The sequence below is a fragment of the Sander vitreus genome, chromosome 10 (assembly GCF_031162955.1).
Source record: "Sander vitreus isolate 19-12246 chromosome 10, sanVit1, whole genome shotgun sequence".
Classification (NCBI taxonomy): Eukaryota; Metazoa; Chordata; class Actinopteri; order Perciformes; family Percidae; genus Sander; species Sander vitreus.
Window position 1 is genome coordinate 13991784 of NC_135864.1, and position 276011 is coordinate 14267794.

The window sequence follows — 276011 nt, forward strand, 5'->3', positions numbered from 1 at the left end:
AATCAACTGAATTCAATTTACGCAACGCAAAAAGGTGTGTGCAAATTACAATTTTATGCTCAGGGTACTGTACTGTACAGTAAATTGTTACAATACGTACAGTGCCTAAATTAGGCTAAATGCCAGGGGGAATGCTAGTAGGTATTGACATGATGTTTGTTTCTTTTCTATCTTTTTCAGCACTCTGAGCTGGGTAATCTAAATCCATAAGGGATAACTTTTAACACGCACATACACACACACACACACACACACACACACACACACACACACACACACACACACACACACACACACACACACACACACACACAAATGTAAAAAAAAATGATCTTAATCATTTCTGACCTCTGCCATGATGCACAGCTGTTAAAAAAGTAGGAAAAGCATGAAGCAGCACTGTTGCTGTAATGGAAGTGTCATAAATAGTTCATCGAAGTTTTCCTGCAGGCAGCAGCACACCTTGCAGCCTGTGAATTGATGCTTGGCTTTACAGTGGGAACTCCTCCAGAATTACATAATGCACCATAAGTGTGTTTTGTTTGCCAATATGCTGGCACACATTGTGAGTGGTACTTGCATTGCATGGAATTATTTGCACAACACCCCACGATTTGTACACAATTTATATACATATATAGAGAGGTTACCTTACAAATTGCTTCATTTATTGCATTTTTGCCCATTTACGCAAGCTGTAAAGTATATTTTCCTGCAGCAATATGACCTGCCCTCTGCCGGTCAGTCCGTCTGCCCATGTTGTCCAAATTACAATGTGCCATGTATTTTTGTGTGTGAGACAGTAAAAGAAGGTTATCTGGATGTATCTATCCAATAAATCCTGATTTGTGAAATAGATATTTGTGTGAGGTCCCAGCCAAAGTGCCCACTTCACTGTAAATGTCATCTCTCTTATGCTGGGAAGACATAAGCTGATTATGTTGCAGACAACATCCTTTACATCCTTCCTGCTACATACATGCCCTTATATAGAAATCACTTGGGGCGGTGCTTTTTAATGTTTGCCTGAATGCTTATTGTAGAGTTGAATCACAGCTGAGCGTGAAAGAAGTTAATTGAAAAGGAGAGGGTTGTTGGGAAACTGCATTGCCTCTGTCACGACTCACTGCTTCCCCCTCTTGTTGTTGCTGCCAACATTGAATGGCCATAACAGCCTCTTGGATGCTGCTGAGATGCTGGAAAGCAGGAGAGTAATATGAAATCAAACTTGATTCAAAGTGACCGATCACCAAGACTTACTTTTGAAGTCTGGTTCAAACTGTGACCCCAAATGTGCACTGGGAGTGGCCGTGATGAGAGTCAGAACCTCCAAATCTGCAGCAATGATGATCTGTGGATTGCCCCCTTTGCGTCTGGGAACAGACTGGTTAAGATAGGAGTTTTATTATCTCTGAGACTTGTTGCGGTGATGCAGGCATTGCACCAGACTGTTTTGATGACGACAGCGGAGTCTAAAACACACAATTTACTGGATAACCCATGCTCCAACACTAAAAGTCACCAAAATAAGTCTCATTTGGAAGGTGGCTGGGCTCACCCTAAGGTACAGGAGAAAGAAGCTCTGACATCCAAAAGAACCTTCAAGTAAATTGAATGCTCCTTGACATTGAGTATGTTTACATGCACACCAATATTCGACTATTATTCCGAATATGACAATATTCCGAATTTGATACAGGTCAAGGAAACAGCATATTCTGGTTGGATATTCCGAATAAAGCCTTTTTCCGAATATAGCATTTTCCGATTAAGACATTTGGCATATTCTGGTATTATTTGGGTTTTAGAGGCATTCTTTGGACATGTAGCCTATACAGCGCATTTAGAATATGCGTTTCAATCTGGGTTTTTACTGCAGTTTACGGCCAGTTTACGGCCTCTTGCCTGTTTACGGCTTATGGTCAGCTATGTGCGTTGCCATGGTTGCTGTACACAAACCAACCAGCCAACAGTTTGCAAGGATGCAGACCAGATAAGGAGAAACACAGCTACTTTTAAAAATGATCAAGGACTTGGATATCAACAGGTTTTTGGATATGCACACACATCGCTACGCCGACCTTTTCAAGAAGCTCGTTGAAGGAATGAAAGAGGGACGCTCGTATTTTGTATGGCTACATGTAAGTGGAAATATTAGTGGAATATTCATTCATTTCATTAGCCATGTAAACAGCTTAGTTGGAATATCGTCTTTTTTGGGAATAAGGGCAAAAACCGAAATATTAGGTGCATGTAAACATAGTCGCTGACATGCACCAGTTGAGGTGATTAGGGCATCTGATTGGGAGGCCTTCTGGATGTCACCATGTGGGGCAAACCCAGAACATGATGGAATATATACTGTAATAATAACATATTATTTAAACGTATTTATTCATATAGCACTTTTCAAAACAAGACAAAAATAAAAATGGCAGGCAAACAATGATGAAAACAATTTAAAAACAGTTTAAAAGTTATACAACATTGAGCAATGAGCTACAAGAAAATAAAAGAAATAAAAAAAACATAAAACAATTAAAATAATCAAAAGAATAAAAGAATGCCAGTAAGGCCAAAGATAAAAGTGAATTTAGGCCACAAACCCTGTGAAAGCACATTAATAAAGATGTGTTTTTAAGAGGGATTTAAAAGAGGATAAGGAGCTTGCCAGTCTGATCTCCTCAGGGAGGTTGTTCCAGAGAGTGGGGGCCCTGACAAAAAAGGCGCAGCCACTCTTGTTCCTTGTTCACATAGCCCATCCAGCCTGGGAAGTCTTGGGGATCCTCCAGGAATCATGTGACTGGGAAGACATCTAGGCTACTTGGCTTTTTTATGCTGCCACTTCAACCCAGACACCAACAAGCGGCATATAATTGATGGATAGACAGATAAGGATCAACATATCTACATGAAAGATACTCATATACCAGAAGACCAAATCTTAAGCACTGTAAACACTGTCACCCTGATTTGGTCCCAGCACCTTGCCTTAAAAAATGAGGTGTTGGGTGCTAGCTCCGCATCAACTTGGTTCCTATAAGTCACAACCCTGCTGTGATCAATACAACTGGCCTCATGGTTCAAGAACAAGCTTGAGCAAAACAATGTACACTGTGCATTAGTTAGATAAAAACAAAAAAGCAAACAGTAAATTTGTTCTCAGGTTTTGAAGCTGATTTTTAAAGGGTTGCCTGATAAATGAAAGAAAAAAAGAAATTGCCCATTTCATGTCAGCATTTGTTCCCCCAAAACACTCCGGTCATTGATTTTCACATTAAGCAGACCTTTATACCAACATTATTTCCAGTAGCTTCTCAGATAGCTTATTGATTGTGGTGGACAGCCAGACACCACAGATGTGTCCTCAATCACCAATAGCAAAATTAAACATGTCCTTACAATAGCTGGCTATCTAATTCTAGTTTGAGTTTCAAGGAGGTTTGAGCATTACTGAGAAGAGAGAGAGAGAGAGAGAGAGAGAGAGAGAGAGAGAGAGAGAGGGAGGCAGATAGACCCTCTAGCCTCACATTACCGTAATGAGGTGAATTTCTCCTGTGTGCAGATAGGGTACTGCAGTAATTCTGTAAAACATAACAAATGGTCTAAAATGGTTTGAAGCATCTAATGTTAAAGTGCTCATATTATGCTTTTTGGCTTTTTCCCTTTCCTTTATTGTGTTATATATGTTTTTTGTGCACATTATATGTTTACAAAGTCAAAAAGCCCAAAGTCCACCCCAAAGGGACTTACCATCTCCAACAGAAAACACTGTTCACAAACTGCTCCAAACAGCTCATTGTAGTCCAGCCTTTACTTCCGTGATGAACGTGCGTCACTTTGTAACACATGTTATAATGCTCGCCTAGCTGCCAGCGTGGCACGCCCACATACTGTGCTTCTGACTGGGTAGTAGTCATTACCTAGCTACTGCGCATGTGCGACTCCCAACAAAGATGGAATAGAAGTGAGATGCCTCATTTGGTAGCTAAAACAGAGAGCTCAACACACAGGGTGAAAAAATGAGCTGCAGCAATGTGCAGTATTACAAAAATATGGTGTTTTTTGAAAATGAAACCATGTAAACCTATTCTGATCTAACCTCTTAATACAATTATTAACCTGAAAATGAGCATAATATGAGCACTTTAAGGTAGAATAAAATTACTGACAAGAATCATGATACTCCAAACACAGGTAAATAAAAAAACATACAGCAACATATTAGAGTCACATGCTATACATAGTGTAAAATGCATCTTTGTTGTAATATCAACATACTTCCATCAGACATTATTCTCAAGATACAGTATATCAAGACTAAAAAAAAGAAATGTGAGGCGTCATCCACAGTCTCCATGACAGCGAGAGCCGAAGGTGGGTGTTGAACTATTCACCAGGGACCGGCCCCCGCAATATGACCCTGATCAGTGGAATCACAGGAACTAAGTTACTCTCCTCTGTTTCCTTGGACCTGAAGCCAGGCTCTGGGATGCCCGCTCTTCTGCTCCAGGCTACAGCCTTCTCAAAGGATATATAGTATATAGTATATATATATATAAGGAATATAGTCAATGCACAATTATAGGCTCTTGCATGGTGTTTGGTGTGGAACGGAGAAGCCAGTGGGAAGAATGTGTGGGATTGGATCTGCATACTGTACTTGGGTTTCTGTGCGTGAGCATGATGTGGTTGAAATTGCTCGACATATAAAAGTAGGTCATGAAATGAGAGTGAGAGAAGTGAGAAAATGTAATTCGCTTGCGGATGTATTCACTGTATGCATGTACTATATGGATGTGTGTGTGTGTGTGTGTGTGTGTGTGTGTGTACGTCATGGGTGTGTGTACAGTATGTGTGTATGTATTAATGTATGTTCGTATGAATGTATGTGTATGTATGTATGTACTGTATGTATCTGTGTATCTGTTTTAATTACACTACCCATGTGCTGTTTGTGGAGCTTGCCAGGACAGAATGGTTATAAACACTGGAATGAGTGTTGTACTTAGACTGTGCATGTATGTTTTACCATCAGAATGTTGTTTTCTACAATAACATATCCAAAAGACCTGCACTACTTTTATATATTAGATACATTTGCATGCATGTATTGCAGGGATCATTGTGGTTGTGAAGCTCCTGAGCACAGTCATATACTCTTGATTTCGAAAAGTGACGGAGTGTGGTGGCGGCTGGGCTGTTCTACCAAAGTGAGGTGATCGACAGGGGTGCGTTTCGGCCCCCTGTTGAGGCGCAGCAGGGGGTTATATAAAGGTGAAGTTCTGGATCTCAGGGCCCACAAAGCAGACCCCCCGGGGAGGGTAATCACCATGAGGCCAGCAACAGTCAGCACAGCAGTGGCCCCTCGTCACAAAGACACTCCTCTCCAGAGACATGACTGCGCCTTTGTGCTCCCTCACACTCTGAGTGTGTCCCACTCCAGGGGGCTTGAGAGGCACCACAGGGTGCCCATTAAACCATTAGGAGTGGAGGACAGCCTTGACAGCCTGATACACAAATACACACACACACACACACACACACATACACACTTAATCACGTACAAATACATTCAATTCTTCGAGATCCTAGACATGTACTGTACGTACACAAATGCCCTGACATGACAAAAGTTAAGTATTGTTTACTTAACATCGATGTCTGCTATTTACAGCTTGAATGGCAGAACAATCTGTCATTTTTCTTTGCTGACTCACTCACTTCCTGGCCAATCACTTATTGACTCACTTAATGACTGACTAACTGGCTCACTCATGCACCAGAGATGGGGACTCGAGTCTGAGACTCGGACTTGAGTCGAACTTAAGTCGCACAAACAGCTGACTTCAGACTTGCTCGGACTCGAGCTTCGAGACCCGTCAACAACCTGTTTTCATGCAATTATAGCTTTTTAAATCAAAATGTATTCATGTATTTCTATTTTCTTTTATTGGCGCATATACGGGGAAACGTATGACGAGCTGTATGTCCCCTGCCCTCATGCCATAATGTGCAACGTAACGCGCACGTTGTGTGTGTGCGCACTCACATATAAAAAAATGCATTGCCGATGGCGACACCAAATCCTCCTGGAGTTGTGCCTTTTCTCATTAGTTTTGCTTTCAATAACTTGGTAAACAGTGGCAGTAAGCTAACAGCTACATGCAAAGTGTGTGGCATCAAGATAAATGATGCCGGATCAACAATGTCGGACTTCATCAGGCATCTCAAAACGCAGCTAAATAGGTCAGTCACTCACACACTAATGTGAAAAGAGACGTTACATTTAGCATATATCGTCACAGGTAACAAGCTAACCATCGCAAAGTGTTGTGCTAATGCTGGGAACAGGCACATTGTATCTTTATAGTTGTATCCATATGATGTGACAGACTTAGGTTAATATTTCACCAGGTCCGAGGTCTAGAGGGATGTGTTAAGTAGACCCCATAAAGTTATCCTACAACTGATTTTGATACTGTACTGTCTGGATGGTAGCTACAGGACATGTTTTCAATTCATAAGATTTAACAATACAGTGTTAGGCACAGATCAGATGACCAGAGACTTGAGACTTGACTTGGACTTGTGGCAAAAGACTTGAGACTTGACTTGAACTTGCCCCTCAAAGACTTGAGACTTGACTTGGACTTGCAAAAAATGACTTGTGAACATCTCTGTCATGCACTGTTCAATAGTTTATTGCCATGTGACCCTAGCACTAATACATGTAAAACAGACCATAAAACAGACTACTGTATACAAGAATACTGATAAGCTAAGTGTAAAATGTTAGTGTCTGGTGGCCTAAGAAATGTGCCTTCTGTAGAGATAATGTGAGAAGTTCTGCATTTCATGTTCCTGCACCTCCTGCCTGTTGGGAACATTGGAGTTGAGCAGTTTCTGGTTGGGCTTTTTTTCTTCCTCATTATTTTTGTTTCGAGATTGTGAAGTATTAAAAGATCAAAAGCAACCTATACTGTTGGTAAGTATAGGTACCAGTCCATTTCAAAAAGTATGGAGGTTGTCAGCAGCACACGTAAGACATGATTACCAATTTTGACACTTTATTTCCTGTTGGACCAGAAAGGGAAATGCCTGCAATGTGATATCTATCTATCTACTGTTTCAGTGTGTGGAAGCCCATAACAAGAACAATAGTGGCAAACTCTGAACTGATGAAAATAAAGAGATCTTAAGCATATGTGGACTTCATTATGTAGATTAATTGAATGTATCACCCACAGGGCTAGTTGCCTTAATGCAAACTGGCCAAGTACAACCCTGGAGAGAAGTTTGCTTCAGACGTTTGTACTGACTCTGATGTTGTTCTTTAAGGCTTCATGTTTCTTGTTACAAAACAACCTGACTTCATCCCTGAACGAGGGCTTGTTGTTGCTAAAAACAGATGAACAGATGGAAGTGAAATATCAACATCAATAATGTCCTCTTCATCAGTCTAAATAAACTCTCCAATCTGTACTGTTTTACAGCATGTCAGTGTAACTGACTCAATCTAACATTGTATTCAGCTTCTATCATTCACACTCATCAGTTTAACCAAATATTAGATGGTTTGTGTAAATGTAACTATTTCTTCCACTGAATGCCTTTGGTTCCTCGTATAACAGTGTTCATTGATAACAGATGGCTTTTGTAAACACAGCTGGACGGTTGTTTTGATTAAATAAGGTTAGTATTTAAATGCATCCATGTAAAAATATTACAGGATTATGGGCATTTACAGAGTGAATCAGAATAAACAGTATATGTTAATCCAGGAAAGGAAATCCCTATTATTTTGATGATGAGACCATTACCAACAAACGGTTGAATTTTACTGTATTAAAATGGAACGATGTGCACATTATAGTGTGGGTGGGGGTTGGCTCACTCACTTATCCACTTTTACATTGCTGACACCCATTGATGTCAGCATAATTAATAGGTACAAGAGAGGAGACATACTACCTGCTAAACTGTGATAAATAAATGATGTAGGCCATTTCAATGTGCTAAGCATTTGTCTACCTGTGGAAAATAACAGCAATGTTTTTAACAAGCACATGTTATAAGACTGCCAAATCACAACTTCAAAAATGAAGACTCTTTCAGGATTATGCTTCACCTTCAAAAACGCAGGAGTGTTTGTTTACCGACCTGTCACGTTTTTCAAAGTTAAATTCCATTTAGCACAAGTGTTTCACTACAAATGTCTAGCTAGGGCACTTGAACTAGATAACCAACAGGGTCTGATGGTTGACAAATTGAAAAAAGTGGATTTAAAACTTGCTAGACTAAGTTTGGAAGAAGGACTGGTCAGCTATAGCTGGTGTTTCTCATCAGCAACAACTGTGGAGGAAAGCTTGATACTACGAAGAAAAGTGAACCTTAAAGTATGGAAACATACAGTTGGACTTGTCAAAGGACGACTGTGTGCTGCGGCCATTGTTACCACAATCTAGACCTACAAACAGTAAGTGCAAGTTTCTGATATGTAGGCCTATGCATTGTTGTGTTTTGTTGGCCACCGTGCCCTTAATGTATAGCTTATTATTGTGATCTCTTCAGCTAAATGTGTTCCTGTGCAGCCTGTTTTTATGTGGCTGCTGCAAAGTTGTGGAGCCTTTTCTGATCAGACAAGCTCTTTCACACTGTTGGATTAGTCTGGTTTAAGGTAAAGGAAATACTCTGTGATCTTTACAGTAGGATTATGTTTTCTTTAGCATTATGTTTAGGTTATTTTGGCTGCCATTCAACCATTAAACCTACTTATGTAGCCTATGTCTCGAAGATTTATAAAACTAAATGTTAAGCTCACTGAGGTTTGTCTGAGATTTGGTAGTTGGAGAGGAAAGCCAGCCCTGTGGCAGAAAAAGTAAACATGGTCTGAATATTGGAATTCAATGTTTAGTCACCCTGTTTGAATGACTGCTAAGGAGCCTGCGTTACTTAGCCAGAAATGTGAAATATTTGGCATTGAATGTGTGAATGATGCTTATTTTTTTGCACTGATATGACTCCTCCTATCGTAAATGAATATTACAATGCACACATTGCCAGTGTATTTCTGTTGCAGATTACTAAACCTTTGCAGAGCTATGTGCTGGTCGTCCGGCATTTATATTACATGGGAATATACATGTATGGGTTATAATTCCACAATAATCCACTCCTTGCAGTCATGTTTATGAGGCCCATCAAGAATAAAAGTGATGCACAAAACATAAGAATGAAAGGGCAAGAGGCTGGCATCTGTAATTAAACTTTTATGGCTGTAAGTTTTAGAAGGCTTCTACTGCATTTTTCAACATCACTCACTCAGTCTGTAGAGCACACACATCCATACATAAGTTGTTCTTTATGTTTTTCTTTGTGCTTTGATTGCATTTGGTTTGATTTTTTTGATAAAATTATAATGCTGTAGCTGGTAATCAGACTGAATTGGCATTTGATTTCACTTTTATTTACATTATTCATGGAAGTCTGTGGCCCTAAATCATGTGTAGTCGGAGAGGCAAACAAATCATTGAGATCTTCTAGAGCTTTCATGCTATTTATTTTGACTGTAACTTTTTAGTAAATACAGTATTTTGTACTGATTTCCACCTCAGAGTAGCCCTGAACAACATGAAGTAAGGATGAGAGCTGTGTCATCTAGTAACAAGGGTCAGTTGTAGAACAAATGACAAAAAGCGTCAAAGTAGCTCTGCGGAAGTCATGAATTATGAAAGGCGTGGTTAAAAGGCTGAGGTGAATTGGAATGCCCACTTGCATCAGCATTCAAAGTCTTTAAAGCATACTGCTGTTTTTTTTAGACAAAAACAAAACATGTACAATGTAAGTTAATAGGGCAATTGTCCTGCTCGTATATTCCTTTATAAAAGTGCTCGTTTTGCCACTGACAGGCTCAGATTAATATTCTAAGTGTCTGACAACATTATGGAAAGGATCCTTTTAGAGATAGACCTTTAAAACCTCTTTGAGACCTTTCTGTTTAACCAGAAACAGCTCTGAAGTCGCTAGCGCTAAACCCACCAGACTCCATTTAAAAAAGCAATAGTTTTAGCATGTATAGAGCCAACATATTATCACATGTACTGTAAATTGTTAACTATGTGTTTATTTCAATCAAAACTAGAGTTGTGATTGTTGGAAAAGTGGAAAGACAATACAAAACAGCTTTTCATTGTTTTATTTTGTTTCTGTTGACTTCGAATGAAGTGTATTTTACGATGCTAAAATTACTGTTTATTTACATGGAGTCTGGTGGGTTTAGCGAACGCAATTTCACGGATGCTTTTATGTTTAAAAAAAGGATTTTACTCTTTAACAGAAAGGTCGACCTCATTAGAAATCCTTTCCATAATGTTGTCAGACACTTAGAATATTAATCTGAGCCAGTCAGTGACAAAATGAGCACTTTTGTGAAGGTAAATACAAGCTGGACAATTGCCCTATTAACTTAAATTGAAGCTTGTTTTTCCGCTGCCAACTGCACCAATCTTGTTCTTATTCTTTATTTTATAAAAGTCAACACACATTAATTAACATTTCTGTAAATGTGCCAGTGTTAGCCAGCTGGCTAATTTTCAACTGTAGTCCTTTGGCCAGATGATTTTAGACCAGAGCAACAGGAAACAGCAAGACATTAGTACAGGTTAAACTATACAGACAGAAGTCAACAAGACACCATACAGACAGCTAGAGCAACAAATAAGCTTTCACAGTAAACCATGCAGAGCTACAGGAAGCAGCAAGACATTAGCACAGTTACACTTCAACAGTATCCCCATTCAGTATAAGAAGTCATGCAAGCATCAAAACACAGCCAAGCAACACAGACCTGAGCCATCTTCTTTCACCGTTCAACCATGCAAAGCAGTAACAAGCAGCAATAAAAAGATGAAATAGGCTACATCACTCATGAGGGAGGCGTTAATACAGCACAGGTTAATTAGATGGTAAAATAGTTCAAATACAAGATCATTTTTCATACATACCCAAAAAATGCAGAGCGGGCTATATTTGACACAAGACATCAAACATCAAACAAGTTAGTAGCAGGTCAGCAGTGATAACAACAATAATATAAAATTACCAGGAGATTAAAAATTTTCACAAGTCTGACTTTCCAAGAGCCAGGCCTTGAGACTTTGTGTAAAGTTATGGTAGGTGGTGCAGTTTCTTGTTTAACTTGGTAGAGTGTTCCACCTATTAGAGGCGCTAACAGAAAAGCATGATTGACTAAAGGAGCTGGACCTGTAAGGGGTTACACAGTCCCCTCTCAGAACAGACCTAGTGGTTCTATTGTTAGAATGTTTTTGCTTAATAAAAGTATTGAGTGGTGGAGGAGCTTTGCCATTCAGGATCTTGAACATTAGGCAGGTGTCATTGTATTTGATTACATTTTCCCAATTAAGGATGGCATATTTGTTAAGAATTTCACAATGGTGATAAGTATTGTGTTTTCTGTCTAGCATTTTGAGGGCCTGTTTATACAGAGAGAGAACAGGCTTAAGGGTTGTATCTTTTGCTTGCGTCCAGCTTGTTATACAATATATATTAGTAGATGGGGGGTGATCATTGAATCCAAATATAATTTTGCTGCTGAACTTGTTAGGCAGCTTCTTATAGACCTAAAATTGGCTAGATTGTATTTAGTTATTCGCATTAGTTTTTTTCTTGTTTTTTGAAGGACAAGGTGGAGTCAAGGATGATACCGAGATATATGACATGAGAGACAACTTGAACTTCACACTAGGGCTGCACAATATAAGGAAAAAATCTAATTGCGATTATTTTGACTGATATTGCGATTGCGATATGATTCACGATATTGGAAGGAGTGATCGTTTTTGTATCATTATTCTCATTTTCATTGCAAATTATTAACAATGAAAGAAATTAAAATGATTATAGTGTGATTTTTGCGAGGATCTGTACCAAACAGATTTTTTTCTTTAGTCTGTAGGATAGGATTTGTAGGTCGGGACATCTCTGCAGCACCACAAAACTTCATTCAGAATGGTTTGACACATATTTTGCCATTAACAAATATTGTGCCCCCCTGTGATTTCGATATTGCACTAGTCCATATTGCGATTTCGATACAATTGCGATTAACTGTGCAGCCCTACTTCACACCCTGTACAAATCAATGGCAAGTCATTTACGTATAAGCTAAACAAGAGAGGTCCTAAGATGAACCCTGGGGCACACCCATCTCATTGATCATAAAGAGTGTTGTTTCACTCCCCACCCTTACACACTGAATCCTATCTGCAAGATAGGACTTCATCAAGGAAACAACAAGGAACAAGGAAACAACAAGACCTACGGTGAGTTGTTCAAAACCTTTCTTTTTAGTAAACTCTGGGTACACAAACAATGTTGTCAATGCTTTCGTTAAGGTGTAGAACCCCTGGTGATACTTCGAGCAATGTTTCATGTTGTGTCGAGCCTTCTTAATGTTTTAAAAATAGCTATTTTGAGGCTAGCATAAAAGTGCCCCTAGAACTCCCATTCAAAAGGCCATTTGACCGAAAAACGAAAATACGGTAAATCTTAAAAGTGGCGATTCTGTCCTAAATATGCTTTTAAACAAAAGTTTGACTCGGTTACATTCACAAAAAGACCCTAGGTTGAATTTTGGCGAAAGTGTCGCTTTAAACAAATATATTCTATGTCATTCTCAACCAAATAATGAATCTCTTTACATATTTGATCTTTAATATAAAACAACAAACCTCCACCTCTTCCCCCTACTCTATCTTTCCTAAAGGCATTAGTGATGGATAGACAGGGCAGAAGATGGGGAGTTAGTTAAAATCTAATTGAGAATCTGCAAGAAGATGTTTAATTTGATCACTTTTTGGGATAATGCTGCGATTATTCAGGTGCCCTATAAGCAGACATTTAGGTTTAGCATCAGGATCCCACAGTAGCCTACTTTAGCACTGTTAACAGTTTGAAAGAAGTTCAGTCTTCGTAGTTTCTTAATTGCTGGATTTAGTCCTGTGATTTTCCGTAGCTGATTAGGTTGAGCAATGCTGCTGATGGAGTTATATTTGAACAACCATTTAAAACTCTGAGTGTTGTTATTGACCAGCCATGAGAGTTGACTTGTCGCTTGGGATGAATAGAGCCTGCAAAGTTGGACCCAGCGGTCCGTGGATCATTCACAGTGATCGACCCAGAGAATGCCTCCCCGTAGCTGGCACCGCGGTAGCCTCGGGAGCTCGCCACACTGTAGGCCTTCCCGTAGCTAGCACCGCAGTAGCCTCTGAAACTCACCACTCCGTAGGACCGCTGCAGCGTGTCATCGGGTGTCTGCGCACCCCCCGCCGTTCGGTTGTCAGCGGCTCTCCAATACACCTCGTCGGAACATCCTCCTCACCATCCAGGCTCCCAGGTCCCGTCCGATCAGTCCACATGGTGCTCGGGAAGCATGCAGCAAACTTGGGTGGGTAATCCGATTCTAAAATCTCAGTATTGCAGATGTTTGTTTGTACCTGTAGAACAGAATACATGCCCGCCGTGATGTGTTTAGAAACCGTAGGAGTTTCTGTTTCAACTGTGGAGCTAGACAATGGGCCAGGGCATTGATGAATGTCACCCGCTAATGGCAGGCTAATACAATTATAAGTAGGTCCCCTTGTTGGCGATCTGCCCGGATGAGATACTTTTTGTTTGTAGACTGGTTTTCCATACCTGGCCAGATAAAGGTATTGCGCATGCAGGACACTTCTACCAAGTCCAAAGTGTTTTTTTTGCATCCTCCTGATTTCTTTGTTGGATCACAGATTTAGTTCACATGGATGATCATAAAAGCAACATTCCAGTTTAAAATGGGGGTTAAACGATCCCCAAGAACCAATAAAGTTTGTGATAAGTGTGTAAATGAGAACTGCTGCTAACACGCCCGTCCCGCCCGCTGCCATTTTCTAATCCCTAGCTCATGCTTTCACAAAGACGGCCTTCTTGCTTAATACTAGACCAATTTCAAAGGTTTTTGTCCCCATCAGTCACTTAGACACATAGGAAAATAGGGTCCAGGTTGAAAAAAACGGTAGTTACCCTTTAAGGACTATGGCTAGAAACTTTAGAATTAACAATCACTAATAAGCAGCAGCGTTACTCTTCCTCACCCCAACACTTCTATTTTCTTTAGTCATACACATTCTTGCATTAATTGTGCCCATGTACACACATGTCCGGGTACTTAATTAGCTGGATTAGCCAACAGACATTTCTGTGAGTGAGACCGTTTCATCCTCTGTGGCGTATATGTGTTTCGGAAATGATTAGCCTCATCCTCATGTGATAAGTTACTCTAAAATGTGTGGATCAACATAATACTAATTTAATAACATAATACTAATTTCATTTCAAAACGGACCTTTTATTAAGAATTTTGGTCTTGATGGCTTTAACCTGTCAAACATTTGTGCTGTATGTTTGACAGGTTATAACTTTATTTTTATATAAGGATTGTGCCAAAGCAACTGAGAAAAACTACCCTGGCCAAGCTGGATAAACCATTTAAATACACAAAAAGTCTTTCCTTGATTTGGTCACAGCCACTGTTTTACTGGTGTTTTATTGTGCCTGAGTTATGTGTTTTCATATCCGTGAATGGATTATGCTGTGTTCTGTCAGTCCTGTGGCACCTACAGAAAAATGAGGAACTAATCTCTCAAAAAATGCCTCTTATTTTAGCCTTTAAATGGCAGCAAAAGTACAATAATTGAAGGTATCCCAGCACTAAAAACTGCCATAATTTGTTCCATTTACAAAATTGGTGTCAGAGTGGCTGTGACCTTTTCAAATGGATTGTTTGTTTGTTTTGTAACAAACCGACAACCATGAATGAGGACATTGTATGTTATACACATATATATGTTATAGCTAGTCTTGTTTGTTGTGCATTTATTGCAGGCAGGAACATCTGTTGGCCAATTAGCGTTATTATAATTAGCAATGTGTGCGTGTATGTTTGACTTGATACGTGATGAGTGTGGTCAGTCACATAGTGGCTCATAACATCTGGTTGGTTTGAACTAGCCACAGTTCACAGGGTCATTGCCATATTCAGTGTGCATCAGGCTATCTTGTGTGAAACAGTCTTTGGGTGTCCCGGAAGTGTTGCTCCTGTAACTGACATGTCTTTGTGTCATTTGTTTCCTTTTCAATGAAAGAAATTATATATGCCGAATAGACAGTCATGAAAACTATTGTTACTGTAGATCACTTAATAGCAAAGCATGACAGTTCATTAAGTCCAGGTCAAAGCAGAAACATGGAACATAAAGCACATTATCCATTCAGACGTGTCATTTAAAAAAAAAAAAAAGGATATAAAACAACAAAAGGGGCTGTCGAAATGCTAAGTTTTAATTACAAATCCATGATAAAAATTCAAGGGACTTTATTCTCTGTCGCACGAATAGAAATCAAGTATGAATTGAGTATGAATCAATACTTATGAACATATTCTGTCAGCTAGTATTACAGGTGATGTTAAAAGAAAATCCTGCTGTGGGCAATTACAGACCAGGATTTATAGCTATGTGAGAAATGCATAGCACTTTATTGAAATGATGAATTGCCTGATGTATTCTTGGGAGTGAATCAATATATTGAGTTCATACATCAGTGTCATAGTGTACTACACATTCAGTACAAGTGAATCGTTTTTGCATAGTGCTTCTTATAAACTCCATACAATATCTTTGGGACTCTGTTCCGCTCATTGGTAAAATGCAGTTCAGTATATCCTAGCAGCAGCCTGAGGCCTATGGTGAGTTTCTCAGCTTAATTGTAATGCCCTCCTCCATCTCTGTCATCAGAGGGCTTATTTTGGACCTGGCTACCACATTATTAATAACGCTGATACATCCTCATTTGGCCCGGCAGGGGAAATTAATTATTCTAATAGGCATAATTCCACTGTCGCTCCAATTTCCCCTGCTTAGCATGTGGGGCAAGATGGATGAGATGTGTGATTGAGGGGAACAGTGACATGGATGCAGTGAATAAATGTTTGTAAGCTGAACTGTGAGCATGACTGAAGTGTATGTGCTGCGCAGGAAAACACTTTCACCAGAGACATTGTGGGGATGGGGAGCTGTTCAATGAGTAATCATGTCTTAATGTAATTAAAAGTGTTGGGCAAGTTACTTTTAAAAAGTAATTAGTTAAAGTTACTAGTTACTTCTTCCAAAAAGTAACTAAATTAGTTTTTCAGTTACAAATTATGAAAGTAACTAGTTACTTCAGAAGTACATTTTTAAATGCTCAAATGTGACCCCACCTCCACCTACCCCTCTTTAATGGAACTTAAAATACATGTGCATGTTCAATTATTTATGATAAATCTGAATATTATAATGAAATGGACACTTAATACAATACATTATTAACAGAAACAATGTACACACATCTAAACTATTTGAATGTTGCTGTGGAACAAAGTGAGACTAGACTCCAATCAAATACCATGTATGTAGATATTATGTTTATATGGTGGATCGATACAAATAACACAACACCTCAACAGGCCACAACTGGGCAAAATTAAATTATGCTTGTTAAGTACTATACCAAAAATAAATAACAAATATATACACTCTTTGTAGTGCAAACAACGTAAGTGGCCTGATGTTTATACTTGTGCGCTGGCAACCTCAGCCAATCGTCAGCATTTATGCGCTTGCGTCGTGCACTGCCCACTAACCAAGGAAGAACAGTAAAAAAAAAAGTCTTTGCCTCTCGGCTCAGATGCAGAGATCTAGTTGGTCTGATGAAAAAAAAACAGCTTCAAATATAGTAACATGGCGCATTTTTTGGCAGTAACGGTAACGGCATTATTAAGACGGGAAGAGTAATCAATTAGATTACTCCTTACTGAATTTTTTTTATTTATAACGCCGTTATTCCCATTACTGGTAATTAATATTAATTACCAGATATTAATAGGGTCCACTCTGGCCTAACAATCTTCAAGAGTTCAGCCAAGCCAGTGCTGTCCAAACAGGAAGAATGCTTTCTGGAGTGCGCATGCGCTCTCCTCCAGTCAGAGTCTCTCTCTCTCTCTCTCTCTCTCTCTCTCTCTCTCTCTCTCTCTGGATTGCTCTCTCCACTCTTTTGCAGCCCGTGTTTTGGTGCAGCTTTGCTCTTCCAAATGCTGAAAGAAGTGACAGGGGAGAGAATGGGGGAATACATGCAGCAAAGCACTTTTGTCTATAGTTATGTTTTTTACATTGTTGGTAGTGTATATCACCACACAGCAGCTTTTAGGCTATTTTCTGTTGTTAGCTGGTAGACGAAATTGACGAGGAGGCACCTTTACACAATACAAGTCAATGGAGAGCGGAGAGTCCTTTTCCTCTCCGGTGGGGGGCGGGACTTAAATGCGCTCTGTCTCTATTACTCGATTTGGTGCAGAGCCATGCTCTAATTGGAAACAGTGCCATCATGCTGGACTCTAATTATGGTTTCCATAGCAATGGCACAAAGGATTCTTAGAGTCGTCATATAATTATAAATATTTATAAATATCAAAGAGCAAGGAATGGCATGCTTTTATCTGTTTTTTCCTTCTCGCAAACGTGGTGTCTTATATCTTATCTTATATCTGTATTGATGATTTGCCAAGGTGTATGGCAAAGTATTTTAATACATATAGGATTATAAAAATTCTTCTGTGTATTTCATATCTCATGCTGCCTAGCTATTATTAGACTTATCTCAGTGAGAGCACAAGTCTGTAAAAATATTAAAGTTCAGAGTCGTGGGTTCAGTGGTCCTATGGTTATTGTTTTCAGCTGCCTCCTCTGCTTATCTCTCTCTCTCAACTTGCACAAAGACACACACAAGCACACAAGAACATGCATCCACATGCACTTGTGCAAAGCACAATAAAATAATTTTTAGGGGCTACAGCAGAAACCTGCTAGCACACTTTACAGCACAGAAGAATTATCTTGTGGTACTGTATATGTGTGGGTGTGCACATGCTTTAGTTTTTTTTGGACAAATCTGCTTATTTTTAATATAGTTATATGCTTTTTGTGAGAGCTTAGCTAGCTCAAGGAATAAAACTGATGATTTATAATTCTGTAAAATGATCAGATAGACAGTGCCATTTGCAACAGATAATTTGTAACTCCGCACTTAATGGGTTTCAAAGTTTCCTTTGATGACCTGAGCGAATGGTGTTTATACTTTTTTTAATCTATTTGTGTACAAGTCTGTGTTGTTTGTTTGCCATTCATTCAATTTAGATACAACGTTGTATTTCTTTTACACATTGTGAATCCAGGAGCAGAGTTCTCAGTCTCTACTGAAAGACAGCTGGCGTCATGGTGCTTTGTTCTGTGTATTCTGGTGGTGAAGATGCTGCCACATAAAAGGCTAAAAGCCTGCTAAAGCCCAGTCACAGAGAGTCCCCACCGAGTAGTCTGGTGTCTATCTGTTTGTAAATGTGTATGTGTGGGTGTGTATGTGTGTGTGCACTGTGTGTGGATAGGATAATGATGACGAGAATGATGTGACACATGTAGGCGAGGGACAGTGCCTGTGTGTTCATGGAAACCTGCGTTGCTCCATCTGGTGCTGTTAGGCAACCAGCTACCTGCCTCCCATCGGCCCAGCAACACCAGCCACAGCTACTCTGAAACCATGGCAACCAGCTCCTTTCTGTGGGCTGCCCAGAATGACTGACCCACCTCCTCCTCCTTTCTTCTTTTTCCTTCCCTTCTTCTCATCTTCTTTTTGTAAAAAATATTAAATGTCTTTTTTATTTCTAAAATGAATCGTGAACTCCTTGTTTAAGATCTGCTTTTCACATGTTGCAAAGACAAATGTATCCCAGTACTGTACTATGCAGTGTAGTGTAGTGTACTCAGTGTATGTCAATACAGGGTGGCACTGAGAATGAATATTCCCAAGCGCACCCACATTACACACCCACACACCACAGTGTCCCACTTTCTCAAAGGCTCACTCATTTGCAGACACATACATTCCAGCCATGCACACACAGACAAATTAACTTTGACCCAAACTGTCATCCTCTCTCCCTCAGCCTGAAGTAAACACAACCAGAGAATCCCTTCCATTCAGTGAGCACCTTTTCTCCACGTCTCCTGTTGAGAGAGTGATTATCAGCACTCAGAGCTTCAGAGACCCCCACCACCACAACCTCAAATCCTTATCACCAACAGAGCCTTCACATTCTATAGTCAACTGGCATCCACACCAAACAAGCACACTCAAAAAATGCTCAGAGCAGATGCACAAAATTCATAAAATGTAATTCAATATTCAGAAAGTAGATTATATCTGCATCTATATATTTATCTATACTTTACATATATTGCATATACTGTATGTATGAGTGTCTGGCACCTGTAGCCTAACAGTGATTAGTGATGCTGTTTTTGCGGCTTGGTATGAATGCTTTTCAGGAGCTGTAATTAATAAGCTCATGGTCTCATTACAAACAACATAACTTATTAGGTTATTAAAGATATTGTTTGACATAATGTGTTTATTATTAAAGGGATTGAAAAGGGGAGTGCTTAGAAATGATGACCGAGAAACACATTATATCCTTTCGCTGATTAGGTCAGCATTGTTGACATGAACATGATTAAGGTGCATGTAATAAGATGTATGTAAAAACAAGAGCAAAGCGATTCTAGCAACCTCTTTGACAGGTTAATCGTCATTCATTTTAAGCGACTGCAGAGCCTCTAGGCAATAGGTTGATTCAACGTAGACATGCAATATACTGTAATGGGGTATGATAAATGCAGCAACGCGTTGCACACACACACACACACACACACACACACACACACACACACACACACACACACACACACACTCTTCTATTACCACCACAGAAATCTCTTGCCTAGCCAATACATATAGTATCCACACATGCAACCACCAACACCCATCCTTAACATGCTGCTGATCTATCACATTTCTCACACATCAGGCATACAGCTGCCTGCTCCGCCCACTAGAGAGTTCTGACAATGGAAATCTCGGTTAAGAAGTACAATTACTCACTGTGTAGCATTGGCAAGGTTCTCAAACAATACCTGTAACCCATCATTGATATCGTAATCATCATTATTAAGCGTCAGGAAGATGATCAATCTATAGCACTCATACTGAAACAGACTTGGCAAAGTGTTTAACAAGTGAGGATAAAATGAAAAGACCATCAACACAGGAATGGCTTGAATGTAAATAAAAATAATGGAAAAAATGCATCACTAATAGGTAATTAGGTCTATAAATGTGCCTTAAACAATATTTTGTTAGTTATATTCTGCCTCTCACCTCATATTTCATCTCCACCTTATTATTTTACCTACATCTGGCTCTAGAAAACTGGTTATGCCTGGTCTGAAGTATGCATGAGGTGCACACATTCTCACCACACAGTCATCTCTTATAAATACCACTTTTTATGTGGGGGAATGACATATGCATGGATGTTTGTGCATACACAGCGTTTATACCCCAGGTCTTCATATCCTGGTTTGGCTGTGATCGTCTGTGCCAATGAAGCAGCGCGGATAAAGCGGACTGAGCTCAGGGAAAATCATCAGTGATGTCAGAGCAGTTTTTTTTCCAACAGCTGCCAATGGCAAAACATGCTGTTACTTGACTGATTGAGGTGTAGCCAGAATTGCAATATGCCTACAATTTTAAACCCACAGTACCACTGCGGTAGAATATTTCTGCCATATGTGACTCAATGTTGAATTGTTTTCTTTAACACACCAAGAGAAGAAAAAAAGAAACTCAATTAACTTGGCAGAGCTGAATAACTATACAGATCTAAAATAAGCAGAATCTGCTACCGTACAAAAACGCTTTAAACATAATATGTACTTGTGTATGTATGTATAGGCCTATATGTTTTTACTTATATGTTGCATGCATTGTTTTTTGTGTGTGCTTGTATGGAGTGCCGTTTGTAAAGCTGCTCACACTGAAAATAACGGCAACATTTTGTCACATTTAGCTTCAAACAATGTTTAAAAAACTGGTATGACTTTTTGACGGTCACTTTTTTGCACATTTACCAGTCCTTCCAGAAAAATGCAGAGTTTTTTTGTGATTGTTGCGGGCAAAAATCCTTGATTATGCGGCACGTTTTTTTAAAAAATGCGATGGAATATGCAGGATATTTATGCAATTTTATGCAAGCTTTTTCGATGATGTTCATGTCGCTTAATTACGTCACGTCATAACGTTCCCATGGCAAAAGGGGAAAATGGCTGCTCTTGTGTGAAGTAAACGCAACATTTTTCAACTTTCTGCTAAGATATATGTGACTTTTTTGCAACGAAAATGCGGGGATTATGAAGTCATGCAAGCCCCGCATATTTTGCGCGGAAATCGGCAATTTATGCTGCAAAAGTGCGGTGTATTTGAAAAAATGCGGCCCCCGCATAAATATGCGGACTTAGGCTGATTATGCATTGAATTATGCGATCGCATAATCACGTTTTTCTGGAGGGACTGATTTACAACAATATTTGTCAACTTAGAGATATTTTAAATAGTTAAATCCAAATATTAAATGTTACACCTAAATGTTAAAAGTTAAATCTAAATTCTAAATCTAAATCTAAATGTTAAATTTAAATCTAAATACTAAATATAAATGTTAAATCTAAATGTTGAATCTAAATCTAAATGCTAAATCTAAATGTTAAATCTAAATCTAAACTTAAATGTTAAATCTAAATGTTAAATCTAAATCTAAATGTTAAATCTAAATCTAAATGCTAAATCTAAATGTTAAATCTAAATGCTAAATCTAAATGTTAAATCTAAATCTAAACTTAAATGTTAAATCTAAATGTTAAATCTAAATCTAAATTTAAATGTTAAATCTAAATGTTAAATCTAAATCTAAATTTAAATGTTAAATCTAAATGTTTCAGGTGAAACTAAATATTTAACTAATATGCAAATTCAAAATGCCGGTAACCGGAAGTACCAAAATGAAAGCTCGAGGAGGTCAGTGTGTGTTTATAGTGTCAAATAACAAATAAAAACCATCTCATCCGGTGAAATGGACTCTTGGACATGGATTATCATGATAATAACTTTTCAACACATGAACAAATACATTCTTCAGTTTATCACAAAACATTCAACATCAATACAACTGAATATACATGGCTTTCAATGGTGAGGAGGGGAATTAAAAATTGTAATCTGAAAAGTACTTCAAATTTCTACGGAAGTACCTTACTTGAGTAAATGTACATAGTTTATTCCTCCACTACTGTTTCAGTATAAAAAAAAAACTAGTAGTTAAATTCATCAACCATCATTGTTAAAAAACACACACACATCACAAGGTTAAAGTAACTACATTAGTGATTTATTACTCCGATGACTGATTCCATATCCTTCCAATCATACAGTACAACATCTTACAGTATAAAGAAGGGTCAGATACAGTCCTCACAGAGGTAAACACTTTTTGTAATTAACATCCACAAACAGAAAGTTTTTAACAATCAAAAACCACAGAATAACAATCAAAAACCACAGAAACCACATGGAAACCAGAGCCGATAGCTCTAGCAATCCTTTTATACCAATATGTAGAGCCAAACCTTAGTCCTTAAACTAGAATGAACTCAAAGGGGCTACGGTTGGAGCAAGAGGTGAAAACACGAGCTAAAGTATTTCTTTTTCAGCTTTCTTATGTACTGCAATTGAAACAACTGCTTTATAATATGGACAAACTATGTCCTCTATGAAATACACTTACACATGCCATTTTATAGAGACAAGTGGCTGAACAAATCGAGGTAACTTCTTTTCCACCCCACAGAAAACTGCTCGAGATGTTTGGTTTTTAATTAGTCTTTTGCATCCCTTGACTGTACTCAAATACTCGAATGGGAATGACTGGCCCATAGACAATGCAAACGTTCTTCTGAAAATGGCGGTCAATTCTTCTTTAAGTTGTGCTTCAGACCAGTCAGATGTAAAGGAGATCTTCCCAATGAAGCCATCTCGTGCCAAATTTGCTCTTGAGTCTCCCCTTGGAATGCGGATTGTTGATGCTGAAGAAAAAGGCAAGCACACAACATCTCTTGTATAGTGTTTGCAGGCTTGGTTTTTTCTGACAAAACGTGAGTGTGTAAGGGATGGAAAGGGAACCTGAAATCAATGAAAACACAGACACCTGTGCATTACAAGAGAGCAATATGTTTTTAGTTCATTGTGAATGCAAACTGTAGATGCAAACCAACTAATTGATAGTATCATCAACCCATCATGGGGTCTCTATACGATTGATCGATTACCAGGTGGTTCATTAACCTTTTTTTGTCAATAAGCAATTTATTAAATCAAAATACTGGTGTTATGTAAAATATGCCACCATGATTGGAACCGAAACATTACACCAGACAAATTAAAAAACCAACAAACAGCCAGCTAGGTTACATGAGTATGAAAGTATACTGAGCGGTATAACAAAAACCAAGGTTGAGATTGGCAAAGGACAGAAAAGCAGGAAAATGTAGAAACAAAGAGAGATAAATGTTATGCTTTTTTACAGTATGCACTCTGGTACCTTATTCATATTAAATTAAATGTATTTATCATTGTGACTGCCTCTGTCCTCCATCAGCATTACTCTCTCTCTAGCCAAACAGGGAACGGTTTTATCTTGTGAGTAAAGGCCAGCAGGTAAGCCAAGGTGAGATGTTTGACTGAGGACAGAGGCAGATTTCCAAATGACCAACAATTTACAGTGTCATTTGTGGGCCTGAGGGGTGACAAGTAGCCTCCGTTAGCTGTAACGCTAAATTATATAATTTATGCTTTGCTGCTCAGAACATCTTCACATAATCTTGAACTCACATTTACACACCTTGTTTTTCAGCTCATGAGTTCATCCCACTGCGTCACTTACCAGTGTGAGTTTTACTGTTTATAGAAACAAATGTGCTACACATAAAGTGCATTGGTGCTAGTAGCAAATCTCTACTGGCTACCGTTAGCTAGTTTAGTTGAGTTAGCCTTGACAAGAATCCAATGCTACATGATTTAGAAAACATACTTACCGAGGTGGCCTGTGGTGGCCCTGAGGCGGTTGCTGTCGCTGTTGAAAAATGTTGTATAGCCGCCAGGACGACTCTGCCGATGTTCTCGGCTAGCGCTGATTCGTTGGACATTTTCGCAGAGCGTCCATAGCCGACAGTACCGTACCTGGTCGGGGGCGGGCGGGGATAGGCTCTTGATGGCCTTAATGCAAGCAAACATGACAGATCAGTCAAAGTGAGCCCCCTCGTGCCTGGCTATAGTATAGTGGCTACAGGTCATAAGTCCCGCAACCTTCATAAAAGTGACACTAAAAACTCAAAGCACTCTTCAAATACAGTTTCTCCAAACGTGTTTATTATTTTAGGTAGTTATTATTACGATAATCCATGTCCAAAAGTCCATTTCACCGGAGAGATGGTTTTTATTCGTTATTTGACACTATAAACACACACTGACCTCCTCAAGCTTTTATTTTGGTACTTCCGGTTACCAGCATTTTGAATTTGCATATTAGTTAAATATTTAGTTTCACCCGAAACATTTAGATTTAACATTTAACATTTAGATTTAACATTTAGATTTAGATTTAAGATTTAGATTTAAGATTTAGATTTAACAATTAGATTTAGATTTAGCATTTAGATTTAACATTTAGATTTAAATTTAATATTTAGATTTAACATGTAGATTTAGATTTAAATTTAACATTTAGATTTAGATTTAGCATTTAGATTTAACATTTAACATTTAGGTGTAACATTTAATATTTGGATTTAACTATTTAAAATATCTCTAAGTTGACAAATATTGTTGTAAATGTGCAAAAAAGTGACCTCAAAAATTCATACCAGTTTTTTAAACATTGTTTGAAGCTAAATGTGACAAAATGTCTGTACATGTAATGTTCTGTACACTCATTTCTTAAAAGGGTTTTGCTAAATGACCTGTCACTGGTGATGCTGAGCCGTCTTGTATTTCTGTGTGCGCCTTTGTGCGCAAACGTAGATATGTGTTGCTGATTAACAGTGGGTGGTGGAGATTCCGTCTTCTTGCCAGCTCACAGTGAGAACTGGCAGACAATTCTGCCTCTTGGTGAAACAAGCTAAACTCTCTGCTTCCCAATGTAAACACTCAATGGCATAATGCTAACACAAGATCAGATAACTCACAAAGCGTACAAAGTGGAATGGTTGTTCCCCTGCCATGATATTTCATAGTCATTATTAACAATGAATCCTTTGGTGATGGTGGAAACAGAGAGTGTAGAGATTATGTGAATTTCATTGAATACTGATACCTTAGGGCCAGCAGGTCTATAGGTCTTCCAATAGGCTGCTGGCTCAGCTCAACTTAGAGAGCTGAAAGACAGCTGGCCAATATATGGACTTCCTGGTACATTTGAGCTCAGAGGCTGAGCTGTTAATGGGGATTTAAGCCACAGATCTCCAAGCATGTGCATTATTCGTCCTAACCACAAGTCCCACTATTGACAAGTGGAATCAACACAAAATTGTCAGGACAGTGTACTGCATGAAAGCAATTTCCACAACATTACACTACTTGTGTGAAGCACAGAGACAAAAATCACTGTGATACTAGATACTAGATACAGACTAGAGATATCACACACAAGCATACAGTAAAGCACAAGAAAGCTTCAGCCAGGAGGGAGAGAGAACATGATTGTGTGCAGGAGATAAGATAGCAGAACAGAGAGCCATGAGAGAAACTGAGAAAGGGAGTTGTAATGTTGTGGAAGACGGTGTGGAGTTGTATGGTTTAGGGGGAGAGAGAGATGGAGATGAGAGAGGCTGAGAGATCTAAAAGAAAGCTTGCAGCTTTGTGTGTAAAGATGGACACACATAATTGTCTGGCCTATACCCATAATCCAAGCTGGACTGAGTCCGTTCTAGTCTGGGCTATTTGCTTTTGACAATTGAGGTATAAAGCCATATACTAGAAATAACAAACATATTACATGGACAACAGCAATTAATTTCCATGAGTGAGGAAGTACTGAAGCTCTTTAACACATGTCTGAGAATATTTCCTTCCTTTTTCAGGGCAAAAACATTATAAAAACTGAAATGACAACAGCCGTAGATTGAACAAGATGCTGATTTGCATTTTTCTTTTGCTGGGATTTATGTGAAATGGTTTGAAAATTCACGTTCAATCTAAATTTGGAAGGAAACATAGAGTACCAGTACAGTGTATAAGGTAGCACGGATACATTAGAATGTTTCAGCTTTGGTGGACTACATAGTAATCTGCTACATGCATGCGCCCTTTAAAAAAACGAATTATTGCAAGCATCCAACCTAAGATTACATAGAGGGCTTCCCTGCAGAGAGCTTGATATTTTGCCCCATCTTTCTGTTCTGTTTATTTCATAATCTGTGTCTTCTCCATTCACCTTTTGTGTTTCTTCTGGCTCATGCATGTTTTAAGTCCTTTTTATTATCTTCTGTTCGCTCACTCCCTTCTCCCATCACATTTTTAACGTCAATGCCATTTATATGTGTGGGGGTGTTACTGGGGCACATGTAGAGGAGGAAATGTTTCCTCAGCAGAGCAAATTCTCAAATATCACATCAGTAAATCGCGCCATCCCATCAATACGATAAAGGCGGCTATATTGATTCACTCCCGGACCTCGGCAATCTTACAGGATATTAAAGCTCTCTTGTTGTTTTGATCGACCGACATCACAGTAGGGCTGCATATATGACCTTAAATCAAAATCACGATTAATTGCAAATTTAACCTAGATAACGATAAATGAACGATAATTAATCACGTTGTTCTAAATGATCTTTTCTGAAGCCAAAATGTTTCCAGACGACGAAAATTTTGTTTTTTTCGGGCACAAGTTGCTCAGTTGACTCAGACACATTCCGATTTAATCTTGTTGTTTACCAGTGAAGCATATTCAATGTAATATCAAAACGTTGTGACACACATTTCATTTTGTGATCTTAGTCACTAAGTTTATCTGATAGTCTAAAGATAGCCATCTGTCTGCTCAGTTCTACACATATTTTCTGGTTAGACAGGCAGTGATCAGAGTTCTCATTAATGTTCTCTCAGGCTCTCTTGTTTCTTTTATCTCTGTAAGTAATACTGTACTGCATGTTCCACGTCCCTATTTGGGAGATGTGTTTGCAGGAGTGAATGGTGCAGGACTGGAGGCAAAATGTTTTCCCCACGCAGCTATTTACCAAATCTACTTTAGTGTAGCAGGGAAGGGAAAGAATGCATTTATGCTGCAAAGGCTTCATAAATATTAAATATGGCCCCTGCCTGCTTGCTTCTCACTGTCGGCCATATTTCTTGACTGCATGCTAACAGAGGTTAGTGCTGGCTGTCTGGCTCATTGGTTACGTAATGCCTGACTTCATCCATTGCAGTGAGGCAAGAGTTGGGATTCCCTTCTGCACATGGAAACAAGCCATGGGGAGAACAGCAGGAGGGGGAGATGGAGGGGAGGGAGGGAGGGAATGAGAACACCATGCAGAAGAAAGAAAAAAATGGGTGGTTATTACCAATAAGAGTGGAGACAGGCAGAATGGAAGGAGAATGCTAACTGGAATGCATTTGGACTTTAGATGGCAAGGATATAATGCTAACAAGTACAAGAATGACAGGAAACAAGTATGATGCTTCATTTTGTGGTGGAAACATGTTTAGTGTTGTTCACTAATTGAGTGGCTGATTATGGTAAATAGAAACGGGTGATTCATAGTGCTGGAGATGAGACAGTGAGTGTGTTAGTCAAGCCAGGGGGAAATGAGTAGTACACAAGTGTTTCCTCTAGTCCTGAGGGAGTGAATTGGCTTTTTCAGGACTGAGATTTGAATATGTTGAGGTAAAAAGTACTGAAGCAAATCCAGTTGGAACAGGTAAAGAAGTAGTGAAACAATAAATGGAAGCAGTATTGAAATGTGCTGCAGTTGCACAACACACCATGCTGGTTGTTTGGACATCTCTTGAATTAATCTAATTTAAAATAGATTTTCAGCTACAGTAGCAAAATTAATTGGTGATGTCCCTGTCTAAGAATTGATTACATTTATTTTAGCAATGTGGTTGAAAGGTGTTAAAGACTGCAGAGAATACCCACATTGATAACTGAGAATAGAGTATAGAAATATGGTTGGTTGGTTGGTTGGTCTGATACAAGATCAGTTCATAGTATTTGATAATAAAAATACAAACCTCTCGAAAACATGATTTAAAAGGTGCCATAATAAATAAAATGGTCTCACATTTTGAAAAGAAAATACAATTATGTAACATCTTCCTTCTTTTGAGGAGAGTGACTGAAAAGACAAGAGAGTGAGGGTATGACCTTAGACAGTGGCTATTTGATATCAAATATCAAAGTAGTTGAAATGTTTCTGACCCTATTCTGTTACATAAGACTCACAGCCATACAGTCCCAAGTGTCCCTCAGTGTACAAATAAACGTGTGTTTTTGCTAGGGGTGGGCAATATATATATCGTCTACAATAATATCGTTGTTGTGTTAACGATGTGCAAATTTACATTATCGAGTATTTAAATTACTTTGAAAAAAAACACTTCAAAACTCGCATTAAAACTGTAGAAGGGGCGACCAAGATGGCGGCGCGTGATTGTGCAGCGGCTCCTAGCTCTCCTGTCAGTGTATATTTATGTTTTTCGTAACGTTCCCATGTCGAAGTCTTACTAACAAGTACAGCCACACTGAACTAATCAATATAGGACTACGATACAACACAGCCGCTACGAGATAACATCCTGGAGGACATAGCCAGGCTGGGCGCTCCATGGATTGTTGTTGAAAGAAAGCAGAAGCGAGGATGCCGGTCTGGCCTGCGAGCCGATCTCCACTGCCAAGCCTCCTACTCACCAACATGAGTAGGAGGTTACGTGGTTTACATCACAACATTGTGTAGACCTAGCAAGGATACTGACATTTGGATATTCGCATCTGCTTCGATGAGTTTGCTTAGATATGATTAAGTTTCTAAACATATTGAGACCAGATATTTACAAACTTGATTTCATTATCAGTGTGAGGAACAAAAGTAACAACAAGAACGCAAGAACAACAAGTTACTTATGAGATGAAATCATTTTTGCTTACCTTTGACTCTTGCAACAGGAGAAATCCAAGGGGCTAAGCCAGCCTCCACAAATCGTAGCTCCTATGGAGCCATTTTGTTGCTATCAAGCCATCACCCCCCGTTAGCATCCCATTGACTGCCATTCATTTTGGCGTCACTTTGACAGCGAATAACTTTACATCTGAAGCGTTTAAAGACTTTATTTGTCCATTGTTTATTTCTAAAGAAACAAGACAATGTATAAAAGGCCTTGTATCTCACGTTATGGTTCCGTAGCAGACGTTTTTGTAAAAATAGGCTAACGATTGTGTCATAACCACACGACATACTGTCGCATAGTAGAGGAATTATCGTATAGTACAGGAGAAGCTCGCAGGCAGTTTCGACTTACATTAGCTGTTTAAGTTTAATTACTAATGTTAACTAGCATTTTAGTTAGCAATTATTAGCCTGTGCCCATGTTATCTCCTTACATATACCTATGCTCTCCGTCTCTGCAAAATTGGGAATGATTAAGATTTCTCTTGGCACAGCTACCAGAAGACTTTCAGACAGGTTGCTCACGTCATATACGTCGTCTCTCTCAGTTGGAGGCTGCACAGTAACGCTCAGCCATCACCGGAAAAGTGCTTCTAATATCCTTCACTGGTCTCCATCTGAAACAAAGCTTACCCCTTGGCAGGCTACAGTGTTTGGGTGCGCCACTCTAATTTACCTGTTCAGAACGTTGCATCGCACATTTGTTCCGCTTTTGGAGCTTGCGTGTAAAATCATAATAAATTCATAATTCTTTTATTTGCACAGCACGGGGGGGCACAGGGGTGGCCAGGGACATGTCTACAGAGGCACGGGCCTCCCTAGGCCTTCGTGTAGAACCGCCACTGGTTGTGTGCAATATGATACAGAACAGAGCCCTTTCTTTATTATTATGATTTCATCTTGTTGTATGCTGCACAATTTACATTACAGCAGAAGTGTACAACTGAGAGTTCAATGTTCCTACACTAGTTCAATTAGTATTTCGTATGTCTTTGAATTGTTTTTACTTGAATACTTACATTTTAAAGACAATAAATAAGAACTGTTTTCATTCAACATTGTGCCCATTATTATCATCAGTGATTAAGTAACTCAGACTTTTAAAAACACATTTTTAAAGGATATCGTCTAATTATCGTTATTGTCAAAATCGCCACAAATATTGAGATATTATTTTTTGTCCATATCGCCCACCCCTAGTTTTCGTACTATAAAATGATAGTAAATACTGAATTTGTAGAACACAAATTCTCACACCACAGATTTACAGACATTGTCACCAAATGAAAACGCTACACCTAAACAGTAAACATCAAGCTTTGGTTTCAGTCCCAACATTTTTCACTGACATTTAATAATCCTTAAGGGAAAAATGCATCATTAATGAACCAGAGATACAAACTCCAGACTTCAACCTCAGTAGACCAGAATACAATATAGCCACAAGGAAATATTGTAATTTATTGTAATTTTGTTTGTTTTGTGCAAAATAACATTTACTGATAACATATTGACAATGTTTAATACTGGGAAGAGAGGTGTTGCTTAACGCTCTTGCATCATGCTCCATGCCTTTTTTTCTTCCTATCAAGTGTAAACATGTCAGGTGAGACAGCCCCGGGTGTGTCTACATGTATATTGGTGTTTTTGAAGTGAGTGTCTGCAGAGAATCCTCTAGGAGTAGCCTATTTAGAGCTAAATTTCATTTACAAAGTACTGTACCATAGACGACATCAAGATCTCAGCAGTTTGATAAAACATGTAAAGCTAAACACTAAAGTTTGTAAAACTGTTGCATCCCCTGTGGACACGCCCACGACCCTCTCGAGTGATAAGAGAGCTTTACATAAAACAATAAGACTACAGCTGGTGGCGTTTTCCCAACAGGGCACTAGAATGTTTTTGGGTGCAAATACATAGTAAAAAACAATAATGAACAGCTGCCATACACAACGGAGAAAATATTTCCTCTACATTATCCATAATCCATAGTTATTAACGGGGATTATTCATTAAAGTAATGGGTTGCTCTACTTGTCTGGATTAAAGTAATGTTAATCTGACTCTCCTGGCTGAGACTGGGATGTGTGATCACTCATTGGTTGGTCAAAACCCTGTCAGTATTTCGTGGTGCTGCATCAACCAATTAATTTTCTCCATTCAGTCTTTTAACTCCACGTGTATTTATTTATGTAATCTTTAATACAATGGGTCTTGTGCAAAACGCATACTGTATATTATCCCAAATAAAGGGGCCAGGTGTACAGCAGACCTATGACATATGACAGATGTGCGAATTAACACGTCATTACTGGATTAAGCAAAAGTTGCTCTAACCAGACAAAAAGCTTTTTATAATGGATTTTGTACCAGCTTTTGTGTAATTTGTTATACTGTGTGGTCTAAATCTGTTATCTAATAATACACTGAAAATACAGGGCTGTGCTGTAACTACAGGCTTCCACAATGATGCAGTTACCCTGTCTAGCCAGAGGTCCTTGGATGTCCAAATAATTTCAAGCTAAATCAGCAACTTGATTTCCTCTCTTGAGAAGTGATACCTTACTAAAAAGGGAGTAGAGTCAAACCGCCCACAGCACTGTACTCTGATACAAATATTAATTTGCATTAAATTTGAACTATTGCCACTCTACACTGATCTATCTGCAACTATGTGCCATCCATGGTTGATGAGATGAATGGATGGGTAGACAGACGCATATATATGTTTGTGATGTGTTTTTCATGGTTTTTATTTTGTATTTGATTTAAATGAAACGATGACTGTGAGGTTGAAGTGCTGACTTTTTTTAGCCATGCTAGCTGCAATGTTGGTCGGTCGGATGGTCGATCCACCCCTTTTGGTCCAGACAGGAAAATCTCATCAACTGTTTGCCATGAAATTTTTGTCCAGACATTCATGGTCCTCAGAGGATTGTTTTCACTAACTTTGGTGATTGTACCTGTACCTGGAGTAGAAATGCTGCAATCACACAGCCAGCGCCCTAAACCCTTGTGACACCTGAAGTGCTGAGTCACGGAAGTTTGAGATCATTCACATCTGAATCGGACCAGGAAAGGAGGACTGTGTAGGACTTGCAGGCACTTTATTTTCTTGTACATTAAAAAGACGTAATAAGCAGTACATTGTATCAAATTAGATCATCCATCCATCTTCATCCGCTTATCTGGTATCGGGTCGCGGGGGTAGCAGCTCCAGCAGGGGACCCCAAACTTCCCTTTCCCGAGCCACATTAACCAGCTCCGACTGGGGGATCCCGAGGCGTTCCCAGGCCAGTTTGGAGCTATAATCCCTCCACCTAATCCTGGGTCTTCCCGGAGGCCTCCTCCCAGCTGGACGTGCCTGGAACACCTCCCTAGGGAGGCGCCCAGGGGGCTTCCTTACCAGATGCCAGAACCACCTCAACTGGCTCCTTTCGACGCGAAGGAGCAGCGGCTCTACTCCAAGCTCCTCACGGATGACTGTGCTTCTCACCCTATCTCTAAGGGAGACGCCAGCCACCCTCCTCAGGAAACCCATTTCGGCCGCTTGTACCCTGGATCTTGTTCTTTCGGTCATGACCCAGCCTTCATGACCATAGGTGAGGGTAGGAACGAAAACTGACCAGTAGATTGAGAGCTTTGCCTTCTGGCTCAGCTCTCTTTTCGGTGCGATAAATTGAATGTAATACCGCACCAGCTGCGCCGATTCTCCGACCAATCTCCCGATCCATTGTCCCCTCACTCGCGAACAAGTCCGCAAGGTACTTGAACTCCTTCACTTGGGGTAAGGACTCATTCCCTACCTGGAGAAGGCACTCCATCGGTTTCCTGCTGAGAACCATGGCCTCAGATTTAGAGGTGCTGATCCTCATCCCAGCCGCTTCACACTCGGCTGCGAACCGATCCAGTGAGTGCTGAAGGTCACAGGCCGATGATGCCATCAGGACCACATCATCCCCAGCCCACCGAACTGCAACCCCTCCCCACCCCGACTACGCCTCGATATCCTGTCCATAAATACTACAAACAGGATTGGTGATAAAGTGCAGCCCTGGCGGAGGCCAACCCTCACCTGAAACGAGTCCGACTTACTGCCGAGAACCAGGACACAGCTCTCGCTTTGGTCGTACAGAGAATGGATGGCCCTGAGAAGGGACCCCCTCACCCCATACTCCCGCAGCATCTCCCACAGTATCTCCCAGGGGACCCGGTCATACGCCTTCTCCAGATCCACAAAGCACATGTAGACCGGTTGGGCATACTCCCAGGCTCCCTCCAGGATCCTTGCGAGAGTGAAGATCTGATCCGTTGTTCCACGACCAGGACGGAATCCACATTGTTCATCTTCAACCAGACGTTCGGCTATCGGCCGAACCCTCTTTTCCAGCACCTTGGAGTAGACTTTACCGGGGAGGCTGAGAAATGTGATACCCCTGTAATTGGCACACACCCTCTGGTCCCCCTTTTTAAAAAGGGGAACCACCACCCCGGTCTGCCACTCCTTAGGCACCGTCCCAGACTTCCTACGCAATGTTGAAGAGGCGTGTCAAGCAAGACAACCCCTCCACACCCAGAGCTTTAAGCATTTCTGGACACATCTCATCAGTCCCTGCGGCTTTGCCACTGTGGAGTTGTTTAACTACATCAGCGACTTCCACCAGGGAAATTGACGACAATCCCCCATCATCCTCCAGCTCTGCCTCTACCATAGAGGGTGTATTAGTTGGATTTAGGAGTTCCTCAAAGTGCTCCTTCCACCGCCCTATTACCTCCTCAGTTGAGGTCAACAGTGTCCCATCCTTACTGTACACAGCTTGGATGGTTCCCCGCTTCCCCCTCCTGAGGTGGCAAACGGTTTTCCAGAAGCACCTTGGTACAGACTGAAAGTCCTTCTCCATTTCTTCTCCGAACTTCTCCCACACCCGCTGCTTTGCCTCTTTCACGGCAGAGGCTGCAACCCTTCGGGCCCTTTGGTACCTTGCAACTGCCTCCGGAGTCCTCTGGGATAATGTAACTCGGAAAGACTCCTTCTTCAGTCGGACGGCTTCCCTGACCACCGGGTTACCGCCCCTTGAGGCACCTAAGACCCTAAGACCACAGCTCCCCGCCACAGCTTCAATGCCCTCAGCCTCCACAGGGATGCACGAAAAGCTCCTCCGGAGGTGTGAGTTGAAAGTCTGTCGGACAGGGGCCTCTTCCAGACGTCCCCCCCCCGACCCAACTCACCACCAGATGGTGATCGGTTGACAGCTCTGCCCCTCTCTTCACCCGAGTGTCCAAAACATATGGCCCCAGATCAGATGAAACGATTATAAAATCGATCATTTTAACACTTTTATTTAGAAACCAAATACCGGTGCTTATCAGAAGAAAAGTACTGGTAATGTCAAACCACGTTGTCACATCTACCGCATCTTCAGTCCATCATGCCTGGAGGCACTCTGGAGTCCCGTGGTGTTTGTAGGTGCATACTGTATTATATATATATATATATATATATATGGCTATACTAATACATGCTAATACTAATACATTCCGCATGCCCCAGTGTAGCATGCCAATTATCTTTAATGTAGAAACAAGGCCTCCAAAGAGTGTATTATTGTCAAACTGGGGAATGTTAACTGACCAAGTGAATCACCTGACCTTAGTCTAACTTAGTGTGGTTTTCACATGCTGAAGACAGGTCTACTGATTTCTGAAGGCTACAATATACTGTATATGCTGTTTATCTGATGTGAATGTAAATTAGGGCTGCACAATTAATCAAATTTTAATCACGATCACGATTTTGGCTTCCCACGATCAAATTCACGTGATCGAGCGATATTTAAAATGCGTAATTCCATTCATAGAACGCTCCGTATCAAAACATTTTTTTCCAAAGCTCCATAAACCACTGTCTGATCAAGTGCCTCCATGAGCCAATCAGAGTTGTTCCCTGCACTGTGCAGCTTAGTTTAGATGTAGACCGTCACAGAGGACAGAGTAAAGTGAGGAAAATTCCACAACAGATATCAGTCGCTCATAAGTCGTCACAAGGTTTACCAGTTTACCAGTAAATGCAACATTTTGTCCTGTCTGTGTTGTTTTTCAAACAACAGCAGTGACCAGTGGGCCTGGCAAACTCAATTCCTTTTAATGATTTGGGTTATTCTGAGTCACTCACTAAACTGATCCGGGTTGTGCGAGTCACTTGAGTCACTTGAGTCAGTATTGTATGCTACATCCAAGGCGAGCTTTTGATTTGGATAAAACGCCATGTTTTCATTTAGAATCTTTTAAGTTTATTTGGAAAACGTTATATCCATAAATGTAAATGATCTGAAAGAAAACCGAATATTCATTTAAAAATGACATGAAATTATATTTTGAAACTTTAATAGGACTGACAAATAAGAAAGCCATCCAGACTCTGAACATTCACAATGACTTACAACCTCTTTAATGTAAATTCCATGCGCCCCTTTTTCATGTATGTATGTATGCATTTAATGTTTTAAATGTGTATGTGTATCCGTACTTGAATAATAAAGTTTTTTGAAGACAAAAAAAAAACATGAGTTGTCAGCAAGGTGAGCTTACCTGCCTGCCTGCTCGCCCTAATTGCATTTTAACATACTATATTTACACACCAAACCTACAGTAGGCCTAGCTAGGCTACGTGCACGAGTCATCAACAACTCACGAGTCATCGAGGACTTGTGAGTTGTTGGCAACTCATGAGTTGTCTGCGAGCCAAGCCGAGGCAAGCTTGTAATGTTTCGGACTGTCTGCTCGACCTAATTGCATTTAACAAACATTTATACACCAAAACCTACAGTAGGCCTAGCTAGGCTACATGCAGAACATTTTATGTTATTTCAGAAGTGAAAGAATGGCTTTTGTTGTGGATTTGCTTTACTCTGAGCTCAAGGAGAGACTTCACTCGCTCGTCTGAATCAGATCCACTCATATAGCCGGCTGATTCGCGTGAGAACTCATGAATCACCGACAACTCATGAAGTCTGCGGGTCGGGACTGTCTCTCTGCTCACTCAGGCGCTTGAGTTGACTTGTGGAGTTGTGGTTGCCTACGAAATTGTAAGTTATAAAGCTTTTTGCAGCTAAGATGGCTAGCATAGTAGAAGCTAATGTTGCAAGAGGTTTGTGTCTGGCGCTGTTATCATTTTGGATTGAATTTTAGTAGGACTCAACTGAACCGGGTTAATGATACTAGAGACTCGCGACTCGTGAGTCAATTTAAAGACTCGGGTTAAAGATCCGAGTGAATCACGACTCAAACAGGTTTAGTGACCAGTGCTAGTTTGAGTCTTTTAGCTCATAGCTTTAGCAGCAGACTGTTGTACATCCCGCTGTTGGAATCCTCTACAGTGAAATACAGTCACACTACACCGTTTAGCTGTCAGCATTTTAGCCGTGTTTAATCCAGTTACTACTGTAGCTAATGGTAGGCTAACGTTACCTGCTGTGTAACGTGTTATTAGTGTTTACTAGCGTGACATGCAGCGATGTTTCTGTTGCCTCTAACGTCTGTTTTGGAGTATCAGAGCGCAACGCAGACATTTAAGTGTCCCTGTAATCCGCGTTGCTATTTCGTCCAGTAGATACCGGGCATACCGGGATTTTAACATGCGCTGTTAACGTGAACAGAAATTTGCGTTGCCTGTATCTTTTCACGGCAAATGCGCATGTGTGGAAAGCGGTCGCACAGCAGCTGAAATGGCATACTCTCTCATAGTATCCTTTAACAAAGGAGGAATGTAGCACAATATGGATGTATTGGCAGGAATGTAGCACAATATGGATGTGAAAGCAGTTATAATTAGCCTATGTGACAATACAACTTGTTTTGGTTAAAATCAACAAATAATCGTGATAATTAATCGTGATCTCAATATTGATCAAAATAATTGTGATTATCATTTTGGCCATAATCGTGCAGCCCTAATGTAAATACCCTTAAAGCAAAGCTTAATGTCAGCACTTACACCTTTTTACAGCCATTGCTCCATTTCAAATGCTGTTCCAGAAGGCAACACCCCAGCTGCCCTGCACCTCTAATGGGGGAAGCAGTGATATTTTATGCTATTTGTGGTGGATGTTATCAATGTGCATTCTCTGGGAAGTGTGTCTTACCCATCTTGTCTGTCCCTGGTGCTCTGATGTGCTGGTAGGACTGATAAGCAGAGGTGCGAGACACTCTCTACTCTGGGTAATCTGGTGAGAATGAAGCTACTGCCCTTTCTGTGCCAACATGGAGCACATGGGGAGGATGATGGAAGAGAAGTTGTTAGAGGGACAAATGGCAGCAGACTCTATTTGGATTCTTGGCTCTCAGAGGGCACTGGGGTGTTGTGGGATTAAGAGGCCTGGCACTTTCAGGGTTAGCCATGGTGCATTTCATTCCATTTTATCAGATTCTCGACCTGACAATTTTCTCTTGTATGAGCTCAAGGCCTGCAGAATGTTTGGCAGCTTGTGTTTTTGACTGCTGTCACGCTGATACGCTTATTTTTTTAGGTTTGTTTTGTTATTCATGTGAAAACCCAGGCATGTAAGTCAGCTCTGTGCACTTCTTTTTACACAATAACTAAACTCAAGTGTCACTAATTTCTGCTGTCTTCTCCCCAGCAGGGATATGCTTGTTACACTAGCTGGCTGGTTGACTTCATTTATTTTGCTGTTAAATCTTTCTATCCTATCTCCAATATCACATGTTATATGTCCCCTGCAGTCTCCTGTCTGTTTACTCTTGGTATGTCGCCAGGGTTTAGAGCCATATAGCTCGGCATTATTTATAGTCTGATGGCTTCAATTGCTCCCATTTGTTTTGGTATTGTCCATTTTTAGGGATTGGGGTCTGTGAAAAATTACAATAAAGCTTCATGTTCAAATTAGACCTATTCTTGACAATATACTTTTCATTTACCCCTTTCATTTGCAAATAACATAATGTATAGAGTAATTTATTTCTAAATTGTCCATTAGAAACTGATAAAGAAGGAGATTGAGAAGGAACAGGAGTTAATGAGAGCTCCAGCTGCCTCTCGTGGGAGGTTTCTGCATGGGCCTGTCAATTCAATTAAGTTGTCTTTGTCTTCTAGTGAAGGTTGTTAAAGCATCAATATTTCTGGAAAGCTGCGATTGACTCAGTTTGCTGTACATTAAATATTGTGCAGAATGCGAGGCGCAAATTGCTCTAGCTTGTTTCATAAATGGAATAATTTCATGCATTGACTTTTTGACAGGCAGGTGGAAAATACACAACAAAAAAAAACACACTTCTTATGACAATACTGTGAGAAAATTATAATAAAAGACACATCTGTAACATTAACATTGTATGCAAGGAAGAACCAACCCCAATGGAATATTGAAGAACATAACGATAATGACATTGAAAGTAATTTATTTTACAGCTTTGACTGTAAAACTGGTTAATCTGATGATGCATATCCTTTACATACCACATACAATAAAACATAGTCACTAAGGGGTTGCCAATTGTTATTTATGATTTTATCAATGTTAATACATCTTATATTAATAATTTGCTTACTGTAACTGAATATTGTATTACTGATTTGTAAAGCATTAATAAAAAATGTAGTAACCATTGATGCATTCAATGATAACAACTGTAAAGTGGCCCCAAAAAAATCATGCTGCGATCCTTGCTATTTTTCCATATGCTATAGAACTATATAGAAACCGTCTCATATCAGAATGTTGCACTTAAAATTACAGCAAAACAGAAGTTATCAAAGATGGACAGACAAAAGGGAGACTAGGTGAGAAAGAGGAATGAAGCCAGTCAGCCTGTGCTGGCAGTGATAAAGGGTAATGAGTTATAGCATTCACAGGTACACAGTGCTCACATGTATCACAGCTCCATCAGCTCGGCCTGTTTTGTGACAGATTATTGCAGACTGATCTCACTACTCGAGATCTCAAATCCTTGCACACTGGAGTGGCAATAGTTTTGCTTGACATGCATATATGTGTGGCTTTGTGTGTATGTGCATCAGATGCACCCTGAGGTTTTGCATCTGCTCTTTTAGGGGGCTCTGTGAAGACTCAGACTGATTGTGATTGGCAAAATAACTGATGTACATACTGAACAATGAGTGAGAGGAAGACAGATAAAGAGGGAAAAGGAGAAAGAGATACCACAGAGTTACAGTAGCTGCTCCTTACATCACCATCTCTGAATAAGGCAGGCAGCCTTCGTTAATGAATTGGACTGCCCAAAGTAATGAATGGAGTCGAGAGATGGGCGAAAGGAAATGAGAGGAGTAGGTGGATGTCAAACTACATGAATGATAAAGTAGCTCATATCGGGGCCTATATTACAGAGGCCTATTACTTCTACTGTCTCTGCTGGCAAGGGGCGTAATGAGGCAGTCTCCATAGACCAAATTGATGCCTACTGTCTCACACTCCAAGGAGTGAGCTTAGTGTTGTGCAAAAGGCTGTAGTAACCAGCAAAAGTCTTTTTTGCTCTTATACTGTTGTACAATGACACGAATCAGACTCATATCTTTAGACAAGTGTTTACGTTACTGTAAGTGCAATAAAAGCTTCCCAGTAGCGCTGCACAATAAACCTTTTTTGTTATCTTCATCACGATCAACTTGCCACTAAACACACCTCGTAAAGACTGCGACCATTCGCGGGAAGACACTCATGGATCTTTTAAGCTAGTTGAAAAAGAGGATTAGTAGAAAACTATTATTCTCTTTTTTCATTGGTATCTTTTGTGTTCAGTTCAATGTTCATTTTATTCAATAAAATAATCTTGGAAATAATTTCCTTTCAGTTTTTTTATTCAACAAGCAATTTGTTGCATTTTAGAAGTATACTGAAAAAAGCAGAAAGGCAGATGTGAGTACCCATTAATATCTGTTCATCCATCGCAAGTAATAGCGTTATTCAAGAACGGTAACGCATATTTTCCTCATGTCGTGCAGCACTACTTCCCAGCAAGAGTAATTTATCCATCTAAAACCAAAGATGGATAGACCCCAAACATCTAAAATTCAGGCAAAAATTTCTTTTTTCAAATGCACCTAACCTGAATCTGGCGAAATTGGCGTGGATGGTGGAGGCTCTGAAGCTAATAGGAGGTGAGCTAGTTCTGGCCAGAGAACCAGCAGCTCTCCTGCTGATAGAGCTGCAGCTACATCCGACATGCTTTGATCCATATTGGTAAGGTTAGGTGCAAAAGTAGGGAAACATGATTACTGGAAAATAAAATATGGGAAAACTTGCAAAATATGACAAAACCCCTCAAGAAAGTGCTTCTTCCTGAGATGACCGAGGTAGTGAGGGGGATGGCTGACCTTATTAACAAAGCCTGGTAGGTTAACACAGTGTAATGCACTAGTTCCTCTCACTTAAAAGGAACTCTGAGACGGATGTGTCTAGATATGTGATCTTATGCATTGGCCCAAACATAATTTATCTTGTGGGTAGAGAATATTATAAATATTTGATCACTTTTACCAAAACCAAACTCAAGATCAACCTTTGGGGAAAACATTAAAAGTGATTTTGATTACTCTGCAACCATAGACTGTATAAAACATGGACATATGTCTCCATGACTCATAGGTTTCTGAAGAGCAATCGTGAAGCTCAGTGTGGGTGGCTCTGGCCGTTACCATCTTGGCAGTACCTGACATCGCCTGCTCCGGGCTAATCCAAAAATGAATGATTGTAAAGACTTACAAAGAATATGTTTACGGCATTTACTATCTAACTGGGACGTTTTGGGACTGATTGGCTGGGTAGATAGGTCTGGCAATGCGAGACTATAGAAAAATTCATCCCCCCGTACAGTTGTTAATGAAGGGGGACGTTAGCTAGAGACCAAAACCGTTTTTTTGTACCAGGCTCTAAACATGTTTATTTCTGCTATAAAGTTGGGCATTTTAACAATTGAAGTCTGGGGATTGACTTACTTTTGGAGCCAGCTTCAAGTGGCCATTCGAGGAACTGTAGTTTTTGGCACTTGCGTGTTGGCCCTTATTTTTCAGCCCCGGAGGTTGCTGCTTGTTAGCAACATTACTTAGCCAAGGCAGCACACATACAGACACAGGGTAAAGCCACAACAGTGGATGAATTTCCAAGTATCTAGTCTTCAGCCTTTCAAATCCAAAAGAGACATTGATTTATTAGAAAGGAGCCCTAAAAGCCTGTCCTCCTCTACATAGATAATGTTGAGTACATAAATAAGGCAATTAATAGGACAAAGAAGAAAGTCTGACACATTTTAAAAGTATATCTTAATATAAACATTTTATTCAGTGCATTTTTGTGTATACAACAAATAATAAACAACTGGAAGTTATCAGGCAGCCACAATGTCTGTCTGTAAATGTTGTTTTATCAGATTTAGCCTGGTAGTTTGGAACACATGATCCAACATGGGTTAATACATATAGCCTACATCATGCAGCTCTAGACCAGAATTTCCCTGCTTTCTCCCATGCAACAGATAGGTTCACCTAATACAAATCACCTCTGGAGGAAACCAAGAAAAGAAAGCCTCCCAGAAGCATGTACCAGAAAGAAGTTATGTAGCTGAAGGGAAGAGTACTTAGCCCACAAAAAGGGTCCTTTTTGTACATAATTGTGTTTGTACATGCCCTGTGCAAGAAAGGGAAGATGTTCATTTTTGTAGGGTTTTTTTCTTCTTTTTTTCCACTTTTACAAATATGACGCGACCTATAAAATGTTAAGCCACCTAAAAGTCCACAGTATTCTTTTTTTTTAAATATAGAAAATATTGTCACTACAATAAGTTACTCAAACACATAACAAGCATCCTGGAAAGGGGCTTGCACCATATTCCTATGGTGAACTGTATCAGTCAATAGAAGTTGACAAAAAAGGATGGCGGGGGAGTCGAAGTATGACACAAGCACAGAGGGAGGAAACGGATCACAAGGACAAGAGACAGAGACATTGTGACACAGTGGTAACAGAAGGGAATGGGAACACAGAATAGTCGTTTCATACCATCGAGTCATCGAGCATATCGGCAAAAAGCACAACACCAAGCACGCTGCCAACTATAAAGTGTCTAAAATCACTTCCTTTGTCCACTGTTCCTTTTTTCCACAACATCTTTGCTTTCTTTTATCAAAAATGTACAATGAAAAAAGAAATTCCAACTTTGCCGTTGTACTGACTTGGGTTTTAGCGGCTTAAAGGGACACTCTTTCGTTCTGTCTTTGGTTTGCTGGAACCCCTTTCAAAGATGAAACAGCAACACAAATATAAATACTGAACAATGGTGGACTGAAAGGGGAGAGAACAAGAGGTGACAAAAACAAAACCAGTTATCAAATAAAAAGCTCTCTGCTAATTCAGAAAATTAGCAAAAACCAAGGTGCAGCCATTTCTAAAAAGAAAAGAGAAACTGCAAGACAGCCACACTGCCCCTTTTATATTTCAGGTCAGCTGAACATAGGCTTCATTTTCCCATGCTAGAGAGCTCGGTCTCTGAGTGTGTGCACTAGGACGCAGGAGAGCTACCATCTGGCTGGCCACAGTCCCAGCAGCACTAGGCTGTACCACACCAGAGAGTTTATAGGCTTTGTATTCACAGAAGCATGGATAAGACAGAGATCAGGGCTTGTACTGTACCACTGCAGCCGTGTAGACCAGCATTATTACTGGCTCCCCTGAATGCCTACATGTCTAACTTCCTGTCCCTGTCTGACAGATGCACGAGTGCTTGGTGTCTAAATGACCAAAGAAAAGTTATTGTCCACAGGAAATAAAAAAAAAAAGATAAATATGGGCTAACTGGTATGCGATCATCACCAAAAGAAAGTGATCAAGGTAATAGATAAATCTCTAAACCAAAACAAAAATGTGTTTTTAAGTCCAGAATGGTTTATGTGGCAATATGTTTCTTACTATTGATGATTTTTTTGATGATGATTGACCAGGATGGTACCTAAATGTTTTTTTATTGATGGAATTATGGTGTTTGTGTGTGGTTTGTTGTCATAGCTAGTCCTGAACCGCTGATCGGTGAGAGAAGTCTGCTTGGAGTCACGCTCTGCTGGAGGTAAGGTTTCGTGGTTCGGCCCCAGGCCTGGGTTGGGCTGCCGGGCTACGTCGACTCATTCTGGCTCACGGCTTTGCCTCCATTGAGCACAGCCGAGGCACTCCGACTCTTTGTGGGTGTGCCGCTGCCAGAGCGGGAGAACTCTGTCAACTCATGGAGGGATGGCTCTCTGTACATTGCCACTGTGGAAACACAAAATAAGTGACAATCAGACAAACTGACATTTGTTATACATTAGACAAGCAACAACAGAAAAATAATAACTGTGATTTATAGTATATAGATAACAATAAAGTGAGACTGCACTCTCTTTTGTTTAGAATAGTTCCAGTTATGGTATAATATGAGATTGTACTTATAGTTCCCTGCAAACTGCTGAATCAAGAGATCACAGCAGACCAGGTCGGTGCTGAAGTAAAACATCTTATATTCACAGCATGGCATTATAAATTCAGGAGTTGCTAGTGCTTTAGCTTTGCTGTGTATGCATCATTGGCCCAATATGCATCTCAGCAGTCGCTTTTCAGAAGACATATCAGTAATCTGAGTCTTTGGTTTCAGAATGTTGTCAACATCCTTCTGCCTAGAATGCTATTTGATGTTCATTCCTAAGGGAGTTTGTGGCTGAGGCAGCAAACCCAGTCCTTCAGACACTTCACTTAGCCCAGCATTGTTTCTTACAGCAGCACTCCAAAGACCGTCATTATACACATCAATCAATAGCAGGGTTTCATTGGGAAACTGCTGATAATTGGTTCTAATCTTGTTAGCCACAGTACTGTATTATTATAAAGGTTGGTGACTGACCTCCGGATTATGGTATCGGCGCAACACCACTATTGCTATTAAATATTAATTCCCAATAGCAACCATCCATCTTGTCATGTTTTAGTGACAGATGCCACTTGAAAGACTACAGTACACTTTTTCAGATAAAGGCAGCTCTTTGTGTTATGCATCAAGAACTTCTGAAAGAACTGTAAGAGGATTTTCCTGTTCGGGTTTGAATGACGTGAGCTGAACTCGCTTCATCCAGATGAAGATAGAATGAGAGGCCATGGGCTCAGACTAACAGACTGAAACCAGAAGAGTAGTAAGTAATGGCTGGAGGAGATGTCATTGCCAATGCAGAGACATGTTTTTAATTGGTGCCCTGTAACACCACTGCCTCTAAATCTGTAGGAGCTGCTGGAACAAATTCCCCCTTATTTCTCTCTCTCATTTCCTTGCAAAGCTCTTTCCACACCACTGGCTACATCTGGAATTTAAATTATGTACAATATTTAGTAAATAATGTACATTACTGGATAATTTAAAGTTTATGCAAAAGAAGAATTGTTTACATCTTTGGGTATTACAACAAATGTAGTTATTTTCCTAATTTTGGATTTGTTGTTGGACCTCAAACATATTATATTTCTCCTTGTAGATATAGGCAGCAGAGGGCAGTGGTTTTTGTAATTGGTTAAATTTACTGTATCACCCAGCCTATATATATCCTTTTTGTCTCAGTATTTTTTTGCCAGCATAAAGCAAGGCAATCATTCTCTGGTTATTGCTCTTAAGTATGTTTGAGACCCCCTGAATGGCCCGTTAAATAGAAGTGAAAAGCTCCGTGATGTCAGAGAGCAGACATACAGTAGATTCTTAATAAGATGCTGGCTAGAGGAGCTCCACCAAAGACACAAACTGAAGGAATTATACACTCCCTTTATTTTATTTTATTTTATTTTTACTTAATTATCCTTTATTATACTTTCGTTTATAGTATAGTGGGGTTTGGTGTTGTACTGGAAAAGGTATTTGTAATATTTTATCCACCCCATTTACGTACATCCAGGGTGAAACACATTACAGTAGAAGCACCTTTCAATATACTGTACTCCATTACAGTTTTTCTCGTTTGCTAAACGACAGTGGGCACAACTGAAGCCACATGTGCAAAACTAAAACTCCAGTCTGCACAGCAGCAGTTCATGTGGACCAAACTAGTTTGTTTTTCATTGCTTGAACACATTTTTCAAAACTCATACACACTTATCCCATGACTTTAACCATAACGTGGACAACACTGTGGATTTACAGCACTTTGTTCAAATGCTAACACACTGCTGTCAAAACTGTTAACCACACATAGATTTCAGTCTGGTGCCTATCAAGCACTGTTGATTTGCAATTGCAATTTTAGCTGAAAGCCTAAGCAGGTATCTTGTTTTACACTAGTTAGTGAACATATACGGTATTTATATAGAGAAAGCTCAGAAAGCCTTTTTTTGTATACAAACACCAAAAAGAATAAAACAATTATACACTGTACCATTTGAGAGAAACAGGTAAAAGAGCAAAGATACCAATATGTCCAGGTAAGATGTCTGAGGTTACATACACAGCTATAAAAAAAACTGTTTTACTATAGTAAAACTGCGTTCTTACTGTTTTTCAGAAAGTAATGGAGGTGAAAGCAATGGAAACACCACATTCATTTGCATTTAGAGATGATGCAGACGTCCAATGTGATGAAGAAAACTTGCCGCATGATGCTGGAGAGAGGCAGGATTTGTCACACTATTCTTTGTTGTTGTGTTATGTACCTTTAGTTTTTTCCAGTAATTCCATAAATTACTAGAGACAAAATACGATATTGAAGCAAACTGCTGATTTTCATTCATTCTTGTTTACCTTATGTAAAAATTAGTATATTATATAAAATCTATATCTTTTTTTTAAAGAAACTATTGAGTAGTGTGAAGTCACTCAAACTGTTCAAACTGTAAAGATGAGAAAGTTTGTAATTTATGTATTGGTGTTTGACGCTAGTGTTCTGAGTGACAATCATGATGCACAGTAACATAAAGTAACAATGCAGCAACACATTTGAAGTAAGCAAAATATATACTGATATCAAAATAAAACTTGATCTTTTAAATTTTGCCGAAAACACGTAATCCTTGATCATATTATGATAATATACTGTATCTGGTACTTCATGAAACCAAAGGCTTTGACTGGGTTTACGACTTAATTATCTTTTCACCCAGTTACTCTAGAAGCCAGTAATAACTTGACAGTGCCAATAGTCATGTTAATGTGCACGTACACACACACGCACGCATGAAAATAGTGTAGCGAAACTATATAAAGAGCCATGTGTGACGGACCCAAATCAACAGAAACTGCCCTCTTTTCGTCATTGTTGGGCTTTATGCGCTACAAGCCTTTTATTCCTTACTGAGAAAAAAATGTGCTCTTCTTTTATCCCACTGAAGTGAAAACAGACTCTCTCTGTCTCCTCTCTGTTGACAGGTAAATCTGTGTCTTGTTTAAGATGAAAGGAAACTGTGCCCCCCTCACCCCACTCCACCCCCTCCTTTGTGACTTCACTGTACTAACAACAAAGTCCCGGGTGCTGCTATTCAGAGCATTAAAACATATTGTTCCTGCTGCTCCTGGTCGCAGCGTCCTTCTTCACTGTGTCTGCAGCGGAGTGTGACCAGCTAGAGGAAACTAGGCCTATGCTAGAAATTCAAAGGAGAATGCTAAATTGCAGAAGGTTATATAAAAAGACATTTAGTCTTTAGTAAAAAAACAAAGTCCACATGGACTGGAAGTATAAAGAAAGTGTGGATGTTCAATCAGAGAAAACCTAGTGGTTCTCAGGAAAGGTCTCTTATTATGAAAAATAACCCCTTTGCTAACTAGAAAAGTGACATTGCTGAATAATTCAGAAACTGTCTCAAAAGGATTAAGTTGTTACAGCAACTTTATCTCTGATACCAAGCATTGCACCTAAGCTGGCAGTATACTCAGAGCTGCTTGCTGGATGGTCGAATAGCTTCCGAACCCCCTTCATCCCACACTTTTCTGACATTGGATCAGTGGGGGGCTGTGTCCGACCATTTCTCTAACAGTGTGAAAATAATGGTCTAGGCAGGCTTACCTTTTAGAGGTTTGGGAAGGAAGTGGGCTGCTGGCTTGTTCTTCTTGACATGGTTCCCCTTCATGATTTCTCCTTCCTTGTTCAGACCGAGGTACCAGCCCCTGCCCGACTGCTGCTGCCGGTACATCATGGAGGAGTATGTCACATAATAGTTCTCGAACACCGACTCCTTGAATTTGCACTCTGGCGTAAAGTGTTCCTGAGGGAAAAAGGAGAAGCAGATACAGTGTATAGTAGTTGTTGGACAGTAATTCACAAGGTCCCAATAGCCTTTGACATCCTGGTATAAACAGAAACAGCTGAAATGCAATAGTTCACTGCTTGAGAGTGCAACTAAATAACAGTACATTGTGCTGCATCCTAAACTCGAAAAGAGGGAAGAAGCTATCTCAAGGCTTAGGCCCCTACTTTAAAAATGTTGTCTCTTGAGAATATTTTTTAAAACTATTCATTCCATTTACTGTTGTGAATAATGTAGCACTTCATATCATAAATAATGGTGATATGACAGATACAGAGGAGCATTAATAAAACATACAGGCAAGATGAAGAGTGTATTCTCATTGTGCTCTGAGCTGTTAATTATGTATGGGCAGTTCATTATCTTTCAGAGTATTGTCCGCTATATACAAGATTTTGTTGGACGCAATAAGTTAGTACTTCCATTGGCTTATTACATTACGTATTTAAGTACTAACTCTTTTAAACTACAAAAAATGATTGAAATGCTTTCACAAGGTGGCTTTAATATATTTACTGTATATGCAATCTGTGTGCACTTAGGTAGTGCTTGGAAGGTGTGTGTTTTCTCCACCTATCTTTTTGTTACCCTGGTACTTCCTTATCTCTTTAACTAATGGATTGGCTGTGGGGAGACTCCCTAGAGACATGGGATTTTCCTGTTCATACTCTGGACTCCATTACTCCCTGTTTCAGTTTGGTTTAGAATCCAGTGCCTATATACCATTTGGCCATTAATGCTACAACAGTGTGGCTGAGGTTTATTTCCTTTGGGGCAAGGATTTTTTGTGTGTGCTGAGGTCTAGGAGAGTGTGTTTGTCTAATTTGTAGAGCTGCTTGGGAAGTGAATGTACAAAACAGAGTCTAATCAGTTAGAAGACAATTCCCCCTGAGAGAGATTGAGGGACAATTTGTGCTTGTCAGCAGTGGATTGTTCTTGCCATGCTTTTAAATTTTGTTCTTTGTCCGCAAAGGAAAATACATAAAGTATATGCAAAAACCATAACACACAGTTAATTACACACCGTTGGAATAGCCAACAGGTCAAACTCACAATGGGTATTACAAAGTGAACTCTCTTAGAAAGAAAAGGAGGGATGCCTCTTTTAGACCGAAGCAGGTCTACCCAGGATCAGTCCTATCCCAGTTATAAAACACTTTGGTGTGTGTCAATGGTGAGAGTGATGATGTGTCCCTCAGGGCAAAAGACCCACTGTACGATCATAACAAACAACCTGTCACTATTAGACAGGGAGTCATCTATAACAGCCTCTCGTTTTTTTTTTTTATAACAGTTCTCTTCATGTGCAGCAGGTTCATGTCTGGTGATGCACTTTGCTCTGCTATTGAAGCTTTTGTATACAATGCAGTTAAAAACATACAAAAGCTTTGTAATGGAAATCAGTAAACTGTAATGGAGCGAAACATGTTCATTTGTTGAACTCGTTAAAAGAGCAACCTAGTTTACTATCATTTCGTATTGTGCCCATTTGAGACATAAAACCCAGCCCCATCTACAGTAACCGACAACCACACTCATTCATCACCCCCCCTCACTGATCTAGCAGACAGAAACAAGTCCAAACATAAGTCCTGGTTCTCAGTTAGTTCAGCTGCAACATCACAGGGGTACCAAATGGAAAAGACAACACTTATGCCATATTACGATATCCAAAATCTAAGATGATATAGTGTCATATCATGATATTGATATAATATTGATATATTGCCCAGCTCTATGCTAAGCCCACCAGGAGGGCTGCAGAACCGGCTGAAAGCTTACAGTGTTACAGTTCAGGAAGAAATTAGTCTTCAAACCATAAAGACAAAAAAGCCGAGAGACTAGTCAAGTAAAATGACAACATGCACTCTTTGTTTCACCTCTTTTTATGTAGACGATGGTTTACGTTCAGGGTTAGGGTAACGATAATGATCATATTTTTTCTTTCTGAGCTTCCTTACATACACACTTGAAAATACAAATGTTTCCCCCATGCCCCATACCAAACAGCAGTAATCACTAGTACAGTGACAAAAACATGGTCCCTAAATGGCTTCCCACAAAGTGATCAAAGCCAAGACAATCTCACCCAGATGCTCCAAAAAGAGTCCTTAACAAGGCAAGGTGGGCAAGCAAAGTGGTGCCTTACAGATAATAGTACTCAAACTACATTTTAAAAACTCACTATTCAGATAATACCATTTTGGGTCTGATTTGAGTTCAGGCAAGGGTTTTCCTTTACTTTGGCTGTCACATCCAGGAGCTCCTTATTGACCGATAAGTCTGCCTTCACTCCTCTTACAAAAATGCCGAGTTGTGCCGTGTCTGTGATGTCGGTGCTTTCATCAACAACTAATGAAAACGCCAGATAATCACTTGCTTCTTCATCCAGTTGAGTTGTCAGATCCCCCACTAGCTCACTAGCTCACCATATACCAAACTAGACTATACTCCTATGCAAACTGAGCATATTGTAGCAATATTACAGCAAACTGAGCAGATTGTAGCAATTTTGCATTCACAACAACTGAGTGGTAAAGGATTTGCTTGCTGCACATATTAGACTGCCATGGCTCTTCCCATAGGCAGAACACTGGTCTGTGTGTTCTTTAGTGGTAAGCTACTATAACAGTATTCTACATAGTGAAACATATTGAACACTACAGTGTAAGCAGGAACACGTAGCGTAAACCGTATTTTCATTCAGGGCTTGGAGATATGACGATATATATCATCAAAACGATATAAAAATGTCTATTGTATATATTCTATATCGTTTGTATCGCAATCTTGAAAAACCAGCAGTCTAACTGCGTTACAGCAATATTTGGATGGCGCTTTTCGTTCTTCACTCTCGAGCCAGGATTTCTGTTCTACCTCTAATAATGAGCTTATGTGGATTTGGCTGGTTACACTCGACCAGGAGAAGAATACAGGCACATTTAGAGCCAAGATGGAGGAGAGGCTGCTGCTGTATTGGAGTGGGTCTATGGACAATAGGCTCACTCAGACTGACACAAGGAGGTTCCAAAATGGCAGGGGATCCCCATTTCTATTCTAACAGGACTGTGATAGACAGAAACATTCAGATTCATTTGAATGGACTCCAGTAGCATCTCCTTCAGTCAGTAGCATATCTATTGTTCACTGAAACCAATCCCCTGGCAACAAAATCTCACATCACTTTAATCATGACTCCAGTGCCAGATGGAGCGAGGGGAAATCACTTTAGAAATAAAAAGCAGGACACTGCATAGAAATAATATCAGTCGTGTCATCTCCCTCCCCCCACATCTCTATGCTGGTTTGGCTAAATGGACTTTTAATGATCCTATTACACTACATGGGCTTTTCCTTGAAATATGCAACTATGTCAAGTCCTTGTCCAAATGATGTACAGCTGGCAACCTTACTTACACAATGTCCAGGCAAGCGTTTTTGTAAAAACTAAATTATTACTGCATTGTCTGAGTGTACTGTACATAATGCTGTTAGGAGCTGTGCCCTTATCACATAGAAGGTTAGGGTTAGCTGCCTGGAAGGCGCCGTTGGAGGCAAAAAACACCATTGAGCGTTCTTTGCCCTCGCCTAATTCTTCAGCTGTGAGAAAATGTGTTTATTGGTTGTGTTGCTGGGAGCTCTGTGATACATTTCTCCACATGTTATAGCAGTGGAATAGGAAAAGGTCCTTCCTTATTCATTCCTCTTTTCAAAAGCATCTGGGTGAGGGATGAGCAGTGCTTTCATTTAATTTAATTCACCCATGCTGTTGGATCTGCTTGGTAGATCAGAGGAAGAAAGTGAACAGGAGGACAGAGGATTGAAAACTTTAGGGTCTTCTATTCATGTTCTATACCAGCCTCATTTTTACCTAATACAATGCAATACAATGGTGACATCTAGTTTCCCTTCCTCCTGCCCATTATTTACACATCCATTGCTGCTATTCACATGCAGGGTGTTTTACATACATGTGTGTGAGGTTTTTTTTTCACCCTGATGATGGGCCAGTTATTCTAGAACTTGAATTTGAACCCTAACTCCACAAAAATACAATAACATGACATCAGGATATCTTTTTACAGCTTTAGATTGAACTTTGTTAGAAGCACGAAAGGTTTTTAAGGAATCCTTTGATCCTTTCTGCTCCATCATCCCTCCTCTCTTTTGAAAGTGTCTGTAGTTACACAGGCATGCAACATGCATCTCATTTCAGTGCAGTGTAGTTAATTTCAAACCTTAACATACATCTGCAGATGTAAAAATGTCTGTACATTTGTATTTGTTCTTGCATACAGACATTTCTTTTACACAAATTCATTTGCACTTGTCTTTCTAAATTAAGTGAATTTTCTTATAGGCAAAGGGCATATAATGGTCTTGTGTTTTACAGCGAGGGGGAAATCTTGGCCTAAGTTATGGCAGTGTTGCCTGAGCTCTTTATGATCCAATAACTGCGTATATGAAGGAGACATTTAAAGGCTGATGCAATTGTTGGGTGGAACCTACTGAAGGATGTTTCCCTGCCCATGAATGTAAAACACACAGACAAGCAGGCACAGGCACACACACACACACACCTCTCTATCATAAAATTTCACAATTTAGCAGTGATAAGGGTAACTGTGAAATGAATATTGCATTAGCAAGGCAGTCGTGTCAAGAAAACATGATCAATTATGATGCACTTTCAAACAGCGTTCTGTTGGCTTTAGGGGTGGATTAAAGCCCAATAGTGTTTTTACTGATCCATTCGGCAGCAGGAGAAATACTAGCATAATGGATCTGATCTCCTCTGTAAATATATTGGCTGGCTTTTCACAAGACAAGCCAAATCAATGCTATGCACTGCCCCATGTGTATTCAGCTGCCATATCATAACTAAGATGACACCAATTACGCCAATGGAATCAGGTGCTGTTCTAGTTTCTTTACAGACACTTCAATGCTTGTAAGACTCACAAACGCTAATGCTACGGCTGGGCAGTGAAGACAAATCTGCCTAAATCCGTCTTTTCAATGTCCCAGTCTTTTCAGTAGAGTGGGGTTGGATTAAAAGGCACCTTTTTCTTTAGCTAACGATAAAGTACACTCATTTGTTTGTGAATAAATTGGAGAGCTTTAAGCTAGTGGAAAAGACCAACCGCAAATAGACACACCCACGTTCAAGACACACACACACACACACACACACACACACACACACACACACACACACACACACACACACACACACACACACACACACACACACACACACACACTAGTTAATGACACAGTTCAATGGAGTGAAACCTTACAGCAGTGGTTATTTACCAAAGGGCATTGTACTTGCTAAATGGTTGATAAGGCATGGGTGTGTGCCAACTCCATATCTAACAAAGGTGTACTAACAAAGCAAAATACACAGAAGTCTTTGCTGTTTTTCTGTTTCTATTTTTATTCATGTTTATCCTACATAGGATTTTATTGTCATACTTAACCTCTGCATCCCTTATTCAAGGTTCCAGTGACTCTCCTGAAGCATTATTTGGAAGTTAGAATTTATACCTAAGCCTTGACTAAAGTCAGAGGAAAATACTTGAGTGAGAGTGCAGATGTAATGCTGATGTCACATTCATCTAGCAGCCTTTTCTTTTTACCTCCACCATAATAATCATTCTTTTGTCTTCTCCTGTGCATTATTCACATTACCTTACTTTTCATTTTAGATGTTTAGCTAGCACATAATGCATATCCAGAGTGTGTTTATAAATGAGTGAGAATGTCATAGGTATAATGTCTTATGCAGGAACTCTATTACAGGATGCATGACCATTGAAGGGATTTAACTGGCCCTGCGATTTAGGATAAAAAGAGCCTGTAAACCTCAATGCTGATCTGATAAATATCTCCACCCCAACAGCTCTGAACTCTATTTTACACACACTTGCACAGAGCAGTCTAGACGAGACTCAACTGGAGCCTCAGTGACTCACACTAATTCAAATATGACCCACCACGAAATTAATAACACCACTTCAAAGGCACCTCGTGAGATATGTGGACACCACTTAGCTCAGGATCTAAAAATATACCCATGCATCTAAAAACTTATCAAGAAAGCTCAAAGGCTTTTTTCACATTCAGGAGTAATATCCACTGCATTGCTACAGTACATATATGTGAGAGGGTATTGGGTTGGTAACTATGTTTTTGCAGATTATTTCTTTCTACATGTGTATACTAGAGGACACTGCTGCAGTTCTAATGAAAAACTTGCTCCACTAATTTTGCGAAGGTAGAGGAGCAAACGGTACAAGAGACGATAGTAAAGTAATACATACATTAATTGGTTCTTCCTCTCCCACACATTGATGTTGATGTATGAATATATTTTCACTGGTGCATTCTGCCTCACCCACACATGTGCACTCTTTTTCCCACTCCTCGTTTCTCTCTCTCTCTCTCTCTCTCTCTCTCTCTCTCTCTCTCTCTCTCTCATACATGCAGAACACATAGTTATGTACAGACAGATGCGCATACACCAGATGCATATGTAGACAACTCTAAACTCTAAAGACCTCTCAAATTAATGCTGTCATAGGAAATGCATAATGTTGTGCCAAACATACACACATAGATTTATAATTTAGTATGCATTAGAGTTTGTGTCAAAAATGTAAATTAATTATACATGTAAATCATATGAATCCTATTTATTATATTTATTAAACATGTATTCACGTTTCCATTCATGCATGCACTTATGTACTGTACACACAGATAATAATGGGAGGCATCCAGGTCCCAGCAGCAGCTTCATCCCCCAACCCAATACGTCATCTGTTGTCTCTCCACTGTGGATTGGGAATCTCCCTTCAATGCTGACCTGCTATTGGCTGGTTTAATGTGTGGCTTCAAGGCAGCACTTTACCAAAGCAGCAATCCCAGCAAGACCGGCATTATTAGGCAGTAAGCTTCACATTCAATTCAATTCCCTCTCTAATTTAGCTGAAACAGAAAGCACTACAACCCATCCCCCAACTGTGTTCTTCAAAGTTAACACACCTACAAGATGTACTGTATTTCATATGAGAGCTTGTATTTTAAAAAAGCATATATAATATACTGTACTGTATGCAGCCAGCAGTATATTTTTAGATTGTAGCTTTTATGCTCTTCACCATTTTTTAGAATGTTTTTAAGATGAACACATTTATACACAGAACAACACAAAATAGATTAAAAGTTGCAAATTCAGTGCTTGCAAGAAGAGTATAGTTTGGACTGGATACCTTTACACTACTTATTATCTATTTAAGGGAAAGCATATAAAAGACAAACAAAATATTATTCCAGGACAGAACCTCGGTGCACACCACAGCAAAACTGAATCTTATTAAGAAAATGATGCTCATCTAAGGTAGTTGTAAGCTGCTTGGCATCCACTTTTTGCCTAAAACATCAGCAATAAAATACAGTTTAGAAATAGGCCAATACTTCTACTGCTGCTAATCCATGCTTGTAGAGCCTTTGCCAGCAAGATTCGTCTTTATTAAATTAATCCTACAGCTTACCGCATATGCTTAATTACTGACAGCCAAGCTCATTTCATTAACATCACTCACTAGGAGCTGTGGACTGCTGTGGAGCATGTTAAATGCATTGCATGGATGTGTGTGTGTGTGGGAAGGGGTTGAAGGCCTATGTTTTAGTTCAATTATTCCTGTATATTCCCCTCAGGCATGCTTAGCTGGGGCAACCCCCATGCTAGATATGTTATCAAACAATTGCCAGTGCTCATTACAGTGAAATTATAGGCAGACCATACATTTGTAGTGATTCTGTTGTCACTCTTGGGTTTAAAAATACTATATTGAGTGAGGTTTTTTTTTTTCTAAACATAATGGTTAACTAGATTAGATAATTAATTAATGAAAATATAAAAAAATAATTTGGTAAGAACATTATTTCTATGGACAGCAGCTCAATTAATTGTATTTACTAAATGCTGAATGACAGGTAAAACAACACATGATTTAAACTGTCAAATAAAACCTGCCAGTGTTGTACTGTTGTAATTGCAAAACCGTGGGTCTTGAAATTTCTCACACATATGCAGCTCAATGTGCTCTACAAAAAAGCCTCTTGGACCATAGAGGTGCACAGTGATGGAATTTTTGGCTAATATGCAAATGTAAAAAACAGTAAAATGAATAGAACTTTGTCAATTTTGATCCTATCAACACCACAATTGGTATAGAGCTATATACGAGCAAGACTTTTGGTTTTGTTGTCTTTGCTGAGATCTAATGTTCATGTGTTTGTTACTTAGGGTGTTAGTCCTTTCAGCAGTATAATATATAGTTGCTTATTGGATTTCTTGAGAGCTTCCTCAAAGAGCATAGCCTCTTTCACCAAATCTTAATGCATAACCATCTACAAATCCTTGACGTTAGTATGACTGAACTAATGCTTAGTGCTTAGTGAGAGCTATCACATTAGCCTTGTTTATCAATGCATTTGTTTGAGTGAAAAATAAGAGAAGAGTGAAATCAGGGGAGAGAGAGAGGAGCCAGAAAGACGGTTTTCCTTCTTCCTTCATCACATTACTGTCTAACTGTTTAACAGATCATTTGTCAGGAGCAGCTGCAGAGTAAAAAGCTACAAGATCATTAGGTTTTCTTGCTGTTTCTTAGCTTGTTTCCATCAATCACCATTGTGTCTGCCTACTGAGACCTTTACCATACAGAACAGTCTTTACTAATTTGACTATAAGGATTTTCTTTAAATGGTGAACGTGTGTGTCTGCTCGCCCTCTGGGTGCACATCCAACCAGCCTGTCAGTCTTCTCAATGACACCTGCCACACAATGCAATGGTGGCATTTGGGAGGATGACGAACAGGAACATTATTTGGCCTGCACCTGAATTATTCATAACCTTGCACATTTAATCAAAGATTAAGAGCCAGCTGCCACCATTGGATTTGTCACTGCTCCGCCTGCTTACACTATTTTATTGACACTGAATTATATCAGAAAATGATGTTGCTCTATCATCAGACATGATGTTGTGTTTCAGAGGGCACGGTGATAGTGAGTTACCCATATCCGCAAAGAATATAAATAAAATCTGCCTAAATATAAACACTTTAAGCCAAATCACTGCTATTTAAAAAAAAATATATATTTTCTCTCTCGCATGTTTTTGTTGCATTCCTTCCAATCACTCATGTCACCATAGTAACTCAGATGTTGACCTAACATTCTCTCTGCATACAGCTAGACTCAAATGTTTAAGACCAGGACCCCATCCAATATACTCACATGCATGCAAACACTCACACATACATTAAGTTAGACACTTACTGATGTGTATAGGTAGCCCTCATTGTTCATAGCCAGATAGAGTTTGGTCTGCACCCCCTGGATAGCCACCACTCGCAGCCCCACTGGAATAAGGTTGAACATGGCTGGAAAGAGACGGACAACAGAAAAATGATGATAAAACAAAGCATGTACTTTCATCTCCATTAATACACTTATTAGAATAGAAAATAAGTCAGTGAATAATATATACATATATATATATATATATGTATATATATATATATATATATATATATATGTATATATATATATATATATATATATATATATATATATATATATATATATATTGCAGCTACATTTAAATCCTCATGATTCTATTATATATTTGAGATAAATAGCACATAGTACATTTACAGTATTTAGTACTTAGCCAGAAACAGTTAAACTTGACATAGGCAAAATGTCCCACTGTCACAACACAAGCCCGAAAGTGGACAAATGTTACTGAGAGAAATCCAAATTTTAGAGCAAGCCCAAAGCGTAGTGTGAGTGAGGTATGCCTGGTAGCATTCACCATTAAGAGGTTAAAATAATTGTTATTAGTGTTGCGTATTAGTAGTGTTATTAGAGTATCTCTGCCTGGATGGAAAAGTGAGTAGTCAAAACCAAACCACAAATAGAGGTACGACATAAGCTCGGGGACTCAGTCACTCTCTCCCAAGGGTGTTTTTAAAAGCAAACAAAATTAGAAACAAGAGACGGAAACAGAGAAATTATTGAAATGACAGAGCAGCTACACAATGTTGTGTATTCGCACACATGAACTAAAATCATAGGCTGTGTAAAGTTAAGCCTAGGTATTGCAAACACAATATGTACAATTCTCTGAGCTGGAAAGAAATCAAATATGAAAACAAACCAAATATAAATCTATGACAGCTGTTATCTGACAATGCAGCTCTCTCATCATGCCATTTACCAGCGGTCGCTATGGGCCAGTTGCGATGCAGCATATATGAGTGCGATAAGAGAGACCCAGCGGCAGCCCAGCTGGTCAATGAGGTACACCTCTACCTAATTAATGTCAAGCCTGTACTGTATACAAGTGTGTATGCCTGTGTTTCATAAGATGCTGGCAGGGAACCCACGGGCTGAATAGAGGGAAGCACATGTACATCCACCTAAAAGTCTGTAGTCGTGCTTCTATCCCAAAAATTGAAACTTCTCGCCTTTTGTTTTGACTATTGTTGGACATACTGCCAAACAGTGATGCCGTATATGATGTTTGTTGATGCCAAATACAGCAAATAATAAGCCACAGGAGAATCACAACATTCATTTCAAGTGTTAAGAACCCTAACCTTATCCATTGTCATATTAGGATAGGGACTTTTGAGTTCAGACACATGTGAGAGGAGAAATTAAACTTCATTCTCACATCAGTTAAGATGTGGGTCAGAGTGCCCTTACTATAGGTCCTCTTGTCAACCACTTAGTAGATCCCTATCTGCAGACTCCTTTGAGCGAATTGCACTATAGAGACTTTTTGATGGGCTATTTCATCTGCCTTTATCGCTTTACCACTGCTCTCCGGGCTTTCACTGTAAACAACAGCCACAGGAATACATAATGTATTTATTCTGTAAACAGGCACTGCCAGCATATGTCTGGTTCAGTGGAAAGGCATTTAAGTCCCAGAACCACTCGCGTTGTGGTTCTCTGTCTTCCCTTTCTCTCTGTTTCTCCCTCTCTATCTCTCTATCTCTGTCTTTATCATTTTTTGTTTCTTCAAATGCCATGTTCTCAACCTACACTCTTGTCTGTTCTCATGTCCCCAATGACATATTTGAAATGATTTAACGGTCAGAGTATATCAACAATAACAACAAAAGAATGTCAGGCTTTTGGACAGATAAAGATCCCATGAGTCTATTAGCCAGCAGTACACATTGAATGGTGACTTAGCTGATCCGAAGCTATATTTCATAAACATATAAAGCTTTAGTCTAGCCTGTAGTATATCACTCAATAGCATTTATTTCATGTATTTTTACATAATCAGAACAGAATAATCCATTGCTCCTTAAACTGACTCCTCCAAACTGATACTGATGCTGTTTTCTGCATGGTGAAGGGTCCTCCGTGCATCTTAAATTCTCAATTATATTATCAGGTACAGCATGGTCGAGTTACTTTGTTAACTAACTTCAGCTCACAGTTAAATTGACCCACTTTTCAATTACATAGTGGCTGTCCTGTAACGGTACATCAATCAAAAGATGGCTCCCTAAAGACCTAAAGACATACCGCTCTCTATGGTTTATCTGTGTTTGTTTTTTTTTGGTGACGTCTGCTTTGATTATACTGCCAGTAAATGTATTGTAACAGATAGGACCTACTATTTACAACCTTTATATATGCAGTGTTTTAGGCACACTTTACAGTAATTTTGTGCATTTATTAAGCTGACAAACCAATGATAGATCTGCTTGCCAAATTTGTATTTACAGACTCTGTCAACCAAAGACAGAGAAACTATGACTATAAATATTGCAATTATGGGTTAAAATTTGAGCTGCACTGGGACTTTGTAAATAAAGACGTAAAGACACTTTGAACAGCACATCTCTCAACCCTAACATAAACTATACAGTAATTAGTAGTAGATGCACATAATTACTTAACTAGTTACTACAATAAATCACTTCCAGCATTTTCTAAACAAATAATTAGAAAGAGTGGACGAGCATGCAATACTTTTATTTAGGTAGTTCATTTTAATAGTTGATTCATTTTAACAAATGCCCTCACCAACTTTTTTGGAGCATTCTTCAATACTACGGTGCAGAGGCTTAACTATTTCTTTACATAAATTCATGGTTACAGGTTACAGATCAGCAAAGTTTCTCCACAACCATTGTTCACAGTGATCCATCTTGGCTTTGGAACTAGAGGCGATGTTAGTAGTGAGGAGAGATTTCTTATTAAAACACTACCTATGTCACAATTTGCAGACTTATTCGGGCATAAATTTAACACATTTGCATCTGTGTAAATGCATATTGTATCCTTTGTTCATGTATGTAGTATAGTTTTAGATTTGATGATCGATTTCTTCCTCTCCTGAAACATCTTCCTACCGCAGTTCTTCTCTTCTATAATTGCACTGTTCTCACTTTGCGTCACTCACTAAGTTTTCTCCTTTGGAACTTCCACCACGTCACACACGTACACATCTGCAGTCCACTTCATTTCAGAAGGATTACCAGTCGGTGTAGGCCTACTGATGGAGACTTTCAAGAGGGGAAACTCAATTACTTCCTGGCTCTTAGAATCACCGGAGCACACTGAAGAGGATGACAGGGCCACCACCCACTCACAGACCTTTCATGCAGGGAGGCACATAGAAGAAGGGTGTGGAGGCCTGAGGGACAGTTTTCACGATTGCTTGCAGGCTGTCTCAGTGCTTAGTTCCACCCATTAACAGCCTAGGAGTCATTACCAATTCAGTTACAATTAACCTGACTGTTTGCAGCAATCACTAGTCACATTTTAAACATTTATCCTATCTGTTGCTCGTTCTGGGAGCAGCATGCCTGCAATTTAAGCAGCCTAAATATGAAAGCAACGACAGCTAAGAAGTAAGCTGTTGTGACAACATTACACAGAAGTTCTGTGATCTGTTTACCTGCCGTGGCTCTTTGGTTAAAATACATTGGGTTACTTAAAGAAAAATGTAAGGCAGCAAAAACTTGATTTAATTGCATAAGTGGGCATGGTGCTGTTGCATGAAGGATGGCAATGTTTTTTGACTATTCCATGCTCAGGAAGCTCAAAAGGGAAATTAGTGGTTCAGTAGTGAGAAACATGACAACTAGTCTAACCAAAAACACAAAATATGTTCACTGTGAGGGAAAGGACATTAAAGATATAGAAAATTGAATAACAGGAGTCAAGCTTGTCAACTTGAACAAAAAAATGTCAATGGCATTTAAATTGGCACTTATCTAATGTAAAATACACATCAGAGTACTTATACATATATGTTTTGCCTAATTTTGTGAACCACAGCTTCTTAAATCTTGCTGATAATAAATTGGAAAATTTAACATTTTAGTAATCTTTAATATCTGAATTTTATTTTCTATTTACAAAAGATGAGGGTTGAAAGCATAATAAGTAGGACAAGTCTGAGAATGGACTGCATCTTGAACACTGAAACCATACCCTTCATCTTTCGAAGAAAAGGATTTAGAGTTGCCCTATGTCTTTTTTCCTCTTGATACCCAGTGGGTTTGCTCAGTTGTGATGCAACACAAGGCAGTGGTTTAAACCAGGCTATATGAGACTTGGATGTGGTATTTCTGAGTTTGGTTGTCACAGAAATATCAAACTTCTTTATTACCACAGCCAAATGGCCAAATCTGTCTTCTCAGCAAGCTACTGTAGCAAAGATAAAATCCTTGGTGTGTGTGTGTGTGTGTGTGTGTGTGTGTGTGTGTGTGTGTGTGTGTGTGTGTGTGTGTGTGTGTGTGTGTGTGTGTGTGCGCATTTGAGGAGGTCCTCTCCCACCATCGCAAGACACCAGTAGCTCCAAGAGGACTGCGCTCTCCGTCACCATGGAGACAAGCGCACCCAGTGCCTAACAACGCTATTTTTGGAGCAGTGCAAAGAGCTTCACTCTTTTTCCTTTTCCTATTCAGCAGCGCTCTTTAATTTTCTCTTCAAAAACTATTTTGGTGCCAATGCGGGCCAGTTGTTATGTAAGTCAACAGAAAAGTGAGTCCATGCAGACATGATGGGTGGGGTGGTTGGTGTGTGAAGAGAAGTATAACATTGTGTGTGTGTATAGGATGCTGTTACTTCATTACCGTGGTTTCTCCTTGCATATCCTGCTCTGTGTAGTATTAAGTAGTAGTAGTAGTAGTAGTAGTAGTAGTAGTAGTAGTATTTTTATCACATATATTCCAAGGTGTTGTTCTGCTAAGACAACATCCCACTTGCACAGAGCTGTTATTTATATGTAAGAGACACATGCCATTTCCATCAGGGGAGTAATTGAATACAGAGGTACTAATTCAGAGGTTTCAGAAGTGTTTACATCCGCTTAGTGTCTGGATTATACAGTAAGTATTACATCAAAGCTGTTTCAGTGTGCCATGCAGATCTTTTTCTCAACAATATTGTGTTTTTATGAGGGGCAAAGTGTATTTCACATAGGTCACTAACCACGTTACTGTTCTAATCTTTAAATGCATGTAATGTTCATTGCACTGTCTAATTATAAGATGGTCTATTTCTGCTGTATTGTTACCAGACAAGTGACTGTGCTGCTTTCATTGATCTTCTCTTTAATCTGTCTATTGGAAAACAAAGAGCTGGTGGGTGTAATGGCGATGATAGGGATGCTTCAAAACAAAACACAAAACTGGCTCTCACAACAGAGGCAGTGTAGGAGAGTAAAAAGCCAATCATCAGTGTTAAGGTTAACGTAGGATCACTGATTAGATGAAATTAACCACTACTAAGTACTGCAGCACATAAATGCATTGGCAAAGAAGAAGTTCATGTTTTTCTCTGTACTATGAACTAATACTGTTTATCTGCAGGAGTGAAAAAGAACTAGCACAATTTTGAACAGTTTGAATACTGTTCAAAACTAACATTTCAGCAACAGCAATTCAGATTGAAAATTCAGCTTTTGTAATGAAACCTAAGTAAGGCAAAGCTACACTGTCTCTCTTAATTCATTTAAGGGGCATTCATTTAATGTTCAAGTTGCCATAATGTTGATACTCCGTAAAATGGTACAGTATAGCAAATGCAGTTCTGTCTGTAGTACATGGGATTGACAGTAGCAAAGTGAAAGGGTCCCCCTGACCAACAGTACAGTATGGCAATGGATGTATAATAAACATTAGGGGAACACAATCTTAGAGTGAATCTTACTGTAACCATTGTCCTCCTCCTTCGTTCCATCAATGGTTCCATCTGCCTGCAGCTGCAGGTGGAAACCTTGTCGACTGTACAGCTTCGTCACAATCCCCTTCAGCTGGGGCTCTGTGGAAGCAGAGGGGACAGAAAGACAGGAAGACACAAGAATGAAACCACATACTGAAAAGCATTAATCTAGCAATGAGATGCCACCCGTAGCCTTCTAAAGGGACATTTTGAAGCTTGCTTTTCAGTTTACTGCTCAATGCCATTTTGGAAACGACTGGAGCCACAAAATCCCGTTTAGTTAAAGGGTAGGGAGGCTGGGTGGAGCTGAGGTGGGACAAAAAAGAGACAAAACAATTACGACGGCTGACTGTAATAGGCTGATACATCTGTCAACCAAGCGAATGTGATCGCCACCAAAAACATGTCAAAAAAAGCTGATTTAACTATTAAGATATGACCTTCTTGTGGAAAAGATAGTTGGGAATCCTGTGTTGTTTGATAGTTTTGGAGCCAGAATGTGGTATCCGTTAGAAGAGCTGCAATTCAAGATACTTTCACATTGGCTTGACCACTTAGTGGTGGTTGCCACTTTATGAAACTAGAGGACTAATATACGCTCTGAGCTTGCTGATAGGCTATCCTATATGCAAATTCCCCTGTACAATCCTGTAGCCACTTTACAAGGGTCATTTCACTTTTATTATCCAGGGGGTATATAAACAAAATAGCAAGATGTCTGATGAATTGAAACAATATAAGTAACATTTATCTTATTGTTGTGTTGTTGTGCTGTTGCTGTGCTGTTAGATCAGACACAGACATTTATGTTAATACTATGTAATGGCAAAATGGTAAGAACTACAGTTTGATCAATGTTGCTATGTCCACAATCCATGATTCTATCTTTCCTTTACAGCGGAACAGAGGTGACAAAAAAGGCAGCCCCTAGAGAAATAAGACCACAGATGGACAAATATAAAATTTTAGAAATGGCTTTGGGGGGGTGTTTTGGCTCAGTGATCTAAGATGGCTGAGGACATTTCTTGTACGTCACCCCCTCTTTCTCTCTCCATGCTTTCCGTCCAATAGATGTAACATTTCTTTTTAAAAAGACTGCCTAGGTTTCCAGAAAATCATACTGTAATATTGTGTTTGGCATATGTGCATCTAAACAAAACATTCTGACAAACTAAAATCCAGTCTGGCTCAACAGATTTGCATTGCTGGGATAAAGCCTGTCTCTCACATCCCGGATGTCCCTCCACATTCGCTATCTCTGCTAACTATTTTGCAAGGGCACCTTTGCTGTTTCCGGGGCTTAGCTCCACCCAGGACAGTTGTGATTGGTTTAAAGACATCCAAACAAGCCAGAGTATTTTTCCCCTATCCCAGAATAGATAAGCAGTGTAGCCAGACCATACTGCAGCGCTGACACAGTGCTGTGGAGATACAATGCAAGACTACACAAAACCTAGTACATACTAGAATTTGAGTACGTTGCATTTAAAATTAAAGTACATTGAAATGTACGTGCAAATGTATTACTTGTGATAAATATAGTGCTCAACATTTCAACGTATTTTTGACATAATGAAGACGGAGCTAGATTTTTAAAAATATATGTTACTATAGGAGACTTAAAACAAGGACAAAATAGAATAGTTTTACTAATCAAAAGAGCAAAAGCCACACTGTGTATCTATCAACCCCAAGACAATAGTTTGACGTGGCAGATAATTTACTTTTGAAGTGGCTGGGCAGTCGGTCTGTGTTGCATCAGTATAATGTCTGATAAGAGCTAAGTGCTCTCCATTCCCTGGTTACTGTCCCTGGTGGAGTGTCCTTTACTGTGGTTTACCACACCTTTCATCTATCCTTTCATCTCACTTGCCTTTCAATACTGCCATTTCTGGCCTTACAAAGGTTACAAAACAAAAAAGAAAGGTCCAAGGCAAAAAGTTAAAAAAGCCTTTGGATGGCTATTTCATGTTGAAATTACTAGTACATGTTAAAATAGAGCTGAGGAACAACTAACGCGTAGCGGCACAAACAAACAGCATGTTTGTGCGTGAAATACTGTAGCCATGAAATATAGGCTTTTTAACTTTTTGCCAAAAGAGTGCCTTGGACCGTTCTTCTTTTTTTCAACTTTTGTCTTCCCTTCCATAGAGCACCTTCATTACTTGTTTGAACTTCCGAGCACTCCAAACCTTTTCTCTCCTTAACTAACTAAGGTTATGTTTGCTGCAGAGAAGGGTTATTCAGTGTGAACTCCGGAAATATAGTAATGATTCTGTTGTAAAATGTTGCACTTTTCATTATCAAATTATGACACCTAACTGTAGCCTGAACATATGCATCAGATCTATATTGGATGGTTTTCACACATCGACATACATTGAGAAATGTACATATGTCAGCATTTACTGACATGTGCACACTGCATTACCAGACAATGCACCAAACTACATACACGGTCCACACTGTTTTTTCCGAAAGATGCCAGTTCTTGTGTTTGGTGTAAGTCACAGACAACGCCTTCTTCTTGGCGCTCATTGCTTCCTCCTTAGAAATGGAAATTGGAAGTGAAAGGGGTGCAACATCTGTACGATATTTATGCTGTTTAACATGCACCATAACCTCCAGGTGCATCACATACAGTTACAAAACAGCTTGGAAATGAATCATGTGGATGAGATTGAATAAAGTTTGGGAGAAAACACAGAGCTGAATCTTTGTCGTCATCATTTCCACACACACAAATAATCTGTCAGAACTAAGAAAAGGTGAGCTTTTGGCCGGAGTAAGATGTGATCAGATCAGGTATGCAGCCGTGGTCACTTATGCACAAAGAGAGCGGGTGCTTTAGGCTACAGACACACTTCTGTCACTGCAATAAGAGTGCTTTAAGAGCCACATGTCCTTATTATATTTATAATAAGTGTATATTTATAAAAGCTAAGTTATGACAATCAGGTCCCACTTATTTTGTCTTATCTGGCAAGTATTTTTTCAATTGGATACATATCAATGACAAAGAACTTGGCCAACAGTATATAGAAAAATATAACTTTTGAGCTAATTATGATGTCTGCTTACAGACACCTGCTTAATTAAATCTAAGTAAACATGTGTCTCTCTTATATTTAAATTATTACCCAAAGGTAGCATATATTTATAGTATTAGTCCATTTTGGAAACTGATAATACAGATTTCTTTATTAATTACATGTGATGAAGTTATTATCCAATTTACATAATCTGAACAGTGAACAATGACCCATAAGTGACAGTGAAGTGATTTCCAAAATCGACTTAATAAGCACTTATGCATATCTTCTCCAGTGTTGCCTGAATAAATGAAGGATGAAGGATCAGTTTAATATATCCCTCGGCAGTCTGAGATGCCAAAGGTGAGTTCTCTGTGGACAAACTTCATAAGGGAGCCCCGTCATTCTCCCACCAACTTTGGCAGAGTCATTAATTTTTTAGAAATTTGCATAGCAATAGACCAGTACTCGGTATGTTCTATGTTGTTTGAATGATTTTTGAAATATAATGGCATCCTACAATAGATAAAGTGTCCTGAGGATAATAGCCTGACAAAATTGCACAACAGACCTGGTCGTCTTCTTCGCCTCTTCTTTGAGCCAAAGAGTTTGACCCGGGAGAAAACGTTCAGTCGACTGGGTTTTTCACAGCTTCCTTTGGCTTTACTGGGGCTGCTAACGCAGCGGCAGGCATTAGACTTCTCCCGCTCCCTCGCCTGCCTTTTCTGCCTTATGAGGGAGCTGGCAATCGCTGCAGCCATGGCCAGTTTGGCTGCGTTTTGTAAAAAAAACTTCCGAAGAAGCGTAAAAAGAATCACCCAGAAAACTGGATTCCGAAGTTAAACGTCCAGGCGTACTGGTAACAAACTGAGGCAACTACAACGATTCGTTAAATAACAAAGAATTTGCCAAGTGGACTATGAAGAATAGACAATAAAATAGTCCCAGTAGTGCAGTAAAGCCAGTTAGATAATGTCCGAGTGAATACTTTTCTCGTGAATGTGGGCGTTATTCAGGAATTGTCCGTCGTATCTCCGAGAAAAAAGTGAAACTTAAATAATAAACCCACACGTTCCACCGTGAAGCTGTACAAAGACCTTCACCAAAGCACGTTGCATGTTCCTCCAACTCCATCATTTTCTCTGCATCACAACAAATACGCACAAACCCAGTCTCGTAAGCGGTTTTGCATCATCCCACTAAACTACATGGCCGCACATATGGTATGCGGGTAGGCAAATAGTCGTGAATGAACCTCAATGCGACGCCAAAGGATGGAAACACCTGTTTGCAGACACCGGGGAGTGTTTGCAGTGCTCTTTATCTGGTTTCTTTAATCCCTCAGTGAAGCTGTCAGGGACTTACACAGCGTTTTAGAAAGGTAAACGCAGAGGCTGGGAACAAATCACTAAATATATTCCATTTGTTTTTCTCTCTTTTGTTGAAGCGAGGTAAAGCAAGACAACAGCAGGCGCATCATTCTGGATGCAGTATCCGAGCACAGCGCAAAGCAAAGACTCTGTGCTGCTCAGAGCATCACACCGACAACTTGGAGAATGAGCAGTGGGGAGGAGGGAGACGACAGCAAGTTTAACTAGTGAGACACAAACCCAGTCAATATGCACAGTTAAGAAAATCTCCATATATGCCGTCATATGGGATAATTCATGTTACATATCAAGAAAAAGGGGCGTATGGCGTGGAGGCTGGGAGTTGGCAAAGAGGAGAAAAACAAGAGAGTGAGAGGAGGGACTACCACAGATTTTCGATTTTTTTATTAGATACAAAGTCACAGAAAAAAATAACTACTGATACAGCTGGGTCGCTTAGGCGGCGACGAATTTCAACAAATAAATCCCATGTTTCTAACTTGTGTGATGGCGAGCGTCCAACCTTTTTATTTGTATTTTTTTATTCCACCTTTATTTAAGTCATTAAGAGCATGTTCTTATTCGCAATGGCGGCCTGACAAGTGACAAAGCCACTTAGGGGAAGGGAAGGAGGGCTAGGAAACAATATACATTAGACATACAGCCTGGACTACGAGCCGTAAAAAGATAAACTATAATATTTAAAAATGTGATTTCCAGCTTTAGCGTGCAGATATCTGCGAGGGATAAAACAGCAGGTAGCCATCATCAGACATCGGCAGTGTTGTTAATGCAAGAAGAATATAGTGGAACAAGCAGTAATAGGATGGGATGAAATAACAGAAACAGCCTTAAATCGGTGGATTATACGGCATCACAAATTCCCATATAATTACACTATACAGAATCTGAATACCCATGGCACTCCACCTTTAAAGCGTCTATCCTCATATTGTCTTCCAATTGGTTACCAGTGGTAAATTATGAATTTAGATCATAAAAATGCCATCTGAAAACAGTGCTACATTATGTGTGTCCTGACACTGATGTCTCTGACATTTCCACCCCTGACTGCCGGCCTCAACTCTCGCTTGCTTCCCCTCAGTCCTGGATTGACAGCCTAACCAGTGGTGCCATCTGCAGTCCTCAACCAAAACTGTCGTAGACGTTGTGTTTTCTTTCCTCTGATTAATAATAGGTGCCAGTAACACAACTCAAGATTTTGTATTTCACGTCGCTTAATCTTAAGAAAACAGAACTAGAAGTGAAATAGAAACAAATAGAACAACTCTCTAAAACTAAACATTACAACTAAAATATATATCTCATACCCGTGTTCTGAATAAACAAACGCTCTATCAAACAGCGCCAAAACTCCAGAGAAGATAGACTCTAAAGTGCTCCAACTCCCCTTCAGCACCACGGACAGCTCCAAGGCGGTTAACTACTACAGTAGCCTACAAAGAAAAACGCCACTTATCAATAGAATAAAATACTACTAAAACTATAACTAACATCTCTAAAAGCCATATACAACATTTTACTCAAGACAACTTTGGAAGCTTTGTCTCAACCACACTTAAACCTATTTTGAAGATTAAAAAAGGCAAAACAAGTGCAGCATACATTTTAAAACAAAAACAGCAGCCTACCTGAAACTGATTTTCTCAATGGAAAAGTCATGATTCTCTACAGCGAAGCCAAACACTGACTTGGATACTTGCAGCGTTTAGGTAGTGGAGTGAAAGCGAGAAGTCTACATTCAGCAAAGTTCAATCCACTGTCAGACAACTGTCAGAGGCGTAGTGGGAGAGAAAGCATCGAGGCGTGGCCACCAACAGGAAGATCATTACAGGACATTAGCGACATGCCATTATGACTTCTGAAATGCTCATTAAACATTCATTTAGAGGTCTTGTTGATCCGGCTAACACGGGCGTGTGTTTACTGTATTGCTGCGCACGGGTCGGATTGAAGAAAAGTGATCGAAAATGCGGGCTGAGATTGTACTTCCTTCTTGGGGCAGGGAAGACTTTGCTCTCATATTACAAAAAACGATGTAAAATGATCCGATAATGCGTTGACTAAACCGGTTATACAGGCCTGTCCACTTTGGACTGAAAAATATCGATGTACACTAAGACAACATGCATTATAGGCAAAGTGTTTTCACAAAGACAATTCTCTGTTCTGCGAAACGGTAGAGGAAGTTTCTTTTGTTCACAAATCAGCCTAATACTGAGATTGACCAAATATGGCATGTTGTTTTACAGCATCAGGGCATACATGATCAATGCAATGCATGAAGTGTGGTCGCTTGGCTTGTACAGCTCTATTTCCTATCAATCCAGTTATGTAAGGCACAATACTGCTTATTTCATACGATTTTGAAACCTAATATACTTGGCGATTGTATAATCATTTAAATTTGGGAGGTTTGGGTTTCTGTGGTGTGAAAACTAACAATACATCGTTATTGTTGCTTTACCAGGACTTTAAATGTAGAGTATCTCTTTATAGATGTGATTACAGAAGTGAAAGCAGATTTATTGATTCCCTGTATGTAATAAAAGACTAAACAATGAACAAGATATAATGAACCTTACACTTAGTACTTAGTGTAAGTGGACTTTGGTGTCCACCTACTATGAGCAGCTTTGAACACTAGATGGAGTAAGTGGTCAGGCTATCAAGAGCAGCAGATTCACCCTAAAGGAAATATCCACCTATAACAACAAAACTCGAGTCATTTATTAAACATGTACCTCTCTACACAGAGCACCAGGACTTACATTAATAATGGAATCACAATTTGGTCTGTTTCCCATGAAATTAGCTGCTGACTCTTTGATTTTGACGAACATCACTTTAACATGCAAATGTGTTTCATGATTTAATGTAGCTCATAGTTGTAATTCAGAAAATGTCCAGTAAAAATCGCCACTACTCAGAGTAGTTCCAGGATGTATCTATAAATGACCATAATGCACAACTACTATTTATTTACAATTACAAATACCTATCTGCATCAGAGTGAAATAAAAAAAAAAAATCAATGAAACAAAAAAATCATTCAGAGATGTACTTAAAACACAAGATGCTGACCAGACAGCAATGTGGATGACAGCTATTTTTGTGATTATGTACTAAAACTAGATAGCAACATAAATAATTCATGGGCCAATACCAATATATTGATTTACAAGGGATGTGGCTCAAATGACATGAGGCATGCTGTAGAGATGAAAGCATTTGTTTTCCTGTTTTACAGTCATTGATGTTCTGCTTAATGGCATAGAGGGGATTTAACCTTTAACCCCACACATAAAAGATGCTCGCCCAACGTTGATTCAAGGTTGAACTGGGCTTTATAAAATCATCATTATCTCAAGAACAGCCGGTACCTTAATATATAGTCGCAATTATATCTATAGGTGCAATCTTCACTGTTATTAGAAATAGAATGCTTACAAAGATAGGCTTTCATAAAACCAAGAGAAACTAAAGCTATTAACTCAAGCAATACCGCAATACACAATAAAACATTTTCACTGATAAGAAAGCAGTCTAAGAATAAGCATATGTTTCTCTTTGTGAAGCATAACTACATTTTTTCCTTTCCTTTAGCCAGTGATAACCTAAACAATGTAACACTGTTAGTTGGTTCAGCCAAGAATGTTGTAATGTTTTAGTGCTGTTATAATCAATACTGCACAATTTCCTTATTTCCTTCCATCTCTGTGTTGAGCTCACAGGAAACGTTTTACACAGCAAAAACAGTCTATTACTACAGTTTCAGTAGAGCTGTATATCTTTCACATACATAACATAAATAAGTCGTTTATAAGTAAAGTAGGTTCTCAATATTACTGTATACCTCTATACTCTAACCTGATTTACACTGCAGCATACAGTATCACTGCCTTGTGCTATCCGATACCTCTAATTCTCCCATGTGCAAACACAGACAGACTCAATACTACCAGAAGCAAATCCCAGGTTTCGCTTCAGTCACCCCACTACTGATAAACCTGGGCCATCACTCAAACAGACAGGGTGGCTCTTCAGGAGGATGGCTGGCGTTATCGCTGACAGTTAGGAGGACAGAAAGAGGTGACGAAAGTTAGGCTGCATTGTACAACAGCGACACTAATCAAACATCTAAGATAATACTAAAAAAAGTGCAAATGTGTATAGGCCTGATAAGGTCTGTCACTCTTTCAGGGCTTTTTTTAGCAGAAGCCAAGCAATGATGGAGGAGAAAAAAATACAAAATAGCATAAAATGGCACAAGTGAAAATGGTGAAATAGTACAGGATAGAGACGTTTTATTTTTTAAATAGACAAGGTGTTAAAGGGATGATAGAATGATTATATAGGGTATTTCACACTGTTCCTTAAGGTCTCCTAATAGAGTATGTAACATTGGTTGGGCTGAAAATTGCTCGAATGCTATTTTATGGGTCCTTAACTACCCTGTGAATATGGCTCTATTTGTAAGAAGAGCTTTTCTTCCAAATATGGTATGCTCATGAATTTTTTAGATGAGCTGATTGGTTTGAGCAAACCACATACACATCCACTGGAGAAGAGACAGCAGGTCTCATATTTCAGACACTGCAAAGTTATACATTGTTTGTCTGCTATTTCGTTTAAATTATTAAATTCACTTCTGAGACTTTTTTATGCGAGAAATCAACTATATAAAGCTCAAATATGAGCCGTTTTCCGAAAATTGATGGCTAATTGCAAATTTGGTAATTAATAAAGTGTCGGACTTTAGGAGCTCCACACAGTCTGACGAGAAAACGGCAACCTCCATACCCAGTGAAAGTCACCGTTTCTCGGTTACCGGGGCTCGGGGCTCCGCGGAGCTCCGTGGAGCTGGCTGGCTGCCGGCTGCCGGCATAACTAGAGTATATTTACAGTTTGAATTTCGTCACGCCACTTATATAACATCTACCCCAAGGTCTTATAAAGCTAACAATGGTGTCTGATTTCAATTTAATGCATTTAAGTGAACATTAGGGATTTCGTTAGCTGCTACTGTTCCTTCAATTCTATGGGTAAAGATTGCGGCTAGCTGCAGGCCCTGGAGCTCCATCAGGGCCTCGGCATTTTGTAGTCCAGTAACCCAGAAACGGTGACTTTGCATGGGTATGGAGCGCCGCGGGCTTCCCTTCGTGACGGAGATCCAGCTAGCTCACAGCGAGCCGGAGTCTATGAAGTAGGACACACCGGGCGGCGAGGCAGCACCGGCCGCTGTCACGTAGCCTGCTGAGCTCAATGGGAGTATCAATGGGATTTTGAGCTTCTATGTATGTCCTATTTACCCACCAAACTGTCGTTATTCAACTATGACAAGGTAAAATCGGGTTTGCATTCTATCACCCCATTAAAACAAAAATAGTATATATCATAGAAATTAGTTTTTTCCTAATTTCTTCTGTAATACTTTGTATTCAGAAGTCTCTGAAGAAAATATAGCTCTAGTCCTCTTTGGTCCTATCTGCCTGCTATATTTGACTCACCTGAAGTCTACCACAGACTTAAAGTGTGCTAATTTGCAAGTGACAGTTGGCCACTGACGAGCGTTGCATTCATGAACTATGCTGTCGCAAAAGAAAATCGGTCTCAACACATACAGAGAGACAAGTGACCTCTGTAACCTATACCTGTAGACCCTATAAATAAGACAAGCAAGAAAGACACAAGGACATTCATTCACACACACACACACACACACACACACACATATAGTGCTTTTCACTATCTTTGTGGGGACCCGTCGTTGACATGATGCATTCCCTAGCCCCTTACCCTAACCTTAACCATCACAACTAAATGCCTAACCTTAACCCTTACCCTAACCCTAACCATAACCTAAATCTATCGCTAATCCTAAAGCCAAGTCTTAACCCTCAAACAGCCCTTTGAAGTTGTGGACCCCACAAGTATACTGTATTCCCGGTTTTTGGACCCCACGAATATAGTTAAACAAGAACACACACACACAAACGCACACACACACACACACACACACACACACACACACACACACACACACACACACACAAACTGCCTCCTTGTCTATGTGGTGTGTGTACTTTGGTTGCTTGTGTAGCAATGTGCCATGGGCCCATTAATTACTGTAGTGCCCCAGAATGCCAGTCTATTGTGGCCTCCCGGGGGCACCTTCACTGTACTGTACTGCACTCACACACATACACACACATTGAGAGAGGGAGAAAATAATTGAGATTAACTAAAAGGGCACACTTTTGTTAGCTTCCATCAAGTTGCAATCATAGTATGGGTGATGTGTACAATAAACTCTGTATCACAAGAGTATATAGTCCAAACCTACAACACACATGCTAAATTGTTTTGTTTTGCAATATACTAAAATGTATAACATTATTAACCATCCAAGATGAGATTTAGATTTACTACACTACTTTACTGCTAAAAGGTACGTTTAAGAGACAGAACTGTGAGAAAGTGTACTGCAGAAACTTCTGTCATAGAAAACCTAGTGTTTACTCTTATATAAATTGTCCAGACATAGTCCTACGAAAGCACCACTCAGGCTGCAAACACACCTAACTGTGCAGGGACCACATGACTTCACACAGATCCAGAAGGTCCCAGCACCCTGCTGCTCTTGTCATTTCTGGCCACTAGAGAGCAGAGCTCCAAAGTAAAAGTGGGAGATAGGCCTGTTTGCTTCCATGGTTGAGCATTGTGTTGACCTTTGTATCATAAATATAACCGAACAATTAAAGCTATCTCTTCTCATTAATAACCCAAGGCTGTCACGCTAACACCCAGGGTTTAATTATTTTTTAAATTCATAGAGAAAAGTGGCCTCCGAGGGCAAACACTGGATAAATGGGGAGGTTAACCTTGCTCGTGGTGTGTAATAGAGGGCAAAGTTGCATACTAGGATTGTGCCACTGATTATATCGAGATATTAACTCTCCAAGCAAATGCATATCTTAACATACCATTGGAAACTGCAATAGCAGGATTTTTAGTTGAACCTCTCAGTACAGTGAGGGGATAAAGTGAAATATCAGGGGGAAAAGGATTGATCTCTGATAAGCCCAAAGGGTTGCTGCTCAAACCATTCAGCCCTTTGGCAGCATTCTACTAGCTGCCTGATTACGTGCGTGTGCTGGTACAGTAAATCCACTATAACAGCAGCTTGCAGCATGCCAGGCCACCAGTGCCATAGTGATACCACGCGTTACCATGGAGACTCCACATACGTAAGAGGGTGTGTGTGAAAGATAGACAGAGTGTGCGCTGAGAATGGGGGTTGGATACTACAGAACAAGAAGCCATAAGTCACTGGAGGTTCCTGTAGAGGAGGGGGATAGAATACAGTCCAGACTCATGGCAATGCTTGGTTCTAAGGCGTGAACGTGATGTGATGGATCACACAGAGGGCTGTGTTCAAGACGTGAAAGCAAAGAGTCATTAGTAGGAGCTAACCATCATCGAGGGACAGTTTTGTGTCACATCTTTTAATATGCTGGAACGCTTAGATATCATGGATCATCAATGTGCTTTATTTTTTGATGTTTTATCCCGTGTCTAAAGTGCCAGAACGATTGAGTCAATTATTAACAGGGTAAATGTGTTTTTTAGTCGCAGTGAAAATAACATAAACAAATATATTTTGAAACATTAATACCAGTCTGCTCCTCATTAAATCACCACCAGTTCCATCTGTATCTTACTTTAAAACACCAAAACTAATTAGAAGCATATGAACACAATGTCTGGCATTTTTCATCTAACCTCTCACCTTTTGTAAAACAACTGACTTCAAAGTCTTCATCTACTGATCAGCCCTGCCATATTTTCTCTCGCACAGAGAGAATAACTGTAGATATTTTTACTACCTAAATGAAAGGATCATAATTGTATTTCATACATCAATAAAAGCTAAATATGGCACTGAAACATAGAACTGAAACAATTTCAGGAGCTGAGGATCTGTCTGCTTGATAATGATACAAATAGATGAGGCGGTGCACTGCGGAATAATGTTTATTCTTAGATGTTTATTTGCAATCTGGACCTTCACTGCTAAATGCAAGAGTCATAAAGGAGAAGAAAATGAGGTTATGATCATCTTAGAAAGTGGAATTTCAATGAATCTTCATCCACGTGTGACGTACATATTTATGCAGTTATTTCATTTTGTAAATAGGTCATTTTAACCATTAACTACAAGAACTTCCACCGGTGTGATTATGATAGGTCATTGAAATTGAGGACATTACAAACACAATGACATAATCAGAGTCTATTGGTTCATTTTTTTCTTTTGCTATCTATACTATCTTTCTATCTTTTATTTGTGGTCAAAAATATGTCATTCTCTGCCTAATAAGCAGTGATGTGACATTCAAATTACAGAGGCTTTATACTGAAAATGAAAATGTTTATGTGTTCCTCTTCAACCTGTACTATAAATTAGAAAATAACAATTCACTTGCACAGTAGGTGTTTGGGAGTAGATCAAATTAGCTCTTCCTTGCAGGTACTTTGTATACCCTTTGGCAGATATCAGTGACTAGAACACATCAAATACACTAGTGAATATATTTATTCACACAAGCTTTGCTCTACAATCTGTCACTTCTTAATTGAACTGCATGTGAAGTACATAATTTGGCTAGGAAGCATATTGTGGGCTTTCACATGTTATGGCTTTTGCACTCTTCGTGTCTGTACAGTGTATGTGTGTGTGTGTGTGTGTGTGTGTGTGTGTGTGTGTGTGTGTGTGTGTGTGTGTGTGTGTGTGTGTGTGTGTGTGTCTGTAAGGCTGTAATGATGTGAAGAAATCTCAGTCAGAGGCACCAAACGGTGTGTGAAATGGCCAGAGTTCAGACAGCAGCCTGCTCGGAATGACTAATGCTGTACCAGTGATGTGCCCTCATTGCCCCCCGACACAAGACTGTAAAACTTCAGGCCATAGAGGCTACCTATTTCTCTTGTCTTCTAACCAGCTGACCCTTACTTCCCTTCAAAATTCATTTAAAAAAAAAGATGTAGATGGTTGGCGATACTAAAAAGCTCCAGGCCAAAGACCTTGAAGCGGATTCTCTCTGATAATAACAAAGTCTGGCACGTCCTCTTTGTTCCTCAGGTGCCCTAAAGAGGAATATGAGAAAGTGGCAGCTTTATTTAACACTCAGGATCGGTTATGAAACATCAATGAGATGATGTCAGCAGGCTATGGTTTTGTTTGGGCCACTAATGGAAATTGAAATGTAATATCTGTGTGTGAACGTGGAAGCAATGTGTGTGGTTGTGTCTACCAATTGCATGACCCTGCAGTTCTCATGTCCCCTGGGGGATTGTGGGTGAATCATAGCCAATATTGTTGTAAGCCTTAGGAAGGTGGCTAATAGTCCCTGAGACTGATTTCTGTGTATGGAGACTTAGACAGCAGCAGATCTTACAGTACTAAAGCCACATTGTAAGGTTGATTCAATAAACAAGAGGACACAGTTCAAAAAGATTTCTAGGCTTACAATAATAATGTAATTTTGTACATACTATACTGTACACAATCAGCTTGGCATGATGCCTGTTTCTAGGTGAGCAGCAGCACACATTCTCTAACATTATTTTTCCATCAGATAGCTGAGGCAGAACGAGTGGAAGATAAGAACATACAGTATGCACACATGCGCTTGTGTATGTAGATAATTCAACAAGCACACATACATACATGCATAATAGACACACACATGCACACACAGGCAGCCAATCCCACCAAATCTAATAGTAGTCTCTAAATGCCTGTTATCAGAACAACATCTAGTATCTATCTTTGCCAGCATCACAACAGGAGGTAGCCGGAGGAGGAAATCAAGTGCAGGAGATGATCCCTTGACAAAATGGATGACTGAACAGTAACGTGTGAATCATAGATGGTGAGTCAATAAAAGCCCTTGGCAATACTCATCACGGTGGCAAAGCTACAGAGAGACGACATTTAGGAGTTGAGAGACCATAAACAACAAAACTCACTTTTATCCTATTACAAGTTATCCCTCCTCCATTAACCAGAAGACACCCAGAAAATGGGCTCTTGTCACAGTGAAGAGGGACATATGGTATCAAAGAGAAGTCAAGGAACTGTGCTGCAGCCAAAATAAAGAAGCTCAGACTTTTTGAAAGTTTGTATTAATAACACCATGCTCATTACACCCCTTCTAGCAAAAGCAGTCTTATTCCCAGAATACAGTAAGTGAAGTGATGTTGTCCTACATATCTTTTCCAGTATGACACATCAAGGAAAGGAATGGAGTGAGATTAAAGGCATCATCTCAGACACCAGCTGGCTTAAACTGTCTTCTTACTGGAGACACAAAGGAAAGCTCTGAGACTGGCACGAGAGCACAAGGTCATGCTTGCTTTTTTTTTTTTAAGAGTTGCTATCTTAGGACTCATTGTTGTCTTAGGTGATGGGCACTTCTTGCTCACTTGGTGAAAACTCCTGTCTAGGCATTTGTCATCACTTTCATCCAAGTATCTGTAATAGACCCTGATCTTTTCTATTAACCAGGTCCCTGTCCTCAGAATAACCCTTTTACATCCCTTGTCTGGCCTCAAGAATAACTGTGAATATTATGCAACAAGGTCAAATGTGCAGTGCAGTGAACTCGGTGTGAACATTAATGAAGCTCATTAAGTCTGGTTACACACTCTTTATTTTGCCTGCTATTGATACATTTCCTCGAGGAAGGTTTTGGGGGTGTCATTCCCCTGACCGCAGATCTGAGAGACAGGGAAGCTGCATGAGGGAAAATGGTTCTTCCTACAGAAAGCTTTGAATGGTTGTTTATTGGTTCTACATCTCCGATCTCTGGCACTACACTTGAGGTTAAAATGATTATTTCTATTTAAAAAAAGATCAGAATGAAATTGCATGGTTCCGTATGGCATGGATTATTTCAGTGTACTCAAAAGCCCAACGTGTTAGGTGGAAAAGATCAACTAAGCTGAATGACACAAAAGGGACATGACTCAATTTATGGGAGTGGGTGAGTAAATAGGTCATGTATCCTATCCAACACAGAGTTTCCCACTTTTCACTTTTAATCCCTGCGTTTGTTAGGGAATTCAGCACACAGAGAAATCAATGGAAACATAATGACAATGGATGGTAGTGGACCAGTGTTTGGTATTTAGGTGGGAGGAGCTGTGCAGAGCTGATAAAGAACCCCACAGAGGAATGAAAAAGTAGGACAAAACACAGCAGTAAAGCAGTAATGGCTCTCTGTGGTCTTTAGTAGGTATATACTATCAAATGCAACCCTATTACAGAATAGCATTGAACTTCAAAATCATAATCAAGCCTGCAGCAATAACACAATGTTGTCTAATCCCTTTGTGGACATTACATCATGCCAAGATATTAACACCAGCCACTAGCCAAATGCTTGGTAACTATACTGGTTACTGATAATCACAATACTGTGTCTAGTAACAGTGTTTTTAATGACTTTTCTTTAGCTAAAATAAAATAAATAAAAGTAAAACTAATAAATACAATAAATAAACTCCTTGTTTCGTTAACCTTGTGGTGAAATTGCAGCCCACATGCTTTATCTTTGTTGTTGTTTACATAACTGACTCACGGGGAAGGCAAAATGTTGCCATACCTGTGACTTAGGGAAGTAGGAAGATTTTCTGTTGTTCCTCCGTCATCTCCGACTCCGGCTGTGTTCTTTGAATGACTGAATAATTACACAATGTCCCTCGTTCTCTCCGACCAGGAATATTTACACAATTCTCCTCGTTCTCTCTGGGCTCGTCCTTCTATCAGGCCATATAGCCAGATTGACCCATGTGGCATACAGTGAGTCAGAGGTTATGCTTTAACATGATTGAATGATTGCACTGAGCCTTCTGCTACCGATTGAAGGATCAGTGCAAATGACTGGAACCCATATATTACTAAGGCTAAGATACCCAAGCAGCACAGCTGGTGTGGTATTTTGTGTGTGAAGCTCTGTCAGTTTACAAACGTAGCTGCCACAAATATGCAGTCATATTCAACAAGTCAGAACAAGTTTGTCTCAGTAATGCTGGATCAGATTTGTACCACAGATTGTAGGGAAATAACCATTCCTGAATGTCTGGGCATGACCTGTGACACGCATCAGGTTTAATGTGTGTGTGTTTGCAATGAGGAGATAACATGGGGAGATTAGGACATATTAACCAATGTTTTGGCAGTTGGACGGCACAGATTAGAGATGGGAGGCTGCGTGACACTGGCTTGTTGTAATGATGGTTTACGTGTGATCATCTGTACTGCCGAAGGACTACCTCCCTGCATGCCTGATTGCTACCCATTACATCATACTATACATACAGCTGAGGCCTGTGACATCCTACTCACACACACCAATAGAACAGAGCCAGGAGCCATTTCTAGTATTACGATTACATTGAGCTGGAACAAGAACCCAAAATACTTGAACTCCGTCGCTTGGGGCAGAATGTCCCAACCCAGATGGAGCAATCCACCATTTTCCTGCAGAGAACCTTGGCCTCAGACTTTGAGATACTGACTTTCATCCCAACCGCTTCACACTCAGCTGCCCAAGTGCTTGCTGGAGGTCATGGTCTGATGAAGCTAACAGAACCACAGCATGCATACAAAGAGCAGAGATGCAATTCAGGACAAAACCGGACACTCTCCTCTCCACCCTGCCTGTACCTTGAGATCCTGTTCATGAAAATCACAAACAGAATCGGTGACAAGGGACAACTCTGACAGAGGCCAACACCCACTAAAAACGTGCTTGACTTTGTGCCGAGTATATGGACACAGCTGGTCCACTGCTCCATAGCCAGGATAGAACCCGCATTACTCCTCTTGGATCGGTCGGATCCTCCTTTCTAGCACCCTGGAATAAACTTTCCCGGGGAGGCTGAGCCATCTGACGTCCTGATAATTGGAGCACACCCTCCGGCTCCCTTTTTTAAAATGAGAACCACCACCATAGTCTACCACTCCACAGGCACTATCTCCAACCTCCACGAAACACTGAAGAGGCGTGTCAGCCAAGACAGCCCAACACTGTACTGGACCATTATGGTGAAGAAGGAGCTGTGCACCTGGGTAGACCCAAAACACGCTGGATAGATTATATATCTCATCAAAGAGCTGAAAAACATTGCTGGGGACTAGGAGAACGCGTCTGAAATACTTTCCTTAGCCTTCTGCTCCCGCAACCCGGCCTCGGATAAACCGATGAAAATAGATGGAGAGGCACTCATTTTATTACAACACGTAAGTAACATGTAGTTGCCATTTTTGAGTCACATTGTAGCACTCTAACCTATTATAACATTTTGAACACTTCTTTTTTTTACCTTTTGAGAAAAACGAGAGAGGGAGAGAAAAAAATATGGAAAAGAGAGACAGCTATAAATGTATTCTGGCCTGGCCTGATGAGATGTGCATTGCCTAATCTCTCGAGCAAGCTAACACTAATAGCTGCCATAAGGCCATACTGTAGGTCCCGGAGAACAGATACACACAGACCCTCACACTCACACAAAGCTCAAAAATGCGGATCAGACAGACAAGTGCAACCAGACAATTCTCCTCATACAAAGGACGATAGATGTGCTGTCTTTTAGTACTTAAAATTAAGGGGTTTGTTGCTATATGATGGTCAATGAGGCAACAGCAGAAGGCACTGAGGCCAGGAGGAAGCAAAGGGAGGACATTTGGCAGAGGGGTCTATGGGATCATCTAGGTTGGGCAATCCATGGTTGGCTGAGTAGTGGTAGAATGTTGCTATGTGCGTCATCTGCCTTCATTACTGCAATTGTTTGCATGTCTATATACATGTGCGTTTGTATGTGAGCGTGCATCCTGCTGTGTTTCCCGTGCCTGACAGATAAGGTTAACCACAAATGAAACACCTCTAGGTTGTTTATTCAGTCCACTGCCCCAGCCTGTCCCGCTTGGTCGCTCTTATGCGTGCTGTAAAATTAGATTTGGGTCTAAGATAATGACTCGCGGGCTCATGTTCACAGCATACTGATATAAGACAACCAACTGAGGGTGTGTGTTTGTGTGTAGTGAGAAGGATGAGGAATAACAACGCTGTACAACACAGGAGCACTGCACTCTACTAGAGCTGGTTGGAGGTGAAAGGCACGTCATACAGGTCAATAGACTCACTTTCGTCAGGGCTCATTTGACAAACACCTGCAGACAGTAATAGAGGAGCACTATACAGTACACCTTAGTGAAGTGTAACGCATGCTGGAGGTAGCTGATGAAAGGGAGACGACTGCCAACTGGGAAAGCAAGAGAGAGCACTCTTTGACAGGTGACGAATTATCATTTTATTACCAGTATGCATTATTTATGTCTAACCCATCTATTGTTCTGGCACATACATTTACAATGGCCTTGAGCGATAACACTAGGCTGCTAATGATAGAATGAATATGATATGATGTTTGAGAAGATTGCTCTACATTTAATAAGTATTAACATGCTCAAGTGTTTTCATTTAATATTAGCTTTTTCCTGTAACAACAGATCCATGCAATTATACTTATTATATACAAATAATTATACAAATCCTAAATTTGAGTGACAGAAAGAGGTCTGAGTATTTGAACTATGACTCATATACACACACCTGCCTACAGTATATAAAAATATAATGCACTTAGATGTACAAAGCTGTGGAGGGGTAAAGTTAAGCACACAAATCAGGGGTGAAACACAAGTCTCTGTAAGCATAAGTGCAGAATAACAATGCAAACAGGAAAATAATCATAATGATTAAATATATAAATTGGATGCTTGAGCTGTTATTTACAGTAGCTGCTGTTCCTGAGTCAGTATTACATTGACTAAGGCAACTGTGGAATACCCTGGACACTTTCCAGACATTTAATCAAGATTGAGAAAGGAAGTAAAGTAACAATCTCTAGTGCAGCACACAAAGATACAACCGAGAAAGGGAGACGGGGCAATAAAACAGAAACACTGTCTGGCTGTCACAGCATTTAACACGCTGGTGTTACTGTAGAAATCTGATCCTTTTCTTGACTAAAGGTTCTTGAATGCAAATTGACCAACTTTTTTGCAACATCTGGCAATATCACTATACCGTATATCCTATCCTATCCTATATCCTATCTGGTCCTTAATTTGGGTTTCATCAGGCTTCCTGGAAGAGCCATTTCGGGGGCTGGCAGGCAACATGATGGGAGAAATTGGGTGTCTGTATGAATCCTAGCCAACTTCAGCCCTGGCCAGCAGTCTGGCACATTACTCTGTGCCCCATGAGATGAACCATGCAAGGTCTTTACATAACCCCGCCTGCACCCAACATGACCCTCAAACTGTCTGCATGTGTCAGCCAAACTGGACTGTTCTCTATGCTAATGTGGTGCGCTTAGGCAGTTCTGACGTCCGCTGCACAGAAATGAGGAAGTCTACTGATAGTCACAGTGCAATCTTTAGTGTCCTTTTTGACAATCTTCAATGTCTAATGTCATTTTTTTAATAAATTATAACAAGTTCAATCGCTATGTTACAAATACTATAACTGAGATTCCAGTGTAATCAGGTTGAATACTGACATTCAAGTTGGAGTGCATTATTTTTGTGAGCTTTTGAAACCACCATGTTTGGTGGAACGGATTGTCCAATCTGACAACATCTCGACAGGAGACATTACTCAGCTGACGGTAGCGGATGGGTACAATGGAAAGGAAATAGTAGTCAAACCTGTGATGATTCATCTGTGTTATTCAGTATTCAGTGCCACTGTCTGTCGTGGGTAGTAGAGTCTGACCAAAACTGGATTTTTTAGGCAGATAGAGAAAACAACATGTCAGAAAATTGTGTGCTCGCTCTACACTCGTGAATTCTATGGACTTTTGCTCCTGGCTGGTCCTAAAGATTTTCCCTTTCAATCCTGGTGATTTATTTAAAAAATACCCTGTTGGTAAATTTCTAATTTGTGATAGTATATATTGTCATATTATCCATTCTTAGTTGTAGTGTAGAAATAAATATCTGTGTGGAAAGCCAAAAATATCAAACCTCAATGTTTTCATATATCCATTTTTAATAAGGTACAATAACTGTGTTGTCCACTACTGTATCTTGCTCCATCATGCATTCTGTGAGTTTAATTGTATTTTTTGTCTTTCTTTAGTGAATATCAATAAAAACAATGACCTTTACATAGATTAATGGTTTCCAACTTGTCTAGGTTCTGGATCCACATTTCTCACTAATTAAAGCTCCTATACTGTATGTAGGAATTGAAACTTCTGATTTTGACAGTACTGAGAACACAGGATTATCAAATATATCTACTAACAAATAGTGAAAATAAGTTTACAGATGCCATAATGACATAAACAAATCTACACATGATGGTCCTCAAATAAGGTAACTTCCTATTCAATTAAAGATACAGGAAAACAGTGTTTGTGTTTGTTACTACACTGTTCACTTGGCAAAGCTGACCATACACTCAGGATGAACTCGTGAACACTTTAGGATCACGACTCATCCTTTGGGAACTTTTGAAGAATGAATTAATAGTGTGACCTTTAAATGAACAAATACAGTAGAGGCTCGGTCTATTCATTCTTCAAAGTATAACATTTATTAAGACAAGTGCTTGGAGAGAGACCAACAGGTTCTGTGTTGCAGCGGTATCTGCGGTAAAGGTAACAGAAGTTCACAGAGGTAGCAAAAGAGAATTGAAACCTTTCTCTCACATTAGCCATTGTAATGAAGAGCATACAAAGCAAGGATATAACATATTATACTACCTAAAAACAAGATTTGGTATTTGTTCACATTTAATACATTACTACTAAATGCTGTCTTCTTCCTAATAAGTGACACTATTTTGTGTGTATCTGTAATATCTATCCTGGTAGCTGTCTTTCCTAGACTAATGTGGTGCTGACTCAGCAGTGTGCCTCATTGCCCCAATTAAATAGCTTAACGCTTGTTCACTCTGGGGAAAACTTACACACTTGCTTGTGTCACAGTTACTATAACCTGACTACTCTACCGATTGTTCCTGTTTAGCTCAGATTTAGAGCCGGCCTGTACTTAAACAGGAATTCTACTGAATAAAACATTATATCCATTAGTGGCATAAGCTGTTATTTTAGGATCAAGCTTTGTCATATCTGAGTCAGGCAGTGGGAGGGATGGGGAGTAAAGCTGCTATTTGGACATGGAGGATAAATACACATGCTGCATTCGGCTATGTGGTATATAAAACAGCATATTAATAATGTACTGTACCTGCATTTTTTATTTACTGGTATGCAGTAAATATTAATTATTTCACAGTCCATTAACATAACACCAATTGTAAAAGTCAACCTCAAAGCATGCAATATAAAAAAAATATTACATATAATAAAGTATGGTTCAACAGATTGGTTGTGGACTGTGGACTGTTGAGGTAAAGCATCCCACTGGTTGACTACTACATTCTGCTTCCTTCCACTGTTCCTTCCAGTCAGTCAGCAGGTTAATTTGCCACATGTACTACTACATTAATAATATTCATTCATAACAAACATATTCACTGTATTTCTGAACAAAAAAGTCCCGGCCTGTTTGGCTATTGCTGAGTCTGCCATGAGGAGAAGGATGTGGAGGCGAATACGAGAGAAGTGCTAATGAAATAGACAATGATGGAATGTAATAGGTCTGGCAACTTTACTCTGCTTTACTTATCTGTTGGTCTCCAGAGTAGTTCCTCATTAATGTTGTCATAAACACCCACTCCTGCTGTTTGTTTATGACTTTAGTGTAAGCCCCAGAGAAGAAAGAAATTAACACTGTGTCAGCATTTCTGCCTAAATCTGAGGAAATAAGTATTTAAAAATCGTCTGAGCGTGCTATGACGTTAAGCATTTTCACTTGTGCAGGTAGATGCCAACTATTTTGCACTTACACATGAAACACACTCTACCCTTTTCTTTTTCCTTTTTCCCATTATATAATGGTCACATTCTACTTTTGAACTGCCAACATTAAATTTGTATTGTAAACTAGGCTAATAAAACACTAGTCCTTCATACATGTGAGATTATCTAATATATATATATATATATATATATATATATATATATATATATATATATATATATATAAGAAAGTAAAGCGTATTCATGTCCATCGGTACATGCTAAAACTTTGTTACATATGTTGCAAAATGCACACTTCAGGGTACCAGAGAGGTCAGGTAAGCATAGTAGAACTTACAGTGCTGATTTGACATTGACACTCCCCTCTCAGCCTATTCTCTGCAGGCACCAAATCACATTATCATACACATTATTTATTCATGCATAGTCTATTTATGTAGTGCCTTAGACAAACAGAGTTTGTTGCTTTCATGCAGACAGACTAAGGAGGAAAGAAAGAAAGAAAATGAAACAAGCTGTTATTGGAGCATGAGTGCATCCTGAGGCTGCATGTTTGTCTCTTGTCAACATTGCCGTAGTGTGCAGGACTTGGTGAGACACTGCAATGGGATACTCTGTTATAAGGGGCGACGCTGACCCCCGAAATGTAATTGTGCTGTGTCGACTTCGTGGTGAATCACCTCTATGAATTTCCCATCTGGTGTGGCAAATAGATAGGGCTACTATTCTTTCCTCTTGCTCTTCTGCTTACATTTACTTGCCTGAGTGTGCAGCAGGTGAGTTCTTTTTTAAGAAGGCTGAAACAGATTAGATAGTGGCCTGCATGTTGAGCAACACAGGTGCTGGACTTTATTCTATCTGTAAGAGACATATCACATTACTGATTGAATTACATTGCTTTAGATACAGTAGTGCATCCTAGGGTTCACAGTTGGTTATGACTAACACAAACATGTGTGATTCCCTGTTGATGTAGATTTTCCAACAAAGCTTTATATTGACTCGATTAGATAAGCTATAGTAAAATTAACAGAAACAAAAGGCTGCTGAGAGGGTTGGAAGCCAAACTAACAATTTCTTTAATGCTCTACCAAAAGGTCATATCAGCAATAATGTGTAATTTGTAGATCAAGGATAAAACACACAAAACTACCAGTGTGATACTGTAAAGGTTAGGTTCACATTGTTCAAGTCTGTCCTAAAACAATATCTTAAGTGCCCATATGAACAATAAAAGTAAAAATATCCGCAGTCCTCGTTCCAAAGTTTATTTGAGGCTAACATGAGGCTTCAGCCATCTGAGTTAACTAAATCAAGTGGATGTCTTCCAAAGTTTTAGTCTTTTTATACTGTGAAATGAACCCCTTTTGTGTTACTATCCTTTCATTACAGCTTAACAAGGAAATATTTAGAAACGCAAAGAACATTTTGTACAGAAAAGACTTAAACTTTGGAAGATACCCACATTAATCGACTAACTGAGACTGCTATATATATATATATATATATATATATATATATATATATTCAATATGTTCATACATTGTATTGTTTTAAGGCAGACTTGAAAAATGAACCTTACATTTATAGCTGCACTTGTCAAGATTGCTAAGTACTGTAAAAGTATGGTGTACTTTTCAGTCTAAATCACTAATGCTGGTCCCAGAATAAACAACGTTTGGGCTTTGATTTTCATAATGAAAACAGCTGGCTCAACTATAACTCATTTCCATCCTTTTTAATTTTTGCGGAAATGGTGACTGTAAATGTATAAAAATTGAGTGTAGCAGAGTATCGTTGGGGAGATAGAGAAAATATGTCTGTGATAGCTAGAGTACACAACTGTGTCTGTGTGTGCGAGAGAGAAAGAGCTTGAGGATACATGTTAAAGAGATAAAAAAGCTCAAAGTGGTAAGTAACTTCTGATAATTTTGTAATATGAGCATTTGTGCAGTCTGTGATGCAGGTACATTTCTAAGTCGTTTGGCATTTTAAAACTCCTGTAATCTAAACTCAGCCCACGTGAGGCAAGAGTCCTCATGTGTATGTCCCGGCCAGGACAGCCTCTAAATCAGTGCAGAAGAAATGCAAATATTATCGGATTCTGGGACTACGAATGCACAACACTGCTTAATTCAACTAGAAAAACATTAATTTCTTGAGTTAAGATCACAGAAATGAAAACATACACATACTGCTCATGACCTATACTTATCTACATGGATATCTGTCTATCTGTGTATATATAACATAGCCTGGAACTATAAACACAAAGTCTTGCCGTGGTCTGAATTATGGATGGGATATTTACACACATCGGTCCCCTCGGGCACCATCTTTTGTTGTTGCTGTGGAGAAACGGAAGCAAAGGAATTAGGAGAGAAGGATTTGAGAATGAAGAGGAATCGAGAACTTGTGACACAGATTGAGCCAAAGAGCGTGTCAAGTGAATGTCAAGATAGAAAACAAACTGTCTGATTGACAGCTGGCGGCAGCACAGAGAGACCTAAGGATTGCGGAGGCAAGTCCAGTGCCCTCTGTTTGTGTTCTTAGGCTCCCTGCAGTTCCACAGAGATGAACTGATATGATTTGAACTCATTCCCTGGGGTGCCACAGTCCGACCCTGTGTGCTGCTGATGTGTTCTGTCAAGCATGTATTGTGTCTCTGTATCAACCACCTCACTGTAGTGCTGGGATATGCGTCAGAGGAAATTATACTGCGGATAATTAATCCCATCAATGCCTCACTGCCAGCGACTCACCTACAGCAAACACACTCCAGAATCTCAACTGAACAAACATCAATAAAATCTTAGAAACACTGCCTTTTACTACTTACAGTATAATAGCTATCATTAATATAATCTAGCCATGTGTTCCTGACTGAATAGTCTGTGCTGCGATCCACTGTGATATACAAATTCTATTTAACATGTAGCTAAGTGGTCGACAATCCATGAAAATCATTAAGTGCAACACAAAGCAGTTGAAATGCTGTTGCCATGGTAACGATGTGACAAGGCTGACTTTCCTGCTCATATAACCTTCTTGGTTTTTCTTTTTCAAATCAAGTACCATTTGTCCAAAAATGCAAATATATCAACATAAACTATCTGTTTGTGTTATTTACACCTATTAGCAAGGATATTAGCAGACAGCTCTGTAGGTTGTGTATGTGTGTGTGCGTGTGCGTGTGCGTGTGCGTGTGCGTGTGCGTGTGTGTGTGTGTGTGTGTGTGCATGTGTATAGCCTGCTCCACACACGGTTATACACAGTTTGCATCCGCATCATGCATCAACATTGATGACGTCTTTATGAAAAGCTTACGTAACAGCTGTAGTCTCCCCTCCTTCCTTTGTAAATTCAGTCACGTCCAACTGGAGCTGCAGCCAAACTGAATAATACATCTTACTTTTTTAGCCAGACCTCTGCTAGTATTCCACTTCTCTATCTCCCTCTCTCTCTCTTTCTCACAAGGATAACATGTGCTTGAGTCCTTCAGCAGGCACACAGACACCCGTCAACAGGTTGACATATCTAAGCGTAGCACTACTGTACCGATCACGGGCCTCTTTCAGATACAATAGAAGACGGAGCAATACATTGCAGAAAACATATCAAGAGCGAGATAATTCATAGCTTACCTATCAGGTAGTCTGCAAATGAAAGCAATGTTTACAATCTTAGCACTCTATTGAGGGATATGTGATACATGAGGTAGTCAAAGAGCCTGAGTACCAGACAGTGCAGGGTATGGAAGCATGCTTGGAGCACAAGTGGGAGTTTTTTTGTTTTACTTTACTGCGTGTCCTAACTGTACAATCAGTACGCAGGCACATTCTCATGCTGCTACAAGCACTAAATAAGTAAATATAAATAGAGGTAGAGGTAAAAGGAAACAAGATTGCAGCAGGGGGGAAAGAAATGTTAGGGAGGGAAGCACTGAGAGGGTAGGATGGATAGAGCCACAGACAGAAGCAGGCGAAACACAGGGAACAAGAAGGGGGGGGAGACTTGCTGACTTGCAGTCTGCAGCTGAGAAGATCACTATTTAGTCATTAATATGAAACATTTAAATCTCACATAGTCTTCAGGAAGGGAAGATAAAATAGTTTCACCTTTTTTGTTCTAAGAGGCCAGTTGCAGTGGAAGCTATACCTCAAATTGCCCAGTCATTGAACTCATTAGGGCCGCAGCTGCCTCCATGTATTACCCCTTTTCTTTTTTCACTTTGTTTTGGTCTGTGCGTGCGCCTCAGGGTGGCAATGACCAAGTTAATGGTTTGGGGTAGGGAGGAGTGGGCGGCAGCTACAGATGCTGTGCTCCTCACTCAGTCCAACATACGTAAGAGGTGTGCAGACAGACACATACGCACATACACACTTGTACAGTACAAACACACCAGACTGAACAAGAGCAGAGGGGCCCGGGGGCCCTCCTACAGGTTCTCTACAAGCTAACATGCCCTAAGCATTCAGTCTAATACTATGCTCAAACACACACACATGAGCACTCACACTTCCGCACGCAGCAGCACACCAGATGCTCTCGAATGGGACAGGAATGAAAGAGAACTTAGTTTGAACTGGCGGAAAACTATCAGTTCACACAGGATATGAGAGAGAGGGGAAAACAAGACGGAAGTGGGCAGGGGATACGAGCATCAGCAAATCAAAACAAGGAGGGGGTGCGAACAAACCTTCGGGCTCTGTGCTCTCTTTGTGGACGGCTTGCTTCAGCGGGCAGCAGAAGATTTCGTGACACTTAGCACGAAAGGGGGACCCTTTACTCCTTATATCCGCAGAGTGGATGGAGTCCTGCCGTAACATAATGTACTCCTGGGTACCTGGGGCAGCGTCATCCTGGACTGCGGTGGTGCCATAACAGAATGAACTGGGGTTAGAAGGCTCACCACACAGAAACAAAAGGAAACAACAACAGAAACACAGGGCAGAAACACAGGCAAATAAAAATACGTCACATATTAGCAACAGCGATAGCTTTAAATAACAGTAATATAGAACACTGTGACAGAGAGAGAAGGAAGATAGAGGAGAGAGGGACAGAAGAGAATAAGAAAGAAAAAGACAAGCTTAGATCAAGAACACCAAGTTCACAAAACAACTCAAATTAAAGACAACCATCAACAGTGGGGGCTGTGTTAAATATATCAGTGTTCGCTGAAAAGGAAAAGTGATACAATAACAACATAACACAAAGAAAGGGGGAAAGGAAACAGTTCCATGTTCAAAATCAGTGTTATGGCAGTCTTAGCAGACACAGGACCATGGGCTGCTACACTTTAGAGGAGGAGTAAAAGGTTGTGGGATTGCAGTGTAAGCGTGCAGTCTGCATGTATATACAGTGTATACTGAGGTCAGGTGGTGGGTGATTATGGCCCCCCTGTCCACCACGAAAACCCACCCCATTTACTCTAGGAGTAGGCAAGCAGATGCAAAGGCATGCACAGGCCTCCAGGTCACACTGGAGCGGCCATATATTGCTTTCATGAAGTCATGCTACTGTACATGTAAGTGACGTTAAGGAGAGCTTCTTTAACATCGCTCTGCATGTGTGTCTATAGAAATATCTGTCCTGGGATCCTGTGCAAAGCCCTATGTTTCTGTCTGTATGTATTGGATCTTTTGCATCTGTCCTCTTCTAGGCACAGTCCCTGCTTGGCTTCGATCATTGACCTATTTTTTCTGTATTGATGGATTAGCTACAAGCAAATCAGTCCAAATATATTGTATCTTATTTTCCTAATATATTTGAATGTCATGCCTCTCACTGACACATTTACTACTGAATGAAAATGGCTATTAAGAAGGTAATGTATCAGTAGCCAATATCGAACCACCACAATGCTCAATTTATGACATGTGTGACCAGAACAATTATTTTCAGATTAACTAAACTCAGCAGAAAAATGGTATCATGAAGTGTTAGCAATTTACACATGGAAGGAACGGATGTCCCGTTTTCACACAGGGAGTTTGTTCTTGATGACCCGATATCCACTCTTCGCTTACTGTGATAATAGCACAATCTTGTGCTGCATGTCAGCCAGCTTTATTCAGAAAGCTGAGACATGAATGGACTACAGTACCGCCACAGTTTCTACTCCAAGTAAGAAGACACAAACCTACTAAACATTATGGAGACAGACTCCCACACACTGACTTCCATGTACTGTATTTTCACACAGTGCACAGTGTCTTAAAAATAAGATTAGGAAGCACACGTCTCCCCCTTTGTGTCTCAATGAAAACAAAAACACACAGGAAATACAAAATAAAAAACACCACATGTATTAGAGCCACATGGGTCCAATTAATATTGATTTTAAATAGTACTTAAAATGACTGGCAGAATGAGAAGATACCTGTGTGAAAAGTTCTAATTAAAATTTAAAGGGACAGTGATTGGAAACGAACCATGTAAACACCGAATGAAAATGAAAAGTGAAGGTGTATGTACTATGTATGTAAATTCGGAAACTATTTGACTATACTGCTCTATTGACTATTAAGTTGATCAGACCTGTGTGGGTGCGATGTGACCAGCAACAAACTACAGCGAATTTCTGCTCTGTATTCATAAACCCGACACACTCACCCTTTTGGAGCCAACTCGGAATAAAGAGCCGCTTACTGCCAATAATTGGCTGTAGGTTTACTTTCATTCATAAAACCATTTTACATAACATACACATTAAGAGTATTTCATATCAGCGAAGTGGTCTCAATTTGAGTAATGTCTGCCAAATTGGTCTTAATGGGGTTAAATTGTGAAATTAACAGGAAAGTGCAGGATACATTTACATCAGAGAGGCAGTAATGACCCCTAAACGTACAAGGTAACAACATTTTGGGATTTAAAGCATTTTATTGTAAGCATATGGTATGCATAGCCAACACAAGCCCTGCGTTAACAAAACAGGGGAATGCCTTGCCTTGATATACCAATAAAAAATGTGAGACTTTCTTACAATATAAATAGCCTCTCAAAGCCTCTAAGTGTATTCTGGTTTGGCAGAGCCACGGATAAATCAACTTGAGAAAGATGATAATTGATAAAGATGTCAAGTAGGCTGTACAAAAGATGATTGACAGTCTCAGCTCTCAAAAATACACTCCCGACATCAGATTGGACTCCCTGAACTTATTGCATGTGATTTGCAAACTAAAACTGACTGAAACAAACAAAACATGACGGCTGTTATAAACATTGTCAAATCCCTCCAAAACTTGCGACCAATGAATTTTTCTTTCTTTTATATGTCTACAATATTTTAGTATGTTGTGTTTCTTGTATTGTTGTTAACATAGCTTAAGGATTTAAAGAGGCATCACCTGACTTTATCGTTTAAATGCCCACTAACTGGTCAGTATGTATCTGATGATTCTGGAGTAGTTGTATCCAGACTTAAATATCATAGTCAAAACTGAACTTGCTATACAGAACTGCAGATGAGATAAAGTGGGCCACAGGTCCTGAGATCCCAGATCCAAAAATGAATTCTCCTACCATCAAGAGCATGTCCACTATCCAGTATGTCATCCATTTTCTGACACAAGCCTCTCTTGTGTTTTACCCCACAAAACACACACACACAAGCAGCAGATAATCAGGGTTCCATGCCCAGGGCACGTAATCACCACATTCCTTTTATCCTACAGGACTTGTCAGTACCTCTGTGTCTCCTGCGACTCCTGGATGACCTGCTACACTAACGCCTCCACTCCAGCAGAAGGACCTGAATACCTCACAGATACTTTCCATCGCAACCCCTTGCCAAGAAATCCACAGCACAACTGAAACTTTAATGGTGCTTTGGAATGAAAAGAGAGGAGGTCTAAGTTTCCTTCACAAATATGACCCCATTCTCTGCCCCTGGGGCACACAAGTGCTGCTACTGTATTAGATTCAGTAGAAATTGAGCTAAGCTAATCTGCCCGTTTATTATACCTGTAAACTGCACACATTGTTTGTACTGTATGGTTCATTTGTGTACTGCTGCTGTGACATGCACATTTCTCCCCGGGGATAAATAAAGTATCTATTTATCTAGCAAACAACATTGATCAGAAGAAAAAAGTTAAATATCAAACTGTTCCTCTAAACCAGTGATATTCTGTCTATTTCCCTGTTGCCCAATCGGTTTCTTTTCTTCCCAAACAAACTGAACAAATAATGAAGGGTTTGTTTCATCTGCACAAGACAGGTGTTAAGGTGCCATGAGACACTTAACAGTTGGCAAGTGGTAGAACTTTAAACTGCTTACTGGCACAAAACATTAATGCAGTCTGCTGCAGTTGTTTTCTCTTTTCCAACCTTGCTAATGCTGCCGTAAGGCTACTCACGAGGTCAAATAGGTCTCACATTACCTCTGTACTTAAAGGGTAACTACTGTTTTTTTCAACCATTTCCCCTTGCATTTGTTTCTAATAGACGGATGTGACCAAAAATCTTTGACTTTGGTCCAGTATTGAGCGAGATCGCAATGACGAGCCGGTGCGAACCAAGCTACAATGTAACCTATTGGGGCAATTGTGGAGCCTTGCTTTTTGTCCAATAAAAGTGATTTGTTTTGCTACTGACAGGCTCAGATTGTTACTAAAAGTGTCTGACAACATTATCGATCTCAGGACGTGACTTTTTGTCTGAAGACAGCGGTGTGGAGAGTAAGACGCGAGACGAGAAAAAGGCGTTCAGGTAGTCTGTTGTTACGGAGTAGGTTACAGAAATTATAGGCTCCTGTTATCTAAAAGATTTCCAATGTAACGGCTCAATATTTAAATGATTTTGACAGTGTGGATGAGGTTGAAAAAAAACAGTAGTTACTCTTTAAGTCTCTTCACTGGCTCCATGTTGCATATAGGATTTAGTTCAAAATTCTCACTCTTAAGTACGGAGCATTGCACAGTCAGGCTCCTGCATATGTGGTTGAGCTGCCATATTTGTCAGCCTGCTCTCTTTGGTCTAATATGTTAAACATGTGCTAACATGGTCATTAAATCTTCTATGATTTCTGTCTTGTATTCTGTGTTATGCCCTGTAAAAGCACTTTAGAAATAACATTTTCTCACTTACTATCCTGTCTACTCATTTGTAAGTATCCCTATCAGAGCTCATAGCTGAGGTAGAAAGTGTGTGTGTGTGTGTGTGTGTGTGTGTGTGTGTGTGTGTGTGTGTGTGTGTGTGTGTGTTTGCGTGTGCGTGTGGGTGTGAGTGTGCGTAGAATAGACTCTCGAGAACTTCCACAAATTTGTAATTCCAGCCAGCGTTTATTAATGAGCCCACTAACTGTTGACTCATCCGAGGTAATAAAAATGAGTGACGTGTGGCTAAGAGAGTGAATCGAGGAGGGGGTGGGGCACCATCTTTTACAGCCTATCTCCTTAATCCTTGCTCTAGCTTTGATGAATAGCACACATTGGGATTGAAGAATGCATGATGAATAACACAGCAGGACCTGGGACCTCACTCTGTATCCGACCAGCCACTCAGAGTGAGCTGTCTCCTGGGTTCATGATAGTCGGTGATCTACAGGCCCCAGTGCCACACTGGACCTTCAGCACGCTGCAATAGATGTCTTTGCCCCTCTGAGATGTATCTTGCTTCGGTTAGTTGCTCATCTATTTAAAGCCCCTTATGAATGACAGGGCATGTTCAGATTTTATGGCAACAGTATGGTAGATGTGCTACCTGTGTGGGCAGTATTTACCTTATGGAGTAAAAAGCAAGTGATATGCAATGACTGTACTGTGTTTATGTTCAAGTGTGAGAACAGAAGAGCAGGCTTAATATGACAGTGTCATCAGTGACACCCAGACTCATAAATGCCACCTGCCTCATGTTCAAGTGGGGTTCAAGGACATGTGTAATCAACTGAAGCACTGTCAGGCCCAGAGAAATGAACTACACGTCCATATACGAGGTGCAATCTTCACAATTTACTCAAGTCATGGCTTATATCCATCAAGAAGGTGGAACACCTTCATTGTGACTTGACGAATAGCATACTTACTAAATTAGAATCAGTATTAAGCACAGAAACTCTTTTCTGTCAGTCTTTTGCCTGAGGTTTGTGTTTCGAAAATAGCCTGGCCTCAATGTGGTTTTACAAGGAGCAGAATCTAGCACATCGTCTTCTGGGATGCCTACGGTTCAGTGTGGCTCCAGCTCAAGAAAGAATAGTTTAATTTTGGTTGTAAGTCACCTTGCAGGCAGCAGAGAAAGTGAGTCGAGTTGAACTTGAGGTTTCAATTGAAACGCAGAATGAGCTTGCGTTTTTTATTCATGCTCTTTCATCCCTCTGAGCTTATTGTTTGTCTCTCTCTCTCTTTCTCCTTTGCCTTTTTTTGTTGGGAACAGAGCGACATAGTAAATGATAGCTTGGGACAAATATTGTAGCTTTTTGTAATCAAAACATGAATCGCTGGATAACTAAGTAATGATGACAATTCAAATAAATATGAAACTGAAAAGAAGAAATCAGCAGTCTCAACTTTATGTCTCACTGTTTCCATGGCTACATCTTAATCAAGGCTTTAGTATACCTACATTGTTACTTTTCATAAACACTGTTTAGCCGTATGATACTGTATAACATAGTGCCATTAAATGTAGCAAATGTAAAATAACATGTATGCTATTAAATAAATGTGTGCGTGCTCCATTGGTAATATATTTGAACTTACTTGGAGTCTAATTCCATTAATATAAAGGTGTATTGCATAAAAGAGCACAGGAAAACAATTTCTACTCAGGCTGGCAATCACTCAAATGCAATACAATATGGCCATGGCTCTAGCCATGCTCTCTGCATAAAAGCAATCGATTTACTCTAATAGTATGTAAATAAGTAGTATGTAAAGTATGAAAATAAGCTATGAATCTGCCTCAGAAGGAAGTCTGCCATCTTATTCTATTTAATTATCTGGGAAAAAAAGCTGTGTGAAGTGGTCTCATCTTTCTTTCATCTCCCACCCAATGTGCATCATAACAGTGTGAAACACAAACACAAATGGAGGTCTACTGAATTAAGACATGATTGCAAAGGAATTGTAACTTAACTTAAATCATAACTAAAACTAAACCTATGTTCAGGTTTGATGTCTTTTAGAATGTGAGATATATTCAGACGTACTGTATGGAGCTGACCTTTGAGGCACCTCCAGGCTTTATGATGAGGGGAAATTCTGGGAATGAAGCACATAACCATATTGAGTAGAGTCAATTCTACTCTGACAGACTGTCAAATACAGTACAGTATAAGCCCCGTCAACAGAGGTTAGGTTGATTGGTTTGGTGTTTGTGAGTAAGTGTGTATGTGTGGTGTGCTCGCACAAGAGGAGGAAAGCAAGTGTAATACTACTGCCTGACAATACAGCTCGTCTGCAGAGATGAATGTAACAAAACTGTTGTTGAAGGCCAATTGATAGACAAATACAGCACTCCTTTGAAAAAGTATTGATCCAGCATCAAAATGTAGCCTTGCAGAAAGCCCATTTTACCTCATTCTGACAGCTTCCCAGTCTCAGGGTTAGTTGTCCATGCACACACTCATGCAACTCCCACTTGATGAGTCAGAGATCTGATATATGTTGTATGCCATGTGTTTATGAGCATGTTTGTGTGGTGTGTGATGGGTGGTGAGGTAGGAATGTGTAATGTCACCCTGACTAAAAGTAGGTTCACCCTGATAGTACTTTAAACAAAGGAAAACATATCTCAATAAAATGTTCCATTTTTGACAGAATAAATGAATTGGCTTTCGGTTTAATTTGTGTTTTCGGGAAGTAGGATAGGGGGCCACGCTCAGGAGAGGGGGTCAAAAGCACTGCATGGGCACAGATAGTCCATAAGCACCTAACATGGTATTATAATATCCAGTACCACATCTAAAAACAATGGTCATTTAACATCTTCCAAAGGCTAAGTCCTTTCACACTGACAGGAGAATGACGTGATGTGATTTCAGTGGTTTTCCAACCAATTTGGCCCGTAAACTGTTACATTGCAGATGTATCTACTCTGAACAACTTGTTTCCTCTGAATAACTAGGCGTTAAGAGGTTGAACTGCCTAACAAGCTAATATTAGAGAAAAGTCAGAAAAACTAACTACAGTTATTATAGCAGAATACTTTGTTCTTCTTTACTAAACCATCAATAATCTTACAACCCCTTAGATTTATTTTGTGACCCCATTGAGGACTCAATAGAGTCTACTCTCTATAGAGGCGTATCCCTTTTTGACATTTAAAGTCTCATCTTAAAAATCATACACCTCCCAGTTGTGATTTATAATTAGATATACAGTAGAACTGCACTTTTGACCTGGGTTTTGTCTTGCCAACTATATAAAGAGTTCGTAGATCTAACATTTATAATTCTTATCTAATCTCCACCTGAATACTTGTGTTTTTTCTCGATTGTTGTGTTTCACTTGAATGATGCAACTGCATTAGAAATTACACCTCCATTGCTCTTTAAGCCTCATTTAAGAGACAAATAACAACAACATATTTATAAAAAACTATTTTTGTTTCACCTTTTCACACTGAAAACTATTTTGGCACCCAGTAGTTTTATAATGGAGGTTTAAATCCCTGGAACGCATCAGTTATCTTGGAAATATGCCAAGTTGAGAAAAATCAATGTGGAGAGACTTTTGGCTCCAAACTCACTCACTCACTCTCTCTGTTTCTACATATTACAGGGCCACATAACAAACACTCGTCCACATTCACTCCATAGCACACAGACACGCGTAAACGCCTGCATGCAGTCAGTCACACACACACACACACACACACACACACACACACACACACACACACACACACACACACACACACACACACATACACAAACACACACACACACACACACATATTTCCACAGTTTTAACCTTTTTAGTATTACTGCAACATGCTACTTTGGATGGCAGAGTGACAGCAAATACAGTAAACTACACACAAATATGTAAACACGTCTAGAATTAAATTTCTCATTCTTCTTTAAAAAGGTATTCAAAACTTGTGTAAGACTACAGAATACTGTACTCCATCCCTATTATGGATTCAAATGTTTCATAGATATCGTGTCAACAGACAGGGATCAAACACACACTTCTGCTGAGGCGGATTAATATAAGGATCCCTTTCACGACAATTAACAGCTGACAAGAGCAAATAGGATTGTAAAGCATATACTACTCCCTGCCGATCATTAGGCCTTTGCGATTGGGAAGACTGGAATATTGTGGGAAGAGGTTCAAGTGTAATAGGATCAACAAAGCCTGATACCAAGTAGCTTATGACATATCAAATGTCAAATCCGCTTCAAAGTCACATATGTTTCATATGTGTTCTGTACATGTCAACTCTGGGCTTGCTGTCAAATGTCACACAATAAGGTTGTAAGGATGTAAGGACGCATTGCCTGTCCATCTCACTATGGTTTTCTGCCAGTGGACAGTGTATTTTATTAGGTGCGGTTCAGTTTTAATCAGAAACATCTGTCTTCTTTTAAGCATAAGACGATTAGCACAGTGTCGAGTACCTCCTCCTGTTTCCTTTGCCTTTATTTTGGTAGTTGTGTCGTTTGGTGTCTGCTTTACGTTTACCTAGCAAGTCTACAGGACAGAAAGACAAACATTTCCTCTTTAGATCATGTACTATTTTATCCATCCATCCATCCATCTTCATCCGCTTATCCGGGGTCGGGTCGCGGGGGTAGCAGCTCCAGCAGGGGACCCCAAACTTCCCTTTCCCGGGCCACATTAACCAGCTCCGACTGGGGGATCCCGAGGCGTTCCCAGGCCAGGTTAGAGATATAATCCCTCCACCTAGTCCTGGGTCTCCCCCGAGGCCTCCTCCCAGCTGGACGTGCCTGGAACACCTCCCTAGGGAGGCGCCCAGGGGGCTTCCTTACCAGATGCCCGAACCACTTCAACTGGCTCCTTTAGACGCAAAGGAGCAGCGGCTCTACTCCGAGCTCCTCACGGATAACTGAGCTTCTCACCCTATCTCTAAGGGAGACGCCAGCTACAATCCTGAGGAAACCCATTTCGACCGCTTGTACCCTGGATCTTGTTCTTTCGGTCATGACCCAGCCTTCATGACCATAGGTGAGGGTAGGAACAAAAACTGACCGGTAGATTGAGAGCTTTGCCTTCTGGCTCAGCTCTCTTTTCGTCACAACGGTGCGATAAATTGAATGTAATACCGCATCTGCTGTGCCGATTCTCTGACCAATCTCCCGCTCCATTGTCCCCTCACTCGCGAACAAGACCCCAAGGTACTTGAACTCCTTCACTTGGGGTAAGGACTCATTCCCTACCTGGAGAAGGCACTCCATCGGTTTCCTGCTGAGAACCATGGCCTCCGATTTAGAGGTGCTGATCCTCATCCCAGCTGCTTCACACTCGGCTGCGAACCGATCCAGTGAGTGCTGAAGGTCACAGGCCGATGATGCCATCAGGACCACATCATCTGCAAAAAGCAGCGATGAGATCCCCAGCCCACCGAACTGCAACCCCTCTCCACCCCGACTACGCCTCGATATCCTGTCCATAAATACTACAAACAGGATTGGTGACAAGCGCAGCCCTGGCGGAGGCCAACTCTCACCTGAAACGAGTCCGACTTACTGCCGAGAACCCGGACACAGCTCTCGCTTTGGTCGTACAGAGATTGGATGGCCCTGAGAAGGGACCCCCTCACCCCCGTACTCCCGCAGCACCTCCCACAGTATCTCCCGGGGCACCCGGTCATACGCCTTCTCCAGATCCACAAAACACATGTAGACTGGTTGGGCATACTCCCAGGCTCCCTCCAGGATCCTTGCGAGAGTAAAGATCTGGTCCGTTGTTCCACGACCAGGACGGGATCCGCATTGTTCCTCTTCAACCTGAGATTCGACTATCGACCGAACCCTCCTTTCCAGCACCTTGGAGTAGACTTTACCGGGAGGCTGAGAAGTGTGATACCCCTGTAATTGGCACACACCCTCTGGTCCCCCCCTTTTTAAAAAGGGGAACCACCACCCCGGTCTGCCACTCCTTAGGCACCGTCCCAGACTTCCACGCAATGTTGAAGAGGCGTGTCAACCAAGACAACCCCTCCACACCCAGAGCTTTAAGCATTTCTGGACGGATCTCATCAATTCCTGGGGCTTTGCCACTGTGGAGTTGTTTAACTACCTCAGCAACCTCCACCAGGGAAATTGATGCCAATCCCCCCCTCATCCTCCAGCTCTGCCTCTACCATAGAGGGCGTATTAGTCGGATTTAGGAGTTCCTCAAAGTGATCCTTCCACCGCCCTATTACCTCCTCAGTTGAGGTCAACAGCGTCCCATCCTTACTGTACACAGCTTGGATGGTTCCCCGTTCCCCCCTCCTGAGGTGGCGAACGGTTTTCCAGAAGTACCTTGGTGCCGACCGAAAGTCCTTCTCCATGTCTTCTCCGAACTTCTCCCACACACGCTGCTTTGCCTCTTTCACGGCAGAGGCTGCAGCCCTTCGAGCCCTTCGGTACCTTGCAACTGCCTCCGGAGTCGTCTGGGATAACATATCCCGGAAAGACTCCTTCTTCAATCGGACGGCTTCCCTGACCACCGGTGTCCACCATGGTGTTGGTGGGTTACCGCCCCTTGAGGCACCTAAGACCCTAAGACCACAGCTCCTCACCGCAGCTTCAGCAATGGAAACTTTGAACATTGTCCACTCGGGTTCAATGCCCCCAGCCTCCACAGGGATGCACGAAAAGCTCCGCCGGAGGTGTGAGTTGAAAGTCTGTTGGACAGGGGCCTCCTCCAGACGTTCCCAATTTACCCGCACTACCCGTTTGGGCTTACCAGGTCTGTCCAGAGTCTTCCCCCACCCCCTGACCCAACTCACCACCAGATGGTGATCGGTTGACAGCTCCGCCCCTCTCTTCACCCGAGTGTCCAAAACATATGGCCTCAGATCAGATATAACGATTATAACATCGATCATTGACCTTTGGCCTAGGGTGCTCTGGTACCAAGTACACTTATGAGCATCCCTATGTTCGAACATGGTGTTCGTTATAGACAATCCATGACTAGCACAGAAGTCCAACAACAAACAACCACTCTGGTTTAGATCAGGGAGGCCATTCCTCCCAATCACGCCTCTCCATGTGTCTCCATCATTACCCACGTGCGCGTTGAAGTCCCCCAGCAGAACTATGGAGTCCCCGACTGGAGCCCCATGCAAGACTCCACTCAAGGTCTCCAAGAAGGCCGAATACTCTGAACTCTTGTTTGGTGCATATGCACAAACAACAGTCAGAGTTTTCCCCCCCACAACCCGCAGGCGTAGGGAGGCGACCCTCTCGTCCACCGGGTTAAACTCCAACGTAGCGGCGCTCAGCCGGGGGCTTGTGAGTATCCCCACACCCACCCGGCGCCTCACACCCTGGGCAACTCCGGAGAAGAAAAGAGTCCAACCCCTATCCAGGAGTATGGTTCCAGAACCAAGACTGTGCGTAGAGGTAAGCCCCACCAGATCTAACCGGTAGCGCTCCACCTCCCGCACAAGTTCCGGCTCCTTCCCCCACAGAGAGGTGACATTCCACGTCCCCAGAGCCAGCCTCTGCTGCCCGGGTCTGGTCCGTCGAGGCCCCTGACCTTCACTGCCACCCATGTGGCAGTGAAAATAACAGTCAGTATCAGCAGACTTTCCACTTGGCTCCAAGCAGCATGTTTGTTGCTTCATGCTGAAGAAAGCATATGCCATATACACAGCTACACCTCTTCTAAATTCTTAGCCACAGCATAAAGAGTGATACATACACTATGGATAACTCTAGGATACGGTATTAGACTAGAAAGATATTGATCTATGTATTGAAATTAAACTGGCTCCTGCCTTTATGAAAGCATACCAATAAACAGGCATACATTATCCAACCTTAGTCAACAAAGTCAGAGCAAAATAATTTACCTTTACAGTTTCCATAAAATGTCGTAATGTATGAACAGCTCTAAAATGGTCAAAATTCACAAATATGTCCTTCATTGGCCCAATGGCCATAAATGCTCAACACAGAAGAAAAAAAACAGAAAATATAGTCTGCTAAAAGAGCGCTGTCATCTAGCCAGTTGCATAACAGGAGGCAATCTCAGTGTGAGACCTGCAGCTCAGAGCAAGAGAGACGGAGAGTCACAGCTTCTGGATCATGAAGCCCATAACTGTCTGCAACATATCAGATAGAAATATTCAATCAAAATGTAGAGATCTGATCCAAAAGCAATCTGATGACTATTTAAGAGGAGTGGACGAGAATCAAATACTGTTAACTCAACTAATTTAACCCACTGAGGGCTATGTCACACATGTACTTTGTTCTGGTCAGAAGAATAAATAGCATAATATAATGGGAACAGTATACTTGCTATTTAGCAGGGCCAGCAGTGACCGTCCCCAACCTTCTGTTCTGTCACAACCTTTAGTGCACTTACTGATGTCTCAATGCACAGCTGACTAAGTGCAGAGGCCCATTCCACATCCATCCATCCATCGCTATAAGTAATATGGAGTCGACAGGTCCTGACTCAGTGTTCGAGAAGCGGACATTGAAAAAATTCATTATCTACCAGCATCCCTCTCTCTGACATCCTCTCACTCCAGATCTCAGTCTCAACACTGTAGGGCTGTGCTGGAGAGACAAAAGATATAGCAATTCCAAACATTCAATCATTAAATTCAACCCAATAGCAGTTATGTAATGATTGCAAGCACCATATGATCATATCACCACTAAATATTCACAAGTGCTAACAAGCCTCTTTATTAATTACTGTACTAAAAAAATAAAAAATAAACACTTGATCCAAGTGTCTCTGCAAGAGCACAGTCTTTGGCAGAGCAGATATGGAGGGCATCATCTTCCTCTGCCCTCTGCCAACCAGATCAGATCCCAGATGGGCATCAAATCCACACACACTTTTCGCAGTTTATCAATGCACATTTACAGCCTTTCCTGTTTGTTAGAGATGGAAAGGTAGCAGAGGGAGAGGGGGCAGAGAAGGAAAGAGGAGGAGTGAAGGCATGTGTACAGTTTTAAAGAACAGGAATAAGAGGTGGAGCAGAAAAAAGGAGGGTGACCTTAAAACGGCATTAGTGTGAGTCTCAGCACTTTTACTGAACATTTGCAGCGAACACAAACGGTCCTAAAATCTGTCATTTGTTACAGATACATTTTTTTACAGAGAAAGAGTGGGAAGGAGGGAAATGATTTGAAGTTGAATTTGACACCATAAACGACCATGTTGCTGCCTATATCACATTTATTCTGCAAGTGGTTAATACACTTTAATCAGATTCTTTTAGTTTGGATTTATAACAGTTCCCTTCACATTAAAATGCATGATTATTTGTTATTGATTGTGATGAATGAAACATGAATGTGTTTGTTTCATTTCAATAGAGCATCGGGCCTCTATGTCATCAGAATTGTGGTTACTGATTGATTGATTAATTACTAAATAGGTTGTAATTCTTCTGAAGGTCTCTACATTAGTTGTCAGTGTTTGTGTGAATTGGTTTCTGTTTGTACAAGGATGTTGAATTTCAGGGCTTATTAATTAGAGGATTGTAATTTTTTTTTGCTGTCAGATGAAGATAAATTCCAATGAGCAATAAAACCCTTGATGAACCACCAATAAACTTGATAAACTCTAAAGCATTTAATATACACTGACTTTATGAAGCGATGGAACACGCCAAAATTAAATGTTAAAATGTGTTTCTGTAAAATAGTTTGTTTTATAATTATTGTGTTGTGTTGTGACTGTGTTGCTACGAGTTACAGTAAACATTGTTCCATATGTCCTCTCCGCTTAGTATGTTGCACATATTGCTCATTTGCAGTTACTTAGAGGGCGTTTATTTATGAGGAAATCAGCTCACAGCAACCCATGACTTTTAAATGTGAGTTTGTGATGCTTTGTGAATATTTTAATTATGTTTTCATCACAAGAATTGCTTCATCTATACAAGTAAACATGTTCCTGTCTGTGTTTCACTGATATACTGTAGAGGTTCAATAACAGCAGGTGACAATTGCCAGAGCAGAAGTTGGGAACAAAGAGGACTGGCCCAAATAAAAATGAGAACAAGAGCGAGAGGATTGAACAGTAGCTCCTTAAATTACTGCATAATTAAATACAATAGAAAATGCATCAGAAAAAAGGTTTGAGCTGGTATTATGGCTAACCCTTTTGCAATATTAACAAGTGAAGAACACACTGTCAATTCCAATTGACACAAGAGTCCCAACTAGCTTGGCCTTGATGCAGGATTACATAAATGATTCAAATCCAGGCATTCAGAGAGAGGAGATTTAGGAACAGCTAACGCCAACGCTATCTGAATCATCAGAAATATGGTATTAGTGTTTGATGGCTCAGTTTCCTGATGATGCATTTTAAGAGGGACAAAATCCACACACACACACACACACACACACACACACACACACACACACACACACACACACACACACATCCCTTAGTTGTTTTGCTTGTGTCTAGCTGGGAAAACATCCAGGCATTTGTTATGCTTTGTGATCGGAACCACAGCAAGAGACGAGCTGAACTGGAACAAATAAGGTTATTCCACAACAACAGTCCTTGTCGGAGACAGTCCTTCTGAACTTAAGTGACAGGATGGCTCACCAATCAGATACTTTTTTTCTTTGGGCTCCTTGCATGTGCAGTCACTTTAATTTAATGATGTTGACTAATTCTATTTAAATGTCACTACTCATACCACAACTTTCGCAGAACTCTTTATACTTTAAATGAAGATGCTAATCCTGCATACATTTTACAAAATTTTACAAAACTGTAATGGAAAATTTGCTGATGTCAAACAAGGTCTTGAAAGCAACTGACCAACAACCACAACTGAACAACTGACCTACAAAGCTGTATAAATAGATGCATGTTGTAGTATAAATAGATACAACAGTTGCCAAGTTGTAAAACTAACAACAAGTTAAATGTGTCTCATTGAACAAACAAAAATACACTGGGTGCATCATTGTCACTGTAGCCCACTATTTAGAATATGAATTCAAAAATATTTTCCAAGTCTTGTGGTCTGACACCGGACGGATCCTGTTCACTCGCAGCTGTTCCCCAGCCTGTACATGTCCTACTACATCAGCCAAGTCATCCTAGCTGTTCACCTATCATGTGCCCAACAGACTCTCCTAAACACACGGACACACATACTGTACGCAAATGAGAAACCATAAGAAAGCTTGGGTGGGACAATGAAGGGTGGTGCCGTGGCGGGATAGTAATGCCAGAATAGTTGTGCAAAGGTGACTGTATATCATCTATTACATTTTACTAAACAGGACTCTCGTTATGGTTTGTGTGTTTGGTTTTGACTCTCTAAGTAGATAGAGTTAGACACATCCAGACACACTATGTTCTCCTGTTCCACCGTTCTACTGTTCTGTGTTGAAACATCAGGTAACTAGTCAGAGATTTTTGCCTTCAATGTTTGTCATGACTTTTTTAATGCATGAATCTTTCAGTGCCCAAAAGAAGATGTCCACAGAAAAGGTGACTGTCTCATTTTGTCACCCTGTGCAAATACACAACCTATCAGGACAGTCTGCCAGCAGCACTGTGAAAATAACAACCTGTTCTGTGAGCTCTGTCACTTTGAAGAGAATCAAACCATAGATGTGGCACGTGACACCCACGTCACAGCACGACAGCAATGACTTCAAAAATCGCCCCACTATTTTTGGTGAGGTCATGGTCTCTGAACATGTTGCCTTTCATGTTTCTCAGAACAGACTCACACAAATGTGTGTGCATGTGTGCAGTGTTTCCAATATGCTTGTATAACAAATATCACAATGCATACTGCAATGTGTGTAGGCGGGCTTGTCTGGAGAGTCCATCTGCCCAAGGGGCCTCAGGGCGTGTGTGTGTGTGTGTGTGTGTGTGTGTGTGTGTGTGTGTGTGTGTGTGTGTGTGTGTGTGTGTGTGTGTGTGTGTTCACTGTGTACAGAAAGCCACAATCCAGATTTTACAATGTCATGACCTGTAGCTTGTAGTCATCACAACTAAACTATTTTAATGGATTAGCTCCATGTTACTGGAACTGATGTCATTCTGATATGGAAGTAGGAGAGATTCTTCATAGATATTTAGACTGTAAACACCTGGTTACAAGTTTCACTAACTGCCTGGTAACCCTGTTTTGCTTAAAACTAAACACCTGGGTGTTCTGCTTGCCTTGGGGTTAAGATGCAAATTATAATGTTTTGATTGAACTGTGAGTTTATTATGTGGTATATTTAGTTTGCGTGCATTAACATGTCCACATGCATACATTTTTGTCTGTGTACGGTTTGCGTAGCATAATCTCTGGCTAACTTGTTGGTGTGTGTGTCTGCCTTTCCCTATGAGCCCCCCGTGAGACCTATAGACTGCACTGGTCTTTTCCCAAGTGGCAGTCTCCCCATCTTAACACTAATTCACTCCAGCAAACACTGTCCAAACACATGCGGGCACAAACCTGTACACCACCAACTTCAGGGCACGAACCTCACCTCTCTACTTATTTCTGGCTTCAGATAATAGCTCTAGATGTTAATTGATTATGTGTCAACCTAGAATCAATGTGGAACAACAGGCGAATAAATTAAGCAATCCTCTTAAAGGGTGCATAGACAGTAGCGCCTGATGAATTCTGTAGCCTTCTATTTTTGAGGATATATCTAAAAAGTGTGTCACTAGCTGCTTTTATGCATGCATGACTGTAGAGCAACTACAAATAAAACAGCTGTATTTGTAGTTGCTCTACAAAAATGAAAAGGGGATAATAGCGAATGGGATAAGAGAGTGCTCAAAATATAAAATGTATTGTCCCTCTAGCTTATCAAATGCAGAAGTGGAATGTATAACTTAAAACCTTAAAAGCAAACAAATGTTTGAACGGAAGGACGGTGTGATAAATAAAGTATGGCTACAAAGAGTTGAGTGCAATTCTGGTTCTGACTCCGTACCTGTGTGCGTGTGCGTGTGTGTGTGTGTGTGTGTGTGTGTGTGTGTGTGTGTGTGTGTGTGTGTGTTTTTGTTTAACTACATCCAGGAATACAGCTTCAAAGGGCTGTTTGAGGGTTAAGACTTGGTTTTAGGATTAGGGATAGAATTAGGTTATGGTTAGGGTTAGGGTAAGGGTTAAGTTTAGGCATTTAGTTGTGATGGTTAAGGTTAGGGTAAGGGGTTAGGGAATGCATTATGTCAATGGCGGGTCCCCACAAAGATAGTGAAACGCTTGTGTGTGTGTGTGTGTGTGTGTGTGTGTGTGTGTGTGTGTGTGTGTGTGTGTGTGTGTGTGTGTGTGTGTGTGTGTGTGTGTGTGTATAGGAGGTAGGGTGGACATTAGTTGATGCTACCAGCATTTTACGACTACACAGAACCCATTACATAGTTGGGGAGTACAGCAGAGGGAGAAGGAGAGAGGATTTAGCTCTACACCAAGACATGAATTATGCAGTCGGGCATCCAGACATGTAGCTGTGTATCTTTTATAAATGCCTTACACAGGCAAAGCAAGTTTAGCTAACATTTCCATCCGCCACTCAGTGCTTATGTGTCAAGAGAGAGCGAGTGGGAGAGAGAGAAAGCAGACAAAGGGAGGGAGGGTATCTCAGCAGAAGCTTCTGGCGTGATAAAAACTGAGATCCAAGAGCGATAAAGCAAGAGTCCATTCCATCTTACGTGGGCACTGCATTTGAATAGAGTTCTCTCTCCTTCTCACTTTAATTCCGAGTATGAGTTTTACAAGAATTGTACTTCATTAGCATACATAGGGCAAGGGGTACCATTTTTGCGATGGATGAGGGGGTCATCATGTTTAGCCCTGCAGATGGTCCATCCATCTTCCATCTTCATCCGCTTATCCGGGGTCGGGTCGCGGGGTAGCAGCTCCAGCAGGGGACCCCCAAACTTCCCTTTCCCGGGCCACATTAACCCAGCTCCGACTGGGGGATCCCGAGCGTTCCCAGGCCAGGTTAGAGATATAATCCCTCCACCTAGTCCTGGGTCTCCCCGAGGCCTCCTCCCAGCTGGACGTGCCTGGAACACCTCCCCTAGGGGAGGCGCCCAGGGGCATCCTTACCAGATGCCCGAACCACCTCAACTGGCTCCTTTCGGCGCAAAGAGAGCAGCGGCTCTACTCCGAGCTCCTCACGGATAACTGAGCTTCTCACCCTATCTCTAAGGGAGACGCCAGCTACCCTCCTGAGGAAACCCATTTCGGCCGCTTGTACCCTGGATCTTGTTCTTTCGGTCATGACCCAGCCTTCATGACCATAGGTGAGGGTAGGAACAAAAACTGACCGGTAGATTGAGAGCTTTGCCTTCTGGCTCAGCTCTCTTTTCGTCCCAACGGTGCGATAAATTGAATGTAATACCGCACCTGCTGTGCCGATTCTCCGACCAATCTCCCACTCCATTGTCCCCTCACTCGCGAACAAGACCCCAAGGTACTTGAACTCCTTCACTTGGGGTAAGGACTCATTCCCTACCTGGAGAAGGCACTCCATCTGAGAACCATGGCCTCCGATTTAGAGGTGCTGATCCTCATCCCAGCCGCTTCACACTCGGCTGCGAACCGATCCAGTGAGTGCTGAAGGTCACAGGCCGATGATGCCATCAGGACCACATCATCTGCAAAAAGCAGCAATGAGATCCCCAGCCCACCGAACTGCAACCCCTCTCCACCCCGACTACGCCTCGATATCCTGTCCATAAATACTACAAACAGGATTGGTGACAAAGCGCAGCCCTGGCGGAGGCCAACTCTCACCTGAAAGCGAGTCCGACTTACTGCCGAGAACCCGGACACAGCTCTCGCTTTGGTCGTACAGAGATTGGATGGCCCTGAGAAGGGACCCCCTCACCCCGATACTCCCGCAGCACCTCCCACAGTATCTCCCGGGGCACCCGGTCATACGCCTTCTCCAGATCCACAAAACACATGTAGACTGGTTGGGCATACTCCCAGGCTCCCTCCAGGATCCTTGCAGAGTAAAGATCTGGTCCGTTGTTCCCACGACCAGGGACGGAATCCGCATTGTTCCTCTTCAACCTGAGATTCGACTATCGACCGAACCCTCCTTTCCAGTACCTTCGAGTAGACTTTACCGGGAGGCTGAGAAGTGTGATACCCTGTAATTGGCACACACCCTCTGGTCCCCCCCTTTTTAAAAAGGGGAACCACCACCCTCGGTCTGCCACTCCTTAGGCACCGTCCCAGACTTCCACGCAATGTTTAAGAGGCGTGTCAACCAAGACAACCCCTCCACACCCAGAGCTTTAAGCATTTCTGGACGGATCTCATCAATTCCTGGGGCTTTGCCACTGTGGAGTTGTTTAACTACCTCAGCAACCTCCACCAGGGAAATTGATGCCAATCCCCCCTCATCCTCCAGCTCTGCCTCTACCATAGAGGGCGTATTAGTCGGATTTAGGAGTTCCTCAAAGTGCTCCTTCCACCGCCCTATTACCTCCTCAGTTGAGGTCAACAGCGTCCCATCCTTACTGTACACAGCTTGGATGGTTCCCCTTCCCCTCCTGAGGTGGCGAACGGTTTTCCAGAAGCACCTTGGTGCCGACCGAAAGTCCTTCTCCATGTCTTCTCCGAACTTCTCCCACACACGCTGCTTTGCCTCTTTCACGGCAGAGGCTGCAGCCCTTCGGGCCCTTCGGTACCTTGCAGCTGCCTCCGGAGTCGTCTGGGATAACATATCCCGAAAGACTCCTTCTTCAGTCGGACGGCTTCCCTGACCACCGGTGTCCACCACGGTGTTCGTGGGTTACCGCCCCTTGAGGCACCTAAAACCCTAAGACCACAGCTCCTCACCGCAGCTTCAGCAATGGAAACTTTGAACATTGTCCACTCGGGTTCAATGCCCCCAGCCTCCACAGGGATGCATGAAAAGCTCCGCCCGGAGGTGTGAGTTGAAAGTCTGTCGGACAGGGGCCTCCTCAGACGTTCCCAATTTACCCGCACTACCCGTTTGGGCTTACCAGGTCTGTCCAGAGTCTTCCCCACCCCTGACCCAACTCACCACCAGATGGTGATCGGTTGACAGCTCCGCCCCTCTCTTCACCAAAACATATGGCCTCAGATCAGATGAAACGATTATAAAAATCGATCATTGACCTTTGGCCTAGGGTGCTCTGGTACCAAGTACACTTATGAGCATCCCTATGTTCGAACATGGTGTTCGTTATAGACAATCCATGACTAGCACAGAAGTCCAACAACAAACAACCACTCTGGTTTAGATCAGGGAGGCCATTCCTCCCAATCACGCTCTCTCCATGTGTCTCCATCATTACCCACGTGCGCGTTGAAGTCCCCCAGCAGAACTATGGAGTCCCCAACTGGAGCCCCATGCAGGACTCCACTCAAGGTCTCCAAGAAGGCCGAATACTCTGAACTCTTGTTTGGTGCATATGCACAAACAACAGTCAGAGTTTTTCCCCCCCACAACCCGCAGGCGTAGGGAGGCGACCCTCCGTCCACCGGGTTAAACTCCAACGTAGCGCGCTCAGCCGGGGGCTTGTGAGTATCCCCACACCCGCCCGGCGCCTCACACCCTGGGCAACTCCGGAGAAGAAAAGAGTCCAACCCCTATCCAGGAGTATGGTTCCAGAACCAAGACTGTGCGTAGAGGTAAGCCCCAGCAGATGGTGACGAATCAAAAACACAAGTGCTGTTAGTGGCCACTCATTTCTTCAATTATTATACCCTGTAATTTTAAAGGACAATTCACATATAAGAGCTCCACAAAAGGACCAAGATGTGTCTGTGTGCATGCACGCATCTATAAGTGTCTTTGTACTGGCATGTGAGTAAGTGTTTATGAAAAAGAAAAAGAGTGTGCATGTGTGTATGTCCAATGATGAGTCAAGCTCCAGGCTAGGTTTACTATCTGGTGTTTACAGAGCGCCGGATCAGAGGGATTACAATTACACAGAAACTGCTTAAGACAGCTGCTTTACTCAGCGTTATCAACCCACCCACACTCCCCGTACACTGACACCCGACAACACACACACAAGTGGTTAATGGAAATCTACACCCTTCCCGGTATTTGCAGTAGCACTTGCACTTGCAGTAGCAACAGGTGACAAACCAGGGTCCTGGTAGTTTTTGTTGACAACATTTCTCCAGGAATTACTGGCATCCAGACATTTCTAAAAACAGGCGAGTCAAACAGTGTCTGTAAATAGCATTATTTTTCAGTCCATCTTTAAGAACAGTATAGACTGTGCCATATTACAGTTTCCTGTAACTGTATGACAAAGCCCATCAATTATATATATATATATAAAAAGATGGATGCAAGAGATTAACAGGACTCCTGCAATAGATACGCGTGCTGTACATTTTGATTTATAGTTCAGCATCTGATTCCACCCGTTGATAGCACCACTGCAACACTAGACGGATGGATTGTAAGTGTGTTTACATTGCTTAATTTAGTTACATTGGGCAACACACATACTCGTAGAACTGGACTAACATCCAGGTAACTCTGTTTCGATTCTTACTGAAGAAGAGACAACTATAGGGCAATAATCACTGCAGGTTGGTTATTGTTTTTCAACAGACAGACAGACAGAAAGCATCGATCAAGGTGAGCAGAAGGTTTACAGTGGAAATGGCTTTGCTATCAAGTAAATCAAGTGTGCCACTTTAATTCTGATCTGGCTTAACATAAGGAAAATTTGCTTAAACCCTAGCTCAAAACACTGTAAAAGCTGGTGATATAATGAGGCCCAGAAAAATATAACTACATTAGTGGGGGTTTCAGGTTGTCCCAGCAACTATCTTTAACACAACACAACTTAATCATTAACACCTGGAAAGAGAAATATTTATTGATGTTGTGCGAGTGAACGACACCTTCAGCGAGGGACAGTGTGAGATGAAGTAAAGGGCCAGTTGTGGTTGATCCCCGTGTGAATATGGATCTGTAACTGAAAACTGCTTGTTACCCTGCCACACTATTCCAGAACAGTCTACACTGCGAGGCCAGTCGAGCAGCTGGAACCACACCAAAAGGCTCTGTCTCAGGTTTACCTCCAATTTCATGTTTTTGTGACATAATTGATTTCGTTCATTTATTCATTCATTGGTGGATTGCTGATGGATGAATAAATCACTGAAAGCACTTGCATTCTCTTCCACCTGCACAGAGAGATTATTGTGTTCTTCCCTCATTAATGTTGCCACAGCTGTTTGGGTGTTTGTATTTGTGTGTTTATATGAACAGCCAACACTGACGAGCAGGAGCCAAGGCCACAAAACACTAAACTGCTTCACAATGTTGCAGATAATTACCATGACAACCACGGCTTGAAAGGAGAAACGCTACAGAATGGCTGAAGTAGAAACACTGCAATGTTACAGAAATCTATCAAATGAGGCAGTATTTCCCATAGGATACGAGCTATTAGTGTTGTCGATACCTGTTTAATGAGGAACAATTGTAACAATTAAGCATTAATTGCTACATCATACTTATCTGCTCTAATGCCTACATTGTTGAGTAAATTGTGAGTGGGCTTCACCTGCTGATTTGTGTCAGAGTTGATTATCGTCCAAACACAGTCGCCCATCATTCAAAACAAGCAGTGGTGAATCAGTATGCACGTCAGGATCCATGCTGTCAATATGAGCAAAGTGTGTATGTTCTTGTCTATACTGCTATTTTGGATTTTGCACTGTTGTTCTTCTGAGCAAAACAAATCATAGGCATCACTTCAGCAAACAGTCCTGAAATAAAAGACTTTTGTCTACTGCTCCTCTGCAGTAGAAACCCTTGTCAACTACTATGTTACTATGTTAAATATTTCATGGCCATATATATGCAGCAAATGGCTATTTACAGCACGCAAGGCTGGCTTTGGCTCAATCACTGCAAAGTGTATTTTTGTTATAGATGTTATTTGCAATAGATTGCAATAACAGCAGAAATTGTATTGATGCTCAAATGTTAATGAGCACACAAAGGCCTACAGTTCATGCTAAAACTAACAATACTGAAAAAATCCTACTGCTTCCTCGCTTTTTATTAAACACTGATAATTACTGCCCAGTCTAAAAAATCACACTTTACAATTATAAACTGATAGCACAGACATTATGTATCTTTGCACCCATTTGTCAGTTTCATAGGTCAGTTTGTAATAACAGCCATGCCCTTTTGTTTATAACACAAAACCAAGCAGCACACTGGAAAGAAAATGCCACACTGCTGCACTAGACCAAATAAAATGGCATCCCTTTTCCCATGTTATTATAGTTGTATTGCTATAGGGCCAGATGTCCTATTCAACTGAGATGAAGAGATACTAATAATAAACCCAATATCCTTAGTGCTTCATAATATTACAGCATGCAAACACATTAAGGAGTGCAGCATTTGAAATCATGCAGCATGGCTCGCATGACGTGATGATCGATAGCAGCAGCTCTTGTCTTGAATCACAGCCAGAATATGACCTCATCCATGGCACATGATGCAGATCACTAGAAGTCAATATCATCTCCAGATCCCTCATGATCAGACTATGACTCCTTTTTTGTGAAGGCTTCAAGAACCACCTCGATAGTCTTTGCATTTGACATAGATACAGAAAGACAACTGTTTTCAGAAGCCAAGTAGTACTCCTTGTAACGAGTAAACTACATTTTTTACATGTTTTTTTTCATGAATTACATAAGATAGCACATTTGAAACCTCAAAGCTCAAATAATGTCTTTTGTGTGGGTTTCTGAGTTATTACAGACAGGAAGTCCTCTTCACTACGGGCATATACTGTGTCATTATTAATCATAATGATGGCTGCAGTCCACCAGTGCCCCAAATGATATTTCAGTTGTTTTCTTATTCTAAATGATATAATTAAAAAGGAGAGATGAAAGGCCAGGTGTCCCACTTTCACATCACAGCTGTTTGTCAGCAATCTGGGGTCATGGATCCATTGTTTTGGTTGGAGGTTGCTGTTTTTTCTGCTGTTACCTATGTCAAGGTTTTGCTGAACATTCACACTCACACTCTAGAGAGGAAATTTACTTTCACAGTCTGTACACAATCAAACACTTAAGTAACACTCAGAAACAGGGTATAAACAAGAACAATCCAACACAAGTCTGTGACAGTGTGCCCAGGCTATTTAAAAACGGTAATGGCTGAGGGCACAAACATCACAGCACTTATTAATGTCAGAGCAGTAGACCTTAACCAGCAAATATGAACATGCTACCACTGGCGACATATATGGAGGAGCTTACAACTGTACCCATCATGCTCACAGACTTACAACTGGTGCTCTCTCCACACTCCATCAGGTTTCAATCGAATGCAGACTGGACTAGCTTTTGTCCTTTATATAACCTAACCACAAACACTCTATTATGGCTTGAGGCCATAAAACCCAGAGGGACCATAGTTCCGTACATAAAGCACCTATGGTCCTGCACAATTCCCTTACCGAACTTTTCCGGCATAACTCTGATTACCAGGGTACGTCAAAAAGCCATTAGGGTCAAGTAGCCTTTCTACGCAGTGAGCTTCTTGTGTGCTTCTGTCCAGTTTGCAATGTCAGTCACTAGTCTTTCACTAGAAAAATCAGAAAGTTAACAAAGGGAATTGGAGTTAAAGTGGATTGTTACTACGTATTATGATATAACATCTACCACATAACAGAGTAGGCCTAACAGCAAGGTTTAATAATGTAGGTTAGGAAAACTAATCAACAAAGGGAGCAGCAGTGGTTTTCCATGACCTTTGCTTCTGCTGGCCTGCAGTTTCACTATCCACAGGGGATTGTGGGTAAAGCAGCTAGACTTGATGGGAGGTGTCTTTCAGGATCGCACCTTTCTGAGGAAGATGCAAAATACATAAAATATTCATCTAAAAGTGCCATCGCTCCATCTACTGCACCAATAGCAAATTCACATTTGTTATTTAAACAAAAATATTTAAAAATGTTCAAAAAGGTTATGTTTCTTACAAACAGATGACCTTTGGCTGTAAAAGAGGGCTAAATATAGCACAGTCAGGCTATGTAACCGCAAGGACCGTATTCCTTTAATGTCGAGGTGCAGAACGCTCTTCTTTATCCCTCCACCTGTCACACCCCGACACCTCAGGTGTCAGCATCATAATCAGATAAGGCAAAAAACACAGGAGCGATCAACACCACATCACTCCATCCAGCATCATTCTCCTCATCCCCGGTATGCCTTCAGGCCTACTCAGTGCCCTGCCCCCTGACCTGTGCCGTAAACAGTTGTAAGGACACTCAGTAGGAGCAAAGCTGTGAACATGGTACTCCAAGTCTAAGAGCACGATGACAGTTTAGCAACCAATCAATTACTTAAATTAAATAAATCTGGTTCTGCAGTACAACAACTGACTACAACCTTGGGTTTGACAACTTAAATGGATGGTGGACTTTGACTGGTGGCCCCCACAGAGCTGACTTTACTACAGGCCAGAGGGAATATGTGAGCTGAAGAGATTGCTGCAATTTGGCTTCTGACTTTGCGAAAGTGTTAATGTATAGAGGGAAAAAAGACACATAGTTTTTGTGGTGCTGATGTTAAAAAATATCAACTGCATTGGATATGCACTGGATAGTGTTTTGTATTAAAGTTTGTATTATGTATTTACCTTGTTTCTCCCTTTTGTCTCAATTTAGAGTATCTAAATCCCCCTGCACTGCAGTCGTTGTCCCACTGTTTCTATAAGTCCCTCTGTCAGATCAGGGTAAGATGCGGACTGCTGTGTTGTAATTGCGTTTCATAGGGTGCCAAGCTAGTAACTATTCTACTGTGAATTTAACCTCTACCAGAGTGCTGCTGTGCCATCTGGGCCCCTAAACATTATTTTAAAATATTTTTATTTTAATGAATTGTGACTATTTGCCTTTATGCACGACAACTACTATATATAGCTGGACTACTAACAGCTGGAATTGCATCAATTGCTTTATCTCACCTTCAGATTTTTTATGTGCAGGTTATCTCTGAACACCAGGGACTAGATTCATTAATAGAGGCAGCAATAAAAACATGTCAAATACTTTTTTCAAACCCTTAAAATGTATTGTCCTCCTGCTTAAGACAGCAATCAAATATGTTTTAAATTTGTCAAATAAAGAACAAAGGACACAAAAAACATGGCAACATATTTGAGATTTCTTGTTTTTTTTATTATATATATATATAATATTCAAATGTGACTTTCCAGAAATAGCTTATTGTCAGCTCCAACCAGTTTAGCACTGTCATGAATAATTCAGCGAACATTTTACAGGTGAGAATGAGCTCATCCACACACTCCTACAGTGCTGCATCAGAGAAGTAACAGACCATATATAGTCATATAGGTCCTCAACCACACACATTACATTACATTACAACATTACACTACAACATTACATAGAAGCTCTCATGTGCTACATCACATAAGCTGGTGTCACAGAGAGAGTGGGGCACTCCATGCCGATCCCCCCATTTACAGGCATGCATGCTATGTGTGTGTTACCATGCTTAGAATATACATAGGCTAGCCTACAGCCTACATTATGACCTAGATAGGAGAAAGGGGGGCAGCAAGGAGACTTAAACACTTTTCTGTGTCTGCTGTCTCAGTGGAAGTGTAAGGCCCTCCTTTTCCGACACACTTAGCCACTTAATGGGGCCTAGTTGAAGTGTTTGTGTGTGTGACATGTTAATCCTACCTCCCCTGCCAACAGTACCATGTCCACCTCACCAGCCACACTAGGTTCAAGCAGAGAGCACGCACTTTTAAGTCAATTGCCAACAAGTGAGCCCTCAAAATGTAGGGCTTCATGGGAAATTGCCTGCTTCACTCAGGCCTTTATAAAATGTGCTGGGGATGAAGGTTTCTGCAGTAGAGAAGATGAGAATCGTCATACCATGTAAAGGCACAGTCCGCTGGAATAATTTTTGCTTTGCAAGGTTAAATTATTTGAGCTTAAGTGGACTGAGTAACTGGGCTAGTCTGATCTGGTCTAATCTGGGCCGGGTTGTTCTGGGTCTTTCTGTTGACTGTCCCCTTCTCAGCTCTGCCAGTCTGTACCCAGAGGGACTGTTATTTTGGGAGCTCAGCTGAGAAGAGATGACAACATCATGGACTGCTTAAGCTGCTTACATTTCCTCAAGCACTCCCAGTGCACCCTGGGATCGACACCCTAGTGTTGCTACTGTCTCTGTTGCTCCACCATTCAGTGACTGCATGTTAACAGGCATTGTGTTGGATGTGCACACGCAAAGCATTCAAATCAACACAGGGACACGCATGATTAGAAAAACGCTTACAGTCTGGGCAACAATCATGTGGAGTGATGTCACAGGGAGGCAGGTGACTACCTGATGAATGTGTGCAGATCAAGCAGAGTGCAAAACATGATGACAAGTCAGTGAAGCTTGAACATGAGAGAATCCCAGAAGGCAATATAGAGGGGTGAGATGGGGTAACCAGGAGTGAGATGATGGGGGGGATGAGTGTGTGTGTGTGTGTGTGTGTGTGTGTGTGTGTGTGTGTGTGTGTGTGTGTGTGTGTGTGTGTGTGTGTGTGTGTGTCTCAGAGGTTCTTTTCTACAAGTATAGGCATATCCAGTGTTTATAGAATGACAGAGTGTTTATGTTATTTGAAGAAAGCTATCTAATCGAATAGCTTTCTGTGTTTTTCTCTTCACGCATTATTTTGATGTTCAAATTTTACTGCACTTTAATTTTACTTAGCAGCTATTACTGCTCACTTTGCTCTCATACAACCAGCCCCTGATGCAAGCAGCAGACGGGCCGCTGTAAAACTTCTGGCCCAGGAAATGACAAGCTCGTTGGCCAGCAGAGCGACATAAAATTTGACAACATGATATCTAAGTGTCGCTAAGTGAGGAAGAGGAGGAGTCGTGGTGTCATGTTATTCTCAGTCCAATGTTATTCTCAGTCCAATGTTAAGAGAGTAAGTTGAAGTGGAAGTGATAGGAGCGAAGAAGCCAGGGAGAGATATTTAAACCCTTTCTAAAAAGGGAGTACTAATGTGCTGTTAGAAGTAGTTTGAAGTGATGAAAAAGAAGTAAGTGGGGTGAACAGATTGGAAAGGTGATGACAATGAGAAGAGTTTTCTGAGAGTTGTAGAAGTGGGCTTGTTACTGAAGCCTTTAAATCTTTGGACAGGGTAACCTACGTGATGATTATTCTCAGTCAATAGACTATCATTGTAAAATACTTGAATGAGACATCAGTTCCTAACTGCAGCTACTCATTTGCCAAAACTGTACTTTGTGTTGTTCTGCACAGCTCCCAAGTGCTATGTAAATGTGTTAATGCTGCAAATAAGCATGTATTTCTTTCTTTTTTTAAACTTGACTGGCTACACAAGGGTTACATTTGAGGGGAGTCAGACAGTGAGATCAGTCGCAGGTTATCTGTGCAGACATTCATCAGCATTCAGACTGCTGCTGGCTCAGACAGCATCCTACAGCACAGCACGCTTCAAAGTGGGAGAGACGGAGAGAAGCGGGAGGAGAGCGAGAGAGATGCAGAGAGAAACCCTCCAGGCAGAGGAGTCACATGAAATAACCTTGCAAGACCACATGTATGGGCCTCTGCCATGCACTCTCTATAGTGTACATGCGCATGCACGATAATCAGACAGCTGTGTACAGTGAGTGAATGCTCACATGTGAAAATGTGTGCATTTAATCTTGTGAAAAAAACCCGCTACCTAGCTTTAACCTTATCCCTTTACACACAGTTTACTGTCATAAAAGGGCAATTCACTTTGAGTGTCTATAAAACTCTCTTCAAACTTTCAACATTCAAATGTAAAATGTCCTCTGCACTGAATATGAAATCTCAGATATCACTGAAATGATGATTACTTGAAATCCTGTTGTCCTGTTTTGATAGGAGTTACTATTCATTTGTAGTAATCTGAAAGGTGATGCTGTGCCTTGAATGAGAATGAGCGTGTGTAGATTATTCTGCGTGTTACCACACGCTGTGACTTCATTCGTGTTACAATCTGCATGCAAATGTTTATTTATATACACGCCAACATGTGCATACAGTACACACGCACAACGTCTTTAAATACTATGATCGTAGATTCAGTCCAACATGCACACACTCACACTTTGTCTCCAGTAATGTCTTTAGAATAAGCTAAAATTATCTGACTGCTCTCCCTCTCCCTCCATGTAGTGTATTAGATGACATGAAGGAGCACAGGGCCCCTTGCCAGCCTCACACTACCAAGACACAGCAGATGGGAAAGCCATTAGGTCTATACTAGCTCACACAACCCCTGCCTCTGAATGTTTGCTTTTACACAGTCTGATGTTCAGGTTAAAACACTGATCCTTCAAAATAAAAGCTAGGACTTTCCATTGCTATAATAGTCAGACTCAACACATGTGGTCAGCAGGGATAAGCTACCTGTTAGTTTACTATCTTACTTCCTTTCACTCTCCCAATCACTCCTTGTCATTTTGAAAGGCATACTATGCAGGAATTGCCCCTTACTGTTTGTAAACACATCATTCAAAGTTGGCCCCTCCTTCCCCTGGCTCAACGACACCAGAAGTGCACGTCCCCTGACCGGGGTTGCCAGAAAACCCAGTTTACCACCTGCAGCATCACATACGGCAGTGAAAGCCAAAGTGAAAAGCCAACCCCAGATTCCCTCTCGTTTTGGAACAAGCTGTTTCCGCTTGGCGTTTCGCCTTGCTATTTTTGCATTTTTTCAGCACTGTTTCTGCCATTTTCGTAGCTTCCTCTTGGATGCATGCATGCACATACATGGGGCTACACACCCGGTGCCCAAAGGCTGATGCCTAGAAACGTCCAAGAAAATACATATACCTTTAACATCCCCATCTATGTGAAACAACAACAGCAAGCACACACATTATATGCTTCAAAAACTGACAAGAATGGCATATAACTGGGCATGTGCAGAATGACCCTAGCACATTTTGATGACTGTTTGGTTCAGGACATTTCAACCACACAGAATATAGTCTATATGTGCTGGTGTGACACTTGTGCTTCAAAGTGTTTCGTCACCCAAAACCTTGATAGATTTGGGTATCAAACACTGATTCCTTCTAGACTCTACAGTTGGCTTGAATCCATCACAGGGAGGAAGTTTTTAGGGCAAAAAACTCAACATAATCCACTTTTCCATTGTCCATCTGTGTTCTCAGTGTTTTCCAGACAATGTTTTTCCAAGAAATGAGTAAATACACTGCTTTACTGTCGCTTTATTGGCCTCCTCAAGCCCTGCCAGTATTTAGTAGGTCTGGGCGATATAGCCAAAATCTTCTATCCAGATATACAGTAGGCCATTTCATATATTGGTAACAATATACAGTATATCGTGATATAGCATGTTTTCTGGTAATTCAATAAATAAATTGAATAACCACATACTAAAGCCTATTTTTGTATACACCTATGAGAATTAAATACTTGACAAATGAAATGTACTGAGTATTTTCTCATTAATTTATCAAAACATGTAGTGCAAAATGTACATAACACGCAAGGATCAGAACGTAAAGCGTCCAAATGACGTAAATATTGCCCTAACACAGTTCGGCAGCTGAAGACAGAAATGAAGTGGATTATCCTGCAGGAGTGTTATGAAAGCTTTTCTTAAATGTTTTGATAATTTTTTCCACTGTGAAAACATGCTGCCATGGGAATGCATGGTAACAGAAATTCAAGCAACCCACAGTTGCTGTTCTTATAGAAGTAAACTTTTAAAACACTTTTTTTCAAGCTTATAGGGCATGAGTGTTTGATAATAAAAAGAAAGATTCAGAGTATCAGCATCTTTCTTCTAATAGTATAATTGTAATGAATAAGACTGTAATACGCAACAGTGTACCTCAGTTTCTCCTTAAACTTCAGTCTCAATTGAAGGAAACCTGTGTTGTCTATAACCTCCACAGGAACCTTCAGAGCACCCACACAACTGCCTGTTAACATGCCCAAATTGGCACGATTTAGCGACGACGGTACTGCCTGTTAGAAAATCTGCCACCATCAGGTCATTTTTCTTCATTTTTTCTGCTTTCATCTCCCCTTCTGTCAGCAGGCAGGGTGCCGTGACTCAACTAATCATTAGTAAGCAGCAGTGGGCAAGCGGAGATCGCTTTGCAAAGACAAACAACTTAATTAGTGGCGGCACAGCTTTAATAAGTTCAGCTCAAAATAGTTTGAAAAAACGGTTGAGAAACATAACATCACCAGTACTGTAATTATGTCTGAGCTAGATTTCACATTTAAAGGGGAGGGCACAATTGTGGCTGAGGTTTACTGAAGCTTTTACTGTATTTATGGTGTTCTTCTGGATGTGGTGTCAACAAGCCAACGAGTGATCCAACTGTTTATATTGTAATAACGTGATTAGCTTTCAGTAATATGGCATCCTTCTATACTGAGCATGTGTACACGCAGACAACCATTATATGTAAGTCACTTCTGCAAGGAAAGATTTGCTTTATAAAATTTTTGCTTTTATTTAGTAAATCTGAGTGACTAAGAAGATTTTTGCACCTGCAATGACAACCCATATCCTCTGCTAAGGTTTGTGTGTGTGTTTGGATGTTACAGCCTGTGTGTGTGTGTGTGTGTATTAGTGTGTGTACTCTTGTGTATGCTCAAACCGGTAGGAGCAAAGAGAGAAAAGCGCTGTGCTTCATGTACACTTTCAGCTTTTTATCTGTCTCAAAATCTGCTACAAAGGAGAGCAAACACAGATATGATTGAATAAAAACACTTCTACACCCTTACATAGCTGCACATAATGCAAATATATTGTATATATATATATATATATATATATATATATATATATATATCCACCAGGGTTATCCGTTTTATTCATTGCCGGATGAGCAGCCCTGGAGCAGCTGTCATCAAATCTATCACAAGTTCAGAATGTATCAACCGTTTCTCATCATTCCTCTGTCTCTACACTGTGAATTGTATATGCGGGGGCCATATTTCCGCAGAGCATATTCACCCAGCATCTTTCATTCAATTTGTGCTCGCAATCTGCTGGTAATTAGTGCATAATTATTAAGGTAGTTGCTAATTACACAATCAGGGAATAGGACTGCCTTCTAACATGCAATTTCACTGGGGTGAATTTGTTTTTTAAGATTCCAACACATTTACAAAGGTCTGCAATAGGAGCAAGATATAAACATCTAAGTCAGAAGTTTTTTAAACTGTGCGGTGCACAAGTGTTGAAGGTGGACGCAAAGGAAGAGACATGACGCAAAGATACTGCATAAGGAGAAAGGGACAGGTGGAATGTGTTCTACAAACAACTGGAAGTTAGTTATTATAGTTTATCCCACTGACTTTGCCTGCTCATCAACACAGTCAGCAGATACAGACAGCAGTAGTGGCTTTAAGACACAGCTCATGGAGGCAATTAAGGTTGCTACACTCATCTCTGATGTTCATTGCAAACCAAGGATTCATAAATCTGCTTAGAAATCATAGAACAACTGATGCTCCTTAACGGCAGAACTTGCCTGAGAATCATCACATCATCACATTTTTAAGTTTTGTTCTTTACAATATGTCAATGGGAACATTGCAAACAGGAACTACAAAAAGCTCATTTTGCATACATTTAATGGTGCCAATTTGCCAAAATGTCATCAAATAATGGCTATAAAAAGGGCGCAATTGTTTCAATTGAAAACCCCTGATATAAGACAATAAAATGCACTGGCATAGTAATTCACAGAAAGCTAAATCCTTTTACTGTACTACTGCAACTAATGAAGAGCAACTCATAATGTGGACACTTTTACTGTAAGTTAAATTCATGTTAAAGTAAATTCCATTGGTTTACGTATGCTTGTAATTTAATCCTGCTGAGCCAGTTGCCTGTCGCAGCGATTAGCATGTTGCTTTAGATTCCAGCATAGGTCAGGTCACTTTCAGCAGCAGGGTTAGTGGTTATCTCAGAGCAGTCAGCTTGGTTAGCCTGCTGGGTAAAAGGAACTTGGATACTTCCGTGTGTGTGTGTGTGTGTGTGTGTGTGTGTGTGTGTGTGTGTGTGTGTGTGTGTGTGTGTGTGTGTGTTTGTGTGGTGCAGTGTGTTGCGTTGCGTTGCTACGGCCAAAACAGGATAGAGACCCAGAGCCAAAGGCAAGAGACCGGTAAAGCAACTCGCAATGAGACTGAGCAGCCATCTGTCCCGAACTTTACAGCGTGAAGCGCTGAGTAACCCACCCACACAAACACACACAAACCCTACACACACACACTATACACAATCCCCCAACACATGTAGCTGATGGTGCCTGTGCATTATTTGTAGAGTAGCATGTTGTAAGCATTAAGCTTCAACACTTCCTGAATCGCCAGAATTGGTCACAGCAGGTCCTACTCTGAACATAAAGATCCCTCAGAATAAATTATAAATAAAGGATAAATTTGACAAAGTAAAAACAATATCCAAATTTATTTGAATGATAAGAATTTTTGTCAATCTACTACCAAAGTAAAGCATCTGCTTTGTTGACGCATTACAGCCATTTCCATCTACACCAAAAAAGAAATGTCGGGGGATGGGTGGAGGTTGGAATTGTGCACTAAGCTTGTTATAAAAAGGTCTCAAACCACCAGTGGTTCAAAGAAAATTAATAAAGTTCAATGACCCGACAGACAACAATATTATTCTTTTTCACTTTCCTGTGTCTCACAGCTAAGGAGCCATGCAAGTGCTTTTTTTAACGGGTGTGAGGACTGATTTTAGAGCAAGTGTGAGGACTGCCTCCACACAATGTTATCAACACATTCTGTTCATCCTACCAAAAATGCCCACAGGGTCCAAATAGTTTCTTAGCAGACACACAAGTTCACACAATGCGTAAAATCATCCTCTAAAACTGTTGGAGCGGTATGGATGTGTAGAAGTAATGACGTACTTCACTGGATTGATATTTTTAGAAGGCTGCTGAACTCAATGCTTGGTATCAAGAGCCATACTAAAATATCAAATGTCTCGCTTTTGTTACGAGGATGTTCATGTTTTCACTGGTGACATGAGAATGAAGGCATGCACTATAATTATGTGGAAATGTGCGAGTGCATGTGAGTGTCTACAGATGTTCACATTTCTTAAATTATTCATGCTCCAGTATGAATGTTTGGATAGTTTTATTACATAATTATATTTTTATTTAAGAGATATGCAGCATATTCTCAGATTTGAAAAGTTGCAACAAGCTAAAGATTGTCATATTTTTGTCATTTAATTTTTTTGTCAATCGACTAATTGATTAAAGGACTAATTATTCCGTTTGTACCACACGCTTTCACACTCACAATCGTACAAACAGACTGCATTTATTTTCATATATGCACAGTGCAGCACACAGAAGACTCACAATACAAACAAAAGACAAAGATAATATGGGCTATAAACAAACACTAGATGCCTTCCATTGTGAGCTACAGAGTACAGCCAAATACAAAGATAGCTCTGCAAAACCCTGAGAATACAGTGGCAGACCAGAGAGAAAACACACACACACACACACACACACACACACACACACACACACACACACACAGACACACAAACGTCACATAAAGACATTTATATAGACTATTATCTGAAAACAAGATCAAAGTATAATTCCTTCGCTGACAAACTTGCTGTAAAGGTTGCTGTGATATAAAGGTCTTTGAGCTATGAATAGTACAACAAAGAAAAAAATATATAAAAGATTTAAAGAATGTGTCTGTTGTGTAAGGACGGAGAGAACAACTGACCACTTGAAACATGAAACACAGGGACATGGCATAAAGGTCAGAAATCCAAGGATTGGAACAACTGTTAAAAGGGTGATAGAATGATTATATAGGGTATTTTACACTGTTCCTTAAGGTCTCCTGATAGGGTATGTAACATTGGTTAGGCTAAAAATGGCCTGAGTGCTATTCTATGGGCCCTTAACTACCCTGTGAACCCTGTTTATTCCAAATATGGTATGCACATGAATATTTAGATGAGCTGCGCGCTGATTGGTTGAGCGAACCACATACACATAATTGGAGACTAGACAGCAGGTCTCATATTTCAGACACTGCAACGTTATACATTGTTTGTCTGCTATTTCGTTATTAAATTCACTTCTGAGACTTTTTTATGCGAGAAATCAACTATATAAAGCTCAAATATGGGCTGTTTTATGAAAATTGATGGCTAATTGCAAATTTGGTAAGACGTGAGAGAAAGTGGCAGCCTGCTGGGCTCCATACCCAGGGCAAAGTCACCGTTTCTGGGTTACTGGACTACCGGGCTGCCAGCTGCCGACATAACTATCGTATATTTACAGTTTGAATTTCATCACGGCATGTATATCACAGCTACCCTAAGGTCTTACAAAGCTTAGCTAACACTTTTGTCCGATTTCAATTAAAAGCATTTTTGTTTATTTATTCAGAGGTCTCATTAGGAAGAGGCAAGCTAGCTCTCACTGATAGAGCTCCATCCAGCTCACTCGAGGACAAGAGGCGTTTATTTCCCCGATCGTTTGTTTAAATAACTCAACACACATATCCATTAAGATTAACTGGAACCTGTGGTAAGAGATTGCGGGCGTAACAAGCTCGCTGACTGCGCTCGCACATCCGGCCATTTAGCAGGAAGAGGGGAGCTGCAGGCCCTGGAGCTCTGTCAGGGCAGCGGCGTTTGGTATCCCAGTAACCCAGAAACAGTGACTTTGTGCGGGTATGCTGGCCGTGACGGAGCTCCATCTAGCTCACAGCGGGCCGGGGTCTGTGAAGGAGGACACGCCGGGCGGCGAGGCAGCAACCCAGGCAGCACCGGCCGCTGAACTCCGACACACAGTCGGACAAAATTTGCAATTAGCCATCAATTTTCGTAAAACGGCCCATATTTGACCTCTACATAGTTGATTTATCGCATAAAAAAGTGAAATGTGTGATAAAATAGCAGATGAACAATGTATACAATTTCTGAGATCTGCGTGACCTATTCAGAAGACTACCTGATCTCAGATCAGTGGTGTAGCCTATGTAAATGTTGGGGCATGACAAAGATAGAGACTAAAGCCAAATAAGGAGGAGCCACCGAGTTGACGTCAATTATTAGCTTTGTTGAGATTTGCCCGTTTTCAGAGGCAGTTTCAAATTGTGAGATTTGCAGAGGAAAGGGATGTCATTAGGATTTTGAGGTTCTATGTATGTCCTATTTACCCACCAAACTGTCGTTATTCAACTATGACAAGGTAAAATCGGTTTTGCATTCTATCACCCCTTTAAGTATTGAGTAGTACTTTATTTGGACCTGGTGTACTGAAGTTCATCTGCTCTCTTAAAATGACAGAGTGGAAAAGAGTCAAACTTGAATCAGCTTTTGTATCAGCTGTTACAGTCAGGGTCTGAAATTAACTTTTTGACTCGGCCAAATTGGCAGGTAGATGAAAAAATCCACCAGCCAGGCATATTTTTTACCAGCCAAAATATTTAAATTGCAGTTTTTTTGTTTTGTTTTTACATTTGTGTGTACATCACAAAACTTTCTGGTTGGGGTTGCAAGTTTTGCGGGTTTATCCATAATTTTCATCGACCCGCATTTGACGCAAGTCGAGTGTTAATTTCGGACCCTGGCTACGGTTACTGTAGACGGTATTAGTAAAGGAAACACAGTAAGGAGGGAAAATTACCATTTTCACTGTAACCTTTAAGAAAAGCTGAGGCATTTTGTGGTTATTGCGTGCAACCTTTTCATCTCGCCTACAGAACAGTTCATCTTCTTTATGGTAGCCAGATTCCCGTTAGATCACTGACTGTCATTTCTCTATCTCTCACTATATCCATCTCACACCTATTTGTCCCTTTGCTTCTCTCTCTCTCTCTCTCTCTCTCTCTCTCTCTCTCTCTCTCTCTCTCTCTCTCTCTCTCTCTCTCTCTGTCTGTCTCTCTCTCTCTCTGTACTGCAGTGTAGGCAGAGACTTGTCTCCTCTAATTACTTTGAAAATTATGTGATAATTCACCACAGAGAATCTCTGATGACATCTGACAAAACTAAAAGAAAAGTTTGTCAGGTGGGAAACTGAATCACACGGCAGTCTAGCTAAAGGTATAAGTTAAGGTTTTTGTAGATCTACAGGACCAGTGTATGTTTCAAACCATTCCAACCATCCCTACAGTATTAATTGCAAACACTGCTAGTAAAAATTTGATTTTGTGAGGCTAATATGTTTTTTATTCAATAGTTCGTATCAGAGATGTGTGGAAACGAATGTTTATGCTAGATGGGAACATGCTTCTCCAGTTCACATCACTGCTGCTTTCATATTTGTAAAATTTTTAATGTTTACAATTTTTTTATTCTGCATTTCCGCCTCCTGATGGAAGTTGGATCAAACAATCAGTTTGCGTGACACTCAGGTCACCACACGTTGATTTGAGAGGGGGGGCTTCTTAATCTGGGGTGCCCCAGATTCTACGATTGCCACTGGCAGTGGCTACTAGGGTTGGGTTTAAAAAATCAATTTTCCGATTCAAATCTATCTTGATTGGAATGATCGATTCATTAAATCCCAAGACTGATCTTTGAAGAGGCTCCATTTTTAAGTTATAGCGAAGATATTGGAATCCATCTCATGCTAAATAATTCAAAATTAGGCGAAAGTTTGGCAAATGAAGAAATAGTATGGCCATTTTTTACATAAATACATGGCTTTAGATATACTGTCTCTGCACTGAAGAAAGCATTAGCATTAGCATAACATTTTAAGTCATTTGGTGGACAGTAGTAAGAGATGTCGTTGTCTCAGTCCCCTTGTGTTGGAGATTTGGTTCTATGTATGGTCAAGGATTCTCTCTTCTGTCTACATCATTTTAGTGAAAAACTAGTAACAAATAACTAATACTGTAGTTGTTCATTGGAAAAATCCATCCAAAATACTTTTTTAAAGTAAAAAATAGTGATGTCTTGTGGCATGGCTCCACTTTCTGCTTTTATGGTATGTTTTAATCACATAGAAAACTGGCCAAACAAGACATGCATCAACTAATGTCTTAAATACTGTATCTACGTGGATGCTGGTTGCAAGTGCATATAATTGCTTTGTATCAACCAAACATAAAAGGATGCATATTAAGGTTGTGATCTTGGTTGGCAAAAAATACCAATTTCATACTGACAGCAGCAGCAATAGATCAGAATACAACAAGACACATAACTCTTTAAGGAAAAATGTTTGCTTTTTGTCATTCTCATTAAACTCTTCCTTCAGCTTTTGCAATACCTCTAACACGATTGCTGTTGTTATCTCCACACACAAATCATATATATTGGAGCCTAAATCTTGTTGCAAACCAATCTGGGAAAAGTATAATATGAGAAAAGTGAGGGGAAGTGGGTCCACCAAGAAAAAGGACATTACATCTGAACCCATTAAACAGCATACAGTTGATATCTGAAGTTGTAAGACCTTGTAAGCATTATGAATAATAGAATAATGGAATAATAGAATAGAAATAGAAGAGACTGTCAAACACCTTATAACCACCAGGTATCAAAAACAGACCAACATGCTCAAAACAGCAAACACAGATAACTCATATTCATAACATAACCAAATGTTCACAATGCCCACACACACACACACACACACACACAGCTCCAACCCCTCTACCAACACCACCCCAGAGGACCGCCCATTCACAGTTGCCTTCCCACCTTTTATTTTCTAATCAAGTATGTCTCTCCATACGGACTCTTTCTCTCAGTCTCAGACCGTATGTTTGTGTGTGTGCATGTGTGACAGCGTTCACAACGCTGCAGCCTGCAGCGCATCAAGAGCGCGTGTTAGGAAGGCACCTTGGTATCCATCCCCCCATGACTGACGACTCCCATGCTTATTGGGGCTTTGTTGCCGTGGCAGCGTCTCATTATGTAAATGATGTCTCACTGACGAGAAGGAGGCAGGCGCAGCCGTGATGTTCACTGCTCCAGACTGTATAAAACTGGCTTCAGGGACCATTGAAGGATCGTTGCTATATTTAGCAGTCATCTTAAAAATGTCTTTATTTCCCATTCTTTCTCACATCCTCGAAACAGAAAGCCCCTCACATGTAACACTTGTTTTATCATTCTCACACAGTGAGTACTAAAATATTACTGAAATGAACCCACAAGCGCATATAAAAGCATACGCCCACATTTAAATTGAGAGGTTGACATTTATTACTTCATTTACTGTGATTTTAACCATCCACCATTTTACGTGAATTTTCTTTTATGTTCTTTTCCCTTTTGAATATTTCGCCCTAAATGTATTAACCTTCCATCCTCTGTCCTCATCAATGCTGAATGAATAAGCTTTCTCTGAGGAATGGTACTAGTAGCTTGCTGCTATATATCATTGTTCATATTTCAGCTCAAGAGAAGCCAATACTAAGTGAGCCCCAGTCATTCCAGACATTAAACATGGCCCAAAGATGTAAATCTATAGGCTATATATGACTTCAGAGTTAGTGCAGTTATTTATTTTGTCCCCTTCACAGCATCTACAGTATGTACTATTCATAATTGTCTTTCAGATGTCTAATGTCCATCTTCATTAGCAATCTAATACACACCTATGTTTAGCCTGTGTTGGCCCCTCCTACCCGTCAGTCAAAACACCTGGAAGCTAAAACCAGTACAGTCTTATTTCCTGTATCCTCAACCTTTACTCTGGAGACTGAAAGAGCTATTTTGAGTACGTGACCAAGCGATCAATATGGTCAACAGTATAAACCACCGGAGTGCATGCAGCACAATGACGGTAGCAGGGGTCAGTCAAGGGCTTAAGTATTGAGCAACGACTCAAATTGCTTACTCCTCACTTCCTCAGGCTTCCAACTACATCTTCTCGTCCACCCAAGTCACCGGCTGGTTACCCAGCAACGCTAAACCTTATCTCTTATAATAATTACTTTAATGCAACTATTTGGCACTAGCAACGACATTTTTGGGAAAGGTCCAATATGTCATATATTTACTGTAATAAATCCAAAAATGACCCCAATGCGTCATCAGATATTAAGGAAACATGCTAAGTTGAAATACTCTCTTTTCTGACAGCAATGCTAATGCCAGTATTTTCTCCTTTTGAAATTTTCGGAAAGTCTGTTTGTGTTTTGGCCTGTGCGTTGTTATCAACTGCCCAGTTTGACAGTCAGGCCGGGTTGCCAGATATAACAACGTAAACCCAGAGCACTACAGCTGTAGTACAGCCATGAAAGCAGCATGAAGCACGGGATCAACGAAGATAGATTCTACCCGACCTAAAAAACCCTGGCATGTTTCTAACGGTTGCGTGACCAGAGACGTTACAAACCCTGGGTAAATATTGGAGACAGCTTAGAGCCCAAAAGGACTCAGAGTTGGCTAATTTCCTCCTGAACAGGTAAGCATTAACTTCAGGCTAATTTATCATTTATTATTTATGTAATTTCAACATTTCTGTACTCACATTAAATTACATAGCTTGAGTACCCAAATTGGTTACTTGCAAAAACAAATTGAGACACAGCCAGTAAAGTGATCCCGAATGGTCCTGGCTAACGCCACCATGCTAACCCTGCTAACGTTAGCGGGGGACCAGGCAAGCAGGCCACAGCTGTTTACAACGTGTAGGCTGTAACTGTGAGTTATTTTAAGCCAAGAGAGGGGGGGCTGTAAATCGTGAAGAGAGGACAGTGAGTTTGCAGTGTGTTTAGCGATTGTTGCCGTAATTCTAAGACAATAAAGTGTGTTCAGTCGGGTGGAGAGGACGGCAAGGTAGTGTTATTTTTAACAGTTCCTACCGTAATTCTAAGCTTAGGAAGTGTGTCTGTCTGTCAGGTGCCCGGTGGTGTTTAAAGCCCCCAATGTCTCCTTCCAGTTAGCGCTGCAACCGTTGACTTCAAGGCACCTAACCCTAACCTTAACCCTAACAATAACCATTGCCTCATCCTACAGACATTGGGGGCTTGAAACACAGATAAACCCATCGGGTGGAGAGGATGGCGAGGTTGTTGTGTTTTTAGCGGTTTCTACCACAATTCTAAGCCGAAAAAGTGTGTCTGTCAGTTGGGTACAGAGCTCCGCATGAGCACGGGATTCTATGACAATGTCAATATAGCCAGCATCTAACGTAAGCTACTCCGCTATGCTGTGAAGTAATGTCTGGCTATGTGAGAGAAGTGTCTAGCAACATTGTTGTGGATGCTCCTTCAGCGTGTTTTGGAGGAGGGTCTAACAAAGCGAGACTATGGATGCTGCGGTCTCAGCCTAGCAACCTCTGTGAACTTCGAGTCTGGGGATGAGGGGGCAGGGGAGACAACTCTTTCCAGTATTTTGAATTTGTACTGCAGTAAATAACTTAAACCCTAGCTGACAGTATGACATATTGCACCATTAATGTCGCTGCAAATGTTTACTGCAAGTGTTTTTCTGTTATTCCTTCACACTTTGCATGTTGGCACCAAATGATTTTCGAAAATCATTTGGTAAAGTTTGGAAAAGGATTGTGGTCCTAGTTAAAACACTAAAAACCACACATTTTTGGCCAACATTTCTCCTACAAAATAGTTGCATATGAATGTAATTTACTGCAATAAAAGATTTTGTCCAGAAGTGCTGATAATGAGTCCAAGCCATTCCAGTTTATATAAAATATATGTGACAACTGAATAGCTCTGCTTTATGAAAATATAGTTTGCTTATCTTTAACGGTTTCTAAAATAAACATGACCTGCAACACAAACACAATACCCAAATTCAAATGCAGTTTTTAGCCAACAGTAGCCATTTAGGGACATGTTGCACCGGGGAAGAGCACAAAGCGGGTAATCCTGTTGACTATTCTCTGCATGTGTGCAGAGGAGATGGTTGTTTGCTGTTCTGGTGTCTTCCTGTTGAATCATCGCTACAGTGAGTACAGCCTTGCTCAAAGTTAAGAGACTGCCAATCATTAATCTTCATTCTGCTCAAACCAGAGGCAATCATTTGCCCTTACCATCAGCACTACAGAGGCCTGCTGGCCAGTTAGACACTGTCTCCCAGGCCTGCTCTGTTCCAGCCTGTAGCTCCTGTTTATTACCACTGGTCCAGCCTTATCGCCTCCCTTTCTTACATCGACTTAATCCCCGTTATAATTTTCACCAACTTTAATTAGTTCATGTCCAGAGCAACTATTAATCCTGAGCATGATTTAAAATATAGAATCCAGCAGGCTATAGAACCTTTGTACACAACATGATTTTGACACTGACCAGAAAACGCCCCTCTCTTCAATCTTTAACTCAACACTAGGGTGCTTCCAACAAGTTCTCCAAACCATACGACGATATAGGTTGTTTATTCCTACCCTCTAATACACAGGTGTCAAACTCAAATCCCGCGGCCAAATCTGTTTTTGTTGCTTTTTTCAAAGTTTTTGGGCGCTTTCTTCTATGATGGCTAAGAACATTTTTGCTGACTTTTTTAGGACGTCATGTCGACCAAACTGTGAGTCAGAAGACTATACGAGACATGCAATAATACAGTCAAAGATATTTAACTTTTTGGATTAAATAAAAGCATGTCAATTAACCTGTACATGTCTGGCCCTTGATGTGATTCTCATTTTCCAGTGTGGCCCTTAGTGAAACTGAGTTTGACACCCCTGCTCTAATACGGCCCACAGGAGCGTTTCATAAATTTGCGCCCCTGTGGGTGGCAGAAAATAGGACCCGTTTCCGTTCTCATATCTAAACCAGAGAACATAACAGTCGTGGTTTTAAACACGTCGTTTACGTTGTGAAACGGTCGCAGTTTGGTTATGTTTAGGCACCAAAACTATTCAAGTTTAGAAAAAGATCGTGACTTCACTTCCGGTTACATGTATGACACAAGACATGACATACTTGGCGCTCTCATAATTCATAACCTCACTTTCTGCTTTGCGTTTGTCATAATTACTATGGTCACTAGAGAGCGCTGCTACTATAAACGTGAATATGAGTCATAATTGCTGCTTGAACAAACGACTGATGTGGTCCTTTTCCAGGGGAGGACAATCTTGGTGCTTCAGTCCCACCAGGCTCTGTGTCGGTGGTTTTGGATGATGACGACAACTCTTGGCTTCTACAGTGCCCCTTGTATACTGTAACTGCTTCTCTGACCTCTCTGTGCCCTCAAAACCTCCAATAGCTATTATGTTTGGGTTTCATTTCTATTTTTTTTTAAATATGTTTTGCAAAACATATTTTTCAAGTCTGAAGCAAACATGATGAAATGTTCTTGAAGGACTTGAAAGAACAGTTACGAAAATAACCACTTGAAGTTTTTCAGACATTCAGTGGTGCCTTATTCTGTTTGGAGATAAGTGAAAATGACGTCTGTGGTATTTAGCTCCAGTAATGCATGTGTGCACATATTGTACACAATGCAAAAGTGAGCACAGGGTGGTGTGAAGGCTTACAGACAAATGAGTCAGTGCTGCCACATGCTCAGATGTACAGATGAGCTTTCCTTCATCTCAGATAGGCTAAAAGCATTTGATCAGCGGTGAGCCCATTAGCACTGAGAGTTGGGTTGCCACACGCCTGGCAAAGGTATTCAGTTGCCATTTGTCATCTCCTGTATACAACGAGTGCAAGAAAGGAAACTAGACAGCGTCATTAAAGTGTGCTCTCTTCAGAACAGCAGTGGAAAGCAGACTACATAAAGATACACTGAAGGACCATTTTCAGCTGATGCTATCTTTGTCTAATTTAGCAGATAATTCACTGAAAAAACTGCCATGTCCTCCACTTCCTCGTCCCTGCACCAGATGAAGACTCAAACCTCAACTTGGCTTTTAGGTAGTGTTTATAGGAAAGGGTTAAGTCCCATATAGCTGATGTCAGTGTAAAGCCTTATGTGACATAGTTTTGAATATGCAGTGAAAAAACATCGTCATTCGACTCTGAAAGATGTCAGTGTTCTGGCCCTGTGGAGAGACATCATGTATTGTTATCCAGGCAGTTTGACACACACAACCACAATTACTGGGGATTACTTTTAGATGGGATTATCTACTGTGGCATAGAGTGCATTTCTGAAAGTGAAATTGCAGTAATCCAAAATCCACAGGTAGTAGTCAATGCCACACCTATTTGTCAGAGCACCATTATTCAGATGAAATAATTCAAGTGTAGAAAAATGACATTATCATCATGAGCAATGTTCAACATCTTGGGGCAGAACATGATATTCATTACAGTGCCAAGTCAGTGTTTTGCTGCAATAAAATCCACTTCAACACTGAACACTTAGTCTATGAAACTTATTGTTGACAGAAAACATTGCATACAGAAAGTTTTGGCATGCCATTAATGTCCAGTGTCACTACACACTTTATAGATGGCTGGTGTGTGAGATTACACTAACATAAAACCACGTCTGTTGCTGTGTCTGTGTGTATTCCCGTGTTTGCGAAAGAGCAGTGAGATTTAGCGGAGAGGCAGATGTTTTAACATTCATGACCATTTTGGTAACAAGGATTAAAACCCTTCAGTCCCTCTGAGTGTCAATATTTAGAGAGGAAGCCAGATGACATGAGCAACTTAATGTCTACCAAGAGGAGTATTACCACATCAAAAAATGACAAGAATAAAAAAGATGACTGAGACAGTGACATGTTTGCACTGGTTTTGCGGCCTGGTAAATTAAAACCAGAGGCAGGCATGTCCCAGTAGGCACTGAGGGGACGGCTCACAAAGCCATTCACCTCAGAAGACATGCAGCTCTGTGGATTACTAGCAGCAAGCTGACTAATGCACCAGAACAGTCAGGTATTTAGAGATTTTAAGGGCAGTGCACTTCTGGCAGTGATGACGTAAGACAGAGCATGATTTCTCATTTCAAAGTCAAGAGAAATTAATAGGATGACAAATGTGTTTTGCCTGAACATGTTGGTAGATATATTTCACCACTAATTGATCAATAACTGACCACTTCAATTGGCATACGTAAAAAGTACACACCTTTCTTTTCAAATAAACAAATCCCAGAGAACACAACATAACCAGAAACCAAAGCACCAGTCACAGGGCACCGCGTGTCACTCAGAAACCTAAACTGACAGAGGAATTAAAGAGAGGCCTCTCAACATTCCCAAACAGCGATCAGCTTGCAAGTCAGCGATGAAGAGTGGCAGATCTCTGATGCGAGGAGAACCAGTATCCTCCGGGCAGTGTGGCCGGACCTGCGTCAGAACCAGGAAAGCATCCGACAGGCAACAACTCCACCACCCTGACACTTCCAGGAGAACATGTCCTCATAAACCCCACTGATTAATTACATGTGACGTGTACAGTACAGTTTAATATATATATTGTTGGGAATATAGAAATGACTTGTACTGTAATTGGGTACTTTAACTTTTTATTTACTTTTTGAAGTATTTTTCTGAATTGCATGCTTTTAGTTAGATTTTCATATCAAGCTTGTTTCTGGGTCAAATCTACACCTTAAGCGACCGAGGACATGTTTTTAATTTGTACTTCTATAGCTTTTGCATTGGGAAATGGTGATAAACTGTACTGTGTTAAGATAGTTGTTGTGGCAAGTGGTAGTCCTAAAAGTTCACTATTTAGATTGTACACTCACTAAGAAGGATATAAATGGGAAAAGCCAGAATTTTGTAATAATATATTTGAGAAAAAAAAATATTTTAAGCTGACCCTGTTGAAAAGCAGGAAATCCTGTGAGCTTGCTTGTCAACGTATGCACTGTGGGATGTGTACATTGACTGCTGGTCGCGGCTAAAACCAGAGACTTGGTAACCTTTGCCTCCCAATGTATTTTAATATTATACAGATATATTTCACACCAGAAACTTTACTTCTGCTTAACAAAAATTCCAGCAAAGTTCTACTACTACCACTGCAGAGATCAGTGAGAGATGACAACTAAAGCGGACAGTGCAGATATTTACTAACATATGAAACTAGGGCTGGGCAATAAATCGATATTATATCGATATCGTGATATGAGAATAGATATCGTCTTAGATTTTGGATATCGTAATATCGTGATATGACATAAGTGTTGTCTTTTACTGGTTTTAAAGGCTGCATTACAGTAAAGTGATGTCATTTTCTGAAACTACCAGACTGTTCTAGCTGTTCTATTATTTGCCTTTTCTCCACTTAGACATTATGTCCACATTACTGATGATGATTTATCTAAAATCTAAGTGTGAAGATATTTTGTTAAAGTTCCAATTGTCAACCCTAGAATATTGCCGCAATATCGATATCGAGGTATTTGGTCAAGAATATCATGATATCTGATTTTTTCCCTATCGCCCAGCCCTATATGAAACAATGTCATAATTATACAATGGCCAAATTCTTCCTTTGACCAAATGCTATTCAAAGGGGCTTCTCTGAGATCCAGCCATTACATCTAAAGATTTCATCAACACTGTAGATGGCGCATGGTTTGCCGATGAGATTAGAGCAGGTGTCAGTGTTGTTGGACTGAGCTGCCTGCATTGTGATTAATGAAGCAGCTTCGGACTCCTCTCTGGGCATCTATTGATTCAGTTCTGTGGCTGGCCTCGTGCTGAATTAATCTGCCTGTAAATATGCAAGACTTATGCCTTCTGCTCGGCTCGGCCCTGAAATTTGAGGCAGACATGAATCCACTGGCTGACACTGACACCCAATAGTGGAGTCTATCAATACACTGGGATGAAGTGTGAGGAGAGTGACAGAAGTGCAGTCAAAGTTCTTTCCTCACACAAATGTGGCATTTATGAACTATCTGCAAGAAATGCATACAGTTGGCTTTCTTAAACCTGAACATGTAAAATGTGATGGTGACTATTAGATGAGATTGTATATTGTCATTAGGCCAAACAATGTGGACATGTCTGCATAATATATGCACAGTGGTACTGGTATAAGCAAGAGTTCATCTAGCTGAGTTTTCTGGAAAGTTGTAAAGCTGAGAGAGTGTGTACGTCATGCTTTGACACATCACTTTGTCTGCACAGCTTAGCTTCACAAGGACAGGGGGAAACTAACACAACGTGATTCGCTGGTGTTGATATTAGAGCTCCGCTGCACACCACCTCCCTCTACCCCACCTTGTCTCTCTCTCTGTCTCTGCATACGTGAGGTTTTCACATGTGCTGCTACAGGATAAACTGTAGTCTTTTCACAGAGAAAGAAGAACAGATTACTGTCAACAAACTGAACTGAGAAAATGTAATTTTGCCATAAGTTACACAGTTTTGATAGCACGTCAGTTTCTTATATGATTACAGCTGGGACCACTATAGAAAATATATAATTTCAATATAATTTATTAGGAGAGAAGTAACTCCTGAGAGTTTTCTTCCATCAAACTGATTTCTATCATGCTTGTCCCGATCAACTTTTTCTAACGAACACTAAATTCTAACTTTTTCTTTCTAAACCGTCATTCAATTTCAAAGATCTGCTGAAGTTATGGATTAGGCTATTTTGAATCAGTAATCTGCTTTAGTTAGATGTACAAGTTCACAGAGCTTGATATGGGGTAAATGAAACTGAAAGCCTAATAAACAAGTAGAAACAAAGATAATATAATTATGATTACATTACATTCATGTGTAATTTTAGCAGCCTGGTAAGTTAGAAGAGATGGCTGAGACACTCTGGAACAAGACTCCAAAACGATGAGAGGAAATGGGGATATAACTTCAGTCCTGAATAAGCAGAGCAGTCAGGATCTTCTGTTGGCAACAGCTTGCAGGAAAAAAGTTGTGGAGATGGCAGGTGGTTCCGGCTTTAATGGACTGCTTCCCTAAAATAATTTTTGAGACAGGTGGTTGCCAACGTTGGCAGGGTCGGTACTGATTTCCCCTCTGTGCAATTCCCTGCTTTTGTGCCGTTCAAGTCTCTGATGGAGGGCAGCTGGCACCAAGTGACCCTCTCAATGATGCAGATAATGAATTGCAGTTTTTTGGGAAGGCAGCAGAGCCACACCAGCTTTTAAATTTCTGCTGTGTATCTATAAAACTAGACCACGCTTTTCTGAACATTCTTGGTTAAGGTGAAAGATGTTTTTATTTTTTTTATGTTATCTGAGAGTTCGGTGACTGTGCTGCCCTAAGGCTTAAATGAGTCAGCCGTTCACACATGCCATTGATTTTCAGCGGGACATGAGAGGGAAAGTTGCTGTGGAGGTTAATCTTAAAATCAATTCTTTTGAGCATATTTTGCACACTGTATTGTCAGCACAACATGCCGAGCTATCTCTGTCCTGTAACTGGTGTTATGTTTGTTTTGTTTTAGCTTTATAAGTTAGTTTTGTTACATGCATTTGCCGGGCACAACGTACAAAAAAACATGAATCACATACAAAGAAAGGGATGCTCTGTACCAGATTAAGCTAGTATTAGCTCTGCAGTCCCAGGGCAGGAACATCTAAAAAAAGTATTTTTCAAAATGATCAGGATAGATGAGACAAAATAATTGTTGTCATCTCTAAAATTGAGAAGGTTGATGGAGGTTCTTGTAGATGAACAGGAAATGCATCATCATTGGCATAAAAAGGAAGATATACATCAAACACTAAGGCCTATTATGTAATGTATGATATACGTAGCTGAAAAAAAATTTTTTAGGTACCTAATTTTTGTCCAGGCTGTATAGGTGGATCATATATATTCCTACTGAGTGTGACTTAGTGCAGTCTCTTTATATCGTAGCCTATGATAGGGTAAATATTCATATCACAATAGTTCATTATGCATTAATAATTGGCCTCTAAGCTGCTAGTATTTTTGAAAGGATAATAACTCACACTGCTATGAATTAAATAAATCTGAAGAACAACTGAAGGAAAGTTTGTGCACACAGACTATGTTTAGTGTAGTGCCACCACCATTACTGTATGTACCATTTATAGTAACATCAACAGGCCCACGTCCTCACTTGTTGCAGTGCTGCCAAAATAAACCAATTAGGTTTATTGATTTGTTGTGAGCACCTTAAACAGAGGGGGGACCTGACAACAAGGGGATCCAATTGAATTGCTATACTGTAAATAAACAGGAAGGCTGCAAACGGGCAAGCTGCCACACTGTAGTACAGGTTATTATATTGCACTCAAGTAAACCATGATTATGCACTGACCATAGAAATATCTTCAGGTTATAGAAAGTCATGATTCAGGCAAGGCTAAAACGACAAAGCAGTTTGATTGTTTGGCTATATATCTTGAAATACATTTACTGACGCAATAAAACTGCGTAATTTGTAATACCATGTATTAGTTTATTATTATAAATAGAAAAACGAGGACCAAGACAAAGGCGCAGTAATGTGTGTGCCGGTGCGTAAAGTGTCGTGCACATCCCCAGTGTAGATGGAGCGGTTACAGTGATTAGTCCTGCCAGGTTCCTCTGGCAAACCTGTCTCCACTCCGTGTCCATAGCAATGGATAAGCAGTTTACTTCCCTTTTCGTCCCTGAGAGGAGAAGGAGCTGATTTTTTACACCATAGGTCATAAGCTCAGGGCTACGAAACCGAAAAGGCTCTGCGCTTCATGGTTGTACAGATGTGATGAGAAGGTGCGGGTATCACTCTGCAGATGTAAGGTGCGAGCGAGAAACACAAAGGGACATTTCAACATGATGGCAGTGACACAATGCGACGTCACTGTCATCACTTAAACGTGATCATGTTTACTTTGAATGTAAACATAATTTCTTATGCTCAGGCTGTGACACTGCAGCCTACTGCTCTGCAACACTGGTTCTTCGCTTTGCCCAATTGCCTCTGTTGTTGACGATCACCAAGTCAATGCAAGTAAAGCATGTGACCTCAAAGCAACACATCGTGCAGCATGTAGGCCTACAGATCTCAAACAGCATGGATCCACATGCACCGTGCTGGGAACGGCTCGCCATCCAGTGGCTGCTATTGTTTTCAGTCTAACCTGAATGGGTGATTGGAGCACCATGTAGGGATGAATGGGTGCATGGTCGCGTTACAACCTGTGATTTTGAGGCAAAGCAGTCTGTGCAAGGCACGGCTCGCGTCTTACCCTTGGAAGCATCCTTGTCTTCTTTAGGCTTCGCCACTTTGCCGCTCATAGATCCCAGTTTGGATGTGTAATTCCCGATTTAGACAAGAATCGCAATCCTTTTAACTGCTGACTGTCCTCAACGAAGTCCTTACCACAGGTTGCAGGTGCTGAGATAAGGGTTCTGTGAAGAGAGAAATGTCCATCAGAAATGTTTCTTTAATAACACGGTAACAGCAGCGTTTGGTGTTGAAGCAGGGCCAAATAACGAGACAATAGACCGTGGGAGATACGGCAATTCGATATCAGTGGGAACATCCAACTATTGATGATCTCCAAACACACTCACACGACAAAGAGGGCATATGGTTTCAATAAACACCAAGAATCAGCCTGCTGATTTTTGCAGTCTTCCCATCGTCTTTAAACCATGCTTTAACCTACCTTATCTCCTCCACGTTTCCTGCTACATCAATGCACATTTGATGAAAGGAAATGCTCCCACCGTGAATCCCGTTATGTTGCATACAAAAAAATCACGACCTGCTTTACTGTGACAAAGGAGAGGAGCAAAAAAACTGAGAAATGGAGCGCAGGTTTTTTTTTCCCCCCACAGATCTTAAATCAATATTCAAAAGAAAAAATAGAGGTCAAAGCACTCAATCGTCCTATGTGTAAACAAACGGGGGGAGAGATGTCATCCAGTGCAGCTTGAGCGACCAGGTTTCCTTGTCTGAGGCTTTCCCTACTGACGAGCTCTGCTCCTCTAAACGCTCGGCAGGCAGGATCAACAGGATACACAACGTGAGAGCGCTCCCCCAGTTACAGCGCCTATTCACACCGTGGACCTTTGTTTTTTTTTCTTTCTTTTTTTACTTCAGTAGCACCGCTGAGATGAAAACGAGCCCCATCCGTAAATGCAGTCAGTGTGTGAGCTGTGTTGTCGATGTGGTGAAGAATTAAAGCAGGAGGTTGTGCTGCATGGTGCACACCATCTTGCTGTTGCTCTCAATCAGTTGCCTTTGCAGAGCTATGCGTCATCCCATTCACTGAGGCTACAGCTTGCGCACGTAGGCTCTTCTATGATCTGAGGTGTTTTCTTCGACTCTTCGCTGGAGGCTATATCATAGCAATCAGAAGCTAAATAAATAATAATACATTTAGATTTTCAGACCGGGGTATTAAAACGTTTAAACGGGGGAACTTGCCAAAACTGCATTAAAAACGAAATAGTTCAGTGAAATGTTCTGCAATATGATATAGATTAATACTATGTTATGTTAAACAAGATCACCTTAATCACTGCAACTAGATAAAAAACCAAACCATGTTGTGAAAATGACAACTTGTTTTTTGTTTGGATAAGGAAAAAGCACACTTAGCAGGTGCTGAAAAGTTTTACTGACAATGTGGAACAGCAGATAGGGTTTCCATCTTAACATCTTGTTAACTTCATTTTGTAAACATAATATTGAGCCCTTTTTCTCTAACACAAAATAAAATACATGGAATAAGGTGGCACAATTTAGATTGTTTTTAAATTAAGTTATCACATGTCTAGTTGTGCATGTTTCAAAAAGCTGACACCTGTTTAAGCCAAATTAAAAAAAGATGCAAAATGTGTAGGTTCTCCCATCAGAAAATAGGACTATATAATCCATACCATTAAGAGGGGTTCAAGTAGGTGTGTAATAGAAAGCAGCACATCATAGCCTCCTTTTGAAACTTGACTTAACCTTTAGGCTTCTAATTGTGAAATGTATTCTGTACAGCATGTAGGTATAGTGTATTTGATTTTAAAGCTTGTGGGGTCCTTACCTTCAAAACCTGTACAGCTGAAAGCCTAAAAGTCGCACCTCATCCTTCTCTTCGATTTGCATTAAACTGTCCAGTTCCAAATGGTGAGTGAGCGACACTTACAGACAAAAATCCAAATTGTTAAGCCTCTTAATCCACTTTTAGGGTCACTACAATAATTGTAATTCTAAGTATTAATTTTATCAGCTGTCATTCAGAAGTCCCAGTCCAATTTTTGCAGGCTTTATGTCACATCTCTTGGTCGTGCAGGTCTGTTAGCACTCAGGGGCAGCAGAGGAAAAAGACCTGCGGGTTGAGGGCTACAAGATCTATATAGTTGCTATTTTTAGAAGTAACAGGACCCCTTTTGAACTTTCTTCACATGCACAAATCATCCTGAGACGTCTAAAGTTTCAATGAGTGGCTCTGCCTCAAATGGTCAAATGATTTTAAAAAGTTCAGTCATATTATTTATTTCTCTATGGTTATTAAGACAAATTAAAATCAAGTTAAGCTAATTGTAATGCCAACAGGCTTCCAGTACTTTTCGTCTTTTTATATTGTTGCATTGTGACTGTTTCTGTCATACTGTAAGCAGCAAGCTACACTATTAAAATCGTTGACTGAATGCATAAAGTTGTCTGTTTCAATCGTTACTATGTATCTGGAATTTTATATTGAACAAGCTTCAAGCACATACAGACTGGTTATTACCCATTACAAGTTCACAACATGGCATATGGTATTTTACAGTACATATACATTTTGTTAAGTATCTTTGCATTATCTTTGTTTCTTTATATAGCTTAACAGATGACAGTCTTCAGTATCTGGTTGTACACTCATGGAGTAGTTTACCTGTCCTTTGCATTTGTATGGCCCTTGACTATTCCTGACAGATTTTCTACTTGTCCTGGTGGTTATTGCCATAATTCCTTTATGGAGACAGCTGAGTCCTTGTCCATGTGTCTCTTTATTGTTATTAAATCATAATTTAAAGCTCACTTACGACTTTCAGTCCTCAGAAAATGTATTGATTTACTCATTTTTCTTAAATCTTCAGATCTGACTGCTCATTAGGGTTCACTGGCAGTGAGTGGGTGCAGGATCTTATTTATGATAGTGGCTATCTTAGCACCAGACCAGAATCACGAAGACTGTAAATCCATAGGAGCTGACCATCTAGTAGCAGAGGGGTCAAGGAAGTGACATTGGGGTTGGGGGAAGGGTGAGGGGAACAATGAGTGGATGTCTTCATAAGAGTGAGTGATTGCATACTTACTTAGCCTACCAAAACTAGCATTATCACACATACACACAACACTTGCAAATCATAAACACATTACATGAGCAAATAGCCCCATCTCAAGGAACAATTTTATTAATTGATATGAAAATATGAATGAATGAATTAATAATTTCATTATTGTATCATGCACAAAAAAAAGTATGCCCAGCCCAAACGGGCTTACAAGACACCATTATTTATAGCAAGGGACCAGATACCAGAATAGCAACATAAATGATATATAATATATATATATATATATATATATATATATATATATATATATATATATATATATATATATATATAATATATATATATATATATATATATATATATATATATATTATATATATTCATTCTCAACTCCTAATTCACATAGTTCGCACAACCTTTTATCTCCTTGGATGTTTTTAAATCTACCAAATTCAAGGGCAAGCGGAAGGTTTCCTGTTCTTAACTGAGCCACTACTGATCTCTGACTCCTCGATAAGTTTGCTGCACCATAAAGTTCAGGACCATAATAATGTTTGATTTGAATATAAGTTCGTAATTTTGGTTTTGACAAAATGTCTTTTGACCTTTTTTCTTCAAATTTTACAAGTAACTTACTTATTGATTGTGTTCATGCTGCAGGTTAAATTGTTACGATATATATGTTGTAATTGGACTTCTTTAAAAACTGCATGAATGTCATTAGTCCACGGAAAGTTGTGTGCTTTGGCCCAGAGAAACACCTTTGTATTAGTCCTATTATCTGACATATTAAGCAAACGATTCCACAGCCTTATCATTTCACATTTTCTCCTTATTGAACCAGGAATCCAGCCCATATAATCATGAACAGCCCAAATAGGAGCAAACTTAAAACTCTTTTTAAAAAAGCGCTGTTCTGAGCAGCTCTGTTCTGAACAGAGTCTGCTGTTTTAGATCCCAGACGCAGACACATGCATCATAGAGTTGTGAATAAGTAGAGCACCCAAAGTCTTTACATACTTTACGTTTGTTAACAACAGACCCCAATGCGCTTCCAGCTGAATTGGCAAGGATTTTAATACTAGCTTCAAATATCTTCTTTTCAAAATACCTCCTTTCATCATTGTACTTGAGATGATTAGTAAGAGAGTAATATCATCACAAGGCTCCAGAAGGTTCTGGTGACTTCTAACCTTACCTAATGAGTTATACGGAAGTGTGGTAATGAGGTAGATATCTGACTCAATAGCAGGGCATGTGCATGTTGGGAATGAGGTATAGAGAGCGAGGGTTAGAGAGAGTGTAAATGTCAGTGGGTTGTATTCCCACTGTGTCCATGGACTGGGGCCCCCTTTGACCTTTCCAGCTGGGCATTGCTGTACAGGGCTACATTACCCCCCACCCTGTTTAAAGCAAAGCCCTGCAGCCTGGTTGGTACAGCACAAACAAACTCCTGACTCACACTCTGTCACCTCTGATATCACATCACTGGCTGTGTCTGCCAGTGCCACGTAATAACTCTAAATCACTTCTGTTTGTCTGCTGATTGCAGGATTTCTGCTAGAAAATGCATCATCACCTCATGAAACATTTATGAGAGCCATGCTACTGTAAGTAATGTTTTTTTTTTATGGTATTTACTCCGCGTTACATGTTCATGTAAATTCCACAAAGATTATACTATTTCTACTGCAAAACCTTTGGTCAAACCCTTGATGATATTTTTGGAGGAGCCAGTATGGGTGCATGGATGGATCAGTCCTAAAAAATCATTCTTTGGGACAGACGATGAGGTGTTGGAGGGAGATTAATGCTCCAATATTGTGCAGCAGTGTTACTCGTCTGCCACTGTTTGTAGGTGTTAGCCTGATTCAAGCTCTGAGTGTGGTTGATAAGGTAATCAGGCTGGTGCTGATGACAGTGGATACAAGCTGGAGGTCGAGGAGTGTTTGCAGTAGCGATGAGCCTCCGATACTGCCTAAAATGCTGGTATCGGTATCGGGGAAGTAGAAGAAAATCTACGTTAAAGTAGTTTATTTATGTTCTTTTTCCGTTATAACTGACTGTCAAACTGCATAATAAAAGAAAGTTCTGGGGCGTTCATTGTTTGTTTTTGTTATGTTTCACAAAGAGTTTAACCTGAGCCAGGCGACAACAAAGATAGAAATAATATCACATCCATACAGGGATAGTAGTATACGGTTGTTAAAAAATAATAAAATATATGACACACTGGTATCGGCTCAGTACTCGGTAACAGTTTATTCAAATTATATAAGCACAACCATGGCCAGAAGCAGGAATAGCTCCTAAATGTCTTTTGAGCAGAATAACACAGTTATTATGGCATAATAAAAAGGAAAAACTTAAGTTAAATTTCTTTGATAATTTTTTTTTCTTCAAAAAAATAGAAAAACAGTTGAATCAGGTCATATATTTCCTCAAGGGTACACATGTACATATATACTGTAGGCTACAATACAGGGAAACAATAAAACTTTGGCTGCACATTATTCAAACAAAGAATTATTTACATTTTTACAAACTTAACACCAGTGGTATAATGTAACTAAGTACATTTACTCAAGTACTGTACTTAAGTACACATTTATGGTACTGGTACTTTATTTGAGTCTTTTCTTTTCTTTCCATGCCACTTTCTACTTCTACTTCACTACATTTCCAGAGAGAAATATTGTTCTTTTACTCCACCACATTCATCTGACAGCTTTAGTTACTAGTTTTGCATTGAGTACTTTTACTTTTAATACTTTAAGTACATTTTCCTGATGATACTTACATACTTTTACTTAAGTACCATTTCCAATGCAGGACTTTTACTCATAACATAGTATTTTTACAGTGTGGTATTAGTACTTTTACTTAAGTAAAGGATCAGAATACTTCTTCCACCACTGCTTAATCTGTGTGTAGTCCTTGTGCTGTAGTGTGCAGTCTCAGTTGTGGATTGGATGAATTTTTATCACATGGCTATGAGTCACACCGTAAACAATATTGCTCCCACGTGAAGCTGAAAGAGCGTAGAATTTATTTTGGCTTAACTTTGGAGCTTTGTTACAAAATGTCGCCGGGTTCTACGGAGACGCATTTACAGATGGTCCGAATTTTGTCAATCCGACGAACAATACTTTTTTCAGCTTCTTTCTAGGGTAAGTGGTTTTTCTTTGACAATCTTGGAAACAAAACATGCTTTTTCAGCGGTATTTGGTGTGGGGAGGGTTTTAATAGAGGAAACATGGAAATTTAAAAAAAGATTTAATTTGCTTGTTCATACTTTGGAAGTTTTTATAAGGTTAAAGTGCCCATATTATGAAAAAAAACACTTTTTTCTGGGATTTGGGGTGTTATTTTGTGTCTCTGGTGCTTCCACACGCATACAAACTTTGAAAAAAAACAACATCCATGCTGTTTTGAGTGAGATACGGGTTTCTGAATGTGTCCTGCCTTCAGTCTCCAGGTGAACTGTTCAAAATCTGCATGGCTTTCTACGTAACTAGCCGAGACAAGGGGCCTAGGAGGCTAACCGTTAGCATGCTAGCACTAGCATGCTAGCTCGTTCTCAATGGCAAAACACTGCTACAACACACACTAATTCACCCTAATCTACAAAATAAATTGTATAGAACTACTTACATGTCCCTGTTCTGCAGGTATTACACACAAAGTTGGAAGTGCGCCCTCATTTAGAAGAAGTCTCCCGGCTAATCCTGCCTTGTACAGGCCGAAGTTGCAGAAACAGTTAGCTAGATCATGTAATCCTTATTACTGCGCATGTGCGACAGACAACAAAGATGTTACAGAAGTTGCAAGGTCTCACTCTGTAGCTAAAACAGAGACCTGACACAGGGTGAAAAGAGGAGCTTCAGCAATGTGCAATACAACAAAAATATGGTGTTTTTTGAAAATTAAACCATGTAAACCTATTCTGATACAATCTCAATTTACAATTATGAACCTGAAAATTTGCATAATATGACCACTTTAAGAGGTGGTTTAAGAGGATTATGCAGCATTATGCAGGAGAGGTCAGTGTTATATGTGTTGGGCATCAAGCAAAGCAAATAAAATATTCACATGTTGTCATCGTAAGTGAATATAATGAATATTAGCAGCAAATTCAGCATATTAAAAGCCAAGGACTGAAAATGAAAATGAAGACCATACAAGTGTCAATAGGTTCGCACATAAACGTCAGAATGGGGTCAGCAAGTTCTAATCTAATCTAAAGAGGTCAGGGTTGAAAGGTATGACAGGATTTAGTATTTCTGTCATATCTCCCAATAACACCTCATAATTGACTTGGCTGCTCCCCAGATTGCATTTTTATATCCCTCATGTCACAGAATATAGAGGGTATATTTCAGCGGTGGGACAAATAATCTGCATATGTTTGGTGCAGCTGACACTCTGATATTTACCTCCGGTGATGAAGTCCTCATCAGTCCACTGGCAGGTGAGTTATCAGCACCTGAAGCATGTTTTACTATGTAAAGATTGCAAAGTTGGAATTGATTATTTATTATGAAAAATTATTTTGACCCATTTCCACCTCATTGGCTCTGTCCTATGTAGCTTTTTGCAAACTCATTTTTGACATTAAGCAGGAAAACAGTGAGCTTGCAGGCACTTTCTGACCAGGAGGGATGGGAGCTCCACTTTTCATTAACGGTGGCTGAACATCCCCGAGCCGGCAGCGTCTGTCAGCTCGGCTGCATCACGGCTCACAGAACCAGGAGTGGACTTGAGCTCTCATTTCTAAAGGAACTTATAATAGTACTGTGTTTCTGGGTCACTATTGCCAATGGCTAAGTACATATACTTGTACAAACCCAGGCACTGGCTTGTTATTTTTTTAAGTCATCTTCATTTGTGATGCATGCATCCATAAATTATGCTTTTACAAATTTAGATAAACCTATGAACTAATTAGACCAACAACTACTGGGTCACTGACTCACTTACCTGGTTAAAAAAGTTTAATATGGTGCCTTTTTACTGCCATTTGAGTACTATGATTTTATTAATCAGTCAAGTTATTTCTTCTTATATTCGAGTAAACGATTTGAGGAAGTGTTCCAGCTAGGGATGAGCTCCGATACTGCCTAAAACGCTGGTATCGGTATAGGGAAGTACTGGAGTTTATGCACCGATCCGATATCACGTAATAAAGCCCTAAAGAAAATCTACGTTAAAGTAGTTTTTTTTTGTTATTTTTCCGTTATAATGGACTGTCAAACTGGAGAATAAAAGAAAGTTCTGTGGCGTTCATTGTTTGTGTTTGTTCATGTTTCACAAAGAGTTTAACCTGAGCCAGACCGACAAAGATAGAAATAATATCACATCCATACAGGGATAGTAGTATACAGTTGTTAAAACATAATAAAATATATGACACACTGGTATCGGATCGGTACTCGGTATCGGCCGATACGCAAGTTCAGGTATCAGAATCGGTATCGGGAAGCAAAAAATGGTATCGGGCCATCTCTAGTTCCAGCTCATACAGGAAGTGATCATAATTAATAAATCAACAAAATATGAAATTGCATATGCCAGAATAAAACATTTTCAACTACTGTCATTTCCAGTACAAACTACAAATGCATAATTATCACTATTGGACTATGGTTGTGTTGTGAGCCTGTAAATCTAAATTCTACCTCTCAGTCCAATTGTTAAGATGTCAGAGTGGTTGTATAGGTGTGGATGCATGTGGGCAAGCGGGGGGAATGGGTGTGAAGCATCAGGCCTTTAAATTACAGAAATGACTGTACTACTCTAATTAACAGAGCGAGACTCTATCAAATATCACATTAATGTCAATGACTTCATCTTGAGGAGGGGGTGATGGAGGGCAGCAGTGCTTTGTGGCCCACAGTGCTTCTTTTAACAGCTCACATCACAGGAGCTCCCTGTGGATATTACTGTACAGGCTCGCAAGACTGAAGTGTAGTGAGGAACGCCCAGTAACACAAGTGTGGATTCAGTCTTTGAGTATCAAACGGATGTCACATTTCTCTCTATTTGCCAGCACAGTATAGCTCCCTGCCCAAAACAGAGCTCTTGGTTGTGGTCCCCAAGGCGCTGCTCCAGAAGGTTGGAGATCTCATCCCGGATGTTGACGGGTGCGCCATCTGCCCATCCTCTGAGGTCCGCAACCTTGGTGTAATCCTGGACTCCACCCTCTATTTCCATATTCACATCAAATCCATCACCAAATCAGCCTTTTTTCATCTCAAGAACATCTCCAGACTCCAGCCATCACTCTCTGACTCGTGAGAAAGAAGACGTGGCAGAAACCCTCATTCGTGCTTTCGTAACCTCCCATTTGGACTACTGCAATAGAGTCCTGTCTGGGGTCCCCAGCAAAACCCTAGACAGGCTCCAGTATGTCCAAAACTCTGCCGCCAGGGTCCTCACCCACACCAAGACCTGGCAGCACATCACCCCAACCCTCATCCACCTTCACTGGCTCCCAATTAAGTCCCGCATCACATATAAAATCCTCCTTCTCACCTACAAATCCCTCCATGCCCTGCCCCACAGTACCTCTCCAACCTCCTCCATCCATACACCCCACCCCGAAACCTGCGGTCCTCAGACGCTGGCCTGCTCTCCATTCCCCACACCAGACTCTGTACCTTCGGAGACAGAGCCTTTAGTGTTGCAGCCCCATCCCTCTAGAACAGCCTCCCTGCAGATATCCGAAATTCTACATCCCTGGACATATTTAAAAAACTCCTGAAACACCACCTGTTTACCACAGCCTACACCCTCCTTTAGCTCAGCCACAGTAATTCTGTAAAGTGTCACTGGGTTTCTTGAAAGGCGCTATATAAATAAAAGTTGTTATTATTATTATTATTATTATTATTATTATTATTATTATTTTTATTATTATTAAAATACTACTGAAGTAAACCATGTTCATGATAATATTTTCAGAGATGTATATCAACAAAAAGAAAGTTCAACTTCCTTCTGAATATGGCCATAACATAGACTGTTTTCAGACAGATTAAACACTTCTTGTTCCTGAGAGATGAGATACCAAATCATTCCAAGTCAGGGAACCTTAAAGGAATAGTTTCTAATTTTGAGAATTACACTTATTCGCTTTATTACCAGTTACTAGATAAGAAGATCAATACCAATCTTATGTCTAAGAGTGGTATTGTCGTCTTCTCATCCACCTTGGCAAGAAAGCATTATTCATAAAATGTCAAACTATTCCTTTACTTTCTTTTCTGTGAGCTTCTATTTTACATTTCTTTATTTCTTTCTAAATATATTGTTTTCATACTGAGTGAATTTAATTACACCATCTCTCTACTGTATAATCTAATACCTAATAATATGTTTCCCAGCGAGTGGCAGAGTTTCTGTCCGTGTCTCATGAAGAGTTCACATAACAACATTTCACTAACCTCCACCTGGCAATAAATGAATCCAAAGTCTAACTGCTTATTCAGTCTTCAGTTCCTGTAATGTTCTCGACAGCAGCTCCTCTTTCTCAGACTGCTAGTGGGCATATTATCCAAACTAGCTAAAAAAAGGTGATCATAAACTAGATAGACAGAGTGCTTGCATGTCACCAAGCAAATGTAGCGATAGCTTAGCTTAGCTTAGCTATAAGTAAGCCCACATGACAATTTTAACATTTACATGTAATGGCCTGAAGAAGCCCTGAGCTGATGTCATCCCACCATAAAACCTGGAAGGAACGGCTGATCTAAATAAACTCCTTCCCTGTTGCCCCAAGATCTTTTCTTATCATTAACATTGCATCATTCAAATGTCACCGTTTAAAAACTCTCCAACACTTTAATTAATTTACTTTTCACATTAAAAGCCCTGTTTGTCAACTTGAAAATTATCATTTTTATTTTGGGTAATGCAGTTATCCTTTGGGGGTTATACTGTATTTATATCATTGATTGTGCCTTTAAATATCACAAGATTGACTAGAAAGAATTCAATTATTACTGTTTATTTGTCGTTGTACAGATTTTCCCGAATCATGTTGCTATTGTTTAGGCTCTACAAACATTCTAACTCACAACTAGAAGAAGGTTTTTGCAACAGGAAAACATAAGCCCTCTGCAAATGACACTGTCCCTGGTGAAACACTGAGGTTTGGGCTGCCTGCAGCCCAGGAAATACTGCGCAGTAACAATCAATAGCACTGAGCAAACATCAAAGTTTTTATTATCTGCGAAGCCCTGACTTGATCCCCCACTATAGTGACTAATCTAATTGGAGCTGACACAGCCTCCCCAGCTGTGCAGTGCTGACAAAGAAAGAGAGAAGAAATAGATGTCAGGGAGATCTTCATAAATCACTAGTCAGTCACAGACAATTTTACTTCCTTCTATCCACCCATGCATCCACACTGCTCATCTGTCCATCTCAACAGTCTTGTTAGCATGCTCAGCTCACAAGTCTTCACCTAAGTGCAAATAGCAAAAAACATTGTTGCTATTTCCTAAGACCAGGCACATGTCTGCTGTAGGCTGAGAGACTGTGTGGAAAGTATGCCATTGAGGTTATCAAGCCCACAGCCTCTCCACAAGGCTCAGAATTGGACTTAGAAATATGACTCAACAAGGGCAGTGCAGAGTGTGCATAGAGCAGTGTTTAGGACTATAGTTGGAATACCTATGAAAATGTTTACCCCAGAAAACTGTGCTACGCACTTTAACTACTTTACTTTGAAACTCATCCTGGCTAGAAATGACAGAGAAGCTCTTGTATTGAGCAGACAGTGTTAATTACACAAGTGAATAAATTATTTAACCTCTGAACGATTCAATGAAATATAAATGCCTCCGGTCAATAGTTGCCAACACTTGATAAGACTTTGGACTCCCTCTGGGGGGATTTCATAGCCAGTGATGGGTTGCATCTTATACGCCAGATCACAAAAAGAGTTCAATCCTGAGCTGGTGCGCTGAATCAGTACAAGCTTCATATCACCCTTGACCACTGCATCATCATCTTTTTCTTTTTCTGCACTGACTAAGTGTATTATTGTTTTGTGAGTGACAACAACTGCGGTTGTTTGCACCCTACCCAGTTCAATAAAGGCCAAATGTTAAATATAGCCAAACTATTGAAAATATCTTGAATGAACTATTAATACCCGCTTCACACAATACTGTACACAGTTTTTGGTACATATTACTATTACTGTCTTGTTGTGTTATGTTGAATGACTGAGGTGTATGTACGCCATCTTGTGGTGAAAACTCCAAAGTGCATTTTATCTGGACACAGAAGCTGGATTTATCATGAAAAGCATGACTTTAATTACATGTAACTTCATAAGTTAATTTAGGTTAATTCATTCCACAAATGTTATCAGACTAATTCAAGCCCAATTTAAACAATGAAGATATCTGCAGAGATCACAATAATTCACATTGAAGAAGATTTAAAGGGACAGCCTCAGAGTATCACATATTTAGGACATATAATGAAGAATAATTGAATGTATAAAACACTGTTACAAACTAAACCAAATAGTTACATGTATATTACAGATAGAGTGAGGATTTGAAGAAAGAAAAATAAATGGAAATATTGAATTCTGCGCAGTGCTTAGTTTGCTCAATGCATTTTTGCAAAAATCACATTTGTTGATTATAATGCTTTTAAAGCTTCTCATTGATATAAGCCTGAGTTATTTATGTAAATAGGCAATCCAGTTGTGATAAATAAATAGAAACAATTAATGTGTTTGGTTTATGGCTAGCGATGTAATGAAATAAAGAACTTACAGTGCATACCACTGCACAACTGGAGGGTGAAAACCGGCATGTCGAGATGTTATGCTGTTTCACACCAGTTTTCAGACAGAGTCAGGATGTTTTTCTTTGAACAAACATTAAACTAATCGTAAGTGTACATGTGCAAACAGAGCTCTGTACTTTGGAGTGGGGTGTGTGTGTGTGTGTGTGTGTTTGTTTGTCAGTGTGTGTGTTTGTGTGTGTGTGTGTGTGTCAGGATACCAGTGCTGTTTGAAATGGCACTAGTTTCTTTGTCTGTCTTCTGTTTGCTGCTTTTGGACTTTCAACTGTGCTATGGAGGTATTTTATGTTTCATCTTTATGATGCTCACAAATAATTTCTCTTTGACTTGAGATTTATTTTTTATTTTAGTTGCAGTTTTACTTTTAGAGTGTTGTGGGTACATGTGCCAGGTGGAGGATCATCCTTTTTATGAACTTTATTCATATAGAAAAGAATACCTCTATACTTTACATATTTGTTTTTGTGGCTTATGAGATGAAGACAGTTAAACACTAACTATGTTTAACTATACTTTCCTTTTGCTCACTCTAACCCTAGCTCCAGCCTCAGGCCCAGTGTTCCTGTCCAGTCAGGCAGCCGACAGCATTCTGCAGAGACACAAACGCTACAACACTGGTGTGTTTGAGGAGCTGCTGCAAGGCAACTTGGAGAGAGAGTGTATGGAGGAAGTATGTAACCTGGAAGAGGCCAGGGAGATCTTTGAGGACTATAAAAAGACAGTGGGTATTTATTTATGTATTTATCTTGTTTTTAATTTATACATATTCTTGTTTTTGCTGGCTGTTCTCACCAGAGACTTTCCCCTGTATTTTAGATGGATTTCTGGGAGGGATATGAAGGTAAGAATGTCTTTACTGTAATAACAGACTTCTTCCAAAGCCAAACTGACTGTGACTGTGTCTTTGTTTGTCTAATTTGTTTGTTGCGATCATTTTCATCTTGTAATGCGACCTGTATTTTAGACACGCTTTTATGCAAAGATGTTTTTCTTTCCACTTTTTTCCCTGAGTAAACATTGCTTTATGAAAGTACTATACAAAATGAGGTCATTAGAGTTACTGTGTCTGGATTTCTTCAGATGGCAATCAGTGTAAATCAAGCCCATGTCTGAACCATGGGTCATGCAAAGACCACATTGGCTACTACACCTGCGAATGTCCGTCTGGCTTCACTGGCAACAACTGTGAGATTGGTAAGTGAAAGTCCTGTGGCTCTATTTATAAATGTGATCAAAAGAAATTAGATTTTTTTTGTTACATGATCCAAAGTTTCTGAGAATATAATATCAGATCAGATCTCAGCCTCAAAGGATAAACAGCTAGACACCTTCTTTCCCTTCTTCTGTTAAATCAATGGCTGGCATCCAGCACCAGTCTTGTTTTAGGTCCCACAATTAGATTATTTGTGTTTTTGGATATTCTAAAAACAACAGTCAAAGTGCCCTCTCTGTGAGAATTGACTGCATTTACCTAAATCACACATTTATTTGACAGTGTAGTACATAGTTTTGTGTGACCTGTGTTGAAACAAAAGTCATAGTATAGTATGTCGAAAAAAGTCATAGAATAGTATATCGTAAATAAAAATAAAAAAAGTCATAGTATATAGCATGTCGAAAAAAGTTACAGTATAGCATGTTGAAAATTTTGAAAAAAGTCATAGTATAGTATGTCGGAAAGTCATAGTATAGCAATTTTGAAAATTTTGAAAAAAGTCATCGGATAGTATGTCTTGGACTTTGGAATTAAAATAGCCCCATATCATCACAGACCCTTCACCATACATAAAGATTGGCATGGTGTACTTTCCATGAAATCATCTCTCAATGCAAATCAAACCAGCTATTAGGCTAACTGAAATAAAACCATGCCAATCTCTGTGTATGGTGAAGGGTATGTGATGATATGGGGCTATTTTAATTCCAAAGGCCAAGGGAACTTTATCAGGATGCATAGTATCCTGGATCCATGAAATAACTGGCCTTTAAAAATAAAAATCTGCCTGCCTCTATGGGAATTTAACATAGGGGTGTACTTATGCCCCCTGTATTTTAAGAAAGAACATTTATTTATTTACGATACATTATTCATTCACAAAGAAAATTGGTGTCCTTAAAGATTGGATTTTTCCTCATTTTTTTAATTAAGGCATTAAGATCAATTTCCTAAAGATTATTTTTTTATTCCTCTTTTTAGTCAACTTTAGCATGGGTGTCCTAATTTGTTCACATGACTGTATGTGCCCATATGCACATTGACACATTGTGGTTGGTGTAATCGTTCCCCCTGTCCATACCGGCCATCAAGAGATCCTTTTTGAATGTGCTTGTTCTGTGCAAAAATGCATTCAGTATTCACACAATAGATGTTTGACAACTGAAAAACAAAACAAACAGGAGCTCTTATATACTTTATGGCAACGAACGACAGTGTATAATAAGAAGATGGGCTTTAATCAATAATGTGTGTTTTTTCTCTTCAGTTATGGAAAAAAGGTGTGATGTAAATAACGGACACTGTATGCACTTCTGTGAATCAAGGGGAACCATGGGAGCAAAATGTTCCTGTGCAAGGGGATACAGACTGATGCATGACGGAGTTAAATGTGAACCAGAAGGTATCAATGTAGTTGTAATGAATTACCTGCTAAATACCATGATAATGACTTTTAACTTCCACAATGTGACTCTTCCTTTCACACATCACCAGTTGAATTTCCATGTGGCAGAACTGCCCTGACAGAGGTTAGTGCAGAATCCAGAAGGTCTCTGTTCGGCAGTGGAAATGCAAGCCTGTGGAACACCATTTCACACAACATCACCACTATTGCATCCCCTTCCTCAACTCCAACCCGAACCTCGGTGCCTTTTCCTGCCACAAATGACTCTGTAGAAAACCAGTCACGAAAGAAATTGCCCCTGTGGGTGTACCGTGACACTGAGGTCCCCACTGAGGTCCCCACTGAGGTCCCGACTGAGGTCCCCACTGAGGTCCCCACTGAGGTCCCCACTGAGGTCCTGACTGAGGTCCCCACTGAGGTCCCCACTGAGGTCCCCATTGAGGAGCAACTTAGGCCTTTTAAACGCATCGTAGGTGGTGAGGTGGTAATCCCAGGAGAGATCCCATGGCAGGTATTGTATGGAAGTACAGTACAGTATTTGATGCATGTGAGGCTTTGTTATTGGAAATACATCATGGAGAATACACAGCAGCTGTAGTATGTTCACTTTCTTGTAGCTATTCACAGCTTTTCTCCGTCTTTTATTCAGGTAGCCTTGGTAGCGCGTCCCAGTGGTGAGATATTCTGTGGGGGCTCCATTGTCAGCGAACAGTGGGTTATCACTGCTGCTCATTGCCTGGTGGAGGCAAAAGGCGCCTTCTTCGTCAGAGTAGGTAAGATTCACTGCCACAGATCAGTTTTACCTCTGCTAAAGCATGATGGAACAGTCGATTAATTGATCCGTTAATTAACTAGTTGTGTGTGTTGATTCATGATTAATTGTTTGAGTCAAGCAAAAAAGACAAAACATGACTGGTTCTAGCTTTTGAGTTGAGGATTTGCTGCTTCTCTTATGTGTTAGTAAACTGAATATGTTTGGGTTTTGGACTGTTGCTTTGTCAAAACAAGCAATTTCAAGACATTACCTTTATGTATCGGGCCTTTTTTTTTTTACCATTTTCCAAAATGTACATGTATGGACCAAATGATCAATAGATTAATCAAGAAAACAATTGTGAGATTAATCGATAATAAAATAATCATTATTGCAGCACTATAGTGTTAAGTTTTGTGTATTTTAGTCCTTGAAATTCTTAATTTCATGTCATGTTTTACACTTCCAAAGAAAATTATTTTGCCATCTGCTTTGAGATATCCACTGCATGTATTTTATTTTAGACTAAATCTATACAGATCAATACAATAAGTGATAAATGTAATATCTCTACCTGCAGGGGAGCACAACATCTACATCAACGAGGGCACAGAGAAGGATTATGACGTGTCGAAGCAGCATGTGCACCCTCTCTACAACAGCAGTGTATGCTTGTACAACCATGACATCGCCCTGCTGTACCTCAAAAGTCCCATCACCTTCTCCACAACTGTCCGACCCATCTGCATCGGGCCCAAGGCTTTTATTGAGGCCCTAGTGAAGGAGTCTTCCCCAGCCACGGTTAGTGGCTGGGGGCGAACACGCTTCCATGGGTTCACGGCTAACACTTTGCAGAAAGTTGAGGTTCCCTTTACAGATCAGACAGTGTGTAGGCAGAGCAGCAGTGCCAGGATCAGTAAAGTCATGTTTTGCGCAGGGTACTATAATGAGGCCAAAGATGCCTGTCAGGGGGACAGTGGAGGTCCCCACACAAACAGTATTCATGACACATGGTTCCTTACGGGCATTGTGAGCTGGGGGGAAGAATGTGCAAAGCAGGGGAAATATGGTGTGTACACCCGAATATCCCTTTATTACCGCTGGATAAACCATGTTATGGGATTAACTAAACAAATGCTAGCATTTGATGTGGAAGATCCTGACCCTGAAATTTAAAGGTTATAGATTTTATAACTATAACTGGTTAACAAATGTTCAAATCTTCTTTTTGTTTGATACTATTTCAACTTCAAATGATATAAGTAAGATATACATAACAAAAAAAAAAAGCTGTGTAATTTATATTGACTGAATGACTATTAAATTCCACCATACTGATAATTACAGAAGCAGTCTACATTATAAAGAATGTACAGGTTAAAAAAAAAATGATATGGGTATGTTTAAATGTTTTAAAGACACTTTCATGATTTGGTATGTGCTTCTGTATTAAACAAATGAAACAAATAAATGATTGTCATAGCTACAACGCACTGTGTGCACTGTCACTCCCATTTGCTGATAAATGAATGCTTTACAAGTAGTGGTATTCAGTAGCAGAGAAACAAAAAGGATCTTTGGAAATCCTTACTTCAAATGATATGTGAACAAAAACTCACAAAAAGAGAAAGGTCTGCACAACTTTATTATGTTAATTGAATTCCATTAAAACAAGAACACATAATTAATAAGAGTAAATCAGGGTGCATGAAAAGGAACAGCCTTAGTTTTCAGCCAAACATATCACCATGTTAAAACAAGTATTGAATTATTTCACTTACCAAAACAATTATTGCTAAGCCAGTTTAGGACAGTGACTGTCTAACAATACAAACCTGCTCATTGATCAGTTGCCATGCATTTTCATCTTAAAGAAACATTCAGCGACAAGCTCAGGCTACTTGGCTCATCAGGACACACACATATTTTAAGCAGGCTTTTTCGTTTTGTTTTCCAACCAGGAAAATCTGTGCAAAATCTGCAGCATTTTGGATTAAAGTTACAAAGAAAACATCTGACTTCATCATATAAGCTAAAAAATAAATAAAATGGGGTTTTGATGTGCTGTAGCGTAGCTCCTTTAAAAAATATAGAGATGTAATTTCATTCGGAGCTGCACAGATACCTCTCAATATATAGGAACAATATGACTGCAAAATAAATAAACAAACAACATAGGAAATGTGTAGTGTGGAGCAGCCCCTGCTGCTTTATAGACTAATTTCCATATACAAAAACAGCGAAAGGCAGGCCTCCGACTGGGGCCTCAATTTGACGTGGTAAATTCATATAAGTCTGCAATCAATATTTAATTAAGCGTTCGACACAGAGGGTATATTTCATGTTGGCTGTATGATCCCTTTTAATGGGGAACTTGAGATTAACTGAGCTGTAATGGTGAGGAGGAAGCAATCTGCCTTTGTGAGGGAGGGGTACATGGAGGATAATCTCCCTCTCTGTCTCTCTTTCTTTTCTCGTTTCTTCTACACTGAGGAATACATTGCCAATCAATCAATCTTCATCATGTCCGCTTATGTCTAACATTACCATCACTGACATGTCAACTGCTGACTGCATGCAGAGGGTTATGTCTCCCCTGACTCCCTAACACATCATACATTCAAGAATAAACAAAGGAAATAACAGCTTGACTAAGAGGAAATACATAGTAAGAGAGGTAAAGCGGCAAGAAAAGCACACATTACGCAGACAATAGGTGGATTTTTTTTCTCACGTCTAGCCACCTTATTAAAATGCCTTTTGAATATCTGTGAGGTCAGGTTAAAGCAATAACAGAGTATTTGATTTTGCAAACAGTACATACAAGAGACTCCAAAAGAGCAGGAATAAAAAAAGGCATTATGGCATGGCACATTTTGGCATTCTAACTCCTAGAATATACAGAAGATTGGTGCCTTAAGGAATGAGATGTAAGAAAAATACAATGAAGTAATTCAATGGACAAATGTCAACTAACTACACAAAGATGAAACACTGAGGTACAATAAATGTTAAAAATGATACAGTATATGTACAAAAGTCTCTGTTTTAAGAAATGTTTCAGGAAAATCCTGGGCTACCATCCATCCAGCACACACTAAGACAAACAGGAACACACACTCAGAGATACTAGAATCCCGAATACTAGCTGGAATGAGGAAGGGTTTCACAGATTGAGAAATGACAAACTGCTAAAGCAGCAACCTCACATCCTGACTTTATGTGTGTTACAAATGGAAGATTCTCCACACCAATCAGAAAAGAGGAAGACCAATCAGGGTCCAAAAATCGACTGTTGATTGTCCAAGAGGGCTAAACAGTTCCTGAGCCTTTGCACTGGTGCCACAGCACACCTTCACTATCAGAAAACACCAGCCCAGTAGATTGTCAATCATAACCTGGAAGAAAATCAGGTATCTAGATTCCCACATATTTCTCTTTAATGATTGTGCTGGAGAAAGCAGACGTCACCAAGGAGTGAGGAGTGGGTGGCTGATCAGTTATGAGACAGCTATGGCTCAACCTTTTCCTTCTGTTCATCCTCCACAGGTACATATTAGATTCACATTCTGTGCTTTCTTCTCTACGGGGAGCTGAGCTTTCTCGGCTTCAGGTTCCCTGGGTCTACAAGAAAATATACACACTTTAAAAAAGATAATCAAAGTAAAGAAATAATATGGCTCAACATTGTATTGTCATCTTGGAAGTCCATGTCTTTTCTTTACCCCCTAGTCTGGAGGAGTGTGCTCGACTGCTGTCTACTAGAATCAGCCGCAGGCTGGCAGCTGCTATGAAGCCTTCCTGTCGCCGACTCAGGTTTTTCACCAGCCTGAAGGAAAGTCAGGAACAGGTAAGAAGGAAAAAGGGGGAGGAATTAGATAAATAAACTCTGTTACCATGTTCAGCTTTACATTTGGTTATAAATGTAAAAGCTACTTTTGCCATATGTTGTAGCCTTTCACATATGGGATAGTTTGGCTGATCACTAAGCCACACTGACAGGCTGAGAACTCACCAGTGTCCCTTGTTGTCTTCACACTGCAGTTGGATGACGTCTCCACATTTGATGATAATGCTGTCTGGTCCATTTTGAAGGCAGTCAGCCAGAGCCCTGTATCTGCCTGGAGACTAGCACAAAAGGAAAACTGTCAGGAACAAAGTAAGTAAAGTCTTATTTATATAGTTAAGACTTGATATGGAACTTTTCAAAGCTAAAGTTACAAAGTGTTTCATTAAAGGCATTGAGCACAAAATATCAAAGAGGCAGGATAGTAACATGAACAAGAACCACAACATAGAATTAAAATACAAATAATGTAAAACAAAAGGGTGAAAATATTATATATATATATATATATATATATATATATATATATATATATATATATACATAGGGCTGTCAGCGTTAACGCGTTAATCGCGATGCGAATAAGGGCCGACGCAATGCGATTAATGCGCATTAATCGCATGCCGGCATTCGATTAATGCGCATTAATCGCATGCCGGCATGCGATTTATTTATTTTACACTTCACTCGGCTTTGCGTCGTGCCTAACGGCTACTATTTTGACCCTTTGGGGCTGCCGTACTTCTTCATAACACATCTTCTGCTCCAGAATGCAGGCATGGAGAAAGACAGCAGCAACACACTTCTGAATGGCGCTTTTGTTTTAAAAAAAACTCCCGGACGGCTCAGTAGACAAGTCGAAAGCCATATGCACATTGTGTAAAGCCGAATTAAAATATCACCGAAGCACGTCAAGCTTCAGCTACCACCTACGAGCTAAGCATATTAACGTGACGCAGTTTGATGCTAGCGGGCTCAGGCAAAGCAGTATTTTGGAGAGTGCTACTTGCCGACCTCTGGATGAAACCAAATCCAAAAAAATTACCACAGCTCTTGCAAAATGGGTGGCAACTAATTGCAGACCTGTCAGCATCGTAGAGGACTCGGGTCTTAAAGAAGTGCTACGGTTGGCATGTTCTGACCCGTCTTATACACTGCCATCGAGGGGGACAGTAGTTTAACCATACACAGCCTGTACCACACAGAGAAAGCAGCTAAACTGGAACTGCTGCCAAGTGCAAACGCTGTCTCATTAACCGGTGATCACTGGACGTCAGTGAGTAATCAACATTATTTAGGAGTTACTAAACACTATATTGACTCTGGCTGGACTTTGCACTCGTTTGCCTTAACGGTGGTTGTTAGTGTTACATCTCAGTCAATTGTTCTCAATCCTTGTTAAAGATGTAAAGGTTAAATGTCCTGCTGTGGCATCTGGTTTTTGGACCATTTTGTTTGTACTGTATAAGCAACGTGTTAGTGTTACATCTCAGTCAATTGCTGTGGTGTTTTAGTTAGGTACTTGTAGGAATTGTGCAATAATGACAGATTCACACATTTGTTTACAGTAAATAAATAACAGTCAAGTTCATAAAGTCATTTTCTTTGCATTCATTTGATTCCCAATCAAGATACACTGGTAAGAATTGCTTTCCATTGTTAATATGTACTTAAAAACTGTTCTGAAATGCAAAATAATAGAATTTTAATCATGTGATAAAACATGCGATTAATCGTGATTAACTATAGAACTTCAGCAATTAATCACGATTAAAAAATGTTAATCGTTTGACAGCCCTAATATATATATATATATATATATATATATATATATATATATATATATATATATATATATTAGTTCATAAAGGCAATGATAGTGTTTCTTTAAAAGTGTCTTTTAAAGAAAGTATTTCATTTAAATCGGATAACCTGGTGGTAAAGAGATGCATGCTGTTTTTACATTTAAACTTGACTCTGGGAACATCCTGTAGACATTAGTTTGCTGACCTGAGAGACTTTAAAGTACTATATGGACACAAAAAGAAATACTAGTTAGGGGCTTTACTATGTAGAGTCCTTGATAGGTAGCCTGTGAGGAAAGGTCAACACTGAATGAATGTGCTCCCTGCTCTTAATCTTTGTTGTAAGACAGGTTACAGCATTTTGAACCATCTGAAGTCGAGCTACAGCTACTTGGCTCAGGCATAATGTGTATTTCGTCTCCAGTGGTGTAAAGTACTATTATATACCCAAGTATTGTACTTGTATTTGTACTTTACTTGAGTATTTCCACTTTCTAAAACTTTACTACATTTCGGAAGCAAAAAGGCTATTGTATATTTTTTACTTCACTATATTGACTGATTTTTATCAATAACTATAATCCAGTGATATCATATACATTATTCTGAAATGGAACTTTTTTTAGCATAATGAGTACTTTTACTTTTAAAACTTTGAGCATATGTTATTGCAAATACTTTTGCACATTCAAGTAAGTGTAATTTTGAATGCAGGACTTCAACTTGTAACCGAGTTTTTCTCAAAACTATGGTATTGCTACTTATACTTAAGTCAAAGATCTGAGTACTTCTTCCACCACTGTCGGTCTCACCAGTTGCACCAAAACCTCCTCCTCTGTGTCAGATGGGTGGAAGGCGTCCCGACCTCCAGACCACTTCTCCAGACCCTCGCAGATGTCTACCGAGTGATGAGCTCCGGGCCAACCTGTGAAACACACATTAGGCTGTTACAGGTATTCATGAACCCATTTCTCCAAACACTACACCTTAAAGGCACCATGTAGATACTTGGTTACTATATCGATTATAAAGACCCCTTTGTCACTTACTGGAAAATAAACAAGAACGTAGAATCAAAAGCTAATCTCAGTGGTTGGACCTTTTTCCCCAAAATTCCTTGATGTACCTGGTTCTTCAGGTTAAAGTACACCTGAACTGCTGAGGGGGGAAAAGTCAAATATCTACATCAGTTAGAAATTATGAAGAAAATCAGCAACAGCAGTACAATTTTGTGCAAAGCATGTATGATTTGCATTAATTCCCATAACATTTTCTATGATTTAGTTTCTAAGTATCTACAGTACTTGATTGTGGCATAGATGTGTGTGGCCTAGATTTACTCACTCTTGCGGTTGTGCTGGTGTTTAGGGGAGTGAGGCTGGGGGTCTGGACTGCTCTTCCCTGACTCCGTGTCCTCCGAGCTCACTGACACCCTCTGCTGCTTGCTGGGGGAACAACACAAAATAACAGCAAAGCGTCACCAAATGCTTAACACAGTCAGCAGACAAGCTCAGGATAGATGTTATCCTCAGTCACACAATCTAGGGTCAGATCTGATCCACACATCCAACAGCACAGCTGGCCCCAGATCAGTGTCAAGGAACAACTCTGTCCTTTTTATTTTTTCACACAGCCATTCAGGCGCTAGCCAGACAGCAGCACAGAGCACAGATCAGCCATCTGCAAGCTTCTCTGTAAAAGTAGGAAGTAGGACTCACAGATTCACTGACGTGGTGTTAACAACACAGCATGTGTCAACACAAGGGAAGCTCTGGTCTCGATTTATCAAGATCCAAATTTAGAGATTTGGTCACTCCATTATTAAATGCTAAGTAAGAATGCTCCTGGAAAGCAAATTCTACTGTAGCTTGATTAGATCTCAAAAAACCAGCCCTATTTTAAAAACCAGCCATGTGGAAATTAAGAAAAATCATGGGATGAAAACCAAAACTCGTCTTTTTGTCTGCCCTTTGTATTACATGCAAAATAGCAAGAGCAATTGTTTTTTGATATCATGTTAGAAATGCAATGGAGGAGCTGCTAGACATAGGCCTTTCAACGTGGGGAGGGAGTGTGGGGGTCAGTTATGAACCAGAATGGAAGTTATAAAAAGGGGTGCATGTGACGATCAGTATGCAAACACAGCTGCCCTGGGTTTTTGGTCCCCAAGCCGGGCTGGGTGGGTCATGCCAGGACAAGGCGAGGTGAGCCAGGCTGAGTTTACCACTGAGCGTTAGGGCAGGTCAGTGGCGCTGGCCGGGGCGGTGGCTGGGGCGTGGCCGGGGCCGTTGCCGGGGGCTTCGGGGACGGGGACTCCGGGAACGCAGGCACAGAAACACATCAGCAGACAGCGAGACAAAGTCTAGCCCCGGCAGACAGCCCCTAGGTACCCCTCTGGACGGCCGCATGCCCCTGCAGGTGGGGGATGGGGGGAGTGTGGATAGGCAACCAGACAGCAGTGGACAGAGTTGGGCCTGCACCCGTTCTCACACACCACTAACACACAAAGCTTCTACCAAGGCAAGGTGAAATGATATCATCACTTTCACTCAAGCTGTGATCAGATATGAAAACTCAGCAAATGCAGATAGTAGTGCACGTGTGTGTTTTGCATATGCCTTTGTGTGTTTGTGCAACTATAGCCTACAGTCATGCACCTAACATACAACTGTAAATACTGTATCAGTAAACACTGACCTCTCAGAGAGTGGGGGAGAAAGCGGTATGTGTCCAACCATTTGGCCATGTTGATATGCTTCATCTGTGAGAAGAGAAAGGAGCTAATGTATTTTATTTTCAGTGCAGGTTATCATTTGATTTTCAACTTGAATATTAACTTTAGTTTTAAACATGTATGTTTATTCTTTAAAAGTGGCAGAGAGAGAGATCACACCCATAATCCAAACTTCACATTGCTTCCATCTGGTCGTAGCTACAGGAGCTTTGTCCCTTATACCATAGCAGACCTAAATAAAATACCTCACTGAATACTGTGTATAGATGTGTGTGTGTGTGTGTGTGTGTGTGTGTGTGTGTGTGTGTGTGTGTGTATACATGAGCGTGTGTATTCATGCATTCAAGTATATGTGGCGAGACAGAAATGGGCTTGAATGTTTATGTTTATGACCATATTTCCACCATATTTGTTTTGCATATTTGTATGTTTTTTTGTGAGATATGAAGATGTGCAGATTGTGAAAACATCTGCCTACTGTTGAGAACAGTACATTTTCAGAGCTTCCAACCACGTCTCATGCTCTTGGGCTGTGTGATGCAGTTCAATGCACAGAAGCAAGTAAGTGGACCTTTACACTTAGATTCTCATTCTCAGATTAACTTCTGTTATTCACAGACCTCTGAGCAGCTTCTGTTGGTTAGTCAGGATTCTGCGTAGCTCATTGAGCCAAGTCATCTTCACCTCCAATGTAGGAGCCTGAGAGACAACAGAAACGTTACAACAGACGGTCAGTGGATTACAGCATTATGTACTGTATAAATTTCTATCTACGTTTGCAGCTAAAATGTTGCCATTTCTTTTTGTTAAACCTATATTTACTGTACAGTGTATACAATAAATCATTTGTCCGACCAACAGCACTTAACCCAAAGATATTCAGTTTATTGTAAAAGCAGAACGGTAGTAATTATCAAAATTGTTGCCAATTAATTTTCTGCCGATTGACTAATCATTGCAGCTCTAGTTAAAAGAGTGTGTAAAACTACTGTAAAAGTAATAAACTATCAGCGACATACTGTATTTCAACTACTGGCAATGTTGGCATTAAACTTAATTTGACTCCTTACCTGAACCACATACACTTCCTCCCTGCCACTGTACCAGATCTCAAACTTCTTCACATCTCCCTTGACGTTCTCTGTGATCCCCACAGCAGTCATCTGCCAAGAGACATACACTGTTTACACCGACACACACACACACACACACATCATTAGGATGAGCAGCACAAACAGCACATCGTACATCAGACTTACATCATTTAACACATCTGTCCCGTCAGAACACAAACACTCACACACACCTCCGCTGTGCGACTGCTTCCTCCCAACATCCTCAATAATAAATCAAGAGCAGCAGCTGTTGGTGTGACACCTGCTGTGACACCCTCCGCACATCAACACATACAACAAAAGAAGTCTCATAACAATACAGTACATCAGGTTCTGTGGCCAGCTGGGCAACTTACACGTGTTAAAAGGCAACAACACAGACGCCGACATCAACTAAGTGTCTCCAGTAGATCATTCACTTGATTAAACCTAACTATAGATCACGTTAGTGACAGGGGTAATGACTGATTATATGTGATTAACTTTAACCAATATAATAAACCGTTGTCATATTAAGTTTTAATTATTATTATTAAGTGTTACGCCAACCGTTTTTTGGATGTATCCATTCATAGAATTGTGTTTTTTAACTCTAAGCTGTGTTTAAAATGACTTTCTTGTCTTCTTGTTTACTCATTCGCTGCTGTCTACATATTAAACCCAATAGTGTACTCTATAGTAAGCAGTAAATTGAGTTTTTAAACTTATGTATGTACATACTTATGTAAGTGCATGGATAGATAGCAAATAAAGAGTGATTTCAGGCACAGCAATAGTTTGTTCTTATGTAATCAAAACAAGTCTGAGTTTATGTAGTTTACCCACAAAAGTAGGCTGTATGTAATAACCCTCCTCATGATATTTTATACTAATTTTACCAACTTCCCACTGACAAACCGACATAACAAAATATTTAAAATTACTTAGAATTTGCTTTGGAGCAACATGTTATTTTCTCACGCTTTAGACTTAAAGACTTATAGACTTTAGACACTTTAGTACTGTATGCTTACATAGCAGCACAGAGTACTGGAATAAGTGATCCACTAAGGACATTTGTTTGATTTTGGTATTCATGGTCAAAACCTATTTTAACATATTTTAACCAGCGGTGGAAGAAGCGTTCAGGTCTAAGTAAAACCAGCATTAATACAGTGTAAAAATACTCTGTATTAGCATCAAAATATACCTAAAGTACCAAAAGTAAAAGTACTCATTGTGTAGAAAGGCGCATTTCAGATTCATATACAGTCAGGTCCATAAATATTGGGACATCGACACAATTATAATCTTTTTGGCTCTATACACCACCACAATGGAGTTGAAATGAAACGAACAAGATGTGCTTTAACTGCAGACTTTCAGCTTTAATTTGAGGGTATTTACATCCAAATCAGGTGAACGGTGTAGGAATTACAACAGTTTGTATATGTGCCTCCCACTTTCTAAGGGACCAAAAGTAATGGGACAATTGGCTGCTCAGCTGTTCCATGGCCAGGTGTGTGTTATTCCCTCATTATCCCATTTACAAGGAGCAGATAAAAGGTCCAGAGTTCATTTCAAGTGTGCTGTTTGCATTTGGAATCTGTTGCTGTCAACTCTCAATATGAGATCCAAAGAGCTGTCACTATCAGTGAAGCAAGCCATCATCAGGCTGAAAAATCTAAACAAACCCACCAGAGAGATAGCAAAAACATTAGGTGTGGCCAAATCAACTGTTTGGAACATTCTTAAAAAGAAAGAACGCACCGGTGAGCTCAGCAGCACCAAAAGACCCGGAAGACCACGGAAAACAACTGTGGTGGATGACCGAAGAATACTTTCCCTGGTGAAGAAAACACCCTTCACAACAGTTGGCCAGATCAAGAACACTCTCCAGGAGGTAGGTGTATGTGTGTCAAAGTCAACAATCAAGAGAAGACTTCACCAGAGTGAATACAGAGGGTTCACTACAAGATGTAAACCATTGGTGAGCCTCAAAAACAGGAAGGCCAGATTAGAGTTTGCCAAACAACATCTAAAAAAGCCTTCACATTTCTGGAAAAACATCCTATGGACAGATGAGACAAAGATCAACTTGTACCAGAGTGATGGGAAGAGAAGAGTATGGAGAAGGAAAGGAACTGCTCATGATCCAAAGCATACCACCTCATCAGTGAAGTATGGTGGTGGTAGTGTCATGGCGTGGGCATGTATGGCTGCCAATGGAACTGGTTCTCTTGTATTTATTGATGATGTGACTGCTGACAAAAGCAGTGAAGTGTTTCGGGCAATATCTGCTCATATTCAGCCAAATGCTTCAGAACTCATTGGACGGCGCTTCACAGTGCAGATGGACAATGACCCGAAGCATACTGCGAAAGCAACCAAAGAGTTTTTTAAGGGAAAGAAGTGGAATGTTATGCAATGGCCAAGTCAATCACCTGACCTGAATCCGATTGAGCATGCATTTCACTTGCTGAAGTCTATGCGTTCCAGACTTCAGGCTGTAATTGAATGCAAAGGATTTGCAACCAAGTATTAAAAAGTGAAAGTTTGATTTATGATTGTTAATCTGTCCCATTACTTTTGGTCCCTTAAAAAGTGGGAGGCACATATACAAACTGTTGTAATTCCTACACCGTTCACCTGATTTGGATGTAAATACCCTCAAATTAAAGCTGAAAGTCTGCAGTTAAAGCACATCTTGTTCGTTTCATTTCAACTCCATTGTGGTGGTGTATAGAGCCAAAAAGATTAGAATTGTGTCGATGTCCCAATATTTATGGACCTGACTGTATATTGAATTACTGGATTATAATTCTTGCTGCATTAATGTGCTTATCACTTTAATGTTGCAGCTGCTAAAATTGGGCTAATTTGAATTACTTTATACATTGCTGGGTAACTAAACGTATAATACATCCTAATGTATTATTTGATTTCTATTTTGTATTAATAATCTAAATCTGCAAAGTAACCAGTAACTAAAGCTGTCAAATAAATGTAGTGGAGTACAAAAGTACAACATTTGCCTCCAAAATGTAGTGGAGTAGAAGTATAAAGTAGCATAAAATGGAAATACTCAAGTACCCTAAAAAGTACAGTACGTGAGTAAGTTTATTTGATTATATTCCACCACTGATTTTAACCATTATTGGCTGATGTTCCAAAAAGACTGGTGTACTCCTCTGATGCACCCAAACAAAGACACAGACCAACCTTGAGACAGTGCTTGAAGCTGTAGCAGGGGGTTTTGTCGCAGCCGTCTCCGTGCTCCTCCCTCCGCTTGCAGAAGAGCAGAACTCTCTCGTACAAGAAGAGGTGTCTCTGCATCGGCTTAAAGCGAGCTAGCTCCTTCATGCGTGTGGGCCCTTTCTTATGGCTGATCCACACACTAAACGAACCCTGCATCAACACACGGCCCAGCTCGCAAATGTCACCCTACATATGATGGAAAGAGGAATTTATGTGTGAGCCTTTGTTGTTAGCATATTCTCTGTAAAAATGTACGTTGGAGAACATTAATTCAAGTTTAGAAAATGAGAATGTCCACCTCATATCCTGTGATGGCTATCTGATGCATAGAGTCATTGACTGATTTTAACAGGTCCAGCATTGCTGTTAATGCCCCCTGCAGTTCTGAAGTCCCCTCACAATCTGGACTGTGTTTCAGAAGTTCCTGAACACACAAACAAAAGAACACAAACACAAATTCATGCAAAACCACACATAAACACAGTAGCTATAACAGTGCACTCTAGTGGTGAATACGTAAAATAAAGAGGGGAATCTGAATTAATTGCTACATAGCCGGAGCTGATCGAACACATGTACTGTATGCAGTTTGGGACAGCTGTTCTGAATGTAGATTTTTTTTTCATTTTTTTTTTATTCACAGAGAGGCCTAATAGGAGAATTAAGTATTTTGAATACACTGAAGATATTATTTGCTGATTGGAACTACACATTTAAGGCCAATTTCATGAAAAATATAGCCTCAAATCTTCTGTCTCACATACTTGAAGGCAATCAACTTTGTGTGTATGTTTGTGACACCACCCCCTGTCTAACCTTAAGCAGCAGTTGGTATTTGGTGAGGCGTTGGACTGGTTTCAACAGGTAGGAATCCAGGCCCAGTTTGTGCTCCAGCTTTTTTTGACACTCCTTCACAAGGAAGACAAATGCAAGCACAATGAATAAAAAGTTGGTCAATGATGGCTTTTTAATTGTAACTGTAAAACTACCTTGCTGTATTACTCAGTTTCTATTAGTAGAAGTTTAGTATAAAACAAACAGTACTTGACATATTGTAAACCTATCTTGCATGGCACCAAAACAGTAAATTAATCAGACAAAAATTGCTGTTTTAAAAGTGAAATCATGGCAAAACTGACCTGAAAGAAGCCACAGTCTGAGAATTGTCTCCACAGTGCCTCAGAGCGTGGCTTATTCTGACAGTAGCATTCATACATTTGGAAACTCTCTTTCTGGGGAGACAGTAAAGAGACATCTGTTCAAAAAATATGGAAAGAAATGATGCTAGAATAATCAAATATAAAGAAGCTACGCAAAATAACAACATTTAACAATTTACCCGCTCCAGAAAACAAGCTCCCACACTTTCAGGAGCCTCCAGGCATCCTTCCAGGTCCTGAAGGAAAACCCTGGATTCCCAGAAAGGTCAAAAGCCAAGAATTAGAGCTCAACCATCTTAACCCGAACCCTCCCATGCATCAGCCTTAATACAATAACTGGCTGTTAGGAACTTAGCCAGCGCCTGTTTCATGTGACTAAGTGTTTTGCATGTACAAACAGTCCTTTTTTGTCATTTGTAAATGTACTTATGACCAATCCATTCAATAACATTTTTTATGTTCTTTCCTTTCCCCTAGAGAGCTTGCTGGTTTATAACTCTAGCATATACACAAGATATCAATACAGAAACATTATAAATCAATGGATATCTCTCAGTACCACACACTTACTTCCAGGTAGCATGGTGTATTTGGCTCTAAAAATCAACAAAATGAGCAGGAAGGCATACTCTGTCGGCAAGAGTGGAAACCCAACACTTAAAAACTCCATTGCGCATTTGCCATATTAAAGATGGTCTGTGGAGTTTTTCTTGTAAACAAATTAAAATGATTTTTACATTCAGTGTTAGTCACCCAAAACATATTTTGTGTATCATTGAGGTCTAACAAACACGTAGAGTGCATTGTTTAAACCATGTTTACTAGCTTGCAGTCTTATTTTTCTCTGCCTTTGCTGGCACTTTGCTGCATGTCTTGGATAAGAAAATTATTTTTCTAAATCTGGTAAGCTATACACTGATTGACCACCAAATCAATGTAAAGCTAACAGTCACGTTGGAACCACATTTCTCTCCTTATGACTCCTTATGTTTTTTTTGAATCTTTTGCATACTTAACATACATTCTTATCTTTGTATTTCAAAGAGATCCTATGTGATGTGAGGCATTGATCACTTGCCTGCTGTGAAAGTTGTAGATCTCAGGCATGTTTCCAAAGAGGATGTCTCTCTTGCTGCGCAGGATCGGGGGCAGAAGCCCTGACAGAGCTGGGTTGTCCATCTCAGCCCTGTAACCCTGCAATATTTAATCATAGCAACACAATTAAAGGTGCTGTAGGTAAGATTGGGAAGATCTAGGACAAAAAATGTGAACATCAACAACTTCTCAGTCCTTCCCCCCCTTTCTGCTAAAGCCCAAAACGTTCTCCTAAGCCCCTCCCCCCACAAGGGAGAATGAATTCGTGAGCAGTGATTGACACACAGACACACCCAAACATGCAGTACACACATGGGAGAATTAACCATAAAGTGTTAATATTTTTGTGTGACATAACAAATAGGGGGAAAGTGTGTTCTCTCACCAGCAGAACTGACAGCAACTCTTCCACATAGATTCTTTCTGTCTCTATGAGTTCCCTCATGACATGACTGTGACACACACACATACAGAAGTAGACACAGAGAAGTAGAGAGAGAGAGAGCCAGAGGGCATTATTAGCACTGAACAAAGAGAATCACAAAGTCAACGGCATCAAGAGCAGTACTGAGGACAGACAGATGGGTCGTCAGATGCCTTCTTCTCACCGCTTCAAGAGATCAGGGCTGTCCTCTCCATCCAGACTGTACGAAACGCAGCTCCGGCTCTCCTGGTAGTCGTGGATCACCTCTATCTGAACACACAAAAGATCGACAACACTGACTCTTCCAGTTGGATTTAGAGAAATGATTAATATACCAAACAAATGACTGGACCAAACAGGAAGAGGTAGATACGGAAATTATAAGATAATAAACATTTGGGGGGTTCAATGCATCTGTGAAAGTGAAAGGAAGTAAAAAATAAAAATAAAATAAAAAAGCTTTTCATTTTTTCCTTACTTTTCTAGGGTTGGGGCTCTTTCGGGATGCTCTCTTCCCAGGCAGGGAGAGGTCGAATGTAAACTTCAAACCATCGCCTGTAAAAGCCAGATCATCAGCCGCAGCAGCAGCAGTTCATCAAAGTGTATGAGTGTAATTCACATACAGTATATTACTATATGATATGATGAGGCATATTGAGGAGATTTAATTAGTTAAATTAAGCACACACCCTAAACCAAAACAATATTTTATTTATTGACTGTGTGCACAATGCGAACACGATAGCCTCAAAGAGATTTGCTCGCCCTTCTTTTATGACCATTTTATTCCCCAGTAACTTAAAAAAAACATGAATCAGTCATGATTGGCATTTGAGGTAATCAATGCTAACTTTAAAGGTTCGGCCTGGAACCACTATGTAAAGATCCAAAGCAGCGATTGGCACGACTGTCAGTGTGCTTTTGATCCTAGCAGCTGAATCCTTACATGATAATTCAAGCTCAACTTAGCCCTTGCATGTGCCATGTTACATTCATCAGTGGTATGCATGCAAGTGTGTGCACATACATACATACATACGTGAACACCGAATCCAATTGATCAAAGCTAACCACTTTTCCCTTCATCTTCTCTCTTAAATGGCTGCTGTCCCTAGTATCACCGGATGTTCACAATCACTTTCATTCTCTTTCTTGTTACTACTCTCATTAGTATGGCTTCATATCATGAAGAACAAAACCTTAAAGAAATGAATGGACATAGAAAAAGCCCCAATTGATTGAGACACATTCAGTGGATACAATAGAAAGAAAAGCATGCCAGATAACACATACAGTATTAATTGGGTACCACTGTACTGTATATGGTTAGCTTTGTGCAACGTCCCTTGAGACACAAAGGGAGATGAAAGGTTCTTTAATGTATATGAACCACATATGGTTTTATAGCAGCTATCCTGACTAATAGAGCCGTCAGGTACTTCCCAGCGGACTGATTATACCTTCTAGCCTCGCTCCAGCTTGTTTATAAAGGTGGACACCTTAGGCTTACTGTGATGTGTTAATTTAACCATGGTCCCTAAAGGAAAGATGGAAGGAGGGGGGGCGAGGGGAGGGATTGGTGCCAGGCCGTGTGTGTGTGTGTGTGTGTGTGTGTGTGTGTGTGTGTGTGTGTGTGTGTGTGTGTGTGTGTGTGTGTGTGTGTGTGTGTGTGTGTGTGTGTGTGTCTGCGTTGTACCATGTTTGGGGGAGAAGAGCGGGGACTTGGCACGTGGTTGGTTTTCAGGCCTGGGGGCCACCAATTGGATCGGTCGCACGTGTTTATCAGCCAGCTTTCTTAGAGAAGCCTGTCGGCTCTGGATCATCTGCTGCACTGCTGCATGCTTCTCAAGCATTTTCCCTATCTGGGCCTACCAGAGAGAGAGAAGGACACAGAGGTAGGAAATTCAATTGTGATGTAAAATCCAGAAAAAGTGCTGGTACTGAGAAACATAAACACGGAAATGATTGCAACAAGGTCATTGTGTATGCTTGACACCTGTAGTTTTATAAACAGGTTTATATGTTAGTTTCAAGGTTAAAAAAATGCTTCACAAGTTTTATTGCTCAAGTGGATGGTCTAAAAATCTCAAAATAGTTTTCAGTTAAAAAATTATTGTTGTGGTCACTGACCTGCAGCTGAGGTGTGATGACAGCCTCGTACTCGATGGCCAGGATGTCAGGTCCTAAGCTAAGCATAGACGGGGCCCCCTCCAGAAACTGCTCAATGTCCCTCAAAGCAGCCTGGGCCCCCTCCTTAGACTGGTACTTATCTATCAGCTGATTGGCCAGCAGATACGCTCCATCATCACACCAAGTGTGGGCCTGAAGATGGAGAACACACGTGTATCGCTGAAAAAAAAATCTGTGAGTGCTGATGTGTATTTGTGTGTGTGTGTGTAGATACACGCCTCAATACCTGTTCAAGACAAAGCAGCAGCTGGTGTGTTTGCAGAAGACGAGTGTGTTTGGTCTTTAGAGCAGCATTGAGTGTATCACAGTAGTGGCGAAGCTCGTTGCAGCGCTGCATAATAAGAGCCATGGCATAGTGGTGACCGGCTGATAGCTGGTGTCCGTGAAGGATGATGATCTGAGCTCGAGACATCACCTCCTGATTGAGCCAACAAAGAAATACAAGAAGGAATGAGTCCATTATTTTGGACACTGTAACCACTATATGTATCTGTATAAGTGCTGTTATTTTCAAATATTGCTAACACTGACCTGTGCATTTGATTCTAGACTGTCCAACCTTTTGAGAGCCTGTTCTGTTTGGACTAGAGTGTCAACAGATATGGACAGCTCCCTCTCCTGAGCCATCAGATGCTCCAGACACAACTCCATCTAGACAAAAAACACACACCATCAGATACACACAGACTAAAAAGTAAAACAACACCAGTCTAAAGCCAACCTGGTGGCTCCTAGAGGCATTACAACCTACATTAAAACTTGAGCCTGGGAATTGCACAAGGCAGTAGCTCATCAAGTGCCCAAAATGATGATGTTATCCTCTGGGGAGTATGAAAATATGGGCACAAACACACAAAAACATACATACATGTAAACATGATAAATATATGGAGTTCTTACCTCCTGAAAGCTTTGTTCGTATCTAAGCAACTGTAGGTACTGATGGAGTTTCAGATGATGCTTCTCAAAGAAGCCATCGAAGGCTGACTCCATGTCTCTGAGCTGAGCAAGAAGCCTAAAAAACAGGGTGACATTGCCATCATTTACTGTAAAGCGCTTAGTAAAGTATTTGAGGTTTACAATTTGACTATAAATGTGAGAATTTTCTTAAACCAAAGAGAGCAGCCTTACCTCTGTACTGTCTCCCAGTCCAGCCTCACATCCCACTGGGAGTCATCCTCCTTTCCCGAGCTCTCCAGGCTTGCGAGAAGATTACGACCTTCCTTTGACACGGACCTGATTGCATCCTGTCAAATAGAGCAATATTTACATAATAAATGAGCAGTATTCAAAATAGTACTTCATAAAATGCAACTAGATCTTTTTGCAAAACAAAAATTGGTTATCATTGCGGTAAATAAATGAATAATTGCATCTTGTATGAAAACATTTTAAAGCTCACCTTGAGTTTCCTGTACTTGTCAGTGTGAGACTCAAGGAGATACTCGATGGTTTTCCCCTCATCAGACAGCGCCGTCTCTGCCAGCTCCGTGCCAAAGCCCTGTAGCATCTGTGCAATGTCTTTGACTGTGACAGCAAAACTTTCAATAGCCTGTAGTGGAAGAAAAAAATATAGAGACCTGTGAAAGGAGAACAATCTGTGGCTCAGTGTCCTTAAGATATTGGTGGAATTCTGACAGCAACAATGCACCAAGACACATCAGTATCTAGGGTGAAGGTATAGGAGGGAGACACAGCACAACCATCCAACACACTGGAAAGGTTTCAAGCAGTAGCTTTATCAAACTGGTAATATATATCCCATTATATATATATATATATATATATATATATATATATATATATATATATATATATATATATATATACATATATATACTGAGACCAATGAATATACAGTATCATGCTTGACTGAGGTGAACCTCAAAAAATAAAATAACAGGGAGATGATGAAGAATGATACTGTATATTCATTGGTCCCATATGTTTCAGAATTGATTTGTAGCTTACTGTTCGTAAAACAATCCAGTCACTATGACAATAGTCCAAAGTGCCTCCAAACTCTGAAGTCAGCTGGTTCTCATCGATGTAGTGCAGCAGGTCTGTGACCGAGCTCAGCATCACCACCTAAAGGTGCAGACAAAATCTGAGACCTCACAAAGAACACTTTGTGCTTTTAGCAAAGTTACAAGAGTGGCATGATCATGCCTTCCCTTATATGTATATCTTTACCTAGTGTTTTTGAAATACATAATTGATTCATTTTCTTTTTTTTAATTGAAAAATAGTTTGGGTACATCTCTTTGCCATAGGGGAGGAGGTATGATTGGTCATTAAAGGGTCATTAGAACCACTAGTATGTCCATGAGGTTGTTTGTAATAGTCACAGTCTTTGGAAATGGCATGACAAACATCTTTTTTACCTATAATTTAAAAATTAAAGTACTTAGATTACCAGAATATTAGAAGCATCCTAGGATAACCCACTTTATGATAGTATTTGTTTCAAAACTGAAACCAACATGTTTTCTTGGCTGTGTCCACCACAGAACATTTTGACTCATGGAGATCAGGGTTGGAACAAGAACGAGGTGTACCTTGTTGTGATGTGGGACATGTTTGGTAACTGAGGAGGAGCTGCCTTACTGGCATCTTGAGCATGAAGTCCTCTTGGCTGAAGCGAAAGCCAATATCAGTAACAGTGCGGTGGAAGAAGCTGGTGGGTCGGAGCACCAAGACCAAGTGAAGGTTCCCAGGAAAGGAGGCCTTGGAGAGGGAAGAGAGGTCCACTGTCATATTGATGATGCTGCATATGTGGATTTGGTATAAAACTTTGTATTTAAGCTCAGGGTGCAACATAAACTAACTCCTGTATGCAGAAGAAGAGATATGAGCGGCAAAGAAAAAACCATTAACAAGCTCTAATCCTCCACATCTAACAGGAGAGACTTCAGGTCTCAACCATTTTGTCACTCAGACGATTACTGTCAGCCTAATGGATTCAAGGTTCAGTCAGTTCACCATTTACACACGTCATATGCTGCATTTCATCTTCAAGTCGTTTGAGGTCCTTGCCTGACTGAGTAGGAATTTCTGCTCAGTTCCCACATCATACTCAAGACCCATGGACTGTATTATATCAGTATATATCTAATCAAGCCTACTGCAGATGCATTGTAAAAAAATAAAGTAAAATAAAGGAATTTGATATTGTATCTATAAAAAAAAATCTCAATTCAGACTTGCACTTTTACATCATAGGTAAAGTGATGTAAAATCATCCTCTGTAGTAGGATTAATATGCAATATTGCCTCCTATGTATTTTGTCTTGTAATACACCAATAATGCATGCATTTGAGTGTGACGCAACTTCTGTATTTCATTTGTCCTGACTAGACCACGAAGGGTCAATACTGTAACTCAAGCTTCTGATTTCAGGATAAACATGCATTCAAAAGCCACACATCAGTCTGTTGAGATTTCACACACAGCCAGTCGCATGACTAAGCAGAGGTGCGCTCTGCACCGCAGTGCTACACACCGCACAGTACTCGGTGCCACTGCCGCATTCACACTGCCCGCCCAAAAACTTCACCCCAAACTCTTCACACGGTGAATAAAACTAATCAGCAGCTCATTACCGGGCTCCGGCGGATCTTCGGCATTCCCTGCCGGTAAAAGCAATCATACATGGTGTTAGAAGCCATCTCGGTTAAATGCAAGTTCCCGTCCGTCCGGTGGAAATCGGTGCCAAGCTATGGTATGCAGCTGACTCCGGCTGCCTGACCACAGCCGCAGCGCTGCTGCTGCTGCCTCTCAGACGGAGGCAAATATACTCTTTGACGGAGGGTGCCAGCGCTGACTGCAATGTTTCCCTCCCGCCCGCCTTCCTCCTCATCCTCAGCACCCCGCGTCATCACACAGTTTTTGCTTACTCATTCATTTGCAGCAATATGCAGTACAAACAGTGTTTCCGCTTCTCTTCAAACTACAAACCACATGAAACTATACACTAAACAGAAAAGCCCTGTGATAGTATGTACACAAAAAAATAGTAGTTTGATCTGATAGGTGCCGTCCAGGTGCCGCTCAGGTTTTCAGCACCATGGACAGCGACTCATAAATAAATCAGTAGCATATGCACATAGCTATTTTGCAGCTCACAAGCAACGATCGGTCATATACATGATGTCTAAACAGATGGCCTTGATGAAATAAAAAATTAAACTCACTGCTATCCTGGCAAGTGCAGTTTTGATAGAGGCCCATGTATCCAGTCTTCGGTCTAAAATGATGATAAATTTTACTCCAGGTTGTCTGGTTCTGTAAGAAACATTAGGCAATTGTATACAGCTGTAATATAATTTTGTGCAATTATTGAGGATTTGGTGATAAGACCAGTCAAGAGCAGATGGATTAGTCAAATCATGTCATTTATAGGTGCTTTTACAACTACATACATTAGTTCTTTATCATTCAAAATTCACTGCAATGGCATAACACAATGTAAACTTTCCTAATCTATTGGGAGAGAAAAAGAGGTTTGGACATAGAGGGCATCAATAGGACATTTGACACTATGGAGCAGTAAAGACCAGCTGTGCTCAGAATACAAGCGCTGGGTTTTTGGTGCACTGCAGACAGTCAGAGAGAGGGAGAGAATCAGACAGAAATAGACAAAAGAGGACACACCGAGGGATGAGTGTGAGGTATGTAAAGACTTTGGCTAAAGCTTCCTCGGGAATGTCACTGAAAGCGGAGCACTCTGGGAGGGTGATGATGACACTGGAGTCTTCCCCACGGCCCCCTGGGAAGAAAGATATAAGCAATCAATTTTATTTTTGAGATTAGTACAGGTGGGACACCACCTGTCACTAAAGACTCTTATTGAGATATGACTAAACAAGGCCTCACCTGACAGGTATGCCACCTGTTTCTCTATGTAGCCTCCCACCTCCTTCAAGCTTACAGGGACAGTCACCTCTGGAAGAACACACACAAATTATAACAGCTAAGGGAATTGGTGTGCACTAGAAAACTAAGGGTCTCCACTATAAATCAAACTTTACTCTAATTAAAACAATATGTTGAAGAATGTCAGTACACATAAAATAAAAGAATAATTGTGAATCTGAGAGCTGTTTCATAGTCTCTAAAACACACAAAACCACAGTCTAATGAAGTCACTTGGCCTAAATAACGTTTCAAAGGCTTTTCCACAGTGACGACCACACTGAAGTTTTGACATAAAACTGCTCACATTTAAAAGCTAGACAGACTCATACCTATCAGCTTTAATCTGAAAATAGATTGTTGCTATTCCATGACAATAATCAACAGATACTGTATATATGCTGCCTTACTGTGGCAGATCTAAATCCTGCATCTGGTGCAAATTTTACAATGACATCATTAAAATGCATTAGCTCATTTACTGTACAGCATCTGAAGTGATGTTGGTGTAGTGTGAAGTTAACTGGCAGATAGCCCGGTGTCTCATGCTTGGTGCCTTTGGTGTTCTTGTCTGAGTGGTCAATACACGCACACAGTTTCTTGTAGAGCAGTCAGTGCAGTTCAAAAGAGGCTTTCATGCACTTTGGTGCACCAAGAATCATTCAACCACGTGTAGAAAGCAGACACAACGACACATTAAGACTGTTTGCATATGCTCACATTTCATTTACAGTAGAATTAATGCATATAGGGGAAGATCTTAAGCAGAGTAAGGGACACTTTAATATAACTTCCCAGCTTTCTCCCAAACAAGAACTAACAGACATACTGTAGGAGCGAAAACTAAGCAGTATTAGGGCACTTGCTTATTAAAGCCATACTAAACTAAATGTTCAGCAGTTAATGCAACAGATCTACAGGGCAGTCAATTTGCTCACAATTCATTGTTTCCTCATCCATAATGGATTTAGGAGAATTAAAAAAACAGTCTAAAAAAGATGACAGAGGGCAAAAGAAACAGAGAGAGAGGAGAGGTGTTATTTTCCAGTGTCTGTCAGGCTGTCAGGAAGTGAGTAATGAGCTCTACTGGTAACTGCTGAATATTTTATATGCATCTGTAACAGAGTAGCTGAGCCAAGCTGGGCCAGAGCAGGACCAATGGCTGTACTGTGCACACACAGTCGCTGGGTAAAGTTACCGTCACACTGGAATAGTTATATAACCCTAAATATCCTGTGCCAAGTTGAGACAGGTATTAAACAAATAGATGCCATGTTGTTAACATTTTCCATTGGGATAAGTGCAATATAAAGGCATATTATGCTTTAAATTATTTATATAAAACAATGTGTGAGATTGCGAAATGTATGTGTTTATGTAATGTTAATGAGTAAGTTCCAAGCTCATAAATAAGAAGCCAATGATATAATCTGCTAAATAAATTATTGGAGCAGCTAATGTAAAAAAAACACACTGATACACAAGCACTCACATTGCGGACCTCTACTGTATTTGATCAAGGAAGGGCAGCCTGAGCTGCAAACTGCAACGTTGTTGATAAACTTGTGGAGATATTGTACTCTCTCTTCATGCTGCCCAACTTCCAGCACAGCCCATGATGGAATTAATTTAAGGACACTGCCAAATCAAATGCCTTGTAGTCTGTCAATCAAACAAGGGAATGAATAAAGTACTGTTTAGCATAAATAACTCACTTATACGCACACACTTCTAAACAGTTAAATGTTATCAAAGTAGGAAATGCTGAGGTTTTCTTTGAGCTGGCATGATGTCCTTTCCAGATGACATGCAGGGTGGTGTGCACAGGCGAAAGTCAAATAACCTCTGTTTACTCCTCTGCTCTTACACAGAGAATGTTTGCCAGTGTGAATGGAAAAAGAGATTTGGTGCCAGTCAGGAACAGATCTAGACTCCAAGAGCAATCCTTACAGTCTGCATACAAAGCTGAAGGCTGGGAGCTTATCTCTGTTGTCCAAACAGTGATAACCATCTACACTGAATTCATTGCATACAGCTTCTATAAAAAGCATTCACCTATGTAACTTTTCGCTTTTTATTATTTTACTACATTGAATCATGGTTTTTTTTATTTGGCTTTTTTAAACAGTGATCCGTGTGGGAAGAATCTCTACAAAATGAGGCATGTCAAAGGGGTGCGTATACATTTTATAGGCACCATAAGACGTCAATATAAATAGGTTGGAAGTATATTAAACCCACACATGTTGAGGCTGTTTGAACATGACTTCTGTCTGAATATTAACTAGTGTTAAGACCCAAAAAGCAGAAACACGTAATCCCTTACAGAGCAGAAATCCCCTCTTGAACATGTTCATAGTACACAGAGGCCTAGCCTCATAGTATTTTAGGTCATGAGATATTTTGCTAAACAAAGCTTTCACTGCTAAGGGGATTAGACTGGTGGGTGGCATTCTGATAGAAAAGGGTAAAAGAAAATTGTGGCTTTTACCCACTGGGATACAGGAAAACTAGATTGGTTTAAGACCAGAAAGGCTTAGATAGTAAAACCCTAGTCAATAGCTTCACATATATTTGGCTGGGCAGCCCATATGCCATATGACAGAAATGTGGGTACTTTAGAAGACATTTGGTAGTTTTTAGAGTGTTATTTGACACTAATAGAACAAAATATTTTGTGCTGTGAAAGGAGGAATATTTTTGGTTTTCCAATGCTACTGTATGAGCTGCTAGCCTTTGTAGTGTTGATTCATCAACAACTTGGAAAACTTGGAAAGGCAAATCTTTATAAATAAAACTCTGTGCTCATTGATGCTGAAACTTGCAGGAGCAAACATGGTAAACAGGTAAAAATGTCTCATCAAGTGATGTTTAAGCACTGAAAGGAGTTAAGGTGTCAGTTCTGAAAGCATTTCAAATTTCAGCTTCACATTGATTCCTGTAAGCAACTGACTTATAGGTGATAAAGGTGAAGAGTTAGTGCTGAAAGCAGTTCAAAACTTTGTCCATATATTATGGCATATATTATATAGTCTATGATGCATATGCACTGAAAGCAGTTAAACAGTTCAAGTGTAAGAGACAAACATAGTTGGACTGTCATTTGAAAAGTAAGCAATGAATTTCAGTTAAAACTGAAGTGTTGGAGATAGTTGAAGTGTGTGCAATGTGAATAACTGTTTGAAAGCATACACAGCAGCAAGTTTAGGTCATTGAACTTTCGGTTGAAGATTATGTTGTCTAGCTAACATTCAGACACTGAAGACAGAACATTTTACTTTTACTGCGCTATGGCCTTTGTAGGTGACTCATAATGATTCACATGGCTTTCTGTCATACAAGATTATTAGACAGTGTGGTGTTGACCATACTACTGTCACTGCAGCAGTTCATGGTATACTCTACCAGCTGGAATACGTGATTACAGTATAACACAGACTTTAAATGATAAGCAGGACAACACCAAAAGGGAGATTCAGACTGTACTCTTCTATTGGGTGTTGCCTGACAACACAGTCATAAGGCCCTGTGTCACGAGTAGTGTGTATATTGTAGGTTTACTTTGCAATGCTAACATTTTTCTAAAGGAGCCAAAGAAGGCTCACACACTTGTGGTGTAGAAGGGAGAGGGCAATAGGTGAGCTACGTAAAGGATCATGTGTTTTTACTCATAAAGTAAATGCTGAATGTATGGTTATTGTTTCATACAGCAGTGTTTTCTTCATGCTCACCACTGCATCCTCTGTAAACAGATTAGGACAAACCCAGAGAGTGACTCACATTTCACACAGAGAGAAAAGACAACGTGCCTGGTATGAATAGAAACTCAGCATGGCCTTGTCTCTGTTACCTACACAGCCCAGACCAGGTACAATGAACCCACATTAGACATAAAAAGGCAAAGGCCCATCAATTAAACAATAACTCAAGGCTGCCAAGGTCCCAACGTAATCACATTAGCCTCTGGAGGAAGCTCCACATCAGGTGCTATTTCTGTCCATCATCTTACCTTCATTCTCCATTTTTTTCTGCCTTTTGCAAGACAGACCTTCAGAGTGATGACTGACAAATGATAAGGGAGATGTTGTTTTTGATGATTCTTATGTTAATGACATTATTTTATCAAAATTACCATAACCCTTTCTCCTTTTCTGTACTAAATTCAGTTGTTGCTTTAAGATAAAGACTAACTGTTGACTGTTCATTAGCCTCGTAGTTTAATACATGACACAGCAACATACCCTGAATATTAAAAGCTGCATTATGTGCTTTGTGAACATCCTATTCTTTTGTTCAAATGGGTTAAATACATCAGCAGCATGCATTTTATTTCCATCACTATCCCACTCTGATCTACAACCCACAGTCTACAAAATATCACTATGGATGAATATCTATCCATCTGTGATGGCTTAAAATAGCTGACATAATCCCTGCAATGGCTTGGTGTTGGAGCAAAGCTGCAGGAACTGGCACATCAATAATACTGACTAACCTAGAGGGTGCAGTTCTCTAGCTACCTCCTCTATTTGTTCTCAGAAGTTACAAATGAGCACAGTAAATCAAACTCAATGGACTTCTGCTACAGTGTTTTTAGGTTTCAGTCTGCTGAATATAACAATGCCAAATGTAGTTGTAATGGGAAATACAGTAGTTTCAGAGCAGATACAGGATTATATTGAAAAGCCTGCTAGCGGCCAACAGAAGTTAAATGAGGACAGTCAGCATCATGTTAACTTACGCTGCAGAGTGCTCTCCAGCTGGGACCCAGCCTGCAGAAGGCAGCGGTAGCCCTCCATCTCCCCCTTGGACCCTTTCTCCGGCTCTCTCTCCCCCTGCAGTGAGGCTGGGCCCATTCCCTTAGTCTCTGACACAGGATCAGGCTGGGAGAACTGATGCTGTTGTGGGAGGTATTGACAGTAGTTCAGGCCTCATATCCTCTTCAGAGTCCTGTAGCCCTGCATAGTGTTCCTATAATCGAGGAACAGGGAAACTTGTGCCCACCCGCCTCTGAGGGTCCCAAGATCCAGACGGGATAGTTCCTGGAGGCTGCTGCTGGATCTTCCTGACCTTGAGCTGCACAGAGGGCCTCCACACTGAGCAGCACACTTACAACAAGAGATCTGTCCACATAAGCAGAAAACAGTGGTTTGCTGTCCTCACCCAGACAGGGTGTAATGAGCTTTTCCCCTCATACACACACACACACACACACACACACACACACACACACACACACACACACACAAACACATAACACTAGTGCCGGCAGACACAAGTAGCTGCTGCTCTTAGCAGCAGCTACTTCAAAACAAACTAGGCTCCATCTGGCTACTGCTGTCTGTCTCTCTCTCTCTCTCTCTCTGTCGCCCCTCCCTTTCCCTCTCTCTCTCTGGGCTTTAGTGCGTCAGCTCTGCACCGAGCAGAGCTCAAGTCTGCTCCTGACACACTGCCAACTCCCTCCCAACTTTTCCTTAACTTCACACTCCCGCATGCTCTTTTTTGCAGTTTTCTATGCCTTCAGTATAATGCTGACTGTACTACAGTAAGCTGGATTGTTAGGCTGCCATGTTTCTGTCCCCACTTTATTCAGCTCTACTATAATATAGATACACACACAGTGTTGAATAGATCTATTGTAAACAGAAAATAAAAATGTATCCACACCCTTTAGCCAACAACTTTGGCCCATGCTAAGTACAGCCTTTAATACACAACAATCACATTCAAACAGAACAAATATGAAAGGGTGTCATTGTGGACATACTGATACACAGAGCCTTTCTCAACTCAACCCCCCCACTGCTATACCCACAACTACTCTGAATGGATGAGTGTTCATTAACAGCAGAGACTCAAGTGGAGAAAACAGATATATAAATGTATATAAACCTCATCTGCAGTGACTCACAGTGCTTCGTGTTTTCTTGATGCAAGGCCACACACAGAGCAGTAGGAGAGCAGCAGTACGCCATCCTGATACGTAGCCACTCAGCTGATCCAGCTTAGCCTCTCAGCCATCTCATTACTGCACAGCGTCTGCTTAATGTGGTCAAATGCACACAATCACACACTCTCAGCCGCCCACACATACTTACATCAGACAGAACCTGCTGACATAACCGTGGGTTTAACAAAGCACTATAAGACGTCGGTTTATCTTTAAAACATTCTGCTTTATTACAGAAAATCTTCAGGTTTTGAACATACTAGTTTCAAAGAGGTACATTCAGCTTGGAGGTTTGGAGTGTTGAGGCTGGAGACCCAAAGGGCTGGAGGTGGCGAGGTGTCCCTGCTGCATGATGCAGGGCTGCTGAGGTGCCTGAAGATGTCCACCTCCACCCCTCACAGACAGGGACAGCGTCCACAGCCACAGAGCCCCTCGTGCTTTTTTTTGTGTGGACATTTTCATTTTATTACAAAAGTGGCTGGAAAAAGGTTGCATTAAAAATACAATCCATTATTTTATACTTTTTATTTAGACAGGCAAAATGTTAAGATTCCAAGATAATTTTTTTAGCTCTGAAAATAGCATCTCTGATGTCACTTAAAGGTTTTTACATTTTTGAACAAAGCAGGCAGCCCCTTTCAGTGTGTCCTCTAACATCCGGTGTCTCTGGCACAGTGCAGTCTGGAGGTGACTTGTCACAGAGTAAAGAACAGCCTCCTTCATATTCCTTACATCAGAAAAACAAGCTGTCTTAGTAGAAAATGACACTGAAAGGCATGTACATTTTTCCATTTGTTACGAATAAATCAACATCAACTTATTTTTCAAATCTCCATTTGGCGTTTGAGTGCCATTCTGTAGATGCATTGCATCAGATATGTCAAGCTACAGTCAGTAGGGTGAAATACAAGGCCAGTACTAGAAAGTACTGGAGTTATTGTTTCAGCCGGGATCAGTGAAGTAGTTAACTATAAAATCAACATATTGACAGATAATGAAGGTACTCATCAGTTTAAACAAAGAGTTACGATAACCTGGTAAAAGGAGTGGTATTGGTTCAGAGGTTGACTGTGAAATTGGGAGTGTGTTGGGGGGGGGGGGGCTGCCTGTCTTTGCATGTATGACAAAGACTATTAAACAGGATTGGCACAGGCTCACATCAGGGCTGGATTAACACAGACTAACTCAACTGGCACAAAGCTGACCACTCCACAATAAAAAAAAATAAAAAAAAAAGATTGATGTCATAAAAGTAGCATTTGTGAGTAAAAGTACACTTAACAATAAATATGCCAAATAGACAATACATGTTTCTGGAAAAATAAAAACTGAAAACAAAAACAGTATTTGGAAAGTGTTTGAAACCATGGCATGTTTAAATGGAATGTGTGAAGCACACAAGAAGAAGTTAAAGGAAGGAACAAAAGGCCAAACCAGTCCACTCTGTCGTCCTGTCGGTCAGAAAATTTGACCAAAAACAGAAGGAAGGAGATGGAGCAGGGAGCCTTACAGTGGCATTAACTATGTTAACTCTGCAGGTCTGGAGTTAATTTTCTTTACACGTCAACTTCAGCCTGCCTGAAACAAATGCAAAACTACTGCAGATAATGGGTAACGAACATAAATACCTAATTTAGGCTTTAGTGCATGTGCGCATTTATGTGTACAAGGTGTGTTTCTTGTGTGTGTTGTTCTCTTCTATCTGGTGTGTGTGTGTGTGCTTAGGCATATATTCATGTGCGTTAATGACCTTCTACGCAATGAAGAAACCAGCTACCTTAATAGTGCAGGAAATGTATAAGCCAACTACATCACAAGGTTTAAGTAATCCTGGTTTTCTTGACACAGGCAATTCTGGCTTTTCTCATCCAGCACGCATTTATATAACACACAGAGACGCACACACACAGACTTGTCACTTTAAGGTCACACTAGTGTGGACAGAATCAGATCGCATTACGTTCATCTTTTTTGGCTTTGAGCAGATGCTATCGTACGTCTCTAAGCTATATATACACATATATTAATTTACTCATCTTAAATTATCTCTGAGGTTGGAAGATTTAGGTCATGCTCCGAGCAATGTTTCATTGCTTAACATCTCTAATCTATCTCTCAATCTTGCATACACACACACACTTTTTGGATTGAGTGTTAATATGGCCTACATACATCTTCATTCAATAGAGCAGTGGTTCTCAAATTTCTTTCAACAATGTACCCCCTTTGAAATGTAAGTACCCCCTGACCAGCATAAAAATTTTTGGTAGAAAAAAAATGCCTAGCTATATTAAGAGGCACAATACAGCAATGTGCCATATTAGTGTCTAATTTACCAAACAACAATATTGTAACACAAAACTCAAGTACCCCCTGCTGTACTCCTAAAAGTATGTAAACCCCCATTTGAGAAACACTGCAATAGAGAATGCAGATTCATCATTTTGGAAACATATAATCATAAAATCATCTATAAACCAGAAAAGCATTCAGTTTTGGAGATTTCAACAGCCTGAAATCACATTCAGTAACTTTTCATCTAGAATAACTTGGACCCGTGGATGAGTGCATTTCCTGATAGAACCATTTAAAGAATACGCCGTTGAAAAGCACAATAACTGTAAAGTAGAATAACCGTTCAAAGAGTAACCGTTGGAGAGTTTGAGATCGTCATTTCTTAATCCAAAACTTTGCAGAATACAGTGACTGAACATCAGTGGAGTGAAGCGTTCTTTTGAGCCTTCTTTCATGCAGGTGAACCATTCTTGGACTGGATACTATTACAACTGCTTGTTAAAACACAGCAGTTCGATAGAGCTACTGACAAGGCAGCCATGTATGCATTCATTTGAAGCTAGTATTTTTTTTAAAAGTAAAAGAAAGAAAACTCATGCCAGTCATCTGAGTAGATATTTAAAAAATAATAATGCAGGGTGCTGCTCTGCAGGCATGCGTTGGGGGGTTGGGAGCTGTTGGGATTGGGCAAAAAAAAAAAAGGACGGAGCAGAGACGCTAGTCAAAAGACTGATAAACCCCTTTTTATCCCTTCCCCCTCAGTTAGCACATCTCTCTTTTTCTTCTCATTTTGTTCCTCCTCCTCCACTTCTCAGATCAGGCATGATGGCAGACGGCTCGGACCTGACTGGTACAGGACCCTGAAAGTGGCTGATGCCACCATTGTTGGGAGTCCTTGCCACCTTTTATTCATGCTCCTTCAGGTGCTTGTAGGATAGTGGTGTGACCGCTGCAATCTGAAAAAGCACAAGCAGATGGATTTTACTTCAATGTTTTCATTACGAGCTTGTGCAAACAAAAGGAAGGGGACAAAACACCTTGCAATTTCCATCAATTAAGGGAATAAGCGGTGATTGGCCACGTAGCACGATTGAAAAACACTAAAATGTCATTCTCCCCGCCACCAGAGACAAGCAGAAATTAGTAAAGGCAATGCTCCCAATTTCATCCAAGTCTACTGATCTGTTGAAGCTCAGCAGGGACAGACACCGAAAATTAAATTAGGTTTGTCTCGCTGTAGTTTACCTGGATGTTTGTAGGAGGCCACCCTCTGACAGCTATTGGGAGAACAGAAATGCACGTTAAATGGTGAAAGCTGTTGCAAAAGGCCTGGTGCTTTTGTTAAGCAACAGATATCGGTGACCCTGGTCAACAGTGATAGGACATTTAACACAATATCAAGTGCCCAAAAAGATGTAAGATGCCCTTTCACCTCAGAACACCTCCAGTGCTCTTGATATTGCAGCCATACATTAGGACTTTAAGGACATCTAATGGACTAAAAGTGTTTAATATTAAAGTAATAAACAAGACATTATAAATTTAAAAACACAATCTTATAAATACAGACAAAATATATTGCTCCTTATAAAAATGTTATTTCATCCTGCTTCTTTACAATAACAGTTTTTCAATTATTTATTATTCAATTTCAGCAGTTTTTATTTTATAATGTTTTTGTCCCCCTAATTGTTCTTCTCAGTGACGGTTTTATTTCATAATGCCACATTGTTCATTGCAAAGTCTAACAGGGCAGAGACAGTTATGTGATATCAAAGCAACAGCCAATCAAGTAACAGGCATATTCCCCTCCCCACCTGACATACTGTATCTCTGTCAGATATTGAATAAAGGCAACAACAACAAAAAGGCCCCAAAAAAAATTTGAAAATGTTTTCATTTGAACATAAAAACTGCTGAAATAAATAATATGCTAATTTTGCAATTTCATATATATATATATATATATATATATATAAAATATTATGTCCATATTTTCTTTATTCCATAGTGTCTTATTTATTTATTTAATCTTGGTTTTCCATGTTTATCTTCTACACATTTTTTAAAAATGATGCTTTCCATTGATAATTTCCATTCATTTTGATTTCCATTTATTTTGTTGCCATCCCCTTTATGTAATGCAGCACCATGGTCTGAGGTTAAGGCAATGTCTCATCATGCAGTGAGTAAGGCTCAGCAATCACAAATGCATACATTTCTTGCCAGCAAAGTAAGCAGACGACGACCACCAACACAGGATTGTACGTGCACACAGGACGAAACGGCCATGACCAAACCACAACGGTACAAACAACGTACATGAATGTCAGACTGGGGAAAGTTATAATCACAGACCAGCTCTGTTGTTTCACACTGCCAGATAAGAAAATCCAATCAAACCGACACCAACCCTCACACATTCCTGATACAAAAATGAGATGGACTAAAATTCAAAACATTGAAAATTGGGGTTTTAAAAGCACATGCGGAAGGTAATATAAGCAGGGCTTCCAAAGGGAGGCTGAAAGGAGCATGTTGTTTTTAGGTTTTGCAACATTAGGCCTAGTATCTAGAGATGCATTCACATGTTGTGTACCATTTTAACTAAAAAAAGTCACACAGGACTTGAGTTTGACATGGAAAAAGTGCATCTTTTCAGCCAGCCAATATCAGCTCACACAACACAGAAGAACACACTGGGTCTTGTTGACTGTGACCTCTATGCCATTATGCCTTTGATTCCCTTGTTAAAACTTCTGGAGAGGTTGGCTGGGGGAGCGGGTCTTTGATTGGCTTAAATGACCTGAAAGTGGGCTGGTACCTGTTTAAATGACAGTATTGGACTCATCTGAAAAGGTTCTCATAAGCAGGGGCCTGGCTGAAGACCGGGGAGACTGGTTGCCCCCCATGCTCGACTGAACCGGCTTCTTCTAGAAGGGTGAGGCAAGAGACACCAATGACATCACTACTCTGACAAACACACACTTTGCCTCTCTCTTGCACACAGACAAACATATATTCATAAACGAACAAACATATAACATACAAAAAGACTAACACTGGACAGGTGGACAATGAAAGTCCATCCTGGTGCCTTTTTATACACCTTTTCCTTGAAAGAATAATTTTGCAGAAACCTTATATCTCTATACTAATTGCTCCCTATTAATACAAGGCTACGACCCCTGCACATTTTTCACAAGCATGTACAATATAACACACACGCACAGACAAAATGCAGTGGCTCGCAGGGTTTGTGGTGAGGATCCAGGATGAGGTTGTTGACTTGAGCATCATGCAGGTAAGTTTGGGTGCTTTTACGTGCTGCATTCACCTGACTTGACATGCGGCGGCAGCAGCAGGCATTGGAGCAGCACAGGCAGCTGGGAGGGAGCACTGACTGATACAACTGGACAGACAAGAATGAAAAACTGACTGCACATTTGGACACCTGGTCCTACTCCACACTGCTTGGGCACACACACCAGCCCACTGACCAGCATTCCTTCTAATTTAATAGACATATATCTAAAGATAAGCACTCAAATTAAGGCTTAAAGATGAGGACGTCTAAGGATAGCATTCCTTATGTAATAATTCATCTGAAATCTGAATTGTCTGACCTAATCTGTCCAACCGAGTGGGGACTGTAAAAAGCCACAGAATGCCACCACAAGTTACTTTAGAGGGTAATAAAGGAGTCTAACAGTGGGAGAGGAAGGACACAACAGGTAGGAAACAAGCGGACTGGTACACAGAACACAGAAACTCTGCAGGCAGAGCTGACAGAAAGAAAAAGAGACCTCAGTCACTCCACGAGAAGCTGTGAGAGCTAGCAGTCTGCGACAACATGAAGATAGTAGATGTCCCAGAGGAAGGAAGGCGATGTTTCATCTTTAGGGAGGCAGGTCCAGAGAGGAAGAGAGAAGAAATAAGAGGGTGAGACAGGGTAAGAAGAATGCCTTTAAGTGCAAAAGCGAGAGTACTTGTTAGGAAAACAAAGTTGAAAAGTTGGAAAACAAGTAAAAAAAAAGGTCAAAGAGGGTTTTCTAAAATAAAATGCTAGATAGAAAGTACTAGATAGTAACACTGTACCACTTATATTTGCAACTGTCATGCCATTTACATATGTAGACTGCACTGGAATACTCCTCAGTATGCCATTTGATTGATTCTGTAACTTTAACAACTGACAGATACACACTCAAACAGAAATTTAAAAAAAAAACTGTATCAAGTACATACTGCACACAACTGCTGTAAGACTCCCCTCAAATATGTGCAAAACATTTGGTTTGGTTTACTACTTTTCTTAAATAAAACAAGTCTAGACACAATAATAAAAAAAAAAAAAAGTGTGGAACGCACCCAAAAGCACCGTGCATACCAAACATTTCCAGCTGCTTGGAAAACACATTAGCCTCATGGGAAGCCAATTGAAACGACAAAATATTTGTCTGGGAAAGTCGTCTTCAGGAGGAAATGTAATGCACTAACTGCTAAGGATATTAAAGCCTGATTTTAAAGATGCAGTAAAAATAATAGTAATAGTCCCATTAGCACTTGGTTTATGCCAAATACAGTATATGTATTATTAAAAAAATCTCTTTTGTCTTCCTTTAAAAAAGTAAAAATATAATATACTGTATATAATATTTGATGACTCATCTTGAACTCGGGGTGTATCGTAAATCTCTTGAATTAAACGTGATTTAGCGACTAGCTAACCCCAACTATCATATATAACAGCACTATACCATTGCTGTACCATACCGTTGCTAGCAGAGGGCTTTAATGGATCAGGTGTGTGTGTTTGGATGTCAGCTTTTTTACATTTCCAAAAAATGTGGTTAAGGTCTAATTTATTCATGTCTCCCTCATCCTCCACCTCCTGATATTACAACACAGACAAAGGAGTTGTTGGTGGAGGCCAGCAGTCCTCTGCAGTAAACAATTGCTCTGCATATACAAAAACACGCCCACTTTAGACATACATCAAGCATGGGCTCCATTAACAATGACAAACCATTGAGAAAATAAATGGTTAAATTGATACATGTAAAGTTTAAGCATCGTAAATCTGGGACAGAGATAGAGAAGAGAGAGAGAGAGAGAGAGAGAGAGAGAGAGAGAGAGAGAGAGAGAGAGATAAGTAGAGAGCAAATAATGTGTGTCAGGCCAAGTGTGTGTTTCAGCTCTACCTGTCGAGCGTGGGGCCCACGGGGCTTGCGGAACACCACAAGCAGGATCTCTGGCAGTAGGCTGAGCAGGATGAGCAAGATGATGACCAGCCAGGCTGACACTGAGCTCAGCATGTTGGCAAACACAAAGTACAAACGTTGCTGCTTCAGGAAAGGCCTGCAGGAGAGGGAACACTGTGGTTTACACTGACTAAAAGAGCTACAGGGGTTGAATAGAAATGAAAATGTACAGGTCGGCTACAATGACTATGTATGTAATGATTGTCTTATCCTGGGTTGTTTTCTAACCATATTATTCCTCCCCAGAAGAAGCTGAAAAACATGTAGAAAGCCAGGGAGCCCCAGATTACAAAGTGGTTGATCCATGTCCAGTGCCGCGTGTCCAGAGCGAGCTAGAATGGCAGAGAAGAGTCAATAAATGGGCATGTTAAATATTCAACAAACTTTGCCAAAGTCAGTGTTCTGCAAGACAATATATCTGCTTCCAACTCTCCTGTGAAACAGCTGCTGTAATGATACACCCTTTCATAACAGAAGATAAAAACAACAGGGGAGTGGTTTACCTTTAGAGTGACAGTGAAGACGAGGACGGTGAAGACAATTGTTCCATATGACCAGTTGCCAAAAACCTGGATTTAAATAAGATAAATTAGCAAATGTACTTAGGAGACAATACTTAATCAAGTAATTTAACTATCACACGTATTTAGAGGGTGAATGAAATCAAACCTGGCCATTATCCTGCAGTGCTGGGTTACTGAACAAATATCGAACACCAAAGAAGAAGAGCAAGCCATGAAAGACTCCAAGTAGAGTCCAGTAGAGGAATGGTCCCCACCGTAACATGGCGTTCTTAGCAATCTCTCTAAAGAAAATCATGAAAGAGAAAGTCTTATACTGCTTCATCACATTTATTACAGTGACTTGGAAAATTACATTTCTGCATACAAGGGCATACATCTGGTCAAAAGTGCCAACAATACAATTGAACATTTAAAGGGCAAATGCCCAATTAGTATTTACATCAAATAGCTAATGTGGGACAGGGCTGCCTATTTTTTTATGTGTTAAGGAAGCAGAAATAGCTAACTAAAATGTGGCTTTGGCAGAGGGCCTTTGTGACTTGTTCATTAAATTTAAAATCTTGCATTGTGAGTAATAATATACAGCTAAAATGTAATTACATATGGCTCAGCCTTCACCTTTTTAGTCATTGCTATAATTGCTTTTTGTCTTTATTCTGTGACATACTTTTTTTACATTTTATCTTTTATTATTTCTTTTAACTTAAAGACCAAAATAATAACTGGCCATTCAAAAAAGTGACCTTAGATTTAGCAATTAGCAATTGAACTGCAGATAAGTGAAGGTTCCCAGGTTTACCTGTAGAGGGTAGAATTGTCCAGCAGAACCTCCATGCAGATGTGCTGCTCCAAGAGACTGTAAGCCAGGATGGGCATAGAGGTGAAGCAGATGTTGTACATCGTCAGATAGGCCGCATCATACAGGGGCTGGGGAGGATTGGGGAGGATTGGGGAGGGGTGGTACCAGGGGTTAATATCATGGAAGGAAAAACTCATACACACCACCATACTTACACATACAGTGTGTCATATAAGCAAGCTCGTATACATCTTTCATGTACTTATGGAAGATCCATGTCAGGGGCCATGTGGCATGATGGCGAATTAAATATTCACCCTCACCTCTCACACATAAAAATACCAAAACATAATCAATAATCTTAAAAAGGACAATATCTGTATTAATTACTGCACTAATCTAACACTAGCACTAATATGTATATGTCAGGAGCTGCTTTTAAATGAACACAGTACCATAAAACATTGATAAAATACACTTAGGTCTCATTAATAAGAAAGGTGAATTCATCAATGTGCTCCAAACTGTAATCAGGTCATCTAATCCAAACCTGAATTTCTATAATGTATTATTTAGCCAGTGTGTTTTAGCAGTGTCACACACACATGCACGCCACCATGATTACATAATATCCACATACAATGAACCATGGTGGCAGAACATGACACATGTCTTTACTATTTTAACAGTGCTACAGTATGTAACCTAACATATCAATCAAAGCCCAAACATCCCAGGGTGCAGTGAGGGAGGGGCAATCGGAGGGAAAGAGTCCGGCATTCAGGAGGACAAGGAGGTGTGGATTCAAGGGATACTGCCTCCTTTCATGTTCAGACCATCTTTGAACCTCAAAGGGCCTCAATACATACTCACTTGCTGGGAATAGCCACAGAAGAACTGGTACAAAAATTGAGGTAAGATGAAGCAAAGGTTCTGCAGGCAAAGAGAGAAAAAGAAAATGCTCACTCTAATAGACAAAAACAACAAAGAACATCAAATGTATTCATGTTTCCATGTGCTTGTAATGTAGGTACTAAAACTCAATAAATTAACCAGAGTTGAATAAAAATAAAAAAAAACTGTTTAATTTGTTAAGAGGATTGAAGATTGTTAAATCAGTCCCAACCCATAGTCGTCAAATCAAGTTAGCGTGTGGGTTTGTTTGGGAAATACAGGCTTTCCTAAACCCAAAACAAGTTGTTAGCCTAAAAAATGACATGAAGTCAATGTGGTGTCTGTTCCTCCTACCTTGTAAAAGAAATATTGCACCAGGTGTGCAATGCGAACATAGTAGAGATGCCCATGAGCCAACAAAAGTTTCTTGAGGTGCTTGAGTTTGGGGATGGCATAATCACTGTTCCTCACTGCCTGCCGACCCTCTTTACCCTTAATACCTGGAACAACAAGAACGAATATCACACACTACCATCATCAACAGGTTACCCTTTCCTCCAGTTGGAACGGTAGTTAGAGATCTGTTAGTCAGCTTCAGCATAACAATTTCTTACCAATGCCAACGTGAGCTTCTAAAATCATGCTGACATCATTGGCACCATCTCCAATGGAAAGGGTGATTGGGCTGCCTTTAGAATTCTTCACCATTTTAACTATCTAAAGATGGAGCAAGACAGAGAGTAAACCAACGAAGTGTTGTGAAAATCATTATATTAATTCTTTAATGAAAAAATATTTCCCAACATTTTAACTGATTGTTCTGACCTGTGCCTTTTGTAGAGGAGCCATGCGGCAGCAGAGCACAGATGCGCAGTTTTGACATATCTGCAGCAACAGGTTCTTGTAGCGACTTGAGTTAGATTCAGAGGAGGAGTTGAGCACCATCGATAGAGTAGCTCCATCTATGATGAAACCATAGTCCTGGGTTGCTGAAGACCAGGTCCTACAAAATAGAACAGGGAAATGGGTAAAAAGTTTAATCATTAATATGATTCAGTTTGGTTAAATGATCACCCTAGTACAAGAGCAAAGTATCACATAACCTCTATACAGATCATGAAGGTACCAACCTGGTGACGCCGGCCTTAACCGGTGGTGCATCCTGTACAGCTTTCTTGTGGTATTCAAGCAAGAGCTCATGCAGTCGTTCCTCCCGCCTCCTGCCTCCATCCTCCAAAGTACGCACTGTCAGCTCCAACAGCTCAGTATTTCTCTGGAACAACCTACAAGCATAACAGGTGGACTTTGCCGTCTCCATCTTGTCCCCCGTTAGGACCCAAACTTTAATGCCTGCACCCTGCAGAGCCTCCATGGTCTCTGCTGCCTCCTCTTGAAGCCTGGGGGAGAAGAACAACAAATTAAGTTATGACACAAGTGAAAGATTATCACACTAACTCTAAGATGGTAATACTATCACTAGAAATAAAAAAATAAAAAAATGTCACCAGTTAAACAAAACCACACCAGGTTTAAATTTCACAGGAGATCTAGTGTATTAAAGCAAAGGGAGACCGCTTTGTAAAACAAAAAACGGAACAAAGCTGCCGTTTTTCTCCTGCAAATGAACTTAAATGAGGATAAGACTCTTTGCTCATACAGATCCAGAAGGGACTGTGGGAAATGTGTGTGAAAAGTGTGACATACACATAGTACCAACAATACCACTATTCTGACATCAACAGTAGTTCTCAAAGAGCACTTGTCTAATAAAGGAAGTATCTTTTGATATCCAGAGCATTTTACTCCAGTAATTTGAGAACACAATAATTACACTCTGACAGAAAATCTATGTATTATAAACGTATTTCAGATCAAATGCATGGATGCATGCTAATGCAATAAAGTGTTCCATCCCTTTTTGTTTTAGTTCTAAATTCAAAAGCAATTATAAAACAATAATTGTGAATTGTGGAACATTACCCAATGTCAACCACAAGATGGCAGTGAGAGCTTACATTTGAAAGATCTACGGGAAAAAAAAGTAAGGCTTTTGGCTGTAAAATTAGATAAGACAAGCCACTTCAAATCGGACAAAACACTACCAGGAATCTGGTGACCTATGGCAAAGAGCATGAGGCAGAAAAAGTGTGCTGAAAGAATGCTACTGTAAAGGAAGTATTGAGGTTGCATAAAAAGAACAGGATGTTTATGACATGTTTATTGGTGGCATCTGCTAACTTTTGGCCTCTCCTATAAATTGTAGGTGTATTATGAGATTAAGGGCCCCTTAAAATTCTTGGTACTGATCTTTAATGAGAGGGGGGGAGAGGGAGGACAACACCAGCACGCAAGATAACAAAATGCAAGAAATTTGTTAACTTTAAACGTCAGCAGGTTGATCAGCACCCACCGATCTTCTACAGCAGTAGCTCCTATTAGACTCATGTCAGTCTCCACTTGGTTGTAAACAGTAATGAGCTTCTCCTCTCTGTCCTGCAGAGCCAGTCTAGCTTCCCTCAATCCTGCATCTGCCTGGGCGTACTCTTCTGCACTGAGATATTTGTAGGCCACACATAGCGTCCGGTAGCCCTCCTAAACAGTGAAAACACACAGCACCCAATGTAAGAAGTCACAAAATAATCTGTCTTGACGTCATTGTAATATCATATTAAAACACACAAATCACACAAACATTTTCAAACATAACAGAAACTACTGGATTTCGAGAGGCAATTTGTTTATGTCACCCACTGTTGCATTTCGCTCCACATTCATGCGTATCCGTTCAACCTCCTCCTGTCTGACTCGAGGAAAGATTGAAGAGTCCGCTCCCTTACAGAAGAGCAAGGTATCACCTGGACACAAACAAACACACAGTATGGTGAGGGCTGAGGGCCAACACTACTGTAAATCACGGTCAATGCAATAAACCTGACAGTAGCTCAAGGTCACCTGATTTGGATCTGACTATTACACTCATTCGCCTTCTCACTGGGTCAAAGTTCAACACGTGAAGCAGTTCATACCTTTGGAAAGTACAAAATGGAAATAAAATAAAAAGCTGTAGTGTGAATGCAAATAGAAAAATATATGAATGAAAACTAAAAATCTCTGTCTGTAAAATTACTGACTTACATTTCAACATCATTGTTCCTGGTGAGAATTTTCATGGTTTTACTTTCGAGACCCAGAAATGTGAAGCCATACCTGCAGATAGAGACAAAACACCACAAATGAGCCACTCATGTACTTGTGTGCTATATGAATTAATGTTGTAATGAGATGTATACCATGTAGGATTTTCAAAATAGATCCTGTAATATTAATATTCAAACAACGTGCTTGCTCTTTGCTACGTCAGCTCAGCTCACATATATCATAACAGCCCATCTCTTACCTCATGGCACCCTTGACCAGAGCAACCTCATCAGGGGAGGAGGCGATAAAGCCTCTCTGCGCCTGCGGTGGATGAGGCACCTCTCCATCCACCCCAAAGCCATCCACCTGGTCTATCAGTCCGTCTCCTTGGCTCTGCTCAGTAGACTCCTTCACCTGGACTGTGTGGCACAGACACAGGGCACGCAGAAACAGCTCTTCCCTCTCCTAATAACACAACACGAACATGAGCAGTGAAACAATTTTCAATGAACTATAAACTAAAAATATATTAATTTACAGCCACACATGGAGCCATATACAGTAGCTGGAGTTCAGATAAAGCCCTGAATTTACATCCATTTGTCTAAACTGACTTCTTATCAACATGCTTGTGAAGTGCAACCATCTGTAAAGTGTTATCAGGCGCACTTTGCTCCTCCTCCATGTTGAGGCTTATGTTGACATGTGAAGGAGCGATACGTGGGTGACCTATGAAGGGTCTTTCTGAGCAGCAAGCTATGTACTGGCCATATGTTGCAAAATGTGTGACTTTTACAACAGATGGTGGGACACCACAACACCTACCCTGCCAGCTTTCTCCTGCACTTTGTTCACAGGTCCATCTGTGACACAGAATCCGTCCAACTCTGAGCTTGCGTCCCGGTACTTGTACTGAAAGCCGTCAATGCAGCACTCTATGAACTCCATGTTGTTCTGAGTGAGCGTGCCCGTCTTGTCTGTAAAGACATACTCCACCTGCAGTCAATGTGATAAAAAAAAATACATGACTGACTCCTCCAAACCCATTAAGATGCAGTTTCCCATTTAACAGATTCCAACAATAAGATTAAGCAATTACTCCCAGAAAGAATTGCACTGCATTAATCAGTTTAACGAAGCATCACCTTTAATTGAAGTAATCATCTGGCAAACCAAGTGTGACTGATCTATGGCAGTACTGTTTCAGTTAGAAGTGCCATAAAAAAACAGAAGTTGGGACAGCACGGCCAATCTGGTGTTATTATAAGCAGCTCATATTTTACAGAAGCAATGTACAGATCAGTCTGGAGACCACATTTTAAGGGACTCAATCTTACCTTGGTCTCATCTGTTATCTTGCTCTTTTTTTCTTTTCTTTTTTCGAATTTCAAGTATTTAAATTGTGAGGGTGATTGAGAGCTACAGTACAAGCAGTATAACAATAAACATTTTTCCTGAATCAGGGATTCATTCATTATTTTGTAGCACTAAATGCTGACTTTTAATGTATTAGATTTGAGTGATTTACTGTATGTGTAAAAATATTTCCTTTACATTTTAAATATTGGCATAAAGTGTGGCAGTGGATGTGTTCTATCTACACACTTAGTAGGTGTTTGCCACTCTTGTGTATCACAATCTCTTTTGAGCTTTTCCAAAGCACTGAATTGTATAGTGCTAGTTGTTGTTCTATACATACACATTATTCATGGCCACTGCATATTTACTGTTCAGAAAAAGATTTACTTACTACTAAAGAAAATGATATCGTTAAAGGTTATACACTCAGCTTTCTAGAGCCGCAGAAGACATTATACAGCAGTTTCCACAGACTATTGAGCTAATCATTTATTTTCACTTTACTTTTATATACTTTACTTACTGTTTTACACCCGTTTACATCTGTGTATTACTTCTTAGTATGCATATACATATATTACATCCCTGTTTACATTAGTTTTTTCATTCTTCAGTCTACCACGAATATTTTATATTTCATAAAAGTTATATTTTATCCCTATATTTTAACTTTTAGCAGTATTTTTACATTTATGACTTTCTTTGTTGGAGGGAGCCTGGGCTCTAAGATGTCCATTGCAAACGACTGCTTCTTTGTAACTGTTGTGCACATGACGATAAAGACCTTGAAACTTGAATAATCGGTGGAGTAGCCCTTTAACAACTTTTACAGGTTCAATCAATGTTCCAGGACATTTTGTTCTATTCTGTCATTTTGAAAGACTTTTCAATGACTGGAAGGATTAATTAAAGAACTACAGGTTTTCAATGACACACGAGATTGCTGACTTTACAGAAAGCAATTCCCCAATGACATTTCTGCAATTTAAAGGTCCTATGACATGCTGCTTTTTGGATGCTTTTATATAGGCCTTAGTGGTCCCCTAATACTGTATCTGAAGTCTCTTTCCCGAAATTCAGCCTTGGTGCAGAATTACAGCCACTAGAGCCAGTCCCACAATGAGCATTATTTAGTATGTGCCATTTCTGTGTCTGTAGCTATTGAGGAAGAGAGAGGGGGGGGCAAGGTGGAGGGTGGGGGTGTGGCCTTGACAACCGCCACTTTGCTCGTTTGAAAGCCATGATGTCTCTCTCTTTCTCATGGGTGGGCCAAATTCTCTGGGCGGGCAAAGCAGAGAAAGGGGAGGTAACCTTTCTCCTTATGACGTCATAAGGAGGAGATTCCAGATCGGCCCATCTGAGCTTTCATTTTCTCAAAGGCAGAGCAGGATACCCAGAGCTCGGTTTATCGCCATTTCTAGCCACTGGGGGACTATAGGCAGGCTGGGGGTACTCATATTAATGTTATAAACCTCATAAAGTGAAATGTTCATGCCATGGGACCTTTACTGTTGTTTCATTTGATTTTGACCATCGGCCTCACCTGTCCCAGCTCCTCATTGAGGTCTGAAGTGTTGACCAGTGCCCCCTCCTTGATTTCAGGGTCAAAGAAGTCCTTGTCCCATGTGATGAAAAAGGATCCCAAAAACTTCTGCATCTCAACCGTCACATACATGGACACCGGAATGATGAAGTTGAAGAGCACCATGAAGGACAGGAAGTCAGTGAACATCTTTAGGTACTGTTGGGAAAAAATGAGAACACAGGCAGATATTTAGTAGAGAAGAATAGAATAAAATGTATTGACTAGACAAGACAATTTTCCTGCGTAGGCTACGCAGGAAAATTGTCTTGTCTCTCTCCCAGGAATATATCAAAACAACATGCCACACAATCACAAAACATGCCACCAAGACAAAAACATCATATTTAATAGAACAAATATCTCTCAATTGTACAACAGTGATTGCATCCATACCCATGGTGTACAGCCACTCTCATTTGCAATTTCAATTGCATTTAGGATAAAGAACACTTAAAAATCTTTTTCTTTGCCAGGGGTATTCTATAGCGTCGCCCTGAGAGGAGCAACTCAAACTCAGGTTGGAGGTTTTTTTTTATTTTTTATTTATCTTATCTTGACTACCTGTGCTTAAACCCAGGATGTATCACAATGTTCACAGTTCATTGAGGGCTAGGGCAGAAGGTAATCAGCCAATTAAATGGACCATGTCACAATAAGGTCTGCAGTGGCCATTTTGCTAAGAGGAGTTTTATTAGTGTGGATCAGAAGAGGCTAGGGCTTGTAAAACACTTCAATACAATTGAACTGTGATGTCACAAGTTACAACTACAAGCCTCCACAGGGTAAGTATTTACCGCATGAACACAGGTTAGGTCTAGGTGCAGTAACGTTTGCAATACACATAATACAGTGTACTAATACAATGCTATCAAGACCTAATAGCTGTTCTTCTCCCAGCATTGGTAATTCCTGTATGGCTTGGTTTGTGGTGCCTATCAGACACTTAACTCACAGTTCATTGCTTTGACAACAAAGATAGGCGGGTTGCTAAAATATGCACTCACCAGATTGGTGTCCTTCTCTCTCTGGGTTTTCTCGTTGTACCAGGGCTCATCCTGCCCGGGCTTGCTTTGCCACACATACTTAAGAGTAGTGCACACTAGGGCCTTGCTCACCAATATGCAAAGGTAAACCAGAAGGAAGGCATTGATAGACCTGAAAAATATAAGAAATCAAATGAATCAGTCCCAAAGGTATGTCACATGTTTTTAACTTGTGGACCTCATTTCCTCTAAACTTACTTCTCCACAGCAGAGCGTTTCTGAGACTTGCCCTGGTAGTTGAGAGCCATCTTTGTCTCCATGCCAGTATAAACTGCAACACCTTGAGGAGGGAGGAGGAGGAGGAGGAGGAGAAGGAGAAGAATAAGAAGAAGAATTTGTTTATTTTAGATAGTGAGCTATCTGCACTTATGTAAGTTATTGTAATAAAATCAATATCATTTGACTCACCACAGATTTTCTGAGTGTTCTTTAAAGTTGCCCCTTTCAGCAGGAGGTTTTCTGGGCCCAAAGACCTACACAATCACATCAGTAGATCAAACAGTTGAGTCATACAGAAGCTGTGCAATCCACACACACTATTCGCTAAATGGCAACCTGGCAGGCAAGCTAGCATCCACTCTAAAATGCGCAGTGACAATACACAGTATGACTGCAGTCTGGGCTTACACCGGTTCCAGTGTTCTTGAGAAGGACATTGGCATTTGTTTATATGGCCATTACAAAGCAGTCAATGATAAATGCCTGTGGGAGTGCTTTAATTTTAATGTTTGTCTGCAATAAAGGATCAATGGAATAATGAGTTGTCGGTGATGCAAGGGAAAACAAATGAGTGCTTAAGAAACTGTGTTTTGATTTAGCTCTCACTTAAGGTGGGCTGAGATGGTTGTGCATGAGTGCTCTCACCTCACTGCAGGCTCCTGTTCATTTGTGTAGATGTGCATACGGCCGACAAACCTGAAACAAAATGACAAACTCACTCAGAAGCTGAAGTTGTTCGTAAAAAAGTACATGATATTTGTTTTGCATGTATTATTCAATCTTGAAGAATCCAAATCCATGCTCAGTTCATTTACTTTACAAAACTGGAAGTACTCAGTTGACCATGGCAAATTAATGGTGGTTAGCCAGCAGCATGCTTTCAGTTTTATTGACTCTGAATAGCAAGTAGAGGTGTTGAAATTAATCAAATAATCAATGCATCGAATCGTGGACATGGACAATGCTGCATCGATAATCGACCGGGCCATAATCGATTATTTCCGTTTACAATTTAATGTAGCCCTAACAACATTTCTGTTCTGCACATATTCTGTTGTGTTTTGCACATTCAGGAAGTGCCATGTGCTCAGTGCTGTAGTTTTATGTATCTAATTTATTTAGTGTTAGAGCACTGCAGAATGTTTTGTTTTTGAAGCTTGAAAAGCTATGAATTAAATATCCTATATAGCTTTAATAGAAAAATGTATTTGACGCATCGTGATGCATTGAGGAATCGAAGACATGATAATCGTATCGAAACAGGAGATCAGTGAAGATTCACACCTCTGATAGCAAGCATTTGGCACCATGGCGTACTTAGCACTAGCACTTCTCAAACACCATGCTGATGTCTGGCTAAATGAGTTCAATGGTGTTTTAAGCCCCCAACGTCTCCTTCCAGGCAGCGCTGCAACCATTGACTTCAAGGCACCTAACCCTAACCTTAATCCTAACCATAACCAGTGCCTAATCCTAGTGCGACGTTGGGGGCTTAAAACACCAATAAACACTAAATAACAATAGTCCTACTCCTTAGCCCAAGGGGGAGCCAAAGGCCGTATACTGAATGAGCTGATATTCCTACAAGTGAATAGGAATAAACTCCGTGCTGGGCAGAGCAAAGACTACTGGAGATACCAGACCCACGATCACCAATCCTGATATGAAACAAACAAAAGTACAACTATAGCTTGCCAAAACCTATCCACTTAACAATCTGTATGTTATTATTAGAGTCATTCAGGACATTTTCAAGTGGCATCGAGTTAATCCATTTCCCAACAAACCACAGGCAACATGTGGTGTAAATCTGTTGGGGACACATGATGAGTGCCTACTTGTAAAGGTCAGGCTGTGGCTGTTCACACTCGATGGTGGCGTTGAGAGATTCCAGATCCTTCTCCGTGTCTGGCACTGTGTAGTGTGTCTGGACAAGTGGAAGAGGCAAGAGGGAGACAAGAGTGTGAGCCTTGACTGTCTCAGGTCAAGTTATTCTTTTTGCTTTCCCCTACCCCTCATACACAGGAAAATAGGAAGACAAAGGTTACCCAGATATTGTGACTCACACAGCAAAAAAAGAGGCATAAAACACATTTTTGGAGGAACTACACATGAGAGAAACTTCTTCAAAGCAAGGGTCATAAATACAACTTCAATATCTTTGAGAAGAACTGATAGAGTGTCAAATTCCTATTCATTATAACAAATAAGCATCACATTTATTAAAAACAACAAGTTTTGAGTTTATTCTTCAAAGCTAACATTTTGATGAAAGAATTTGTACTTACAAAAATTACAACCTAACCATTCTGTTATGAAAAAAGGGGAAAGCAGAGCAGCTCATCTTACCTTATGGTTGGACTCTCCATCCAGACTTGCTGTGGTAACGAAACAGGTGTCGTCATCTCGGCTAGACTGCAGCAGTATTAAATCACAGGGAAAGGTCTCATCTTCCTCCACCTCAACAACATCTCCAACCTGATCACAGAAACACAACCAAACACCACAGTTTGCTTTCTCTTTCCTTTTCTGTACCAGATCAGTAGGATTTCCCACAGGTTGAGTGACAGAAGTTTAAACAATCACAGCTTGAAGCAGTTTTATCACTAGGGAGCAGAAGGACTCCAAAATAAACTTACATGGCTGCCAATTTTCTTTTAAGTTGTTGTGGCTAATTTGGTAGCAAGCTAATGCCTACTTAAAGATGCTGTATAGCATGATTGAGCAACATGTGTATTTCTGCAGATTCTGACCATTGGTCAATACTCACTCTCCTTTTAGTTTTGGTATGGTCTGCCAACTACTAAACAAATCTGGCTCTTTGGCTTGCTAAATGTTTATTTTAGCTGTAGTCCATATAGCACTAGGAGGTAGCCTACCTACAGTGAACGTGTGTGAGCTCCTGTGCAGGAAGCAGCTGTCCAAAGTTTTATACAAAGCAACAATGTTTTGGTTTTGACAGCTGGATGTTAATTCTCAGTGGTGTCAGCAGTACTAGTGGCCCTTTAACATAACCAGCAGTCCTCTGGTTCACCTTCCATATTGGAAAATACTGTTTAACGCATGTTTAACCGTTTGAACACTCATAGATGTTTAGAAATACTGTGTGAGCAAACAGATGCATTTGTAGAAATAACCTGTGAAGAACACCCTGGCAACATGAATTACAATCACACCTATGTTTGAACATCTAATCAGTTCAGCATACAAAGCATGTTCTCCCCTGTGCATATATACAAAACACAGTCATTCCAAGCTGCCAGCAGCTTCTTCCTGGCCATGTCTCTAAGGAAATATTTATCCAGTGGATGTGGCTGCTGAAAGGTACCTTGATCTTCTCACTCTCCTTCCGTATCTTCCGGCCTTGCTCTAGCACGGTCACTGGGTACTTATTCACCTCATTGTCAGCCTTGTGCCGTAGCCAGTCCTCATAGCCCTACGGCAACATATCAAATCAGAATTGGGTTATTTGCTTACAACAGTACAACAACAACAACAACAACAACAAAAAGTACAACATGCTGTCTCTGATGGACAGGGCATTGACATCAGTACATACTGACACACAGTTAAGGTTTGACAGGCCCTTTCACTAATCAAAATGGAAGAGTGTAAGACACAAAGGAATGTCTGTGCATACAATATAATCTTTACATTTAGTATTTCATCATTATGTGAAAAAGAGTGCCTGCGGCAGCAGAATGGGATAGTAATTGTCCAGCAGTGCATTGGAACAGTATGCAATGAAATAATACTGAGTCGAGTAAAAACAAAATCATTCCTGGGGCTGCAGCAGCATAAGGCATAAAGCGAAGTGTAGACTTCATAAGTACTTTAAGATAGTGATGGAGATAGAGGAGATGGTGCAGAGATGCAGAGGGTAGAGAGGGAAACCAAAGTGTGTGCCAAGGCAGAGCTCGAGCCAAAAAGCGGGCTTATCGGGAAAGGTGACAGGAGGAGAGTGTGTCTGGTTGAGTGATGCAGAGAAATGATGCCAGGTGGACGAAAAGGGGAGAGAGGGAGGGGAGGCATTCCACGGATGGTCAGTTGAACTATACAGTTCACCTAAGCCTGACTAATAGAGTCGGGCAGACCGTCTTGGTGTCCCACTTCAAAGCCTGGCTGAAGGGGGCCCAGCGCTATCAGTGTGTCCCATATATATTCGGAAGGAAGCCCACCCACTATTGTGCATTTCAAAGCCCCAGCAGTACACTAACTTAAAAAGCCAATCCTAGAACAATACATCTAAAGCTGGGACATGGAAGCAACAGAGTTAACGAAATAGACCCTCCCCTTGATTCTCTCTCTCTCTCTCACATCAGTATTCACCAGCGGAACACAATACAAAACCCAAGAGAGCATTAGTCACGTACTTTATACAAAAATCACAGCAAGGGAGTTATGAAGGCAAGGGGACTTATTATATATGGAGAGGGAAAAAGGGTATAATACAATGAGGTCCAATATGAGGAAATAAGGACATGTCAACAGAAATCACAACATGTCTATTATCAACACTCATAAGCCTCATTAGACAGTGTCTTACCTGCTTGATAGCGGTTACTGTAATCACAAAAAATAAGGGTAGGCCACTGGTGACTGGGCTGGTGGGGGTGTCCACTATCACCTATTGGGGGAAAAACAATTCCACTTCAGAAAAATGTGACGTTAATACTCAACAGTAAACATGTGCCCTTCAAACTGAAATACTCAATCAATACTATACTACAAAGCCTCACTGCAGAACATGTGTTTGTGGTTACAGAGGGAGGAGTGTGTGGTAATGATATAGAAGATGGGGCAAGCCCTCTAAATGCAGGGTGTAGTCTGTTTCTGTGAGGCGATTCTACTGTTCCTCAAATTTGTTCATCAGTGTGAAACACAGGGGAGACATTTACATTTTGGAAGGGAGCGATGGAGGTTCTGGACCACAGAACTTTTAATCAAGTAGGCCAGGAGCAGAGTGCTTAATCTGCAGGCATGCCAACTCTTCTGTGTCTCTGCCAAGGCATGAAAGAAGGCCAACACAAAGCTTTGTTGGACTCACCTTACCTGCCCGAGCTGTGCGTGAGGGAATCTAGGGATACGGTATGTGCGTATGTGTTTCATTTTTATGTGTGGGACCAGTGTTCAGGTAATCCCAAACAACCAGTTTAGGAGCAGCACCTGACCAAGGCTCCCAGCTAAAGCCCCAATACACAAATGGTCTTGTGTGTTCCTTAAAACCATCATAAGATGGATTTACCCTGGCATTTCTGATCCTGCAGAGTGCAGGCTGGTCTCCCCCTGAGCCGGTGTGCTTATTTCAGTACGCACAAACACGACACATCCAGCTTGTTGGTATTCTGACCAAGGAGCATTACAGGCTGTCAAATAGACATCCGCTCAAGCAGCAGTCTCTGGTGTTTTACTCACCTGTGCGTGGACTGAGAATGAGAAAAAAAACAACCCTGCTGCTCGCACAGTAATCACGGACAGACATTAACACCCCGTCACATGCCACACACACACACACACACACACACACACAGTGAGCTACTATCCTACCCAAGCTTTACTGTGATTACAATTAACTGGAGGATAAATCAATTACAACGAAGAGATGGACTAGAGCACATCGACCATTTGCAGGAGTGCAGATTTAGAGGAGAGTTTGCATTATGTTTGTAGTGGTTGGCGATTCCAGTGAGACAGAGCAAAAGTAATGATTCTGCCGCAGTAGCCTCAGGTGTAGACAGCCAGAGGTGAGAGTGCTCAGTGCTTCAAAAGAGCGGTGTGTGTACATAAGGATGTTATATTTGGCTTTGTGTTTAAGACTCATTACACCTTGCACATTTCTATAGGCTGTGTAGCTAGTGGACTATTGAATGCCTCAAGAAAATCTTGCTTTACCCCGGTCATGTTAGCCCTCCACTGTTTGACATGACCAGATCCTTAGAGGAGAACACTCCCCACAGATGTGATAAACAATGGAAGAAGATGATAGAGCGCAGTGTTTTTGCCTATTCACATGACTGGATTGAAGGTTGGCTGATCAGAGAAATAAAAAAAACACCTGCAGGAAGGACTGAAGACAATGTCCCTCCAATGCAGCAGCCAGATGGCCAAACCTGACAAAGGGCACAGACAGACTGCAAACTTTCAGCGTGATGTAGTTTGATTTTGATTTATCTTTGGTACTTCTATAACAATTTCGATGTCAACTGTTTAATAGAGGACTATAAAAAGAAATAAATGATGGTGGTGTCATTTTTAATATCAATTCATAAACGGCGATTCTATAAAACTCTTTCATGTCACACTAAAATAAATGTGAAATCAGACTTGACAAGCTTCACAGACATTACTGTATCAAAGATAGCTAACATTTTTGGAATAGGGTGAGGGTGAAAACCGCCCTTTAATGCGTCAATAGTATCATTATTGAAAATACTGCAACGGCAACCTCCTGAGAAAACAAAAACCTACAAAAAACCTTCAGCTACTGTACTTTTGCCAAACAACACACAATTCTCCCAGAGCTCGCCCTCGCAGTTTATCTGCGCTGATTTGCAACAATCCCGACCAAACTTCCAGATGGCCAAATACCTTTTCTCCTCTGCACCAAATGCAAAGCCAAAACATTCCAGCAATTGGAGTGACCTGTGTGATATCAGAGCTGCAGAGCGCAGCAGCACCAAGCCCTTCATCTGAGCTGGGAAATGTGTCAGTGAGTGACCGACCGCAGGTCCCGGGGGTCCCAGGGCAGCGCTGTCGGCCCCGTCCTTCTACCCCTTTGCCCTTTCGTCCCCACTCTCTCTCTCTTGCTCTCTCCTCACGGTTTCTCTTACCCTCTTACTGGGCTCTATTTCCATTCGATCAAATTCAAGCAAAGACATGCAGGGCTATTTATAGCAGAGTGGTGCTTTTTTATCAGCCTGTGTCTATTTGTGGCACTCAGAAGTACAGCTGACGTCAGCAGTGCAGCGCTGCAGAGAGATGGGTGGAATGAGAGAGAGAGAGAGAGAAAAAGGGAAAAAGAACGACAGAAGGAAAGAAATCTGATGACAAAAGGAGAGACAAAAGGAGGGTAGGACAGAGTTGAAGGATGCATGACATTTGGTTGTTGGTAGAGCATTTTCATGAAGCCTCTCAGGGGAAGTGAGAAAGTGTATTTCCGTCTGCGCGATGCGAGTGCTGAAAGAGTGCACACGGAGTCTGTGTACCTGTTTCTCTCTCACCCTCTCTCTCTGATATAATAGCAGGCTGCATGGGAAAAACTGAGTGGTTGGGATAACGAGCCCCTCATGAGAGGCTGGATTAGTGGAGAAACGCCAACCACGCTGCAGCTTGGGTAAACACCGTCACATACCCAGGACACCCACTGAGTCATACATCAACACACACAAGCACATGCACATACTTAGGATGCATTCACACACACAAACAAACACGACAATGCACACATAACACACCGATAATCCTTGTGTGTTTGTGGGAGTTATGCACATGCATGTTGGGTTACTCCCACATAAATGTACTGCATTAGCTGACGGTAATTTCACACATTAGCTCACTGCTAACTCACTGGATCATATGGAGTTAAACCAAACAAACTGGAAAATAAAGGCTGTCAACTGTAAATACAGGTGGAAACAAGCTGGAGGACACAATAAACACTGTAGTTGATCTGGTATTGGCTTAAGAATGATGGAGTTACTTTGCAACAGGAGATATTTCTCAGTTTAGTACAGTGCTGGGCTTCTGGGACCAGTCACTCTATGAGCTCATTCAGTCAGATAGCACAGACCCAACAGCAGCACCTGTTTACACTAGAGGGCCGTTTGCAGCCATAGTTTGGGTTACTGCTAAAAAGACAGAGGTTAGTTTCCATCTCCATGGATCAGAAAAAGAGACTTGGAAAGAGAAATAGATGATAGAAGTGCAAGTGCAGATGCAAACAACAAATCTTTTCTTTTTTGTTTCCTACACAAATCAACAACTGCCAGATCCCAGAGAGGAGAGGCCACTTAAGAGCACAGAGCAGGGGAATACGGATGCCAGTCAAAGAATTCTAGTCAGCGCTCTTGGCCAGCTCACAGTTTCCACTTATGAGGAAAGGGCAGCGCGCACACAAACACAAACACACACCACAATGACAGATATACAAACAGAATTTTGAGATCAACATAAGACCAAAGCATCTGGTGAAACATTGTCTTTTCAGAGAATAACAGAAGCAATGAAAATAAAAATGGTATGCAATACATACAAAAAATACTTTTATTTTGGGTTTGCCCAAAATAGAATATATGATATATTCGGGAAGATATGAGATATTTGAGAGAAAATTCACCTTAAAATAAAACAATCTCAAACACAGATTTATCGTTTGAACCTTGTAACCTAATTCTAGGTAAATTGCATATCGACATGTTAGATAAAAATACCATCTACATGCTCCTGAGTCCAGGTACTAATAGCTCATTAAAATCCATTAATGGGTTTACACATGATCTCACAACTCTGAAGAGCTGAGAAGGAGGATGCGCTTAACAATGGAATTCTTAGTAGAGTGCTTGAAACAAAATCCAATGAGATGTTTTGCACATCTCAGATTTAATGTCAAGGTGGACAAAATACTTCACACCAAAAAAATATGTAAAAATGTCAGTAATTTGTCCTCCTCAACTTTAAATCTGAGATGTTTCTACCTTTTTTTGGAACATGCTAGTTGGTTGGGATTCATGTACATTTGTGCCCATGTGTGTGTGTGTGTGTGTGTGTGTGTGTGTCCAGATACGTTTTATTATTGTTTCCCCTTGATTCACTTATAACTTTGTTCATACCTTGGCGTAATTTCCTTCTTTAACCAATATCTTTCTTAAAAACCCATGTAAGACAGCAGAATGTTAAACAATCTGTGGGATTTGAGTCAAGGACTACATCTGTTTGCTCAAGAAAACATCCCCACACCCACACACTCACACCCAATTCTGCAATTTTTAAACCTGCTAAGACTGTATCAAACATGCTGTACAGTTCACACATCCTCTATCTGTTTCACACCTGCCATGCCCACATGCAAATGGCCACACTTTCTCACACTGTGGGCATACACTGTTCTTTATGTCTACAGAACAAAAGGTGTTGAAGCCAAGTTGGATGAGACACATTAACCCATTGAGAGTGATCATCAACAGGCTTGAACCTGCTTCATAATGTTGTCTGAAAAGTTATCAGAAGGGCACACACACAGGCCCTCACCACACATTAACTTGTTGCACAACACCACAGTCAGACACAGCAGTGGCCCGTTTCAGGAAGGAGGTTTCACAAACTCTGAGTCTAACCCTGAACTCTGAGTTGATTTACCCTGAGATGGGAAACATTGAGTTTTCGGTTCCAGAACAGCTGATTTGAGTCCGTTCAATCAACTCAGACTAGGTTCACTCAGGGCGTTTCTCAATCTGTGTTCTTCTATTGACTTGTGTTCTTGTGTCCCTGTGAAATGTCATCTCGTGTTGCCAAAGTACTGTCCCAATACACAAGTTTGCATTTCACCAAGAACAGTTAAGATTCCCGGAAATGTTCTTGACACGCCCATTTTACCGAGGATGCATTGGTTGGTAACTTGTATGAACTTCGCAGCACCCGTATCCCAACATTCACTTCGGCATTCAATGATGGTCGGGTTTCCGGTACATAGAGAGCCCAAAAACAATTTTTGCCATCTTATTCATCACTAAATTCACTTCTGAAAATGTTTTAGGCGAGAAATGAACGGTTTAGATTTCGAATACAGGCAGTCTTGCGAAAATCTTTGCCGAATTGATAATTTGCTCCAAAGTTTTCGGAGTTGAGGAGCTCAATAAAGTGACGCGGCGGCCAGCTTGCGCCTGCCGGGGCCGCTAGCTCGTTGCTCGGACAGTCGCGCTTGGAGACCCCGCTGTAAGCCGGAGGTCTTTTAGACCGGTCCCGTAAATAAGAGGCTTTTATTTCGCCGTTGACTGATCGTTTGTTTAAATATCACAACACATGTCCATCATTTTTTTTTGGTGTATTTGTTTTCTGATTTATTAGAAGTTGAGTTTCAGTCTGTATGATAAAATAACAGTTGTACATAAAGTGGTAACATGCTATGACATGTTATGTAGACTAAGTGGAGACACCAACCTTTATAATTTTAATTGCTAATTTTCATCTGTTGTCCCTGGGCATATACAGTGCACTACAATAATATAGAAATGATAACTCCACATAACACTAATAGGAACACATAGGACACACCAGTGCATATGCCTACTTATTTTTAATTTAAACTGACTTAAACTTATACACTAATAATAGTAGGGATCACGTTCCACTCTTTTGAATAAGTAAGGGGTGTTTGAGCTAAACCATAAACAATAAAATTAAAGCTCAAATAGTTTTATTTTTCAATATTATTGCAATAGTTGTAGCATTATGGGGTTTTCTTTTCTGGAGCTTGTTTAAATACTATGTGGTTATATTGTTGTGGTTTTTATTTCTAGCTGTTATTTTGGAGCCTTGCAGGTAGTGCAAAAAAAGTGTTAACAGCGGTTTCTGTGCTGGTGAACTTGCGGGTTCATTCTTCCAAGAACAACCAGCAAGAACGTCCACCCCAAGAACACAAGTCCGTTCTTTGCATTCTTGAGATTGAGAAACACTATCAGAGTTAAGCGTGTGCACCACCACTATAAAAAGGCAGCATGAGGGGAGACATGATACTACGATTCACCATGGCAACAACCACAAAAACGTCAACACGCAACAACCACAAAAAAAATCTGTCGGTGTATTTTACCCCTCTGGAACTGGAAATACTCATGCGCACATACAGCGAGTTTGGACATATATTTCGTAAAAAAAGCACATGGCTGCTGAAGCAAAAGAGCGAGAATTGGCGTTGGAGAAAATTGCTGCTTGAGTCGAAGCGTAAGTTACAATATAGTATATTAATTTCATATTTAATCACAAGTATGATATTACTGTTGAAAATTGGTGGAATGGTATTAAACCCATAATCTATTTCCTTTAGGTGCAATCCTGCGGGCGAAAAAGTACTACTAATCTCATTCCGAGGTGGCAGCACCATGTCATTAACAGAATTATAATTTATAATCATTCATTTCAAAAGGGTTTACATCATTCACCTGCAATACTGTGGAACTTTTTAATGTCTCTCACTGGTTTGTGTCCAGGGAACACTACAAAAACTTTTAAAAAACGTTTCAGAGCGAGGCACACTTTTCTGACTGCTCTGCATACAGTGGCTTTACTAATGCATTATATGCAATATCTGCGTCACCAAAAACGTAACGCAACACAAAGAATCTGCTCGGATGTAAGAGCATGTCCACGATGGGTGACGTTGGTGATATGAGGACGGATAAGGTTATGTACATATCTCATGGACTGTGAAAAAAACCGATACCGCTCAAATAGGTAGTTATCTGGAAATGAAAATACATCTAGTCGGGGCCTCAATATCATCTCCCGACGTATGTTTAACTCCCTGCGAAGTAATACAGCTTCTTCATCAACGGGATCGTCGACAAATGGACATGCCATGTTCGAGAAAAAAACGTTATAGTCTGCTTAACAGAGTTATTAAACCAACCCTGTTTTTTTTATTCATGCAGATGACAAAACTGAGCCAAAATGCGCCTGATACAGAGAAAATTAAACAGCGCTGTGTCAGAGGGAGGAGACTGAGAGAAACTCGAGGTTTATTGAAGAAAACCTGCTCCCAACCAGGTTAGGTCACAGACTCAGTTACCATAGTAATTGACTCTGAGGTTAAGTTACCTCTCTTTCTAAAACGGGCTGGAGTAACCCCTCTTTCTAAGGTTTGATTTACCTCTCTTTCTTAAATTGGAAAACCCAGAGTTTCCCCTCATCTCAGGGTTAACAAACTCAATGTTTTCACTAAACCTACTTTCTGAAACGAACCTCAGGTCTCCATAAAGTCATTATTTAACAGCGATAAACAAACCCTTATCTTTGTTTGGGTTGACACACTGACAAGCTTGTCCTTACCTGCACCAGGAAGATGATAAGGAAGTAGAAATTGGCAATTCTTCTAAACTGCTCAAACAGGTTCTTTGGTAGAAAGTTCCAAACTGTATACTGTAGGACGAAAGAGAACAAATATGCATGCAAGTCACATAGAAATAAAATAGGTATTACAGTTTGTGGACTGCTTTTTACTGCTCCTTTCTGTATCATTTTCCCATTGAGGCATGATGTTTTTCAACAGAACCTAGGGAGGTTAAGAAAGGCTTGGCAAGGTGAGAGAGATTAGAGGCATTCAATATTCACAGACTCTTGCACATGTGCATTCTGTCGGAGTTGGGGATGGGGAAAAGGAAAAGGCTACCTCAATAGCTTGGGAGTCTCTGTTCTTTGTACTGCCTCAGGAGACGACCCTTGGGGGACCATTGATTCAGATTAGCGATTTATCTCATTCATTTACCCTTGAATGCAGAGCCAATCAGGAACGTATCACTTATCTGTAATTTTGTTGTTTTTAAGTGGCCATGACTGCTGATACCATCTGGTTGAAGTTACATAAATAAAGACTTAAATTCCCGAGAGAGGGCCCAACAATACGCTGCTGGTAACTTGGTGGCACACAAAGTACCAGGGTGAAAAACACAAATACATGCACCTGCATGCACGCAAGCTTACACACACACACACACACCCCCACCCGCAGGGAATCAGCATTAAGGCACTGTTTATGAAGGGGAATGTCTACATGGGGATAGTGTTGAAATGCAGCGGCAGCAGAATGGCCCATCTCGTTTTGCCAGAGAGAAAAGAGAGTGAAAGTAATGAGAAAAGGGGGGTGACAGCAGCGAGGGTGGTGCAGTAGCAACTAGAGCAAGAGAGGAGAGGCGGAGATTGGTCATTGCGGAGTGCAAACGCAACTCGATGATGGAGAGCAGAGGCATGGAGGAGCATAAACACTACAGCCAGGGTAATTAAAGGCTGTTTACCCTGACATACTGGCAGGAGCCAATTGATTGGTCCATCCTCACTGGGACCCACTGCACCACTATAAATCCCACTGCCGTCTTACTCTCACATCGCTTCCTTCTCCTCTTCACTTTCGCCCTTCATATCCAATGGCCAGCCAGCCAGGATCCTGCCTGAGCCTGCCACTGACACAGGAATGAGGGGTGAGATTTAGGTGAGGGGGAAGGGGAGTGAGGTCTAGCAAAGCCCAGGGGGAAATGACCAAATTGCCCACCCTGCCAGTACATTAATAGCAGCCATGTATTTCACTGTCACAGCCAGTGCTCCCCTGACAGACAAATAATCGCCTTCCGCTGGGAGCAAAGACAAGCATGAGGAGAGGCAGTGGGAGGAGGAATAAAAAAAAAAAGGAAGATACGGGAATGCTCAAGACTGTTCAAGAGTTATCACAAGTGTTAGATAAGGGAAGAAAAATACCAGAAGGCAGGTGAAACCTAATATGCAGAGGAGCTGGGAAACAAACAGAGGAATAAGAATTTTTATCTTGGGATGGCCGGACTGCAGCCCTGGCATGTGAGTGCGTTTCTTACCTTGGAGGACACAATCCTGTTATCACAGAATTTGGGTGGGATGAAAGCCTCACTGGTAAAAGATGACCGATGACCAACATAGATAGTCCTACTGTCTACTCTTCTTTCATCGCCGCCAAGCTAGATGAAGCAGCGGAGGGGGGTGGAGATGGGAAGAGATAAAAATTAAAAGAAAGGAAAGAGAGGACATGTTAGTAACTTTGACTTTCACTTAAACATAAATGAGATATTGAACAAGCCTAGTCAGTTAAATCTTACAAAATGTAAAATGCTCATTCTAGAAACAATTACTTGAAGGTGCGCCAAAATGTGAACTACTATCTGCAGCATAGGGGATGTAAAATAAATCAATGAAAACAAAAGACTTGTTTATGGTGCATTGTTATTTCAGGGGCAGCAAATCCACAATGATCACAAAGGATTTGTTGTGGCCATAAAGAGTCTTACAGTCTGATGAGGCCTAAATTCCACCCACAGGTCAACAATTAAAAGATTATAATTTCTACTGTGGTGCAGAAAATAAATAAAATAGACATGAAAAGCACTGTACTGTTGAGCACAAGCCAATAACTCAGACGAGACAAAGAAAAGTATGGCAAGGGTCAAGCATGGGTCAAAATGGCGATTGTGCAAGAACTATGACTTAATTTCTTCTCTCCCAGGAGGTCACTCATCGATGATAAACGAGTCATGAATATGGGCAGCCAGGAGTAAAATGCTGCGCTCAGATTTATAGGTTGAGCTGCCTTGTCTTGATGCAGAAGGCAGAGTGATATGTACACACACATAAGTGCACACACACATTAGCCAAATGTCTGACAGAGGACAGAATTCAGGAACCGTCTCAGGAGCCAGAGGCACGCTGGACTCCCCTCAACATGAGGTGGCCGAGGCATTCCTCTTCCATAAAAGGCAGTTAGGGTGAATCACAGAGGAAAGGCAGGGAAGCCAGGTCGCTGCGTTACCTTTACTTCACAGGAGCACTCCTTACGTAAATGACACACAAACAGCAGTATAAATGATGACCCAGAAAGGAGCTAAGGAAATTGTCAGGTAGGACCTTTTCCTTTTTGAATTTTAAAATCAGTTTGCCGCAGTGCGTGGAGCTGATTGGGTTCATTCTTCTGTGTTAGAAATAACCTGAGGCTTTAACTATGCATCGCTTTTTAAGTATAAGTGGAGACATTTATACATAAAAAATATAATTAATACATATTTTGTTCTGCAAAAGGTGGCTTCATGGAGTGCATTGGTTGCCAAGTGGTTACAGTGCATGCCACATATCCACATTCTGCAACGTCCTGGTCGCTTAGGACCTTTGTTGCATTTCAAGCCCCCCCCCCCCATTTCTAGTCTGCCTCTACACTTGTCATCTGTCAAATAAAGACGAGAATTCCAAAATAAATCTCTTAGTGACTTCATGTGGATCAATCATGTCTAAACAATGTTTAGTCTGTTTAATAAGGGCAGTAGTAATACCAATACAGATCCAGTAGATCATACAGTATTAGTGCATCTCTACCATTAAAAATCACCATCATTACATCAGATCTTGAATTAATCCAACATTTGGACAAGCACACACAACATATTTCTGTTCTGTAGAGGGTAGCCCAGAAAATTTGGCCTACGCGGTTCTCTCAATGGCCTCAATTTCTATTCCTGACATCCCACACACAAGGAATGCTGAGGCTTTGGGTGGACAGCCACAAGGGCTGGAGGATCATGATAGCAACAAAGCCAGTACACTGGATCAGCCAGAGCTACTACACCCATATTTGCTTCTACCTCATCTTCTTTCTTATCCTAAAGCGTGTTCCTTATCTCACAATGCATGAAGACCTCTTTCAAGAGTAAACTGAGTCAGTAAACATTCGTACGATATCACAGCTGTTGACCAGTCAAGTTATAGCTCTACGTTATCTGTATGCGTGTCTGCAGTTCATTATCGCTCTAATCAATTTTAAGGAATCTTGGTCATAATAGAAATTCTGAGGTACTTGTTGCTCACTATTGCTCATAGTGTTTTTCATAAATAGTCCCAAGAAGCTCTTCCGTTTGTGCATCATATTAGGTATTGGTAGTTGTGTTTTGGTCTACGACTGGCCTGATCATCACCCTGAGAGATCAACAAGCTCTACAACCCCATCTTGAGCTCACCGCGTTGCAATGACTGAAGAGACAGAAGAGAAGAAGTCCGTTCTTGGAGCCGCTCTGACCGCTGCTCTGACCGCTGCTCTGATCGCTTTGACTGTAATCAGTATGAACGACCATGTGGCCGTCTGCACCACTGCCCTCCGACCACAAGAAGCATGAAACCCGTTTTACACCCATCTCTACTTTTAACCAGAGATTAAATGGGAAAATATGTATTTGTATGTTTTTTGTTTGTTTGTTTTATTTGGATCCCCATTAGCTTCAGCATAAGCTAAAAGCTATTCTTCTTGGGGTCCTACAATCTGTCGTGTTACAATACAATTTACGACATCACATACACACGCAGACATTACTTCACATTACACAACATTTGAAAATACAAATCATATTTAAATTTTACAGTTAACACAATGAATCAAAAAAGACATTACGCTACTCCGCTATTACTACTAACTCCCTATAGCAGACTCTCTAAATTGGTATTAGATATTGAAATTTCTTTAAAGGCAATATTTCTTAAGTGATTTTTTTAAAACAATACTGAGTGTTTTGTTGTTTGATAGTATTTGGGAGAGAGTTTGCTCTGTACCTAACTGAACGTTGAATTGATTTTGTTTTCACTTGGTCAAATAAAATAAAACTACCTCCTACCGCATGCCTCGTTGGATAATGATGCAAGTAAGTACTAAAGGATAGTTTTTTATATAAAGTAAAAGGTGTTTTGTTTGTTATAACATTATGTAAAAAAACATTAGTGAATACACAAATCTATTTAACTTTAAACTGTGAGAGGCTTTCATGCATTTTATCGACATTTGATCTAAACCCACATGAGAGAGCCACACGTGCAGCTTTATTCTGAATCACGTTTGACAAGGTGTTGCCCATTTTAGTTACCAGTTTCTTAACATGTTTGTTCCAACACAATCTATTGCCAATCATCACTCCCAAAAGTTTAGCCTCTTCTCCTTGCTCTACAGAAGTTGGAGTTCAAGTTTCGGTTTGGAACATAAAGAAAAATGAGTTCCAACCACTAAACTGGTAGTTTTAGATACATTGAGAATCAGTTTGTTACTACTGATCCAGTCCACCACTAACTGTAACTCTCTCTGTAGTTTTGTATTTAGAACACCAATATCAGTTCCTGATAAATATATAGTGGAATCATCAGCAAACATTGAAATGCTTGCTTTATCTAAAACAGATGGTAGATCATTGGTAAAGATGGTGTAGAGGAGCGGCCCAAGACAACTTCCCTGAGGCACGCCATGTTCCACATGCCTTACCTTTGAAAAGCTTCCATTAAAGTAAACGAATTGTCTTCTGTCAGTCAAATAACTTTTCATCCATAATAATGTGGTTCGTGAAAAACCATAATATTCCAGTTTTTTTTTAACAGTAAGTTGTGATCAATTGTATCAATTGCTGCAGTGAAATCAAGCATTACAACACCTATTATTTTCCTCTCCTCCATATCCTTGAACCAGTCATCAACCATCTGAGTAAGGGCAGTGGCTGTTGAGTGTTTTCCTCTGTATGCATGCGGAAAATTTGTAATTAAATCGTTATTTAAACAATTATAAACAATTCTTTCCATTATTTTACCAAGGATTGGTAATAAACTAATTGGTCTACTGTTTGATCCATAGAAAGGCATTTTCTTATTTTTAGGTATTGGCACAACTTTACATATTTTCCATGCTTGCAAACATATATTTTTCATAAAACACATATTAATTATATAAGCAATAGTAGGAGCAATGATTGAAACTATTGGTTTAAGCAACTTATATCCAAGATAGTCAACACCAGGTGGTTTGTTTTTACAATTCATCAGAAGTAATTCAACTTTTGAACCACTGAAATTTAAAGCTACATGTTTTACCTTCCATGATCTTATTCATCTATGTATTTGATAAATCTGTCTTGTGTGGCTGTGTAGTATTTTTAAGATTATTTATTTTATTTATGAAATAATCGTTGAGATGATTCGCTATATCACTTGGTTTAGTTAAAAATTCACCTTCATTTTCTAAATAAGCTGGAGTTGATTTATTATTTCCTCCTAATATATTATTCAATGTATTCCATAATTGTTCACTATCATGTTTTATTTCTGTAATTTTCTCATTATGGTACAATTTCTTCTTCTTCTTATTTAACTTAGTTACAAAATGTCTAAGTTTACAATATATTTGCCAGTCCGATTTGAAATTAGATATGACTGCTGCTTGTTTAGCTAGACCTCTTTCTTTCATAAGATCTTTTAATTCCTGATCTAACCACGGGGTGTTGACATTTCGAACAGTAAACTTTTTTATTGGTGCATGATTTTCTACAATTGTCATTAAAGTTTGATCAAAAAGCTGAAATGTTTTCTCTGGGTCCTTTTGTAGAAATACCTCTGACCAGTTTGCATTTCTGACATCATCTTTATGTTGTAATTGATTGAATCTTCTAAATGACCTTTTCATTATTACTTTTGGACCCGATTTAGGAACTTTTGTTTTCCTTACAATTGCAATAAGATTATGGTCACTACAACCAATTGGCACAGATAACCAATTTGAACAAAATTCTAGTCTATTTATAAACATGTGGTCAATACAGGAAGCGGATTGAGTGTCATCTCTTTTTATACATATTCTAGTCGGTTTATTCATTACCTGTGATAATCTTCATGCCGTTGCTGTGCTCATTATTTTGATTTTCCTAGGACAGTCAGAAGAATTCCAATCTATGTTCAAGTCACCCATTAAGTAAGTTTCAAGATGCATACTACTAGCATGATCTAGCATATCACATATTTTGTCCAAATACTATTAGCATTTGGAGGTCTGTAACAGCATCCTATTGAGTATTGACTTAAGATGTTTCAGACAAATTTTTAGCCAAATTACTTCAATACTAGAATACATTAAGTCTAGCATAACTTTGACAGGTATATGACATTGAATATACAGTATGTTGAGTGGTGGAGAGAGAGAGCACACCTGAACAAATTATTTTTTTAACAAGCTGCATCTTGTAATGTGCAATTCTTTGATATTAACTTGTATTCCAGTTTTTCTCTTGTTCCTGCACCAAGATTTAAACTACGCTGGGAGAATGGGACATGGCTTCCAGTGAAGTGTCTCAGTCACAGTTAGGCATTTAAGTCAATGTAACTTTTTTCCATCAGCACGTTCATGCATGCTTTGCGAATGAGTCCAAACTATTTTAGTGGACACTGGGTTTTAGCGCACTACATTTGTATCAACATACATTTGTTAAAATTCAAAATTTTCAATTGTTGATTGTATAAGTGAATGGTTGATCACACTTAAATAAAGTAAAAAACTGAAGTCAGAATCAGTGTCTTCAAAACAAGCTTGCACATCCATGCTTTTCTCTTCTGTCAGTCAAAAACATTATTTAAGTGAGGACCCTAGCAACCAGTTCCTAAATGTAGTTGTGCTCTCAGCTCAAGTAGCCTACAAGTTGTGCAGCTATTACTATGCATGTACATGATCAAGGTTATGCAGGCAGAGGATCTGCTTCATCTAATACAAAGGTCTGCAACATGTGGGTTGAAGGGACAGATTATCATGAATATCTGATCCTGGACGAGCGCCAGGGAACGTGCGAATCACGGCCACCTGGACAGCAAGCTGCCCCAAAGTCTGTTGTTGACTAGAGGTTAGATCAAAGAATAGCCTCAAACACTTGGAAGCCTAATTTATGAGTACGGGGACAAAAACACAGCCTACATAACTAGGGTTGGGTACCAAACCCTGTACTTTTACCGGTACCGACCGAATCACGTCGGTATTACCGAGTATTGGTTCACGTAAAATCAAACTGTGCCAAATTTCGGTACTTTGCTTGTTTGTTTGTTTGTTTGCCAACTTTGACATCCCGCAGCATCCCGCCATGTTTTCCTCCTCACATGCTGCTCGGAGAGCTCACAGGCTAATATATAATATAGGTTAATATCATCCCCGTTATTATTATTGTTAGCTGCCGCTGATTCTGGATGTGAATTAGCCTGTGAGGCATTCCAGTTTATTCAGAAATAACCTCTACAATGTTCATATAAAGGTGGGGAGGGTGTTTGTATTGTGTTTAAATAAAATGTTTAAAATGAGAAGTTGTGAGTTTTTTTAAATTGTAATCAAATTTTGTAGTTGTTACAACCAGGCGTTACAGTTTCAGTAAGGTACCGAAAAAGGCACCGGTAACGATATTGGTTCAGATGCGAAAGGTACCCAACTCTATACATAACTCCAGTTTATGCAATCATTTGCTTCTCATTAACAGTCAAATAACACAAAGTAAAGGCAGAGTTCCTTGTCTTAAATCAGAAATATTTCCCATTGTCTCTCCAGTCCAGACTAGCCAACAGACTTTCATAATGCTCCCTTATGCATGAGCAGCCATGTTCACACCTCAGTATGCCTGTCAAATTGACTATCCCCTACCCGCTCGACACACACTGACACTCCTACAGCAGGACCGGACGGACCTGGCTGTCAGAGGATGAAGGGAGAGAGTGGGAGGAGGAAAGAGTGGGAGAGAAAGGAAGTACAACAGCATCCAAGGGCACAAGCCCATCCAGGTTTTCTTTATCAAACAACAAAAACAAAAAGCTGTGCACGCAAAATATAAAATGCAAGTAAGGAACCATTTACAAAACAAATTAGCCTCAAGTCAAAGGGCTCTGGCTTGTACCTTCAGGGGAACAGGTCAGACAGTCAACAGTATTAGTTGGCGGGTGCTCCGGTAGTGCCAATCTTTCACCTGTGTCCAACTCTTTAGGATTGATTTTGCAAAAGAGCCATGCTAATGCACAGTTTCAAGGTTGCAGGCCTTTTAGAAAAAAAACACTACAGCAACATTGTTGCAACAACCTACATAAGTAAGCACTGTGTCACAGCGATGATTCTCAAAAACAAATGTTGGCACCTACACACTCGCATAATTCATGCTGAGAATAAGACTAAATATATATAAATATAAATTGAGAAAGTAGTCCATGCCCTGGGGTCCTAAAGATAAGAAAAGAACTATTGAATGACCATTGATTTAGTGGGAAATTCACTGTAAAATAAAATGGTCAGACCATAAGACCCACTTCATTTTTGAGCAGTTATGTGGTGCCAAACAAGAAATGCTAATGTAGGGAAAATAGTAACCATTGCAATATATATACCTCATTGTCAAAGGTCACACAAAGCCGTTCAATGATGTTGGCAAGCAAAGCAAAAGTGGCCAAGAGTCAAGTGCCAGTATGTCAATAGCTAGCAGCAGATTCATCCTCGGTGAAAAAGCATCAGCTACATAACATGAATGGAGATCAATAAAGCAAACATCCCATGCTCAATTGAGCTGAGATGTAATTGCTCTCAGATATAAATGGTGCATTAGAGAATTGAGTAAGTCTGAAACTTTACTTTAAATAATGCTCTTAATTAAATGATGCACAAATTCTGAAATGTGCACAGGATGGGACAGAGGGGGGGGGGTATAATACGGCATTCAGCTACAGCCAAACTCTCAATCAGACTCGGGTCTGATGACACTGCGTCCTGTCACACCATCTCACTATTCAGTGACTATCCCGCTTTGTCACAATCTGCATGCTGTTAGCTGAACAGACACAGTACAAGGCCACGTATACCTGGCCTTGTACTGTGTCTGTTATACTGTAATACAATCCATCACAACAGTACAACCTCTGTGGAATGTTTTTAATCATAATTTGTGCTGTAGCCTGTCAGGATTGCATTATAATTCCTCTATAGTATATACTGTATGTAAACGAGGTGGACAAACAACTAGTACTAAGTCTAAGAAAAATTTAACATTTTAACTAAGGTCATATTTGTTGTAGTAGTAATGCAATAGTTGCATTACATTGAACAGGTGTGTGTAGTTCTCTAGTCACATAGTGTAACAATTGCACAAATGTTACAGATTACAGGTATAAGAGCCTGAAAGATGCACCATCTAAACCTGTCAGCACCTCTAATTAAGTAGACTGTAATGTACGTAACCACAGTGCAATCCACTTCATCAAATATAATCTTAGTTAACTTGACTAATTGGCAATATAGGCATGGTGGAAGTTAAGTCAATGCAACATCAACTAGGGCTGTAACTAACAATTATTTTTATTATCAAATGAACCTGCGGCGTATTTTCATGATCAATAAATCAATTGTTTAGTCTAACAATTTTCAGACGATGGTGATAGAATGCCCAAAACTGTGAAAAGCAGCAATTCCACACATTTGAGCAAATGTTTGGCATATCTGCTTGAAAAATTACTCCAACAATGTATCAATTATCAAAACTGCCAATCTGTTGTTAAAGTAAACAATTAATCTAATGGCTGTTTCTGCTCTAAAAAATAATCAAATCAAAAGCAAGTCAGATGTGGTGATGTAAGGGACAACTTGTTGTAGTAAGATTCCTTAGGATTACTCACATCATTCGTGCTATAAGACACCCATACAACTGCTGTTATCTAAAAGGACTACATCAAAGTTTTATTGTTTTTATTAATGAAGATCACCACTCATCTAAGAGGCATTGTTCAGTTCTCCTGATTAGTGGATAGTGCCTTGAAGGACCCTCAGGTGACACAAACATGTGAGTCACACAAGAATAAAACATCACATTCAAGTTCCCTTGAAGTAGCCCTTCTTCAATGACATGAACATGTTGCCATTTATGGCCTGTAAGTCTGTCTGAGAGCAAGTGGTTCTGGCTCTCAGGACTGCTCTGGACAGCAAAGATGCAAGCAGTTTGTTAAGCTTGGTGTCAAGGTTTAACTGAAGTGTGGCTCCGGCAGCATACACGTGCGTCTCCAGACGAGGAGTGTCTGGTGTCAAGCAAGTTAAAACTGACAAGCATCCCTAACAAAACGGCAAATAAAGATGCTACCACGATGCAAGAAGGAAAAAGGCCAGTGACAGCATGTGTGACATCGGCAGAGGGAGTGTTATTTACCCTGACACAAATAGATTTTGAGGTCAAACTAAATCAATGCTGTAACTTATTCTTACAAAAGTGCTGAAGCCAATTGAAAAAAAGTAAGCCCAAAAGAATACAGTAGGTTAAAGGCTGTCTGCTCTTGTGGTTTTGTAACTTGTGTACTGGGGAGAAAAACACACAGCTAATTCAGAACAGAATGCAGGAGCTGTGTCATTAAGCTTTAAAAAAATCCACTCAGAAACCTACTTAAGACACATTTAATGAGGTGTGAGGGAGCTCTGTGAAGAAGAGAGAGCACCGGGGACCTATGCTTGTACTTTTTTATGTCCTGCACGTGTACTAATACCACTCTGCACAACACTGAGAACGGCAGGTTCGTTGTTAAGTCCGTGTTCCAATTTGACCCCATTTCATGTCATTCTTTGCACAACAATGAACCAAGCTGCATAGAGTATAATGTCTCATTCAGTTGTACCAGTATATGAGAAGAGTGGGCTGAAGAGCGTGGGTGGCTCAAACCTTTATCATATTACTACTTAACAACATCAGGTTTTTATGATGTTACTCTCAGCTTAAGTGGATTCATCACAGGTCAACCTTATCTGCCTCGTAATGCAGTACATATTAACAGTTTTCCCTCTCACCACATACAGAAAAAAACATAGCAGGAAAAACCCCAAGATAAGATCTATTATGGGGCAATTATGTTAGCAAAACTAAAATGTGTGTGGAGAGCTGTGCAACTGTATCTCAACTCTGTGTGTGCGTCATCAGATTTGTAAATGTGTAAAGAAATCTCTAAATGCGTACTGAGATTTGAGGTGAATGTGTACAGGAATCTGCTAGCCTGGCATCGCCAGACTATTTTGCAAATGTGTATTAAGGCACGGTCGCACATGCGCAAATGCAGGCAAATGACCATTTCCTGCCGAGGCAATACCAGCTGGTTAAAACACAGCCGCAACCGTGACTGGTGGAATGTGGGCTGTATTGCTACTGAGGCACAGCGCGAGCAGAGCGGTAAAAACAAATCTTGTGTAAAAAGACCTTAGTTTTGAATTGAGAGGCCTCCTGAGGTGTAACTAATGACTTGTCTGTATTTTCAGCTCTTGGAGGAAATACTTATTATTTATGCCATTATCATCTATGTGCGCATTTACAGATTTTTTTTTTTTTTTTTTTTTTTTTTACACATTTAGAAATGTATCCAGCATCCCCAGATCTATGTATGCATTTAGAGATTCTCTTACACATTTATAAATCTGATTACGCACACACACATTCAAATACAGTTACACAACTCTCTACACACATTTGCAAATCATTTTTGCTACAATGATGATCCCATAATATGACATTAGAGTAGTCTAGGCGTAAACATCAAATGATATTCTGAGAATAATGTAATAAATAAATGCCAGAGCAAATGCCTAACCTCCAGTAAACCGTTGCAAGAAATGTTGATGACAACAGTAAAAACAGCCTAACTACAACATAAAGTTGCTATTATGAGAGACTGAACAGAGTTGAGTGATGAATGTTTAAATGCAAGAGGAAAGATGCATGCGTTGAGTCAATGCTGTTAGTCACTGCAGTACTCTATCTGGCAGGCGCCTCTCTTTCATGTTCTCTTTCTTGTCAGCCCGTTTGCCGGTCTTCTTCCACCATTCTCACTCGGTCTCACTAATTGTAACTCTCTCAGTTTTGTGAGTGTTAAGTGTTAAGTGCTCATTGCCTAGGCTGCAGAAGATTTACAGAGGCTACATTATCTTTTGCAAAAAATATAGACACATTAAAGTCAAACCAAAATTAAAGGTTTGTAGTCTCCTCAATCCATTTCTAGATATCAACTACAATGACTTTAGGAAGTATTCACCTCTTTGTTGCTTTACCTGTGCAACAAACAAGTTCTTAAAAAAGCTATTTCACATGGGCTGATATGTCTTATATCAGCACAACGATCCTTTGTTTTATTTAAGTGTAATGGATATTCAATAAATATTTAATCGCAGAAAACCTTGTTTTCCCAGCTTACGCGATACAATAGGACCATATTGCCTCACAGGAAAATAATGTTAAACATTTCATACCATTAACTAAACTGCTTATTTAGGTTAGAATAAGACCTTTTGATTTTTTCGTTTCCAGCTTTAGATTTCCCTCTATATATCTAAGAAACATCATGAGCAGGGGTGTGTAAACCATCATCAGTATATATCTTAAAATTTGTTTTTGGGTTAGGTGGCTACAGAGCTTGTCCAAACTTTGAGGCTACCAAGTCAATGAAAAACAGAGCCATTGCCCCATAAAAACAGGTGTTACCTCCATCATGGATCCACCAACACTTGACCTATGGCATAGTCTGCAGAGCACATATCAGAGGCTACTCATTCCTCCGTCCACTGTTTGCACAGAATGCACACAGTGATGAATAGCCCCACAGAGTAATAATAGTCCAACTTGAACTGAGGGCTGATCCTAAGGAGCTGTTGTGGATAGGCAAAGGCTCATTGTTCTACTAGCAACCCTGCAGCTGTAGAAGACACAGAGTGTACTGTACCATGGGCTGGTACTGGCCTATATTACACTGTTTCCCTCAACAATGGGGAGGAGGGGAAACTCATCTAGACCTCGTACTGAGAACTGCTTTCTCAATCTTTTGGTCACCTCAAAATGCAACAGACTGATATATGTTTCAACTACTTTTGCAACGCTTATGGTCTACTGACAACTTTTGAAATGTCTACCGTATAAAAAACACTGACATTTTGTCAGTGGCTAACAGGTGGCCACGAGATGAAAGTCTGTGTACAATGTGAATACAAACTATGCAACTCACTGGTGGGAGACCTGTGAGCACTGTGGACAATCTGCATCAGCTACTGTTTGACACCAGAGAAGATGATAAAGAAATGGCTGCAGATGTGACAACGGGAAATGTGTAAGCAAGTCACACAATGCTGACAGAGGTCTGTGGTCATTCATGCATCTGAGGCACACTGTTCCTCAAAATTGAACCTTACACAGACTAAAGACAAGAATGTAGCCCAAACTTCACCAAAACAAAGCTGGGAACAGGTTCTCATTGGGCACGTTATTTTTTTAACTGGTTTATAGTCTTAAAGCATTCCTTTACGGAGGGATTTGGTTTTGCTTCAGAGATTATATGTTACTCCACCTTCCGCAGCTTGAACTTTGTCCCTATAGCTACCATCCTCTAGGCAAATTCAGCTAAGTAAGTCCTGGAGAGAATGACAATGTCAAAGTGAATAGGGTTCTTACGGAGAAAACCTCCACACTTTGTGCTTTAACACCATGAAAAGTGAGCACATTTCGTGCAACAGCCTAGTCACACTTTAATCTATAATTAAAGAGAATTTAAAGTAGTGTAAAAAATGTATAAATGGAGGACGGTTTTTCCAGCCAAGTGCACATGTGCTGTGTGCTCTGTTTGTGTGTGCGACAAATCACCAGATTCAGCTTTTTAGATGAAGGTGCTTGATCTAGCTGCTTTTTCTCTGTAGTGTAGGGGTTGTAACTTAACTGCAAAACACAATAGCTTTCATCCCCATGGCTGGCAGAGAGCCATGCAATACCAACAAAAAGGCATTTACAGTAGGCTACATCCTAATGCTGACAAGCTTTAAAAATCCCCATCTCCGCTACAGCCCCACTGATGACATTATCGTTAATAATGTAGTGAGCTTCACTGGATGTAATTGCTATTTAATTAATTATCCTTAGAGACTGCATATGAAGGCAACGGACAAAAAACAAATGTGGCTCTTTTCTGCTTCTGCTCAGATGGCATGGTTGATTTGGGGTTGGGTTTTCTCACCAAGCGTTTCGTCCAACTGACAAAAAGACCAATTTTTCTCCCTGTGCCTGAGCTATACCACCTGCCTAGCTGGGGATTTGCGGTGGGGATAATCATTGTAGGCAGTTGTTTAACCTAGGTGCTCATGCAAGCGTGTGTGGGAGGGGGCATGTTCGTACGTCTTCCAGCACTCATTAAATACTCACATGGACTTTGCCGTTCCTCTTTTTTGTGTCAGCAAGAACCCTATCATTTCCAGTGATAATAATTTTTTTTTTTTTTTTTAAAACGGCATGACAAAACATCACAGATGCTGGCATCTCACCTCCTCCCTCTGTGCTCAGACACAGAGTGAGACATAGACGAGAAAGAAAAACATCCCCCCACACATCTCAGCATTCTCTTCACATCTCACTGCGAATGCTCTCTGGGTAATGCTAGAGCTGGAGCATGGCACAGAAAATCTCTGGGATGATCCTTTATACATATATGGATGACAGGGATGCATTTTGAGTGCAGCTTGCCTGGCGAGGATACGTGGGTCAGGAAAAGGAGGAGCGATGTGAGGAGAATGCAAAATAAATGAAGCAACCTGAATTATTTAGAGCTACAAACTGAGAATTCAACCTAGCTTTTAAAAGAAAGTGGGAAATTGCCCACAAAAAGCCATCCCTGGTCCCTTTGTATCCAACCTGACCCGCCCACTCCCATGTGAACCACTACAGGAAGCCTGGAAGAGTCTGTCCATTAGGTGAAGAAAGAGATGGAGGTGCAAAGACGCTACAGGTCCACCCCCTGGATTCACTCCAGTTTCTTGGGTTTGAGTCACGCAGAGCTTTCCGTACTCTACCACTATATTTCATCAGCACGCTATCCCACCACCAGCCGTTTATTCCTTCACACTGCCTCCCTCCCCACACTAAATATATTTATAATCCTGCTGTGTGTTGCAGATGAACTCCTTCGGCTGGGTTTCCATTACTGGGCAGAGTGCAGGAGACCAGATGGAGAGAGGATGGAAGAGAAAGAAATCAGAGTAAGCAATTCTGTTCGCAAGCCAATTCACAGTGCAAGACTAATGGCGGCAAAACTGAGCACAGCTCTAATCAATGCGCATCTCTCCTAATCAAACAGACCTGATAAATCAGATGGTCCTACATGCCTTGTATGGTTTGTGGCCTTCAGGTGGCCCTCTTAACCTAACTGCTCACCCAAGAGTGACAACTCTGTTCGACGACTCTTGTATCTCATCGGTTAATAAAAGCCCCTAATATGTTTCCAACAGGTGCTACTAGCTGACATGAGTGGCTATATAAAAATAAGATTGACCTGAATGCAATATACAAATACAATTTGGAGCAGGGTAGTAAAGCAGCAAAACCAAAATACAGTAAATCAAAAAACAATAGGTACATATGACATGAAGTGCCTTGTAATGCTGGAAATTATTCTCATTACCACTTGCAGGTCAGATGAAGTACTGTAATGTACAGCAGCAGGTACAAAACCTCTTTTATAGTAGAACAAAACATTAGCTTCCCCTGGGAAGAGTGACACCAGGTTAATTCTCAACCTGTTGTGTTGTTTACTTTGAAACAAAATCACCTTAATGTGCAGGTATGCGTAGTATGTGTGCATTGAAAAGGCACAGTTTGTGTGCGTGCAGGTTTGTGTGAAGATTACAGACCTGCGATTGCTCTTTATTGACCTGAGAAACAGGTTTACCGAGCCCTGGAGCTTTCAAATGCAGTTGACATGCAATCCTTCAAACCCTTCAAACATAACAACATCTCCTGCCAGGTAAGGGCCTGGTTACTAGTGCTTGGGTCACAGTCAAGTGGAGACACATCTGAGATTGGCAGGCCTCAGTGCATCAGCCTGCTCTAGGACGGATAGACTAAAGAGAGCTGCAGAGGAGGGAAGAAGGGTGTGGGGGGAAGCCCCACCTAGAGAGGGGAAGACCCGAGTGGTAGGGGTGTGCAAAAAAAAATTTATTCATATTCTTCTCGCGATTCAAGCTCTACCGATTCAAAATCTATTCAGAGAATTCCAAAAATCAATTCATATTTCTTAATTTTAAAAATGTTATGTCTACTGCAATCACATGGGAAAAGTAACTACATTTACATACTGTGAATCGTTTTTTTTTGTTTTTTTTAAATCGAGAATTGTTTTTGAATTGAATCGTGAGCCTAAAAATCAATATCGAATCGTGACATTTTCTGAATCGTGCACCCCTACTGAGTGGTGCTGCTCCCTGAGCAGAGGCAGCAAATATTTTAGACTTTACTGCACAGGCCATAAAACACAACTAAATTAGCATGATAGAAAGTTACATAATGAACCCCCAACCCTAAAAAGGTGTACTTTAAAGCTGTCAGGCCACAAGAAAAAGAACATAGCATCAAAGGTGGATGTTCTACGTTACGAGTAGGTTACGGAAATAAATTGTGAAAATGTCAGGACATCACTGGAGTGTCTATGAATCAAAATCTAAACAACAGGGGAAAAACTGTAGGCTAGAATCTCGCCACCATCCTTTGATTAAGGTACATTTTCACATGGTATTTTCACATGCTACTGAGACAATAGACATTACAATACTTAAGCGTTCTACATCTTGTGCCTAAATAACCCAATAACCACGCTGCCATTTAAATGCCGTCTTCACTTATGGTGCTGAATAAAAAACAACTGTGGCGTCTTATTCTTCACATGAGAAATGTGAATCACAACAATAGAACAGTCCAGCTAACTTTATATGTTTTAAGTTGTTTAAACTTGTCATATTCAGATTTAGGGCATTATTATTTTTAGATTAATCGTTTTGTAAATAAAGTGTCCGAAAATAAAGTTCAAAGATATACAGTTTACTTTCATATAAGACAAAAACAGCAGCAAATCCTCACAATCGAGCAGGAAGAAATAGAGAATGTTTGACGTTTTTGCCTAAAAAAGGACTTATCAAAATGCTTACTGTTTAATTAATCAATTAAATGACTTAATGTTTCAGCACTAAATTCTCTCTATATTCTCACTGTATAATCCAAACTCAAAGAGTGAGTCAACATGACCATTTCCTGCCTTTGTGCACAGGGTCAGAACACCTGTCGAGCTTCAGTGTACTGCATTACTGAGCAGAAGAATATTTGCTACAGTACTACAACACATAAAGCAGGAACTTCAAACATGTGATGTCAACCGAGCTACAATGTCGGAGGAGGCATTCTGGTTACCATGGTGTGAAAAGATACTGAGGTGATGCCTGAATGATGGTGTTTTCATGTGTCGGTGCTGTTCTCCTTGCAGTCAAGGCAGGGGAGCTCCCACAATGTCCTACTATCACATTTTCACCAGGCTCCACCTCTCACAGATCATACTGCTGCCTTCAAGGGCTTGAGCGAACATCAAAGGCAACTGTGTGATTTTGCATTCCTGTCAGAGCATCACTACCTCTGGAACTTCCCCCCCTGATGAAAAGCCCAGCCATACTCGCTCCCACAGCCATCTTTAATGATTTTCCAAAGACACACTCAGGGTTTAGTGGCACAGTGCATCATCGTGGGAGAGTCAAGTGAGACACATGAAGCCTCCTCAGTGCCTTTTGGTATGAGTCACACTCTCCTCCGTCTCTATCTGTTCTCCCTCTTTATGATGCACATGTAACCCCCCCCCGTGGGTAAGGGGAAGGTGGTGTGAATCAGGAGGCAGAGAGCCAGAGCCTCAGATAACGGCACTGTGTGCATCAATGACAGTGTGGCTGGCTGCCCCACACAAAATATTATTTACAGCTCACACTGGAGAGAAATAACAGCAGCAATCCTCTCCAGAAGGAGGGAAATCAGCTGACCTGGCAACACTTAGAGAGAGGCCATAAGGAGGGTCAGGCACTATAATTATTATATTGCTTCCCCTTATTCACTGTCAGTATCTATACTGCTCACATAGCCTGTGGGGGATTCAACCTGCTGGTGACAACAGGTATGGTGCATAAGAGGATGATAAATAGGCAGTAAAGGCGGTTTAGCATAGACCTGGCCTTGCGGATAGTTCCTCCACTTTCAACTAGCCCACTCATGGCTGATTAACGTATGAGAAGGGCAATGAAAACCAATGGATGAACTTTAAAAGGGTAAGCATTAAATTGCCCAATTGTGAAATATGATGTCAAAGCATTTCACGCTGGCAAAATACCAAATTCTTCTACTGAACAAATCCAGTGGCTGGATGCAAATTAACATTGGAGCAAAGACGGACTGTAGCGCAAATAGAAACCACTATTATGCATTCTAAGGGAGGGCTGCATATTGATTATTATCAGTATTGATTAATCTGTGGATTTTTATCTTCTTATTTTATCCAAACCAATGGTCCAAAATCCAAAGATATTCTATTTAAAGATATAAAAACACTGAAGAGCAGCAAATCATCAAATTTAAGAAGCCAGAACTAGTTACGCATTTCATTTTAGTTGAAATAATTAAGGTTATTAAATGCGTTGCTGGTTTTCTTTATATGCATTCTTCGGCTAATTGTTTCAACTCTAGAGCTAACCATAGCTACATTATGAGAAAAGGGAACGACATATCTTTTGATGCAGGTCTTTGTGCCTTTAAATAGAGTGCTTATTTTTTGCTTTTGGGACCCCAGAGAAAAGCAGTCCAGGTCTCTGGAGAAAGGTAGATGTTCTCTCAAATAGAGCTTTAGTTCCAGGGTTATACAGGGAGCACTCACTGTACATTTGATGATACGGTTGTTAAGAAGGTGGGTTTAGCTACATGGTGACATGTAAGATAACAATTCAAGTCTGTGACCTGAAAGCCTAGCTAGTTTTATGACTCTGAGTTTAGCTAACATCAGCTTGCATTTGTCGTGACTTCCTGGCTGGCAAAGAACTTGCCAAGCAGTTAGCTAACTGTCTCACTAACAAGACCAATGTGTGGGACAACGGCTGTTTCGTGTTGCCAGGCAAGGTCAAGTAACAGTTTCTTGTAAGTTTCTCACGAATTTCCAGCGAAAATGGGAAAAGGAAATGACTGGAAAGGCCAGCTTACATTATTTCAGAGCAGAATCACTGCAGTTAAAAAGCTAGCAGGAGCAGCAGGCTGTCATAAGCTAACAATGTGTGTATGTGTGTGTGTGGTGTTGATGCCAGGCACACATACCAAACGGTTCAGTCTTCTCCGTAGCATCTTCTTGTTTTTATCTTCTTTGATTTCGCAACACTGATGAACTCTTTTTATTCAACAGACGCCTCCGGGCTCTGCTTCAGCTTCTCCGGGGAATAACTTTACATGTATGTTAGTTAACCTGCTAGCTCCTTAGCTATCTATTCTCTACTCTAACGTTAGTTCTAGCTATATGAAATGCCGCAGCGACGCTACATCGTTTCCATTTTGTTTGATTTCGGCATCTTCGCACCATTCGCATTCTCTCCCCCTGAATATTTTCCGCGTTGCGGTGTACTAGTCGCGCTTCCTTTTGCTCAATGCTGAAACAGTCCCTGACATTTCGCTCTGTGCCCTGTTGCTTAGACTCGTACAAATCATTTATAGCTCTCGAGTCTGCCTCGCTAACTACCACAGACACACTATAACTAACTTCTGTTTTCCATCCCTGTACTGAGGCCGCCTCACCTTCCTGTCAAACAAGTATTACTCCAGACCCGCAGCAACCCACAAACGTTCCCACGTTCACAAGCTCCACCCGGTGAAGGTGCGGCGATTTTCGTTCACAATGTATTATGGGTAATGTGGTCTGAATTTGAACTACAATCTTTCCTATTTTCCTGCACGTTCTATAGAAGAGAGGTGGAAGTTTGTGATTGCACTTCAAGGATCATATACATTTCTTCTCTGGATACACGATGCAAAAGAGGATCTTCTAGAGTGACAGCCCATCTCTTATAACAGAATGATGGATAATAAGCTTTAGGTAGAGATTATACCATTAACCTCGCACAACTTTGAAATGCAGCTGTTATTGGAGAAAAAAAAATAGTTCTAAAACAGGTAATATTTTATAAATAACGTATGTACAAACATATTACAAACAATGGAGTTGAAATACGATGAACTTTTATTTATGGTTCCAACTGGTCCTTGAAATCCTAGCCTGTGGGGCAATACAAGCTTTTTGTTTCGGAAATAATCCTCTCTGTATTTTGGAGTGCACGGTGTAGTAAAACTGTTAAGCAGGTGGAATTATCATTACAGGCTCACTCAAGAAAATAAAAGTTAATTAAATGATGCAAGTTTTCAAAAATCTTTGCTTCAAAAGGTCTCACTTCTTATTGACAGAGAGAATACCACGTGAAGTTTGGGAGTTTATAAGTTTATAATGCAATGACGTGGTGAAAAAATGCTGTTGTTGGAAAACGAAGACATGCAGAATAAGCAGAAATTCTGTGGAACAAGGAACAGGAAAGAACTATGTCCCTAATATCTGAGGTTAACAGTGTCTTAGTTCCTGGTATGCCTCATCAACGGTCATACTAAGAGTGATAAGGAATAAAAATGAATGCATTATTAAAGATGTAGATGAAAATGTTGGTTGGAACTGGTCACTTTTGGAAAAATACTTAATGAGAATTCTGATTTATGTTATTTTGAGTCATGAATAATATAAACACTGAACCCTTGCATAAAAGGATTATGTCTTAACTTTTACAATACATGCAATGTGAAATCAAGATGGTGCTTAAAGTACATGCTGTAGGTCACAGACAGAAATCGGACACCCTTGTGGTTCTCAGAGGCTAATTTGTATTGAGTGTCACAGCATGAGTGACCCTGGCAGATATTTGCATGTGGCAACAGGTTTGCATATTTGCCTCAGTGACATCCTTCATGCAAATTAAAATGTGGTCATTTTAAAAACTGGGACAAATTGAGTAAGAGAGGAAGTGTAGTAAGGTTGCAACATAAACAAAAACTATACATTTAACTTTCAGATATTATTCATGTTATCAAGGACACCAGCTAAGTGAGCTGATGTGTGTCTATATGTGTCAGTATGTGTGTGTGAAGTAGTTCTGAACCACAAAACACTGGGTGATCACATCTATGTCTATGTCGTTTGTGTTTTATATTCATTGGAAACTATTTCTGGTCAACACTGACTAGACAACATCTTTTTTTGAGTCACAAAATGAAACCAAGTGACCTTAATAAGCAGGCTATTCTTAATTAAGACTCCCCCATTCTGAAATCTATACTGACTAAATATTCCCTTAAAGGTCATTTTTGTTTTGTAAGTTTTTACATAAACAGTGTGGTCAACAGCTCAATTATGGTTCAGTACCTCGGAGCAATGGCTGACTTGTTCTTTAGGCAAATATTTGGGCTTTTTTAACTAAGAGCTATAAAATCTTTCAAAGTCAAAACATGGACAATCTCACTTTCAAAATGTGGTTTCAGTATGTGCGTCATGTCATGCACCTCACAGTTACATCACATCAGGAAGTAAATAGCTTGATTAACACTGTGGTGCTGAAACACCCAACAGGCATACATCATTAAAACCTGGGCCAACTGTCATCTTTGACAACAACACTGGCTAAGTACCTCAGTGTGAATGTTTACATTTTGACCGAAACCTCTCACCTAGCTCAAACAACCAAGATTTATTTTAGAAGTCACAACACTGTCAACACATACTGTAGCCCATGGGCGATTTTAGACCCTTTTTTTTAAATCAAATTTGGTGTTTCAAGTTAGAGTTTGCGAACTTGTCTGTTAGTGACAGAGGACAAACAATTACAGGTTCAAAGGGCTTAAAGCACCTGTAACCCCGTCAAGGAAAGGGTTAACAGAAACGTAGTTTGGGCCTGAGGTGGTTGTGCCAGACTCCCGCCTTTGGCTGAATCTGTCTAATTTGTCAGAGGAAGAACAGAAGAAGTTAGTAATTTCATGGCGCAGATTAGAACCCAAATTGAAACGTAAGCAACTAAATTAGCTGAATGTTAGAACATTGGGTCAAATTAGTCATTTTTACTGTGTGTAAAAATGTTAGCTGACATTGTTGTTCTGTAGCTAGCTCAGAGATTATAGGCTAATGAAATTACTGATTAAGCATGGGGGGGTAAAGTGCCCATATTATGAAAAAAAACACTTTTTCTGGGATTTGGGGTGTTCTTTTGTGTCTCTGGTGCTTCCACACGCATACAAACTTTGACAAACTCTGTTTTTAGTGAGATACAGTTTCTGAATGTGTCCTGCCTTCAGTCTCCAGGTGAGCTGTTCAAAATCGGCACGGCTTGTGACGTCACAAGCCGAAACGAGCTGGCTAACCGCATCCATTAGCTCGTAGCATGCATTACTTCACATCATGCATGCATGCACGCTAGCATGCTACCTCATTCTCAATAGCAAAGCACTGCTACAACACACACAAGTTCACCATAATCTACAAAAGAACTACTTACATGTGCGCCCTCATTTAGAAGTCTCCCAGCTAATCCTGCCTTGTAACTGACCGAAGTTGGAGAAACAGCCTTTCTTTTACTGTCTATGGAGCTAGCTAGCTGACATGATCTACATCTGAGCTACTGCGCATGTGCGAGTGCAATCAAAGATAGTACAGAAGAAGAAGAAAAGAGGTCTCACTCTGTAGCTAAAACAGAGACCAGGTGGAAAGAGGATCTGCAGCAGTGAGAGAGAGCTGTGCAGTACAACAAAAATATGGTGTTTTTTGAAAATTAAACTATATAAACCTATTCTGGTACAACCTTAAAATACAATTATGAACCTGAAAATGAGAATAATATGGGCACTTTAACACTTTTGCAAGGCACTGTATCCGTGTCACATTCTCATTAGGGGCTGAGCCCCCCTAAAGGTCTGATCCTAGAATCGACCCTGCTGTAGCCTACATGTTGTACTGTAGTTACTTCACTCACCATTAAAAGGAATCACTATAAAGTGTGTGTAAAATACTCAAAATTTAGGATTATAGAATCTTCAGATTATGCGTGTTGTGTATCATTCTATGAAATTGCTGTCACAAAAAGGTTTTCTAGTCGTTTTGTGTTTTTGCTCAACTATTTATTTCTGAGTAAGGGATAAACCTTTTTTATGATTTCAATATTATATCAAGCCAATATAAGCAATACAAAGTTAAAGGCAGGCAGTCAGAAAGATTTGATGATTGCATAAAGATGAACTATCTGTCACGCCAACTATTGCCAATGAACAGATACATGGCTGTAATTTGGACTCTGACTCCACCATGTGGCCAAATAAAAAAATGTTTCATTTTATTTTACTGAATTTTGAAAATCTTTTCCCATGATCCTTCACAGAAAGGTTAACACACTGAGTGATCTGCAGTGTAGCTAAGAGGATTCCACACAGGGAAAGGCCATTTGTAGAAATCTACAGCATTCAAATATATATTATATATGCCTAAATATATATGCCTTATTAACAAGGCCCGGAAACCACCCTGACTCTTCTGTTCTCTCTCTGCTGTAATGCTCTTTATTTTTTATTTATATCTTTTTTTTATTTAATACATACTGTGTACATATATTTATACTTATATTGTTTATACCTATACTTAGATTGTTTAATATTCCATCTAGAGAATGTGTGACGTGCACCAACAACACCAAAACAAATTCCTTGTATGTGCTAAAAAACGTACTTAAAACGTACGCAATAAAACCCTTTCTGATTTCTGATTCTGATTACATATAAACTCATTGCCACATTACACATTTCTAGAACAGTCAAAGTGACTAAAATCAACACAATAGACTAAAGTGTACTTGCCCAATACTTTAATTATATTAACTTCCTTTAATGTAATATAATTAAGGTTGAGAAACTAATCTCACCACAAGCTCCATTTAGTAGCTGTTCTGGAGCTTTCAATCATATCACATGATCTCCCTTAGCATCTTTATCACCTTGCAGAGGAAGATTGTGTGAGACAAAACATGGAAAGCTCTGAAACTGCTACTGAATGGAGCTTGTGGTGAGATCATTTTGTAAACTTGAATCCTCAATGAAAATGTAAAAAAAAAAAAAAACATATTAGGATGTAATTGACAAACTGAAGAGCTGAGGCAGCTCAGTGTCCATGTGCTCAGAAAAGCACTCCAATTTACTCAGCCGAGGGATTGGGTTTCATACCTGTGAAGCTATAATTTCTAAAGTAACACTGATGAGTATGGCAAATCTTGAGCTGTTGTTAATGTGGATGAATGACACCAAATCTATATAATTGAATGGTAGAAAAAAATATCTAGAAAGAGATTTATGAATTACACATATTACCAGAAAGCAGTCCTATTTTTCTGTTACTTCATTCAGTACTGTATCCACATGTGTTGAATACATTCATCTAGCAACTGGTTGCTGTAATTCAATGCATGTCCACATGGTGGCAGCCCAGTAACATCAATGAGATGTAACAAACTTGTTGCACTGGGGGAAAGAAAACCTGAGCAGGATGGCAGAGCTGATTACATGAACTGAAGTTCATTGCAGTCAAAAATCTTGGATTTTTGTGTAGTTTTTTGAAGACAAAACTATTATATATATATATAGTATAAGTGCTGTTCAAGACTGAAATTTAAGTATGTTGCACATCTACACAAAGTATCTATGCAGACTGGTCGTTCAAATGTTGTGTTTGGTAAGATTTGTGTTCAAATCCTTAAGGGAAAGCAGAGCACAAGATCAACACAGGACACCAGATACATATACAACAAAGAGTGTCATGATTATTTAAAAAAATATTGATAAACTAAAATGAATCTAAATAAATAGATGTACTGTATGTCTTAATGTATTTCAGTACGGTCAGCTGAGTGCTAAAAATAAAAACGTACCACAAGGCAATTGCATGAAAATTATAATTTTATTTCAAAGTAAAAGTAAGGCTCAAGGGATGAGAAGAATGATACAATTTGTTTGTTTGTCTTTTCTGCACTGATACATTTAAAACCGCCAAACACATTTTAGAAACACTTTAGAAACACTCATTGTTATTTTAAATAATTTTCTTTTTGAATATATGAATTATATCAGACAGCTCTATCTGCTATCCAGAGAGTGCTGCTGGTTCTGTGTTTTTGGTCCTTGGTGAAGTGTACAGTAGCTGCTGAATTTAGTGGGCATTCCTTTACTGGTTCTTCCCCTGTGAGTCTCATTCGTAGTTCTGAATTTAAACTGACAGCCCCTGTGGAGGAGTTGGGAGACTTCCCCAGCCATCTGTCTTAGAGCAGCCCCCCTCCGACACCCCCTTCCCTCACTCCACGCATCCCTCATTCCCACACTGGGCCTTTGTCAGCAGTTCCTGTCCCTGGACTAGGCGTGGCGTGCGCAGAGGCTGGGGCGACCGTGGGTGCTTTCAGAGGCACCTGCAGATGGGACAAAGGGCCAAGGGTGCTGGGGCTGAAGACAGATTGATGCTTTGTGCACTGGGGCTGGAGAGAGCGAGAGAGGGAGAGCGAGAGAGAGAAAGAGAGGGTGGTGGGGGATAGTTAGCTGAGAAGTTTTCAGGGAGAGGATTTTTGGGGGAACACGGGTGGTTTGGGGGAGAAGGGGGAGGTCTGTCACTCCAGTCTGTGTGAGTCCAAGCTTTGGAGGACCCGGAGAGATTGACAGCTTTTGTGGACTGCATCGCTGCACAATGGTCGTGCTTTAATGGGCGGTAAAGCTAGAGTAGAGCTTTGGGGAAGGTTTGGATGGGAGGTGGTGCTTGGTAGTGGTTGCGATGGTGGCGGTGCGGTGAGGCTGAGGGATGGGGAGGGGGCAAAGGCTTTACTGCTTTGCTTGGTGGGGACCAATTCATGGTATTCAGTCCAAGGCTCGTTATTCACTGAATGCATCCAGTGGAGGAATGCAGCAGCATCAATTAGAATGTGTTAGCAGATAGCAACGCAGAGAAGAAAAACCTTTCTCTCCCTTTTGCTCACAGGACAACACAGTCCCACTATAGGAGGTGTCAGAGCCACAAAGCCTTTTTTGTGGGTCTCTCTCCATTACATTACCAGTGCAATATGTAAGGTGGGGACTCTTTTGATTTAAATTAAGTGGAAAAAACACTAAATCCTATTTTTATTCAGCAGGGATAATGGTGTTATACTCTATAAAGGTCTTTAACTACTTATGTGTGGCTTAAAATCTTCCCCAGCTCCCTTTTCACTCCACCTCAGTGTCTTACTCTCATTGGGGGCATTATATTTATTCAATGGTGGAGGGTCAAAGGCAGACGGTTAAACAGGGTTGCTTGTAGCCTTAACTGCCGCATCACTTCTAATTGTGTATCAGTGGGTCAGTGGTTTGTTGTGTTGTCCCCCTGTAAGAAAAGAAGAGCGGATATTCATTTAAACAGTATCTTGTAAGGCATTGTTTGGAGTGGGCTCAGGCCACCACTTCAGACTCAGAGGGCCTTTTAGAAAAAGAGTTTTTTTCTATAACTTTCAAGACAGTGATATAAAAGAAGAGGAAGGAGTCGAAAACACTTTGATGGTGATCACATGTTGTGGTTGACACACCATTCTGTGTTTTGAATGTAGAGAGGCCAGCCATACATGCCCTTCGAACTAATTAGACTGCACTTAATTGAATGCTTTTTCAGGCTGCACACAGCAAACACATTCTGTATTGAAAACAATGAACATAGCTTAAACTTAAATCAGCCATATCCCTTTGTTTTTTTCACTAAACATTCCTACTAAATTTCCAATTCATGCTATTTGTGAGAAATTTAGAAAATAGACTTTGGGGGGGGGGGGGGGGGGGGGGGGTTATTCTGCACTGACTAACTTGAACAAACTGATTTTCAAGTTTTCCATCCATGCACTCAGCATCCATTTTGTCTCCAATTTCCTTGCTTTTAACACAAGATGATACAGATGGCATGTGTGCTGAAATGGAACTGGGAATTTTTGTTCTCCTTAGGTTTAATGAGAACTAACTGGCAGGAACCTCTTGTAGAAAGGTGTAGATTTCAATGTGAGCAATTATGTTTCATTTGAAGCCAAATGAGCCAAATTTGCATCCTCTGAAAAGGGAACCAGTGTTAAACTGTATGAAAAGTGCAGCAAATTGGCGCAAACATCGCAACGTGCAGAAATGCATCTCCGCTGTAATTGTGTAATTGTAGAAGAGCTCTAAATGCACAGCCCAATTAAACTTGCTTCTTCTGCAAGGCAAAGAATTGGCAGGTTATTATGCAGGAAAGTATCAGCACATTTAAATAGCTGCCTCCCTCATGGGTGGGGATGGAGGGTGGGATCATTTGCAGCAAAATGGAATATCTGATCGAATATGGACAGATGTCTTCATACATGTGGAGCGGCTGTGAATTGGATTGGAAGAAGCAAGATGGATGGATGGCCTCCTCTAAAAGATAGAGCTTCCTGCCCTGAGTACTGAAGGGGCACAAGAGGAAGAGGGTGAGAGAGGGGGAAGGTTAAGCTCTCAGTGGGGGGAGACATTTCCCTGAAACACCAGTTGATGGGTTTCTCCCACAAAGGGTAGAGTGACGCAGTCTGCACTGCTGCAGAACAGCCTGGTCTCTGTCTGGATTAGGCCCTGCAGCACACAAAGGGGAGCTCAAGTAAACGGTTCATGAATGTTGATTAATTGATGCCATTTTTTTGCAGTGTGCCATGGAGATTTAGAGGGTAGGGGTGCATAAGGGAGTTTTGTGAGTAAGCAGGGAGAACTGTGATCCGAGGCTGGAAATGTGTTTTTGTGAGTGTATTTTTCAGATATGCAAATCTTAAATGGGTGCTATAGATCACGAACTGACACACAAGTGTGATTCATAACTTCTGTAGAGATTCCTTAATCTCTCTGACTAACTGACAGTTTTCCAGTAAAAAACAAAAGTTCTAAGAGCTCAATCGAGCTGGCACGCTGTGACTACCTTTGGTCTCTGTGTGCTTTGATTCCCGATGGTGTTGTCAGATGTGCCCAGCTGGCACAGTGAGCAGCTCAGGTGGCAAAGGCAGCGAGGAGGTTCCCACGATGGGGTTTAGGGGTACAGGTGTGCTGGGAGAATGAGGGTGGCCCAGGGCAAGGAGGGGCGAAGCACTGGCCCATAGCCCACCTCAATGGAGGGATCCCAGGGGCCAACTCAATAGCCTGGGTTCCACTTGATGGAGAGAGAAAGGAACGTTTCAGCCGCTGCCCAGCAGGAAAGATCTGGTTGTGGGAGACCTCTTTCAGGACTCACTGTTTGTCTGAAGGCTGTCACAGCAGATGAGTACTCAGCAAACAGCGTGAACAAGGATTTGAACCAGAAAACCAACAGAGCCTTGACAATATTGTGATTGGGCCTTGTCTCTTTAGAGGGGGCTGAAAGCCGAATTGAGAGCAGTAACAAGTGCACATTCAGAGCAGGACGGGAATGCCTTTGGGTTGTGTTTTATGGTTTTGAGGCTTATATGTGGTGGATAAAACAAAATCATGTTAATCTCCCTTTTCTCTCTTCTAAAAGCAGAATGGGACTGAACCTGTGGCACTTTAATGGCCTAACCAAAGTCTTATGAAGTCATTGTTTAGTCTTGTTAAGTCAGATGTGAATGAGACCTCTGCAGTCAAAACAGAAGACAAGTTGGAGCATTCTTTAACAATGTAAATATAAGCACCACAATTAACAGTTACACTGAGTTTATTTATGTTATTTTCACTGTTTTTCTAATGAGCCTGCTATGGATGCCATACAGAGGATATTTTATATCTATAGCCTACTGTTCTGCAGCCTTTCAGCCTTTTTCATCGTTCCAGCTGCACCTGATGGTGTAATGTAAGATTCACAGTGCCTCTGTGAGAGACTACAAAGTACTTACAAAACAACAACATAGTTTAGGTTGCAGTGATACCTCTGTATTAGCTATAGAATGTATATTTTTCACCTACCATACACACATACACATATGCATGCATGCACATATGAACACAAAACATTCAGTCAGTCAAGCCTGCACGTTTACTCACTTACTGTGACTCACACACACACACACACACACACACACACACACACACACACACACACACACACACACACACTGTGCGTTTCACTATCTTTGTGGGGACCCGACATTGACATAATGCATTCCCTAGCCCCTTACCCTAACCTTAACCATCACAACTAAATGCCTAAACTTAACCCTAACCCTAACCCTAACCCTAACCATAACCTTATTCTAACCCTAATCCTAAAACCAAGTCTTAACCCTCAAACAGCCCTTTGAAGTTGTGGGGTCCAGCATTTTGGCCCCACAAAGCTGTCCGGACCCCACAAGTATACTGTATTCCCGGTTTTTGGACCCCACGAATATAGTTAAACAAGAACACACACACACACACACACACACACACACACACACACACACACACACACACACACACACACAATAATCCCACTTTTGCTTTGTCACCTGCTGCCCAGAACAAGGGATTAGAACTGCAGCTCATTCCAGTGGAGAACAGGAGAGGAGGGAGAACAACCTATTACTAATATAACGCATGTTGCTGTAACTAAAGACACTTTTGCTGAACTGATGTTTTCTAAATTTAAGGATAAATGACAATTAACTTAGAAATACATGCAAATACAGTAAAATAATGCTAGTGTCATTCTTATTTATTTTGTGGTTATAAAATCCACTTTAGACCCGTAGTTGGTTTGACCAACAGGTCTGATAATATCTATCCATCAGCTAACCACACGAATAGCATGAGGAGTGGGAATCAGTAAAATCAGATTACACATAAAACAAACCGATTATATGCTTCAGTTTTTGTTTCCCCTGTGACTTTGTATACATTTATCGACCTATTTATCCATTTAATGGTGAGTGAGAGGGCCATACAAAGAGCAATGTTGTCTTTTGGAGGAGTTGGGCTAACTTTGAAGGTTTCTGAAGAGAGAGGCTTGTGATGGAATGGGCCGGGAAGAACTGTGACTTCTCCATTGAGAGTGGAGGGGCACGCTGGATTAGCTTGATTTGCCTGTGAATGGGCACTTTCCATTATTCTTGTTAGGGAGCTGTCACATCGAATTGAGAAAGTGAAAACCTCCTTTTATCAACCTTTTCCAAGTGAAACTGAACAGGCAATCAATAACTGAATTCAGACCCGGGGGGAAAGTCAAGCAGAATGATATGGAGCTGTTATAAAGGGGGTATTAGTCAAATTGCTAATGGGAAAAAGCAGATAACTGATGTAATTTTGGCTCCAGATGCTGTTGAGTATAACAGAAAACTGAAAATAAAGAAATTAAGTCATAGCGGCACAAATAAAATTAGGTTCTAGGGGCTGTTTAGTACTAATAATAAAATGGTAATTATAAAAAATACAACAATTCCTACTATTACAACTGCCACCACTACTAATATGAATCAAAATATGGATTAATAATAAATTAAAGAGATTTACAGTTGTGGGAACAAAACAAGTGTTACAAAATTTTAGCTTCAACACAGCAATAAACTTCGTCAACAAAAAATAAAAAATAAAAAACTTATATATATTAAACCCCCAAGAAATATAGCAAATCACAAAAGTATAATTTTCCTACATTCAAACTGAAAGTCAAAAGACTTTAATAAGATGATTTTATAAGATTTTTAAGAAATTATGTACATTCATGGTATGATAATTATTAGTAAGATGTTACCACAAAATGGATTGTAATTTATGTGACTATACATTTATCACATTATGATTATGATCATTTTTGCAACAAGTTTAATACAACCCAACCACTGTTGCAAGACCAAATAAACCAGGAGTGGCTCACTTTTTATTATACGAATGACACCATATTGTTTTGGGGTTTCATTATATTGACCTTATTGTGCCATTGTGCTTGTTCTGACACCATGATAATGCCTGAATACAGAAGGGAATTATGCTCTGTATAAATAGATCCCATAGTCAAGGATCGCTTCAATTATCCCTCTACACATTGACAACATGAACAGAATAAAAACTAAAGCCTTAGTCCAAGCTGGTCTCAAGGCGCTCTTCAAACATTGTTTTGGCTATTGTTAGAGGGGCAGAGGAACATCATCAGCATGAATGCCAATAGAGAAAAGAAATACATTCATCTGATACATTAACTGCTTTTATACAATCAAAGCATTAACTGAGAAAAAAGCTAAAGAAAAGTTATTAAACTATATTAATAGCTATTTTAAACTACATTTGGTCTATTATTGTTACTTTATAACTAAAGGTCTGTTTGCATTGTCTTTTTAATATATCATTTATAGCTTTTAATCCTGTTGCGTATTCCGTTCTAAATATATATTTTTAAGTGTTTTTAGCAATTTTCGATTAGATTAAATTGAACATGTTATCATGGCGTAGGGCTTCCACACCCAAACCATTAATCAACAAATTTTCTCATATTGCTGCTCCCAATTTTTACGCTGGATGGAGAAACTGAATTGGATCATTTGGCCTCATCAATCAATTTGGTAATTGATGTCTTAATCGTTATACAGTTAATTGAGCACCTTGATTGTTGCCTGTCATTGTTCAAAGTACTCAGATACATTTCCCAGCAACCAGCCTGCAGCAGTTTTGGGGGAATTAGCACAACATGAATTTTGTTGCCTTACAATTTTAACACCACTTTTCCACATATTTAGCAAACTATAAACGTGAAAATGTGTTTTTGAAATTTGTTTTTCTTTACTCCTCTTATAAAATTTCTACTATTTTGAATAAGTAACTAAAAAATAATGGTATAATGATTTTGTTGAGTGCTCCTATTCCTGCCAATAAGAGTATGTGAGGTTTTCATCAGCGTAATTGTCATCCATCCATCTTCAGTGCACAGTGAGTTGATAACAGCCTATGAAAAATGACTCATGACTGTAATGAGTGTCTCACCTCTGAGTGGTAACCACGTTAGCAGCCCTCCGTGGAACAGTAATTCCCCATTTATTCCACTTCACTGTCTTTTCTCCACCTCATATACCATTTTACCTTCAAATTTCCACGTAACAAATCCCTCTTTTCTCAGTGCAACCAGTCCTAACATTAGTTAAACACTAAAGGCCCCGGGCCAGGCAACTGAGGCTGCAGAGGCCACAGGCTCTCTTACAGACAGACTCTAGTAGGGGATAGGTGTAGGATAGCGGCTCGAGGGGGGTGGGGGCATGGGGGAAGAGTCCTTAATTGAGGTACAGAATACTTTAATTAGGACTGTTTCCCTCATTCCTGATCTTAACGCTTCACACACAATATGAAAAAAACCAACCCAGTTCCAGCCCCGGAGTGCAGCTGCGAGGCAATTATCATCAAGCACCCCTGCATCTGTGTACAAACAATCCCACAGCTGCTGGCATTGACACTGTATATGCAGAGAGTAGCAGTGAAAGCCCAGGTTGACCCAGGGGCTCCACTATCGCCTCCAAGACCACGACCTATTCATCTGGGAGGTATTTGTGACACCTATGAACACTCACAATGTGCGGTCACATTATGTTTACCACAGTGTGTGCTCATTTGTTGATAGAGATAGAGAATGTCGTATAAATGTTTGTATCATTATGCAAAATGATAGAAACAGAGATCAATAGGAGCCTAAAGTGTACATTCCCACTTGTCCTAAATATTCTATTTATCTACAACTCTATTTATTTAAGTGTAATTCAGCAACTCTTATAGAAATATTACCAGGAAAGAACATACGTATACTATAGCTACAAGCTTTAAAGTCGTGCTCTTTCTTCTCCTCTAACTCCTTAAAATTCTTCCCCCCTTTCTGTCCTGTTAAATAGCTTTACGGTTGGAAACACAATTGTATTCCACACCATTTGGCAGTATTACATATATTCAGCTTGTTCCAGCTCTTCATCGAAGCTTTATGTTGTTTACATATGTTATTACACATATTCAAACCCTAGACTCCATGTTTTCTAACGCTACATATTTCCATCAAATAGAAATATTAAAAATGTATTGTGCATCTTTGGTTACACATTTTCCCAGAACTGTAGCCTACCCTATTTGGTATATTTGGAAACTTTGAGAACTCAACTTCCTTTTTCTTTTTTTAAGATTATTTTGGGGTTTTTCTGCCTTTATTTTTAATAGGACAGCTAGGTGAGAAAGGGGAGAGACAGGGGGAAGACATGCAGGAAAATGTCAGATTTTAACCCTGGACCTCTGCGTCGAGGCATAAACCTCGAAGTGTGTGTGCGCCTGCTCTACCCACTGATCCACGCGGCCACGAGAACTCAACTTTGAAGTTAAAATAAAATGATATTGGTTTGAACAATGTTTTGCTAGACAGAATGTGTTTGTAATGACTGAACCACCCGCAAGTCAGCAAGGTTTAAGGGATTAAGATCTAGAATAATTACTGCATTCATCAACAATATAAGAATACATATGTGTGTTTGGGTATAATGTGTGTGACAAAAAATGTGAGTGGGCTAGCGAGAGTGAGTGAGTGATTGAGTGAGTGGGCCTATTTGTGAGAGCACCGTGACTGAGAGGTCCACTGTGGGATCGAGGGGGGACGGAGGATGACTTTATGACACTGAGGGGACAGGATCAGGGGCAGAAACAGAGAGGGCCTGGGTGGAGGTGGAGGTGGTGTGGGGAGAGGGGCAGCCCTAGCTGTCAGCTCTGAGGGGCTGCTGGAAGACTCAGCAGGAGCCCAGCTTGGCCCCCGGGATGCCTTGTCACCACGGCGAGGCCTTGGAATGCATCGACACACAATGAGCTCCTGGGGCTCAGAGGGCACTCCGATTTGATAACCACATTAAAGTCCTAGCAACATCTGTTGGGGTGAAGGAGAAAGGCCTACTGGCAGGCTTTAACCCCCCAAAACTGGGATCATTAACCCTCAGCCCTGTGAGAGAACGGGGACAACAGCCCTCTATTTGTCAGCCGCCCTGCACAGGGCTGCGGGGGCTAATATTTTACCAAAAACAGCGTGAGAAGAGAAGCGGCCCTGGGCACCATGGAGAGCGCTCCTTCACACTTAACACACACATTAGCAGGAAAGTACAGTCTGTTTTACTTTATGGAACTCACAAAATAACATTTGCATAGCCTCCAAAGTAAAGGGCCTTATGGAGTCTTTAGTTTGCATTTTGCGCACCATTCAAAAAGTAAACATTACAACTAATGTTGTTGCAAAACATCTTAGCAAATATAAAATAGATAGAAAAGACAAATCATCTTATCGTCATATGTAATACATTAACCTACACAAAGATGGGTATTATTTTCCCCTCTGGTTTGTTAATGTGTAGTTAGAGGCGAGGGGGCCAAGTTGATCAAGGATGGAGAAATAACAGGTGTCCTGTCACAAAGACACGTCTCAGGCTCCAGGATGCTCTGGTGCTTTGTGGATCAGCGCCAAGCCTCATCCACCTCCACAGGTTTCAAAGCAAAGGCCACCTCTCTGTAATGAATAATTAAGGAAACAAAAGGCCCAGAGGGGGTGAGAGTGTGGGGGAGGAGGCGGGAAGCTGTGGAGGGCCTAATGCAACTAGGCCAGATGCAGCAAGAAGAGCTGAGGTTTTTGCCTCTGCGCTTCATAGAAAACATCATCCTAAATGTATTCCCTGGAGATGAAGGTCTGCAGGAGGTGCCCCCAATGCACAGGGTCCTCAAGTGCCTCCACACAAGTAATCCCATTCACTGCAGCTCATTACATGGGCAATTAAGTGCTGGGTGGAGGAGCGGGGCGGGTTGGGGAGGGCAATGGCGAAGAAGTGTGTATGTGAGTGTGTGTGTGTGTGTGTGTGTGTGTGTGTGTGTGTGTGTGTGTGTGTGTGTGTGTGTGTGTGTATAAGTGTATAGAGGGGTAACCATCATTGAGGTTTAAGGATCGGAAAAAAAACACCAATCCAATTCCCCCTTACCCAGCCTCGCCTTCGCTCGCCGAGCCAGCCCCTCCCAGCTCCTTCACCTGGGCTCGGTCTCTGTGGACACCTGCTTCTCCTAATGAAGATCCATGGCTTCATTTCCATTTCTGGAGTCATATCAGAGACTGCCAAGCACAAAACAGGGCTGTTTCCTCTGAAGCCTGGAGAGCCGGATAGAATGACACGGCTAAGTGCTCTGGCAGAGCAGGGCAGCTGCGGAGCCTGAAAATGGGATTTGGTTGGGGGTTCTGAAGTGGGGGGCTTGGATGGAGAGGACCTGATGTTTGGATTGGCCACAATGGCAGCCGTGTGCTACCTCAGCAGCTCCTCAGGACTAATGAGGCTTTCTGCAGAGATGGAGGAGCAGAGGAGAGGGCATGAGGAGGTGGAGAAGAGGAGAACAGAGGAGGAGTGTACCACTACACACCTACCTCACACACCACTCTCACCTCTTTCGCTGATAACAGCTACGCTAACTCTTGAACACACCAAAGATCTTGGATAACACAATGAGTACACATTCACGACACACAAGCGCAGCTGTCGAGATACAACCATTTCTTGGTTACTTGATATTTACGCACAAAACATTTAACAAACCATTATTTACAGCATAATGTGCCTATTTTGCTCTACAGTTGTATAGGTGCCATGTACTGCAACTTCTTTGTAACTAGTAAAATCTAATGAAAGCATTCAAAAGACGTAAAGGAAACACAAAATCAGGATTACTTTAGGCAGGTATACTTTTAAATCCTATCATGAACAGATTACCTCAGAAACTTTGCATAAACTCTAATGTTTTTAATTTTTTTTTTTACATACATTTGATCAATACCAGCCCTGTGCTCTCCCCACCCAGCCCTCTTACCCCTTGTGCAGCAAGCGTGTGTGTGTCTTTCAATACAGTGGTCGAAGCTGTGCTTGTTAACATGTTCTAGCTCACTGACTCCTCTCAGCACCCGGGGGTAGGGCCTCAAAGCTGAGCCAGGTGAGGAAGAGGAAGAGAGAAAGAAAACAAACAAGGTGACACCTCAGCCATATCGCAGCTGCCTGCTCCAGTGACAGACCTGAAAGAGGTCCCGCCCAGTTACCTACCTTCATTTTATTCAGTCGACGAAGAATCTTGGAACAATTAATAAGTCATAAAATGGTGCCAGGAAGATACTGGACATACATTAACAGAGGGAATACTATTTTGCTTATTTGCAGAAAAGAAACTCCTAAAACTCTAAAGTTTGCAACAAAAGTAGCAACAAAAGCCGATAAAGCAAGACAAAACAGTCGCGAGAAGCAGATGAAAGCAGAAAGATAACACTCCTGTCAGTTTCCAGACACAGCTTCTGACCAGGCAAAGGGACAAAAACTAAAAAGTTAGAAATAAATGCAGATGTGAGAGAAACCCTCATACATCTGGAACAATACTTCAAACGAAGGGCCTGTCTTCTGTATCAACCATGTTTAAAAAATAAATAAATAAATAAAAAATAAAATAATAAAACAGGTCAGAGCATGAGGCATAAAGGTGGCCTGTTTTTATGTATGTAGGGGTGGGGCCTGAAGGGGAGGAGGCTTATGTGAGGATTGTGTATGGTGTCACTTTGCAGGCCTCTCTGCACTCACCTGGAACAGAGCACTTCCCCTCCCTGAGTCTTATCAGTTCCCAGAGGAAATACCTGCCGCAGGTAAACACGACCCTTCGACCCCTCAGCCATCTACCCTGCCCCACTCTCAGCAGACCCTGTCCCTGTCCTGGAGCCTGTCTCTGTCTAAATCCAAAGATTAGCTTTACCACAAGCCTTAACACCCAGCTCACCTCTGCATACAGCCCAGAGTCTGTGTTCAGACCAGGTCTTCTGACAACCCCTGCCCCAACCACCTTAGATGTTGTTCTTCATGCACCAGTGAGGAAACCATAATCCCCTCCTTCTCCTCCTCCTCATCCATCCCCTCATCGCTCTGTCTCAAATTTAATCTTATCTACATATCACCAGGTGTAACCAAATATCCCTCTTATCAACCGAGGTGTCTTCAGTTCTGTTTTCCATTGTCACAGGAGTGATTTATTCAGGTGGAAACTGAATATAAATAATATGTCATATGTCACAAGAATGGCGCGGTATTTGCGATGGAAGTTAGCTTCATTAGAGTACGAGAAACATGATGAATTTCCAAAGTGATCACATTAAAGAATGATTGTAATTAAAATGGAGACGTAGTCTACTTTTAATGACTTTGGAGTGTAATTAATTATTCTACAGTATCTATAACAGAGTTTCTAATAAATGTGGGGGTGGTGATTTATTTTTAATTACTTCCTTACGAATTTTGAAATAAGAGTTTTTCTATGAAATATGACATAGCCAGTGATCATAGCAGAGCAAATGCCACACCCTACTCATTTTACATATGACATATATACATGCTCATGGACTCGGGCAGCCATGTGAATGCACACAAGTAAATATGCATACATGCATTTTACAGCCAGTTATGGTTACTGAAATCTTATGTAGCTGCAGATTTCCTGAATAACTTTCCCTTGCTTATAAACACACACAATGAATAGAAATGCGGCAAATAAAATGCGCAGAATATACTGTATTACACCAGAAAGAGGAAGTCTTAGCGGTGTGTGTTTGAACTTGTTCTACCAGTCCTGCTGTGGTATTGCTGGGAAGATGAGGAGGAGGGCAGGCGAGGCACTGCTGATACTCCCGGAAAGGGGACTGTCTCCCAAGGGACAGCTGACCCCGTTAGAAGGAGGCAAAATTCCCACAATCCTCTGTCTGGCTCCAGGACAGAGGCCACAGGGCGCTGGCCCATGGTGGCCACCCCTTCCACTCCAACATCACCCCACCTCCTCAGCACTACCTCCACAGGGTCAGGGTTACTCTCTCACCCCTGGGGCACCTACAGCTCCCCCTCTCCCTATGCCCCTGCCCCTCCTCCACTGTCACCTGAGCCACACAGGTAAATGCTTGACTTTATTTGATGGATGCGGTTTCCCACGGTGACAGTGATGTACACAGGGCCAAAAGCCACTCCTCCCCCTCCCCCTGGTGGAGTCTGGACCTGGAGTGGTGATTTTGTGCTGATAACCTCCTTGGCGCACCCCTTCTCGGCCGGGTCGAGGGAAACTGGAGAGGACAAGACATCCTGTGTGACAGACCTGAGTGTATGCCTCATCAGGCTAAAACAGAGGGGCTCCATTCTAAAATCAGCCTATAAAGACGTCCGTACACATCAAAACAACATACTTGAATTGCTTGAATGTGAATGTGATATGATGATATGTGTAATAAATAGATACATATTTTGTGTGTATATTAAGTAGATATCTGTTGCAGACATTTTCCTATTTCTAGGGAAATTTGCCAACTCACTTCACAAAGTCATGATATCTATTTATAGACTGATTTAGCATTGGTAAAGTAAGCTTACACTCTATTACACATTATGGGGAGGTTACGTTCTGCTCTAATCAAGTAAAGTGTCCCTAAACACACCTTAATTAACAAAAAATTATGTTTTTGTTCTTTATCAATGACAAACCCTTCCTCTATCTCCTCCCCATTATTAGCAGATAGCGCTACATTAGAGATAAGCAGGACAATGGCCGGGGTGAAGGCCTGGATCACAGTTGTTTCTTATCTCTCACCTCATCTGCAGCCTGTGGTGTCTCTGTCAGAGGATGTTGTTAAACCAAGTCAAACACTCAAACATCCTGTGGCATCACCCTGCACAGACACACACACACACACACACACACACACACACACACACACACACACACACACACACACACACACACACACACACACACACACACACACACATATACACACCTCCTCTTTATGGCAGTTCACACTTGGCTGGGGCTTGACCACTGTGGACGGTTCACAGGCCGGGGATGTTGTTTGCTGAGGTGAGGAGATCCTGGATTTCTTTTGGAAGGCTTGAAATATGGGAGATTCGTACTGACTTCAAGTTAAACCTAAATTCTGATTATATAAAAGCCAGAGGATAATCTTCATGAGGAAACGAGTAAGCAAAAGTTTAAGCAATTGTGATTGTTGAAGCCTCAGAACAGGTCTATTTCAAATAACCCAATTAATCAACTGTCAACATTTAAATGATGGTTCTCATTATAGCGTGGAAATTATTAACTAAATTCAGAGCAAACTTCTGAGGGTGGCTCTTTTTGACCAACTTTCATCAGCAGTAGCCTTCAAAATGCTTACATGATTGCACTCACTCACTCTCTCTCTCTCTCTCACACACACACACACACACACACACACACACACACACACACACACACACACACACACAAACCATCTCCTCTGTGAAGGGAGGAAGCCCCGGTGCAGGCAGGTTAATATCAGGAGCACTTGACAACAATGGTATGTTATGAGGTGCTGCAGCGGTAATAAGGTCTTTGTTGGGACTTTAGAGCACAGCCACATCACATCATTACTCATCCTGGGAGACCAGTTGCCAGTCGGCATGGCAACCGGGACTTGGCTGAAGCCAGAAGCAAGACCAGAATCTCAATGCCCGGAGAGAGAACGAACACACAAAGAATGTTCTAGTGGAAGGAAAAAGTTTACAAGTGGCCACGGTGACCCCAGACCACTGCCTCCGAGATGAGAAAGAGTTGATCTGAAACCCAACAAATTAAAGAAAAGGAAACATTTAAAGGAAAATCTACTTTAGTGTGAAATAAGTTGTTCACCAAATTGCCAAAACAAATTCCACCAGATTGATTTGAATGTTTACATAAATGTTCACATCACATTTTATTCATCAAAATCAACTTCAGATTAGTTCAGATAAACAAGACTGAATGGATTATCCAATCAAACAGGAAATGGGTTCAATTCAGCCCTCTTACATTTCCATCTGCACCCATGTTGAGTGTGTGAATGGACAGATTAGGAGTGGACAGTGCAGTCAGTGGAGGTATGCAGCGGTGTGAGAGTTTTATCCTGCAGGTTGTTGGGTGTGTTGGGTCAGTGTGGAGCGGTCAGCAGCTGCTGCCTGGCCTAGGTCCCACAGTTCCCAGGCTGGGGGGATTGACAGGCCAGTAATAAAATCAGGCGCCCTGGTTGGGCTGTGTGCGGCCCATTGTTCCCCCAGCAAGGCCCGCGGCTGCTGTTTACTTTCTCCCATATGCATTATTCAACGGCACAGGAGCTCCCGGAGAAAGGGGCCCCATTCAGGGATCCTCTTGCCCTTGTTTTGTTTTGCTAATTTTCAATTAAAATAAACCATCTCTTGCCAGTGCCGTGGCTGAGTGGGGAAAGAGAGAGGGACAGTGTCCCTGCCATTTGTGCCGTCTGAGGAGATTAGACCAAATGTATAAATGACAATAAACTGGGATGTATCGTTCATACTGTCAGTGATATGTTTTTCTATAGTAGGATTTAAATGGAGACAATTAGAGGGGTTGGTGTTTCAGCTGAGAGCATACGCTGGCCTTTTATTTATGTTATTGTTGTTGAACATGTCCCCCAGCATGACCTCATTTTTTAAAAGCAGATTAGATATGTAAACAAAAATCAAACATCTTCAGATTTATGTTCAGTCAGCCAACAAGTGCACTTCTGTTACACTGAAGCACATTATGGGTTTCACCCTTGAGGTTGGAAAAGGAGGATTTCCACATGGTAAGGAAAAATGTAAACTAATCACAAAGACAATGACTTTTCAATAATGACACCCAGAGGTCATTAAAAGAAGACAGCCTGGACTAATCAATAAGTCCGGTGATAGCTCTCTTTTTTTTTAGCCGCCTCTTTCACACAGGAGGGGGCTGAGCCAACCATGTGGAGTGCAGGGACAGATGCAGTGACTGTGGGGAACTAGCAGAGTTAAAGATTCACCACACATCTGTCACTTCAGCCGGGGCGGCAGCTCATAGTCTGCACCCGCTGACAGCCTGACTGCCTGACGCCATGCCTACCTGTGGCTGTGGTTTGTTGCTGAGCTTTACCATCTGCCTCTCCTTTGGGTCTCAGTTTGCTTGATTCCCTGCATGTCGCTCTAATTCCTTTCCTTATCTTTGCCATTCTATTTCCATTTTCTCATTATGTAACCCTCCACTAACACCCTTACTACACACACACACACACACACACACTTTGCATATTACATATATACAAGCATACATTTCATCCATCCTACATCCACCATACACATGTACCCATGACCTTTTCCAGTGTGTGCACACACGCAAACGGTTCTCATCTGTAGGAGCTTCCTTCTCCTGACTACAGGACACCACTGTAGTTACTGTGGCTTCCTGCACACACACACACACACACACACACACACACACACACACACACACACACACACACACACACACACACACACACACACACACACACACACCTGATATCTCACATCCTCCTTTAAAACTACCTCTTTAAAAAATTCTGGAAAGCAGTCCTAATTGGCTGGCTCCCAAAGCACTCACTCTCGCTCCCTGTCAAATGCTAATAATTACAGAGTTTAGCAGCAACCTGTTGTAGCCTGTTTTGAGTCTTACAGCAGCCAACATTCATTCAACAAAATCATTTACCACAGCATATACAGTACACATGTGTCATCATCTACACTGTCAACTGAGGATCTGCTTCTGTCTGTAAAGAGAAATGGTTGGCGGCGGAGCCACACTAGCCTGTTAGTGCCTGGTGAGTGGGGATGTGAATGTGGAGGGCCTCTTGGCTTGGCTGGACACAGTCTGTTCCCCTGCTGGGTGCAGGTGAGCTCTCAATGCAGCCCTCAGCACCTGCCCTCTTTGTTCCCTTGTTGATGGCTTTATGGCGTGAAGGGGATCCGTCTGTCTGGCTCTCATAAAGCCAGCGGCGCGAGGCCTAGTAAAAGCCACGCTGCTGCCAGGGCATTGTGTGGGGCCCCCATGGCTTCCAGAGTGACCCCACCAGCCAGTGAGGGAGCCCAGTTTAGCGCCCACAACAACTGACGCACATACTTATAGCGAACATTAATATGGGCACTTACATTAACACCAAAACAAAAAACATAAAACACATGCATGCACATATGTGTATGTACATGGAGACATACAGAGTGGGTCCCCAGCTCTTTAGAATGATCACTCTCCCAGTGTGTGATTTCAAAACAATAACTGTTTACTGCGGTCCCGCTTGACGTTTTTCATTCTTCTTTCTTTGTACCTCACCACTACACTGTGGAAAACATACAAACACTACTAAGGCAGGTCAAATAGTTACTTCCTGGGGACAGAGATCCGATTTTTAAAATAAACAAAACGTAATAATAATGATAATAATAAGTGGTGGAAAGTAACTAACCCCATTTAATCAAGTACTGAACTTATGTCTAACCCACTACATTTCAGAGGAACTGCTGTGCTTTTTACTCCACTACTTGATAGCTATATTGACAAGTTACTTCGCAGATAAAGCCTTCACGTACAAAACATCCAATAATTTTATAAAATATGTGATGCAATGTTATTATTACCCAACAGCATATAAGGTACCTTCATCAGCTATAACATAAAAAGCTGCTGAAGGCAGTACTAATACATTTCCAACAATATAACACAGTATACATATAATTTCCCACTTTGAGTACTTTTGCCTTTGATAAGTATATTATGGTGATAATATTTGTTTAATATTACTTTTTACTTTTTTTTTCTTCGAAGTAAGTAATAAAGTGGGTAAAGGATCTGAGTACTTCTTCCACCACCTAAAATCTTTTTTTAACTGCTGCCTGCCTCTCTTTTTCAAACTTCCTTTTTCAAATGTGTGTGTAATACGACCAGTTTATGATCACAGCAGTTGTCAGTTATTATTATTGACGTGCTATTTAATTTATTCTACACAATAAAAACTCTGTTTAATTTGATAAAATCTAAGAGTAAACACAAGGAATACCTCGAGCTTTTAAGGGCTTGTATGACAACGTATATCCAAAGTTATATTTTACTAAGTACTGCTCAAGTGCAAGGCTACAGTGTGTGTCTAAGAGGGTTTGGTGAAACCTTTACATCAGTTTGAGTGACAAACCCGATAGCACAGCTCAATGGCCGTGTGAGGTCAATGATTGCACAGAAATAAGCCCTACATTAATGTTTAATTTATATGATTTTCCTGGATATGAAATCTTACTGATAAACTCAAGAAAATTAAGTGGCTGAAAGGAGGGCCGTAAGCAGCTTGGTATTTGAGATCAGGTCTTTGAGTAGGAGCATCTTAGAAACCAATTATCAGACAAGAAATAGATCATTATTTTTTCTTAGAGGATTGGGTTGTGGGGATGTGGGGGCGGGGGGGCAAAGGTGGTTGCTAAAAGGAAGGGAGGGTTTTCTAGATTGAGGAGGGAGGGCACAATAAAGACATAATCATCTACCCTCAACTTTTCCTATCCAACTTTCAGATTTTAATTTGCCGTCTGTGAAGTGGTACCTAATTTACTTTCGCCTCATCCCTTCAATGCACCATTGTTGCCGCTGCTGAGATTCAGAGCTTCCTCTCTTAGCTCACCTCAGCGTGAAATTGGTTTAATGAAGCTGAAAGGTATGGGGCTCTCACAACACTGTGGATTCCAGTGACACTGCTTGATCCACCCACCCCTCCTCTCAGTCCCTCCTCCCCCCACAAACCAGCTCCCTGTGCACTCGCATTACGGTGACAATTTATAACACACCCCACAAAAGATCCCTATCTCACACATTACATCAGTGCATATTACTGTCCCTTTGAGAGCGCTAACTCTCAGGCAAACGCTGGAGGGGTAAGTGACTGGCCAATCAGTTTGGGTATACGGTATGCATGAGGCACTTCAAATTATCAGCCAATACTGGTATAAAAATTGATCAGATACTTGGCTGGTAAGCGACAGAGATAGTTTAAAAGTGGAATAAATAAAAGGAGGTGAAGCATGAAAAGAAAAGAACTGAGAGATATGAAGAGGTGAAACTAATCAGAGAGAAACTGTGCCTGTTTTTCCCACCTCTTCCAACCTGACCCTGTGAAAGGTGTTCTCCTGTTACCTGTCCTCCTGGGTGTGGTTTCTAATGGGAAGGAAGTCCTGTGGGATTATTATGTGTGTGTGTGTGTGTGTGTGTGTGTGTGTGTGTGTGTGTGTGTGTGTGTGTGTGTGTGTGTGTGTGTGTGTGTGTGTGTTACATTAATATGATCCCCTTAAGTCATATCACTTACTTCTTCTCGTCCCCTTTAAGGACAATCAAATGGAAATGCATCCGTAACCAAATATTTCAGCCTGTCCCACTCGTTTCTGGTTTGAGGCCCAGTTTGGAGCTGGTAGTTTGTGGAGAGAGAGAAGAAAAAAAGGAAGAGGAAATGAAATTAGGCTACGTGAGTGTACATGAGCAGCTGTTTTCTTAAAGGATAGGCTCACAATTTTTAAAGTATGTCCCGTCAGGTTAGTCAGGTGCCCATATGAGCATTGAAACAGGTTTTTCTTGCTGTAATCATTCCTCCTATTTCTCCATTAAGGGATCTTTTCATTGGTTGTGAAAAGATCATTTAATGGGCTTCCAATGCAAGTGATTTTGGACAAAATCTGCGTTCCATGCAAACATGCAGTAAGACATTTATCTGAAGCTAATATTAAGGCCTCAGTGAAAGAGTTATATATATATATATGTATATATATATATATATATATATATATATATATATATATATATAATAAAATAGATATCTTCCAAAGTTATAGTCTTTTTTAGTAAAAATGTGTTACTGCATCTGAGAAAAAAAGGAAGAGGGAATTTTATTTGAAAAACACTGAAACATTTGAAGATACTCACTTGATTTGACAAACTCTATCAGGATATAGAGATGTTGTCCCCCATCCCTTACATAGAAAACAAATCAGGGAGGGATCTCCTAATGGCTACTATAAACAGGAGGAATGATTACAGCATGCATGTAATCATGCCTAACCCTAACCCAAGCTGTGAATCTGTCCTTTAATGCAGAGAGGCCGACACAAGGTTTGACAGAGAGAGAGGGAGCAGAAAAAGGAGGAAATAATGAATGAAAGAAGGAAAAAGAAGAGGAAGAGCAAGTTCAAAATCTTGAAGAGAAAGAGAATAGCCTTAGGAGATCAGGAAAGGGACAGGGCTGACTCACAAAGGTTTCTTTACACTGTAATGACACGGACATTAGGCTGAACTTTGGCTGCCGTAACTCTAAAAGAACGGCCACTTTCACTGCTGTGGCGCTCCGGCCAGCAGCACGCACTGCTGTTTGTCTTTCAAATGCCATTGTGGGTGAGGCCACTAGTGTACGCACAAAGTGCCTGTTACAACTTTCTATTCACTGTGGGATTGTGAAACTCACAAAGGAATGTCAAATTACCGTTGTATGATTTTGTGCAATTTCAAATGTCCAACCATCATCTTGTCAGAGTTGGCAAATTAGTTTTAAACACTTTCTTGTTTCCTGGGATTTCTCTGAGGCCAGTTTAGTGATAGCATAAGAGTAGTTATGTATATATACATGTAGCTCTCACACACAAATTTACACAGAGAGTAGTGCTAAACTGTTGCATTAAGCTTCTTCCCAAGCTAAAATCTGATCTGCAGTAGACATACTGGGAAGATTACAGCTGAACAGAGCCACAGGAGTGTTATATTTTACAGGTAATTACTCAATTATCAGTAAACACTGTCGCTGGAGACACAATGCCATAGAGAGGATCACACAAACCACTGAATGATTCATTTCAACACCACAACAACATGCATTCACAAAGAGGATGTGAAGAAAGGGAAAAAGTCATTACACCAACTTGTCAGTGCATTTTTGTTTAGTGATACAAGATAAGAAGTGACATGTGCACTAAAATAAATTTATGACTAATTTTTCCTTTATAGCAATAAAACCGGTGCATCAGGTTTATGTAAATCCTAAAATACCCTAACTTGAATTTATAATAATAAAACAAGACAACTTGCTCTCATTAGATATTAAATGCATTAACACAGACAAGCTGAACACTATCTAATCACCTCCCAGGTTGGCTTTGACCATACTGCTTTTTACCACTAGTGGGAGCTAGTAAACAGATGACATGAGGCTCCCCTGCAGGCTCAAACTCAAAGTTCTTGTTGGAACAGTATTGGGAACCGACATTGATTTCATAGGTTTGTTTAAAGACACAGGTTAAGACTCAGACAGCCAGGTAGATAAATAGATAGATGAGTTTGCAGGGCCTGGGTGTTGGGTTTCACTGATGTAGGCTTAAAGGATGAACAAACTCAGAGTCCTTTCATTAGTCTGTAAACATTTAGGCACAATTAACAGAGTGCATTAGATGTGACACTTGCCCTGATATGCTAAGCTGTGACAGAACTGACTGAGAAGAGTAGAGGAGTTACATTTCAAGTTTCAACCTCTCAGGATTTCTTTCCGCTTATTTTAGGTTGAGGTTGTTGGAAATGTTAGTCAGAGTGCAGCATCTTTACACCTGGAGCGTGAAACCAAACACACTTATACACACGACCAAGGATGGAAACTCTATACGGTGTTACCTGCCTGTGGTCCGTGGTCATACACCTGGCCTAAAGCCACGGCCCACAGTCCTTCCCTGCGGTCCTACACACTCACCACAGAGGTTAACACATAGTCAGTAAAACATTCTCCTCCACTGAAGCAGCCCTGCAGGCCTTCTAAATCTCCCCTGAGACAACCTGCCGTGAGGTAATGAGGAATTAGAGGGGAGGAAGGAGGTCTCCTGAAGATTTACAGGTTTTAACTCCTGTTACTGTCACCCAGGAAGAGCCACAGGCCTGTGGCTATATCAATAACAACAACATCCACCTCCTAACCAACACAACACCACACAACTACAGGGAGATTTGTAAAAGGGGGTAGGGATAGTGGACTCACCACTCGTGTAGAAAAAAAGCAGCTTAAAATGGATCTGTCATACACACAAACCTCTCAATGGTCTATTAAAAGCTCATATGACATTGTACATTGTACTAAATTGTACCTTCAGAAAACCTAGCCCAGTTAGAGTTAATTAGCAAATCATCCATCCATCCATCCATCTTCATCCGCTTATCCGGGGTCGGGTCGCGGGGGTAGCAGCTCCAGCAGGGGACCCCAAACTTCCCTTTCCCGGGCCACATTAACCAGCTCCGACTGGGGGATCCCGAGGCGTTCCCAGGCCAGGTTAGAGATATAATCCCTCCACCTAGTCCTGGGTCTCCCCCGAGGCCTCCTCCCAGCTGGACGTGCCTGGAACACCTCCCTAGGGAGGCGCCCAGGGGGCATCCTTACCAGATGCCCGAACCACCTCAACTGGCTCCTTTCGACGCAAAGGAGCAGCGGCTCTACTCCGAGCTCCTCACGGATAACTGAGCTTCTCACCCTATCTCTAAGGGAGACGCCAGCTACCCTCCTGAGGAAACCCATTTAGGCCGCTTGTACCCTGGATCTTGTTCTTTCGGTCATGACCCAGCCTTCATGACCATAGGTGAGGGTAGGAACAAAAACTGACCGGTAGATTGAGAGCTTTGCCTTCTGGCTCAGCTCTCTTTTCGTCACAACGGTGCGATAAATTGAATGTAATACCGCACCTGCTGTGCCGATTCTCCGACCAATCTCCCGCTCCATTGTCCCCTCACTCGCGAACAAGACCCCAAGGTACTTCAACTCCTTCACTTGGGGTAATTAGCAAATCAACAATCCATAATTGCTCCTATGTCACATATACATATCTCTTAAATGTGTTTCTAAATACCAACATGAGGGGTTTTCTTTTTTCTTTTTCATCCTGTAAACTGCATACAATTAGAAAATGAAGGCACGTTTCATGTTTCCCCAGTCTTATTTCTTAAAACCTTAATTTTGGGTATTGATTATTGCCTTTTTTAGTATACGCAAAATCCGCAATGTCACATTTAATGTGATTAATTTACATAAAATTCAGAAGTCCACATATTTCTAATTTTCAAAGTGAATGAGCAAACAATGAGATAATACTAATTATCATTAGCCTATATCCTTTATGTTTGTTTGTTTGTTTGTTTTGGGCAGATAAAAATAAAAGAGGTTAGATCGGAGGATACATATCGCATCCGTATGTTGTTTTTGGTTACCTTTAAATGTACTGTATGTACTGTAAACTAACACGGTACATTCACCATGTTCTCAGACAGAACATGTGTGACAAACTTCTGTGGCCACTCCTCATTCCTCCAAATAATACCATTAAATTATTCTCCTTTTCCTAAACCCCCTCATTAAGGTACATTCAGCATCTTACTAGGCCATCAGAGAGTTTGAAAGAATTTTTGGTAACACTTTACTTGAAGGTATCTACATAAGAGTGACATGACACTGTCATGACACATGAACCCTAACCGTAACTCTAACCCTAACCCTAACCTGTCATGACAAAAACCGAATGACACTTAATGAGAGAAGCGTTATGTCATGAACGTTTATGACTTGTTTATAATGTTTATGACACGTTCATGACAGTGTCATGTCACTCTTATGTAGATACCTTCAAGTAAAGTGTAACCGAATTTCTTCCTAATTGTCACATTAAAATCAAAAACCTAATGCTGTGATACACAGACAATACATTCAGGGTCTGCAAACGTAAATATGATGTGGGTGTTTTAGAGCCATTTTGCAACTGTATAATGAGCAAAAGGAGCAAACTGATATAATGTTATGGAACAAAAAGATGAGCAATGTCTCTGATTTATAGTTAAGAGGGAATCTGATATTGGAACCACCTTAAATAACAAAAAGAATACTAACAAAATAATCTGTGACATTTGCAATGCTTTAGTGGTTACAGGGGACATGCTGTCCACCACAGACGTCACCATCACCCAAACACATACACAGAGTCTGAGTCATTCAGATGTCATGAAAATAAGCACGTTTAAGAACACGCCAAATGACTGTTCATCATGACTTAACATTTAAAGGCGTGATTCTCGTTCCCAGTGTTATCATGTGCTTCTGATATCATGGATACTGCCAGTTTTTTGACATTGAACTTCTCATAAAAACCAGCTGATTAAAATGATAAACATATCTTTCTATGAATTGACCATTAGGCCGGTGGGTCACATGCATCATAGACAATGACTGACACTGAATGACAGATAGGATGCTCTCTCTCAGTTACGACAATACCATGAGCCATCTAACAGAGGGGCCCCATGTTTTAGCGTATGGGCTTACACCCTGGACAGGCCGCGCAATTACCAGACTAACTCAGAGCATGCAGTAATCAGTAGGTGCTGTACTGTATGGAGGCGGTGGTGCAAACAACTTTAAAAAGAGACCACTAGTGTCAGGTGTCGAGATTTACTTTACCTGACTAATTTTCCCTGCCTTAAAGCTGACAGTCTCGCAGCATGACATGAACTGCAGTGGGTGTGCCCAAGCATGGGAGAATGTGTGTAGGTGTGCTTACAGTTTTAAAAATAGGGCATGCCTGAGAGACAACTGACAAACCGAACGCATGTGTGTGTTTATGTTTGTTATCGTGGAAGACCGTGTGAATGTGGCTCGATCATGTCTACGTCTGACAGGAGGCATGAGAGTGTTAGACGACTCCATCATCACAGACAGAAATAAACAGAGGGCAAGAATATGTGTGTGTGTGTGTGTGTGTGTGTGTGTGTGTGTGTGTGTGTTCTTGTTTAACTACATTCGTGGGGTCCAAAAACTGGGAGTCCAGTATACTTGTGGGGTCCGGACAGCTTTGTGGGGCCAAAATGCTGGACCCCACAACTTTAAAGGGCTGTTTGAGGGTTAAGATTTGGTTTTAGGATTAGGGATAGAATTAGGTTAGGGTTAAGGGTTAAGGTTAGGCTTTAGTTGTGATGGTTAAGGTAAGGGAAAGGGACTAGGGAATGCATTATGTCAATGACGGGTCCCCACAAAGATAGTGAGATGCACTGTGTGTGTGTGTGTGTGTGTGTGTGTGTGTGTGTGTGTGTGTGTGTGTGTGTGCGCGTGCGTGCGTCCGTGCGTGCGTGCGTGTGTGTGTGTGGGTATGCATGCGTGTGTTTTCAGCCATGTCTGCAGGGTGAGGTGGAGGCTGATGCTTTGGCAGCAGGTCTGGCACGTCTTTCAGGCCCAAACCTGCAGAGGAGAGAAGAGAGGCAGAAAGTAAATAGGTGTGAGAGTCTGCCTGCCTTCATGTGATATGCTTCACTTATACCTCACCATCACTAAAAACTACTCTGGCACTGTCAAACCCACATACAGGTGAAGTCAACTTAATAGTGTGTGCCATTTTGAAAGTGAGGTACAGTCATTAATGCACAGAACAGCAAGACAGCAAAAAAAGTACATCACTTTAATGATGTCCGCACAGCTAAAAGTGAGTTCTTATACGTACCTCAGAACACATCTACTTCTCATTTGAATCCAGCTGGCTGGTTTGATTCCTTGATAAAGTTTTATGATTTTACCTTGTTTCTGTTTAGATTCATATCTAGACATTTCTTTTACCAATGAGCAAGGAACATGCATATCTTTGTTTTGCTTCAACATTTCAGCCAGGTGTATCGCTGTTGATGAACACATTGTATTGCAGCAGTCACGCGTATCAGGAATGTGTACAAAATCTATTTGTACAGTGCTCTTTTTTAAAAACTTAAAGTTAGTTTCCCCTCCACGTCCACACAATTCAGCTTTTATTTTGATTTAAGCTTCCATAGATTCAGCTTCATGTTACTATATCAAACATGTTGCCGTCCACATCACCAGCTGGGATCCTCAGTCATCAAGTCAGTTTAGTATAGTGTAATCGAGTAGCCTGACAAGCCAGACCCACATCGAGATGTTGGGTCTGAGAACTTACCATTGGCAGGGCTCAATCCGAGGGGTGGGATAAACGGTTGTCTTTCAAATTCCCTCTGTACGCAATAGGATAGCGCTACAACCAACCAGAGCAATGCTAGTTGATAGATTAAACGTATCTGGTCGGCAAAACTCCGAACACATCTTCCTTTTTTAAGAATGACTTCAGTGCCGTTCTTTGTTCTTTTCTCAAAGAAAAGCTTAACTCCAAGTCTTCCAGAGTCACGGCCAAAGCTGATTCGAAAGACTGTTGTTCGCCAGCAGCAGCATCCATCGTCTTTGTTTTCAAGTAGCAGGGAATTCACGTGGAACCGTCGTAACTCTGCCGTCATTATGTTAAGCCCGCCCACCGTCTCTATACACGATGTGATTGGCCCGGCTAGAGTTTGGCTTTTCCAGCTCGCAAGCCAACGGAGAGTTGCTAGACCCCCTGGCTGCAAATTACATTTGCTGCCGATAGGGTCTAGATTTCTAGGCTAGTAATCGAGATTATAGGTTACATTTCTTTTCTTTTTTTGGGACATTTCGGCATTTTTATTCGATAGGACAGCTGAGATATGAAAGGGGAGAGAGAGGGGGGAAGACATGCAGGAAAACCGTCACAGGTCGGACTTGAACCCTGGACCTTCTGCGTCTAGGAATAAACCTCTGCATATGTGCGCCCGCTCTACCAACCGAGCTTACCGGCCACATTTAGTTACAGACCAGTTACATTTCTAAATTTAGTCAAACCTCTGCTGCGGATATCGTTAGATAAAAGGATTTCCTTAATAATATCCATATAATACCTACACCTACACAGGAACACTTCTAAAGAGAGTATGTGTCCCCTTAGGCAGAAAAATCACTCTACATTGTGACCACGGCACAAAAGTGACGTTGGAGAGTGTATCAACTCCATAACCTCAAAGGAAATCTCTATTCAGTGATAATAAAAGAAGGCCTTAGCCCACTATCGCTGTGGGGCTGGTTACAGAAAGAGAGAATGGATTAAGAGAAAAAACAGAGGGAGAAAAGTGTACAGGTGAAGTCCTATGGGTATAGAGGTTTGCTCAGCTGTGCGGTATTCTTTTCTGCACCCCACCCAGTAACCAAAGGCTGGGATATCTTTCCATTTCATTCTTTCTACCTACCTCTCTCCATCTCTCTCTTTCATATTTGCACAGGTGAGAGGACAGCAGTCCTATAGGTGTGGGTGGGACACTTGAAAGTCAGGTTTGCCTGGCTGGTGGAAGGAGTTCACCTGTGGACTGTGGATGGATAGAGATTGGAGACTAGTCAGCCTTTTGTCTGGAGAGACAGACAGCAAACACACAAACATACAAAAACGGAGGAATTCTGTCGAGCGAATCACTCAAAAGATCATTAGTCACAATGACCTATAAAACAGTGAAAGAGTAGGAGTACAGGGGCACAACTGTATAAGGAACTGAAATAAGGAATCTCAGCACGTAGGACCCAAACGTGTCTAACACAAATCATTAAAAAAAAACGCACAAGAATATAAAGGGAGGTACCGAACGAAGGGAGGACAGAGAGCAGGGAGACAGGTGGAGCAGTGCAGGAGTCATAAGGGTGGGGAGGTTTTGCTCTCAGGGCCAAAAGTTCAGAGCGAGGCAGAGCGGGCAGGTAACCCTAGCCACCATGTGCCAGAGTCTCACGTGTTTCCCTCATTGTCTTAACAAGCCTAAGCTCAGGTTTCTGGAGCACAGAGAGCTTCCTGGGAGATGAGGTCCAAGCACCACCACCCACCTCCTCACCTGTCTACCCCTCCTCACCTGTCTACCCCTTGGACCCCTTGCCCCACCCTGCAACGGTAAACACACACACACACACACACTCAATAAGCAAACATGGGCATTAGACAAACACTAGAGTGCACGATCAGGCCTGAGAAACCCATCTTTGTCATGCAAGCTTAAGTACAAACAAGGCAGACACACACAAAACTGCTCCAAGTGGGCAAATAATGTATAGTTGGTCCAAATCAAAGTGAGGCATTTGTTATCAGAGAGAATTATGATGAGCCACTCAGCGCCTTTCCTTGTAAAAAAAAACAAAACAAAAAAACATACAGCCCATGTGATAATATGGTAGCAACTGGAGGAACGAGTCGTAAATCACTATAATTACCATTACGCCCATGTCAAGAGTCTAGCTCAGACACATGAGGCAGGATTATTAGACATGAGGATATGTACACCAGAGGCAATTTCCCTCCCTCCCTCTCTCCTGTAGAATTCCACCAGAGGATCTTTGTCTGATTCATTACTTAGTCAGAGATTTTAGTTTTTAGCATCCTCTGACATTGTTGGGTTAGAGAGCAAATGAATGCAAATTCCTCTCTAGTCCCACCAATGTGCAACATATTGCAATTTGACATTAGCATACTATTACTATTACTTTTATTTCTTTCCTTTTCACTTGCATTATATATATATATATATATATATATATATATATATATATATATATATATATAGTAAAAAAACTTCTTCCTGCCAACCCTGGCTACCGAATTCTGGTGCCACTGATATCGTACCCCCTGAAACAGAAGATACCGCAACACAAACACCGCTACACGTGACGCTAGTTAACACAATACTCAACAGCAGCTAACGTTAGCCTACCGCTAGCTAGTAGCTGGATTAAACACGGTTAAAATGCTGACAGCTAACGCTAAACGGTGTAAAGTTTGACTGTGTTTTACTGTAGAGGATTCAACACCGGGATGTAACAATCTGCAGCTGCCGTCGGAGAAACAACACAGACGGTGCGTTAAATGAAACTGGTAAACTACAGCCTCGTGGTGCATTTGTAGTTATTGTAAATGTCCATTTCCCATCTGGTGGTTGTTTTTGTCGTTCAACAGCAATTTACTAGTGAAATAAGTTATTATTATTGTTATACATTATTATTAAATCATTTAATTTTGACCATATGGCCTTAGCAATAAACAAGCCGTTCTTTAATGTCACCAGCTGTTGTTTAGTACCCTTTTTTTTTTCTTTTCTTTTTTTACTTTCTTAAAAAGTATCGGTTCAGGCACCATTAATTATGTATGCGATTAATTTCGATTAATTAATCACAGAGTATGTAATTAATTAGATTACATTTTTTAATCGATTGACAGCCCTAATATATATGTATATATATATATATATATATATATATATATATATATATATATATATATATATATATATATATACATATATATATATATACATATATATATATATATATATACATATATATATATATATATATATATAACTCAGAGAAATGCAGTGTAAAAATCTCCCTTTCATCAACTCAGTTTTGTCTGTGAGGTTTTTTTCTTTAAACAAATTCCCCTATAATCTATTAGCCTACCACCATCAGGTTTGTCCAAAACTTTGGTACTTGCCAAACAAAAGACATTCTTATTAGCCTCAGTTGTACGTAACAAGCAAATGTTAGCATGCTAACGCTAAACCAGGATTGGGGAACAGAGTAAGGGCCTAATGCTGCTTTTCCACTGTATCAGCTCGATTCAACTCAACTCGCTCTTTTTTGGTATTCCATTAGCAAAACCTCGACCACCACAGTCGAGGTTCCAAGTGAGCTGAGCCGTGGAGTTAAAACACTGCAGACACAGAGAGAGAATCGTCAAAAGCGTGACACGGGACATCTTGCACAAATACCACATTTTTAATTAGCCAAGCTACTGCACATTTTTTATTCACTTGCCCCCGATTTAAAAAACAAATGGCACCACGCAAAGCTCAACATACACTACATACATTATTCCCAGCCTCACAGAGCTGCTAGCATGGCTGCAGACTCTTGCTTTGTTTGGTTATGTTTGTAGTTTTATTTTGCAATAAAGATCGAGAGAAAGTGACCAAGATTGTTTATGGTGAAGTTTTATTTGCAAAGACTGTGTTTAGCTAAATAAGGTATCTTAGTAGTTGTAGTTATTTGAGTCAAGTGTTATAATTGTCTAGAAGATCTTCAGGAGGACCCCTGGTGGCCAAGGGAGTAGGGTGCCAACCAGGAACATTCTCAGTTTGTCTCCGGCTAGGGACCTTTGTTGCATGTCGTTCTTTATTTCTCTCTTCCCTCATTCCCTGTTATTTCTCTACTCATGCACCTTGCAAATAGGTGAACTTGCGCCAGAAAGACCCACTCTTCTGCCGAATATAATGCATGCCATACACATACCTCTGACCAGAATTGACAAACTCTTAAAGCATACTCACTTTTTCTGCCTCTCTAGTCACTGTTTCTCATCCACTGCAAGGACCCAGACTTGAGGCCTGTGATCCCCATGATCACTGAACACACAGAGCCTGGAATCACTGTGATGTCATCAGGATTCCACGAGGCCTACATAATGGCCGTCTCCACGACAACATAACTCAACCAGTTATAGAGTTGCACAGAGGGAGGAGGTATTTTCGGAATTCTGGTTTGCAGAAGCAAAGGTCTCATTAATTTTCCCATAGGCAGTGTAAGGTGACTCACAGTTGGGTAGTATCCTGGTTATATAGGCAATCCAAAATATTAATAACAGTGTTAGAAAATGTTGGTTCTTTGATTAAAAAGTCAAAGGTACAAACTTGTAAGATATAGGGTAAGAGATTAACTACGACAACCAAGGTGCATTTTGGCAAAAAACACATCAAATCACCAAGATTAAAATTATATGACATGCGCTGCTAATGGCAGGTGGAAGCAAAACAAATGTGCTGTTAAGAAAACTGATTTTATAATCTGCCGCTTAAATCAGTTCAGTTTAATTTTGTGGTGAACTTTGCTTGAATTCAGCAACTAAGGTGTTGTGTTGCAACAACGAAGCGGTTGGATTTGGCTACTGCTATGATTAGCGCTTCTGAGTGGCCTCTTCTCCATGGAAACGGTGGCTGAGGCTCATGGGAATTGTAGTATTTAGAGTGGTCCACCCTGCCAAAATGATGGATTGAACATGATGTCTCCGAAAACAAAGTTGAAATAATTGAAACTGGTGGTCCTAATATAAACCTACATGATCGGTACATTACCCATGAAAATTCTGTGTTTTTATGTTAAGCAACATTGAGGATGTTGTTGAAAGAAAAAAATCAACAGAAAGACCCTAAAACCCTGACCTTACATCACATTGCGCTAGCTCCCAAGAGACACTGTACTTTCTATCGACATAAAGCACCACTTACGCTAACGTGTTCATATTGAAACATAACTGTGAGATCTTGACAATAACCATAACCTACATCTCTGACAAACTGCACATGGTATCACATCACATATTGCTGTCATCCCATAATGACTGTATAGATACTGATAGATAAGCAAGTCTCTCTTCATGGGAGGCAAGGGGTCTTGGTCACTCCCTGATTGCTGTTGACAAGGTGCTCAGGCAAATGGTCCCCCACTGGGAGAGCAAATGACCCCAGGACTTAAAACTACATGGGCTGCTGTAGGTGGGAACTCCTGCAGGTACATGTAGTCTCACATGATCAGGTGATGAATGAAATATATGCACACAGGACTCTCTGAAAAGCTTTACTGATACTAAGTCGGTAATCCTGGTGAAATATAGTAAATTGAACCATTGTAACTGCATTCTAAATACCATTGAGAAATAATGTTAAATAAATTCCCATTCATGTCCCATAAAGACAACAGTGTCTCAAAGAGACCAATCAGCAGGGGATACATTCTCTACTAAATCAATATACCATTAGGTGAGTAGATGTTGCACTTGTGTGTGAATCTGTAGGTGTGGACAAATTAAGGCAAACACCTTAATGCATTTGATTTGAACGATAACAACTAAGGCCTCAAAAATGAACCTGTTAACTCAACACCTCTGGGCGCCCGGATAGCTTAGTTGGTAGAGTGGGCGCCCACATATAGAGATTTACACCTTGACGCAGCGGGCCAGGGTTCGACTCCGACCTGCAGCCCTTTGCTGCATGTCATTCCCCCCTCTCTCTCCCCTTTCATTTCTTCAGCTGTCCCGTCAATAAAGGCCTAAAAATGCCCCAAAAGATTATCTTAAAATCAATGCGAAGTAAAAAAAAACAAAGTACTTGAGGCTATGTTATAGAAATGCATTATTATGTCAGGTGTCCCTGTTATTTATTCCACCACCTGTATTTCTTCTGCTCATCTAAAAGTTATCAAAGTTATGAGTGAAGTCAGGTTTTCCTCTGCATTTTGGAGCTTCTACAGAACCCTGGGCCGCTGTGTGGAGGCGTGAATGCTAACATGGTTCAATCTATATGCTACAGAGAAAAAACAATCCAAGCTAATCTGCCGCCACAGACAGGAGTCCAGTTAGACCAATCAGGAGGGGAATCATCTGGAGTGGAGAGGGCTCAGAGAAGCCTAGATCAGGACCCTGATTGCAGCAGAGTGATTTACAGCCTGAGAACAATGATGGCTGCCTGGGTCAGCACTGATGAAGAGGCTCTGACTGCACCAGCACAGACAGCACAAACTCACCTGACATTTATGAACTGATGTGCATACATGTATGAGCACACATGCAAGCGTGCACACACACACAGCTACCACAAAACTCACACTTTGTGTTAGTCACAAAAGTACTTGAAAAAAGACCTTGCCAGGTTTACTCAGTGACCGAAAAATGCCCCCAAGGCTTGCATTTGACCCTCTGTGTTTCACTAACAACACATAAACCAAAACAACTCAGCAAGCTACTTCCTATGAAGCACAGATAAAACGGGAAACTACCTTTGCCCTGCAGCGGCGTATGTAAATACGATGGGAAAGGCTGAGGTTTGCATGAATGAAAGAAGGAGGGAGTTCAGATGTTAAGAGGGCATATGAGGGGAGTGGGAGAAAGAAGCAGGGAGGAGGGGGGTCACAGTTAAGAGTTTTCTTTAGAGCATCCCCTTTGATCTGCCCGGTCATCATTTTGGGAAAGAAGGACCACAAGGGACGAAAAGGTCTCTTCAAAGTGACACTGTGGCTTCAATGGCAACATCCGTGCCTGGGTGGTGCATCAGAGCATTTTTAGCTACAACTAATAGATTTAATGTTGTCAATGAGTGACTTTTCAACATCACCCAAGCTCTTTAAGGAATAATGTCCATTTGATTTAATTGGCATTTTTGCTAAATGCTATTATTAAAGAAAACCAAAGTTACATAAAACAAAAGTTAACGAATTGAACGTTAATTTATTACCTCAAGCCCTGCCATCAAGTGCTATTGACAAAGTACAAAAGCCTAATTCAAATGCATAAAGTAAAGAAAAAAGGAAAATGGCAACATAAGTAAATAATAAGATAAATTATTTTTGAAATAAAAAGTACTGTTGGAAAGGCTTTTAAGATTTTTAAAGTTTGGGATCCTAGGATGCCAACTGCTATAGAATTAATTGGTGGAGTCTCTCAGCACACAGTTTATTATTCCAAGATTATAAACATCAGCCATGAGAATGCTAATGATGCAAATGCAATAATATCCTGTTATTTATTGTTCAATGTTTTATCATTGGGCATCAAACTTATGCCCAAAGCTTTGAATAAAAAATTGAAAGGCCAATAAACAGATCTTACAGATTTGACTGCCATTAAAAGTACAGAGGTCCTGCAGCTGTAAGGTGCCTGTTAAAAGTGGATCTGCTCCTACTTGCATCTGCAGGAGAAAAAACGAATAAGAATAATAAAGAGTTAATTCAGGGTTTGTCTTGTGTGTTTTAAAGTGGCCGCAGTGTTGCCCCAGGTCCTGTGTGGGAGTTGAGAGACTGGCTTTGACATGCGATGCTACACAGGCGAAATTGCTCTCAGCTTCTAGAGTAGGCAGGTGAGTACATGCACATGTGACACCCCCCCCCCAACACACACACACACACACACACACACACACACACACACAAACACGGATACTAAGTCATAGGCCGTATAGTGATAGAAGTCATCCACATAACCATGTAGAGGTGCATAGTGAAAAGTGGATATCAGCAGTTACTATATTTGATATTCTATTTAATATATTTTTTTCTGAGCATTTCCTAAAAATGCTTCATGTTGCTCGTCTATTTTGTAAACATCTGATAGTAGATACATGGGGCCTGTAGGACATCTCTGACTGCTGACAGAGATTGGAAACCATGGCTACAGTTGCAAATACATCCTGTTTTAGGCCCCAGGGCCATGACTCACAACACCAAAACCAACACTTAATAGTTTGAGGTTTCAGTTGTTGTGGGCTCTCTTCTTTCACGCTGCTAGGAACAAACAGGCAACTTCCAGCAGCCTGCGTACTGTACACCCCAGAGCCGAGGCAGGGAGGCCTGGTGAGGGTGAGAAGGCAGTGGGGGAGGTGAGAGATGATTTTTAGGGTGCCTAGAGTTTTGGGGGCTGAGTGGGTCTATTTAGCCCCCAGCAGATTGCCCCCCTCTCCTTCCCTCCCCTCCTCCTCCACCCCTCTCCTCCCCCTGGCTTTGTGTGCCCTGAGCCCACTCCTCCCCCTTTTGTCACCCGGGCATTCCGCTTTGGTTAGCACACACAATGGGCGCTCAGTGCTCACCCTCCTGACACTGCATTCTGCCTGTGCACCAGGGAGTGGGCACGGGAGGGGGAGGGAAAGGGGTCCAGGGGGGAGGGTTAAAGGATGACAGCAACTCACCCCATGTGACCAAAATACCATCAAGTATCAACTCCCCCTACCCTTTATCAAAGGCCATCGTCTAACTTCGCCCATCCATACAGATGGGCAGTAAAACTAGTGCCAGCGGGCCTGGTTGGCACAGTGAAAAACAAAACCGTGAGTTCGCTAGAGCAAACAAACGAACAGGTGTCTCTTATGGCTCACTGGCGATGTAGAGCCCTGCCTTCATCCAGCTTGCCTCTCAGGGTCTGTGTGCCCAGCTACATTTGTGTTCCCTTCATCTTCACGCTGCTGGGCACACATCCTAAACGGAATTTTAAGACCTGGCTTCAGAACATTTTTGTCTGAAAATTAATCCCCTACATTGACAACAGTAAGAGTAAAATTGGCATAATTACAAGTCCAGGCTTTACTGCTTTGACATGTTTATCAAATACTTGGAACTCTTCCTGGCCTCCAGCAGTTTTGCCCCGCTGATATGATGGCACAGTTTGACATGTCATGACTTATGTCACTTTGTAAATAGCTGCACATACACAACTGACAAACAGATGATTCCACATATCTGAAAGTGATAAACTACCATGTAACCAAACATGAAAACACAGAGACACACTCAACTGTAACGAGAGCAGCTCCCTTTTTAAACTGTACAGATACGACAACAAACACTACAGTAAATCATGGTCATGTGTCATCTGAAAGAATCTCAGATGGAAAAAGTTGAGAATAAAGTTGTAGAACATGTGACTACAGACTGAAATTTAATTCATATTTAAGGATAGCAACAAGTTGAGGGCAAGAGGGTGGGTGTGTGTGTGTGTGTGTGTGTGTGTGTGTGTGTGTGTGTGTGTGTGTGTGTGTGCGTGTGTGTGTGGCAGCAGCTCAGAGGCTGGTGGGGGGTTAGTTTGAGTTTCAAAGACCCTGCTTGTTCGCCCATATTTCACACCATGGTGACATCTTAAAGCCTAGACAGGCCTGGTTGCTTCGCCCTCTCTTTCACTTTCTGAGAAAAAAAGGGAATTGGGATGTGAGGGAGGGGGTTACTGAAATATATGCAAATGGTCCCCCAGAGGGGATACGAATTTTATGGGTTTAGAATTTAGTTCAGCCAACCTGAATAATCAAATGTGGGAACAAAAAAAACGAGCCCCCCACCATTCCACCACCACAACTCTGTACCTCGAGCTTCAACCCCCACCTCAGGCCTCATCTCTGTTCCCTCCTGCCAGGTCCACACATAAGAGGAGCTCAGTACGTCCAAACTCTTATTAGGATCTCCTTACGGGGCAGGGGAATGGAAGAGAAATGAGAGGGGCAAAGAGGAGGAGGAGGGGTTTGAGGAAAGGAGAAGAGGGGCTAGTGTACCTGATCAGGCAGAACTGCCGGCTCCTGATTACGACACCATTTTCTCAGCAGGCTTCCCAGCCTCATCCTGCTTCTGTGAATATGGAACATAGGGCCAGCCAATCCCCTCAGCGCTCCCTCTCATCTAATGGCAGAATTAAGACCGTTTAGAGTGATTTCCTCTGCCTTCATGCTCGCACTCTGAAAGAGCTGAATCTTTTTTCCTTTGCAGCGATTTACAATGTGGGGGGTCTGGCATGCATCGGCTGAGAGAAAAGTTCTACATGACTGAACATAACATTACAACAGGTGGGGAATCGAGAGGCTCCGCAGAACATGGCAGAGAACAATTTCACTTCACCTATGCATTTGAGTTACATTGAACCACTATTTCAGATTGGTAGAAAAGTTCTACTTTTGTAGCACACTTACCTCCATGTGGCTTTATGAGTATACAACCTGCTTCCCTGGTGAACCACAAACACAACCAGTGGTCTGTCT

At 40.6% G+C, this 276011-nt stretch overlaps 4 protein-coding genes across 12 annotated transcripts; 1 reads left to right on the forward strand and 3 right to left on the reverse strand.

Annotated features, from left to right (window-relative positions):
• Window positions 1-41547: 41547 nt before the first annotated feature.
• fgf13a (fibroblast growth factor 13a) lies at window positions 41548-140486 on the reverse strand. Of its 4 annotated transcripts, XM_078260371.1 has the most exons (6): window positions 140438-140486; window positions 89891-90058; window positions 62793-62903; window positions 56880-56983; window positions 47287-47485; window positions 41548-43531 (listed from the first exon to the last, which is right to left on the reverse strand). In XM_078260371.1, the coding sequence occupies exons 1-6, from the start codon at window positions 140484-140486 to the stop codon at window positions 43395-43397; spliced, it is 768 nt and encodes a 255-aa protein (XP_078116497.1). In that variant the 3' UTR covers window positions 41548-43394. The 4 variants fall into 4 exon arrangements, with proteins under 4 accessions (XP_078116497.1, XP_078116500.1, XP_078116499.1 ...); XM_078260374.1 differs by lacking the exons at window positions 89891-90058; window positions 140438-140486 and adding an exon at window positions 78897-79140; XM_078260373.1 differs by lacking the exons at window positions 89891-90058; window positions 140438-140486 and adding an exon at window positions 68859-69233.
• A 13036-nt stretch (window positions 140487-153522) lies between these two features.
• On the forward strand, window positions 153523-157859 carry f9a (coagulation factor IXa). The gene is made up of 9 exons (XM_078261416.1): window positions 153523-153586; window positions 153848-154029; window positions 154125-154149; window positions 154389-154502; window positions 155792-155926; window positions 156019-156251; window positions 156348-156440; window positions 156579-156702; window positions 157264-157859. Exons 1-9 carry the CDS (start codon window positions 153523-153525, stop codon window positions 157857-157859), a joined length of 1566 nt encoding a protein of 521 aa, XP_078117542.1.
• A 457-nt stretch (window positions 157860-158316) lies between these two features.
• mcf2a (MCF.2 cell line derived transforming sequence a) lies at window positions 158317-184429 on the reverse strand. The gene is made up of 30 exons (XM_078260375.1): window positions 183947-184429; window positions 179167-179235; window positions 178945-179059; window positions 178485-178575; window positions 176898-177017; window positions 176262-176378; window positions 175693-175842; window positions 175422-175537; window positions 175191-175305; window positions 174822-174941; window positions 174517-174708; window positions 174231-174422; window positions 173797-173968; window positions 172579-172655; window positions 172285-172370; window positions 172062-172128; window positions 171660-171775; window positions 170761-170830; window positions 170561-170653; window positions 170238-170330; window positions 169720-169845; window positions 169386-169607; window positions 166140-166232; window positions 165690-165768; window positions 165033-165096; window positions 163680-163780; window positions 163148-163260; window positions 160699-160811; window positions 160409-160512; window positions 158317-160307 (listed from the first exon to the last, which is right to left on the reverse strand). The coding sequence occupies exons 1-30, from the start codon at window positions 184059-184061 to the stop codon at window positions 160267-160269; spliced, it is 3342 nt and encodes a 1113-aa protein (XP_078116501.1). The 5' UTR covers window positions 184062-184429; the 3' UTR covers window positions 158317-160266.
• A 3716-nt stretch (window positions 184430-188145) lies between these two features.
• atp11c (ATPase phospholipid transporting 11C (ATP11C blood group)) lies at window positions 188146-234493 on the reverse strand. Of its 6 annotated transcripts, none has more exons than XM_078260380.1 (31): window positions 233967-234492; window positions 215850-215969; window positions 214318-214407; window positions 206822-206902; window positions 205604-205711; window positions 204625-204753; window positions 204114-204202; window positions 202921-202971; window positions 202465-202529; window positions 202255-202336; window positions 202018-202168; window positions 200972-201169; window positions 198895-199065; window positions 198329-198534; window positions 198067-198138; window positions 197884-197957; window positions 197683-197786; window positions 197342-197523; window positions 196062-196328; window positions 195757-195934; window positions 195546-195648; window positions 195286-195431; window positions 194911-194970; window positions 194038-194165; window positions 193384-193519; window positions 193218-193283; window positions 192943-193046; window positions 192655-192811; window positions 190275-190380; window positions 188696-188727; window positions 188350-188406 (listed from the first exon to the last, which is right to left on the reverse strand). In XM_078260380.1, the coding sequence occupies exons 1-29, from the start codon at window positions 233991-233993 to the stop codon at window positions 190279-190281; spliced, it is 3447 nt and encodes a 1148-aa protein (XP_078116506.1). In that variant the 5' UTR covers window positions 233994-234492; the 3' UTR covers window positions 188350-188406; window positions 188696-188727; window positions 190275-190278. The 6 variants fall into 6 exon arrangements, with proteins under 6 accessions (XP_078116507.1, XP_078116505.1, XP_078116508.1 ...); XM_078260377.1 differs by having other exon boundaries at window positions 190275-190383; XM_078260381.1 differs by lacking the exon at window positions 190275-190380 and having other exon boundaries at window positions 188146-188406.
• Between the last annotated feature and the right edge of the window lie 41518 nt (window positions 234494-276011).

Coding starts and splice junctions, on each gene's coding strand:
- fgf13a (XM_078260371.1), bottom strand. CDS start 140,486: ATGAGCGGCAAAGTGGCGAAGCCTAAAGAAGACAAGGATGCTTCCAAG. Junction 56,984..62,792: donor GGAGGAGGACAATGGTTACA/GTAAGATTCACT, acceptor GTCTCTTTCCAG/CCATGTTCAACCTTATTCCA. Junction 47,486..56,879: donor AGGGCTACCTATACACATCA/GTAAGTGTCTAA, acceptor TTTTTCCCTCAG/GAACACTTTACGCCAGAGTG.
- f9a (XM_078261416.1), top strand. CDS start 153,523: ATGGCACTAGTTTCTTTGTCTGTCTTCTGTTTGCTGCTTTTGGACTTT. Junction 154,030..154,124: donor TTGAGGACTATAAAAAGACA/GTGGGTATTTAT, acceptor CCTGTATTTTAG/ATGGATTTCTGGGAGGGATA. Junction 156,441..156,578: donor CAGGAGAGATCCCATGGCAG/GTATTGTATGGA, acceptor TCTTTTATTCAG/GTAGCCTTGGTAGCGCGTCC.
- mcf2a (XM_078260375.1), bottom strand. CDS start 184,061: ATGGGCCCAGCCTCACTGCAGGGGGAGAGAGAGCCGGAGAAAGGGTCC. Junction 173,969..174,230: donor TCATCACACCTCAGCTGCAG/GTCAGTGACCAC, acceptor TCTCTCTGGTAG/GCCCAGATAGGGAAAATGCT. Junction 170,331..170,560: donor CAGACTGTGGCTTCTTTCAG/GTCAGTTTTGCC, acceptor TTCCTTGTGAAG/GAGTGTCAAAAAAAGCTGGA.
- atp11c (XM_078260376.1), bottom strand. CDS start 233,993: ATGCTACGGAGAAGACTGAACCGTTTG. Junction 205,712..206,821: donor CAGTAACCGCTATCAAGCAG/GTAAGACACTGT, acceptor ATGTTGCCGTAG/GGCTATGAGGACTGGCTACG. Junction 193,520..194,037: donor GACAATTCTACCCTCTACAG/GTAAACCTGGGA, acceptor GATTTTCTTTAG/AGAGATTGCTAAGAACGCCA.